Source organism: Ciconia boyciana, chromosome 2 (assembly GCF_034638445.1).
Source record: "Ciconia boyciana chromosome 2, ASM3463844v1, whole genome shotgun sequence".
Lineage (NCBI taxonomy): Eukaryota > Metazoa > Chordata > Aves > Ciconiiformes > Ciconiidae > Ciconia > Ciconia boyciana.
In genome coordinates, this window is record NC_132935.1 from 41037675 (window position 1) to 41320159 (window position 282485).

General features: G+C 40.4%; 2 protein-coding genes and 1 long non-coding RNA gene across 7 annotated transcripts; all 3 read right to left on the reverse strand.

The window, feature by feature from the left end:
* Positions 1-18742: 18742 nt before the first annotated feature.
* On the reverse strand, positions 18743-154437 carry CHD7 (chromodomain helicase DNA binding protein 7). Its single transcript, XM_072852433.1, has 39 exons — positions 154050-154437; positions 151881-151984; positions 110736-112593; positions 79904-80325; positions 71462-71600; positions 67985-68122; positions 66832-66897; positions 61680-61735; positions 60115-60229; positions 58665-58748; positions 57607-57744; positions 57389-57510; positions 56620-56863; positions 48193-48369; positions 46553-46696; positions 44082-44337; positions 39269-39479; positions 38551-38746; positions 38156-38323; positions 37320-37499; positions 36920-37030; positions 36630-36835; positions 35468-35667; positions 34711-34870; positions 31553-31642; positions 30890-30993; positions 29383-29512; positions 29030-29102; positions 28758-28812; positions 27815-28043; positions 27437-27645; positions 26619-27296; positions 26044-26204; positions 24167-24394; positions 23487-23930; positions 22660-22881; positions 22105-22245; positions 21475-21579; positions 18743-20682 (listed from the first exon to the last, which is right to left on the reverse strand). The coding sequence occupies exons 3-39, from the start codon at positions 112416-112418 to the stop codon at positions 19729-19731; spliced, it is 9039 nt and encodes a 3012-aa protein (XP_072708534.1). The 5' UTR covers positions 112419-112593; positions 151881-151984; positions 154050-154437; the 3' UTR covers positions 18743-19728.
* Positions 154438-157445: 3008 nt separating this feature from the next.
* Positions 157446-166861, reverse strand: LOC140647621 (uncharacterized). 5 transcript variants are annotated; one of them, XR_012040874.1, is made up of 6 exons: positions 166220-166861; positions 164868-165026; positions 162530-162628; positions 162329-162408; positions 161836-161997; positions 157446-160472 (listed from the first exon to the last, which is right to left on the reverse strand). It is a non-coding gene; the product is annotated as an uncharacterized lncRNA (long non-coding RNA). The 5 variants fall into 5 exon arrangements; XR_012040873.1 differs by lacking the exon at positions 162530-162628 and having other exon boundaries at positions 162329-162390; XR_012040875.1 differs by lacking the exon at positions 162530-162628.
* Positions 166862-174497: 7636 nt separating this feature from the next.
* On the reverse strand, positions 174498-218051 carry RAB2A (RAB2A, member RAS oncogene family). Its single transcript, XM_072852434.1, has 9 exons — positions 217872-218051; positions 217652-217783; positions 208781-208852; positions 205044-205111; positions 194702-194784; positions 193242-193334; positions 188855-188966; positions 177913-177981; positions 174498-175636 (listed from the first exon to the last, which is right to left on the reverse strand). The coding sequence occupies exons 2-9, from the start codon at positions 217695-217697 to the stop codon at positions 175541-175543; spliced, it is 639 nt and encodes a 212-aa protein (XP_072708535.1). The 5' UTR covers positions 217698-217783; positions 217872-218051; the 3' UTR covers positions 174498-175540.
* Positions 218052-282485: the final 64434 nt, after the last annotated feature.

Here is a 282485-nt window from a genome sequence, read left to right on the forward strand (position 1 = left end):
CTACCCATACGCATTTTAATCTTTCACTGCTCATATTGTCCGTATAGATGCCGTACCAAACTCCTCCCTATCAACTACAGCAGTGAACACCTGTTCTCACATCATTAACTTTATGCGCTTAAATTCTTCACGAATATCACTCCTGGCCTGTAGCACTGCTGCGTGTTGAACCCTGATGGATAATCTATGCAATCTGCAAAATAGCTTCAAGGATGTAATACGGAGGATTCTCCACCCAGATTTACTTGCTGGTTCCCAACTGTCCCATCTGAATTTGTAATATATATGTTTGTCTGTTCGGGAATAGGTTTATTAAGCATCTGGGGTTAAAAAAAGCCCAGTTTATCCATCCGTTATTCTTCCAGCTCAACTGGTGGTAAATCAACAGCCTTAATAAGGTGTTGCATTTTCCAAATGAACAAAAACCACTTCAGGACTCCTGGAGGACAGCACAAGTATCTTTCTACAGCTCCGTACAGCCAGCATCCACTTCATCACCTTCAACCCTTCCAATTTTTTTTTTTTCCACTCGGATGGCAATTTGCACGGGAGCACCTTGATGCGTAGCCTGGTGCTCGCTGTCCCTCACCTGACATATCTGCTTCCCGTCAGCAGCAGTACCGCAGCGGGTCCTGGGGCCAGCCCCCCCGTGCTGAGCCGTCCCCAGGAGGTGCCGCGTGGGCTCTCCCCACGTGACGGGGAGCAGCTGCGCTCCTGCTCTGCCCCCCCTGCTCCCCCCATGTTGCAGCTGCAGCCCATCCTGGCTACAAAGGACGAGGAGCTAACTTTTTGTGGCATATGCTGTTACAGTCGGCTTTGCTGCATCTTTTGTCTGGATTTGTTGTCTTCGAAATAGCTGAAGCCCCTTTGCTTTCTCAGCATTCAGAGCCTGAGCGTTCGGCCAGCCGACGCATTAGTATTTGTCTTCGTAAGCGCTCATGGCTGCTACGATTGCGGTCAAGAGTCGTTAGGCCTGGGACATCACGGCACCCTCTTCCCTTCTCTCACAGCATGGACAAACTGATGCTTCATGCTCAGAGAGCTGCCCTCCGCCAGCTGCCTTACTTGCCTGTGGGGGCATTCCATCCCATCCCATCCCATCCCATCCCATCCCGTCCCATCCTGTCCCGTCCCGTCCCATCCGTCCCATCCCATCCCATCCCATCCCATCCCATCCCATCCCATCCCATCCCCAGGTCATCACCTGGGGCTCACACCTTCGCCTTTGCTGCATTGGGGTCCCTGTTCAACCCTACAGAACCACACGATGGTTAGTGACCTGAGACCCTTCCCTTCCCAGCGTCTCCCTAAGCTTTGCCTTCGCAGTGTCGCAGAGATGCCCAGGTTAGCAACAGCAAACCCTTTTCCTCTCCTTCCCCTGTCTGCCCTGCCCCCTGAAAGGTTTAGGAAGACTTATTCAGAAATTATTTAGGAATGACAGGCACGCCTTCTTCTGACACACAGACACAGCCCGGTGTGCAAGGAGGTTTCCCCATGACATAAAGGTCACCTTTACTAACAGGGGTTATGCTGGCAGCCCTCCGGCGCATTCAGCGGCATTTGTGCTTATGGGTTTGGGCATTTGGGTGTCATGGTACTCGCAAGGTGCCCTGAAAGCAGCGTGCCGCTCAGGCTGGGCACGTGTGCGGTTTTGGAAAGCTTCCACAGCCATAAGACTCACTGTGACTTCTGGTGAGAGTGTCTGAAAATACGATCCAAACCTTTCTATGCTCTCAAGTATTTTTTAGAGTACATGGAAAAATATTCTCCCTTTCTAAACTTATGCAGTATTCAAAAATGCAACTACTGCTTTTCTCAAATCTCTCTCTAAAGCCCAAGTGGTGGGAGGGCTTCTTTACATCCACAGACAAATGTGGCTCATGTGTAGGAAAAGAGAGACTTTACAAAATAACACCAAAACACCTCATGTGGTGTTGTCACATATGAGAATACAAACACAGCTTTGGTGCAAAACTATTTTATGCCAGGGAGTCTGGAAGTAGCTGGTGTAGATGCAGTTAAGTAAGTGCATATTAGGTGAGAAGTCTTATGCTCAGGAGAGCCTTACGGTGCTGCATTACACACGTTAGCAGCTGCAGAAATCATGAATGTGCATTTAAAAACAGGAATTGGAGGAAACGATGTTCTTTTCTTCGGCGTGTGTAGAGAAAATGAAACATTTTTCACGCGAACTTTTCACGCTGCCGCTTTTATTCCGCATACTCTGTGCATGATACCGGTCTTATTAACCTCTGCCTCCTGCACTCACCCATCAAGTACGATAAAATGGCTCCTCTGATGTCCTTGGTCTGCAGGGAGTTTCCAGAAATGGCATCTGTGCTGACATTGAAATAATCTGCAGTCCGAGGCCAGTATGCAAGTTATTGACGAGGCTGCCTGGCAGCAGCAGCCGGCTCTGTGAACTGCTCCATTCTTGTTTACTTAAAATCCTTTTCCTTCCTCTCTTTATTTGAGAAAACAGTATGCCATGCCACGATGCTGTCTAATAGCCGTCCCACACACACACGGGCTGGCCGGGGACCGTGGCCCAATATTCGCAATGGCACGGAGGAGTCGGTGCTCTCCGCTCTGCCGGCAGAAGCTGCGGGCTTTTGCCACCTCTAAAAATCAGGTTTCTGCTCTTGGTCTCCTGGCATCGGTCCCACGGCAGGGTCACAGTGAGAGCATATTATACCCACTGCATGACAGGAGTCAATTCCTACTGACTCCAGGTAGCCGCCACTGCCACCGTTTCAATCAGTGCGCTGGTAATTAAAAATCGGTCAAGGTCCAGCCGCTTCCACCTGATACATTGGGCGAAAGCATCTGGATGAGAGGGACAGAGGGGTCCCGAGGCACAGCCGGCTGCTCGTAGACCCTGCACCACCCGTGCAGGGAGCCAGAGCCCCACGGAGGCTGTGCACAGCTCAGACCTGCTGGAACCTGTCTCTTCCAGCAGCCTGCAGGGCAGGAACGAACCCCAAAAAATGTACGTCGGGGTCCATGCCACAGTGGGACACAGTGCTGAGCGGAGCAGAGCAGGACACAGGCGGGCTATGGGCAGGCAGCAGCAAAAAGTCTTGGGGGTGATTTCAGCTGTCCTTAGGTTGATACAGCCCCTGGGAAGGACAGCTCTATCTTTTAGTAACTCCCTGTACTTTTCAGTACAACAATAAATATGTATTTATACAAAGACATCGGCATGAGGGACCTTTCTCTGATAGCACTTGTAGCCTGCTACAGCTGAGAAATACAGAGTAGTCACATTTAAGCCCCGCAAACATCATTAACAAACCCTAGTACCTGGCCTCTTGACATACCGCTGGCTGCTCCCCAGATACCCCTTAGGGGTGCAAAACCAGGGGTGCAAAAAGGGGTGCAAAACCAGGACAGGGAGCAACTGTTGCCCAGATGTCCTACAGCCACTTCCAGGCTGTCAAAAACCAGGGCTCAGACACAACATACTGAGATAAACCTGGCGCTCCAGCTTTGAGCCTTTGATCTTCAGCCGGTTTGCGAAGAGAGAAAGAAGAAAAAGGTTAATCACGAACAGCTGATGTAGAAGTTGCTGCTCTGATATAAAAATGGCAGATTCCCCTGTAACCACCTCCCTCCCGGAGCAGGAGCCATCACCAGAAAGCAACTGCCTCCCCATTGCAGGAACTGGCTGCATGACAGGTATTTCCAGAGAGAAGAGCAGATTAAAGTAGTTTTCTATCTAACCTGGGCACAGACTCGTTGAGGATGCCAAGGAAGGGGCCACAAAATGAGCTCGCAGGTCTAGCGGGTGTTTCTAATACATGCTACGTGATTTTTCCAGCTAAGCTCCCACAGTTTGAGTTTCTACCCAAAGAGTTACAGCCTGAGAAGTTAAATGGGATGCTGAAAAGTTTATAAATACAGAATATATGCTTGTCATCCCCCCCTGGCTCTCACACCCTTTCCGTGTGGGCACGTATATCTAAATATACACAGCAGCCTGGCCCTCACCTGTTGTTTCCACATTCTGTTGGCTCGGCTCGGCTCAGCCAGCCTGGCCAAACCTGCCCCGCGTGGCACACCAGTGCTGTCTTCTTCAGCTTGAAACCTTTCACCAGCGCAAACTGTTCTCCACACCAGTGCCACGGCCTCTTCTCCATTATATCTTTTGGAAAAAGGGTGGCCATCAGATTCAGTAGCCCCTGCAAGGAAAGTGAGGGTCACCCCCAGCCCCAACATGGCCCCTGGCTGCTGGTACCTGCTGCTCCGCTGACCCCCAAAACCCCAGGCTCGTCACACAGCACTTTTGCTAAGGAGGTTTTGGTACCGCCACCCCGTTCCCAACCAAACTGGCAGACGTTTGAAAGGTGATTATACCTTTACAGTTTCTTGTGAAGAACAGAAAAGGGGGGATAATGGCTGAGATCAGCACCGCAGGAGGAGAAGGGGGACTGTGGGCAGCTCTTGCTGGGTGCCTCTGGCAGCACCAGGGGCGGAGGATGTCGCGGAGAAGGGGCAAAGCTGGGCTCTGCTCAGTCTGGCGCTCACTAAAAATCCTGCTAACGAGGAGAAGAGCTGGACTTTGCACCAGGCTCAGGCCTTTCCCAGCTCCATCTCTGTTTGCCACCGAGATAGGCAGCACAGGGTGAAACAAAGAGGGAGCAAGAGCAGCTGCGGGAAGCTTTTCCAGAGAATAAATATTTCTATTATTTCCCAGCCTGACTGGAAGCATTCATGGGCTGCGAGGAGATGGTTACTCCCTCGACTGCTTTACTTATCTCAGCTGCTCTAGGTGGTGGTTGTAGCAAATGGCACGCTTGCAAGATAACAGAGGCTTTAAAGGGCTGCTGTCTCGCAGAGAAAGGGAGATGCTGACTCAGCTGCTGGAAAAAATCAAGCAAAACATGGAAAAGGCACAAAAGTTTGTTCACAGCCTGAAGAGGAGAAAATAAGGGAGGGATTCTGAGAATAGGAAGACGCTGAATTCAGGGTGCATCCGCTGGCGAGGCGAGGGGGGAGGCCGGGCAGGCCAACAATGGAGCAAAACAAAACAACACAAAGGCAGGAAATGCAGAAGTTCAGGTTCACACAAAAGTTCAGGTTCACACAGCACGGCCGGGGCAGCTGCCCCGCGCACGGCGCAGGTACGGGACCCGTGACATGGCTGCACCCACCCGCGATTTTCGGAGCTCTGCCCCCCCCAAGCTGTTTGGTGGGTGTTTTTTCTTTAAAGAAGCATGTAACACCTTAGTAACGGGGCTGTGGAGCTGAGCTGATGGTGCGAATGGCACAGCATATGAAGTATCTACACAAAGATGGTTTTACAGTACGCAGGAGAAGCGGAGTAGTTTTTTCAAAGCCAAAAATGATTAAAAATCAAAATAGCGGACGTCCCCGTGACTTCTGCTTGCTGAGGATTTGTTAACTCACTAGACAAGTTTTACAGCCCAGCTACTTTAGCTTTGACGAGATAACCAGACCACTGTAAAACGTGAAATCTGTATTACCATGCATCCTCAGTGCTGATATTTCTGTAAGCATTTAGGCAGATAATACTAAGCACCAAAGCAGGAGCATATCAGCAGTTAATTTTCACTCACTACTAATTGTGGGGGTTTTTTTGCTATAATGTTCATAGCAAACCATATTTACAGAGGGCTTTTAATATTCATTAACCAGACGGTCTTCACAGGTTTATTTCCGTTGCAAAAACCAGCATCACTAGATGCTGAGCAAGACGGCGGAGCAATGGCTGCGGGCATAGAGGACAAAACCACATGAAATTTGGCTTGGTTAGCAGGCATATTTAGACTCAAAGATAAAATGGTTCATGTAGATTCAAAACAAAACATAGATGGGAACGGCATTCATCCGCATGACTTGGGGCCGAGTTTTGAACGACTGCCCTCGGTCCTTCACCATGGTGGTGGTGGTTCCCAGGGCCATGGGTTCGTGAAGCCTCTCCGTTCGGCAGAGGGGAAGGGACATCGGACGCCCTCAGCCTGCCAGGAACCACGCTTGCAGAGCGGCATCACCCTTGCTGCCGCGGAGGTGGGGCACAGCTCTCGGAGGCTGAGCGAGGAAGGGCTGGTTTCCGTCACGAGGCTTCTCCCTGTCCTTTTGGAGATGCTGTTCACGGTGTTTTGGGGGTTGCACGCAGCCCACAGCTGAGCCCCCTGCCTGGCTTTGCTCCTGCCAGAACAGCTGAGCTCATCAGCACGTAGAGGAAATGAAACTGCAGCTCCCGGGCTGCTTTGGGTGCAAACCAGGAGACCATAAAGCCATGCAGAAGACACACAGATCCCCATGCGTCTCAGACCCTCGCAGAGAAGCAGAAGGCTGCAACAGTTTTTGATGGGGCAGCGCTGTTTGCCGACGATACCTTGGCAAGAGGGAGGTGCCTTGCTCCTGTTTGGCTTCTGCGCTGCTGCTGGAAGACGGAGGGCAGAGCCTGCGGAGGAGACCCTCTCTCATCGGAGCCAAGCAGCAGCATGCAAACTCTTCTGGGCAGCCAGGGGGTCTTATCTAGTGCCTGTAAATCTCCACCTAAATTTATAGCACCACATAAAAGTTTAAAAAGAAGGAAGAGGCTGCCACTCTGTAAAGAAAGGAAGTGGTGGGGAAAGGAGTAGGAACAGGCTTAATTTGTGCAGTAGCCTGGAAAGAGTCCATAGGGAGTTTAAAAAGCAATTGTATTTTGGATCCTGAAATTAAGCAGTGAGCTGCTCGCTGTTTGGCTGAGGGTGAAGTGGTCAAATGTCACGACACGTGAGGGAAAACAGCCGCTTTCCATCCCCTGTGGGAGCCGCGGAGCGAGGGGTTTACATGGGGAGGGAGGGTTACTGCACCGGAGGAATACAAAAACCAAACCAAACAAAAAAAAAAAAAAAACCAGGACAGGAAAGTATGGACGGAAATTTCAGCAGAAGGCCCAAGACTGCCGCAGCAGCAACAGACAGAGGCTCTAGTGTGGCTGGAGAAAGGAAGAGGATGCACAGGGGTGGGGGGGTGAGGGGGGAGGAGGGCTGGGGATTATAAACCACTGTCAGCTTAATTTCATTTCCCAGGAAAATAAAAAAACTATTTGTAGGCACACGGATGAGAACAAGGAGACGAGATTCAGCCAAGACGGGTTTGTCAAGAACATATTGCATCAAATCAAATTAATTTCCTTGTGTGGTAAAGTAATAGGCTTCGTGGATATATTTGAGGTTAGCAAGACTTTTGACACAGTCTTCCAAACATCCTCCTAAGTAAACTGGGGAAGCATGCTCTAGCTCGAACTCCTGCAACGCAACTGAAAATCAAATTGGAAACTGTACGAAAAGATTTAGCTTATGGTTAAAAGCAGATTCTGCAAGGTCTCCCAGGACCGGATGCAAAGAGTATTTAGTAGGGAACAGAGATCACGCCTTCATGGAGAGTCTTGAAATATTTTGAACTGCACCATTCACACTTAAAAAGGTCTTGATTTGAAATGACAAAGTGGAGAAATGCTCGTACAGTCCAATGAGAAGCAGCACAGAACTACAGTTATGCAGAAATAATGCACGGAGGGACGACCAGCCAGGGGATCACCAAAGGGACCTCTGGGGGAACAGAGGATCTCCAGCTGAGCACGAACCACTGTCGCACCACGACAAAAGAGGGTAGCTGGGTACTGGGAGGTGTGAAGGGGAAGAGCTGAAGCCCCGGGTGAAGCAAGCTGGCCTCATGGACTGTGCCAGCCCAAACAGGGTGGCCAGTGCCAGGACCTGCTTTAAGACTGACCAAAGGGAGCACTCTGGAAGGTCCAACCTGCAGGGAAAGACTGGGCAAACTGTGCGTCAGTCTGAAGACAAAAAGACTGAGGGGGATCACATAACTGATTTCCAATGTAGAAAACGCTGCAGCAAAGGAACAGGGATCCTTTGGTTCTCCATGTTTATGGAGAACGGGAGTAACAGGAATAGGCAAAAACTACGGCAAGAGGAGTAAGCTAAAATGCAAGCGAAGCACAGTATGGTTTGTGGGATATCTGTCTCTCAAGGTCTTTAAGAACAGGTTAAGCAAATATAACCAGAAGACCCTGAAGGGTGATTAGTCCTCTTTTAGGGCAATGAATTTGTTAGCCCCAAAGGCCCCTGCCAGGCCAATGAGAGGCAAATATACATTGACACAGTTGTGAAATAAAATGCTTGAGCGCTAGCCCTTCAGTAATAACTCAGGGTATACAGTCTAATAACTGAATAGGACAATTTAGGTTATTTTGTTTAGGACCTGGATGCCATAAGACCAGAATCCAGAGTCAGGATGAGTTTTACTACTACCTTCAATACAGCCAAGTTTTCACCCTGGGATTCCAGCTCCCTCCACCATCAAGCATGACTCTTAATAATAATGTTTATATCACCCATTTTTATTGCCTATTTCTCCACCACCCAATCAGTCACTCTGTGAAATGCCTAAGACAGCCTGGCCTTTTAAGATCACACACAAACATGTAAGGGCTCCAACAGCTTTTCCCATACCCGTAGGCACCACTGCCTGCACCCAGGTCAACATGTCCTATTATCTTCATGTTTTGCTTTGCTGACATTTATGAATGCCACTGCTCAGTTAAAGAAAATTTTATTGGGCTAAGAAAGCAGGATATGGTGATGTTCATTACTGGTATAACTTCTCCTTTCATTCATCATAGCCATAATTAATTTTCTAGTATGGGTATAGGCTGAGATTTAAAGCCATCCTCATGAAATGAATTAGCCCTTTTCTCATCTTATTTGGAGTTCCCTATTGTGAATATACTCCAAGTGTAATAAAGAGGCAATTTATGAAAACGAAATCTCATCTGTGTCCTATTCCTTGCCCTCTCTCTGGTGATTTTATTATGCCAGGGTGCCTCTTCCCATTTGTTTAGAGGGCAGGCTGCATGCGTTATTATAAGTTCAACAGGTTGTTTAGCATACATCAATGCACAATGGGAAGGGGAGACAGGCCTTGAATGCACGACATCCAACAGTCAAAGCATGCCGGTCTGTGGGTGAGGGATGTTGCTGCACGCAGCATCTCAACACCAAGGAAATCCTTAACTAGGGCTCATGGTGGTCCAAGACTCAAATCGCACTAAGCCACAGATCATTCCGGGGGAAGAAGCTGGACGTAAAAACGTGTGTGCATGAAGCCTGACCTGACCCAGGGCTGATACCCCGGCACCAGAACACCTCCCATCACTCCCAGTCTGGTGGGCAATGCAGCTGAAAATGCAAAGGCGGGATAGGTCAACCATTTTCATCCAAAGAGGATTCTGCTATTGCTGAATCTGCTGAGATTTAAAGCCATTCTTCTGAAATGAATTAGCCCCTTTCCTCATCTTATTTGGAGTTCCCTGTTGTGAACATAATCACAGCAGTGTGTGGAGAAAGCTGCCGACTTCTGGGAATGAGCATTCAGCTTCAAGGGAGCTCAGGAAAGCTGAGCAGAAGAAGCAAAGGATTTTGCAAAGCAATGCAATGCAATGACAGTACTCCGAGGCCCTGCTTGGGGACTCCGGTGTTTGCAAGCAGCTAAAGCTCCCCAGGCCTTAGTAGAAAAGTTTGCACCTTTTGGTTGTGTCAGAAAACTCCAGTGCTGAAAATTTCCCTGTTGAGGTGAAGGCAAAGGTTTTTCCATGTTGCTGGGCTCTAGGCTTGTCACTTTGCAGGCGGTTCCCTAGTTAAACCAAGGGGTAATTATTCAGAAACTTAAAAAAGGCCCATGGCATCAATTGTTGACTCCAAGCCTTTCTCTTTTGTTGTTTAAAGAAGAGACAGAAGAGCAGAAGAGCAGATCCTGGCAATCACACAGTTATAATGGTCTTCTTGCAGGAGGACATGTGCATGTAGCTGGAACCAGGGAGGGAACCACCATGGTGACCAGCAATGCCCCTACCAGCGGCTGGGGCAGCTGCATGGGCAGATGCACCATGATGCCATCTCCACTGCTGCTTCAGGGCTGGTACGCTGATAGACTACAATGGCTTATCTTAATGGGCTGGGCCCCAAAGTACGGCAGCTCACAAAGCACGGAGTGCAACTGCATTTGCCGTTTAAACCATCCTGCTCTCTGTCCTGGGAAAATCTCCATCCACCGTAGCACTGAATTTTTGTTATTAATTGACCACTTGGGCAGTTTGCATGCAGATTTCAGACAAGACGAAGAGGATATTTTGCTGGTTTAATTTCAACTGAGTTGAAAATAACAGTTAGCACTGGTAACTTTTCACAGATTTTATCTTTGGAAAGCAGTTGCATTTGATTTTCCAGAAAGCTGGGATGTAGCTAATTAAAACCACACATATCATCCTAACATCCTATCCTCACTACTGAACTTCTAACCTGACATAAATACATTGCATACTGTAACCTGTTTCTCCTGATTATTAACCTTGAACATGGCAACCTATAAATCATCAGTGAAACAGCTGGTGCTCAGCATTGCCCCAAAGGTGTATGATTACGATCATTTTATATATATCTTGGTATGCAGACATGAAAAATTCATTGAAGAGCTTGGTATTGTAAGACTTATTGTAATGAATTTTCTTAAAAACATAGATCATGCTTAAAATAGGTGTCTGCTCATTATAATGTAGCCATTTATATCTTCCTGAATTACTTGTGCATAGCTTGGCTGATTTCTTAGAGTCAAATGTGATTCCTAAACAAATTCAGAGCGGTCAGTTCGCCTGTACTTCAGGGTGAGATTTTCATTTTTAGCTTTATGCCTTTATTTCTATGGGGGCCAGGACTCAAACTTGCAAAAATATCAAAAGGATTACGGGTTTTTCCCAGCTGGAGATTCCTCTGCAACACTTGGTGTTACATCCATCGCTACTGGGATTTCAGTAGCTGCCGTTAGCATTTTAGCTGCGGGGATGATAGCCGTAGATTCACGTGAGGTTCAGTGCCAGCAAACACAAGAATTGTGCAACTTTAAACCAGTAGTAAAACCAAAGGGAATAAACATACCATAAAACAGGACATAAAACCAGAACTTGAAAATGAGCTTGTAAAACCACTAAATCTGGTGGCCAGGACCTCAAGGAACATGGAGAGCTAGTCCAGAGGGAGTAGGTTACCTGGTGACATTTTGGTCTTCAGGACGGCGTCCTCACCTTTTCCATCCTGCCAACAGCCAAGTACATATATACAGCCTGCACCAGCTAAAAGTGTGCTCCGTGATTTAAAGTTACCCAGCACCAATCTAGTGAGCACCGAGAAGCCTGGGCCACATTTTCCCATCCTACACATATATTGCAGGGAGGCTCTAACTGCTGGTGTCCAAGGTTGAGTGGTTGTTGGCAGGTGAAGGGAATCACGAGGGAAAGGCCCCGCATTTTGCTACTGATTCATACCAGCAATTTATCATCTTGCAGAGGAAACCATTCTTTTCTGGTAGGTTACGAGAGGCTTTTGTCACCTCTGGCTCCCCTCCCTCCTGAGGCTCCTCTGTCAGAAACCCTGCCTAGGCTGGGATGGGGGGAGAGCCTTCTTGTGCCAGCCCCGTCCATGCATTTTCCTCAGGATAACAGAGTCGATGAAGGAAGCTCTTCCTGCCCTCGCTGTTGCCTCCATTAACAAAGCGTACCAATACAAGGAGGACTCCATCAAGGACTCCTTTACTGCATCGGCCGCATACCCCTTCAGTCTTCACCTTGAGCTGGAAGGGCACCACTGCCACCTTGAACCAGGAAAGGAAATCACAGTATTCCCACAGAAATCTCCATGTTCCTCCCACAACTCCTGGTTCTGATTTTCCCCCTGGCAATTTTTGTTTGCTGCAAGCAGCGGACATACAGACATCTGCATGCAACTCTATTGCACATTGGTCATCAGAGAGATCAGTGCAGAATTAATTTGCTTTTGCCTGCTCACAGCATATTCTCCCTTACCTATCAGAAGGAGTGAGGACAAACATAAAAACCAGCTCCACAATTGCTTGCAGATTATTTCTGTAGTGCAAACAGTAAAGGCTCAGCAAGAAAACCTGATACCACTGCACGCAAACATTGCTTGGGTCACCACGGGCATGAGGCCTAAGAAGAGATCTAAAAAGCTACCTCTCCATGAGGAATAAATGAAACACATGACAGAGGAGCGTAATTTGTTCCAATTTAGTCAGGATCCTCTTGGCACGCCAACTTGCAACTACTTTAGGAAGACTTCATTAAACAGTGTGCAAGAAAGCCCACTCATCCTTTAGCTTGTATACAATGAAATCTACTGATGAAAACAGTTTCACATATCCTATTCCAAATTGAGGTTAAAAGCATCCACCTCTGAAATGGTTGTAGTCAAATGTTGCACATATTCAAGTGCCGTTACTGCATAGCGTGATCCCTACTAGCCATCAGCAGAGAAGCTGATCCAAATTCATTAGAGGCAGTTGCATAGAAAGGGTGCCAAGAAGAGCTGACAAACATGAGGTATTTAGCAGCACGTACTGAAAACACGCTGAAAGATCTTTTGGAGCTTGCCTCTCATGGCTTCTAGAAAATTGCTTTTTTCCTTTGGATTAAATATAAATATACAGTAGGTAAGAAACGATGGCAGCTCGTCATGTGGCAAGAGAAACTAATAGGGCAATGAAAAAGCTTGCTCAAGTGAAACACTGAGTGTTTAAAGCCAGCAGATGCCTTTTTCTTTTCCCGAATGCTCCTTTTTAGTGCAGTTGTACAGCGCCAATGACAGAAGGTGCTCCTTGGTAGGAACTGGTACTTGGAAAGCTGAACTTAAGGCCTTTTTAAAAATACCAATTTCTTCTAAAAGACCAGTGGACACTGGAAACATCAGCTAACCACTTCTTGCTATCTGACAGAATGCAGACAGGGCTGAAAAAACCCAGGAATATTATCTTCCCTCTGCCCATCCCCGATGTATCCACAAGCTCCCTTACTGAGGCATCTGTAAATAAAGCCAAGGAAGAAATAGAGGAGGGCTTTTCACTCCTGCATGACCAGGGACAAAGAGAAGCTGTTAGCTTGGAGTATACTAAAGCTTCAGCAATCTACCATCTTAACTTCATATTTGCCCCATCAGCAGAGCAATGTGTACAGCAGAAGCCTTTTGAGGAGAATATGAAGCTGTAATGACGTGAGTCCTGCCACTTAAAACCAGTGTCTGAACATGCAACTTTGGTAACCGTGTTAGTCAGGTGAACCAGCTTCACCATCAGATCCAAGTATGGTCAAAGAAGTATTAAAGAAACATGAATGACAATCAACCCTCCTCCTGAAGAACTCTGTGTACTGATTTACGTTCATATTTTTATTATGTACTACGCAGTCAAAATAGAAAGCGGCCCCAAGGTCGAGTGGTAGCAAGTTGCACGTCAGAAGCAGTCGCTGTAGCCCTGCCCTCAACGTGGGACTCAACGGGACGAGAAGTGAGACCCGAAGCTTGGCATGCAGTTCTACGTAGAAGCAGGAGACAGCTGAGAGAAGCTGACAGATTTGGTATCTCACAGTGGGGTAGCAGGTTCACCATTGTACAGTGGCAGCAATTGATTGAGGGGGCTGTATTACGACAGCCCAAGATGTAATGAAGATTGTCATGTTCAAGGATGAGCTGAAGTCTCTTACCCAAGCAGTCCTAATCAGGGTGGTTTGAGTACTGCATGATTGTTGCTAACATTAGCCTCACAACATCTCTGTGAAGAAGGCAAGTGTCATTCTCCATTCTGGAGACTGGAAACTGCAATTAAAGCAACTGCCTCGGGGAAGCAGACAGAATTAGAAATTGAATCTTGAGTCCTGGTCTGCCGATTCGCCCGCGGGCTCACCCTTCAGACTTGTGAGGAGGCAACTTAAAACAGCCAAAGGGCACCTTTTACCTGCAGCCCGAGAGACACGCTCCCCCTGACTCCAGCCATAGCTCCAGCCTAATCAAACCGGCACAAAAGAGCAAATGCTGCTTGCAAAACAAAGCGCATACCCCAGTGGTCACTAGAGTGCTACAAGCTGGAATCAATGCGATGATTGTGACAGCTGAGAACAAATTCAGCTATGTTTGACAACTTCCAGAAAATATTGGCAGAGGACAGGGAGTCTGCACTGCCCAGCAGCACCTTTGTGAATTGATTAGCCATATAGCAGATGGCAAGCCTGCTGCAGACTGAGACAGCAGAAGATGGCCAGTCTGGTTGAGAAGAACTTGAAGACGACTGGAAAGAAAAAGCATGTCCTTACAGTGACAGTCCAAAATGGTGTTTTGGAAATGTCAGATACATGGCAGATGAGGAGCAGGACTGATTTTTAACATTTTCTTCAACTACTTCAATTACGGGCACCTGTCCAGCTCATAAAGCAAAATTATATAGCTCAGTTTAAACCTTTCACTTTCACCTCTTTCCTTCACAAAAATCCTTGAAGAAAATACGAAAAAACATTTCACCTTTTAAAATATTCTTCTAAGCAGGACTTACAGAAGTCATTCAGGAATCGACCGATACATTTGAGAGAACTTACATGCTTTCTGAAAGCAGGTATGCCTTGAAAGTTTATTTTAGGAAAACATATTCTGGACAAAGAGCAAAGGCTTTGCTTCCCTCCTCCTGCCACATATTTTTGGGAGGGGTTTGGCACATGTTTGGGGAAAATTCATATTTTTAATGATTTTAGGAAATGCCTTAGGCTATTCAGAGTCTGCACAGCTGCTCATCAGTAGCCAGCCATGGCTGAAGGAGCAGAAACTATGGATCGGAGAAATATGCCATCTTTGTCTGGTGCAGAACAATGCCGCTGCAGTGAAATACAATGGCCGTCTCTTATTTTCCACTAGCCCTTAGAAAAAAAAAAGGGGGGGGGGGGGGAGGGAAGGATCATGGAGTTTCCTTGCAGGGCCTCTGAGCAGAGGGAGCGGACATTAGCTCTGCGCTCACAGATATGCAAATCCTTCCCCGGGCCCAACAATAGCAGAAGCCCTGTGGGAGGAGACCGATAGCACAGACCAGGCGGCTGCAGCTCCCAACTCCTACGCCTGCAAAGCCCGCAGCTTCCCAGGACTTCCAGAAACCTGGAAGGTCAAAGCATCGTCCAAGGAGAGCTGCAAAAGCTCTGGTATCAGAGCTGACCGCTCATCGCCCGCAGAGCACACCGTTCCTAGACATTTTAAAGCTTACAGCTTGCCTGCCATTCGGTTTACGGACGCAACTGCCCAAAAGATTGATGAATCCACGGTTCAACGTCTCTATACTGCCCTTTAGGTTAATAAGGCTCACATACAAAAAGTTGGAAGTAAAAGACAAAAGGAGCTTCTGCATTGAGACCCCAATTAACAATACTTGCATCTACATACTCCGAGCGAACTTTCTAAATGGGTTGCTTGGGTTTTTGTTTTTAGAGTAGACTACAATTACCAGGATTTAATGAAGTCTCTGACTTGCAGCTATCACTGATATCTAAATTTTTTAAGCTAATACTGAGGGAGTACAAGCAACAGATTGGAAACTACCAGCACTGAGCTACTGCAACACAAATAGCTCAAACTATTAAGATTTGATGGTTTTACCAGTGCTGACAGCAATCTATAAAAACTGGAAAAACAAAACCATTTAGTGACACAGATTTATCCCCTTTTAGAAAACATGTTCTTGTGCTATAGTTCATGTTACCCTAAATATTTACCATTTTGTATCAAATCTATTACCTAAAGCTGCATGCAGACTGAGCTGGCACATTCACCTTACGTTTGGAAGGAGGTTTCCGATTGCTTCCAAAACTCCCATCAAACTTTGATCACAGCAACTGTCAATCCTTAAAATTTCATTTCCTTCACATATTTTCCTCAGAACAGCTGACTCAAGCTAGTGGTTAGAATGGATGCCTGGAAACATCATCTCTCTACGTAAGAAGCCAACTTCAGGTCTCCCCAGGCATCATTGCTTGAAGCCACAGAGGGGTACAAACAGGTTATTCATACAGCACGTGCAGCAAAACCCGCAGCCAGTGCTCCCTCCCATTGAGCGGAACAGAAAACGTTCATGGGCTGGCACCTTTCAGGCACCCAGGGAAGAGTCTGGAGGCAGCAGGACCTCAGATGCCCCGACATTACCAGATCCCCAGCTCCAACATTAAGGATTCAGAGGTAGCTGAAACCTGCGGTGCAGGGCAAGAGGAGTCCTAAACGTCCCAAGCAGTTTTGTATGCAACATGAAATTCAATGCGAAGCTTAATACTAGAAATACAATCGATTACCTTCCCCACCCCCCAATCTTAAGCCTCCCTCAAATGAAAAAGCGCTGATTTTGCTGCACTAAATGGCAAAGGTCCTCAATCGAAGCAGTGTGTGTTATTCCAATAAGCAGTACACTCTGACATTTGACATTGATATGAAACAAGAGACCGAAGCTGACAGAAGATACTTGGGATTAGTTTAGGGGTTTGTCCGCCACTCCATCAGTGACAGTTTTCAACACTCATACTTGAACCAGTTCTCCTTTACAGTCCAGGTTTGCAAAATAAGTCCATAAGACTTCTTTTGCAAGTTCTTAAAAAGTATGTCTTTAATAGCCCGAGCAGATTTGTTGTTGTTTTGTTGCTTCCCTTGGCAGGAGTGCACAGCACGCACACAGAAGTCTGTGAGCATGCAGACCATTGCTGTACTTCAACACAGATACTGTCTTCTTGAAAGCAACAACAACAACAACAAAGTCACTTGTACTCCTTGATACCCCTATTAACATTTCTGCGACCATTAGGAGGTCCAGCAAAAAATGGTTGGTGGCAAAAGAAGGCTTCTCATCGAGACAGACAAAAAGGGTGCTCCAGATGTGAATCAAGTGCAGAATAGTATCTGATCTAAGCATCTTACTCATGTAAGCTTTTATTCATTTAGACACACTTTAAAACTCCGTAAGAATCTTTGCAATAATTAACATGTAAAAACTCTGTGTCAAATCAAAGAAAAACCTTCATATTTTCATGTAATACATTTCTTGGACATTAGATGGCAATCCCCCCACTTCATTTTTCATACCAGGGGCCCATATCCCTTCCAAAAATCAAATGTCACCTTCTTTTCAACAGGTGAGCGGTCTGTTTGGCCTGTAGGAAGCACGGCTGTTGGAAAGCACATTCAGAGTACGGAGGCTCCCCCATTACCATGGCATTAGTTCTGTTGCAACAGTTCTCCAGTTTCGGTTTTTCTTTGATGAGTAATACTGTTATGGAAGAACGCTTATAATACAGGGTTAAGAGTCACTTATTTGTCCCTTGGACACCCTATGCCTTGACTTGGATGCTTCCGTGCCAAAAACCTATAGGTGGAAATAGGCAGTTACCAGAATTTTCCCCCCATTTCGACAGAGGAAGGGGGCTAGGAGAAGAAAGGGGGTTAGTGTGGCATTTAACAATGTAATTTCTAGTCTTGCCAATTAAAAAGGGCCCTCCCAAGGGATATCATTAGTCTGTGTAAATCTTTGCTGGGAATTATAAAACTGAATTTAAAAAAAAAAAAGAAAGAAAAAAAAAGAAAAAAGGCTATTTGGTACCAGTATGTAGAATACACACAACGGGAAGCACCTACCAACTTTTACAGTGGGATTCTATAGGTAGAAGAAAAAGTAAAGACACAAGGCATTTAAACAATTTAAATAACAGCTCAAACGAATTCAACAGAGTATGTAACACACCTGATCACGTTAATGTACCTTGGTTTTAAGCCTCTCACTTCTACCTGTGATGTTTTAGAAAGAGGCAGGAATAACACACCTCGTCAACCGCTCAGCGATGTACATGGCAGGGGGAATCCTTCCTGACCTTCATTAACTCCGTATGATCTATTTAAGTGGCACTACAAGACATCCTGACATCTATTCATTGCAACAGTGCGTGCCTGTGATTCATTCACATGAAATTCACTTCCTAAGCCTTCATTTCTCATCTACTTTCATCGTTCATGAAATGTTCTTTTCAGGCCAAGTTCACCCCTTTCCATACGTCTTCCTCAGGACTGAATTTTGGCCTTGCAATACTTGTCCATTTGAGCTCTTGTGCAAATTCACAGTGGACATGAGAGCGAGGTTTGCAGCTCTCCAGCATTCCAAAAGCACAGATAATATGAGTCCTAAGATAGGGGTCCACCCACAGCTGGCTACTCAAATAGCTAATTTTTCATGTACTCCACTGAAAATCTAACCTTTTATCCTCACTCTCAAGATGGTTGTGTATGTGTGTGTCAAGGTGACAACACTGTGAAAACAGAAGTTCTCAAATGGCACATTATCTCGAATATCAAAAGGTCACAAAAGGGTACAAATCGGTAGCTCTCCAGAAGAGACACTGGTTTTTATGAAAAGTGGGTCAGTTTTAGTTTCATGTAGGTTGTTTGACACAGTGGTTTCTGGCATCACAAGCTCTGGTCTACAGGATACCACAGAGCCTTTGTATCCCTTGCTGTCACTACAGCATTGTGTTTTTCTACCCATTAACCAAGGATAAATGACCTAGATATTGTGCCTATTAAAGCCTCATTTTTCTTTTGCCCTTTTGTTCTGTAGTGTACCACATTATCACATGCTGAACACATTTTAAAGTATTCTCAGTCTCTCATGCCCCTTTGAAGGAGTAAAGTAGGGTTTTTAGTGTGCATTTCTGTAGAGTTACTTAGAGTGGAAAATATGAAGGTAATTCAAGGTTTCTCTTCCTGCCTAGTCCCTTGAAGACAATCAGTTCAGCATTTACAGCCACTAATCTATAAAGAACATAGCAGAAAAATGCTATAAAAAAGCCACAATGCACCTAGAGAAAGCGAACACCAGTTGTGATGTCCCTAAACACTACATTCTATAATTACATCTCTGCATATCATGGGTCACTTTTATTAAAAGCATCATTACTACAGTTGGCAGCAATTTACATCTTATCTTACATGATAGCAGTTTCCAAAGAAAAAAAATAAAAAGACATCACAACAAAGAAAAACAATACATTTACAAAGTCATGTCTGTAAACTTCAAGGCTAGTTTAGAGTTGAGGTAATGCTGTTTAGCTTTGTGGCTAAAGTAACAAAGTCCTTTAATTTAAAAAAGGTACCTGATTTTTTTCTTTTTGTTTATACCAGTGCATTACAAGATCACGAGACGATTAAACTGTAGCTTTATCCTGTAAGAACCTTCTCCGCGGGTTAATTTCCAAAAGGTACTCTTCACATTCAACAGCTGCCTTATTATTGCTGTGTCTCAAGACAGAGACATTCACACTATCATGAAGATTGTCAGAGAGAGAGTGTGTGTGTGGGTGTGTGCGCGCATGTGAGCGGGTGAACTCCCATACAGTCAAAATGAAGCGCGAGTACGATATGTATGGTAAATTTCATCTTGACCTTCACAGCAAAAAAAAAAAAAATTAAAAAATTAAATATATAACTTCATCCTTCCTTTAAGCAGCACTTCCTTCTATTAGTGCCACTTGATTACAAATTGCTGCTTAATTCATAATACCAATGGTACCAAAAGAAAAAAAAAAGCAGAGCATTATGTCAATTTCCTTAAAAAGACATGATCACCTCTCAAATTTCATCTCTCCTAGGGATAATAAATAATGCACTGCACAATACTTAATGACCAAGATACCTTTTGACACATCTGTATAACATGACTTGAACTTTTTTTTTGCTACACTATGTTACAGAACAGCTTATAAAAACTAAGTATGGACATTAACTGTGAGTGTAAACAGTAGGACTACCACTTGTCAAAAGTTTAAAACACTTTAACTGTAACTGGTACTGGTTATTCATCATTTTCATTGTTTTCTATTTCTTCCCCCCCATCAAGTGAGTCTAATTCTTCACCCTGTGCTATTTCATCTTCTAAAACGGAGGAATCTGCAGTTTTATCAAGGCTCTCCTCTGCATCACTGCCTTCGAGATTTTCTTCATCTTTAAAGGCAGTTCCTTCTGTTTTGTCAGTAGCCTTCTCTTCGTTGGAGCCCACTGCGTTCTGAAGTCCTGCTAGTGCTGGGAAACCGGGCAGAGTCAATCCTCCCAGTCCTGGAGGTAGAAACATAGATGGATAGAAGAGGCCAGGAGCCATGGTAGACAGCAGGAAAGGATTGAAGGCCAGAGGGTTTGTGGGCAATCCAGTGTTGGTGGTGGTGGTAGTGGTGGCAGTGGCGGTAGTCGCCGCAGTAGCAGCACTGACAGATCCATTCGCAGAGTCAGTAGCAGAAACAGTGTCTGTGCTTTTCTCAGAGTCTTTGTTCTCCTCTTCATTCTCATTTTTCTTCTCTTCAGCTTTTGAAGCGCCATCCTCAGTCTCTCCTTGACCGGAAGCAGTAGTGGCATTTCCAGTAGTAGCCGTTATCGGGTTATTCAACAATCCGCTTAGTCCAAACATATTGGGCAAACCTGCCATCCCTGGCAACATCAGAGGCAACATGGCAGCCGGATTTTTAGCATCCCCCCCAGCAGCAGCAGCTGTTGCTAGCCCTGGCGGGAAGCCCATGAGGCCTGCAAGCTGCAGAGACTGCAGGTTCTGTAGGTTCTGGAGGCTTGTGAGGTCCATTCCAGCAAACAAACTGTTCATTAGTAGTGGGTTGATTCCCGAAGTTGATGCTACAGCAGCAGCTGCTGCAGCTGCTTTGGCAATTTCACTTTTTGGCCTTCTTCCTCTTCTGCTTGCTCCTTCCTCCCTCACAACAGGTCCAGTGAGAAGACGGTCAAACATGGACTCTGGAACAAAACCCTGAAAAGGGGATGCGAAAAAACAAGCTTTATTCTCAATTAGCTTTTATAGCTTTCAGCAGTTAACTGATGATGATGGAAGAAACAGAAGGGATTTCAGCATACTCCAGAAGTGGTTTGTTTTTCAAGCCTGGCAAATCGTGACTAGCTAGCTACTAAAGTGAATAGCAGTAGAACATGTAAGAAACTCAAGAAAGCAAAGTCACAGACTTTTTACATTTAAACACAATAGTAAAACAACACATGCTGGAACTCTGTATCTTCATTAAAAAAAACATCCTGATATACTGCAGTTAAAGAGTTTATACCTTTGTACTTCATATTAAACTTCAGTGTAGTCATATTTTATTAAAATGAGTATTTGCAGAATTGTACCCTTTATTTTCAAGCAACTGTTGTAAAATAGAAGGCAGAAAACCTAATCCTTTGATGCTCCCTGTTACCAAGATGATGAATTCTATTTCTGTTATGAATATGACAAATAATTTCTTAATAGTTCCTAATGTATGAATACCTGTGTTTATTAAGGATTGTTTCTTATAAGAATAAAATAATGCAAAACAAATGCTGAAGGCTGCCTTATCGTAGCTGGTTTTTCGAGTGTACTTAAATCCCATTCTGCAGCAGCCTCCTATCACCATCCCCTCTGAGCTGGGTAACTCCCACCCAAGACACTACAATTTCCTCAGCTCAAAACCAGCTATGAGATAAAGACTTAATAATTAATTTACACAGCCTTCAACTTTTCCATGCTATAATCTACAATGAAGCATGGAATGAGAGTGTCACTTACAGACTGTTTAACAATGTCAGTCCAATCTGGAGCAACAGCAAATTCAGGATTTTCTTCCAGCCATCTTGGCAAGTCCTTCATTGGAGGGGCCATAGCTCCACCCATCTAATGCAAAACACAAGGTTAATACTTTAAAAAAAACCAAAAACCAACGAAACAAAAAAAAACCACCCCAAAAAACAACAAAAAAAAACCCCAAACAACTATTTATATGGACGTTTTCTATCTGTGCACTTTCATCTCTGAAGGATGGCAGTACAGAATTTCAGCTCAGACTGTGGAAAACTACCTGGAAACCAGCTAATGATACTAGAATTGAGAAGATCATGTTTTAAAAAAATATAGTAAAATGCTGCAGCTCAGGCAGGGCTAGTAATAAAATTCATATCTGATATAAGGAAAAAACGTGCTACATAGTTTCAAAAAGTAAGAGTGATTTACTCAAGTGATTAATACGAACATATCGGAAGAGCAAAGAAGGAATTAGAGGAACGGGGTAGTATATTCCAGCACGAGTAACTGCTGGTGCCAAATTATTAAACTTTTAAAAAGAAAGCTTGGAGCAGAAAACCTGCTTTCCACATGCAAAGACATTATTAAAGACCTCCACTGAACTAACTTAATTTTTACCTTCTTTCCATTTCGCTTATTTACAACAGGTACCCTTTCTTCTCCTGTCAAGGTGTTTATATCCAGTTTATTAGGGTTTCGACATCTGTGTCGTTTTTGTTTCGGCTTCTGAAATGGGGAAAACAGCACATCTGCACTCTTCTGGAAAGAGGAGAAATGTATTACTTTTTAGTTTTTCATTTTCTTGACAAAAATCACCAATCATGGAACACCTTCTCAAAACAATTTTAAGAAGGAGCCAATTACTTTACCCTCAGATTATCTCAGAAAAATCTTTTTTTTGTCAGATGAAGGAATTCTGCAGAACTTGACACCAACATTGTTTTAACACATTGTTATATACAAATATTAAGAAAGGGAAAAGCAACCCATACACCCCAGTGCCACTTGGGTGTTTAGATACTATATTAAGCGTGGCTAAAGACAAAACCTCTACTGAAAACCAACAGTTACAAAATCCAATGACTACGCCCAATGTGAGGAAATTCATTTTGACGTCTGTAAAACTAACTTCTTTATTAATATAATACAACGCTTTTAGAATCACATACTTACTGGTACATAACTTGGCATATCTACAGTGTAAGTAGGATGCAATTTAAGCCACTCAACTAAATCCTTGTTTTTAGGAGCATCCTCTCCCACTAGCCTGGTCCCATCCTCTAGATTGATTACAGGGATGCGAGTGTCTGGGTCCAGTTGACCAGGAGATGGAATGTTCCTTGCTGGTAGGGCTTCCATGTCTTCTTCAAAAGCTTTGGTCACTTCTGCATCCTCCTGAAAACATTAACATCTGTATTAATTCAAGGGAACAGTTACTTGGGAGAAGTAATTTCAGGGACTGAAGCTAAATGCTCAAGAAAATTTTGCATACACAAGAGTTAATGGGGTTTAAATATTCATACTTTGTAAAGCAATACTGTTACATTAAGGAATTTTGTAAATTTAGCATCCGTGAACATTAAAGAACATACAGCTAAAGACAGAGCAGTTTTCAGGTGTTCCCAGTTAATGGCACCCCCAAGACCTTCCCTTTTCTACACAGTACGGCAGATATACTTAAGCATCAAAATGTATGTTGTTATAAACATGTTTTGTAAAAAAAAAAAAAATATATAGTCTTTTTGTCTTTTTGAAATTACAAGCTACTTAAAACTCAGCCACAATTTGATAGAGTAAAAACTTGATATGAATGATATGAACAATATGAACATCATTTTGTTTGGTTCAAAAAGAAATAACAGCTCTAAACACAAAGAAAAAGCTGGTTGGGTAAAAACTGTACATTACTATTAGGGAGAGTATAACAACGCTTTAAACTGACATTCAGAAAGTACTAGACACAGAAGAACAAATATGAGACAAAAAGGTTGCTGTCTTACTACAGTCAATGATGTCCGTTTGTTGCTCATAAATAACAGATCAAGCCCTTCTACATTTTTCCTCCTTCCTCTCCTCCTCTTCATGGGTGGTTCTCCATCTATTAAAGAGCCATTTAGTAGATGCCTTGTGGGTGTGCGTGAAAGACCTGCTTGCAGCAGCTCCATTTGAGTTTTAAAGGCATCAGACACGGGTGTGGAGACATTAGGCAAGATAAACTTTGAAGTAACAGATGAAAAATTTGAGGTAGAACTTGTTGCCTCTCGTGAGGCCTTTGATAAATCTACAACCTTTTCTTGTCCATTTTCTGAGACCACCTGAGACTCACGTAACTGGGCAACCATTTCCATAAGATTTCTCCTCTTGGCAGCTCTCTCAGCCTCAATTTCAATCTTTCTTCGTCTCCTCCTCCTCTGACGTGGAACCGATAAATTGAGTGCATCTTCCTAATGAAAAATGAGCATTTCCAAACATTAGGAAAGCTCCATTTGCTATGCTGAATTTAAAATAAAAGTCCAAACATACAACTCTGGAAACAAACCCTTCATTTTATTCAAAGAAACACTTTTTTGTTTTTCCTATTTTATTTAAAGAAATGCTATTTTTTGTTTTTTCTATTATGCAAAAGCAGCGCATGCAAGATAAAATGTTTTATGTAAGAAAGAGAAAGATGCAGCCTTGCCTTTGATAACTGAGGAGAAGCAGTGATATCTTCACTGCCACTGATGCTGGCTTGACCAACCATGGAGAGCTCTGCAAAGCTCCTTTTTTGTAGAGGGCTGTCCACAGCTGTTGGAGTATACCCAGGTATGAGCCCCTGGAAATCAAACATCTGGCGCCTATTTACTGGCCACTTCCCTTTCAGCACTGCTTCACAGATGTTGTCTAATCGGTTGATCATTACTCGGTCCTGCATAAAGGAAAAGTACGTAATGAACCTTCAGTGTGAAAGTCGCCTTTTAAACTTAAATGAGTATAATGACACAGTCCAGCTTCCAATGCTTAAGAAATAAATTCAAAACCAACTATTCTTGTAGGTCAGGATAAACTGATTGCCTTACAAGAAACTAATACACAGGAAGTTTTGTAGAATAAAACATTACTAGAATTTAAAAGCTGCATTTATATTGGGGGGAAGGAGGAAGACAGACCAAGTTTTCTGTATGACAATGTACAACTGACATTTATAACAGAAACTCACTATTGTTTTACACTGCAAAACTTCAGTAGTTAGCAAAATCAACAGTTAGGAAGGGAAAATCAAAACATCTGCAATCAGTATCTTAGAGCTGCAGTTCTCAAGATCCAAGAGGCTGGATCTGCAATTCTGTCCTAGGAAGTGGATCCTCATTAGCGTCACTATTAATAAAGTTCAACATTATGAAACGGGCACCAACCTAGGGACATCTAATGAATGTCAATTTTCATTCCACGCCCATTATCACTTCAAATTTCACTGAAGCGTGTACACTAAAAATCTCTAATTATGTTTATTAGTCTACTTATGCTGAACCTGTACAGATGAAGGATTTTGTGTTTCACTTTTACACTAGGACTGGAATAAGATTTTAGTCCATGTTTCCAAAATACATGCTGAAAGCAAAGAATATGAGTATCATTTGTTTTTTTTCCATTTCAGTATTCAAGAATAACCTGCCTCAAGTAGTAGAAACTTCAGAACTATGAGAAATACTGCTGGTTAGGGAATATGAGCATCAGTTAGCTTCCTGAACAGCAAAACAGTGCAAAAGCCACTAGCAAATCTCAGCAGCTGCAACAGACTGCTTGCTTTCCCCAGGAATAAGCCTATTAAGAGCAAGGTCCCCCCGCCCTGCCCCCCCATCCCAAACCAGATGGCCCTGTTACGGTGATTAGTAAGCTTAAGACTATTACTACTTTATTTCTCTCTCTACCCTTACTGCAAAGGAGAGTAGTAAATTATGGATGGATTTATCACAAGGTTATGGTTTCATATTTTTAAAAACATTTTATATTAGATAATTTTCTGCATTGTTACCAAAATAAGATACAGCTTTATCCTATCTAAAACTGCTGCTTATGTTTGCAGGATACCTTAATACAATTACATCTGTCAACATTACATAATGGCTTAGATCATGTAGGTCACCAATACTCTTCTCTACAATCTCCTCACCCCAAAATAAAAAGGTGATCTTACAAGAATCTCTGCACATTAACACTGCACATTGCTCTGCAGATGAAATCCATAATTCAAAATCGTAAGTTTGCTTCCATCACTAGAGGTGCAAGAGGTGTAATTCTGATGACATAGAGTTATGGAGCCTGTGAGAGCTCATGTCTGTCAGTAGTTTGTTGTTTTACTAAATGACACTATTTACAGTAAAGCAATTCCTTTCATTTCCTCTGCTAATTTGTACGAAATTGAAGAATAAAATGCTATTCCACAAATCGTTCAAAGAAAAAAGTCCCTTGCCCACTGGAAGTGCAGAATCATACAAAGCTCACTGTTATTTTGCAAACCCATTTCCCGTATTTTATCTGCACTGAAAGACACACGCCATTGTACCCCTAACCAACCTTAGGCCAGAAAGAGAAGGCAAATGTTCTCTCATGAAGCAGCTGAACCACAGAGGGATCCCCATCTTCCATGTAGAAACCATCGCGTGTTTCATCCCTTGCGGTACTCATAGAGGCATTGCTTTCTTCATCAAAATTCTTACCCTGAGAAACTGCTCCTGCTGAATAACAACCATATCCGGGCATTAACTACAAAAGTTCCCAACCACCCAATGTCAACCCAACTAGATAGGTTAAGACAACCAGGCTTGACGCAACATTTCTAACTCGGGCTTTTGTTCAGTAATTACTACAGCAGAGCCTTAGCCTTCTGCATTTGGCACACAGACCGTGCTTATTGGCTCAGTAAGCTGTCTTGGAAACCATCCCTTGCGAGGGAATACCCTGCTGATGCTGGATGGTTTTTATGAAAGCTTATCTAGCCACCTGATATGCAGAAGGGCAGAGGAACTGCTATGTGTAGCCCATCCCGAGCTCCATAATGGCTCCGTGTGTGCCACTTACCAGCTGGCACAAGTTACAACAGCTGTGGGGCTCATGCTAAGCACATGGAATTGATCTGACCAACGCGTTACCTTCAGGTTGGGAGGATTCTTCTGATTTATCATCATCATCCAGTTTCTCCTCTTCGTCTTCTTCTGAACCTTTCTCAGAAATAGATTTTGGGTCTACGTCTGTACTCATTTCTATGTCTTTCAATTCACATTTAACAGAGCCAGGCTCAGTCTCAGCATCACAGTCCGGTTTAGTGTCCTTATCTGCAATATCTGTCTCCTCTTTGATATCAGACTTTTCTTTGGCTGCTGGATTTTCAGACCCTTCAACTTTAGACTCTGTTTGTTCTGTAGTCTTTTCTTCTTGTACTGGTGTGGATGGGACAATAGGTGGTGTTTGACTGCAGCCAGCACCGAGAGGGTTTACAGAAGAGACAGTATTTGCATTACCTGTCCCTCTGTTTTGAGCAAAGTTTTTGTGAGCCTCAAGAAAAGAGAGTTCAGGATCATTCAGAATGTGATAATCTGTTCTACTGACTCCATGTTTAGCAGCACCAACCAGTAAGTCTTTGTCATGTTTACCACACTCCCACCACTCTGGCAGGTCCAAGCTTGGTTGGCATAATTTTAGCCTCTCCCCTAGCTGCGGGTGATGGAGAACCTGTTCACGGATTTTCCGCAACAGTTCTATGCGATATAAAGTTCTAGAAGCACGCTCTTCTGTGATTGGCTCAATCATAGTGGAAAGATCAGGTGGTTCTGCAATGACAACAATTTGGATTGTTTAACATTGATTAAATGTACACCCATCTCAAAATCATTACACCTGGGCACGAAGCTTCAATAGTCCCACTGTCTCATAACAGTCACGTTGATTCCTGCACTCAGTTAAAACTTACCATCATCCGGTTTGACTGGCATTCGGCACACTCGTCTACACATATTCACAAAGCCATTAAAATACTTTTCCAAGCTTTCGTCGGACTTTTTATCAAGCCTGGCAAATGCTCTGAATTGATTCCAGTCAAATTGATGTTTTACAGGATCAAAAATAATTCCAAAGGTAGACACCACACGATAAAAATCAGCTTCTTCTCTTCTTGTCCATCTAGTCAAGGAAGAAGCAAGAGAAGTGAGGACACTGAATAAACGAGAGTCCAAACATAGTTTGGATGCCCCCAAACCCCCTTTAGCTTATTCTTTCAAAACAGAAGGGCAGTACTGGTGACACACAAGCTCAAATGAGATTTAAAGAAAGATATCACTAAGAAACTCACTTCTGTCGTTTTTCAGTTATTATAGCTTCCCTTTCTGCTTCTAGTGCCCTCACTTCTTCCCGAGGCCGACGTCTCCTGCGGTCAGTCTTCATTAGTGCCTCTTGCCTCATTTGTTGCCTTTTATAGCTGCGCTGATAGGCAGTAATGAGGCGACGCAGACGGGTAGTCAGGGTTGAAGTGTTGGGCCAGTAGAGTTGGCCTAACTCAGCATTGCTTTCACTGTGCTTGTCTAGAGAATAGAGAAGTATTTATGCACTGCAAAACCACCACTAAACATTTCAAAGTTTCTATGGCTAGAACTGAATTCCTGTTTTATCTGATAAGAACATATGCCTATGTATAACAAATTAGAAATAGGATAACTACATTGGTAGGAAATAAAAAAAATAGAATCAAGCCATCCAACTCTAAGAACTCAGAAATGCTTGTGAAGCATTTAGAGATAACCATCAAGCATTATTATTCAATGTTGCGAATGCAAACATATTATGAATACTGTAAGTATTTAAATTAATACAATGCATCTTTAAATGTATTACTAAGAAGATAATTCTGCCTCTGAGGAAACACCTATGCTTACTATTTCCCACTTTATTATTCTCACTTAAACTTGGCAATTTTCCTCCATACTGAGGAAACAATATATCTGTAACTTCCAAGATTATCTCAGCAAAAACATCAACGGCTGCATTATGAAACATCCGGTCTTTATCACCACAATTTCTACTATGCAATTAGAAACCCAGAAAGCCATAATGTGGATTACTCAAAGACAGTAAATAATTGTTTTGAAAGATGTGAAGCATGAAGAGAATTGGCAGTAAAAAGTTTACTGTGGTGTTTTCCCCAAACACAACCTATCCCCTTATGTGGTAATATAAACAGTCCACCTTTCCCTAAATGGTCCATTTTTGCCTTTTTAATTTATTTGCTATAGTCTTACTTGGGTGTATTTCTATGGACTCCTCTTTGTCTTCTGGAGGTGAGTTTGCAAATTCCTTGGGGAGAAGATAGAAATTATTTCAGTTTTCAGTTTTGACCATATGTTATCATTTCAGGAGAAAAATATGTCATCTCTCAAACACAGCAGCAAACAATCTTTGTAAGGTGTGTTTATCTGATAGCTCTCAAACTTAAGAACTGCACATTAAGGTAAACATGGAGAATCAGTTATAATTATATATATTTGTCATTACAGAAAGTTGAAGTTCTTACATCAATTTCATCCTTGAAAGGAGTTCTGGTTGGCTTATATTCTGGATCTTCATCCTCTCTGTCAAATTCACCACTATAAAATATTTAAGAGAAATATTTTCAGGAAATATATTGTTTTTGAGAGGGGGCTGATTTTCTGGACAAAAGTAAAAAAGCTACAAAAGCCATCAGTATGGTGTACCAAGTTACACATTTATATTTCATGCTCAACTGTGTAAACAATTCTATGTACTTTTTACATCATATGATCACTTCAGATCCTCAGGCGAGATGTAAGCAAAATATGACATATGAACTAATGCCAACATATACAATGCTGATAAAGTTTATTAATTTTTTCATGTCCTCCTTACCCATCACCGCCATCTGCTAACATGTCTGTCCCTCTCTGTTCAGCAGCTATGGCCTTCGCATCAGGCATGCCAACCCGTTCCAGAAAGCACAGTGCTGGATCAGCTCTCATAGAATTGTACTTCTCATAACCTGCATGCAGAGCGGGAGACAAATTTTTGTTAAAAGCTATGACCAGCTGTGAATAGAATAGGTTTAGGCAGTAGAAGTATGATTTTCTGGATTCATTTATTTATTTTTAAATAAAACAAAGGAGCTGTCACTGTGCTGGAAACAACCATTTCATTCATGTAATGAAATTTTTCATATTGGTAAATTCCATCAACACAGAAACATTTTCACATCAATAACATTAACAAACAGTAGATACTGAAGAAAGCATTCAATTTAATGTCTTTATAAGGTAACGTAAAAATCTTTCACAAGTGAAAAACTTCTTTAAGTTTCCTATATGACTTTCACAGTGGTTCTCCACATTCAACACTCCCTACTGGAAACATGCAGATGCGAATGGAAACACACACGCACACATGCATTTTCTACAGCTCCAGCCCTGCTGGAACCCTCAATGTAGGCTGCAAAAATGCTGCATACATGGGTTATACGTAAGACCAACGAACCTGTCTTATTAGGTTTAGGATGATGCATGTCAGTAAGATGACACTGTTCCCTCTATGGTTTTCAAACTGCTGTTTGCTTTTTTACTGCCCAAGTTGACTAGATGGAAAATGGCAGATCCCAACAGTGCACTGCAGGAAAATGATTTTTAGACTAGACTTGCCTCAGCTGAGCCCACAAAACAGAGCTGCTGTACATAGGCAGAACAGCACAATTCAATTAGGATTTGTACTACAACACACTGCTCCTAACTGCTGTAGAGCCTCAAGCCAAACTGTAATCATGAAAGGTTTTATAAGCCATCATTCTCCCCTTTAGTCAGGCTGGGCTGCTGAGAATACCTCTGCGACCTCCAGAGAATTGGGATTATAATCAGGAATCGCTCACTGTATATATCATGCCAGCTCTGCATCCCCAGCCTTTCAAAGTTAACAAGGCTGCATCCCACTCAAGGGAGCCGGGAGTTCTCAACACTGACATTTGTGAAATATTGCTTGGAACAAAGCCCAGGAGGCACTTGTACAGATTAATAGCAGAGGTTAAGCCCACCGTCCACTTTGACACTGGTTGGCAGAGTTAGCAAGTGAAGCAGTGCTGAAAGCAAAGTTTATGGAGATCTATCTTACTATTTGGCTATTATTTAAACAAATATGGTTTTGTTTTATTTACAGCCAAGAAAGTAATGTTTTCTTCTCAAATATTCTGCAAACATTTAAAAACAGCATCTGATATTTACAGCTCATATTAGGTTTTTAATGCAGGCAAGAAAAAAAAAAAGGGAGATACAAGCCAACAGTTCTTTGGAACAATACTTGTTAATATTATGACTGAACAGTCCTACACATAGAAAGCTTTACAACTGAGTTTTGTTCAGAGTGAGACATCACTTACCGTGTTTGAATACTCCAATTAAAAGGGATTTATCTGCCTCCTTATCCCACCAGTCTGCAGGAACTTCGGCATGGAATGGCTCAGGTATCCATACATCTACTTCACTGTAAAGACAGCATTATTTACATTCTCAAAGGTATTACTAGGCAAAGATGTTTAAAAAACAAAACAAAACAAAGTGTTTCACACTATTTTGTAAATATGAATGCTGGGGACACACACAAAACCCGACACAGAAATTGAAATACCTGGAAAAATAATTAAGATGGTTAAAAACAAACAACCAACCAACAACAAAAAAACCACCAAAAACCCCCACCCCACAACAAAAAACCCCAACATTAGGCTATTTTGGGAGTGGAATGACAACGGTTATCCACATATGATTCATTTAAGGTCTTAATATATTTTTTTCAATTTTTTACATTGAGATAGAATAATCTTTCAACATTAGCAGAACTGAAAATCCACTTCTGTCATTTCCCACATCATTCCCTCCCCCAAGAAAATTACCCACGGCACTTGATAAAACAATAAGGCTGCTTGAGAACAGACATTTAAGAGATAAAGTATGACAACTTTTAAATGCTGCAGTACTATAGTACGTGTACTTTATAAAAGCCAGCATCATAAAGCAAAAAATAAACGTGCACTTGCACTAACCTTGAGTCAGCACCCTCTAAGATCTTGTCTGCTTGGTCCCCTATAACTTCTTGTCGTAGATAGTAGAGCATGCGGACACGCAGCAGGACCCTGGAGAGGAAGGCAGAGGGGGGAAAAAGTTCTTAACTTCAGGACTGTTTGCCAACAGTGGCTTTTGGCAGCTGCTGCTGTTCATCCATCATCCTGCCAAGGCTGATTAGCCATGCTGTATGGTAGGCTTGAAGCGTGACAGATGGTGGCACATAATCACCTCTGTGTGGTGCTTTCTGCTGGCTTCCAACAGGCCTGCCTGGCAACCGCTTACACTGCACAGAGAGGGACCCAGCTCAGCCCGGCCCCGGCGCATTTCATTTAGTTCTACCTAGTGCAGCTTGTGAAGTTTAGACACGTACTCTACCACTGCCTCTGAAGTATTGAAGCAAGTTTGTAAACAACTGAGCAGATGGCTTTCAGTAACTGTTCTGCTTCATTATCTCATAAAATTTCCTCAGCTGCTGCCTTAATACCATTTTTGGAAGCACATCAGAAGTTGTAGGAATAAACGAGATATAAAATCTGGTTTTACTACCTTACAATAAACCCTCAATATGGAATGTCAGGTTTTTCAGATTATACAACTTTTTGCTTCCGAGAATGGGGGGAAAAAATAATCCCCCATTTCCCTTGGGAGATATTAACTATTTTTACTCTTTATAGTTCAAACTGCTATTTAATTTTACCTGTGCACAACCTAACTGCTACAAGGAAGTGAAAAATCTTCATTGCTCGTGTTTATTTTTTCCCCATCTCTGCAACACTACGGTCATTTTTGGAAGCACTGTCAGGTGTTGTGGTCACACTTGAAGCTGGCAGGAGAGAGAATGGCAGACTCTGGCTTTTCAAGGAGACTAGAAAAGAGGTCATCTCTGTAGAAAAAGTATCTACCTGAAAATAATCCTGCTCTCCTATGTTTACCCAATTCAGGGCACCCCCTGCTGCCTAGTTCATGAAGTAAAATCAGTACCAGCTAAAATGGAGATTACTCACCCTGCCCTCTCACTGTACCCAAATCCATCACGGCAACTGTTGAACTGCTGCTGCTCCTGGAACAGCAAGGGTGACCAGGGAGGCAGTAATCTGATCACCCACTTGCATGAAAAATTTAGACCACCACCGGTTTTAAGAGCTCCTCATTAGAGATCTGATGCAACTGGAGCAATACCCGGTTTTACATGTGTTATTCAAGCAAACCTCGGAAGAGCAAGGATTTGAATGAAGGTCATGTCTACAATTCAAAACATGTCAGACATGCTTCTTTTTGTATGCATGATAACCGGGACCAGTAAGGTGTCCCTGCTCCCTGTGTGGCTATGTAAATAAGCTGTTGAGGGTCTCTATCATCTTAGTATTAAGCAATAACAGCTGTTACATCAAGCCAAAGAAGAGGAGCAGGAAAAAACCCCATCATCAACCAAGAACCAGAGGCTCTTTGCACCTTTCAGGAGTCCTGTGCATTAAAACAGCATACATGTTACACAAGGACAGGACACCAGTTCTTATAAAGCCAATTGCTACTGCTACCTTTTGAAGGAAATGACTCAGGTTATTCATTAGCTTCCACCTCTGTTTGATTTTACCTGGGCTAAACATGTTGCTTCTACAATTCACTTAAGTTCTGCTGGATCTGGGAAGTGAAGGAAAAAGATAGCAACTGAAAACATTCTTGCACATTTATCAGTCTTCCCGATCCTTGCAATTGTTCTACTGTATTATTACAGAAGCAATATTTCAAAAATGAATTTAAGTCTGATCTGCAAACTGATATAACAAGTAATGAGGACATGTTACCTGGGAGATTAAAATAACGTTACAAGACAGAATTTAATTACTTTAAGAGCAAGTGAAATGTAATAACAGATCTGAGTAACAGTTTAGAAAAAAAATCAGAAAGCAGTTTATTTGGATATGCACTTGCTAACGTAATTCTGTAAGTATCTGTTTTCATCAGCTGAGAATTAAGCTTGGTTAGCATCTGGAAACAAGCTAATAAACCCCTTAAATGCCTTTCCTCCTTCACATCACACCCCCTATTGACAGGCCACAGGTACTTTTCAAATCAATAATTTCTTTCCAATAAACAGTATTAGTAAGACACAATATATATATTAAAAACACAAAAGTAATTACGACCTTTCAGTAACACTGCATTACATCTATATGGTGTATATATACAATGAAATTTAAAAACAAAACAAAACGCCCCAAACCCCAAAAGCAAACAACCTCCCCCCACAACCCCAAACCAATATATTTTTGGGACAAGGGTTAGGTTCAGTTTCTTTAATGGAGCACAGGGTAAGCAAACCTGAGATGGAGAACCAGGACATTGTCAAAGGAAGCTGACACAAAAATAACTAAGATATTACAAACAAAAGTTAAAAGAATGTAAGAGAGGCTCTTAAGAGACATTCATGCAACAATAAAACAACGTAACATCCAAATCAAAATACAACGATCTTTATCCCCAAAGGCTTTCAGTTTAGTAACATGTTTAGAATTTCAAAAATCTAATCAGGGCACTGATTCAGGTGAGAGAGCTCAGTGAGAAATTTTATCTCCAACAAAGGAGAAAAGAAGAAATGCTCTGTATAACGTGGACAGCAAGAGAGGAAGGGAGAAAAAGAATGAAGAGACCAGATACACCCACACACAGGTGAACCACTACATGAAACTCTGGAAACCCAGAACTGGGTATTTGAGTTTAACATCTAAGGAACAGAACTTTGAGGACATCAGCCTGCGAGACCCCACAAGAAGGGTAAGAAACAAAACAGCTTTTGTTTAAAGATAGCTAATTGTCAAGAGAAATAGACTTAGTGTAGAGATACAGTCTTTCCTTTATATGGTAAAAAGAATAACCTCATCTGATTCCATTCTTGTTTAGTAAGTAGAAAACAATTTTCTTCGGAACTGTGTTTTAAGTGCTGATCAGTCATAAAGAGCTTACAGAAGTAGCCAGATAGCTGTAAGATGATTATCCCCAAATTAAAAAGTAATAATGGCCTTTACATCCTATTAAATGGCCCTGTGTTCTACTAAAAATATCCAAAAGAAGTTGTGGACTTTTCAAAAGCATGTAGTAAAAAACCCCTCTAAATGAAATATTTATTAATACTTACTTATTACAGTGATGTTTCAGATGTTTCCTATAGCTGTCTTCTTGAAATAATACATCTGGATTACAGGTTGTGAGCCAATCGGCATCTTGCAGCATTGGCTGTGAACTCTGGGCTTTTACTTTCTTGCCTTTCCTCCCTCGGGGCACTGGTGCAGACAGACCTACATAAAACCCCAGTATTTCTTATACAATCTGAATAGAAAAGCTCTCACCCCAAACTGCTTTACAAACATACATTTAAAGCTAAGTATCACTGCTATATTAATTCTTTTGTGGGCAACACAACCACCAAAAACTGAACAGCAACATAATTCAGTCAGAAAATTGCAAATAACAAAATCAACCAAAACTTTCATGCAAATTTAGGTGTGAAGATTTCAAAAATTCAGAGCGCTAGCCAGAAAATGGTGTTATATAAATATTTCTTGTAAAAACTCTCATGAGTCTGAATGGCCATAAGGAAACAAGCTTTCTGATTTATGGCAATTTGAAAGAGATTAATTCCAGCAGTAGGTGCCACTTAAAAATTACACTAGAGTATTTGTTCAAAACTGATTTAAGGGAAAGCGCACTGTGTCCTACAATGTGAGGGAGACTTCCCCTTTAAGTACAGACCAAGTCAAAGCCCACCTTACTCATAAAATCTGACAAGATCCTACAACATGTCAGAATGGCTATAGTTTAAACTAAATACACAGCACGACTGAAGCAATTCTTTCCTATTTACTAGAATCATTATTTGATTGTGGTAGACATACCGGAATGATTAACCAAAGCTCGAGTTTGCCCATCTGCAGTTGGAGTGATCAGATCCCAGATGAAACTTTTGATATTTTCATCCCCTTTGTAATGATTAAGACAATATACCAGGATAGTCCGGCAGATGGTTTCCACATCTTGTTCTGTTAGCTGACGTTTATAGCGCCCATGTGAGAGGATGTCAGTCCACCGACCCCAGCTATAAGAAAAATATGTCCAATACAACAGCCAGGGCACTGGTATTTTAATTTGTGACATTCAATTTAACTCCTGGTACCAAGCAAGTTGGGACCTCCTGTGTTAGCACTAATGCATTTTGCATTTGCAGGTTACGTCAGGGAATCCAACCTCTAGCACCAAAGAGTTAAGAATGTTTATTTTACAGAACAGGCAATAAGTTCACTGCTCGTAAAGCTGCACTTGAACTGCACTCAAAATAATAAAGTACATATGTTTAACTCTAATGGTCCCAGTAAGCTACGAATAGGAAATTCAACCAATTCCTACAATCATGGGATTTGGGGAATCATTCTTATTTTGATCCCCAAATCCATTATTAGCAATTGTTGTATGCAACTTCCTAAAATAAAGACAGTCATTCTGAAGCCCACCATGTTAGCAGTCAAATATAGCTACTTGCTTGCAAAGAGATAAAATTCAAATTGGTAAATCCAATGGGAGAAAACATAAAGTATCAAATAGCTGAATTTAAGCGGTGCCGAAATACCAGAATCTATGTTGAAAACCTCTAGACTGACTGTTGATTTCACAACCACATTGTTCTTTACAAATACACTTTGTTATTCTCCACAACAGTTAGAAAAGAGAGATTAAGCCTCGATAACTCAGGAATTCTTTACACTATGAGAAACTAGAAACAAATATTCCATCATCACAAAACTACTTATCTTACCAGTGAGCTCACAGCCATCTGTGAGACACTCAGATACTTTAAGCGACATAACTCATATATAAGCAACTTATATATATATATAGCAACTTAGAATCTCACTGGCATGTATATAGCGTAATGAGGTAAAGGTTACACAGTAAGAGATTATGTGAACATGTCCAAGAGAAGGATGAGTTATTTACTATATATCATTTCCATATTTTCAGTTCTTTAGCCACAATCAGTGTATTTAATCTTTATATCCTTACCCATAAACCAACAAGTTCTTCTCCACCCTGAAACATTCACTTCTTGCATAACCCTGTGATTTGTCCTGAGGCCTACGGGGCTTTGTGCTAGGCTTTTCTTCAGAATCACTTTCCAGGTCTGAAAACTCCATCAGTTCATCCTCTTTGACTGCACTGTAGAGTCTGGTTTGCTTTCTTACTCTTGGTGTATCAATAACTAAGTTATTCTAAAATGAAAGTGAAAATGTAGAAATTTAGGAGGGGGAAAATCTTCAATTTAATTGTACTAGGAACTATCATAAAGCTCTTACCCTTCCATTTAAAGCATCAATATCCAGCTCAGCTTTCTTTGCCCACTTCTGCCAAAAATTAGGGTCATCCAAAGAAATGTCTGTCCTGTTCCCAGATGCAACAAAACTAGCCTAGTAAATGTGAAAACACATGCATTGGTTTCTTAACTGCATGCTACAAAGAATATCTGTTTTCACTGATACATACAATACTTAGGACTTATAAAGTAGTAGTTTCAAGAAAGAAAAAAAGTAAGCCTGTGAACTATCATGACTGGAAATACAGATATCCCAACATTTGTGAGGCAAATATGTGAGACAAGTACACTGAAAAACTAAATAGACACAGAAGGCAATTTAATATTACTTCCATCTATCCTGGTCACATTTTATTAATTTTCCTCTGAATGTCAATGCACACCTTTGCAAATGTTGAGCCTTTTCCTTCAGATTCAATAGTAATTGTGTGTGTTCGCCTTAAGAGAATCTGATCAATATCCTCTTCACAAAACTTAGACCCTTCATCTTCCTCATCCATCAGAGCACCATATGCCCCCTTTCGAAGAAGATCTTCTATTTCTTTCTTAGAAAGCTGTTGCACCTGTAACATGTAAGAGAGGGTTTGGGGTTTTTTTTGACATCAGCCAATGTGTACATCTGACAGCATAATCAGACTGACTGTCCTCTTATTTAGCATTTTAAGAACTGAAACTCTAAGATAATGTGCTGTCGGTCAATTAAACATTCATGCTTAAAGTCACCTTTAAAAGAAGAATACAAACAACAAAATTCTTACGGTGAAGCTATACGAGTGGTTTAAATGATTTAATAATTCATTGTCATTGAATCCCTTTACTTTAGCTCTGATGACTGCTAAACTCCCCCTGGGAGCAGATTTAACTTACTAACCCGACAAAAAGCTAAAGCAAAAAAAGTCCAAAGCAAAAAGGCTACACCAGAAAAAGCTGACTAGAAGAGCTCCAAAAAGTGCCAGGATCACCATAATGTAAAGGGTGGAATGATGAGAATGGATGAGGATTGAGGGAACATGACTCCACCTGCCCCCTTTTGGCAATAAGTGAGCCATTAGATAGGCTGAGCCAGTTGATATAGCCTTGCCCTTAGTTAACCCTACTTTAAAATACATGCTGTACTCCATCTGAAACCAACCTTCTCCAGCTAAAACACAAACAAGCAAGGAAGTGTCACACATTCATAGCATTTGTTGATCATGCACCTTAATATATTAATTCTCACCCCATTTGTAGCATTTTCTCTTCCGCTCATAGATTGTAGCACAGCCTTATCAAGGCCAAGCTTCAAGCTAGCTTTGTCAAACATTTCCCTTTCATAAGAATTCCTTGTTATCAACCTGTAAATTTTCACTGATTTGCTCTGTCCTATTCTGTGACATCGTGCTTGAGCCTGATGAAACAAAGACAGATACTCAGTTATAGGTGACAAAAGGAAGAAAAAAAATTTAAAATAATCAATACAGAGAACTTCCTTTAAAAGTTATTGCTTTCAATATAAATAATAATCTTTATGCTTTCAAGAGAGGAACAACAGATAATTTCTCTTGTGGGTGAAGAAAATTTCACAGCAAAAAGGCAAATAAAAGTTTTCAATAAAATCATAGCTTGCAATATTACCTGGAGGTCATTTTGGGGGTTCCAGTCTGAATCAAAAATGATGCAGGTATCAGCAGCAGTAAGATTAATGCCCAAACCTCCTGCCCTTGTACACAGCAGGAAAACAAACCTATCAGAATCAGGTCTTGAAAACCTGTCAATAGCTGCCTGACGCAAGTTGCCTCTTACTCGGCCATCAATTCGTTCATATGGGTACCTGAAATAAAGACGCATTACAAGGAGAACTTTAATGCAATGGCATTGTTTCTTTGTAAGAATATGCAATTTTAAAAAAAAAGGGAAAATATGCTACTATAGGGTCAAAAGAACTACAACAAACTGAGTGACTGTTCCTGTATCCAACTTCATCAGTGGAAGACACACTACTTTGTCTCCTGCTTTGCGTCTTTTGGTAAAGAATAGACTTTCACTCCAAGGAATGAAATAAACATTCAGGCTTAAGCTAAAAAAACCTCTAGAGCCACCAAAACATTTAACTGAGCAGTAAACTAAGAAGTTTAAAGCTCTCCATGTGAGGTCATTTTGTATTCACCTGAAAGAAAAATCTTAGTACTTGCAACTTACAGGTATGCTTTTCCCTTTAGTCAGATCACTACAGAAAATACTGTAAAGTGTTTGAATTTCATCCCTTTTCAATATGGATTACTCACAAGTTAAATACTGTGGCCACTGAGGAAAGCACAATTTATTTAGAATTGTATTATATTGTTGCTCTCACCGTCTTTGAATGAGGTAGTCTTCCAGTATGTCCAAGCAGCGCACCATCTGGGAAAAGATAAGCACCCTGTGGCCACCAGCCTTCAGTTTTGGCAGCAGCTTGTCAATCAGTACTAGCTTGCCAGCAGCCTGGATCATTGCCTGGAGCTGAAAATCTGGAGAGTCGGCATTGTGTGTTTCTTTAAACTCTTCCAAAATTTTCTCTTCAGCACCTGCAAAGATTGGACAGCAATACATGAACACTGCAAAGGGTTTTATTAATAAACAATGAGCTCGCCTTCAATACTCTATAGAAACTGCAGGAATGTTTTAAGCATTATGTGAATAAACATTTATAAAAAATATTAAGCTTAAATTTAAAGCAAACATATACACAAATACAGCATAAATAAAAAGTAACTTTGAGCATTCATTCTTTTTTCTCCCCTCTTCTAAACAGGAGTAAACCCTTTCCTAAATAAATTCATACAACTATTTGATGCACACAATTTAATGAAAAATTAAGAAAAAAGATGAAAAAGTAAACGGTATTCCAACTGATCAAATGGATTTTCTGTCCTTTTTATATGCAACATGAAAGAAAAAAAAAAATCTCGTTTCCACAGGAAAACACATGGAATACAAATCACATTTGATGTCTGTGCCTCCAAAACCAAAACCAGGCTTAAACATGCGCGTGACCTGGACCTTTTCCTTCCAGTATTAATTACAGAATCAAAATCCAAACAATGGAAAAACTAATTGGGGGGGGGGGGGCCACGAGTTGTGAAATTATTATTTTACCTTCTATTTAGCTTTCTTTTCTCATTGAATGTGGGTTTTTTTTTTTCAGTTTGATGAAGCTATCCAATGTATATATTCCTTCCAGAACTAGTCAAAAGTTCTTTCTTGCCACTCTGCCTATGAATGATATGCATAGCAGCAAATATTTCCTTGTACTGCTCATTACCTGAAGGCTACAGACCAAGTTCAAGCGCTCTCTTCAACCTCTTCTATGCTTTTATTCCATTTTTTTATGTCACTTCTACAAACAGTGGACTATTCCAAGAATTATCAGATTACTATTCTTGGCTATGTAAAAGGTTAGGAATCTTCCTTCTAAGCTTATTTCACATCCAAATAAACCCTTTTTTTGAGCTTTTTCAGTCCCTCTGTTGGTTATGTTTTTTTTTTTTAAACAAAATGTAGTTTATAAAGCATTTCTGGTTTGTATAATATCCAGCTTCAATACTGCTTTTGAATAACACAAGGAAAGGTAGGAGGGTTGGGGGAGGGGAGAAGACCAGCTTACTGCCAGGCTTCTGCTGAGCATCTCTCTCATATCCCAGTTCTAAGTAGATGCCTGTAAACAAACATGCAAATGCACCCTCCCTGTGTGATCGCTGGTTCAATGCCTACTGTAATGTGGCGTCTTAACTAGATACCACCCTAAGCAGGCCGTCCGACAGCTTCGTATTACTCAATACACTTGTACTACAAGCTTTTACAGAACTTAACGGACTCAAGACGTGACCACACTTGAAGGTAGTTTTATATCCCTGAATTTTCCTTATCTGGATTCCCTACTCCAAGCGGTACTGATCCTAATGGCCTGCAAAAAAAATAAACCCATGTGAAAATAGTACAATCAGACACTCCTTCAAGTTCCCTTCAACCATATCACTTCCCATCTTGTAAAACGGGCAGAATTTTCAGTAGTAAATCTCAGATTCTGTACTGAGCTTAGGCAATTTCAGGATATAGTAGGCTGTCAAGTAGTTCATATACAGTAACTTCAGTGATCTTTCCTGGTTACATCATTTATTTCTTCCTCAACTGTGATATCCAAATTTAAGTTTCACTGCTATGAAGTAAACTAATATGCAAACACAGCATCTGCAAAAGCAAACTGCCTAAGCCAAGCACACCACAACAAACCCACAAACAGGTCTAATGAATGGTGAATTTTCAGCATCAGCATTTGGCCTCAGCAAGACCCACTTCCATAACAGACCATAACCTCCAAAAATCTGCTCTTTCAGTAACGCTAACCTAACTAAACCCTGCAAAAGACCACCCTGCCTTTTTCCTTTCTACTTCAATTGAAATTAAGTGATGTACATTAAGTAGCCTGTTACCCAAAAGTTACTTGATGTAGTACCTGTAGGGCTGTAACACTAGCTCCTATCCTAGCTGATTTTTAGTAGGGGATGAAAGGAAGGTATATGAATGTGTGCTTGGTCCATCAGGGAAACCCCCACCTCCACTCCTAATTAGGAGAGGCTTCCAGGGCTCAAGAGGGCATAAGGAACAGAGTAGGAAACCTTTCCAATGTTCAGCACTGTAGGATGTGTAAGTACAGAGGCACTCCCCACTGCTGGCTCTTGGAGACAGAGAAAGAGGAATGATGTATAAATACTTGAGAATGGTTGCTATGGAGAAAACAAGGAGTCCAACTCGAAGAAAAATGACAGATAATGCTTTGCCCAAGTTGGTTGGAGAATATACAAAATACAGTAACTCCCTCTAGAAGCCTATTCAAAGACAGTCTCAGCAGACCACCATCCTCCCCTCCACAGAACAGATCTACCAATCAAGAAACAAACAAAAAACCTGCTCCACATTCAACCCCTACCATACTAATTCCCTCTATGGCTCTTAACTGAGGATTATCGAGAAGACTTGCTTGCAACTTTTATGCAAAAGAAAACATAGTGTTCTACTTGGATATTCAAATGCACATGCAGTCCTGCTTGCTCACAAAACCTGTAAACTTGGAAGAAAATGAGAAGGATTCAGAAACACCTTTATAAAAGCAGTTGAGTCTTGAGAACTTGCTACTGCAACAAATCATTTATCAGGAGAACACTATGCAACATTATGTACTAGTACTGCAAGAGCTCTTGGTAGAACTACACTAAACTTGTGCCATCACTCTAAGTACAAAGATGCTAATTATTGATCAACAAAATAGAACCTCAGGCTCAGATAACTACAGGATGTAAGAGTATTTTCTGCCCTAGAACTACAAAGGACATATTTGTTTAGTTCCATCTCCACAGTAATAATAGTCAGGATTTATTTATTTTTCTCTCAAATCTGAAGGCTTGACCCACCTGCCATGTTGCTGCATGACACCAAGTAAGTCCAAATGTTCAAAAGCCACAAAAATGTTAAAAAGGCAAAAGCGTTCAAGAGCCAAAGCCATCTCCCTTTACTAGATTAAGATACAGTTGTCAAAAAATATTTGCAATTTTCTATATAGCCACCTAGACTTCAGAAGTCTCTAACAGACACTAAATGTACAAGACCTGTGAGGAAAAAAATCACTGCTGTAGGCAACACTGTAAGCACTACTCATGAACTCTATTTGACAAAACAAAGTAGCAGCAACATATTGAGTTTATTTCTTTTAGCAAACATGAAATAAGGAAAAATAATGGCAAGGTTAAAACTAGCTGAAGACCAAGAAATGTAAAAAGCATCAAGTTCAGAAGCTCATAACCTGAACATCCTAAACTATTTTCTGGTAAACTCATTTATATAATGAGTTAACTTAAAACAAAGAACCAACAAACAAAAAAAACCCTACATCAGAACCACAAAGCTACTTTACTATATGGCTCATCTGAGTTTAGAAACTGAGCAGCCCACCAGCATGGCTGGGTTGAAGTACTTTGGAGTAACCCTATATCATGTCTTTGGAATAATTACTTGTGCATGAAATATAATTAGATGTCATTTCGTGAATCAGTTCAAGCAATTTTTCCCATTTAAACAAAAAATGTCAAGAAAATAACATAAGCACTGCAATATGGAAGTCATACAACAAAAAAACCCTGAAATCACATATGGCTCTTGAACAAAACAGTCTTTCATCATGAAGCTTATAACCAGCTTTAAACCAACCATAGCATAAATCATATACAGTAAGCAAGAGGAGTTGGGAAACAAGAAACTAGTAGAATGCAACCCTGTACGGAGGCTTGTGTTACATCCTCAAAGGGAAGATTTGATTTGACCAATACATACAAGTTTAGCATACTTCAGACAGCTATAGCTAGCTGGTTCATCATATGGTCGGTCACTGGAATAGGGTCCCAAGGGTAAGTGGTCACGGCACCACGACTGTCAGAGTTCAAGGAGCATCTGGATGACGCTCTTAGTAATATGATTTAGTTTTAGGTAGTCCTGCGAGGAGCAGGGAGTTGGACTTGATGATCCTTATGGGTTTCTTCCAACTTGAGACATTCTATGATTCTACTATACTTGCCATAGATAATCCTGATCTAAAACCAAGAGCATCACACTGAAAAATAGTATTTGTCATTAAAGTCTAAGATGACATTCATACAAATCTTTTTCTGACTAGATAAATTAGAAAAATGAACTGACAACACGTGGCCATAAAAGCAGGCCTGATCATAATTTCTTACGCCACAACTTTTATTCAGAAATTTTAAGTTACTCTCTCAATGTTCTATGGCAAGAAAATAAGTAGCAGCTAACTGTAACTCTGAAGAAAAAAATTGCTGTATTTATGCCAGCATCCCACAACTTGCATGATAACTGAAGTCTTGTTTGTCAGAAATAACAAAGGAAAACTTGATAATACCAACACTAACTCTGTCAGGGCTAGGAAGCCTTGAAAAAAAGCAGCACAGATGTCTTCAAAAGCAATGCTCTCCTCGCTAGCAGATATCCATACCTAAGAGAACCTAAAGGGTTATCTCACTTTTCTACTTAAAATAAATGAATAAATAAAAAAGACACATTAGAACAGAATTTCTAACTTAGTGAACTTTTTCGAATGAAGAGAAAAATAGGAGGCCTACCATTAATAAGGTAAGGATGGTTGCAGCATTTTCTTAGTTCCATCATAGTGTTTAAAAGATTAGGTACATTTGCCTGACCTCCACCCTTGGAAAGAAATGTGAAATTCTTTTCAAGAATAGCACGATAGTATTTCTTCTGAATATTTGTCAGCTCAACTTCAATGATGGTTTCCTCTTTGGGGGCCAGGTTCTTTTCTACATCCTCCTTGAGACGTCTCAGCATCATCGGCTTCAAAATAGCTTGGAGTTTTTGCACCTAGGAAATATGCGTTTAATAAACAACTGAATTAAAACTGCAGGGCTTCAAATATTTATTTTTCAATTTCCTTAATTCTAGAATCCTTGTTTCCTACCTCAGATGCCAAGTAGAGAGTATTTGTAAAAAAATATTTCCTCAGTGACCTAGAGACTGAATTCTCCTTGTTAACTCAGTGACATACACACTTCTAAAGTCAATTTTTAGTGTGTAACCCTTCTGTTTAGTGAATGTTACTAAACAGACCTCACTTAGAACTATCCTTCTACACAAGGACAGTACTGCACACCAGTCATGCAGAGCTAACCCTAAGTAAGCACAGCTATATAAGCAAATATGACTTTAAGATCAAGTTTTGCAGTTAACTTCTAACCACTAAACACAGTGTTTAATGCTATTTTTTCCCTTTATATATCTGCTTCTAATTCTTTTCTTATTTCTCTAGTTTTGACATCCACTGAAGTAGAAAACTATTTAGGCCTGGTCTCAAAATGAAAACATTTCGTTTCTGTAAGTTTTTAACACGCTGATAATTTTTAGTGTCTCCAGGTTTTGCAGCATATGCTTTAAGACACATCCTAAATGGGGGAGGGGGGAAGAAATCTCCATTTTCCTCAAAAAAAATTAGCTAAGTTCTGTCAAGTTTTTGTAAAGTCCCTTACAGAAAAAGCTCAAACATATTCCATATAGGAAGAGACTGGCATTTAGGTTGTTTTAGGCTGTCTCTCAAAGTACAAACCACCTCAGTGTTGAAGAGCTGATAATTCACCCTGAAATTGGTCGTCATCTCCTGATGCAGAGCTGCACAGCAGAAACATGAACAAAATACACTTTCTCCTGAATTCACATCATTCCCTTAGTAATAAAGGAACTTCAGGAGAAAAAAGATAAATTAGTATGGAGGGATGAAAAATTAAAAAAATACACGTAAGAGGACGGCAAGGAATGGAGGAGAAAACTCAAGTCATTAACACATAATCCCTCCCATCACTTGAAAGATAAATCAAATTTCAAAACATCTAATGGTGTGTCAGCAGAGAAGGCGCTTCTTCCAAAACTTGCTGGCCCAAGCAATCCAGGCTCCAATTCTGCTCATGGCTGATGGCATTATCTTAGTAATATTTCCATGTATGGCTTCAAAAATTTCCAGTACTGCTCCGCTGACATTTTGAGCTGGCCAGACAAAAGCTATGTTAAGAGTTAGGATATATTAACTCCAGCTCAAACACTATATTAACAGGACTACATGGCTTCTGGATCAGAGCTGGCTCACTTCCAATCAGGTCAGAGTCCATTCTGGCTGGCATGCAACTGCCTGCACAGTCTGTGGAAACATATCCTATGATTCCCTCAGGATGTGCTATGATTTTTCCAGGAGGTAAGGGACTGGGGGGAGAGCTATTATGAAATTTAGGCTATTACCTATGAAAGAGTTGCTCTCAAAGAAAGTTAAATTCAAGTAGTCAAAAGTAGAAATAGCAGAAATTGAACTTTCAGACAAAACGACATGAAGTTACACACAAAAATGCATGCAATAGTGAAGTTAGATTATCACAGGGTGCAAAGGGCCAAATTAAGGTGCCTAAATTAAGATGCCATGCTTCAGTTAACTCTTACTGTTAAGGTGATTTGACTGTTACCTATTGACTTTTTAAAACATTTTCTGTTTGAAATCTGTTTCTGAGTCAGTCAAAAAAATCTCCCTCCATTTGGTTACCTCTTGCTAAACTAGGTTTCAAAGATGTTCCTGTTTGCACAAAAGTCATTGATAAAACTCTCAGATGTTAACTCCACAGAAGTTACAGAGAACAGTCCCCTCACTCTGATACTGATGCTTAAGGAAGAATGTCAACTGACAAGTTAATTCTCTTAGAGTGAACAAGCAATTCTAGAAGTATTTTCATCCAGCAACTATTACAAGACACCGCACCCCCATTTTTAAACACCACATTTTAACAAGGGGAAACTTTCCCTGTTTCTGCATGACCAACGGACAAAGGATTAAACAAGACAGCGATAAGGCAAAATAACTTTTGGTCAAAAGCAAAAAACTTAACAAAATGCAAACAAACAAAAAAACAGGGATAAAACTACTGTGGTCTTCCAAACAGTAAATAGGTATTACCTGTAAAAACAAGCAATGAAGTTCAGATATAATAAAATGGATAAATTCACAATATCTAAATAGAAAAGTAAGTGTGCAGGAGACATTTACCTGTTCTTCAGTTTTCAGATCACCGAATTCTTGCATGAATGTGGTTTCTGATGGGAAGCGACCTGGTTCCAAGAAGTGAAGCAAGCTAAATAGCTCTTCTACAGTATTTTGCAGAGGGGTTCCAGTAAGCAGCACTTTATGTTCCTGAAAGGTTAAGAAATAGTTGCCTAGGAAGCCATCTAAATTCATTTTCAATGGAAAAATACACAAAATTATCTCTTTTTTTTCTATATGTATCTCCCATCTTTGCTTCCTCTCCCCTCCCCCAACTACTTATATATAGCTTTTTTCAAGACATTTCTAACTAGTATTCTGGCCTTCCTTCAGGGATAGCCCAGAAAAATACTTCACTACTTAAGCACCTTCAAAGTCCTCCAGATACAAGAAGAGATTTTACTGACCTACAACGTCCCAGCCCTTTCACAAATACAATGAACTTTAAATGGCAAAATAACAGCTGAACTTATCCCATCACTTCCAGTATAAATCCATCGATTTACCACACTTCCAACAGATCTCAATGCATGAATCTCTTCAGGGCAGGTGTTAAGTTTCTAACATAGGAAACCTGAAACAGAGTCCTACTTTCCTTCTACACACAACAGAGCGTGAGACTGGCAGAGACAAGAGGAAAAGTTGCATATTGCTTTAGAGGAGGAGCCCAGAGACGTTAAGCAACTAGCCCAAGGTTAAACATGAATTTAGTAGTAGAACAAGAACTGAAGTGAGAAGTCCCATATCTCCACCTATAGCCACGCCTATAAGCTCAGCCTTCCTCTAATAGCAACCGTAATGAGGAAAAGAAATTGTATACAGCATTTTTACAAACTTTCATTCATTAAGCCTCAAGACTCCTTCAAGAAAAGTATTGTTTAACAAACAGGGAAAAAGAAACTAAGTGACCTATAGGCCACCAGTGCTTGTGTAAGCTAATCTTTATGCCTCCCTATTCTTATCAGAAGTAAGAGGGCTTGAGTTTCAGGTGTTAACTTAGCATGACTACATTCTTCTCACATTTTTAAAGAATCTTCTGACCAAAAAAAAAATTAATTATTTTGCCTTTTAAATGGTAAATACCTCTATAAACAATCATCTTATTTTTCTCTGTGTGCTTAATACACGTGTTTTGTGCACATAACATAATATATATTTACGTAAGCATCAGAAAGCAACTCACTTTTCCCTTCCTTAGTCAGTCTGAAAGAATATCCTTATGGCCACACAACAAATTAACATTAGAGCTGACATTAATGCAGAGCAGTTTAACTCTCACACCCGTATTTGGCCACCTGACCACATTATACCTTTAAATAAATGTCTATGTGAAGAAGCAACTATGGAGTAAGTCACATGAAAAGAGAGAAAGGAAAGAACAAGTTTATCTTGATTCTCTTAACAGAATCCACATAATTCTAGTCTAAATCAATGAAGAGACTTATGAAACATCAGCACTCCCACATTGAAGGTATGCATATGCTTCCAGGTATTTAAAGACTTTCTCAGCTGCATTCCCTCATTCTTCTTAGCACTTGATGATTTTACTTGAGAAGAAAACCTTTTACTTTACTTTTTGATGAAACCATAAATCAGGAGTAATAAAAATAAAAAAAGATGCAAATGTAAGAGATGTACACACTGACCAGGTCCATCATCTTGAGTCCTTCCAAAAGCTTACAGTTCCTGTTCTTCAGCCTGTGGGCCTCATCGATGACCACGCAACGCCATGGAATGTTACGCAGCTCCGGGCAGTCAGTCAAGATCATTTCAAATGTTGTGATAATGGCATGGAACTTGTAGGACCCCTTTATCACACGACCCTAAAAAGAACAGCAAAAGTTAAAGTAAACTCCCTGGCAGAGAAAGGAAGTACATTCATTTCATCTTCAAAATTCATTCTTTAAAAATACAGAACAGTACAACGGGCAAGATATTTTAAGTAAATGAAGTCATTATTGCTGACTCAATGAGGGAATACAAATGTGTAAGTTTACTACTGGCTTCATGCTAGCTATGTTTTTAATCCTGTAAAAAGGCCCACAGAATCACTGCATATTCATTGCAAAGATGTTATACAAGTATTTCAGTTGTAATTCATTTAGATTATACTAATGCCTTGAAGCATTAATGTACTGCTGTAATATTCAAATAAGGTTTTCAGACTTTGTCAAGAGACTTTTCTTTTTTCTTTTAAATCAAAGGTATGTGACGGTCCTCCCAAACAATCAAAATAAGCCAGAAGTACATTAAAGCTTCATTTTTACAACTACTAGAATATTTTGCTCCCAATAAACAGTAATTTTTTCCTGGTGGACATAGAGTATCCAGAACACATATGCTAGGAAACAATGCTAGTAAACAGCTTTGAAAAGAAGCAAACCTCTGAACTCTTAAATGGAGAATGTATATCTCCGCATATATTTCCTTGATATTTCCATAATGGGATGGCCTACATGGCACCAGGCTTGCTGGCATGAGATGGGATTCAACTTTCTCAAAGGGGGAAGGGGGTCTTTGCTCACGAGCTAGCAGGTCTCACTGACAGAGCTTTAAACTACAGTTGAAGGGGGAGAGGGATAATATGAGGCTTGCCCGTGACAAGCTGTGGGAGGACATGCCACGGTTAGATGGACGGGGTGCTAGCGAGGGCCCTCAGCCTGTTCCTCTGACACGTGCTGGCTACACTGCAGCACACTTGAAGAGATGAGCCAGGGGCTCCTGAGGTAATAGGAGCCAACAGGGAAACATCAGCGAAATACCTCAAAGGAATTAAGGGGTGTTCTTACACCCCTTAGGACAAGGGAGCAGAACAGAGCTGGCAGATCTTTAAGGACGCTTTCCATAGAGCACAAGAACTCTCGATACCCAGGTGTAAGAAATCGGGAAAGGAAGGCAAGACACCAGCACGGATGAGTCAAGACCTGCTGGTCAAACCTAAAGTGCAAGAAGGAAATGCACAAGCAGTGGAAGCAGGGACAGGTATCCTGGGAAGAGTATAGGGATGCTGCCCAGTTGTGCAGGGCAGGAAGGTTGGTCAGGAAGGCCAAGGCACAGCTGGAGCTGAACTTGGCAAGGGATGCAAAGAATAATAATAATAAGGGCTTCTACAGGTATGTCAGCCAGAAAAGGAAGGTCAAAGAAAGCGTACCCCCCAATAAGCAAGACTGGCAAACGGGTAACAACGGACGAGGAAAAGGCTGAGGTACTCAACAACTTCTTTGCCTCAGTCTTCACTAGCAACCTCTCTTCCCATACCTCTCAGGTGGATGGACCGCAAGACAGGGACTGAAGGAGCAAAGTCCCTCCCACTGCAAGAGAAGATCAGGTTTGTGACCACCTGAGGAACCTGAACATACTTAAGTCTATGGGACCTGACGAGATGCATGCCAGAGTCCTGAGGGAATTGGCTGACGTAGTTGCCAAGCCACTCTCCACAATATTTGAAAAGTCACAGCAGTCAGGTGAAGTCCCTGGTGACTGGAAAAAGGGAAACATTGCACCCATTTTTAAAAAGGGTAGAAAGAAGGATCCTGGGAACTACCAACCTATCAGCATCACCTCTGTGCCTGCGAAGATCATGGAACAGATCCTCCTAGAAGCTATACTAAGGCACATGGAGAACAGGGAGGTGATTCAAGACAGCCAGCATGGCTTCACCAAGGGCAAGTCCTGCCTGACCAACCTAAATGGCCTTCTGCAATGGAGTGACTATATCAGTGGACAAGGGAAGAGCTATGGATGTCATCTATCTGGACTTCTGTAAAGCCTTTGACATGGTCCCCCACAACATCCTTCTCTCTAAATTGGAGATATGGATTTGATGGGTGGACTGTTCAGTGGATGAGGAATTGGCTGGATGGTCACATCCAGAGGGTACTGGTCAACGGCTCAATGTCCAGATGGAGATCGGTGACAAGTGGTGTCCCTTGTCTGTATTGGGTCTGTACTGGGACCAGTACTGTTTAGTATCTTCATCAATGACATAGACAGTGGGATCGAGTGCACCTTCAGCAAGTTTGCAGACAACACCAAGCTGAGTGGTGCAGTTGACACACCTGAGGGACAGGATGCCATCCAGAGGGACTTGGACAAGCTGGAGAAGTGGGCCCATGTGAACCTCATGAGGTTCAACAAGGCCATGTGCAGGGTCCTGCACATGGGCCAGGGCAATCCCTGAAATCAATACAGGCTGGGGGATGAAGGGTTTGAGAGTAGCCCTGTGGAAAAAGACTTGGGGATGGGGTGGATGAAAAGCTGGACATGAGCCGGCAATGTGGACTCGCAGCCCAGAAGGCCAACCATATCCTGGGCTGCATCAAAAGAAGCATGGCCAGCAGGTCAAGGGAGGTGATTCTGCCCCTGTACTCTGCGCTGGTGGGACCCCACCTGCAGTACTGCATCCAGGTCTGGAGCCGTCAGCACAGGAAAGGCATGGACCTGTTGGGAGGGGGTCCAGAGGAGGGCCATGAAAATGATCAGAGGGATGGAACACCTCTCCTGTGAGGACAGGCTGAGAGAGCTGGGGTTGTTCAGCCTGGAGAAGAGAAGGCTCCGGGGAGACCTTATTGCAGCCTTTCAGTACTTAAAGGTGGCTTATAAGAAAGATGGGGACAGACTTTTTAGTAGGGCCTGTTGAGATAGGACAAGGGCTAATGGATTTAAACTAAAAGAGGGTAGATTTAGACTAGCTATAAGGAAGAAATTTTTTACAGTGAGGGTGGTGAAACACTGGAACAGGTTGCCCAGAGAGGTGGTAGATGCCCTGTCCCTGGAAACATTCAAGGTCAGGTTGGACGGGGCTCTGAGCAACCTGATCTAGCTGAAGATGTCCCTGCTTATTGCAGGGGGGTTGGACTAGATGACCTTTAAAGGTCCCTTCCAACCCAAACTATTCTATGATTCTATGATTTTTGTAAATTTGTGTTAAGGAAAGTTCAACAGGACGATTTACTTGATTGTCTGGTACCATATTGACTATTTATTTGGTTAGTTGAGGGTCTTATTTCAGGGCTAACACTAAGAATCTGTTTCAAAAAAACCCCTGAATAAACTTTACTCAAGATCATGAAATGAACATCTTTCTGACATTATGCTATATTTCTTCCCCATGTTGTTCAAAGAAAAAAGTAACTTGCTATGTCCAGTGTCACTGGGTCTGCACAGAAACACTGTCTCTCTAGATGGGCCTCACACAAGTTCAAAGCCATTCTACGTTTTCAAAGCAGGACTATGTCATGGGTTGTACACTGAAGACATTTCAAAAGAAACAGGTATTTTACAGTAAGGTGACCATTTCTTCCTTCAAACATATGCAAGTCTGAATCCTTTTATAAGTAACCTGCATATAATCCTCTCCAAACTGTGGGGATCAGAACTGGCTACTGACTCAATAAAATGAATGGAAACCCGATATCCTGAACTCAGCATTAAATCTGCCTATGCACATCAAGAGCATTTGAGAGGAAGTAATGACCTGCTCAACAGTGCTTTCTCGTAGCATAGTCCAGAAACATTTATCTTCTTAGGGAGAAAACGAGTTGTTACCTAACAAACAGCGGATGAAGATAGACTAAATGGGCAACTTCAAAAGCCAGCAAATTGAAATGCTGTAACCTTTTCATAAGCCAGATATAACTGTGAAAACAAGAGAATGCAGTCGAGGAGATTCTTTCCAAGTAGCGGAAAACACTTCCATGAGCAACCTCATGACTGTACAGCAAGCAGTGCTCTTCAAAAATGATCACTACATAAAGCAGCACACCCAGGTGAAGCAAAAATCTTAAGAGGGACCCTTTATAAAGTCAGAGTTGTCTAAATCTCACATTAAAATATGCATAGTGGCCTTCCCACAAGAGCTCCTATTATTTGAAAGACAGTCAAATGCTGTACTGAAGAACACAGGAGTAAATCAAGCAGAAAGTTCTAAGAGCTCTCCAAGAGCTTTAGAAGGTGAACAATGATGTTCTTCAACAGTTTTAGGCCTCCAACACTTGGGGAAGTATGGGGAGAGAATCCTAAGTAATCCTATTAATGTCACATTTGAGAAATTTAAATGTAGAAACTATCAGGAAAGTGACCTATACCATTGTCAAGGGTGAATTCTTAGGCAACTAGGAATCAATTTATCCTCTTTCAGTGTGGCATCCTAATGAGGTTCTCTGATCTTGAACTACAGGAATTTCATATCCATTTACTCAGAGAAATTCTTGCCTATGAGGAAATCAATCTTCCTAATAGGTAGCCATTTCTTGTTCTGTTTGGGAAATTCTGGAAGTTAACTCAAGCAACAGAGGTAGCCACAAGATACAACAATTAGGTATGAATATAAAAGTTGGGTTATGTTTTGGGGTATTACCTCTTAGAAGATACAAACTGAGAAGATCAATTGGATGTGTATGAGAAGTAGGTTTCTAAAAAGATGCACATTCCACCAATGGGAACCGTGAAAGATTATTATGGTCTTTTCCCACCAACCTCAGACTCCACTTTGAGGAACAAGAGAACGGATGCAAGAAATGTGTACGTTAACCAATTATAGTTTTCCAGATGTCTTCTGGCTAAGTCGCAGCCACTTTGTAAAATGCAATTCAACATCACCTTCAGTGAAAGACAGAGTCCCTATTGGTGAAATACTGTCTTAAACTGCTGCACACCAACCATTCTTTGTAGAAATCTGAGGCAATCCTATGCTGATGACATATTCATAGCTCAATAGCTTCTCAGCAAGGAAGAAAACCATGCAGGCAAGAAAATACTCTCTTAAGCCAACACCCACTGAGCCCAAAAGGAATGAACCAGGTAAGCCAGAAAAAGTCCTGAACATCAATAGCATTATTTTGCGTTAAAATCAACCAAGGACAAGGTACTCCATTTCTACATGTGAGCCAGGTAGTTTCTCTTTTTAGTCCTCATTACACTGAGAAGTAAATTTCCCTCACAAACAAGTCAACTCTTTCGCAGGGCTCTGTCATTAATTTTATTTGGCTTATATAGTTTTCCTGATCTTACCACAGAACTCTTCCTCAGAGGTAGAATACTACAGAAAAGCAACTGGTTTATTTGATATTCCAACCAGGGAAGGCCCCCAGAAGGACCTTTCAGTTACATTGCTCAGGAACACCCGAAGAAGCTTCCCTACGTGACCCTCACAAGCAGTAAGGCAGAAAGGGATTTTAGGGGAATGTCTCTGGTAGCATGGTGTCCTTAGTGTTCAAGTCACACCACTGCAGAAATGTATTTTGTTATCGACTACTCTCTAGCTTTTCACAACAACTTGACTCTGGTTACTGGTGTTGACTCTGAAAAATCACACTACTGCTGATGGGGTAGGTGCTTCTTATGCATGCTGTCTCTTATTATTGCCCTTCAAAGCCACTCAGACTTTCTCAATGTTCAATTGTCTTTTTGAGAAACAGCTCAGCTTGAGAGGCCTATTTTCATGTTAAGACCTAAAAAGCCAAAAGACGCCAGTATCTGGGTTGGTGTGTTTGGCAAGGGGACTAGAAATGACACTGCCAAAGCCTGCCCTCTTTCTCTCCCTTCTCATCCCCCATTGTACGCCCACTGATGGTACTTTAGAGGATGCCAGACTGAACACTACACGGGGATTCTTTTTGTCAGAACATGAAGAGATTTTTTTTACCCGTAATTCAGTTTCTACCATGCGTTTCACAGCTGACACAGTCTCACAAAGAATGGAACACAGAAGGTGATTTCATGACACATCTAAGCTAGCTGCCACCAAAAGGATGAGTTCACTCCATTTCTCCTTTATCCCCAACCATGGCAATTGTCTAATTCTCCTGTTAAGCCAGTTCAGGGAGCAAAGCTAGCAGAAAATGATTCATTTTTCTATGCCATGAGTGCTTTGTCATTACTCGCTATGGGGCCAAATCACTGCCATGGTCATTGCAAGAGGCGAGTTAAGAATATGGCAACAGGGGGAACAACACTTTCTGTAGCATCTTGCTTTAGATCCTTTTAGTTGCCTTTAGATGAACAAAATGATATTGCCAAAATAACACTAAGAATCTGCACAGTAAGTGGAATTTTTCTGATGACATTCCTTCAGGTTTCATGCAATGCAACTGCTGCATCCTAAGGGGAAGAACACGCTGAGAACAAGCACCGCTTCAGTAACAAAACCCATGATTTTTAACACAGGAAACACTTCAGTAGAGACAGTATTTGTATAAACCCAAATTTTTAAATTTGATATAAAATATCCCTCTCTGACAAGAAATAATTTTAAAACCAGAAAAAGTACAAATCAATTCCAGTTCATTTGTGTATTATACATGTAGGTAAGAAGCTAAATGTGATTATTATCGTAAGGAATATAAGCCATTAGACCTCAGTGTAGCAACTCTTACTCAAATCAATCTTCTTTAACAACAGTGTATAAGATTTTGATTTGAAAGTTTCTTTGACAAATTGCTGAGAAAATGGTTATTTTCTAGGCCAAACAGATGCAACTTCTAACTACCATAAATTACTGTGTGTTTTTCTACTGTATTTAAGTACGTGATTCTATTTCTGTTTGGCCTAATGGCATGTCAAGTTGTGCCACAGTCATCACCTTCAAAACAGTTTTTACTCAGTTCTTTCCCTGTAGAAGCGTATTTTCTATCTCGCAACCACCCTCATGGCTTTGCTCTAAGGACTCCGGTTTTTAAACACACTTTTTGAGGACAGGAAGTGAGAACCAGGCAGAACTGGACTACCCACCACATTACTGACAAGAAAAGAACGGTGTAACTTTCCTATTCTTTAATAAAGATTTCTTTCCTACTACACTAGCCCTTTTAACCACAGTCTCACAGTATGAACTCATGTTTAACTGCTTGTGTGTCATGACACAAAAGGATCTGCATTTGTCTTACAGCCTTCCCAGAACCGAGATCTCCCTACTGTAAGAATCATCTCCACTCCTTGTCCACAAATAGCCCTATATTTAGCTATTCTGAGTATTGTTAGCTTGGATCCAATTTATTAAGTAATACAGCTTACTCTGTATCCATGAACTGTCTTAATTATTTACCACTCTCCCCATCTGTGTGTCGTTTGAAAACTTCCTCAGTAATGATTTTATGTTTTCTTTCAGGTCATTGATAAAAGTGTTATATAGCTCATGGACACGAACCAATCCCTGAAGAACTACGCTGGAAATGCAAATCATTTCTCATTTACAATTACATCAAGAAATATCAGTTAGCCAGTTTTAAATCCACTTAATGTGTGCCATATTGATTTTATATCATTCTAGTTTATTAATCAAAATATCCGGTGGCATAAAATCAAATGCTTTACAGAAAATCTAAATATATGAATTTACCACTATCACTTCTTTAAGCTCAGCTGGAAATAATACTCCACAATATATCAAATCAGGTTGAACTTCCACTCTTTTTTTCCTCTTAAGTGAGGAGGATTATGTTGTTCTACAATTACATTCAATGTATGCACATTATTTTCCCCCAATCCTGTTTACTTACTCTGGGCAAAGCCATGCATTTAAGTGTAGAGATCTGTTGTTCTTCATAGCTTCAGTTTTCCAAATAATTTTCTGTTTCTACCCCCAAACTTTTCCATACCTACTTTCCTTCTCTCTTAAGAACTACTCAACCTGAGTGCAGTAACACAGATTAAAGATATATCTGATTTATGAAACTTGATAAAGAAGAATCAACAAGTTTAATTTCTAGAAGCTGATCTTTTCCTGGAATGGTAAGCAAAGATTGATTTTTAAGCTTAGTTCCAATTAAAGTAGTTTCTCCATTAAGAATCTTTTCTGCCAGCTCTCCTCAGGAATGCAAAATAATGAAAACCTTGCACAAAACAATGAAACCCTGAACAAGAGTTGCACCATCTCAGTAACTCTTGGTCCCTCTCTATTTCCAGCTGATCTCTTGGTTACTATTAAAAAGCACTCTCCTTATTAATATATATGCCTTCATTATTGGCTAAAACCTACTGTATCAGTACTAAAACCCTAATCAATGCTTAGATTAATAAACAACAGTAAAGCATATACAAAAAAGAGAAAAAGAAAAATAATGAAGAGCTTTTACCTGTGGATCTTTGAAATACATTTCATACAACTGGATGGTCCGCCGGCTTGCTTGACTCCCATGATACACCACCACATTCAACTCTGTCCAGGTGCGGAACTCCCTTTCCCAGTTGGGAATTGTGGACAATGGTGCAATAACCAAGAAAGGACCATGGATTCCTTTCAAATATATCTCATAGAGAAACGTAATGGACTGGATAGTCTTTCCCAACCCCATTTCATCTGCTAAAATGCAGTTTCGTCTGAAAACAATTTAAAAAAAAAAACAAAAACAACAAACCAAACAACAAACAAACAAACAAACAAAAAAACCAGTCTGAATTATTTACTCCTAACTTAAAACACAGAAAATCAATAAGGAGCTAAACTGAATAAAACAGAAATTTCTAGAATGGCAAGTTTGCACTGAAAAGACATTACAATCTTTTTGCATTTTAAATAAACATTACGATTTGTGATGCAATAAGCATGAATATATCCATTTTATGTACCTCTCCAGTTCACATGAGAGAGGATAGGGCAGCAAGGGTGTGCATGAACACATATACATGCAAAAGCGTTTGCCACAAGAATGTGAAATATTCATGTTATGTAACATTATGTTATCCACCCAAAATTAGTTTGTATATGATTCCTGCAGCAAAAAATGAGACGTGTAAATAATTCTAAAACCTCGCTTTAGAAGACTAGTTTAAAAGGTTATTGTTCCAAATAAGCTATAAAATCTTTCCAAAGCAGGATTCAGCAGTAAGCAATATTTTACGTACGTGTTGTACCAATTGAAAAGAAGCCAGTTTACTCCCTCCAACTGGTATTCCCTGAGTTTGTTATTGTTTTTATACTCCCTGGAACTCTCCGATTTCTTCCAGTCATCGGCAGGAGGTCGCTCCTGTTTCGAATACAGCAAATCCCATTAGTGGTTTCTAAAAGACCACATTACTTTACTATTTTCAAATAAAATCCTCTATATGGAGCCAATTCTTACCACACGCTCTATTTCTGGCTCCCTAGACATCAGTTTCTCAAATTCTTCGATCTTAGCTTGGTCGATGTCTTGCTTGAGCTCCCAAGTGCTGTCTTCATAAGGAAGCGAACACCATTTCACGAGATAATGCGTTACAGGCTTTGTTAAGACAAAAATAAGATTACATCACAGTTTAGAAAAAAATGAAAGTGTAACCATTTTTACAGGAGATCTGCAGGCTACATACAATTCAAAAAGCTTTACCAGACCTGAACGTCTCAATCAGCCAAAAGAGCAGGCTGACACCTTGACAACCTAACAAAGTAAGATTATAACGCAGGGAATGTAGGCTTACCACCAAAACAAGCACAACGCTACATTCGAAATCACTAAGGTTAGACTAAAATTTAGAAGTAAAACACTATTCATTTTCCAACTGTTACAATTTCTATACTCTACCACATATTTAAACAGCCAACTGTGTTTTCTTATCAGTGTCATCAGAAACTTCCCAGCAGGCAACCCAAACACCATCACTCATGGATAGAGCAATATGGAAACACTGACACTGTCAGTGAAGCTTTCTATTCTCCCAGGACCAAAAAGGAGTCTCCTGGAAGACAAAGTGATCTTGTTCTGCAGAACAAGTCATTAAAAAGTAAGAAGCAGTGAATTCAGGACCTCTTCTGCAACAGATAGTCTAAACAATGTCTAAACTATTATGACATTTAGCTAAGATTCTTGCAATTTTCATTTAAATTCTGTATTACCTGCATGGACATCGTATTTCTACAGTATTACATACAACCTCAGACCTACATATCAGAAGGTTTTTTTGTTGTTGGGTTTTTTGTTTGTTTTTTTTGTTTTTTAAATATAGGTGACTTCTAAGAAGTTTGGAATTCTCACTTAAAAGCCTTTATTTTAGGGAAACTGCTATATTAGACAATGTTTTCTCAAACATGTTCTTATTTTCTACACACATATACTCTGGTAGCTTCTGAAGCGTTTAATATATTCACATTAAATTCTAAACACAAGGTCTATGTAACTACAGATGCACTAAAAGTTTTGTTTACCTCTCCGTTATCATCTGTGCTACGTGAAAAATCCATGATTCGATCAACTTCCACATAATCTGGATTAAAAAGCTCATCATCAATCTGTTCAAGGAGAGAGGCAAAAATATAAAAGATATCTCTATTAGCCCTTCCTGAGAGGAAAAATGATTATATATCTCACCAGGCAATAATATTTTGGGTCACAGTGACATAGAATTTATATTTGGCAAACTTCAACATGTTAATTGAAATGCTACAATTCAGCAAGATCATTCCCCGTGAGGGAATCAGACTTCTCAGACTTTGTTAACTGGGCCTCTTAATTACTGTGTGAAACCTTTTACTGTGAGAGAATGTTTAAGAATATTTTAAATGAAGTGTGAAATTACAATTCACTAATGAGCAATCGAAAAGGCTTATGGCATGCAATGCATTTAGCATTCTTGAAAACTACAGCTTGCAATAAAGAAATTAGAGCCTTGTACACTAAGTGCCTTTGGATTATTTTAACTACAGGAATTGTCTAACTGCTTTATAAGCAAGATTCAAATATTATTATTTCAAAAAAAAGAGAAAAGACACTGCATGCATACACAGTTTCTCCAAAAAATCATGATTTGTTCTTTCTTATCCCTTCAACAACTTACGGGATTCTCTTGTGTACTAAAGCGTTATGTTTCATTTTATACTTTTAAGATCCCCTCCAATAGAAAAGGCAAACAAAAGGACTAAAGACTATGTACATTTTGATAGCTTTTTCTAAAACAATAACAAATTCCAAGTATTTACAGTAACTTGTGACCCATTTGGAAACAGATTTAAAAAAAAAAATTAAAAAAGAAGCAATTCCAGGCATCTTCACTTAGAACAGATGGAAGTACTCAATTTGCAACAGGTTTTGTTCAGCTTCAACTATACAGTAAAAATAAATATAAATAAATAAATACAGTAGCACATGAACCTACTTTTTTTTTCCTCAAAAGACAGCATTTTACTGAAAGGTAAGCTTTCAGAGACACAAATCAGCAGATCTGGTCTTTTATTGACAGGACCCCTGCCACACTACTGCTTGTGGCTCTAAGTGAAATTAAACTGATGGTAAAAAGCTTAGAATCCCTAGTGAGCAGCAGTCCATAACACAGAAAAATGTGATGCACTTTTCTGGCATAATCGGCTCCTGAGAAAAGAGACCTGGTACTGATTCAGAAAGAGTCATGCTTACACTACAAACAACTAACCACTCACTTTAAGAAAAAAAAAACTATGGTAAAAAGTATACAGTCAGGATAGATTACTTGAGTTCATAAACTTGCAAGACTTGGATCAAGAATGGTCATACTTTATACCAGAATAAATGCTACTGATATATCACACAGGTGTTCAAAATCTTCTGCTTGTATACAAAACAAGAATTCATAAGAATATTCCTTAAATACCTAAAAGAAAGAAACAAACAAACAAATCGTACTTCTGAAAGGAATTTGTTCTGGCCCTGTTTTGCCTTAAACCGCTTAATCTTCTGCTGAATTCTCTTGTCTTTGTCCAGCTCTTCCACAGACGCCCACTGACAATGAAGGTAAGAACTAGAAGATGAAACAGAAAATCTTACTCAAAACTATGCTTCCATTGCACGCTCCCATGTATCCCACTAGTGTAGCTAGATCTTTCCAGCACATTGTAGTGCCACGCTTGGAAAACAGGACACTATCTTCTTCATCATACAGGTTATTAACAAATCATCTTTACTGGAAGTAATTATAGTTACTAATGGAGAAACTTGTCAGTAAATAAAAACAACTCCCACTCAAAATTTAAATACATACCCCATACATTTAGTGTTTGGCACAAAGTTAAGATGATTTTTATTGGGCATACTTAAAACATAATTACTATACAAGACATTTATCATAAGTGTCATTATTTAACATCATATTCTAGCCAAGAGTAGGGGCTTTAGAAGTTAATAAAAATACTCCAACATTTTAAATACTAACATGCTATACACTATTTTTTGTGAGAACAGCATTGTAATTGAAAGTCGCATATGAGTCAATTGAAGTTTTAACACTGATAGGAAGAAAAGAAAAACCTTTGTAAATGCAGTTCCATGGTAATCATTCATCTTTAAGAAAACAGAAAGTAAGGAACAGTATCTCTGCCAAATGGCTAGTCCCACTTTATAAATTTAGCAATCTAACTTTTGACAGACTCATAAGAAGTCTAAGACACAAATAGTTAATACAAAAATTACATGTCAATGTAATAAAACTAAACAAAGCATAATTAAGCTATTAAACATCATGCAATAATCAATATAGTGCAAAAGGTACAAAGGTGGCAGCATATTTAAAGTGAAGTCAACTATCTGCAGTTAGCTGCAAGAAACTCACTTTAAGGAAATTTCTGTCTCTCAGATGGAAAATTTGCTAAAATTAAACAAGATATGCTATTTTTCTGAAAGAAAAATGAGCTTATCCAGCTGTGAAGTATCTTGTTTTAAATACTGATTGCACTGCAGTTTCAGAGCCCAGAAGTGAAACAATATGCTATTCTCACCACTATTACATCCCTCTTACGGAGGGGCAGCTATCTGCTGGAATATTGGAAGCCATCTCATTTGTTATCTTAGACATTTTGTTTAACACAAATCCTGTTTTTGAAACAACGTTAAGGGTTATTTTTGAGTAGTTTGCAGTCACATTACGGTTGCAGTTAGATCTACACAGCTACACAGCACTGGTATGTGCTCATGAATCTGCAAGCGTAATGAGCCTTAGATTAAAGTTTTTAATAGCAGAGCAATTTTACCTATGGATTTCATTTCGGAGAGAACACAAATTAAGATGACACTATCAAACCCAGTACCACCAATGCAAGGTATTTCCCTGTTTATTTGCCACTGTTTTGGATGAAACATGAGAAATGTTTGAAGTTGGATAGTAACAGTTATATCATTTACAAAACCAGCCTTTAAAAACTATTTGGAAGTTACGTGAACTTAAAGATAGTAATCAAACCTATAACTTTACTTACAAGTTTTTGTACTTTACATAGAATTCCTCTACTTCTACCTCCTCTCCATTCTCCATCTATAAGAAAAGAATTGTTGAAATGTGAATTAAACCACTAAACAGCCCAATTTAGTTAATGATTAAAACTAAACGAAATACAGAATATGGTCCCCACATAGAGAGACAAGTGGAGGTGTAGGAAAGCGTTTGTAGGGGCAGGACATGGGTGAGGAGTTTCCTCCAGCAGCTTACCCAAGTACATACTGCACTGCTTACTACAACTTCCAAGACATGAATCATTTGAACTCCTCCCTAACCACATGCAGCTTCATTCACAACCTCACCCCAAATCTGGCTTTCTGCCAAACCCACAGTGTTAAGTAGAAGCCAAGTGTACCATTTTCTCAGGCAGCAGCCAATTAGCAACTGCACTCCTGAATGCCATATGTATTATTTTTGGCTGGCTCATGGCAACTTTACATTGTGGGTTTTGTAATGTTTTAAAAAAGAGTTTTAAAGGGGGTTTATTCCTCCATATAGTTAATAACTCCAAACAAGAAGCCATATAAAACTAAACCTTATACCTCTGCTAGAATTTTAGTGCATCAGTGTTCATGGCTTTAGTTTTACTCAATGGTGCAATTAAATTCACTCAGGCAAGATGTCTCACATACAGAGCAGCCAAATTAAATTAACACCCAAAACCTACATTTAAAGCAAGGTTAAAGTTGTGATATAAACCAGCAAAACCAAGGGCATTCCGTGCTACGGGCTGAGACTACCCTTAACTCATCCCTAGTGCCAAAGTATTGCATAACATATGGCATGTAATACTTTGTTGAATTACTCCTGAACGCAGCCATAGGACAAACTAAGGACAGTGCACCAGGCACACACTTAGAATTCAGTTTACGTCACAACATTAACGGTTTGTGTTTACTAATGAACTTCGGAACAATTTTAAATAGAAGAGGATTTTCTGTTTTACATACTTCATCAGGGACAACAACATCTGTAATAAATATAGTATGTAGTGCTAAACAGACAAAACAATTGACCCCTGTGTAAGTCAACATCCTCCATCTTTTTTTATATATGTATATAAAAGAAATATATATATATATATATATATATATATATATATATATATATATATATATATATATATATATATATATATATATATATGAGAGAGACTACTCTGAAGCTAGAGGATGAATTGCCATCTTCCAAATTCTCTCTGAAAAGAAAAGTTACTGGCTAGATATTACTTCCATAGCAGTGCAATTAAAGAACCACAGCAGCAGTTGCATTAAACTCTCTTGTAGCACAGTAAAGAAAAAGTTAATGCATTCCTAATCCCTGATTTACATAGTATTCCTTCTCTTCCAGACTAGCAAGGAATGTTATCATTTTAGTGTTTGTATCACCCCAGTACTGTCTGCTTGTGTTCCTTTTTTAGAGAGAGGAGCAACACCAGCTTCCACCTAGTTCTCCCTGAAAAAATGGAAGAAGATAAGGTATTCCTAGTGCTACTTCTTGATCTTCTTAAGTCCTCTGTTGAAGATAAACTATCTCCTAACCCTGAACACAGGGAAGAAGCTTCTCTGTCACTTACAAACATACTGTCAAAGGAAGGAATTTGAAGACCATCAAGATTTTTTTTTCTTTAAACAAAAAAATTTAAAAGGGAGTATATCTCAAGAAGGTATTCATATTTATAGGTCAAAACTGTATTAAAAAAAAGTATTGAAAAATGGAGATCTCATTATCTGAATCTATTCACTACCCTGAGGCAAAATCTGTCTTTAAGAAGTCAACCCTAAATTTAAGACATTAACTTTTTTTATTTTCTGAAATGTATTATGGCCAAGTCTCTTTGATTAGTTTTAAATCAGAATCCTTTGAGATACATCAATCGTACAATGACAACATGGTTAAACACCTTTATATAAAGGTTTCATATTAGCCAATTTAACTTCCCCTCAACAGCATTTCAGTCAAGTGTATTTTCTGTCAACTGCCAACTTAATAACAATCATTTACAATGTAAATGTTGATAAATCCTGTAACTCTCATGAGTAAAACGTACTTTTGTATTGACTAATAGGTAATAACTGGTCTATGTTACTACATGTTCTATGAGTGTGCATCAAAGATTCACGTAAATAAAAAGTATTTCGGAAAAAAAATCTTTTTAAAAATCTTACTCTGGCATTCACGCTTATGGCCAAAAAAAAAAAATTTCTAATCAAGCTACAATCACCAGCCCTCAAGAAGGGTTTAACAATAGCTCAGTTTAGGATATATGAGACAGAAGCTTATGCCTTTGACATCACTGTCCAACCCCCACTACACATACATTTACGTTAACCAGGTAAAAAGGTGAGATGGAACATTTATGCAAAATTCTCCCAAAACTGATTACGCAGGCATCCTAAAATAGCGCATGGCAGACTTGGGCAATGCAGGACACTTCAAATTATTATTGCTCAGGTGCGGCCATAATTGACAATCTGATCCACAGTCTCTGCAGATAATTGAAGAAATAAATGATCCCTTCCTTCAAGCAAATACTTAAGAGCACACAGCCTTGCACTGCCATTGCCACAGAAGTGATACAGTAATACCTGCTAACACAAGTTATTTAAGCAAGCCACTCAGGTGTACAGATAAGAGCGAGCTTAAAAACAAAACAAAACCAAAAAAACAGAACACAAAAAACCCCTCAAAAAACCCAAAACAGCCGCAACAAAAAACCCCACAAAACCAAAACCCAACCAGAAATATCAACTGCTAGAAAAATAGTCAACAGAACACATTAATAACAGATGCAAAGCAACACATTAAAAACAATCACCTCAACTGATACACAGCACTAGATAGACAAGCACTGTAAACTAATCAGTTTGTGGAAGAGATGTAAGTATTTGTACACAGTTCAATTAGATCTAATTCTCACCATGTATTCGTAGGCAAAAAGAAATTCAGATGTGTAACATGCAGGTATAATGTTCCACAAACTCCACATCTTTCCATAATATGTGCTATTTGTGCTGAATAGCGTATTTAATTCTAGCCATTCCTTTTCAAAGTTAAGGAACAGAAATTCAAAGGGGACTGAAGCTGGCCAAGAAAATAATTAGAAAAATGAGAAATTTCCACATACAAACTGAAGACATCAGGACCGTGATGGTTTGGAAAGAGAGTGATAGGTGTACTTAATACTTTCTGCAGGAGAGAAGAGTATTCAACAGAATTCAAAATTCCATGTTAAGAACAACAGGAAAAAACATTGTCTTTTATACTTCAAACATGAACTAAAGTAATTTCTACCTTTTATTCTGTACATTTCAAAAATGGTTGCAAGTACAGTGCTGCATCATGGCTGGCAACTCCAAAACTAGACTAAGGCTATTTTTTAGAAAACCAGCATAATTTTATCATAAGAATACTGCTCCAAAAGCATATTATCTAATGTCCTTTACTTGAACGCAACATCTTTGTTACAACCTAATCCACTGAAAGGTTTCCTAGTTGAAGCCTTTTCTCATGTTTATTTTATGCACTGGTCCTGATCACAGCAATTTTACTTTGATTAGTAATCTAACAACCAGGGTTTTGATGACGTTAGTAAGAGTGTAAAAGACCTTTAATAAAAGCACAGTTGGATACTTCAGATGTTAAATATTAACATCCTGAAATCCATTTTTTTTTTATTTTGGAGAGGGCTAGGGAGAAGAGCAGGGAAAGAAGAGACACCCCTCAAACTGCAAATACAATCCATGAAAAACATTAAAGAAAGAGCTCAAAATAGAGCTTGCCTCCAGCAGAGCTTGCAATCAAAGACACGTAGGCAGCAGACCAACCACTTCCCACAAACTGCTGCAAAATACACACTCCCCATGAGTAATCACACCTTTGTTTGCAGGGGAGAGGAAGAAGAGAAGAGTAATTGGTGAAAAACAGCTTCCAATGTAAAGACATTTATGAAAAGGCCACATTCTCCTCTCCTGCCTAGTAGACCATCAGGACAACTAATTACTGAGTTTATATTACATGAAGTTACCTGAAAAATAAGCCTATGGTTTGAAACACAAAATGTAGCTCTGGACTTCAATAAAAGCCCTAGAGGTTTTGCACCGTGAAAGCTGCAGAAACAGGTCAAATTCAATCACAGCCAGTCATGACATTGCATGAATTTAGGTTTACAAAGCTGTTAATGATTTTATGACAGTAGCAATAAAATTAAAAAACAAACACCCCCCCCCCCAACAAAATGCCACAACATGGAAAAAAAAAAAAATAATCCATGAATAAAGGCAACTTTCCCTCCTCCAATCTGAAAATTAACACTTTGAGGAAAAGAATTATTTCTGGTTAACTAAGATCAACATGAGTACCATATCTATATTAGTCAGACAGCTTTCTGCCCAACTGCAGTACAAGTCAGGGAATTAGCTACACAAAAGAGTCCATAAAATATAATAATGCCCTTTTCGGAACAAGTTCTTTTCTACTTCGTACCCAGAGTTTAATAGTTTGGAAGTGCAAAGGCCAATCAAGTTGTCAAGCAGATTAGAAGAATCTGTAAGCAAAATAAGAACCTAACTAGCAAGCAGGGCAGAATTAAAAGAGAACCACACTTAACTAAAGAGTGTGTTTCTTTCACCATCTTAGCATAGTGACAAGGAAGGTATTAATCACCTGTATATGTAATGTACCTGATCGCATGTAAAGTTGTTTTAGCTGCTAAGCACAACCATTATCAAAAGATGCAAAAATTATGGGCAAGAATTTTTCTTTACTAGAAAAGGCAAAAACTTAGGATGCAGGAGAGTTCTCTCACTCCACAAACTCCCATGAAACATCACTCTGAACTGAAAAGCACCATAGATTTCGCCCAGGTATGTAAATTTGCAAAAATCAAAATTCTCATCTGAAGAAATGCAAGAAAAGAGTGGAAGACTAAACAAGTAATCTGTTTTGTGTGCGTTTATCCAAAAGCATGTTAAATACCATCTAAAGACACCTTCAGGGAACCTCCTCTATTCAATAAAACAGTTTTTCAATTTGGAATATCTGAGGTATATTAAGAACTTAATAGAGTCTTCAGCAGAAAAATGCTTAGCCTGTTTAAAAATAAAAGGGGAAGGGGTTTTGTTTTGTTTTACCTTTTTCTTGACTGAACGGCTACTCATGATTTTCTCCACAACAGGACCTTCAGCATCAGCAGATTCCTACATCATAAATACCATAGAAGAGTTATGGGAGTGCATCTTTGTTACTTAAAGACTTCCTTCATTAGAAAAACTTGAAGTAATTTTTTTGCAACAGGAGTTTAATACACAGGAGGACTTCTCCCCCCTAGCATGAGAACTGAGAGGATTCAAACAGATTTAATAGCATAATAAAGGATTGAAGGATACTTGTTTAAACCCATTTTTAAGAGCTAATGCAACTCTAGCTCTCTCGCTAAGGCTGACATGCACAGATACACAGATATAACCACATGCGCAGTTCACCTCTCCTAAAATAACACATGCTTTCAGGACTATAGAGCCTAAATATTAGAAGATGTTCAAAAACTCTAGCTGGCTGTGTAAGTGTCCACACAATTGCTATCACAATTGCCTGTGATTCTCTATCACACTGTTACATTAATTCACTATTACAACTGCAGGCAAACCTACCAAATTCTCCTTCTGATAAGACACAATTAACAATGGAGATCACATACAATATTTCACAGGGCTTAACAAATTGCCAAATGAAATACCAAAGAACACGTATATATTCTCCAATAGGTCATCAGTTAGTTAAGTGAAGTAGTTCTTTGAAAAAGCACTACAAAACAATGAGCTTGTTACAACAGTCATTCCTATATTATTACCCCTCATCTTATTCAAACTATTTTATCCATCATTTACATTGCACAGAGAATAAAGTGTACCCTGCTGGGTACTACAAGGCAGTAATTTCATAAAGGGGTTCTTATGGTGCCTAGCAGCAGGGGACAAGCTTGAGTGGTTTATTAAAGTCACAGAAGCCAGGCCACTGAATTCACAGAAGTAAATTCAAGACTCCTAGCAGTCCAATTTAGGTTTCCTTTCAGGAGAGACCATTAATTTCAAAGAACTGTGTCAAATTGCATATCATCAGCTTGTAAACAAAGTCATGAATTAATATATCCTTTAAGGAGGTAAAAAGCTAATGCCTTCTGGCACACTGTGCCAACCATGGATGAATACCATTCAGGAAAAGGGCCCATATTTGAACTTTGAACGCTGCAGTTACAGCCATCTTTCCAGTCCGTTCATATCTGACCTGTTGCTCTGACTGAGAAGTATTTGAAGGAGAGTCTCTTCCAGCAGCATCAGCATCATCAGCCTCCTCATCTGAAATCTTGAACTCCAGGTCTTCTGTATAACGCTTCCTCTTCACCTGCCTGCTGGAGCGTCGCTTCTAAATAGAAAAGCATTGATATTTTTCATGAGAAGCAAAACTGGTAAGATTGCAGAGTAACTGAGAAAACTTCTTCCTATTTCTCAAATACACTAGTGTGTAGCAAACACTATTATTTTTCAGCACCCTGATAGAAATAGTGGAATAAAGATACTACTATTCTAAACTCCTGCCTGTTAGCTGCTTTTAACTTCTGTTAAAAAACCAACCAAACAAAAAACAAACAAAAAAACCCACTTCATGCTTGTTCTGAGTTGGAAAGCAGTATTTTATTTTTTTTTTTAGCATTACTAAAACCACATTAGAAAATTAAAAAGCATATCTCAGAAAGCAATTAAAATACAAGAAGTTGCACCCCTCAATTCACGTCTACGACAAACTTTGACAGATGGCCAATGCAGGAACCAAACACCACCTTTCCGCAGCATGGCCCATAGCGTTGCTAAGCAGTGACAACACACTTTCTTGCTCTCCCCATCCGCCCAGTTGTACCCAGATGATCTTGTAGGGGAAATACAATGAAATACAATTTCCTCACTCCACTGACCCAGCACTGTTTAGAAAGACATCCTGCAGCACAGCATGGGAAAAGACCCCAAACTAAGAGGAAAATGAAAAACTCGAACCACCCCAAACTGCAAACATGGTTTCTGTGTCCCCACACTCTCATCTCCAGGAGGAGAGAAAGCTTCAGAGAAATTTCAGAAAACAATCTGTAAAATACACAAGCATGCATTTGACAGAATTTGCAACTTGACAATCAGTGCGCCAGACACCATTTTCTGCAACGGTAAAATTCAAATTCCCAGATAGTCTGCATCAGGTATATATTTTGAAAAGCTCAGAGCATATGCTGTTGAAGGAAACCATCAACTGAGCATCAAATAGCTCAAAGCACTGATGTATCTATTAAAAAAAAAAAGTTGAACATCAACTGTTAAAAAAACATCTTTATGAAGTGATATACTACTTATTTTTATATCTTTCTCAGCTTAACACACATCTTCACCGGTACATGCAAATACTTATGTAGCTTGTTTAACAGAGCTATGCACCCGGGTCTCTCAATGTACACAGAGAAAGTCAAATATTTACTTTTAGATAGTTAATCATACTTTTTAAAACACAAATATCTGATGCACTTCACAAAATTAGAAATTCTTTCTTTAACTGAAAATGAAATTTTTGAGCAAAGGTTAAGTTTACATCACCCTTTTAAACAACGGTGATGTGGCTTCTACCTTTAACGTAGTAACTTATGGGGGGGTTCCCACAAAACTTTAACAATATTTTTATACTTGAAAATAGATACCACTTGGCAAATTTGCACCCTCATTTCCATAATCACTGATGGGAAAACATCAATTTTCTTTTGGCTCAATAGGTAAGTCTTACCACTATTTTTGGTGCCAAAAATCTCTTCTTCCATTTCCCCAATAGAAAGGATGCCTAAAACCTTATAGTAATCCTCTATTTGATTTTTATTGACTTGGTTAGCTTCCTGTTTCCTCTAACATCCACATGAGGCTCTGCAGTTGTTATGCTCTGTTGTCAGAAACTGTGCATACATTTACCTGCATCAGATTACCTTCTACTCAACTGATCTACAGGTAGAAAGGTGAGTAATAAGCTTGATAATGGAATATTAAAAAAAGCTGTATGGTAACACATAAAAGTAAGTATTTTTCTTGTCTAAAGATAACAATGCATCACTTTGTCCATTACTACATAATATTGTTCCAGAAGACTCAATATTTAACACAAAGAATGCAACAGTGTTTTAGACAACTGCCTAATATCAACCTCAGCTAGGAAATGCATAACAAGTTTATTAATTCTAGCTGTCCTAGTGTGTGTGGTTGTAACCCTTCCCTAAGTTTACGCAAAGAAGTGTGGGTGCAGCATAACATGCACAGTGCGAGAAACTATTAAGAAAACAAAAGTTACCTGAAGTACTTTATTGCATTTAATTTAAAAGTGATGCAAATACCCTAACACTTGTATTTACAAAAAGAATAAAAATATTTCAAATGTGAAGTTTATCACTCAATTGAGTTTCACAAAGAGAAAGTTTTGTCCCACTAAACTGAAAATAAGCAAAACATGCATATATATGGAACAGTACACAGTATATAATCATCTGCAAATCAACTCAAAAAACCATCAGCTCCAAAAGTTTCTTCTACATCTTTTGTTGGCGCCATTAATCAGGCTGAGAGAGATTTGCGGCACAGGACAGAACTTATTCTTCAAAAATTTATTGTTTGCATGATGTATCTCAACTTAGAAAATTCAGAATAGACGGTTTGCACAAATCAGAAATAACACTCTCTTCTGTTGCTGCTTTTGTTTCTAACTAGAATACACTAGATTGCTCACATTTCATTATACTCTACATCCTTCTGTAAAATAGTAACAGGGAAGGCATAAACCACGTTTGTGTTAGGACACCACTGTCTGTCAATCTCTTCACCAGGCTGCTTTGACCATTCATTCTCAAGTGATCATCAGTCTCGACATCTCTCGTAACTAGAAGCAACACATCCACAACCTGATGTGCAACAAATGCAATGGATTTCAGTAATACTAGCATGACTATTTAGGAGTCTCACACTTTCCCCATCACAATTTGCCTCTACCCCTTCATGAGGGAATTCTTATTTTTAATGCCCACTCTGACCACTGCCAGAAGCAACAAGCCAGGAGCTGACCGCTTCTTCACACAGCTAATGACAGAGCACACAAAAGTTGTCATATATGCTATTTCCATTTCCAGATTTTCTTTACATGAAATAAAGTTTAGAAAGAAAGTGATAGGTGCACAGTGGTCAAGAGAAATTATTGATGTTAACCAATGACTGGCAGTCCTGCAAAAAGGCCCTTCATCCATTAAAGCAGGGTAGTTACAAGTCCCTGACATGTACATTTCTGACATCCTGCTTTGTCATGTCTTATTCTTGATTTCAGAAGGTTTGCAAAGCCAATGCAAGAAGAAACATGAGGCTTATAAGCAAGACCTCATAATGGTACATTAAGTCTACAAAGCAGAAAATTCAGCACCATAATTGCAACAGTGATAGAAGAGAACACGTGAAAACTCAGCAGCACCATACACATATCTGCAGGTAACAAGACCGTAAAGCAAAATTATGACGAGAAATACTTGTTTTAGTAAAATATTCACTACGGTGACTTCCAGTTCTCACCTTCTTAGTATGCCATTCTAAACCACACAGAAAATACCTGAATACCTGTATCACTGTAACAAAGACTGTGAGAACTACCGTTTTACGCATCTAAATTGTCAAAGGCTACATTGAACTTGAAAGACAGCATTACCTGAACCCCTGGGTCATCTTCATCTTCAGGATGAGGTGATGGTGGTGGAGTTTTTTCCAAATCTGAGTTTTCAGAACCTTCCTTTCCCTTGTTAACCTTCTTCTTTGCAGCACTAGTTTCTGAATCTGGTTTCTTGTTACTGAAACAGAGATATTTAAAATCAATATTTATACAAAAATGTAAGCAAAAAGTGCTTAACAAAATAGCTAATCTGTGAGACGTTTATTTTCAGTGACTTCATTATTTTCAACTGCCTTACTTCTTATATAAGTATTCAAACATAACTATAAAATCAATGATGCATGGGCCATTGCTATACACTTCCCATTCCTTAACAACGGACACCTCACTTATTTCCCTCAAGATCTTAGACAGCAGCACTAAATAGGTCTTCAACAAGAAACTAAAAATGAGACTGGAAAGGAAGAGCTGCTCTCTTCAAAACCTGCACTTTCTGAAAGCAGTGTTTGGGCAACCTGACACACGTGAAGAGAAACAGGATTATGCATGCACTTGTCTTTATATTAACTGTGCGGGCCAGGTGAGCAGAACTAGAGGAAGTGTTACCAAAACAAATGACTGAATGAGAAAATTCTTTGGTTTCTTCTACCATCCCTGCTATTTCCAAGCAGAAAAGGCACTTTTGTGGCAGTTCTGAGGGCACCTGTACAGCCTCAACGCATGCAACCGCAGCTTGGGGAGGGGGGGGGGAACCACCCAGCTGGTATCTCAGCATCTGCATGATACTAGAAAGCTATATCCACTGATGGCAGGAGAAAGGTTTTGGGGATTGTTTCTCCCCCTCCTCCCCCATGAAAACGTTTGCCACCTGAGGAGCTGGGACCCCATCTCTCCAACTGCTCTCACAGGCGTGCAAATGGGTGAGGATGCACATATCAAAATCCAGCTTTAAATAACATCGTCACCAAGTCGCGCACAGAGACAATCTTCAGCATTGTGGAGGTGAAATGTTTAAATGGGAACGAAGAAGAATCAATGGCAAATTTTAGTAATTTTAAGCTCATTTAGCCTTTGAGTCTCGTGTGGGTTTTCACTAGTCTTTTTTCCCCTCTGTGGTCAACCTCCCCAGGCCTGTTACTGATTTGACAAGCTGGTTGTGGAAGTTGCCGAGACATTTAAGAGCAGAGCAGAGTTGCGCACTGGTTACCCAGCAGAGTTACCCAACAAACAGTGAGCACAGGTTGCCAAACAGTATGGCAGGCACTTTTATACGGCTTCTGCACCCTCAAAGTTTTAATTTCATACCCGGGATGCTGCCTGGGGTATGTTTTTCCTTTGTAATCGCCAGCCTTGTAATTTCTCTAACAAACATCAGCTTTAAGGTTGTTCATTGTGATCAGCATGCTGGCCCACTGAAGGTGTATTTCGGAGCTGTAATTTAAAACTCCCAAATACGGTTACATGTCACTTGGGGACTGGGACAACTCAGTTGTGGATTATCCTCTTTTGCAGCCTGTGTTTAAACTAATGTCGACTTAAAATAAAATAGACTAGTGAAAAGGCCGGGAGTTTTGGAAATGAATTTGCATCATCGTGAAATTACGGGGCAGGACGCAGCTTTCCTCTCAAAAACCCACCTCAAACTGTGAGAATTTAAAACAAAAAAAGAAAGGGGGGTGGGGGGGTTTTGACACCCTGGAAAGAGCCCGGCCGTAAGCCAAGCCCTTCAGAACGGCGGCGGCGGAGAAGGGGAGCGCGCAGCCCGCCCGCCCGCCCTCCGGCCGGCCTCCCCCGGGCGCGCAGGCCGCGCGCGGGCCGCGGCTCCCCTTCCAGCGTTTGTTTCCGCTCTAGCTGCCACCAATGGCACAAAGCCGCAGCTGAAGCGGGGCCCCTTGCCTTTCATCCGCGCGCCGAGAGCGCTCGCGTCGCCCCGGCAACCCGCGGACCACGTGACCAGCACCTGCTCCGCTGGCTGGCGGCCACCGACTGCAGCCATCTGCTTCCCTCAATCAGCGCCCGGGCGCTCCCGGCACCTGCGCGGCCGCGTCCTGTGCCCCCCCCCCGCTCCCCCCCTCACACCCCCCGCCTTTTATCAAACCACCGCGAAACCGCTTCCAAAAAAAAAAAAAAAAAAAAAAACCAAACCCCACCACCAAACCAAAGTTTACATATTTCTCGAATTTGTCTAAATCAAAGGTAAGCCTGTCAGGGGAGCTGGACGGCCGCCAGGTGAAGCGAGCTGACAGGCTGGCGCTTTTCGCCCCTGACCCCCGTAAATCAGAGCAAGGCACGCAATTAAGTTTAGTAGTCGTTACCGTGCCCCGGGTGCACCGCCGCCTATGAATAACAGGCTTAAAGTCGGGAAGAATAGCGTGGCCTAGGTTTGATAAAATATCAATTTGCTGAAAGGCCGGGAAGCGCTAACGAGGGCCGGCCTGCCCCGGGCGCACCCACCGCCACCGCGCTCCCGGCGAGGCCCAGACAAAGACCCCGCCAGCGACTCCAGCGCTGGCGGCAGGTCCACCCCGACAAAGGTTTCTTTCTCGCCTCTCTCAGACCTTTCCCCGCTCGCAGCGGCAGGGACTCCGAGCTACGAGTATTTCATGACCTATATATACCCCCGAGCCGTGCCTTGGTGTACTGAGTCACTCTCGGTAACGGAGAGGCAGATGAAGCAATTCAGACACAGTTTCACATCTCCCCCCTTGCCAGGCCAGTTAAAAAAAGACACATGAAAGAGCCACCAACTTGGGGAGAACAAAGCCCGTGTGCAGCTCCACCGGGAATTTTAAGTTCTAAATTCAGCAGAAGAATTGCTCTTTTTAAATGCACAGCTACAGTTTCTTTCAAGAAAAGAAAGGAAGGTGAAGAACAAACCACAGAAGAACAGCACCGTTCCCTTGAGTGAGGCGAGGCTTTGCTTCCCAGTGCATCACGCACCCAGGAGGTTCACCTGGCCAGTGGGAGCATCAGCTTCCTTGAACTGTCAGCAACTGTTGTTCCTCTCCCTCTTCCCACAGAGCCACTGTGATTTGATCCTGACAATTAAATGTACCCACTTTTGACTCAGCCTTTCCACTTTCCAGCAGATCATACTCATGCCATTCAGGAATGGTGTTAGCCTGGTCCAGAATTACCTTTCCACATGTAAGTACAGGCAGGTAAAAACCTGTTCTTAGACACTTTGCCATTACCATTAGGTCTATGTGTCAATGCTTAACTCTGGATGCACATCCGATAGTACTTTCCAAATTTGGCAACAAGGAAGGCAAACTGTAATACATGCATTTAGGCAACTATCTCTCATATTTGTTTTTACACATGCATGAATACAAAATTTAGCCAAGTCCCACTAGAGACAAGATAGTGTCCAGTCCCAAAACAAGAACTAGAAATCTGGGAGAAACTGAAGTAGTATTTGCCACACACAAAACACTAAAATATTTTAAAAGCGTCAATTAAAACTAGTCCTTCTATTCAAGTGATACAAACACAGACATGTCAAATTAGATGTCTTACAACCTAGCTGTCCAATACCACTTTCTGTTTTCATCCTCTCATCCCCAAGGACTGCATAGCATACTGACCAAAGGGGATCAGTAAGAGGACAACCTGCAGAAGGTCAGACAAGCGAACAACGTGAAGGAAAACAGGGGCTGAAGAGGAAAACAGTAAGTAGGATAACTGAAAAGAAAGCCTGAATTACAATTTGAGAACAAGTATCCAAACTTTGACAAAGTGCTTTGTGTCAGTTAGTCAAGCAGCCACCTACAGAGCTAGGTCAAACTCCAAGAACTTACCAGGGCCAAACCATCTGACTCAAAAATACTCCAAAAAGCATGGCATGCTTTGCAGGATTAAGAGGGGAGGTAATCAGCCTGTATGTTTATGTTGTGCAACTACTTCATCTGATCTGGGTAACTGACAGATCTGTTTATTAGTGTAATTTATGATGGTTATCAGGATTTGGATGGTGCCTTTTTCTGTAATTTAAACATTTTAAAGAAGTCAAACAGGCTACTGATCCCTATTTTACTGTTTGGGAACACTGTCCTGTGACAAATTAATGATCGGAACCTGGCTTAAAAAAAAAAAAAAGTTACACATCCACTGTGGAGCATCAAAACCATAAAAAAAAAAATACTACCCTCTCAAAATGTTAGAGCTGTCAGACTTTCTGTACTGCCTTACCCAAGGAAAACAATTATCTTTTAAAGCTCCTAGTGTAATCAAAACAGTTTTGTTTTTTTTTTACATCAGTTTTTATATGTCACAGAAGTAGGAAAAACAATAGGACAAGTTTTTTTCCAGCCTGAAAACTCAGCCAAATTACTAAAAGGTACACTTTGGTAATGGCGAAGCCAAAGGTAAGTATCTGGCAGCTGGGCTGGTTCAGAAGGGAGACGAGGACAGGTGTGAAGAGCAACAGCCTCGGTGGACGCGTGCATGGAAATCTCGCACGATTTCCTGTTCTCTCCCACAGGCACCCCCCCTTCCTGCCTTGCTCAGGATGATCCCAGCTTGGGAGTGGAAACTACCACCACTACCTCGGGACCTCTCTTCCTGTCCTCCAGCTCCCCAGGGTACTGCGTCCTGCTGTCCGCACTGCTCCCCCGTGCAGCAGCCTCTTCCCGCTTCCGCGGCCAGGAGCCATCCCCTTTCCGATACAACAAACAGCGAATCTGTGTGCCAAAAAAGCTGTCTCCACCTCCCTCTAAAAGAGGTAATTATGCTCATGCTTAGCACTCCCCTTGCGAGCAGCAACCCACTCGCCCTACCCTGCATCCCAGGCTGCTGCTGTACATGTGGGAAGGACGAAGAAGAGTTTCCCTTGCCACAGGGAGGGGAGGAAGCAGATAAGAGCAGCCCTGCAAAGCACAGCACACTGCTTTGAGGAGATGGGAGGAGGGACGAGCTCCTGCAAAGAGCTGCCATTTGACCCTCACAAATAGTTACTGCTTCTCCCACCATAATCAGTGGCCACTCTCTAGGGTTTCATGGGAAGCAGCGGGAGAGATATCAGCTGTGCTGCAGTGTGATCTTCTCAAACAGGTGGTCCCCATCTCCTCCAGGGACAGGCACAGGAGGAGCAGACATCTGAGCCATGACTTTGCAATTCAGTAGGACTACTTGCCTTTCCCTGTCCATCTACTTTTGGAAAAATCTGCCTACTTTGCATGTGCCTGAAGCTGGCTCCATAACAGTAAGAGCCCACATAATACTCAGCACCCGCACAATTTAATGAAAACTCTTCATTTGTGATCCTAGGTATACCTACATTGTGCTTTCAAACCTGACTAGTTTGGTCCACAATAAATTTGTTGTGCATATGTTTTTTCCCAGCCACCACTGTATTTGTCTTTCTGTACTGGCAGAATTGGGCTAATATCCCTTACAAGGGTAATAGTACAATATTAACGTGTGATCTTTCTTTCAAAATCACCAAGTATGCAGTATAACATACTAGCAGCCTATTTGGGTGTTTTCTTTCTTTTTAAGATGCCATGGGACACACAATTCAAACAAGCATGAAATTAATCAGCTTGTTCCATTCTCCAATCTGACTGATGTCCCACACATGAAGGTGCATTTCAGTGAGGCAGGCTGCTCATTTTGTCACAACTTACACCAAAGATGGAAGAGATGCAAAGGATAAAGTTTCTGTTTTGTTGTTGTTGTTTGTTTAATAAAAGGGTTATACTGTTAGTCAAAATAGGAACTGAAATAACAGGGTTAAATTATGAGCTATAATAAATTATAAAATGGTTAAGATACTTAAATACCAGATTTTTTTATCTGTGTGTATACTCTAATACAGACTGTGTCAAAATTAACTATCAAGCACTTGTTATGCTCTATCCAAAAAATCTGTTGCTCTTCAATAAATACATTTCCTATGTCTGACTTTATCTACCTGAATTTTACATGAGTGCAAAACTCTTCTATTAAAACTGATCAGCTTATTCAGGAATGGAAACCATTAGTTTTGCACAGCATTTAGAAATCTAAAAATCACACTACTCCTTTCAGTGCTTAGAAGCAAAATACTGAGCAATATAAGCAGCAGGAGTAAACACATGCCAGATACTGACTTTATCAAAATATTTTACTTCTACATAATCATCCATAATCTATATTAACTTGCATTAATCTCACTCATCTCAGCTACTGTAATATTTCCTTTCCAGAGTTAGTGCTGCTGAAATACTGTGGTTCAGATGATTAAACGTTTGGACTGTTGATTTATTTAAAAACTTGTTTCAATGATCTGTCACTGGATAGGTTCTCCAGTCTGTGATATTGCCAAAGTAAGCAAATTTCTTTCACCGATTTAAAATTCTTTGGCAGCACAGCATCCCAACACAGCCTCAGAGTTCTTCAAAGAAGTTTGATACTGAAGCTGACAAGACCACAAAATGAGAAGAACTTTGTTTTCAAGAGAGCATTTAGTAACAGAGACACAACCCCATTACGGGAAAAGTAGGACCTTCTCCACACCCCTGAGTAAGCATAAGGAACAGCAAATGCTCTTAATGCTGCTCCAAACACGTTTGTCTCACGGGTAAAACAACAGGGCTTAGTACTTACTAGAATACCGTAAGTCATCTAGCCACCCAGGGACAAGAGTCATTGCATGGGAAAGAAGATAGAGTCTCCTACAAATACAACTAAGAAAGCAGTGATTTGTTCCTTCAAAGGAAACACGACTCCTCTAATCTGCGTGGCACGTCCTAACATTTAGAGAAGACGCGCAAAGAGATATTAGGATTGAGTAGATGGGACAGACCAGCTCTGAGGTCTGATGTCCAGTACAACCATGGGAACTCATACGTGTTTTTGAGGCAGACTCCTTCTAACCATTGCTTATTAAGCAATGCTTCATTGTAGTCAAGATCTTGTAAAACCACACTAATTGAGAAGTCCTGCAGTAAAAGCTTTTTCACTTCTTGGAGGCAAAAATTGCAGGGAGATGCTCAATACCATGCAATATGGCCTGGTCAGCCTTTAAACCTATGAGTATAGGGAAATGGAACAAAAAGGTTGTTTTAGCTGATACAGTATTTTGGTTTCAAAAACACATACTGGGAGATACATAACTTAGGAGTTTGTCTCAGCTGTGAATTGCTATCTATGTATGTAAACCTCATCCTCAGGACAGTCTGGAACACAGCCGAAGTAACTTCTGCAACAGGGACAGGCTGATCAACCGTAATTTACTGAACAGTTAATATAACCTGTTCAGGACAACATTTGATTTTACAAGCCAGTGTTTATGAATTCTTCAGGAAACATCATCTCTGCTAATAGAGAATCTTCTCTTTCTTGCTAAAGGAAGAAGTAGCATCTTATTGTCCATGCCTCATTTAGCGATAGAGCTGTATCAAACCTAACCGATAGTCAGTCTTGTAGAATATATGCAAAGCTGATAATTAACTGCAATTTTTAAACCCTAATACAAATGGATTTTGCAAACTGATTTGGATTAACCAAGTCTGGCTGTGCTTCCATCTGGAAGTTATATTTTATAACGCTAGCCACATCTTGAAAAATAGATTCAGATGTTTGGAACAAATCCAGAACAGTTGTGAGAAATTCTAGGTACAAATGAAAAAAAAATTGGGCTTTAATGTCTTTTTCCTCTCAGTTTTCTTTCAAGTAGGCATTTATAACCACGGTGTTTAGGGAGTCGAGGAGTAAGGAAAGAATCTGTGTTATTATCTATGACGTATTTACTCATGTGTAACGGCAGTTTGTTCTTTCTTATACTACTCTGTAGCATTTTAAGCCTATCCTGATAAAGGGACACAATGCTGAGTGAAAACAGTTAAGAAACAGGGTTGAAGCATCTGGTCTATCCACAAAGATTTTCTGCTAGGAAAACTGTCTTTACATGAAACAGCAAAATGAATATAATCCCTACAGTGAGGACACACCAATATCCATATAAAAATGCCTTTTTAACAACAGAGCTTATAGCCCGTGGGTTGTGTCAGTACAAAGTAGTGTCTGTAAGGGTTGTACAACTTGTAACAACGCTAAATACCTAACTTACTTCTTTATTTAGAGAAAAATGTCATCAAACCTTTTTCCTCTAAGCCTTCATCTCTGGATTTGGTCAAACCTGCATTAACGTTGAAGCAATTTAATTTCTTGATACACAAACCACACATGAGGACAGATAAGCATTAGAAGAGAAAGAATTAGTTTTGAAATCTAACATATCCAGAAATTTTTATGCCTTGAAAATAAAAATTAACCTTCTGCCTTTCCAGCTCGTTTAAAATAACTGTGAAGCCATAAACAGGAAAGCCAAACAAGAGAAATGTGCCCAAGTTCCTCAAAAACATGATGTTGTAGATGGTAGAAGGCAAACGACAAAACAAGATTTCCTCTCCACCCACGCCATTTAGCACAGATGCTCTAGAAATCACACAAACACACTGTTTTTCTCTGATCGCGTATAGAAGTTTCCTGACTTACCTAGCCTTTTTGCTGGTCTTGGGTTTTGGCGTGGTATTTTTTGCTTTCTTTTCCTTTGGCTCTTTAGGGGTCTTAGGGACTTTGGGGGTCTTGGGTTCCTTCTTTTCCTTGGGTTCTTTAGGATCCTTCGGTTCTTTTTTTGCCTTGGGCTTTTTCTTTTTCTTCTTCTCTTCTTGGGAGCAATCCACTGAGTTTCTGCTTAGATTCTGGCTGTCAAGTCCCCCAGGAAAGTCTTCCTTACCAAAACCTTTACTGGGACCTTCTGCAGCAATGTGATTGTTTTTCTTTTTCTTTTTCTTTTGCTGTGGCTGCGGCTCAATTGATGGCAGATAATCATCACTTTTCACTAGCTGGGTATTCGGTCCACTAACCTGAGTCATATCCGGCACTGGTTTCTCTAAAAAGGTTTCCGACGGAGAATGCTGAGAGAGACAAATAGAAATAAAATTGTAGATTTGCAACTTTGATTTCTAAAACTTTGCTCTTTTGGAGCAAGAAGTTACAGAGGGAGAAAATACCAAACAGAAGATTAACGTAGTAGCATATCTGAAACACTGTACGGTAAAACAGTAAAAATCAAAGCTTTCTGCACTTAAAACAGTAGCAAAATGACCAGAAATTCTTCATATAGCAAGGGTAAAATTATTCTAAAGCTGGTATAGAAAGTGTAAGTATACAAAATATTTACAGTCTTCAACATTTAGATGCAAAAGGAAAGCAATTGTTATTTCAGAAATTTCAAAACAGTTGTTAGTAGAACAAGTAACTTGTTACAAATTATTCAGTTGCACTGAAATTTTGTCCTCCAGGAAAAAAATTGTTAAAGTTTGTTTCTAGACATGCAAAGGAAAATAAAGTATATTCACAGGCTGTATTTATAAAAAAAATAAATCAAGGCAATTTACATTGGTTCAGCTCTGACAGGAGGTATTTTGATCAGCACGTGAAGGATTAAGCCACTTTAAAATGTAATATAATGTTACATTTTATGTCAAAGATCCACAGCTCCCTACTTGTAATTGAAACAGATGCGCTCCTGCTACAGACTGGACGGAGAACTACCTTGAAGTGTTTGTAAGCTTGCAAACACATCCTATTTCAAAGTCTGTGTAGTGTATCAGGCTTACACCAGACTTACGAAGTACATGAAAACCTATGTATAATTACACAAACATCAAGTGCCTGGACTAAACATATTGGATGTATTTGCAACTCTTTTCCTCTTAATGGTTCTGTTGTACACAAAGATCCATGAGTCTGCATGAAAAAATGTCTGAGCTCTACCATGACTTTGCAGCATATCAAAGCTCTAACCTGCTTCTCCTCACTGCCGGCCATGGTTATAAATGCAGGACGACAGTGCTTTTCAAAAAGAAAAGTAATAGCATGACACCATACTGATGCCTTTCTTGCAACTGCATATATGGTCAGACCATTTTCTCACCCTCTTTCTCTCTCTGTTTCTCCTCCTTTTCCCTAAAAATTAAGTTGGGATGATTCTAGGTAGAAGAGTTCCCCATTAGCCGTGGTCATGAAGTCTAGCCATTTAAGATTTTTGATCCACTGAACTGGGGAGAAGAAAGGTTTATAGCAAATCAGAACTTTACTTCCAGGAATAGCAGTGCCTGTGTAACTGTCTGTAATGTTATTTGCATTTCCTTTTATCTACTTTTTATTCAAACTGCACTTACTTAGGAGTGGCAAGCATGCAAACGAATGACTACAAACCCAGTCCCTGAGCATAAAGAGAACTGATGGGTGTACACAGACATACACTTTAGCCACCTGGATCTAAAAAAATCAATGCATTGTAAGATTTAGGAAACAAAATTCTTAGCATCATTACATGAGAAAGTGAATGCATGTCTATTTTTCCAAATATATTAATATAGTTTTCTGAATGTAAACAAACTGAATCAGCGCAGTCCTAACTATTTTCAGCATTTCTTCACAGTAGCAAAAAAAATGCTGTGCCCTAAATACACTCACATACTCAGAAGCTACCCAAGCAGCAGAAGGGGCAAGGCTGTCAAGAAGTGAAGACAACTCTTTATTGCTGTTTGGAAGAAGTTTGAACAGTACGAGCTAGACATTACAGTTCTTTATGGAAGGGACACCAGGACAAGAGGGAAGGCCTGAGTGCCGGACTGAAGATCTGCGTCTACTTGGCTTAACCAAGAACTTCCAGGATGACTGCTGCATGTTTCTGTCATCCACCTGCGTATTAAGATACTTTTTAGTGCAACAGGGTCTTAGTTGCAGTGCAAACTCAGCTCTAATGCCAACCTGATGCACCCATTGCATTAGCACCACATCAATCAGCCCCATTTCAAAGCAATCTCATGTTAGGCATCCTGAAGTATGAACCAACACCTCTTCTAGAAATCTGTAGTCACCATAACACTTACATATGGTCATGCTGGAAAGTTCACAAAGACTGGATATCTGTATAGAAAACCCTGATTCCAGGAAGTCAGTGGTGCCAATGAGTTCTGCAGTCCAATTATACATTACATAAAATAGAGATATTTTAAAATCTTCTAATTGGTTTTGAATTTGGTTGACTGAATTGAATGTCTCCTCAGATTTGTTCTGTGACACAGCACAGAACTGTCTTCTCTGTACCTCAGACCATTATGTACTTGTACTAACACTTATTTTTAGGTAGGAAAAGACAGGAATATCACACAGATCATCTGTAAGTACTTCTTATCCATAGGTTTCCAGAGCAGTACTTTTAACCTACATTTTCCCAAGGTAGTAAATATATTTCTGTATTATCTGCCATTTCATATCTCGTGCATCTACGTTTTTCAGAGACCTCAAGTGCAAGTTTCATCAACGTCTTCGCCAAGCTGTCCACCCAATACTCAGTCCTGTTTCTAAATACTGTTTGCTTGCTGTGTCTAACATAAAAGAAATTAAGTTTTTCTTTCTGTTATTTGTAAAATTTGCACTGAGCAAGTACCTTGTGTTTGGCACTACGGTATTTGTTTGCTATATTAAGAGAGGCTTTTACAACTATCTAAAAGCTTATATATATAATGCACAACTTTCTAGAACAAATCAGAATTGGTAGTTTAGTTTATTTTTCTTCCTCTTAAGCATGTGAAACAGCCAAGCCAACAAATATTAAAAAACACCAGGAATTCAGTAATGCCACATAGTTCTATAAAATTTTCAAGGTTGCACCTTCATTAGCTATACAACCGTGTCACTGAAATCAATATGAAGTTTTATACATGCTTGAGTATTCTCATTACCTTTTTAATCTAATTCAAAAAATTAATTCTTGTCTCCTTTCTAAGACTTCTGGGTTGGTTTTTTTTGTTTGTTTGCTTGTTTGTTTCAGAAATCTGAAAAACTTTCAGCACAGTCATAAGCAAATCTGAAGGTAAGGCAGACAGCTTTCCAAGTCTCCACAACAGCAGTGTCAGCCCTTCATGATTTGACATTTGTAATTTTAATGTAAGGTCTGTCCAGAAGGTAAAGTACTGAGAATGGCAGTGATTGTTTCCACAATGTAGTACTCAGTAACTCATTCTGGAAGATGGCATCCTATGAAAATTCAGATTCTTACTACCTCAAAAAGCTTATCCACAAGAGTCATTTTCAGGCTCTAAACCAACTTAGACTATACATTAGACTTAAGCATTATGCATGAAACAAATATAAAAAAAGAAACTTACTGCCTTTTATTTACAGTACCAAGTTATGTGCATTACCAAGCATACAAATTAAAATATTATGGTTTTGTTTCATATCATTCACAATCCCCAAAACATTAAGCTACTAAAAGCCAACTCTGCCCTAATTAGCTTTGGTAGTATTTCCTATTACTTGAAAATACATTACTTTTGCCACATGCCACTCCCTTCGCAATTTGGCACATTTTGTAATTCACTTATACATGATATTTTAAATTGCAGCACTCTTTCAAAGAAATGGGTGTGATTAACTTTATTTTCTAGGAAGTCTGTGCCTACACTTTTGCAATATGCTAAAACGGTTTATCCCTAACTGACAACCCCACATTGCTCCCTAGTGTGAAGCTGTGTAGGAGCAGCACACATCTAGTGAAAAGAGGAGATCAGAAGCAGCTCGAAAGATGTATTTTCTTACCCTAAACCAGTGGTCTGCTCTTTCTTAAGAACAGAGAAAAGCAAGAACAGGCTTTCACTAGTAAATATTAGTTTAAGCCTACCACAGGGAATTATTTCGAATAGTTCTACTTCTTTAAATCTATAAAGGATTAACTCTAGTTACAGGGTCACAATTTCTAATGAAAGAACCCCATTTTCCATTTACAAAATTAAAAAAATATGTATATTACAAGTTTTTACCAAAAGATTGAAAAATTTATCTGCATACTTCAGAAAAATCACTTCTCCTGCTGCTTTTAGTAATAACAAAGCCATAATTTAGTATGTTGGTACAGAATTTAATCTTCCACAGGAAGGAAACCAGTGAAGATTAAACGCAAATAGGTATTAATCCTATTTGATATTGCAGCATAATTTTTTTTTGTATTATTTGAAATAAGGTGAAAAAGGTGCTCAAAAACATTGGTGTGTTTACTAGACCCACATCTCTTTAAATCTTTTAGAGAAAAGCTGTTTTTGTAAACATTTAACAAAGAACAGATGGCCTGTTTTAATCACGCGAAAAAACCTGGAGCTCACATTAATACTCCTACCACCAACTACTGGGGCTAGTCACCTCCCTAACGAGCAGCATGGTACAGTCTTCAGTAATACCATTTAATTTTACAATGCACATTTTCTCATCAATTCCCACTGCTTGACAGTTAATCAATGCTATTAACATGCAATATCACAATGCAGGACACTCCTGAAGATCGCAGCTTATTAGAGCAAAACTGAGATTCTTCAGGAACTCTGAGAAGTTAAAATAATTTGCAGCTCAACAGGTTACCCAGGATGGTAATATGCTTTTGCATTATCAGTAAAAGCCAACAATATCCAAGCAAATAATAAATGAAAACACTATTTGAGAAATTGTTTCTGGAGTGCAAAAATCTCGCTTTTCTGGAATTCAAACTTATTTTTACACTTCCAAACATGTATCACCAAGATTTGACAAATCAAAAATGAAGCTGCCTGCATTTCACAGCTGCTTACACATTTAGAGCTAAGCTCATTCTCCGCAGCCCAAAGCACAGATAAATGTCCCAAACCAGGCCTGTTATGTAAAGTAGCAAGATGGACAGGATGTAGGATTAATCCGGCGAGGGTTAGTGGCAGGGAGGGAAGTTAAGGAGGAGAATCTTTCTGTTGCTTGAACAAGGATTGAAGCACAATCAACTGTACTTAAGCACTGAAAGTAGCTGAGCGTCAGTTCCCTAGCAGAGCAGCAACTTGAGCCAATATTGAGCTTTAAGAAGTATGAAGCAAGAGCAGCGAAGTATGCAACATGACTCAGCTAACTTTGTGAAATTTAAACATCAGTACCAACCAAAAAAAAGCTCCTTTTTACTAGGACTACTTTCATTTCCCTCATGGGTATTTCCAGACTCCTTGGTCTTTTCCTTATTTTGAAAAAGGTCTACTGTAACCACATTTTATTTAAATTTTCTTCAACTTTGGTTTATTAACTAAGTTGTGTAACAGTAGAGCAAGTGCTTAGTCAGTTCCCACTGGTTCCACAACACAAATCTCTCCAATATGATATCTATATAATTGATAATTTCACGTTAGATAAGTCATTACTGAATATTCTCATTTGCAGCAATTGCAGTCCTGTTAAATTATCACCTTCACTTTGGAAAAGTTAAAACAGCAACCTGCGACCAAAGAAAGTTCTTTTAAAAGAGAAGACTGACTACAGCATCGCTTCTGGAAGCAGCTCTACCTAGTGCCACAGAGATCACTCGTTTTGAATTTGTATCCTTCCTGATAGCACAGTCCCCAAGGTGTTAAAAGCCATCACATGTAGAAATTGCTCCACGATTCTTCCTTTCAAAGGTTAATGAAAGGATTCATCATCCCTCTGAATTATTTAGAACACACTATTCATCTTGACTATCCTCCAAACAAATAATTTGGAAAGTTTCCCATCACATCTCTATACATTGCTTTGCCCCTGCAATTCTCAACTTGTCTCATCAACACTTTCAGCATTGGGCCTGTCTTGGTGCTCCCTCGATCTGAAGCACGCTTCAGCTCTTCTAGACCAACATAAATACTTTTCGGACATTGTCAGTCTGCAAAGCTCACATATCAGTAAAAACTCCAGAGTAAACAGGAATCAACACCACCTCCAAAATCGCAACCAAATACCAGTACCTACATTCAACAACAGTACAGCCATACAGTCTTTTTCCTATAGTACCTAAAGTCCAGAAACATCCTCAAGACTATGCTCACACCCAGAATTCTTTCCAAAACCTGTTTTACCAATCAGTTTCTCCTCCTTTATTGTGAATTATGATCTCTTTCCTCTTCTGTGCAACTACTGCCTTGAATTGAAGATGTAGGTGTCTTTTTTTACTTTACTATATGAAAGTACTTAGTATTACCTTAAAATATTTTGGGCAATATGATGCTGTTTAGAAACAACTGGTATTCTCAGTACTTCAGAAACTCCCCTAAAACCACTGTACTTCCAAAGTGCCAACTTGCATTTATAAACCGACAAGTTTTGTCACTGATCTTTTCTGCAATAAAGGGAAAGGCATCACACCAGATGAGAATGAGAGAAGACTATTTTGCAAAGAGACTCCACAGGAATTTTGTAGTTTACTAAATCTCTTGCCATACTTGTACAAAACACAGATGAAAATGTAGGGAAAATGAAAGTTCTATTAATACCTTCTTAGCAAGACATAACTTGACAATCAAAAATCACTCTCCATGAAAAAAGTTCATGTTTTAGTGAAGTGCTGCTACAGTACCATTTTATTTCTTAAGCAAGTCTTCCTGCTCTGTTACTACTAATGGAGATTATTCTTGTAAAACAGGTGCAACTACTAAAAAGTTAAAACTAGGTGATCCAAAGTTTTCAGAAAACCTGTGAATCAGAACAACTTACTTTGATGCCAGCAGCATCCTAACAGTGGAGTGAAAGTGATTAAAACCTTCTTAATGCCCTCAGCCACCACTGCAAAAGTACACTCATTGCTGATGTGGGGGAGCTGAAACTATCACCCAGTTACTGTGTGTGGAAGCATAAAAACATGTTATACAAAATTCAGAGTTCCTTAATTGAGTATCAGCGCAACTACAGTATTAGAATTATTTATTTCCTGGTTACGTACTCTGTGGAGTAAAACAGATTACAAAACATGAATTACACTAATGTGGGCATCCAAAAAGTAAACATCTCGTATTTTGTAGCAATCATATGTAGTAACATTGTTTCATGCTCACAGAAGTGAGAGATATTACTAAACCTATAGAATATCAGCCAGTGCAATGAGCACTGATGGTTTGTTCACAGCTCAAAAGCAACTACCTTACTGCATAAGAGAGCTCTTCTGGTTGCTGACCATTGATCAGAATTGACAACAGTGTTGATCAGACAGTATCAGACAACTGCCGCCCCTGTGATAATGAAGCGTGTATGCTCCAGATTAGCCTTCCATGTAAGAAACTGCAATAACTACCACACTGACTGTATATAACTGCTAATGTAACGGTCCAAAAGACAAACATTTTATTAATACTTTTTTTGCTACAGATTACTTCGTAATATATACTGACTTACACAGCAGTGTAAGATTGCTCCTTATGCAAGCTGGGCAGGTCCTAAATATTACACGCCAGTAGCTAGCACAAGCCTGACTCTCCGCTCTCCATCACCACCATGTAGACTGGTCGAAGACTCACAATTTCAGCAAGTTTTTACTAACTCTAGTTGTAGAGACACATAGAAAGGGTGGGGCAATTAGGTACCAAATTCTGCTGGCAAAAGCCATATTGCTCATATTGACAACCTGTGCTCAACCCCAAGCCTGCCTTCCCTGCACAGACACGGTCGAAGGAAACCTCACTTCTGTGTACGCTTCATTATCAAGCAGTAGACATGCCAGAAACACGCCAATGTGAGTTTTACCACAGAAGTGTTGCAGAGTTTATGCGATGCAGTCTATACCATAGGTGGGAAAATGACAGGCAGACCAGCTAGAGTCCTACTGTAAAATGGCCCATAAACATCTTTTTCCTAACACCTTACTTCTGACAAGTAGGACCTGTATTTAAAAATGTGGATATTTTCCTTGTGAAGTTATGTTTGTGAAGTCACGCCCAAGCACAGTTATCAAGATACCTAGTGTTTACTAGAGAAGAATTCCTTGCATTAGAGAATATCCAGGAGGTTTGCCACCAGTCTTTTCCAACCCCTCTAAAACAAGGTGGTGGCTGCACATCTCCAGGCAAGATCGGGAAGTCACACAGTAAAGTAAGAACATGTCAGGATGAAATGGTTTCCAGAGGATGTAGTACAATACTTCAGCTTCTCCAGGAAAGGGGGAATAGGGGAGGAAACACCTCCACATATTCAACCAAAACAATAATATTGAAACTGCTATTATTAAATACATAAACCTTACTAAAGAGTAACCTAACATTTTAGCGTATATACAGGCTGAGTTGTCGCTTTTGGGCTTCCCTCCACATTCCCCATAGCCCTTCAGCTCCACTGTGAAAGCGAAGCAGTTCCTCCAGAATAGTAAAAGGCGAACATCCTCCCTCTCTTGGGCATGTTTCACAGCCACGCTTTGAAATACAAAGTCCTGAAGGAAGATGGTAAGTGCACTGCCCTGCACATGCAGCCTCCTCCCTCCGCCAGCAGAATTCCCTCCACTCGGTTTCTAAACATCAAATATGTAGAGATCCATCCTCTCTGAAGGGTAACCTGTTCCCACATCACACTGTGTTGCCATCACCACAGGTTATGACGCTCTAGTACCAACTATGATTTCCACCTAACACCCTGTCACCTACTCAGAAAAAGAAAACCCACCAAAACAGTCCTGACTGACTTGGTGTATTAAGTGCCTACTGCCTGCCCATAGTAATTAAAGTGATAAATGTCCCCTAAAATTTTGGTTTTCTGCAGAAGACTTAAAGTCACTCAGGGAACCATTTTAAGAGGAACCATAATTAGCTCCTATCTACTTCTATCAATATGTTTCTCTACCGTTATCAAATCTAAATCACAGTAACACAGAGCAAATGGCATCAGGCTTATGACTAAGAAGAAAAATCAAAGACCAGCATACTTGGTGCAAACGCTGCTTCTTCTGACCGCAGACAACCAAAAAAGTTCTGCCTGTGCTTTCACTGCCGCAAGCAGCAGCAACAGCAAAAGTATTACACACCACCACAGCAAAAGCATTTCTATTCTAGTACTTTTTCCCCCATCCCTTCTAACCCCCAAAAGAGTTAACAGCAAAGCTTATTTAACAGGCTATATATGTAAATATATAAGATGTGAGGTAATAAGACACATATCTCTTATATGTTTACCTAACATACATTTTTATGTTTTTTAATAGTATGTAAGTTGTATGCGTAAATTCAGAAGTGGTACACCTCTTTTTTGATTTGCAAAATCTCTAAAGACTAGCAGGCCAGGAAATTTTTATTGCTTCTGCCTGCTCTGCAGCGCCTAAGGATCAAGTAAATACAAGCTTCAGAAACACCACCTGTTTGATGGACATCCTGTGAGCCCTAGTCCTATTACCCCAGTACAAAATGCTTTACAACTTTAACAATGAATCAAAAGGACCAAACTGCAATAAAGACTGTAAGGAAGTACAACAGGAGCAGAGATGAGCACGGATGAGAGCAGCATGGATATAAGTGTGCCCCAATCTATTTACCTGGCACCACTGCATGCATATGTATTCCCCCCCCCCGCCCCCGTCATGCCTGTGCCAGAAAGTCCTCAAACTCAGCTTTATACAATTCATGTCCACGACTATGTGCCACACTTGTGTCCATGCGCCATCATGTCCTTTCTTATGCACTTGGATATCTTCCAGTCACTCCCTACCAGCCTCAGGAAGCTTTAGAAAGACACTAGTCATAGCCAGTTCTTTTGGCCTTCTCATGGTAAGCCATGCTCTGCTTCGCCATACACTCCTGTCCCGGGCAGTCTCTCGCCCCTCTTTTGAGGGCACTCTAATGCAAGGGTCTGCAATGGGTCTAGCCCACCTCCGGGGAAAGCCAGCTCTCAGGAAGCAGGCTGGGGACCTCAGCTGCCCTCTCTCTCATAGAAATGAATGAGGGCACCAACTGAAGGGCTTTACTTCATACATTCATAAAAATAGAAAATACAGCAACCACCAGCAAAATGGTTTACAATGTATTTTTAGACAATTACAATTTGTTAGCATACAGTGTTTGTTCCAATACATTAGTAAGACTAAGATATGTTCTCTACCACTTTCCTAACCCCTTCCTTATATAACTAGAAAAAACAAAAGCCCAGCATTTCTGTTTTAAAAGGTCCTACCCCATCAGATTATAGACTTGCTAAACATGCATGTTTAAGAAGCCTGCACATATCAAAAATGTATCAATCAACAGTTTAATGACAAACATGTATCAGATTAGGAGGCTGATTAAAAGAGGATGCAGTTCATAGAGAGCCTTTACCAAGAACTTTATCACTTCTCCTATCTGTAAGCCCTCATGAAAAAAGAGCAAGTTTTCCCCAAAGGTATAAATATATATCACATTCTAATAGCTCAAGAAAAGGGCAATGGCCTCAGATGTTTAAGATTTCAACAGATGCGAAAAAGGACTTGAGCCCCTGAGTTTTTACTCCTGTACCTAGAAAGGAGGTCCCACTGAAGTCCCGCGATACTTCCACAATACCATTCATAAGTATTTTTATTAAATCATAAAACATTCTGGAACCTTCCACTGTTTGCAGCAAGATTTTTTCAATTTCACCAGGATACCTTGCAGATAGAGCGTACCAGCATAAGAAAAATGAGCTTAAAGGATTAGAAGAAACACTACCAGCACAGATACTACACTTTGGTTTTGGTTTGGAGTGGCAAACTTTTAGTTCATCAATATTTTATTTGGATGACTTGCAACAGACCACTAGACAAGTAACACAATACTCTCTTTCTTACCTTGCCACCTCCCCCCTCTGCAAGGTGAAGTTGCACTGTATCCACAATCAAAAGATGAAATCTTTTTGATTTGTTACTTGAGCTAGTGCCCTCTTTTTTTTTTTACCTACAACTTGTATTCAGGACTTTCCTGCTACAAATTTTTAAAAACACACAGAATTCTCCAATCCCATGGACTTCTAACACTGTAAAATACATAAGGCACCACCAAAGCAATGCAAGAAGCAATGAAAGTTAAACCTAGTCCAAAACAACTTTTTTATTATTTTTATGACTTTTAATCTTTAAGTTTGCTGACTTGCTCTGATGATGAAGAGGGTCTCATTTCAGAACTTTTCCCAAAAAGCCATAATTGGTAAATGTTGTCCGATATCATAAGATGATATCCACAGTAGCTCAATCATCCTGTCTCTACTGTTTATGTCTACTCCAAATCTCAAAGTGTTTTTACTTGTTGCTGTTTCAATCTCACAGTCCAGGTGAGCATGCTTAGTACTAGGAGATTCACAATTTAAAATGATCTAAAAGTTAACATTTTGTTTTGACGTCCTAAATGCCATTTCCTTAGTTACAAAGAAGTTCTACATCAGAAGAGAAAAAGAAACTCCAAAAGCCCACTACCACTTTTATTTATATTAACTGTCCCTAATAAGTTGGAATGACTTTTCTAACCCATTTTTATCCAATGTTGAACTGTTCTTGTCCAGAAGAAACTCAAACGCTTTCTCCAGACATTGACCAAATGAGTCACCCTGCAAGTGAGGTAGTAAACACGCACTGTTGTCTTGGGAAAAGACTATTTAAAGTTCACTGTAACCCTAAGAAAAACTATTATAAATTATAAACATATTTTTCTAACTGGACGTCTAAATTATTAAGTATTTCAAATACTTGAAAACAAAGAATAAATGTTGTTAGTGTCACTTATGAAGCAAATTCTACTTCCTAGTACTTAACTTTTTACATTAATATCTCTAACATACAGGCTGACTCCTCCCTAATTACCTCCAGAATTACTGCCTCATTCAGCATATAGGATGGATGAGACTCCTAGATTAAATCAGATCTGAATGACTAAGATATTACCCTGAAAAGACAACTCATGTTACCTTGGAACCTTAAGTACAGAAAAGGGAAAGACTGCAGAGAGATGGTCTGTGATGAAAGCAGTGAACGTCACGCAAGATAATTTACTGTCCTTTTGTCCACCAGCCTCAACTCACTGTGATGCGTTTCTATTTTTTTCCAGAAGGTGTTTTTGTGGTTTGGGTTTTTTTGTTTGGGTTCCCCCCCCGCTTTTAAATTACATACTCATTTCTGTCTAACACGGATCTCCAGCAAAGGTGATCTTCTTGAGAAATGCCCAACCATGACTGCAAGACAGTACCTACTTGGATAACTACTGGCTTCAGCATTAGGGCAATACAGCCCAGTATAACACACACTAAGCAGCCCTAAATGCCATGTCTATCACTCTGGCCTCAGGCAACTCCCTGTCCCTCTGTCTTCATATATCTTCAACTCCCTGTCTTCATATGTAAAATGGAGAATACACACTGCAGGAGAGTTTAGAAGATGAATGAATTAATGGTTGTTGAGGTTTTTCTGTGTTATGATTAAAATTACCATTTAAAAAGCTCCTTTAGCTATTAGTTCTTTACCAAGATATGAAGAGAGACAGCATTTGTAGGAAGAGTCAGTCTGTTTCATGAGATTCACTGATATTCAAGATTGGGTTTACTGGATAATGTATAGTAAATAAATTATCAGGCCACACCTCAAATAAAAACAAATTAATTAAACAGCTACTTATATCACAGAAGATCTCCTGCAGGTGGAAGAAAGGGAAAAGAGAAAGCATGGTTGCATACACACATTACATCCTGTTTTGTAGGCACAAGGAACACATAGTAACAGTCCTACTTCGGATCTTTCTTAACTTCCAGCTTTGCAGCTTGCTATCATTCTGTAAACACAATCACTTAAAATATGTGTATTAAATTACATAGTTTAACATTTTCTATAACTTTGTTGTTTCTTGATACTTACTTTCAACAGACACAGTATATACAAACATAACAACCAAAGACGAGTTGCCCACTGTATGTACAAACAAGGCAGACTCTGCAGATGGTAATGAACAACTATAGTTTTCTGGATGTCCTCATCACACCCTTCTTTCAGAGGCATTGATGCTTACAGCAATATAAATACTTATAAGCTCTAAGGTGGCACATATTAAGCATGTGGGGAGACAACAAAAGAAGAGTTAAAAGCTACTTTTTTTTCTTACATACATATATATTTACAAATATATACATATGTATTCAAACATTTAACTTCCACAGTGTTCTTTAAATTTCCTCTACTGATATCTGACCCCTATTCCATGTTCACTTTCCAATATATAAAAAAAACAAAAGAAAACCCCAAAAAAACCCACACAAAACCAACCACAAAAAACCCAAACTAAACCAAAACAAAAAAACCTGCAACAGAAAAAAATAATCAGCTAAATCATGTGGGTTCTTCCCTGGTTACATACTCAAGAATTAAAGTTTTCCATACTGTCATGTAGAAGATACCCAGTTCTCAGGTTAAATAAGTTCTACGAAGATAAAGCATGATGGGAAGGCAGGTTTTTCTTTTCCCTCTCCCATCTCTAAATAGAAAAGGAAAATAACCTGAAAACATAACAACTTGTGAGATGTCTTTCTTACATTTTGGGGGGGTTTTTTGATACTTTTTAAATTATTATTTTTACATTTTGATACATTCCTAAGTAGTTAAGGAAAAGCAGTAATTCTAGAAAAGTCTCTCCGATTAACCAGCCTTTAAACACCCATAGTTGATCAACTCATGGAAATCAGAGGGCAAAAGGTACAATATATCTTCAGCAGTGATGCATTTCACACCAACGATACCTATTTTATGAGAGAAAAACTACTAAAGATTTAATGGTGCCAATTAAAGAAGCTAAGAGTTTGCGTGGGCTCAATAGCTGAGTCATAGACCTTTTGCCTATAATAGGTTCCATTATAGCCCTGAGCTCAAGCTGTGGGAAGAGGATTGCAGATGCGTAAGAGGAATTAGTATTTTTAAATGTTATTGCAAAGGAAGGTGTCCTTTAAGCATTACACAGCTGCGACTAGCAGCAGTAGAGCAGCTTGTGCTTACTCAGAATCCTACTTTTAAATGAGATGCTTGGAAATTTGTGGACATCTCATAACTTCAAAACGCTATCAGAGAAATTAAGCCCATCAGTGTAAAGCACTCGCAAATTTAACAAGCATTTCCTATGCATTTCCAAACTTGAAATACTTCAGTACTTGTAATTTTTGTGTTATGTTATTACCGCTGACTTTTGGTATTCATTTATGTCTACATAAAATAAGGTAAGACTGCGTAGCTGAAGACTAAAGTAGTTTGTAATTAATCATAGGATGTCTATAAACAACTGGTGTGATGTACAATGAGGAAAAGAAAATTAAAATGTTAAAATGCCTCTCAAGATGGCTCCCAGTAAACCTAGGGAAGTATTTGTGCCATATTACAATACTGTACACAATTCTGATCATCCACATCAACAACAGTTAGACCTTAGACACAGGTATGGATTACCTTAAAGGACAAGGCTAAAGGGAATTTAACTTACTTTAGATAAACTGCTATTTATGAAAACATTGGCAGATCCTAATACAGGAAATAAAAATAATTAAGATGGGTAAATTTGGCACAAGCACAAATTTGGTATAAAACCAGTGACTAATAAATTTAGGATAGGAAGTCAGATGCCTGTTCCAACATTTAGAGTGATCTGATTTGGGTCAGGATTTCAAAAAGAGTACTGGGAGCAAAAGCCAAGTGCTCTTTAAATTCAAGTTTGATAAGGTTATGAAAAGTAGTTCATAAGATGGTACATGTGACAGCTGGAGGCTCAACTCCATGGCCCAGGCAATCTTCACAAGTACTTTGCTCCTAATGATTGGTGACAGTAAAAATCAACAGCAAAATCTTGTTTAGATTAAAAAATAAATGTATTTTAACAAATGTAATTTGGAATATGACAAACACGGAACATATTAGTTCAGGAACGAGTTAAATATGCTTAGAACAGCCATTTACATTTAATTTTCTAGGGGAAGGAGATCTCTGTTAAACAGACTAATAGGGCTGGTAAGACAAGCTTCTGGTCACAGAAGTTTTACCTTCAAACCTGAAAAAACAGGTTGGTTACCCAAAAGGCTTTTATAATTAGACTGGCCAATATAGTGAGAATAAAACCCTTCAGTATTACCTCTTCTATAAGCCTTACTTTGCTCACATCCTCAAATCATCACAGCTATAAATGTGACTACTTTTGTATGTATACTATGTTTGTATTTATAACATTTTCCTTTGACTAGAAATGGTCTTCGTTCATACCATGATTGTCATACAAAATGCAATAGTGCTGTTTAAAACAGTAAGAAGTAACCCTTTAACAAAGGTGCAACAGTCCCAGTGTCCTTCTGCTATAGCAATTTTCCCAAAACAATGCAGAAATAATTTTTATTTTTAGGTACTCTAGATGACAGATTTGAGAAAAGTAGAAGTAAGCAATTTATTAAATTTCTGGTCATCAGTTGTTCATTTACACAGTTACAGTATTTAAATATTAGTGATACACTTGTAAGGAGTGGGTTAGTGCAGGAGATGCTGGTATCCAATTGCTGTGCGTGTGTCTTAACTTGCAACAGGAATACTGCAAGTAGAAAGGCTCCCGAGAGAATTTCACTTCTTTCTAATGTTGTGTTGGAAAACTTGTTCTTCCTCAAGAGCTTCCTACACACACCATCCCTAACACAAGAGTTCTGAATCAACGAGGATAAATGAAGGGAGAACAAATTCCTCCCTCAAAAAAAAAGATTTGTTTTCCATAGAAATTACCGCAGAGCTCCCAGACCAGAAGTCCCCAACCTGCTTTGATGGCTCTCCAGACCAGTTAATTAACAATGTAAACCCCTTCTCCTATCCCCAAGCATTGAGGCATTTAGGTGGTTTACAGGAGTGCTTTGTTTTGGGGTAAGTTTGTACAAGTTGGCGTAGAGACACTTAGAAGAGACTGAGAGAAGCAAGAGTTTTTATCTTTTACACATACCAGTAAGTGTATCAGACTTAAGCAGTTAATCACTGAATCATAGAAACATTTAGGTTGGAAAAGACCTTTAAGATCATCGAGTCCAACCGTAAACCTAGCACTGCCAAGCCAACCACTAAACCATGTCCCTAAGCACCACATCTACACATCTTTTCAATACCTCCAGGGATGGGGACTCAACCACTTCCCTGGGAAGCCTCTTCCAATGCTTGATAACCCTTTCAGTGAAGAAATTTTGCCTAATATCCAATCTAAACCTCCCCTGGTGCAACTTGAGGCCATTTCCTCTTGTCCTATCACTTGTTACTTGGGAGAAGAGACCAACCCCCACCTCTCTACAACCTCCTTTCAGGTAGTTGTAGAGAGCGATAAGGTCTCCCCTCAGCCTCCTTTTCTCCAGGCTAAACAAGCCCAGTTCCCTCAGCCGCTCCTCATCAGACTTGTTCTCCAGACCCTTCACCAGCTTCATTGCCCTTCTCTGGACACGCTCCAGCACCTCAATGTCTCTCTGGTAGTGAGGGGCCCAAAACTGAACACAGTATTCGAGGTGCGGCCTCACCAGTGCCGAGTACAGGGCCACGATCACTTCCCTAGTCGTGCTGGCCACACTGTTTCTGATACAAGCCAGGATGCTGTTGGCTTTCTTGGCCACCTGGGCACACTGCTGGCTCATATTCAGCCAGCTATCGACCAACACCCCCAGGTCCTTTTCTGCCGGGCAGCTTTCCAGCCACTCTTCCCCAAGCCTGTAGCGTTGCATGGGGTTGTTGTGACCGAACTGCAGGACCCAGCACTTGGCCTTGTTGAACCTCATACAATTGGCCTCAGCCCATCAATCCAGACTGTCCAGATCCCTCTGCGGAGCCTTCCTGCCCTCAAGCAGATCAACGCTCCCGCACAACTTGGTATTGTCTGCAAACTTACTGAGGGTGCACTCAATCCCCTCGTCCAGATCATTGATAAAGATATTAAACAGAACTGGCCACAATACTGAGCCCCGGGGAACACCACTTGTGACCGGCCGCCAGCTGGAGTAAACTCCATGCACCACAACTCTTTGGGCCCAGCCATCCAGCCTGTTTTTTACCCAAAGAGTGCTGAAAGAGCAAGACAAGAAGATGACAACCTGCAGATCATACTTAAACTACTTGCAGCCCAGGTTTTCTCGTACAATATATATGTTTTCCCCCCACAATGTGTTGCTTTACTTATAAATACAAGCATCTACATCTTCAGCATCTACAACTCACAGAATATGTTCCTGAGTTAAAAGGAAAATATGCTGATCAAGATTTCAGTAATTCTGTGCTTCTGACTTGCAAGAAATAAACTGCTGGCTTTCTAGGACTGAAGGTAGATATTTTCATGTGCACTGCTAATATTCCTTTTATGCATTAGTCCCCACAGTTCTGCACAAGAATTTTTGTTTATCCAATTAGACACAGTAAAAGCTCTTTAAATGCAGAAAGTTACTTTCTGAAGCTGTAGCGGTTATATTTTGGATACACTAAAAGACAAAACAGAACAGAAGACTACACCTAAAGGCTTTTTGCCTTTTTGAGGACAGACAAATGCACTGAAGTAGTCAACCTGCCATCCAAGAAAGCGTGCAGAAGTTGAGGAACAAGCAGTGTTAACTTTTCTACAGGGAGGGCTCCTGGCGCAGGCACCCCTCAGCGCAGCAGGCACGGCGGCAGGAGCCTGCCCAGGGCGGCGGGGGCGGAAGAGGGAGGAGGTTTGTGGCTGCCTGCGTAACCCCAGGCGCGTTACCCGGCTGCACATTTCTACTCTGTGAAATGGAAACAGTGATCGGGTTTGCCTGCCCCACCAGCGTATTCCCACTGACTCAAATTACCTGAAGGTTCTCTGATGGAAGAAGTTAACAGACATGGAGGGCACGTATCAGAGGCTAAAGCCATCTTTTTCTCTAGCTGGCTTACTAATACTAACCTGTCAAACCACTCAGGTAACTGTGGTTTCATGCTGTCACTTTCCACTATGAGATCTGCAGCTCCACAGAAAGGCTGTTATGCCCAGTTCCCTTCAAATCCAAAAGCAAATGTAACATTTTTACTATACATTCTCTTCAGTCTTTCCATGTCCTTTCCAAAAAAGGTGGCACTGTACAATCTGTTACTTCCAGGTGAGGTAAGGATACACTATGCTGATCAGCCAACACAGAACTCACTGTTGGGATTCCCCCCTGAAGAGATCATAGAACGGCTTGGGTCAGAAGGGACCTGTAAAGGTCATCTAGTCCAACCCCCCTGCAATAAGCAGGGACATCTTCAGCTAGATCAGGTTGCTCAGAGCCCTGTCCAACCTGACCTTGAATGTTTCCAGGGACAGGGCATCTACCACCTCTCTGGGCAACCTGTTCCAGTGTTTCACCACCCTCACTGTAAAAAATTTCTTCCTTATAGCTAGTCTAAATCTACCCTCTTTTAGTTTAAATCCATTAGCCCTTGTCCTATCTCAACAGGCCCTACTAAAAAGTCTGTCCCCATCTTTCTTATAAGCCACCTTTAAGTACTGAAAGGCTGCAATAAGGTCTCCCCGGAGCCTTCTCTTCTCCAGGCTGAACAACCCCAGCTCTCTCAGCCTGTCCTCACAGGAGAGGTGTTCCATCCCTCTGATCATTTTCATGGCCCTACTCTGGACCCCCTCCCAACAGGTCCATGCCTTTCCTGTGCTGACGGCTCCAGACCTGGACGCAGTACTCCAGGTGGGGTCCCACCAGCGCAGAGTACAGAGGCAGAATCACCTCCCTCGACCTGCTGGCCATGCTTCTTTTGATGCAGCCCAGGATATGGTTGGCTTCCTGCAAGTCCACATTGCCAGCTCATGTCCAGCTTTTCATCCACCCCATCCCCAAGTCTTTTTCCACAGGGCTACTCTCAAACCCTTCATCCCCCAGCCTGTATTGATTTCAGGGATTGCCCTGGCCCATGTGCAGGACCCTGCACATGGCCTTGTTGAACCTCATGAGGTTCACATGGGCCCACTTCTCCAGCTTGTCCAAGTCCCTCTGGATGACATCCTGTCCCTCAGGTGTGTCAACTGCACCACTCAGCTTGGTGGTGTCTGCAGACTTGCTGAAGGTGCACTTGATCCCACTGTCCATGTCATTGATGAAGATATTAAACAGTACTGGTCCCAATACACTTTGCTGGGACAGGGAGTCCCTACACTTTGCTTTACACTGTCATTTCAGACACCAGCCTGAGCAGATGCCGTCGGAAGTGAGATTTATGTTACAACACAGAACTCTGTTCTGTCAATTTTTTTTCCATTTTTTAATTTTTTCATCTGTAAGCTTCTAGTAGTGGAGATGTAATTCTCATTAAACTAAACTTCCCATACACGTATTGTTGCTTAGCATATAAACCTGCTCTCCTTAATCACCTTTCCCAGGCTACTTAAAAGGGGACTTCAGAGGTATACAGACCACAGGCTGAAACCACCGACTCAAGGAAATCTTAGTGGATACACATGAGATACAAAACCAAAAGAGATCATCAGTAATCAACTCTATTTTTCTCTTGGGGTGGGAAGACAGCAGTTCTCCAAATGGCCTTTCCATTGCAGTATTTTATTAACTTCAGCATGAGAAAGCAGGCTTGAAATCACAGACTTGTTAAAAATCCTTTGATGTTATATATGCTGCCCAAGATCCACTTATGTCAAAGAGCCCAAGATACTTTCTCAAGCTCTAGTTCTTTAGTCACAGCAACAAATGAAAAAAGCCTTTCAATATGTTATCTAATACGTATTTATGACATGTCACAGGTAGGCCTTTCCAGCCCCTCTAGTAATTGAACTAAACTAACAATTAAATCAGAAAGTGTCATTAGAACTGGAGGGAAGGGGCGAAAAAATAAAGAAAAAAAAACCAACCAAAACCTCCACACTTCCTTTTCTGTGGACAAACACCTCATTTAGCAGTAGCAATTGAGACAACTCTTATTATAATGTCTAAATCATACTTTAGTTCTCCAACCAGTTTGATTAACATTGTTCTATGAAACATTAAATACCTTATCTTTAGCACAGATACCTTTAGTATCCTAGCTCCAGACGTTCTTTACACAACCTATAGTAAAATGTAAAAATCCCTATACACAAGTCTTAAATCAGACGTGCCTACAGCAATATCAGGTCTAAATTTTGTTTTATGTTGTAATATTATATTATAACTGGAGAGCTGTGTCTGAAGTGACCTTTTATAACTTACCCCGCATTGCCAGTAACAGTTTCTAAGATACATTTCTAGGTGTTGCTGTACAGCGCAGCAGGGAACTGCAGAACTGCTCTGCCCTCCCCTGCTCGCCCCTGCTGCAGAGCACCTCTCAAGCACACCCGACAGCAACACTGACAATACAAATACAAAACAAATGGTTAACAAGCAACCTATGTCAGATAGCAAAGACTCCCTGAATCCCAGTCGAATGCCTTAGTTACATAATTATCTGGTTTCCAACAAGTTTTCCTGAAATATTTCAAAGGAGGCCAGCAGAGAGAAAGACTTAAGAACTAAGTAGTCTCCCAGTATTGTAGGCATTTATCCCTGTACGTTCACAACTGATGATGCTTGCCGCAGGGTAAACATTTGCAATATCCTATTAGCAAACTGAGTGAGATATGAATAACAACTATAAAGTCCAAAGCTTTAGACTAGTTTTCATGACTATATATTTCATATACAGTTGTACAAGTAAACTGTGAGGTCAACTTTTTATGGTAAGGTGTCACTTTAAATTCAAACATGCTCTGTATATTATAAGCTTCATGCTATATTTAGCAACAATTGGCTGGTACAGAAAGATTTCTTCCAAAAATAAAGCAAAGCACTTCATATCATTCAGCGCTCACATGTAAGGAAAATTACAGTATTATCACAGTTATCAGAGTCTTGCAGGGCCAAAAAAGATAGGAAGTACCAGAATGCAAGTGGATAGAGGGCCATCTGGAGAGAAAGGAGATGTAAAAGGAGAGTGGAAAAAACAGAGTTCATATTGACTACTAAGTATTAGGAAATTTGTTATGAGTCCTCTCTTTTCTTACAGCAACGCTGAATGCAAAAATCTATAGAAGTATTAACTTCTCAGTTACTGTGGTCATTATGTTCTTTTGGTTGCAGGAGTTAGAGACATAATAAAACACAATTTAATTAGCACAATTAAAATTGACTAATGTTTTTCTGATTAAACTGATTAAATTATTCAGTTTGTTTTAAGAAAGAAGTCTATTGTAGGTGGGTATACATTCCTTTCAGGAACTCTTGTATTACATATGAAAATTCCCTCTCTGATTAAAATAACAAGAGTTTATATTTAACGAAATACATAAAAGTGAAAGATGAAACTTAAATAAGTGTTTGGCACTCCCTACAACATGTTATATCAATATAGCAAAGATACCTTTGGTGCCGTATACTGAAGAATAAGTGTTGCACTCTTGAAGACAAATACTTGCAACTTCCCAAAAATACTTGCAACTTCCCACTGGAAGATCAGAGAGAGATGCCACTTGTTTTCTTCCACATCTTGTGTAACTGCACTACTCTCTGATTAACCTCTACAGTTACCAAATTCCTACACAAGAAGTGGGATTTCCTGCTTTGAACTATTAAGACTGGTGGTCACCTCCGTCTTCCTGAGCTGCACCCTTACGCAAGAGCAATACTGGAAGGAGTGACAAGGAGAGCAGGGAGATGGCATGTTTTAGAGTAACAGGTATCTGAGTAAGAATTCGAATCCAGAGTTTTATGAATTTGGGTTTTGTATAAATAACAATCTTTATGCCTATCATCTGTATGTTCCTCTTCATAAACAGGGACAACACTATTACCAACCTTGTCCAGTAACTGAGAAGATGCTAACTAAATAGGTGATATATCAAGGTCAGTAAAATCAGAAAGAACGCTGATTCCAGAGTTCATGAATCAAACCCACACTCAGATCACTAAGCCATCCTATCTCTCAGTTCTGTTTCCTCATGAAGAAGACTAAGAAATTAATCTAAGTTTTATTTCTAACTTTTCATACTTTTAAACGATTCTCTATGTTGAAGAAAAAAAATCTCATTCAGTGCTCAAGGAAAACAATTCATTGACAGATATTGGAGGCATCTTCCCTCATTTCAATGCAGAATGCACCTCTAATGAAATTGTGCCAAGCTCTCTTTGCTAGAGAGGGCATGTTCTTTCATCTCTTCAACAACAAAATAGCTGCAAACACTTCAGTTGGAAGAGGAAAAAAGTGCTTCTCTTCTAAAAAAGAAAACACACCTCTGAAATCAAATCAGTCATTTGTATTTGTGTGAAAAGAGGAACAGAAGGTGAGAGTTAAAAAAAAATTGGGAGAAGTTGGAATGTGACCTGTTTGTCACTAATTCAATAAAACAAGACAAAGCTTTTGACTTCTAATGGAAGTTTTAATTTATCAAAATTTGAGGGAGGACTCAAGGACCAGTTACTGAGAGCAAGTGCTACAGAAACTTGAGCTGTCTAAGGGTATAGGGGACCTGAAAGCTCACTGCCAGAGGAAGAGGCAGTCCCCATCTTCCCTCACCAAGCATTCCCATTCCCACACCATCAGCTTGGGTAATCTTGTGCTCACACACTGAAGAGATGCCGGGAACGTGACCTGGCCAGAAGCGAGCTGGCCAGATAAGCCAGTTCACCAAATGATCAGGTGTGCTGATGCAAGGAAGGAGCTACGGTTCTGTATCCCAGACCTCAGCCACCTTTATTTGCATGGATTTTTTTTTTAAAGCAGATTAGATATTGAGAGTTACTGAGTTCACACAACCATGCTGGGAAGCTGGCAGCGGACTGTCTGCCCACAGCATGGTGACACAAACGTGCACCCTGAAGCAGCGTGCAGAGCAGTAACAGGCACCATTGTGCCAAATGGCTGCCTCTGGCAAGAGCTCAAGAGGCAGGTGACTCAAGCGGCAGGTGACTCAAGCAGCTGGCGCAGGAGAGGTAGGGTGACTCCCTGAACTTCTCTGTCCCCATTTTAAACACAGATGTTGGCCATTTCCTCTCTGATCCTACTGCTCAGCACTGCTCCATCAGCTCAGCTCAGCCTTTCACTGCCCCCTCCCTGATCACCGCTTCCTGCCCACGCTTGCTCCTCTGCTCCCACCAGCTCCTGAGAAGCTGCCTCACCGTCTTTAAACCACACCTGCAAACTTGGGGAATTTTTCAAAAGAAAGATCTGTACAAACAGATGCTTTAATCACCGTGAAAAAGTCAAGGGTGTTAATCTCACTCCTTAGCTACCAAACCTTACAACTCTGTTGACAAAAGAAGGTACCAAATATTTATAGATGACATCTCTAAAGAAAAAAACAACCAATTTGTTCCCCAAATTCAGAACACATTATCACCTGCATTATATATATCTCTCTCTCCATACAATTAAAAGAACATTGATACTTAGAAAGGAAAGCTCTCAAAGAGAATAAAGAAAGGAACAGGAGGGGTACATACATCCATCTGATACATTGTTCAGGTGAGACCATCCCTTTTTAAAAATACCATTCCAGTATTTTAGCTTCATAATTGTTTGGCTATCAGTTCTTTCATTATAACTCAAATCTGAAAATTCAAAATTGAAAAGCACAGGCTCGCTGAACTGAGGGAGAAAACAACCTCTACAGACCAAAGTTAAAAATCGAACTTCAAAGTGATTATGTCCCATCACAGTGGGAACTGAGACATTTACTCTCCCCAGAGGAAAAAAAGAGAGGACACTTACACAAGATTGTGACACTTGCATTCAAGATACAAGCAAAGGCAGATTAGTTTAAAACAAATGGATGCCTTGAATTCCACATGAAAGAGCAGGATGGAAGACCAGGAGGAGGATCCATAATAAAAAGGCAGGAAATTATTACTCTGCCTGCAACTTGTTCCTTATTAAGATTGCCACTGTATTTAAAGAAATTAAAAAAGTACATGTAAAAAAATAATAATAATTAAAAAAAAATCAAGCATTTCTTTTCTCATTTGCCCCAATTTTCCACCCTTGTAAGTTATGTAGGCTGCTGATGATACAGACATGAGGGTTTGTATTAGACTATCAGCTTTCAGTCATGAGAAAAAGCTTCTCTGAAACAACAGATTTAAATTTGTTCAAATAAATATAAAATAGGAGAATGTGTTCAGCCATGGGAAAATAAGACGATTGCCAAATCCCAGTGGAAGCAACCATCAGCAGGAAAGAATACTGTACTGAAGTACCGAACAGCATCATAAATTTAAAAATATTTCCAGTTAGGTGATTCCTCAGCTAATACTAATGATTTCAAGAAAAAGCACATTCAGGTCACCAACATATCACAGAAACTTTCAACATATTCACACTGAAAAACAAGTCTGGTAACTCTTAAGTCTACAATATCAGTATGCTGATGCAGACTTGTGGTTTTATGCTAATGCTGCAAACTGGCTTTACCCAAAACTCCAGAGCAGGTAATTTAATGGCACAAATTATTTTCATCACAGTCAAATCATGGCACCTGAGGAAAGAAGTATTTTTGAAGTTGCTTGTACCTCCTCAACAGTAAAAAAAGACCAAAAAATCCATAGCAAAACCACCTCAAAACTACAAATCTTTGTCCCAGAGGCCTATTCACTGCAAAATCACTGCAACCCCTTATTTACAAAAGTACATACAGACTTCTCAAGTGTGAGGAGGAAATAAACCTTTGCAAATGTTAATATTAACTGTTAGACTGGAATACATCTGAGGAGTTTTAGAACATGGACTTTTGTTGGACAAAGTATTTCATCTTAATTATTATATCCTTTGAGAGACCTGCATGTGAACTAGCTCACGGATGGATCAGGTTATCAGCATAACAGACTATTCTACTCCACAGAGGTGAAACAGCTTCAATACTTTTAACCAAAGGTAGCTTTAACAGTCTACTTGTCTTTTATTTGGAAAATTATAGTTAATTACATTGCTCAAATACAGGAGTTCTTCAGAGCCTCAACAAAATACAGCAGAAGCCTGTAAACTTTTAAGAAAAAATTACTATTATCAGCCTTTACTTTTAGATGAATACTACAGATTTTCTTCTCAGCTTTTCCTTCATCATTCTCCACAACTTCTGATATGGCCTAGGTTTTTTACATATATTCTACATAACTACACACATACATATGCATATTTATATATAGAAATGATATAGAGTTGTAATCAATCAAGGTTCAGTATTAGTGGACTGAAAAGGGAAACTAGAATTTCCAGAGGCAGTCATGAGATTTTGCTGAACATGCAGCACATACGGTACCCCAAAAGACCACCTATCAGTCACATGAAATAGCCTCTGTATCAAAACAAAAAGTATCCAATAATGTTTGTAAGTTTTTAAAAAATTTGTTCTACTTATTGACAGGAATAGTCAAAATGCTAAACACTCAAGGGATCAAAAAGCTAACAGTTCTCTCTGGAGCTGTGGGACACTGCTTATGAATATTAATTTATGGGAAAAATCCTAACCATCTGAAATGATAACATTTCTTACTAAAGTAAAATTATAGGACACACATTGTAAGATAATTGGTTTTGTGACGACAGTAAGGAGGTAAGTAAGAAGTCAGTCTCTTCTTACTACTCTTAGGCAGTAAAACAATTAAATACCCAGGAGAAAGTCAACTTCATTTTAGTGTGCCAGCAGTAACTGACTTAACATGCACTCTCCACTGGGTAGGATATTGCGTCAAACCACTCCAGCTGATAGTAGTTTTCATTAATATCCCTCTCCATTCAGGTATATCCAAGTATAAATTAAACTGAGGCAGCAACACAGGGTTTGAAAATGCAGGAAGGGCCGGTGACAGGGGTGACCCAGCTGGCGACTCAGCAGGACTTTCCCTGCCTCTTCCCCTGCAAGGGAGGGCAGGAAATTTCAAAAGAATGTGTTCATACCAAACACAGCTATGAGTTATGATTTAAAGCAAAGTCACATGCCCACAGATAGTAAGGCCAGCAGAGTAAACCTGGCAGTGAACCGGTGACACACACAAAATGAATTCCCTCTCCACAAGAAGCTGGACACTGCAACCCAGCATCCTTCAACACTGTTGGTGCCCACCATTGAGCTCTACCATTCAGTCAAGCATGGAGGCTATACCATAACCGTTTGTCACTTAAATATTCATATGTTTGACTACAAATAATGTAGATCACATTTGTGGAACATGATTAACGAACAGGACTCAAAACTTCAGCCCACACAGTAGCTGTGGGTAAATAAGAAGTTCTGTATAACAACACACCCAGGATAGCCTATTCTTGCCAGAGAAAACTCCTATACTTGCTCTAACACTAATAAAATTCTCTGAAAATAATGATACGTAAGAGCAACTGCATAGCACTAGACCCCCAGAAGCCTGTCTAACCTGATATCCCCTCTCTGATAAAGTCTGTGGAAGAGTACAAGAACCAGACACACACACAGTACACGCATGCCAATAACAAACTCTCAGCCACTTATTTACCGCACAGATCTGCTGAGCCAAATGTGGTGCCCTCATGTTTACCAAATGATGATGCATTTTTCTGCACAACATCTGAGAGATCAGCATCTTAATGTGCGGTTCTGAGCTCACCGCCTCATAGTTTGCTGAATACCTTAAAAGAATTCAAGGAGACAAAAACAGGTGACAAACAACCCTTGTTTCACATTCAGCTTCTTCATGCACCCATATTACTTACAATTTTAGAGGCTTTCACCATCTCTCTCCTTCCCTTCCCCCCTAAATCACCTCCCTCTGTGCTTTTTCAAGTACTGCTGTATTTTCTGAGGCCTAAGGAAGGGACCAAGAGCTGCACAGCACTTGCCACATCAGCATACCATGCATACATGTAGCAACACGATAACAATCTTTGTTTTGCTCTCTACTACTTCCATTAACAATTCCTACCGTTTTATTTCTTTGGCTGCCACTGCACATTTTCAGATAGCCATCTAACACCAAGACCCTGTTCCTAAGGAGAGGTTTTTGCCTGCCATTTCACTGCCCAGGCACCATAGAATCATTTAGGTTGGAAAAGACCTTTAAGATCATCAAGTCCATGTCCCTAAGCACCACGTCTACAAATCTTTTCAATACCTCCAGGGATGGTGACTCAACCACTTCCCTGGGCAGCCTGTTCCAATGCTTGACAACCCTTTCAGTGAAGAAATTTTTCCTAATTTCCAAACTAAACCTCTCCTGGCCATGCCTGGACTCACACAGCTTATGCACAAGCAATTGACATTCCTATTGTATTTCTAATCGTTTAGTTTCCTTATTGTTAGCCTCTTCACCACGTCCGCACTTGGCACTCAGCTTTGAGTATGTAAACTTTGCCATCTGACTTCTGACTCTTTTCCAGATCATTTATGAGCATGTTGGAGAGCATGAGCTCACAAGCCCAACACAGATGCCTCTACTATGAAAACAAGCAAGCTACTCCTACCCTCTGCTTTGCACCTTGGCCGATTACCCGGCCACAGCAGAACCTGCCTCCCCACCCCACAGCCACCAAGCTCTTCCAAAAGCCTTTGGTGAAGAACATTTGAAAAACCAAGCACGCTGACTGAATGTCCCGATGCTGCGGTGGCTCTTATGAATCTATCAAACTCCATTGAAGCCAGCAACTCACTGCTACCAAGGTCCTAAAAACCATGTCTAGTTTTCAGCTATTAATCTAAACCAGCTGAATTGTCAATCACCAGCTCTTTCTCCCAGCCGAAATAATTTGCAGTTTTGCACACAAAAAAGAAATAACAAGCCCTAGAATCGACACAGTGATTTCTTTCAGGTTAAAAGCAAAAGAACTTCACTTTCCTTCCAACATATCTAAAAACAAAACAGTAATTTGGTTAACCACAAGTATTACAGCCTTCCCATGATAAGGCTAGCTTCAAATCACTGAAAAATAATTACTAAGATGGCTTCTGATGATTTAAAAGTACATAGTGATTCCCATTTCGCTGACTATATTCATTTTGTTGATTAATTTTATACAAATAAAAACAAACCAGTTATTTAAATAACTGTTCTTCAGTGAACAGTTTTTCTGCCAACTGACATGAAGGGAAAACCACGACACAGAAAGGAGAGCTACAAATTCTGTATTCAGTCTTAGGAGCAGGGGTTTTGCACATCTGCATTTTTCCCCAGGGGGTGGGGAGGAGCCGAGTTTTCGCTGGATGAAATAAATATTGTTCAAGTCAAACAGTTTTCAAGGGGGAAATGCTTGCCTGTCAAGAGTTTCATTACAACAGTCAGGTCTCAAACTAATTACTTAATGGGAAGGTATGTTAACAATAACTTTCACCAAATAAAAACTTCACAGAAGTAGGCTGACAGAGAAGTTACTTGTCTAGCTACAACTGTTTGAATTACTGATTTTAATCAAATAACTTGAGTTATCATGTGGTTTTCCTCTAATTATTTGGTTTCAGCACTTACCTTTGTTCAAGCTATTCATCTGCAGTTCAGAACTTTGTAATAGGTTGCATAGCTCATTTAAGGGTTGAACTGCCTGCGTTTTACCTCTTCACTGATTAAAGGGAAATTAATGTCCCAAGAACATTTAACAAGCCTGTCCATTCTACAAGTAAACCTTCTCCTCTCAAACCATCTCTTGCTGCCAAAAACATGTTTACTGGATGAAAACAAGGAATTAATGCTGGTGAAGAACACCACAGCTTTAGGGAACAGTCCATCTTAAGTCTTCCCTTCCCACAACCCCACCATCACCAGTTGTGAAAGATCCCAGTGGCACTGGTTTTTGTTCCTTTACTGTCTTAGAAGTCTTACGTTACCATTTCTACAATTTTATTTCAAGTTTTTTCTGCTAGATGTGTCAGCCCTCAACTTCAGGGTAAAAACCAGATCTTCTACTACTTTTTCTGACCCCCAGTCTTTCTGTACTGATTTCTCCATACTGTCACTACCCCCTTTCCAAATATCTGCTCATTCTCTTTGGGTTTTTTTTGTATAGTCTTGAGTTCTCTCCTTTTTCATCCTGCTTACCCGCACAGTCCGTAACACAAGGCATACTGTCAAGAGCTGCTTTCTCAAGAAAGAACACACAATTCCACGTGCGTGAGAGAACTGTAATTTAGGTTCTCCAAACAAAGCCTGTGTGTGGAGGTGGGGGGAGAGGAAGGGCCAACACAGGTATAAAATTTCACACCAATTTTGAGGGGGGCAAGGGAGAGAAAGACAGTCTGGAAGATATTTTTTGCCCCTTCAAGAGGAGAGCTTCCTCCTCCATCCCAGAAAGAGAGTGTTCCCTTCCCTTTGCCCAGCTTAGTCCCCGATATCCCTCCCAGCGCTCCCCCCTCCTCTCTTCCACAGGGAATGTGGAAGCCTCTCCCAGCTGCTGAGCTGCTCCATCTACCACTCCTTGTCAGCTGCCTCTCTGCAGCGCATACATCTGATTCCCAGACCCACCTCACGCTGTGCGGAGCAGCTAACAGAAGCAGCCGGCAGGCAGCAGCGGAGGGGACTGCTGAGCAGCTGCTTTCCGCACAGGCCTGGGACACTGGCTAGGACAGCTGTTTTTATGATTTATTAAGTTTATTGTGGCATCGTATCATTATGACTGCATTCCAACAATTGTCTCCAAATATTTATGGGCAGAGCTACTTGGCATTAATTACTGCCTGGTTTTAAAAAATATATTAAATTAAACCTCTGATATCTTGACCACCTATTCATTCAGTACCAAAACCTCTTGAATGATGACTCAGAGCCAGAGGCAAGCAATGGCAAACGTGAAGATCCCAGAAGGCACTTTTTCAGCTCAAGCTTAACATACTACCATGTAGTCAAACCTGCTAAGCTACAGAGGATCAAGATGTTTTACTGTTTTTAGCTTTTAATTGAAAAATGACATGGAAGCAATACATTTTCATCAAAACCCGGCAGATCAGAAACTCAGTAAAATAAAACTTCTATTCTATTAGAGATTTCACTTAAGCCTCAGAAAATTTGATTTCAGACTATGATTCACATCTGCGGTCTTCTCCTTCCATAAACTGTTGCCCCATCACTTCTCAGTTGCATTACTTAGTGCTGAAGAAGTTAATCCTGAAAATTTTTTCACATGTAAAAATTTCAGCTTTAACTTGAAACCACAAAACATTCCCTTAAGATTTAAAGAAAACCCATGGTTTGGCCAAAACAAACCCATTATTAACACACACTTCTTTCTCCAAGTTGCAAATACAAAAACTAATAGTTTAAATGACAGTTCTCACACATGCTTTTCATTTTCCCCTCAAAGGACCAAACATGAAAAAAGCAGGTATTCAGCTTGTCCTGTTGCTGTATCATATTTTGGTCTACCCATAATGTTATCCCGTAAAAATTACTGTAAGGACATCAGCAAGCTACCTGAACCTCATTTTACCTTCAGGTTCTGTGCACCAAGAAAGCCACATAAACAGTAACAAACAGGGGAATCAAATAGGAGCAACTACTCTGAAACCATAGATCTTGTGTATCCTGGAACGCATTTACAGTAATTTAAAACATTTTCTACTCGTTGGAAGCAGCTTACCTGAAGGACAGGCACTTTTTGTGGTGTGTTTTGTGGTGACTGGTGAAGCTGTGCCCAAGGCTGATGATGAGGATGCGGGGGTGGTGAAGACTGATGATGTATCCCTGGATGAGGCTGCATGGGAGGACAGGTTGGCATTTGCTGTTGAAAAGACTGCTGTTGATTAGGAAGCTGCTGGCCAGATATTAGTCGCTCTTGTATTGCTTGTGGATCCGCAAGGCCAACACCTGGACAACCATTTGGTCTCATGTGCCCACCCATCTCCCGTGGTGTTGAAGACATACCCATAAACGGACGATTCTGTTGCATGTTTCGGGGGCCCATATTCCTTTGTCCAATTCCCATGGCACCAGGGGGCTGGTGTGACGGCTGAGGATGGGGTATATTTGGATAACTGCCAACTTCCATTGGTATTCCAGCACTACCAGGTCTAACCTGTGGAGGAGGTGTACCTGCTGGATTACTCATTGCTTTCATAGGTGACATGGGAGGTGGAGAGGCATAAGTTCCCTGAGGCTGTGAAGGGTGCATAGTTTGCGTGTTCATTTGGTTAAGTGAGCCACTAGGGTGGATGGGTTGCTGGTGCATTAGTCCTTGACCACTGTTTGATGGAAATCCGACAGCATTTGGGTATCTTGGTACAGATTGATTCATTGGAGTGTTATTTGTAAGGCCTAAATTCTGATTCATCCCTGTATTATTAACTAATCCCTGATTAAGGTTACTGTAAGGATATCGAGAATACTGCCCTGAGTTGTTTATAGTAGGTGAGGGTACCGTCTGGCTCCGAGAACTAAAATTAAGTGTTTGCGGCCTAACAGCACCCTGCTGGGGAGGATTAGGGGAGAATCTGGGACTGTGGGCTACTGATTCTCCATGGAGAGCAGTGGGGGGATGGTGGTGAAATTGCTGGACTGAGTGTCGCAAAGAAGGTGCCATACTGGGATTCTGCTGGGGCACATGAGACAAGTGGCCAGGTCCTGAGGTGGCAATGAAAGGGTTTCCCTGATTGAGGCCTTCTTGGCCTTGAGAAAACTGGTTCATCCTCTGCTGTTGCGGCTGACCGTGCTGCTGCATTGAAAAATCACCACGAGCCATGTAGTTTCCCATCTGCTGCATGTGCTGAGGATGGCCCTGCCCAGGGGGTCCGGAGGGTGCCTGGGGCGGCTGCGTCGGTTGCGGTTGCTGCTGCTGTTGCTGCTGGTATGGTGCTCTGATCTGGTCTGGCACTTGAACTGCCCGTGGTCCCCACATGGAGCCACTGTCTACGAAGGGTTGCCCGTGCCTTTCATTCTGCATGCTGGGATAGACTCCCATCTGACCACCAGCACCACTGCCGTGAGGAACCTGAGGAACTGGAGGGTTGTGATACTGTGAATGAGGAGATGCTATACCATTCCCAGGGGCATTGCTTATCATCCTGTTCGGCTGATCCATCAGGTGCATTTTCTGCTGTTCGTATTGATTATAGTGATCAAAATGGGTCAGCTTGGCTTGATTTTGATTTGCAGGGGGATGATGAAGAGATGACTGTAAAGAGGGAAATCCTTGATCCATGGGCATTTGCTGCCCCATAGGATTTACTGTATTTTCAGGATATCCACATTCTCCAAGACCTTCCAACCCTTCACTGAAAATATTCCCATCTTCTCCAAACAGACTCATCATTCCTGGATCTGCCATCTTTTTTCAGCACACAGCTCCTCGGAGCTACAACTAGAATGCTAGTCTGTGCTTCACCTCGGCGAGGTGTTTTGTCCTCAAAGCCTTTAATCCTCAACTAATCTCCTTCATGTCATTCCATATTTCCTTAATTCTTTTGGACCACGCAGTGTCAGGCAAAGTCTGGTTACTGCTCCTAGAAAAAGCAGGGGAAGGGGGAGAAAGAGAGGAAGATATTGAAATAAATAACATCGGGCAATATAAAGAAAGCACACTTGATTGTTTTTTAGGCAATTGTTTCAGCCCCTGAAATACTTCTTAAAATCTATTTCACTTTATGAAGGATTCATTAGCTTTATCAGAAGCTTTATTATGATAGAGAGTTAGGAAGCAAGCAAAACACTAGCCTTAACCTTAAATTAATCCATTCACTGTACTTCCTAGTGCTCCTTTCTTGGGTGGAACAGAACAAAAGAACACAACATGCAGCAGCAGCAGCTGCCACAGCAGGTAGGCAGATGTATGAATATAGCCAAGCAGCCCATCTGCTGAACTAAAGCCCTGAAAATGCTCTAGTTACCAACAGCATGTCCTTAACCTTATTCCCTTGAGCTGCGTAATCAGATGAGCAAGCAGAAGCACCAAGTCCTATGACAGACTAAAGTTAGTTATACGGACAACAAATTTTTCAAACGCACACAGGTGACCCTCTAAAACATACCAAACGCCAAGACTTAACAGTTAGGAACCCAAAAAAAAAATATTTTTTTTTTTTAAGAAACAATTTATCTTCATTTAATGAAGTTGTAAACTGAAAGACATGACGCTTCTTCCCATTTAAGTATAACTATGTGCTCAGTTTTTGTAAGAAAATTAAATTCAAAAGCTTCATTCTATGATGGGGTAGATATCTCAATCCATATCCTAATTTCTCTCATGATGATAACAGGGAACACTACCATGGGAGTTCATTATTCACCTTCAGGCAACCATGCTACTAACTGCAACTACAGCACTTTAGAAGACCACACTGAAGTTTTGTTCTCTCTAGAATTACAATCTTGAAAACTCATTCAGGAGAATTAGTAATGGCAAAAGAATTTAAATAAAAAAAGCTAACTTAACAAGGTACACACTTGGACTTGGGAAAAAAGAAAAAAGCAACACACGGTAACAGAGCAGGTTCAGAAAAGTTCCCATTTAGGTTTTTCACATGGAAGACTGGCATGTTCTGAAATGTGTCCCCCATCCTCTCCTCACAACAACTTGAAAGATTTTCTTTGCATCTGTTTATTTTGAGCAAAATTAGTCTAATGCTATCTTTCCTTCTTAAGATCAGAATTTCAAATGCTATGACTTATATCTCAAAATAAACTTTAAAATGATAGTCAAGGAAGCCCACGTAGCAAATAAAAACAACTAGTTTTGCATCTCTGTTGTAATTTAGTAGCGACTGTACTTGCAGATACCAACTTGCCCTTAATCAGTGATCAAAGAAAAGAAGGTTTAGAAGTTTGTACTTTCACATCTCGCATTTTGTTGCAGAGGAGGGATGCTTTCCGTCACTTTGGATGCAAAACGCCAGGCCAGACTATTTTAACTGAAGGCAATTTGTCCCAGACAAGTTTTAGGGAGAAAACATCAGCACATTTATTACACTTCTTGTAGCCATTGTCAAGAGGACCTTCTACAGCATGAAGTAGAGGGCAAAAGGAAACGCACAAGCATTTATCACTCCTCTTAAAATAGCATTTGAATGTCACCTTTAAAACCACACTCTTAAATCTCTTTAGTGCTCAGCTGGGATATTAACACTCATATTTTTAAACCACTTGGGGGTAAATTCCTATGAGCCATCTTCATATTGCTAATATCTATTTCTTTTGATTTTGTTTTCTTTATTAAGCAGAATCCATCTGTAATATTTACCACCTCAATCAGTTTATTAAACCACAGCAGAAGGAAGTTCCACACAAGGCGAGAAGCAGCCTCCTTCACCAGAACAAGCTTTGGGTATTAGACTGCTCCAGAGAAGACCACTCTGCCGTGGTGAAGATCCCTCCAATGATTTAAGATTGCTCGAGGACTCCTGACACTGCTACCTCTGCTGATGCACGCTGCCATCAGGAGCTGGCAAAGCTGGACATCAGTGTGTACTGAGAGTTTCCATCTAACGGACAGTCTCTTTGCTTGGAAATGCTAAAAAGCATAGTGCACAGACGCTGTTACCTCTCAACCACTGACATGATCTAGGCAATATCAAACCTGAGCCAAGTAGAGGATCTTGCCCATCAGCTAACCTATTTACAGCCACAGAATTAAACAGGTAAGAATTTTCACTCATTTTATTATATAATATCATGCCTACTAAAAGAACTATTTTTGAAGACAAGTATGCTCTACTCTCCTGAAGCACTAATGAAACTTTGCAATAAAAATAACTGAAATCTACACAGAATTATTCTTTTTGCTGTTACAGACAAGCTAACAGAGCATCTCCAGAAACAAAGTTACAAGCATCAAGCACACATTTGAATCACACTGCTTCCCTTACTGTTCATCAGCTGACAGACTTCCAATAAAATTCAAGTGAGAGTCACCCACCAGTAACAGTCAACATTGGCTAACAGTAGTTAGCACCTGCTACCATACCCAGAAAACCAAGTTAGGAAACGGTAAGGGTGTTGTTTAATAAAACACACTTTAATTCTGCCCAACTGACTCCATCCCAATTTGCAGGTTTGGGCTAGGGACTGTCCCTTACAATGAAGGAGATGTGCTATGGAACCTAGCACTCGCCTGGCTTCCTGAGCACATGCTCTTTAAAAAGAAAAGTAACCTCTAAGTTTATGATGCAGTTTGTATGCAAACAAATCCATCATCTAAATTAAGAACAAAAACACTGTTTGCCACTATTTATGATTTTAGCTCTCCATTTTCATTTGAAGTGTGAATTGATTTCATGTTTGAGCTGTTGATGCTAAAGCTATTAGGTTTGAAACACAGCATGAGAACGCGTTTGAGAAGATGTCTCGAAACTGTAGTTTAAGTTTAGCCTTAAATTTAATGATCACAGCCCTTTACAGTCAGAAGTTGTGCTCTCACAAACCTTATTCTACTTCCCCAAATAAAAGTCACACCTCTGATGTGATATATGGCTAACAGCACATGTTGAATGAAAGACAGTAGCAGCTAAAGCCCGATCAAAATGAATTAACCAACTTTTTGGTAAGAAAACTGTCCATATTGGAATTACCTTCTAAGCTCTCAACTTTCTACGCTAACAGGATAGATGCCTTCTAGATAAGCAAGTCATGAGAGTCACAGCCTTACTGTAACTTGCAATCTTTTCTTTGCTTCTTTCACTACAAGTAACAATTTTTCTGCTTAAATCTCCAAGGGTCATAAAAAAAACAAACAAAAAAATCCCCCACAAACAAACGTAAGACCTGCATCAAGCAGTAATTCTACCTAAGATGAATTCACTAAGCACCACTGTTCACTTCCCCATGAAAGCAGACAACTAACAGCAAGATTGACCATGTTAAGCTCTGTTTAAAGTATTTTTTGGATTAAGTAGTTTAAAAATATATATCTGTGCATCTTCTTCTCTACTATCCCGTAAGTTAAAACCAACAGACATTCACAAAGCAACGACTATTTTCCAGGCCTTAGAAAGGCAGATTGCTGAATAAAAGTGTGAATGTATGAAGAGATAGTGAATTTTTTTTTTTAAATAATCTTAACCAAACTATGCAGATTCTGCTACAAAATTCTATAGCTTTTCTGTTCCTGAACATGAAAGATTGCATATCAACAAGACCGAACTCAAGGAGTCAATATATTTCCTTAAGACTGCCTAGACAACCTACTTCTGTTCAAAGCAATGGTATGATCCCAACTACCAGGACACAGTTAATTGCTTAACAACCCTGTTGTCTCAACAGACAAAGCTTACATTTACTCCAGTCTGCAACATTCCAGTCCTAAACACCTAGACCTCAAATTTAAGTAGTAGTTAACCATTGCTGAACTTAATATTTCAGAGCTACATGGACTCAGTAGCCTTGGGCAGCTTCCCATTTTTATGGGTGGAATAAGACTGGCTGCTGCATACGTATAACCCCATCTAGGGCTGCAAACACTAAAACCTGAACTTTGTTAGTCTTGCTCCCCAAGTAGCAGATCCCAGCACTCAAGATCAGGAAGCAGCAAGAGCAGCACTCAGATGCACGTGCCCTCCACACCACCATCCTCACATTCTGCCGTTCAGAAGAACTTTTTGTAACTCCACAGGTCCTTTGATTCAACTATTGATCCTTCTCTTCAAGAAATTTAGCAGCATTTCTTGATGGCCTTGCAGCAAGTAAACTGAATAAACAGAACGTGATAAGGCAGCTAATACTGACTGCTTCAAGCTTTGAAGTGAGATCTGTCATGCAGAGCAGATATTTTTACAGCTATCAGTTGACATCTCAGACAAAACTCTGAAGTACTTGACAGACACAAACAAAACAGTTACTGGAACTATGCACCTACAACACAATACAATAAGCACTGCAAATACCATGCTATTTTGAAGAACTAGGCTAAAAAGACCTCTCATGCTAAAAACCAACGCCATGCCAAAGGTCATTTTGAGACTTGAGCTTCAAAAGGTAGGATTCAACATTAGGCTACTAAATCTGCATTTAAACATTGCGTATTTAAACTGCTTTTCAAAACCGCTAAGCTCCTGTTGGCTGTTAGGGGTAGTAATTTAAGCATTTGCCACATTGAAGTAGATGACACAGATGACAGCAATTAAAGTCACATTCTTATTTTATGAACAAAGTTGGAGGAAAACATTCACCAAAAACTTCATAAACACACGTAACAACCTGACATCATAGGAAAAGTCATGCCAAGACATTCAAATTGGGGAAGATGGCTGATGAGACTTCTACCTTTCAGGTCATTTACCTACTGAGTAAACAGCACTGCTGATGCCAGGACTCTTATGCAAGTGCCTATCCGTGCCCATGGGAAGCACGCCTAGTCTCCTGCGTGTTTAATGCTTAGTTCTCATTGCTGTCACAGACAACTCTTCATGCATGGTACATTCCTCCTGCATACAGAATAGCCAAAACAGAAGAGCAGATCTGTAAAATGATTGCAACATGATTTCTGACTGTAACTTCCAAAGAAACTTGGTTATCTGAATGCCTAAAGACACTTTTTGTTTTTCTTTATATAGAATGCTTTCCTAGTATACACTTCACACAGTACAGCTGTGTTAAAAATTAAGTCCGTATAGTTCGTATCAGATCAAAGGATGCCAGGAATCTCTCCCCCCCCAACCCCCCCACCCCAGGAAAAGGAGACAGGACTTGCAAGGATGAAAAGAATGACCTCACACACTTCAGGAATATTCTGCCTTCAGTGGGAAGAGGCAGCAAATACGGTATAAGCATTTGTGAAAAGTTTAATGTCACATCTGAGTAGAATTCAGTTAGTTCTTCACAGAAACACATCCTTACAGAAATTTGCAGTAGTAAATTTAAGGCAGTCAATATCTCTTGTTAAACTAAGAATTGGGGGCGTGTGGTATGCATGAAAACCTCACCTGCCTTTCCTCAAAAGTCAGTTTTTGCATATGTGCAGTCAGCTAAATGCCAGGAATGCTATTCACCTTCAACACTGGGCAAGAAATCCATGAAATTGTAAGTTTCCCATACAATATTTAAGTAGAGACCAGATCACATTTTATTTCCTTAACGCATCATGTACTTTGGCAAAGAACAGGCTTTTACAGAGGCAACTGAGGGCACAGCAGCCTTCGAATATTTGGCAGCTTGTTGCTGTCAAGCAGCTGATGTAGGAGTGACCAGCTAGAGTTCAGCCTGTGCCACACATTTGGAAACAATATCCTACGTCATTCAAGTTCACAGGAACTCTGATACGAGACCACAACAGCATCACGTAGGAGTACTCTGATGCAAACCCACCAAGCCTCGTTGTTACATCATACACCCCGCTGCGAGTGACTTCTGCATTCACCGTACCAGTTGGGCTGCAAACTCTTTTCCTAACATGGGGCACTGCTAATTTTAAGTCAGCCCCTATAACGTTAAACAAGAAGCCTCAGCAAGCCTTTTCTTTCCAGTCCAGAAGAAAAAGGGGAAAGTTTACAGCCATTTATTAGAAGTACGTACTTGGAGATTTTTAATGAGGTAACCGGAGCAATTAAGAAAAAAATGTTTTTTACATTTCAGTACATTACAAACACGAGGTGGGAGGAGAGGGGACAAGCCTAAGCCAGAAACACTTCAGTTTTAGTGTTATGTAGCCTGGAATTTTAAGAGGCCTTTTTTGGTCATACGACCACCCTCTCTCCCAACATAAGTTTAAAATACAGATGCGAGGAGGAGGAGGCTCATCTAAAAATAGTCCTAGATAAGTAAGGGAAACAATCGCAGTCACGAAAATATTTCAGGAATACTTTTAAAAATACTTGATAGCGGTGTTACCTTGCGAACGGCTCCATAAAGGGGAACCGCAACACGTTCACTGTAGCCCTACGCGAGGTTCGGACATCACGAGCGCGGCCCGTACAGCCCATGTACCGTTCGGTGCCGGCGGGCCGGGAGCGCTCCGCAGCCGCCGGTGCCGAGGGCGCGCCGGGCGCTCCCGCCGGCCCTCGCCCGGTGCCAGCTGCCGACCTGATCCGCGGCTGTGCGACGGCCCGGCGAACAAAAAGCCGAGGCAGGGCCGGGGGGGAGGTGGTGTCAGGGAGAAGACTTATATTGTTGCCATCAGTCACCGAGAAATCTCCCAGCAATTACATTCTCTTATAAAGCTGACACTAAACCGGCCCGGGGATTCAAGAGGTGGGGCCAGCGGCGACCCGCTGAGGCGCTGAAAAAACACCCCGCGCAACTGATTACTCTTGTTAAGGGCCGTGCTTTTTGTGCACCTACTGCAGTTGTCACTGATTAACCAACTGATCTGGCAATTTCCTACATTCTTTTGCATTTAAAAAGGATCTGAGAGGCCGAGAGTCATCCCCTTTCATATTCCAGGGGGAGTGGGAGGCTGCGCCCCGTCCGGCTGGCTGTGGTGCGGAGGGGCCCCGCTCCAGCAGGCCCCTCTCCCGGCTCGGCCGCCCTCCTCCCCCAGCCCAGGCCTGCCAGGCCCGCAGCTGAAAATAATTTATCTGTTCGCTCCGCCGGGCTCCCGGCATATGCGATTGGGAGGGAAACGTATCCATCATGAATAAACTTGAGCACAAAGACAGGCTGAGTGTCACAGGATACAAAAGGGCAGAGGTCGCCGCAGCGAGCGGGAGGGTTTGCGCAGGGCCAGGCCGGGCGCGCATGGCGGCCGCATGCAACCGCCACACAGCAGCCTCAGGCCGGAGCCTCCCCAGTTTGTCACGTCCCCTGAAGTAAACAAAGCCCCGCACAAAGGTCCCAATCACAAAAAAGCGTCGTGAACACAAAATAATCGGAGGGGTGACGAAGCTGAAAGTAAAACGGAGCCTTTTCTCTTCCTTTTACTGAAAGTAGCTCGCAGTGTTTACACCCAGAAAGCTGGGAATTGTAAAAATTCATGAGGTGGATACTCAAATGTTTCCCAGGGTTTCTGAACATGTGATTTTCACTGAAATGTATTTTTTTAATCACAGGCAGGTTTTAAGACTTAATCGTATCCCAAAAGGCTATTTCCAGCTATAGAATTATGAGCGCTTTAAAGTAGCCAGACCCTATATTTTACTTTACCTGTTATAAGGCCAATACAATCATGTTTCATTCATAGTTTATGAAGTCTGAAAAACCACTTGATGAAATTACAGTCTACCGATACCACACATGGTATATTTGTCCACGCATATTCTATAATCATTTCAATTTATGACTTGTACTTAAGAGTCATTTTCCTGTACATGTGTTCTTCATAAATACTGGTAGATCACAGTCTGCGCTTGTACAGGAACCACATATCCACACTCATTTCTATGAAGATAAATACACCTTATACATCCAAAGTGAAAAGCCAGAGTTTTCACAGAACTAAAGAGAACATATTTCAGGACTGTGGAACAAAATGGTAGTTCTCCGTTACGCTCTTTACATGTGGCAAGATGAACCATCCTACATCTGAACTTAAGCCCTTACTCAACTTCAGTATTGAGAATAATTTTTGCCCAATACACTTAAGCACACTGTCTTGAACCCTTCAGCAAAGAAAAAAAAAATTATATATTACATTGGGAAAGGATTACAAATTACCTTTTTCAGAAAAAGGTAACATCAATGTTTTATAAAGTATTTTAAATTAAATCACACATGGTCTATTGGATTTTACAAATCTTAACTTTCTGTTAGAAAAAAGACCTGTAGTACCAGTCTAATTATGTACATTATCATATGCAATAGACTATTTAAAAGAAGTGTTAAATTATTTCACTAACTGGAAGTCCACCGTAAAGAAAAAGGGTTGGGGAGGGAGGGTGTGGAGAAAGACAGTACACTGCAGGACACAATGGAGTACATGGAGTAAACAGATTTCAGGAACCTTCATTTACTGCCTGGACAGTTAAGTAGGTCCAATAATGTCCCACAGAATATGCGGGACAGCTGAGATACAGGACATATACCAAAAAGAGCTGCCACAACTACTGCTTGGAAGTTCTAAGATAAGTTCTAAGGAAGTCCCAAGGTACAAGATATATGAGTAAACAAACTGCTGCATTCAAGTTCACTTAGACATGGAAAAAGGGTACCTACACAGTATAAGCAATGGTGCCAGAAGTTATAAATTGGAATGGGGACTGTAGATAAGTGCAACCCTCATCACGAATCGTGTGCAGTGTGGCTTTTCTTTCCAGGCAGGACTGAGCTAGAATGCTTTTCCTCTATAAAAGCAGGGGAGATTCAAAGGAAGAGAATCAAATTTTCTCGTGCAAAACTTCAATGGGTCTCCAGTTTCTTCTTCACAAAGAAGAGAACTAACTGGGGTGTTTTTAAGTGTGTTGCTTAATTGATATGCTCTTCTAAAATTACTCCAACGTAGTTATGTTCAAACAAACAAACCAAAAGCGCCTTCTAGGGAAAAATTTGTCATCTGAAGTTTTAGAACTATGCAATCTCACTCCCCTTCTCATCAAGATTTTGAAGAACTTGGAAGCAGTTTGCAAGTCAAAGATAATTACTGACCCAGTACTCAGAGCCATAGTCATTCAAGCTATTGCAAGCAGTAGAAGCAGCTGACATTTCATCTACCACAAAATCTTTTACACCCAACAGGAAAGTTCTTGAGCTACCTTCAATTCTCCACAAGCTTTTCACAGACTGATGATGAACATACAAGAGCAGTGCTGCATTCATGGGTAAGATGTGAAAGGAAGTTTTAACTCATCTGAAAACAAACTTGGAAACTGGTTCCATTTCACGGTAGGTAGCTCCACCTTCTCTCAAAAAGCAGAGAGAATTAATTAAAGCAGAATCTCTTAATTTTATAACAGAAAGCACAGTCTTCACTGTTCCTAATTGATTCCCATTCCATTTAAATTTATCTTTCAAGCTTATCAATCTTGCTGCACCATCTACAGAGGACTAGAGGTTTCCAAGTCCTTTTAAACAAAAAAATGGAAAAAAACCCCCAAACCAAAAAGATACATTCCCACATTGCCCTCCCCTTAACAAAACTAAAAATGTATTTCTACTCACTAGAAACCTTCTGTGAGGTTCAAATTTAATGTAGAGCTTTTTTGTACTTTGGTTTTTGGTTTGTTTGTTTTCTGTTTAAGTAGGGAAAACAAGCAAATTAAGAGACGGGCAGGCTGACTAAAAGATTAGAATACTATTTTACAAGTGTGAGAAATAGGAAGATCTATTTTGATAACTTTGGAAGAGTTTAGATTGCAAACTTTGTTGGACTAGCAATTTCTTTATTTTGTGTTTGTAAATACCTGGAAAAGTGAAAGTCTGACTGATAAAATGGCTCACAAAAAAATTAACGATCAAAAACACATAAGTAGCAAAGATCCCAGAACAACAGAATTCAGGACTCTTAATCAAGCACTATATGAAGACTGCTACCATACAGATTTGCATAACCAGACAAGTTTAGAGCTATTTTACTTAGTGTTCACAGTCTGGTTGTCAGAACAAGACCTACAACAGCTAGTGTATTATCTATGCTACAGGGAATTGCAGAAACACTACTAGGAAAATCTTCATTCTATCAAGGGTCAAAAACCTACTACTCAAAGGTGAAAAAAAGCAGCTAAAAAAGTATTCTTTTGCTTACAAACTATGTAGAGAAAGAAATTAGAACAGGTACGAAGAGCTTCAAAGTTCCAGTGCTAAACAACATTTCCAAATTTATTTTATCTCTACAAAAAACCTCATTCAGAATACAACAGCCGTCAAAACACTAAAAGCATGAACCCCTACACTATGTTTTACTTAAGCAAACAGTAAATGGCATTATTATAGCATCCTTAGTACATCAAGGACTATCCTGATGGCCTGTCTTTCCAAGTTAGCTTGCAAAGACTTACATCACCTGAACCAAATAATACAGTGCACAGCTGAGGAAAAAGCATGGATGAGGCTCTGCTAGAGATCAATTGATTTAGGACTCACAGGAATTAGTGGCAGATGAAATGCTTATGCTGTATAAGCAAATATTATTTGGACCTACAGCTGAGACTCAGGTAACTGTTTAATTAATGATGCTTGCAAAGCAATAAAAACTAGCTCCTTGTTCCTCCAATTAAATATACTATATGAAAGTAATAAGTACTTATAAGTACTTGAAAGGGATGATGAACTGCCTGCTGCCACTGATAAAACCTCCACAATGAGCTTTCCTGACCAACTTTTTACAGCACCTTTTAAGTTACTGTATCTGATGACAAAGCATCATCCAAAAATCTGAAACATGTAAGATCATGATTCTTCCTTTCCTGCCCTTGCTCAGCAGCTGAAATCCATGTACCTCTGTGTTTTCAGACAACAGTGATCCCTGAACTTAGTCTTGAAATAAAAGCAAGAGAGAAGATCACCTCAAAAAAGTACGTTATGTCCTCAACTGAGACTGTAGCTTCAAAGCAAAAGCAAGCAATGAAACATCTCACCTCAGTAAAAGACCGTCATCAGAATCAGGTCCCCTTGGACACTGTATACCAGTGTGCCAAGCTTGGACGAGGAGGAGTTGTTGAGGAAAAAGTTATATTTGACAAACTTCAGTGTCCTATCACTCTAAAATACATGAAGACTTAACTTGATAGACTGATCTTCTACCACCTGGTGTTTATAAAAACTGTTAAGGAGGCTCTTTTGTTAACATTTTCCTCAAACCCAGGTCTCGCTTCTCAGTGTAATGGATGCCAACAGAAGGACCTAACACCAACTGCACCTGTCATGTCTCTAGCACCCAACACATTCTGCACAGCTCTGCAAATTACTCAAAAACCCAAAGAGAAGAACTAAGCAAGAGATACTGGGACCAGCTTAATCAAGAGATGTCTGCAAGGCAGTAGCGATAGCAACAGCTGTCAACCAGATTTGTTGATCGGGATTATCAGGAGTTCCTGCCCGCTTCGGAGCATCCAGGTAAGTCAGCTGCCATCTTCCCTGTCAAAGGCACTCCTCGCTAGTCAGCCATGCCTCTCATGGCAAGCTTGGGTTACAGCACAGGCTGCACTCTCAACTTATTCAAAAGCTGTTGCTACCAAAAACTAGAAGTATTTATTTAAAATTAAGATTTTTTGTGTGTGTCTTTTTTCCTCTGGGGAAGACTGCATCTGTGTTTGATTTGTGGCTTTCTAGGGGCCATAAAGTAACTTTCTAGGGGCAGGCTAAGTGACCGTTTTATTGAACAAATTCTAAGCCTCAGACTTGACAATATTGACAGTCTCTTATCAAAAAAGAGAGTATCTATACTTATCCAAAATCATAAATGGCATCAGACTTATTTTTCTGATTATCGAATACCTGCATTTCTAGGCACCTGCATTTATAGAAGCAGCGGTTAGGTGTTAGTAACACTAAATGCTAAATGGTGTATGTAGTCTAGTAACTCTTCCTGACACCTCCATTTAAAATGGATTTTCTTTAGAAGGGATGGAAGATGCTATGAAACAAGAATTTCTATGTATCTATAATCTTTTTAGTAAATAGTAATTAAAGCATTAGGTAAAAAAACCAAACCAAAATTAAAAAAAAACACCCAAGAAAACCAAACAAAACCACTTCATCAACATCTGTCTGCTTAGAAGGAAAAATTCCCCTATTCTTTAGGGATCTCAAGATTGTAAGCAGCATCACATACAGGAGGGATTATTAAAGTTTTTCACAACATCAAGATGCTCTACTAAGAAACACGCTAAATCACTTTTTCTGTCTACAATAAACATATAATTCAATTTAGTTAATTTAAACCAGGAGAGTCAGCCCCATGCTATCAGCCTGGTCCGCAAACAGCCCTTGTTGACAATCTGGGAATTTTACATTATCGATATGGCCACGACATACTTCTTTACCTGAGAATGAACAGTTAATTTTTCATGTCTCACACCCGTTCCCCATGTCTTCTTCACAACAAGGACAAAACTGAGCTTCCTCTCACACCTTCTAAAGCATTGAGTGAAGTAACAGCATTAAAGCTGGAGCGAATTTACTGGTAAGGTCCAGAGCAGTACTATAAAAGCCGTTTTTTCCAGAGCTGAAGCCAACTAAAACAAGTTTAAAGACAGAGTTTCATTTGAGAAGCAAGGAGGAAGTATACATCAACAAAGCAGTGATGCAAGGAACATCTACAAGATAGAGATCTATGTAGCGCCTCTATTTCAAACCTATGATGGCAGTATAGTCCAATCATTTATACTTTGTTAGAAAAGCAATGTCCATCTGTTATTTCACAAGACATAGCACCTGTTATGATAACTGATACAAATGAAATGGCTACAGAACACAGCCTGAAATATTTTTACAGTTTTGAGAACTAGACTGAAGATTTTCAGTGTTTACCACAAACTTCACATTTCACTGGAGCCAGGAGACTTGTCCAGCCAGTCTCCCCTACTTCTTTTTGACCTAGGCATTTGCAGCTTTGACTGAATTCAAATCCAGGTAACTACTAATTCAGTCATTTAAATTAATTTCCCATTTCTGCTGCACCATACAGTAGCTACTTAATCTGAGAGCCTTGTAGCTAGACAGACTAGCATACCAAATAACCTAACTCCTTAAACCACCCGTAGACACTCACTCCGCTGTTGTTTGTCCCTGAACTTCAGAAATCACAAGCTGGCTTCCCCTTGATCCTGATTTTGTATCTTCCCTAGTAATGCTCCAAGTGCAGAAGACGGGGTGGCGAAGCTTCTTTCCAAAACATTGCAGAGCCCCTTACCTGACATCCCCATACCCATTCTCATTGCTCAGCTAAATGGCTAAACTATTTATAACATGGTAGTTGCTCATGACTGAGCACACAACTGAGATGCTGAGTCACACAACTGTTATCCATCAATAAAAACATTCCTGTTTCACAGAGTCCTCGCCTTCTCGGTCACTGTCTCATTCACTCCATGTTTTTCAAGAAGGCAACACATCTCATGGGCATGGCGCTTGTCTTCTCACTCTCCACAGAACGTGTGGCAGCTGCGCTGACAGTCATGCATTTGCATAGAAAACCATCCAGAAGTCTATTACATCTCTGATAATGCAATACATCTATCCTCCCAAAAGGCAAACAATTGCTCCTATCAGCAACTCTGTAATATTTTATTTCTCCATTATCAATTTCTGCCAACATCAAGCTAATAAATGCATGATCCCCAGTTAGAAATCAGTGGTTAAGTTACATATATCGTATTAGCTGGGATCTGGGGGCAGGGGGGCTAATTTGAGAAATACATAGAAACCTTGCTTTCAGGAGAATGAGCATTAGCACTTTTAATGTGCTCTGGGATTTCAAGTTGAACGTATGAACCACTTAAAAAAAAAATCACTTTACAGTAATTTTCAACTGGTTGCCTAACACCCATCTCCTAAGTGACTATCATCAAAACACAACCATAACACTAGTGATGAATTAATATTAAAACCCTTCAGTGAGATCACAGAAGTCCTCAAAAAACAGCCCAAGTTGTCAGAGCACACTTCTCCCACACGCTGAGTAGCAGTCAGGTTCTGGAAATAAAAGCTTTGTTCAATTACAAAAGTGGGTGCTAGGTACGTTTCTCATTTACACATATAATTTTGAAATCCAAACCAATTTGACAGTGTCTAAACAGATTTTAAAAGCCAAGAATGAATACTTTGAAAAGGAAGAAGACGCAATAGTTAGAAAAAGGGAAGCTACTCACTTACTAGGACAACTTGACTAGCAAGGGACTGCGCTCTCTGACAATTTTATATACTTCAGCAGGGACAACTAATGAAGTTTTGCAGGGCTTCTGCATACTGGCAAGTCAGAAGTGGTTACAATTCTTCATGTATAAAAGGGGTGTGTTGTTGCTCACCTACTTTGCTTTACAGGAGTACTTCTCAGTTGCATGCCTGTAGTGCCACCGTCTCTGCTGCTGTCGGTAACTTACCAGTATCACTCAAGAGAGACCAACAGCCCAGCGATCTATGAAAGGGATAATCTAAGCGACTGCAGGATGGAAGAAGTGCTAAAGACAAGAGCAGCCTAAAATAGCAGTCTGAAGACGGGCAGCAGGCATCTGCCCGCCAAAAGAGAAGACACCTCGAGGGGTAAAGTTCCCTAGCTCCTGGGCCAAGAGAGCAATGGCCACTCCAAGGTTTCTTAACGCCTCCCTTGGCTCCCTGCTACTTCTTACTAGTTGCATATTTTTGTCTTCACAAATAAGGCTTCAGCTCTTTCTCCCACTGCCTGCTGCAAGTTAACATTTAGCATTGCTGTACATTTCTGAGCCCATCACAGACCGAAGCACAGCGCTCCTCCCAGGGTGGGGGGCAGCTGCCATGTGGGATAGGCCTACAACATCATATACACAGCTAAGATGAGTAAACACATTTGCTACAAAGAAATGAAACTGCGCCTAACAAAGTTTTTCAAGATACTAGATGTGCATGTGTTGCATGACAAGTTTGTGTAAGGAAAGGAAAATAAGCATGCAAGCCATTTTCTCCAAAACCACAACCCCCTAATTCCCTGGGTCAGCGCAGTGTCTGGTCCTTCAACATTTTACTCGGCTCAGCAGACGAGGAAACAGTCGCACCAGAAGGCCCTGTAGCAGATGGAAACCAGAGCAGCTGGAGAGCAGGGAAATGTCTGTGCGGGTGTGGGGTGAGGGGGTAGGGTGGGGGCAGAAAGCCCATCCCTGCTCCGGAGCTTTAAAGCTGCGTGCAGCCATCACGCCGTACTGCGAACTCAGCCCACGGATCTGCTGGGGAGAAAGCTGAAGGAAGCGGTACGTGACTGGATGATTTAGTGCTTCCCAGACTTCCCATCAGGAGAGCAACACAGACCTACAAGCAGTGGGTGCGAGCTCCTCAGGGGAGCGGGAGGTAGCAGAAAAGAGCAAGCTGGGCATTTGCCTGCTTCATGAAAAGCACAGCAGATGAAGAACTGCCGGCTTGAGAAAGCCTAGAACTGGAAGGGTGAGGAAGGAGACTAAAACTACACATGCATACTGGAGAAATGAGTAAGGAAACAGTGGATGAATTAAGATCAAAACCAATCAAGGTTTGAGGGATGCTTTTTTCTTTTCCTTCTTTTTTTAAGTAAGAGGTATTACAGAACCGAAGCGGCACGGAAATACTTTTTTAAAAGGGGAAAAAACAAAACATAGTAAATGAGGAAGACTAAAAATTGAATAAAAAAACCCCTGACATATGGTACAATTATTCCACTACAGTTTAGATTCACAGCTTTACAACACCTGTGCAGTTAATAACCATATTAAGTCATACATGATGTCACCAGTATTTCCTTTCTCAACTTAGTTAACTATTAGGGAAATACATCTAGCAGGGGTTTCTACACTTTTGGAAAGACAAGTGACTGTCCATGATTAAGATGCCCATCCTCTGGCACAGTCTGGATGGCAGCCTACCCCTATTTCCCAGATGAGGGAAACGGACCAAGCCCCATGAGGGAAACAGAGCCATTAAGCAGAGATAGTTTTATAAAGGAGAGCAGCCAGGTGGGGTATTTTTCTTGTTTCTTTGTTTCTTTTAATCCTGGTTGGAACTACCTTCTGCAATCCTTTTGGCTCCTCAAGTCAGGAGACAAGAAACTAAACTGATCAACATGTAAGACAGAAGTGGTCATATGAGAGCATCAGATTACGATGTTGTCCCAGATAATGCAAACAAGGTCATTCAATGCTTGTAAAAGGCACACAGAAATACTCCATTTTTTATATATATATATGTGTGTATATATATATACGTATATATACATAAAAACAAACCCTGTTCTTTACCTGGTCTGCCATGTAGAATTAGACTTTGAACGTTGATTTTCAGCATCTGTGAGCAAGTGCAAAATTGACAGGGCAGCAGAAAGTTTTGATGACAATTTTTCCTCCTTAGTTATTCCTGTTTCTAACTACGAACAAGATGCTTTCGTTCTACTGCTTACCCCAAATATCTCAAGAAAATGTTCAGGTGAAGTCTGACACTAGAGGTAGGCTGATCTAACCATTAGTTGCCATCAGAAGATTGTCACCACAGGGGCAGTTGAACAGCAATGACAGCACAAGGGAAGAAGCAAGAGTGGTACAGCTGATTTCAAGCAGCACAACCCATTGGATCAGCTTATTACTATACCATTCATTCAAACTGCCTTCAGGCCCCAGCCAGGTGGTTCAAGAACTTAACCTGAAAAGCACAGCATTAAAACAAGCCAGGCATTTACTGTAGAGGAAGAACATCAGAAAACAGTGCCTGCTGGTATGACTCCCCAAGGGGAAAAAAAGAAAAGAAAAAAAAAAGGAATTCTAATTTGATCAAATACGTGAAAAAATACTTTGCATCTAACTGATTAAACACCCAATCAAATCAATACTGAACACTACACAAAGCATGGAAAATCTTGCAGTTACCACTAGCTACTCCTGCTGGCTGGAAGGGACGATTGCCGACTTGGAGTTATTTCATACCAATGTACAACTCCAGTGAAGGATGTGCAGATATTCTGGGATCTGGCATCAGAATTTCTTTTAGACAAGAAATGTTGTATCTCAGTGTGATTTAAGAAAATAAAGGCCATTTGCAAATACTAAGGATATTTGTCAAGAGAGTCAAAGAACAGGTTTTAGTTAAGACCTTCCAAAAGCAATTAATCCATGGTGCTCAGAGGACTGCCTCCAGCAGTTCAAGCCAAGCACACACACAGTCCCTCAATGAATGGCTGTGATGGATGAACATGCTACTTAAAGGTAGAATATTTCATCTACATCCATTCAACACCTAGGAAGCCTTCTGGACACAGAGAGGTAAAACTTTCTTAGATTTCTCATAACATTTCTCCTGCTCACGTTGTACTTGTCTGCAGTCTTCCCTAAATCCCCATACCAAAAGGCCATTAGCATAAGATTGGGTTTTACATATTTTTTTTTTTAAAAAAGCATATTCACCACAAGAATTTTTAAATATATCCCAGTATTTGAAACACTTTTGTTCCAAGAGCTGACCATTACAGACTATTTTCTAGATATGGCAGGACAAATTCCTTCCTGTCTGAGAGTTTCCATGGCAATAAAAGTCCCCTTTAAACACATTCACGGTGGTTTGGGCAGGCCAAACAGGCAGCCTTTGTACTGAAAAGCTCCCTCTTTGTACTCCTCTGTGCTGATCCTGCACAAACTACCGTAAAAGTGTATTTTAGTAGAGGCAGAGTAAAACTAAGGCTCACATCAGTTTCACACGACAACTGTTTATTCCACAGCACAGATACAATCCTCTGGAAGATTCCCTTCCCAAAGAATTTCAAGTGGTTGGAGAAAGCAAGCTACAGGACAGCCTACAGCACATTTCAAGTGGATCTAACCCGAGCAACTTTGCCACTTACACTATTAAAAAAGATGAACTGAAATGACCATCCTCCTTTTCCCTCCCCCCCCTCCCCACCATGGAGTCGCACTGCTATTTGGAGATGGCGTATTTACACCAGTGCATGCATCTCTAGTTAAATAAGGGTAGTCTTAATTGATACCTCCGTATCAATATGTCGACCTGTCATGGAAAGAGACTGGGAGAACGACCTAATGTGTGGTTCAAATTGCTGTTTGAAGGAATATACACAAACAAAAAATGTTTTTAGGTTGTTCAACAAAGCATCTCCCTTTAAATTTCATATATTCACATTTGTACTCTGACACCTTTGAGTACTAGCACAAATTCTGGCACATTTAGGTCTTGCTACAAGCGGAGCATTTTTGTATTAGGCGTTTACATTTCAGTAAATCTCACAGTATTTCAGATTTAGAAAGGCTTTTTCTTCCTGCTACCACTACAGCAGACCTTCTACAGAAGCTGGACCAACTCTACAGGCAATGGATTCTCTTAAAGAATGAAATCATTAAGCATAAACATGCAACTTTAATTCACTAAGAAAGATTTCAGCCATCCTTTAGATTTTTCTTGTTAGCTTTTGAAAATTTGTATGCAGATTTCATTATAGATAAAAAGTCTCTATTTCCTGATCAAGTTTGTTCACTAGAGTTTTCAAACCCTGTAGCTCCAGACATCTCCATAAGACTCTTATGTGCAGCTCAGTTCCCAGGCCAGTATTTCTTCACTTACAGTAAAATAAGGGAGAGAAAATTTAAGCATCTAACTTGCACAGTGAGCTTTTCCACAGTGCTCCGTTAAAATTTGGGCTTTTTTATTTTTCTTCCCCCCACCTCATCTAGCGGAAATTTCAGCATAGCACAGACTCTCTCATCCAGGCTTTTGAGAAAATGTATGAAAAAAGAAGAAAGAACAACAGGAATAGCTCTGAGAAAACAACATAATGCTTCATATCTCTCATCTCAACAGTTTCAAAACACCCCTCAAACATGCACACCCCTATTCTCAGCTCCCGCCCCCGCCATGTAACTCATTTCCCGTTGGGTGCCCACACTCCTGAGAGGTCCAGTCTTGACTGTGGACTCTCTTCGCTTCCCAAGAATTGAAGCGGTTTGTATGGAAAGCATTATCCAGATGAGTGAAAAAAGTCAGTCTTGTGATCACTTTCACAAGCGTTAAGAATGAAAATACCCGATCTTTGTCAGATCTAATTTAGAGGCATTTAAGTTTCCTTTTTCACCATAGAGGAAACAGCCTTAAAATTACAGCAAGTTTAAAATTGTGGGAGGCAATCCAGTAACGTTTAAGACAAGCAGGTTGAATAAAAAGGAGAGGTTTAAGAAAGGCATGTTATGCAGAACTATTTGGACCCATAAAACCAAGCTATAGCTATGACTTTCTGGAGAAGCTTTTCAGTAGGCAGATTTTAAGAACAGGATCAGAACACATACAGAAAAATCAGAAGACAGCAAAGTATTCATGAAATGCCTCTCAAAATAGCAGGTCCAGTAGCTCACTGGCTACTTGCAACTGAAAAATTACAGTTTTAGCTTAAGCAAAAGCTAACAACATCTATTTTTTTCCAATAGAAAATTTCAACTCGGGAAAAGAAACTGAACAGAATTTGTTTTGGTTGCCAGCAAAACCTGGTCTATCGCTTTCGTTGAAACTAGTCCAATTTAAACAAACATCAATGTAACATCCCACATTTCTCATGCTAGCAAATCTTATTACTTTCCACAAACACATGGTATTGCTCAGTTATTAACAACAACAAAAAATTCTTACACAGTCCTTAAGGATCATTTGTAGTAAATCATCTACTTCAGCAATCTAGCTATGAATCTATCTCCTTAAACAGATGCAACATGTTAGATGATTTTCACTGTAGGTTGTAATATTTCTGAGTATGTTTAAATTGCCCTCAAATTATGCTTTATCAAGCTATCATGCTGATTGTAAGATAACTGAATATAATCAGAAAAGGTAAACTGTAGCCTCTATTTCTTATGCACCCACTTCTTAAAATCAGAGTCATCATACGACAAAGATTTCATTACCACGCTGTTCTGACAGAAACCAATATTAATTATTATTTGAATTAACCTTTGAGCCATAGTTTTCATCAGTACTCAGTAAAGACACGGACAATTTCTAATTACATTCTACTCTCATTATAAGTCACTAGGCTGTAAAGCTGTATCTGACAAGACTGCTATACTTGGCCTTGAAATGCTTTGGACTTCACTATAAATCTTTCAGAAACATCTAAGAACTCACTGAATGCAAGAGCTATCACACAGGATGCTTCTCCAACAATTTCAAAGTGTTTTTAAAGGGATACCAACTGTGATACCACAGAATTGCAATACTATTGCTGAAGGAAAATAAATTATCGGTGGCTTTATCATTCGGCATCATTATATAGATGATATTTTACCTTAAGTTACATACAGTGGATCCACTCAGTCTACCAAGTGCAATTATGCAGTGATCATCAACCTAATCATAATTATACTCAACAAACAGCATAAGAAGAAAATCTATAGACTGCCAAAAATCCCATTCCTAAAGCTTGCAGCAAATATCTACATCATAGGCTACATTTATTACAGATCAGAGAGAGAGATTTTATCTGCTAAAGAGTTGTTAGTTCTCTAGTAGGAAATGTGGATTTTCAGGGTCATAAATGAAGAATAACCTGTAATTAATATACAAAAATTAGTGCAAGAGGACAATTTTTCTTTTGTAATTTTTCTGCTTTACCTCACATAATTGTTTTGCTGCAGTCAGTTAGCTAGACCCAACAAAAAAAGAAATATACACATGGATATAGGGAAAGTGAATGCCATTCTGGAAAACAGGTTTCTACCCTTGACTATGCCAAATCTCTTGAATGAACAAATTAAGCTTCTAAAAGAGTGATTTCTGGCTCTATAACCCGAGCCTCATTTTCGCAGCTTCACAAAGCTCACATCCATGACTAACTCCAAATGTTCAATCTCTGAGCAAAAGACAGTTTTATTTGAAGGAATACCAGAGGCTGGGATCTATCAGGTTTCAAAACCAGAACTTGACTTAGCTGCTGAGTCAAGACATATTTCAAGATAACAGGAACATATTTCAAGGTATCATTTTTAACCCTCCCCTGTTGAAAATACCTGTATCTTAAAACAGAAGCCTCAGTATGAAATCAGTTTAATTCCAGCGAATGACATTTCATGTTATAGAAACGCTGACTTAGACTAAGATGCACAACAGATATGACTTTAGATTTTGTTCATCTCCAAAAAAACCAATGATCTTTCCTTCACAGATAGCTTTTACGGATGCTGTTAATCACACAGAAGATCCAAGTTACTAATTTCACAAAGACTTTAAAGAGAAATTACAAGACATAAGGAAACCCAATACAAAGTTTGGAGTTGTTAACACAGAAAATGCCAGTTGTGGATGTATTTAAACATATTATGGATTCCATCACTTAACGCACAACTTTGTCATCACCTAGGGTAAATGATGGTCCATGACCAGAAGAATAGCTAGATACAATCAGGCTTATCACAAGACAGAATATGGTAACAGAATTCAGGTATCTTGATTTTTGGGAAAGGCTAGAGATGATGGATGGGACTTCAGTCTATAAAAATGCAAAGTGTTTGTAACATTGGTGTCAACAGTGTTACCAATTCTAAATATGCATCCATTTAAACACAGAAGTTGTATTTTTCCTTCCAAGCCAGGTGACTAAGACTGCCGTCTTAAATTGCATCCCCATATTCTGAAACTATCCAGACCCTTCACCTTAAGGCCCCAACTTGCTTGCCCACTCAAAAAGCAAGAATTGGCCATACTGGTTTGGTGGGGGGGGGGGGTTTGTTTGTTTGTTTGTTTGTTTGTTTTTCCCCCTTGCAGTTACATGCTTTTCAGAAGTTACTCCAAATTTCCATCTTCTTTGTATTATAGTAGTATCTGCCTGAATATTCAGATAAGCATCTTCCTTCTATACCTGATACATTAAATGCCTGGATTATTCTTCCACTCCTCCAGCTAAAAACACGTAACTGGTAGTTTGACTATTTGTTTTGTAGACGTAGAAGGGTAAAAGGGGAAGAAGAGAGGAAAGAAAAAGCATCATTCTTAACCATGCAAAAACTGTGCTTAAAGAGAAACAAATAATTTATTTCCTTCCACTTATCCTCATCTATCTCATTAATAAGAAAACGAGGCTGAGTGATGGGCAAATGTACATCAACTCATGCTCCAATCACATATGTCTGTCGGATTCAGATCAATAATCATACGGGGGAAAAGGAGGCATCAGCACCACAGCAGGATAGTCCATCGTTATGAATATTTTTAAGTATTTTCCACATAAAATTTCCAAGAGCTTGCTGTTGTAGTTAACTCAGGATGAGCCCTACCGCCCTGTTAAACTTCAGGGTAGACCAGAAGGAACAAACATGTATCCAAGCCTTTGAAAAGGCAAGGAAAAATGACAACTTACTGTCAAAGACTCAGTTTTGATCTTGTCCTGCAACAAATCCTACGCTGGGACTCTATTCTGCTAATGCATAACCGCTCCATAAATCCTCTAAAACAGGGATGTGGAACCCAAAGCACATTATTTCGTTTCATACCACTCATCAACACATATGCCTTTTTGATTAAAAATAAGATAATACTAACAAGATCATTAAATCATCAACACCAAACTCATCTGAAAGACTTATGAGGCCTGCAGAAAGGCTGTCCTGCCTTTTAGTTTGATACCTTTTGCATATTTCAGACTTAAAACACTGAGCCTCTAACAGAGTTTAAAATAAAGAAATCTAATATACAGTTGTCTCAATTTTCAGCAAGTTGAAGTTACAATTTAATGAGTAATTGTCATTTGTGGTGCAGTACCTAGCTACTTAGAGGTCTTTGTTAAGAATGTACTTGATGGAGCACAGCCTTTTAAAAGCCTGTTGCCAGCCCCAAAAGATATTGCCTTACTGCTGGGAGATGAGGGGAACAAAAGTGATATATGCCCATGACAAGGATCACAGAAACAGGAGCAGATACCTATAATCCATAGCGTGGCTCATGCTACTACATTAAGACCTACTTCCCCCTCCCAATGCCACTTTCAGAATCCCATGTGCGTGGGGGGATGGGGGACAAGGAGGTTAAGGGAGGAAATGACAGCATTACGGCACCTTGTTTTGTTTATCAGCTATTCATAGACCATGACAAAATCTTCTCCAACTGTCTTCATGCCATTTTTTTCATATCAAATTTGCTACTGACACTTTTAAACAAGCATATAAGCAATGTATTCTAATAAATCAGCCTATAAGAGCCCCTATTCCATTTAAACCTGGGCCCTAAATGACTGATAGCTTGTGATCTTCCAATAGCAGAGATACATTGTACTAATGCACAACAACTATGCAGCTTTTAAACAAACAAATTCCAGATTTCCCCTCTATCCTTTGTGAAAGTTACTTAGGAGGAGAAGCTCAAAAAGCATTAGCTCAGGAAGAGATACCAAAAATGGCAAGAGCACCCCTCATTAAACACCACCTAAGGGAATGTACCATCTCACAAAACACTGCTTTTGATTGTGTCTAGGCTGGATTAGTTTCAACCCTTGTTACTTCAAATTTTGCTACCAACCTTTACTTTGCAGACAGAAAACCACCCCTCCACTTTCTTCTAAGTGCTTTGCTAGTATTATTTGAACTAAGAAATGACCTCATCCTAAAATTCCTTTAAGTTCTTTCTTAAACCAAAACCCTATACTTCTATATAGTTTCTTTCCCTGTTACCCTCAACAAACTTACCTGTAAGCACACTGACTGCAATTTAACTTATTTTAAAAAGAAAACAAAACAACTGATGAGCTTATCTTGTACATATGGCATGCTATCTAGAAACTGAAATAGGTTTCATGAGAAAGTTTAAAAATTAACTTGTCAAAGCACAACCGTGACTCCTCAACAACTGGATCAGGCACAAGCCTTTCATGACACCTGCATTCTTGGTAGGAAAAACAAAAGAATTTTGTAAGATCTCTCTTAGAATTCTGTTTATTTCTAAGTGTTACAAACTCATACTTGCCACCTTTCAGAGCATCCATTTTGAAAATACAACTGCTCCTTCTTTATAAAATCAGTTCGCCTACTTTCATGATGATGGGGTCTCAAGTATTTCATGATCTTTATACAGCAAATATTTTTTCCATTATGGAAGCGTAAAACTCCCCAAAATTCAGTTGCTTATGCTGAAATACTGCATGAGTGCATATTACAGACTACTTTGAAAGTCAAAGTAACTTTCAGGATAGCCTCTTCTCCAACAGCAATTATCAAATGAAACACAGAAGTAACAGTCAATGCCTATGACTTCAGATTTACAGATGTACTACTTTCCAAGTACTTCTCAGCTAAACAAAGCAACATAATTCTCAAAAAAACCCAGTACGAAGTGGTTATTATTTGTGCAAATGTTTTTCTAAATATGGTACTCGCATATCTATACATGAAGACATAAATAAACTCTTACTGTTCCACCACTGCTTCAAGCACCAAAGGTTTTTATACAGAGTGGTACTGTAGCATGTCACATACTATGATAAAACAGAGAGACTTCAGTACTAAACAATTAAATAATATACTACAGTACAGTTTTTCACATAGGAAGCCAAGAAAAAGAAAAGTCAAAGTTATGGTTCTCATTATAACTACAGCTTGATTGTAATACTGTTTTATACTGTATATTTGAACAAATGCACCAATTTACAATTGATGGGGAATTATAACTGAAGAACACAGTCACATACTTTGTCTCACTCTTAAATAAATCAGTGGCATTCAAAGTAAATTTCCATGCCACTTGTACAACTCGGTAAGGTGACTGGTTTGCTGGCAAGAAGAAAACAGGCTATAAAAAGCATGTAAACCATATTTATCAAACAACTTCTCCGAAGTTATGGTGAAGCACACAGGGCAACACTGCTGCATTTTAACTAGATTATGGACTATTTCAACATCCAACAAATTACATTACATTCAGATTTCTCCATATCATATTTGACTTGACTATACCATGACTCACGGCTACTGCTAATGAAATCCATTAAATATATTTAAGCTTAGCATTCCTAAAAAAGCAACAGCAACAAAATGCATTATTGGAGTGCTTACTTCCAAAAGAGAAAAATGCAGGAAGCTTGGTAAGAGAAACGAGACAGTCGGACAAAATGTTTGCAGACAACAGACAAAAAAATACTATACTAGAAATGCAGAGCCCCAAGAAAAAAAAATTCATCACAGTTAAACCACAAGCTGGGGAGGTAAGAACATTTTTCACCAAGAGGGGAATAAATCAGAAAAAAAGAACTAGCAAGTAAAATTGCAAACAAAAGGTATGTTCATAAAGGGGCAAAGTAATAAAAGGTCCTTTCACAAAGGCCAGGTACACGAAGCCTGATAGAGAATCCACTGGGCTAACACAGAACCAAGATATGAAAGAAATACTCCAAGAAAGTAAACAAAAATTAAAGGGGTTTGCATCTACTGTCATTGGAGAAACTAAGGGAAGCTTTCATCTTTTTCATCGCATAAAGCCTCAGAGGTAGTTTTGGTGAAACCAAAGCAAACAGTAGCAAGTTACTAAAGCGAGATGGTATTCACCCAAGAGTTCTGAATAAGCAGAAGATATAAGAACATTCATGGGCACATAGCTACATACAGACTACGAAACTGACACTGATGCTTTCCCATAGAAAAGTCCTGTCTTACTAATACACGAGAATTCTTTGAAGCAATTGATGAGTGGTGAAAGTCTGAGCTAACTTGGATGACCAAAACACGTGCCAGCTGCTGAAAAAAGGCCCTCCACCAAGGGTTCCTAAAGAAACTAAGCTACAACAGCAAAAGAGGGAAGGTCTTCAGAAGGGTAAGTAACCGGTTCAGAACAGGAAAAAAAAATGTTAGGAAACATCACCTGACTCTTTTCCAGATCTGTGTTGTTTAGCATGCACATACAAGATCTAGAAACAGGCGATGAGCCTTGAAGTGAGCTTGCTGATAATATTAACAAGTTCGTTTTGCTAAAAATGAAAATCAGCTATGCAGGAAGCAGCAGACCTTCATCATACCCAGTGAAGGTGTAATAAAATGCAGATGAGATTCAGTGTAGGTACATAGAAGGCAATGCACCTGAGAAAATACAATCTGACTGTTTTCCATACATTTTACTGAGCTCTTACCCAATTACCTCATTGTCAAGAAAGAGATTTGGGAGCTAGAATAGACCTAGGAAGACAAGATTTGTCAAAAGAGTAAAGAGAATGCTAAGCGTATTTAAGAAAAAAAGAAAATAACCCAAACAGAGAATTGTACGAGCGATGAGATGCACAAATCTGTGAGGTACCCATATCTTGCTGCAGTGCCAGTGTTTGTTCTGCCCACCTCCACTTCAAGAGTAAAATTACTGAAGGACCAGAGGGCATTTGAATACTCTTCAGAATCTCCAGCCTCACGAAGGGACAACCAGGGAAAGAATAAGAAAGTCCACAAAATCAGGAGCGGCATGGAGCAGGTAAGCAGTGAACCATTGTTCCCTTTTTCTTTTAACAAGGAAACTAGAGAACATCAAACAAAACTAGCAGGTGGTAGGTTCAAAATAAAACAAATAAAAGGAAGCAGTTCTTCATACAATGTGTACTTAGGCTGCAGAACTCATTGCCACAGTCCCAATGGAATCCAAGACTTCACACAGACCAAGAAAAGACTAGATGAATTTATGCAAGAAAAATTCACTAAGTGTTACCTATCACTTTTTCTGAGGTAATTCTGAGCTGCAGAGTTGTGGAGGCTAAGGGGCTTGCTCTGTTTCTGGATAGCCTCCACCAGGGTCACTGTGAAATAGGACTCTGGATGAGACAGACCTCTGGTCTCAACTGGCAGAGCTATTCTCTGGTACTAAAAAAGCAAGATCATATTCGTAACATGGTCTTAATAGCTCTTGACAAATATGCTACTTCGATAATACACAATTTCCAGTACATCATTTCACCTTCCCTTCATGGAGAAACTGTATTTCAGTCCACGTTATCAGTACTTCAAGAATGCAAGTGAGATTACAACGTTTGAGAGGACCACAGCATGAATGAGACAAGGACACCCAAAACAATGAGTATCAGACTCTGCTGAAATGCTACCATTCCTGTGTAAAAGATTACCCTATTCCAACAACAAAAAATTCAGAGAGTTTACAATCTGGTTTTAACCCCTTGAGGGAGTAAAAAAAAATATATATAAATAAGTAAAGGGGGTGGATAAGGGTAGTAACAGAAATGCTGACAATATTAAATACTGCAGCACAAGCAGTACTTCTCTGGATGCTACTCAGTACCTGCAGTGGTTTTTAAGTTTGGTTTGGGAATAACTCAAAACAAGTTGCGTTATACACTGAAATTTTAGGAATACTGAACTTGTATTAAAAACATTTTTTCACGTTTGAAGTATTTAAAATAACACTAAGTGGTGAAAAAATTGAAATATTCATACTTTTTCTGACTTAAACAGCAGTTGTAAGAGATAATATCAGCTCAAAGCACTGGCCTGAAGCTTTACTACTGTTATAAAAAGGTACTTAAAATAACTACAACATATTTAGGTTAAGCACTTAAAGGAATTACCGGAAGACTGAATTCAATCCTCAGCTCCAATCCACAAGTCATTGTGCAACATCTTAGCTGCTGAAAACCAACCCTCTCTATTACCTATGAAGTAGGGACCATGTCCATCTCCTAAATTAGGGGTATGAATTTTTCCCTCGACAAATACAGAAGGCACGCGATTGCTGTTGTAAGCAATGGAAGAACTCCGCCTCTTTGCAGCTTCCAGCCTACTCCTGCTTCCTCCCAAAACCAGAAAGATGCTGCTGCCGCTCTATGCTGAGCGCAGCCCAAGCTTGAAGACAGCAGCATACACCCAGCGTGGAACAGGCCTCCTGCTAAACCTCCGTCAGATGCAAAGCAGCACGAGCCAATGGTTTATTTTCAAGGACTCGTGATGATCAAAGTTTTCACAGGTACAGTAAAACTTACCATAACCCCCAGATCACACCCAACAAATTACATACTCTTGCTTGGAACCACGCAGTTCTTCAAAGAGATTGTTTGGTTGTAGTTTAGTTTAATCAAGTTAAATACTTGACTTGAGATAGAAGAAAAACCTCACAGAAAATGTGAGTCAAAATGACTAATAACAGCGTAGAATAGAAAGTACACTATCTAAACTCTTTCTATTCCTAAACCTATGCTCAACATAAAATAATCACAGACTACTTGGCAGAGCTTATTCAGGAATACGTGTCGGACAAGGGGGAAGCTTATAGTCCCTAAAATCAATACACAAAATATAATTGTTCAGAATTTACTCCTGAGGAAAATATTTAAAGGAAGAAGACATAAATTCTGAAAAATAGCAGGCTATTCAAACACAGACTCTAAACACTTAAAACAGATTGTTTAAAGTGCTAAATATCAGACCAACTCTGCTTTTAAGGATAGTATTTATCTACTTCAGGAGAGCAGTAGCAAGGCAAAATTAGCACTTGGTAAAGAACCAAGATCATCTGATGAGAGCTGCTAGGTAAACAGCAACTATTACAAATCCCAATATGGCAGACCTCAAATACATCATTATGAACCTGGTGTACCCGTTTGGAGCAGCACTCAGGTTCCTGACGTCTGACCATCTGCTCAGGCCACTAGCCTTGAAAAGAAGAAAAAACCATCCAAACACTCGGAGATGCAAGCACTGAACAGGTATTTTGCCTTCTATCACTTCCATGCGTAACTGCGACAAAGAGCATCAAATTCACTCACTGGAAATGAATGTACTTTTTCTTACGGTACAACAGAACTATGTGCTCAAAACTCCTCCTGACCTTCCAGCAAGCCTTGTGCTATTGCACAGCCCAGACATCAGCAACAGTCAGCATCAGCAAGTGGGAAAATACCCCTGGCTGCCCCCCCCCCCCTTTTTTTTTTTTGAGGCAACACTGTTTCAGTTGCTCTTAAGCCCTTCCTGTAGCAATGTCCACCACTCCAGACACCTCCAAATTTAATCCACTGGAATAAGCAGTCTTTAAATTAAGGTGTTATAAGGTCATATAGCAAGCAAGATGGTCGGATTAAAGAGGAAGTGGAGCTAAGTTAAGACTGAGTCACTATTTTAAGTTCTGCGTTCAAGACAACAGCATGATAGCCTTTCAAGTGTAAACCAGTCTTCAAGCAGGACGGCTGAGAACTTTTCTATTAAAAAAAAAAAGTTTTATCCCTTTTTAAAAATCTGAACATGAAATGCAGGACAAAAATTCATCAGACAGACAAGATCTGGTCCCAGAGACAGATGTTTTACAGCTGTGTTTTGGGCTTCCTAAAGCCCATTAGAGCTAGCACATACAATTCCTAATGTAAACAAGCTGCTTTTAGTAACTACAATATTCACTCTGAACACACACAACGCTAGTCAGGGCCACCACTCCTCACTCAGTTTTCACCAAAAGCAGCTTGCAATATCCTTGGTGCCTTGAGATAGAATTTGTAAGTCCCCTCTCCTGCTCCTCCCGCCATCCCCGGTAGCTCCTGAAAGGGAATTTTTTAGATGTAAAACCTGCAGAGAGGAATCTAGATGGTGCACTAGACTGGAGTAACTATGGCAAGTGTTTACCTTCCATTAAGGCACATACAATTGCCCAAACCTTGAGAAAAACAGGAAGGAAAGCATGAGATTCCACTCTTCCACATGCTAAGAAGCCCCTTTCTGTCACACTGCAGGCAGTTTACACAAATAACTTTACAAAATAACCAGGGCTCTTCAGAAAGCAAGCAGTTTGTCATGCTGCGTTCCTGCTACGCTGAAAGAGTCACCTCAAGCTGGCAGGTGGCTTGAGCAGGAGCTGCAGTCAAAATCCCCGATTTTTTGTGAGGTCTTCATTCCTCTGCAGAGCTACGCAGTGTAAACTGCCCATTTCTCTCTCTGGAGAACAGTAAGAGTATAGTGTTACAGGAGTAACTGAGCAGCATGTTATTTTACTTGCAATGTATTTTTTTTCACCAATTTTAAACAAATAAGAGTGTGTTCATTTTGCTATGAGAAAGCCTTAGACTATGACAAGAAGTAACAGTCTTAGCCATCTACTATGACCAGGAGCTCTCATACCATCTCAGACTAACAGGAATAATGTAGATACCTGGGATAAAACTCTGACTAACTGAATCCACTGAATTAAACATTGAATTTGATAAAATTTGAGACACACAAATTGACTCAGAAGGTTGATGAACCTAATGGAGAACTTCAAGCTTGCCAAAAAAAGGAATCACACCCCCTCCCCCCCCCCCCGAGCAATGTACTTTCTTGTGAATAACTTGTTTTAAACATTAATACTTTACACTTGAAATATCAGACCATTTATACATTAGTAAATCTTTAAGGCTTTTGTTCTCCTGCCTCAAGAGGAAAACTGATTTCTGGGCAGTTGATTATTAATTCTAACAAACGGTTTATAGCATGCAATCCATACCATCACTAGAATAAACAAATTTTAATATCAATTTGAACTCAGGCCAGCACATTTTTCTTTGGTGTCCTTTGCTTCACAGATGATTACTCTATTTCCATCTCTCCCATGAAGGTTCCCAGGCAACTGATCCAATCCACTTGCTCACTGCCACCAAAATGAAAAGATGAAAAGGGCTTGCTGCTCTCCAAGCCACCGGCCCCCCTCGTCCTTCGTACCAGCTCTGGTGTTCATCAGATCCTTTTATGAGCCAGTTTGATTCATTACAACAGCAAAATGCTCTCCATTTTACAGAGTTATTTTTCTGCCATTTTAGTGAACTAAAGTGGTTCACAGAAGGACCTGACAAGCACTGCTGCTATAACAAAGTAGCAGAGCCATGCGGTTGAGAGGAAGGGTGCAGGGGGACAAAAGCAGAGAGGAAACTTCTCCTTTCAGAACAATGTCCGGTTAAATTAGCTCACTGCATTTCTCAAACCATACCCTCACTTATAAATTATTAGGTGGACCACAAGACAACATTCAATAGCTTTCAGCTATCTTTGGAGCTACAAAAAATTTATTGTACAAAAAATAGCGTAATATGTATTGTTATACAGATTTCAGTATAATACTCCAGCAGGAAAAAAAAGTTCTTACAAACATAATAGCAAGATAACAATAACTCAATTAGAAGAGGAGGGTAAAGAAAGCTTGGCAGATTTCATCCTAGCTTTTTTTCTTAATAAAAAAGGCCCCGGGAAAGTGACCACCAATCTCAAAAAGCATGATGATGGAGAAAAGCTACAAGTATTTCTCATAAGGAGAAAACAGCAAGAACTTTGCCTTTTCTCCTGAAGCTGTCACCAGTATCCAAGTAAACCTATTAGGGGAAGGCTGATGTGCCTAAGAGAAAGAATCTGGAGGGAGGCAGTCAAGCCAACAAGTTGCAAGGCGTTGTACCACAGGCAAGTGACAATCTGCTCTAGATGCCTAGTGCCTAGGTTTTCTGCCCAGTGATTTCTCTCCATGGATCGATCTGCCTCGTTCTGTGATGGACTGCCTACTGTGGATGTGCCATCTCACTTGAGAAGCAAGAAGTGAACATGTATCAAATATATCATTCCCACAGCCAAACTGAATCGATGACGGCAGCAAACAGGACAGCTCAGCTGCTGGAGTCCTTATCTCACTATTCAAAGTTCATTGCCTACCTGGCGGCACCTCAAAACAGAAACAACTCATTTCAGTATGCACTAAAAAGTGCCCTGCCTGAAAACACCACCCTCATTACACCTTATCAAATTAGACACGGGTTTTTCAGCCTTCCTGACTCTACCAGCTGCCTACCAAAAATCTTAAATGTTGGGCAGCCACAGAGCACACCACAAATCTCTGAGTGCCATAGAGACAGAGCCACAAAGGAAGACAGCAGCAGATCCCAGAAGCCCCACAGGGGGATAAGATCGGGCATGCAGCATGCATCCCAGCTGGCTCGGTAATATCCGCCTCCAAAAGCCCCTACTAGTCCAGTTCCTCCCACAGCAAAAATTCGCATTGCCCAACCATCCCCATACTGCACAGTCCAGTTGTGCTGCTAGTCATGCGACAATCTCAGCAGGGGAATCGCACATGAACTGCTGACAAGCCAAAGGTTGACCATCCTTCATCTAGAGCAGCAGGCAGAAAGGCAGGCATTCTGGTTTCCTTTCTTTTGGGGGAGGGAGCAGGGAAAAGGGACTGGTGGTGGAAGGAGAGAAACAGATCAAGGAGATTAATCTTTTAAATAACTGCAATGAAAGCAATTCCTTCCACCTGCCATCTTGTTTGTAGCGAAGGTTTTCTTTTTTAACCTCCAAAATTAAGTATTCATTGGTTTGGGCAGGGAGGAGCAGGGGTGCGAGACATTAGCTTATTTCTTTGAGAACTAGCCATTCAAGACCTCAGTTACCTTAACCATAGCATTTCTCTAAATCTAACCATGATAAGTGAAAAGCCACACAAAAAACACCCCCCCCCTTCCATTTTTCTTTTTTAGTTTCAGTGCAACATCTAACATGCTCGACTTCTAAGACTACCTACTACAACAATTACCAGACCTAAGTTGGACAGCCTGTTTCTGTTCTAGTGCTGCCTTTAACAAGCTGATTCTTCCAACAGCCATGCCATTTCTACAAAACAACTCTTTCCTTCTGCATGGCTGCCACAAAGTTCAAATCCTGTTTAAAATACAAAAGTATGTTCACTAAGAGTCACTTCTGTGAGTGAAGGCAGCATGGGCTGGGGATTACTGCAGAACTGTAGTAAAGGAGAAATGCAGGTGGAACTGATGCAATTTTTTCGGTAACCTCTGATAAGGTTACAGTGGAATTAAAGCATCGCATAACTGCCTTCGCTTACTTCTGTATGGAAAAAAAAAAAAAACAACCCACAAAATGACAATGTACAATGTTTGCAGAGATCAAGGGAGAAAGACAGGGGACATGAAGCTGAAGCCTTCTTATTCACTTCCCAAGGATGAAAGAATGATGATTAAACTAAGGATGAATAATGCTGCGCCCCATTCACAGAGCCGAGTGAATGCAAAGCACAGCAGACACCTCATAACTGTACTGATAAATAAACTTAATTACTTAGCAGGTCTCTCCCAGACTTACCTCCTGAGGCAGTCCAGAAACCCCTATTTAACTCACTTTCTGAATGATTCCTTCCTAAATCAAGAGAGATATTAAATTGCTCACTATAAACTCTCAGTTTAATTCTTCACGGTTAAAACAACTTGAGGCAAGAATTATACTCTTAGCGAGAGTCCCATCATCAGAGTTTAAGGGAATCTCTGAACTCACATAAGCAATGGCTACAACACAGGGCCTTCGTTTAAGCCATCCTGACATGACCATACCACCCTGTGAAGTCTGCAAGATCGTCCCAGGAACTAGCAACGTAGTCCAAGTACCTCTCAAACCAAGAACCGGAGATGACCGCCTGCTTTTTGCCTTGCAATAAACCACCAAATCCAACAAGCGGCTACTCCAGTCCAACAGCAGTGCAAACCCGAGCAGATCCTCAAAAAGCCGCAGGACTTGCCTAGATATATGCCAGACAGTTGAGACAAAAAAAAATTAAAAAAAAAATAATCGTATTCTTAGATCTTATTTCAAGCTAATAACCACAGTTACGGTTGTTTAGGTATTTCTGATCCCACGTGAACAAACAATGCACATTCAAATATAGAACTAAAAGCAGCAAGTTACCTGGGATGCCAGAATTCTGGACTTCAGATATGCTCTCCTACCCAGGAATAGGCAAGATTTTGAAAACACTGTTATACCCTAAATGACTAATTAAGATGCATCCTTGAAATTTACCAGTCTCTCACCTACATGCAATTTTATCTCAGCCTTATTGGAGCGATTTTTGAACATCTGTTAGCCTCATTGTTACCTTCCTTTCTTTAATCCTCCTTCTATCGAGCTTTAAAAACAAAGTCAGTTGTATCTCCTTTCTGGCTGTCTTCTTTTCAACTTGAATAAATACTAAACTGCTATTCTATACAGTCCAGACTGACATGCACTTTCCTGTAAGACATTTTGCCAAGTAACATTTCAGCTTTGGATTTCAGTCTCAACAACATCGAAGAATCGTCTCTGAAGCAAGGAATATTTTCTTATAATAAGTTATCATCAACTCAGACTTCCCACTTAGTAGCTCACCCAAGCTGTTAGCACTGAAGACTTTAACTGAATTTCTCCGCTCCCCTCACGTAAGGGCTTGTTTCACGTTTCTCCCGCAACAGCACTACCCCGGTGCTTTCTTTGATGAAGGCTTTTTCTCCCTGTTTTGTGCTATCACTGATCTCTAAACTTCTAAAATTCCACCTTTCGGTTCAGTTTTAGTTAGTTTTCCCCTGAATCCTCTCTCAAAGAATGACCGGTATTCCTTCACACCTAGAGACTACCCATTTAACAAATCCTGTTTACCGTGTAAATAAATCCACAGGCTTCCTATTTTAAGATCCAGGACAAAAGTGCCTTTATTAAAGTCTTCCTTGGACTTGCTCCAGGTTCTGATCTGCTTTACCACTGGTCACATAGTTCTTGGCCTCCAAACCTTCCCCACTCCTTTCAAAAACAGCACAATACCCCACAGGAGCCCCTCCCCACACCCCAAATTTCCTCTGTTTGGAAAGGGATATCCCACAACAGCTATCCCCATTTCATGTGAAGCGTGATGGGACCACACTCTCCCCACTCGCAACTACTCCATGCATAGAGCAAGAGAAGCTATTGCAGCTGTATTTCTTAACTACTAAATGATGGGGGACCGTCATGTTCATGACTTCAACACTGGAAATCACAAGAGGCCTTTCCTATTCAAAGGGTCATGAAGAACCTTCAGAAAGTTGCCGGCAGGCTGCAGCACCCAAGCAGCCCCCTGCTCTAGCTCTCCGCCGCCAACCACCCCCTTGCCAGGCAGCACCCAGGGCCTAACCGAGACTTCATCAGGCTTTGGTGCAGGCAGTGAACTCTTCCCACACCAACAAAAGCATCCTCCGTGCTTTGGGAAGAAAGCAGTATTATTAGGAGTTGAAATGCATGTTTATTTTGCAACATATCCTAATTATCTGAGACTGGCAAGAAAAATGCAACTCTGCTAAGCAAACAAAGAGCAATATAAATTGGAAAGAAGATTAAAAACCCCATAGGAAAGAAAGGCACAATCTGAAGAGGAAGAAAAATCTATGGGAAAGCGGGGGGGGGAGGGGGGGCAGGAAGAAAAACAGAAAGAAATAAAACATTTAGATTTCAGAGCAGGACTGGTTTTGCTGCATGAAAGAAATCACACTTTGTACATCCGATGTACACCTCCATAAAACACTTTAAGTGACTCTTACTTTGTAGACAGAAGTCAAAATAAAACTGTGGGGTAGGCCAATTTCTTGCAAGAATCACTAAGAAGAAATTTTAAAGCCAACTACCTGTTGAAGTTCTAGCAGTAAACAGAAAACTCAACTGAATGGCTTAAAAAGTGGCTCAAGGACATTAAAATTAAAGTGCTTCCAAAACTATTCAGCACTGGATTCTCCACACACCGGCTACTCCCAGGCAGGTAAGTTGTTGCGCTGCTCGTTATGATTACCAGCCCATATTTAAATGAAGGCTGAACAGAATAACCTCTAGGATCAGGACCATATATGTGAAATTTAATTTTCCTCTCAGAACCATTAGGAAGAAGGCAGACATTTTGGCTGCAATGACTTTTTCCACACAATTGATTCTCGAAGTTATTTATTCCCCACCATTCCCCTCAAGGCCCTCTCGTCACAGCAATTGTCTATGTCAGAGGAAGGTTGGATGCAGCTCCCATGAAAGCCAAGCAAAACCACACCCAAAATAGCTATATAGGTCACTACAAAGCAAAGCGAGCCCTACACCATGCCAGCAAGGGCTTCTGGTTAGTTCCTATATGCCAATAAGCTTTCAAAGTCATGTGTTAACGATGCTCTAATAATACAGTAGCTTATTTGATAATTAGCACTCTTTTACTGAATTTCAACTTTTAAATGAAAGTGGTTAAATTAAGTAGTATCTTTTTTTCTTTTTTTAAAGGAGAATGCATTTAGCATAACTGCAGCAAAACAATCAGGATGTTTTAGAAACCGCTACTGAGTGGCATTCATGAAATGAGAGAACCCAACAGCACGAAGATCCTTGGTTTTGACTTGGGCTTCTTCTAGGTGCATGTTTACATCTTTGAAAAGTCACAATGTTGGAAGCTAAGAGCTAATCAGCTTTTGTATACTTAAGAATATCCTTAAGAGCTTTGTTGTCATATTCAGGCGCTTGGAATGTGTCCTTTAGGTCACAGCCTCCTTTTTATTTTTTGTATCATGCCTTCCAACCTCATTTTCCAAGTAAGAATTTTAGTGTGCAACTATGATGTGGTATTTCCACGACCGCTGATCTCGGGTAAGATACGAACCACTAAAAGTTACAGTTAGATTCTGCAGGCAGAAAGAAATCAAGAGGGAAACTCTTCCATCAGGTTTCAGTATCTTGTCAGAATCCTAATAAAAACAGGGGATGTTTCTGCATATTGTACCTCACTCCTTCCTCTGAAAGAGTTCCAAAAATAAATTATACTTGGAGCTTCCCTTTGCCTTTTTATCGCTGCCAAAATATAGACAACATTTGAGACTTTCTTCCATAAAAATCCAGTGGTTTGTATTCGTGCAAACAAGCTATTCACAGAAATATAAATGACGAGAAGCAATGAAGTTAATGTCTGTCTTAATGATGAAGCTAAATAGATGCAGTAAATTAATACAATAACTTTTCCGTTGGAAAAGTGAAATCTAGAGCCTCACCTACACAAAAGACTCATTTGTAAAAAAGACAGTTTAATTATTTACTAAAATTTGCAGTTTTCTCATGTACACGGGAACATAAAAATAACATAAAAGTATCACCCGTATTACTTATGGGCATCAGTTAACCAGCTCATAAATCTGAGCAGTTAGTGATCTGTTCATAGCAGACAAATACAAAAGGGTTTGGGAGTGAGGATTTAAGGGAACTGGAGGAAGGGGGGTGTTCAGACACACACGACTTGTCACACAGTTGCCTGTATCCTTGCTAGCCCCACAAATTTATTTGAGTAACGCTCGATTCACGAGAGTAAATACCGACCAGCAGACTCTAAAAGCTTTCCCTCTGCAAATTAATATAAAAATAAGGTGAATGGGAAATAAGGGATAGAGTTAAGGCACAGGATTTAAGGCAACGCACGTGTTTATTTCCACCCTCTTCCTTTCTGTTTACTTTTTTCCTCCTCCGCCCACCTTAACAACCCTTATGTATCAGGCCATACACTAAAAACAAAACAAAAACCCCAAGAGCCAGCTGCTATAGGACGCCATGGATATGGCAAACCACAGAGTCTCACTTCAAGATTTCAGCAGCCCTCTGAAAACCTGCAAAGTTCCTATTACTCAGGCCTTCCACCTTTACAGAAAATCACGTCTGGGTTGGTTTTGTTTGTTTGTTGAGGAGGTTTTAAAGTGGTGTTGTATTCTTACGCTGCAGGTTCTCCTCCAGCGAAGGCCCTAGGCCACGTCCTGCCCGCGCAGCCGCGTCTGCAGCAGGGCGCGGGGCACAGACCTGGCGCGCAGCCTCCCTCCGCGCCCGGGCAGGACGGGCCCGCCGACACCGAGAGGCCACCCGCACCAAGCCTGGACCGAGCAGCACATCACCTTCTTCGGCACACTTTTTTCCAGCTTCGCTATCGGCTTGTTTCACCTTTACTTGCGAGTGACTCGTTTTAAGTCTTCTAAAGCCTTAATGTTATTTGAGCGTTAACAGGAAATACTGTGGACGTTCATCGAAAGCTTTTCAGTGCGAAACAGCAAATAACTCGCGTGAAAAAAGCTACGCTCTGGTTAAGTGACCCCTCTACATGGACTGGGAAGTCTTTACAGTGCTCCTTTGACCTAACTCTTCAGGTTTCCGCATTAACCAAATTCAAAAGAAAATGGCTACAACTCAAATCTCCCACCACGGCACACAGTTTTGCTTGAAACAGAGAGTATTCCGCTATACCTCATCTTGACTGATACTTTCACAACACTACATCCTTAGAAACTGTCATTTTCCTAAAAGGACTGTGTGATCTTTACCTATGATCAAAACTTTCCTTAATTACTGGAGAGGCAATAAAATCGTTTTGGGTTTCGAATCTGAGCAAGTTTTTTTCCACTGTTTAAATAACCTAACCAGGATTTACAAGTAATAACAGAAATATCATTACATTGTTAAATATTTAGCAAGATATTTGGTCAAATACCATTATCCAGTTAGTATCAGTGAATCACTAATTCAGTTAAACTTGCAGTCACAAGCATTTAATACTCTTCTAAGAGCGTGTTCTACAGCTTTCATAATAATCTTTATATATTTCTTATTAAAAAAAAGCTCAAAAGAGACTGAAAATAAGCAGTTTAGGTTAACAGAAAAGCAGGACAGGGGACGTGTGCATCTGTGGCATTTTCCAATGCTAGGGTAGGGGAAATTGTGTTTTCTAAAACTGTTTCAAACTTCAAATCATGTCTCACACAAAAAATAGTTACTTTTTCCAAGCAGTTGTGGTTTTATCCTAGAGGAAAACAACACGCTATCAAAAGGATCTCTGCGAAACCCTGAGCACATTTGCAACACCAAACAAGAGGAAACAAGCAGCGGTCCCGCTTTTAGTAGCTGGAGATAGGAAAATGTAAAGAATGTTATTGTTCTAATCACCTGTTACAAACCTCAGAAACAAATGGTTAATTTTCCCCCGGACTGCATTTTATTTTAAAAGGCATTGCTAGAATTTTTCCGCTGCTGTTAAAAAGGCAGACCTCTCGGAAGAAGCCCTCTCTAACTATCTCCTCACCGTTAAGTTTGTCAGCAACCCTGCCATCTAGAATGTGTTTTATGCAGAGTAACTGATTTTTTATTTTTTCTTTTTTTTTAAATGAAAAGAAAAAAAAAACACAAAAACATGTTGGAAACTTTCAGGACAGAAACTAGAGAGCTTTGAAGTTCCTCTCTTAGCAGCGCCTAGCAAAGGAAAGGAGAGTTCTGCAAACGTGCCCCAAGCATCCAGCTACATTTAGCTTTCAGCCTTTTTATTATCATTGTCAATGAATGGGCCCCAGTCAAATTAAAGCTGCCATTTTAGGTTAAAGACTAGAGAGCCTCTGTTGTGCAACAGCGAGACAAAAACACTCCAAGCGACAGATGCAGCACTCTCATTGGAAAATGATGGATTTCAACTTTTATAAAAAAAAATAATAATAATTACCGATCATGCTTTTTAATATGAATTATATATTGATACTCACACATTACCGCAAACTAACGGGATTTATAATTGGGATAAATCAGCTACCCATGCTGCTAAGGTCATAGTCATTAAGATTTTTTTGCCGTCGTTAGAATGGATGATCTGTGAGGAAACGAACAGAAACATTTTTTGTTCAACTTGCTTGTTTGTACCTCCGCTAGTCCCATATACCATGAGAAAAAAAAGAAGGGAAAAGAAAAAAAAAAAACACAAAACAAAACAAAAAGAGGCAAACACATTCTCCCGAAAGCCGTCTTCCAGGATAAACACAGCTCTCAATCTGCTCTGATGAAAGTAAAACCGAGACACACATCGACACAGAAACAAACTTATCGCATCGAGGTTATTCCGATATTCCCCGAGCCAAAGCCCCCCGACAGACCAAGCGGCTGGGAAAAGAAAAAGCTTCTCGCGAAGGAAAAAATCGCCCGTGCCGGTAGTTGGAAGGCACGCTCCGTCCCTTCCCCAACGAAAACAAAGGCAGAAAGTGGGTAAGTGCGGGAGAGTTGCGCGGCGCGGCGAGCGGCCCCCGGCGATGGGCAGGGAACTCCCGGGCATCGCCACTTTCCTTTTGTCCATTGTCTGTTTAAAAAACAACTACTTTAAACCCGGGCGTGAGCGGGGCGTAGGAGCGAGCCCAGGAAACCGGCTCCATTTCCAGCCCGTGCCCCTCCGCCGCCCCCTTCCCGGGCGCCCTGACCCCCCCCGACACCCACCCGCGAAGGCCGGTCCGGCGGCGCGGGGCCCGCCCGCAGGGGCTCCCCCGGCGTGGGAGCGCGTCCCCCGATGTACCGCCACCGGGATAAACGAATGCAATGTAATGATGGCTGCTCGTTGCCTGCAGCGCCTTCTCCCTGAGACTCACTAACAACCCTGCCCCCCTCCCCCCGCCACCGCACACGCACACACACACACGCGCGCACACGCACACGCGCTGCCCGCTCCCCGCACGCAGCGCCCGCCGCCGGCCCGGCCCGGCTCCGCTCCGCTCCCCCCGCCCCGCGGACCGCGCCGCGGCCGCCCCCGCCCGCCCCGCGCCCTGACCGCTTGGCCTCAAACCACCTTTTTCCGCTCACCCTCAAAATGGCCCGGAACGGGGCGGGGGGGGGCAGCGCCCCGACCCCATGTGCGCGGCGGCGGGGCCGCCCACCCGCCCGCCCCGGCCCGCGGCCGGCCCCGCGCCGGCGGAGCGAGGTGCCCGGCGGGGTGAGCCCCTATTATGCGGCGCCCGCCGGCACCGCTCCGGCCGGCTTAGGTAGCGTCCTCCCTTCCCGTCCCTTCCCTCCCTCCCCCGCTCCCCTTTCTTCTCCGGCCGCCGGAGAGCGCCGGCCGCCCCCTGCCCCCTCCCGGTGCCGCCGCCGCCGCCGGGGCAGGACGATCCCCCCGCCGCGCGCACCGGCGGCCGGAGCGGCACCTCGTGCTCCCGCCTCCCTCCTCCGCCTCCCTCCCCGCCCGCCTTCCTGCCGCCCGCCGCCACCCACCGCCCGGCCTCCGCTGGGGGTGCCCCCGGCCGCGGCCCGGCCCCGGCCCCGCCGACCCATGTGCCGGGAGCGCGGCGGCGGCGGCGGGCGGGGCGGTGCCGGGCCGGGCCGTGCCGTGCGCGGCGGGGAAGCGCCCTCACTTTGTTAGCGCTTGTTGTGCCGCCGCGGCCGCCGGGAGCCGTCAGCGTGGTCAGCGGGGGAAGCGCTCCCGCGGCCATCCCGGCCGGCGCTGGGCCCCGCCGCCCCCGCCCGCCGCCACCGCCGCCGCGCAGTTTCGCTCAACTTTTCCCGGATTTTTAGTCACCCTCCAAACTTGCGGAGAGGAGCGGGGGGGCGGGGAGGGGAAGAGGGGAAGGGGAAGGGGCGCCGCCGCTCCGGCTCCCCGCTGCCCTCCCCTCCCCCGAGGCGAGGCGGCCGGCCGGCCGCAGCACAACAAAAAGCCATTTACACCCGGGGAAGTGCCCCGCTGAGACACCCCCCCCCGCCCCGCCTCGCCCGCAGCCGCGGCGGGGCGCAGCATCCCCCACCCCCCCCGGGCCGCCGCCGGCAGCGAGCACCTCCGCGCCGCTCCGCTCCGCGCCGCTCCGCCGGGGACGGAGACCTGCCGCGGGTCCCCGGCTCCATGGCCGGCGCCCGCCCGTCCGCCCGCCCTCCCTCCGCGCTCAGCGAGGTGCGGGGTCACTCACCGGGCCGGTGCGTGGCCGTCGGGGTCCGTCGGGGACCGGTGTCCCCCGCTCGCTCCCTCGCTGCCCTCCGCCGAAGGGCCGGGGAGGAGGAGGGGACACGCTCCGGAGTTGGTGCCGCCGGCCGGGGGGGCGAGGCGGGGTGCGGGTCCGCACGCACACACACACACACACACACACGCACGGAGTTGCTCGCTCGCACCGGGGCTGGGCTAAGAAGGGAGGAGGGGGATCCCTGACCGGGGCGGGCGGGCGAAGGAGGGGTGGAAGGGAGGGGAGGGAGAGGAAGGGTCAGCGCGGGTCTCGGGTAGTTTCGGGGTCTCCGCCGGGTCCCGGCTCCGCTTCGCTCCTTTGTGTAATTTCACTCGATTCAAGTTTAATCCGATAGTTCCCGAGCGAGCGAGCGAGCGCGCCCGCCGGAGCCGAGCCGAGCGCGACACCAGCCAGCCAGGCGGCTGCCGCCCCCTGCGCCCGCCCGCCCCCGCCTCCCTCCGCCGCCACAAGGCGCGCCCCCGACACCGCCCCCTCCCCGGGGGCGAGCGCCGCCGCGCGCCCCGCCCCGCCGCGACGTCACTGCCCCGCCCGGCATAATTTATGCAACGAGGAGCGAGGGGGGAAAAAAAAGGGAAAAAAGAGGAAAAAACCAGCAGCGGGCGGGGGAGGGGCGGGGGTCACTAACCTCCCCGCCGCCCGGCCCGCCAGCGCCCCGCCGGGGCTCCCGCCGCCGCCGCCGCCGCCGGGCGAGGAAGCGCTGCCGCGGGGCGGGGGACGAGGCGCGGGGCACGGCGGGGCACGGCGTCTTCCGTGCGCCTCCCCCGCCGCTCCGCCCCGTCTGCCGGTGACCGGGGCGGGGGGGGCAGCCCCGCACCGCGGGGTCAGCGCCGGGCCCGGCCGCCGCGGCGCGGCGCGTCGCGTCCCGTCCCGGGGAACTCCCGGCGCAGCCCGGGGGGGATGAGGGGTGTCACTGTGTCACTGCCGCGCTTCAAACTTCCCAAGCGCGGCGGCGAAGCGAAACCGAGAGCCGCCCCGGGAGGCTGCCCGGCCCCCCGCGGCCTGCCCCGGCCCCGGCCCCCGGCCCCTGCCCCCGGCCGGGCAGCGGGCGCCGCGCCCCCGCCCGCCGCTCTCCTCCCTGCCCCCGGGGCGAGGCGGGGCGGGGGCAGGATCGCTCGAGTCCGCGATTTCGGGTGGACTTTGTCCCGAGCGGGTCGGGATCTCAAAGGGAAGCGGCCATTAAGCGCTGCCCGCCCGCGGCCAGCGCCCCGTCCCGCCGGGGCCGCTCTCCCCCCGCCGCGCCGGGGCCGGGGCCGGGGCCGGGACGGCTGCCGAGCCCTGCTGTTGTCGTGTTTGTAAGCTGTACATTCAAATGCGTGATACAAACCGAAACAAACTCATTCCGTAAGTAAATTAGACAAATCCCACCAAAAAGTGATTACCAGTAGCACACTTAACGGTCTTCCCTGCATTGCTCTGGAAACTAAATAAGCGTCTTAGAAGTATAAAGAGATTAAAATGTAAACCTGGTGTAAAGACGCTCCGCATTACAGAAATTTTCAGCGACTCATTTGACGAGATAACTTTTTACCGTCGTTGTTTGGAGCAGGTTGGAGAAGGAGAAACAAAGTCATGTGCTGCTGAGCAGGGGCACCCTCCCTCTCCCGCCACTCCTCTTCGGGGGCTGTTGGCTGCACCGACCCTCGTAGCACTTCTACGGGAAAGAGAGAAGGCGTCTTCACGGGACCTCACACAGCTTTTCCTCTACGCTCTCGTAACACACAGTTAGTAAGCCTGGAGCTGGACCCAGGCAACGTGGATGTCAAAAGCTCCTCTCGCTTCTTGGGTCCTTGGCTCCGTCGATCCAAGCGTCCGCGTCGGTGCTGTGGCCGTGAGGGCCGCTACAGCCACACAAATATTTCAGGGTTCTCCGGAGGAAGCCTGAAACTGCTCCACGTCATGTCGGTCACATCTGGCCTACTCAATCTCTCTTGGGTTTAGGGGGAAAGCACCTTTTTGGGAGAAGGGACAGTTTGCGGATGGAGAGGCGTCTCCACCTCCCATGCAGCCGGGCCCACGCAGTCACACAGAGAGGGGCCGGCAGCCGGGGAGGTGACACTGTCCCATGCTTCCCACTGAAAAATGTGTTGAAAAGCTGATAGCACGTGGTGGTGCGGTATAATATGTTCCCTGTTCTTCACTGTGGTCTTCCATAAAGTTAAAAATAGCAAGTGGAAATAGTGTTTAAAAAAAAAACTTTGAAGCACCTCATTCCCCGAGTATACCTTCACCAAATTTGCCCGGTTTACAATCGTTCTATTTTTGACATGCATTTCTCTACTCTGTGAAAAAAAAACCAAAAACCAACAACTACACAGAGGTATCCTCCCAAGTTACTAAATGTAATCAGTTTCAGTTTTCTCTTGCAGTATGTTGACAGATCAGAGACAGCCTAGAAACACCCGCAAGCCTGTTTTTCCGCATGTATCATTTAACTGCGCCCCTAATCTGGCAGCCAAGCACCCTGGTGTAGCATAAACTCGCCTGGAACTCCCCTTGCTTTCAAAGATTTAAGTTCTCCAAGATTTAGGGGCAGAAGAAACTCATTCTGAGACCCACTGCCAGCAGCCTCACTGCTCCCCCTAGAAACTTGTTTCAGTTTCTTGTCGAGCAGAAATCAGATTGCAAAGCTTCCGAGCATGAAAAGCATTTAAAGAATATCATGGTGACAGCGTAAGGCCATCAAAGAAATGCAGCATTTCTTTAAAAAAGAAGTATATTAGCATGGCACCAGCAATGAGGAGGGACCTGTGTAGGTACCTCGTTAACTGTTTGTTCCAAGGCAAAAAAAAGCCCCAGTCTCTGGTGCATGCCTCTTGCTGAAGGCACAGAATCAGCTCCCCAGGTCCCATAAATCATCCTCAGGCTGTGGCCTATGAAATCAGCTGGCTAACTACTCCGGTAATAAAAACGTGAAGGGAGTCTCCCAACGTTTTCCAACATTAGAAGAAACAGAATCCGCAAATGGCACTTTCACAGAACGGGGAGAATTACGGCCGCTCTCCAACTCCTCGGCATCAACAGGAAAAGGAGAGTAAGGAAAAGTGCTGCAGGGGTTTCCCCACTCCGAGGTGGGACACTGTCCTGGTGTGGCATGCGTTCACACATACGCATACGCGACGGTAGCACCAAACATGGATGAAATACATCGCTACGTAGCTGCTACGGAGGAAGAAGTTTTGAAACCTTAACTCGTGCTTCAGCTAGTCCCCAAGGAGAAAGTTGTAACTCCCCAAGTTATCATTGAGCACTTTGCAGCTCCGTAGGAGAATGAGGAAACGGCAACATGGCAGCCTTCATGATTAACCTTATTGGTAACAGTTTATTAAAATATCCAAGAGATGACAGGGATGAAAATTCACTTGTAGCCACCTAACCCTTTGTATGCTGTCGGGACGAAGTAATCCATCTGATGCAGGCAGCCATTTGGCTCACAGATTAGAAAGAATTTGCATCAATGGCTGAGCATTTCAACAGCAGTTGCAGAGCAAGGGTATGTGTACCAAGAAAACCCAAATGAATCGCTACACTTTACCTAGCTAGGTAAACTTTCAAGGTGGGGATAGTTTGTACAAACCTGAGCAAGTCACTGTGTACGACAGGCGTAATTACGCAGAGATAAGTTAATGTACTCCATAAGAAGTACAGCACAGGGATTACTGAGTGGCATTTACATCTGTTTTAAAACATCAGTATTACAAAATGCAAATTATTTAGTATCACATGAAAATACAAAGGAAAGTTATTTATTCAGTAGGCTTTGAAGCAGCAGCATCAGTTTTAAAAGGCAGGTATAGCGAAGTGTGATCTTAAGGTCTAGACGCTGTCACTTCCAAAGGCGGCAGATGACATCTCATGATGCCAAGTCCCCACACAAGCCGTGCACAGGCAGGCCTTCGGGCCACAAGGCCCCAGCAGCCTGTGCCTCATTTCTGACAACCCAGTCCAGGTATTTGGCTTGTCTGAGAGGAGCTGCTGATGCTGAGGACTGTGCACAGTGAGCCCAGAGCAACCCACCCCGCTTGAGAAAAGCTCTGTGAAGTACATCTGCTTCCTCACCTGCTCAGCACTGCAATGGTCCAAACCGTGCATCAGTTCCGACAGAAAGTACTTGTGCTTGTGCCATACCCTCCAGCTGGCTTCTCCCAAAAGGCTTTTTTGCATTGATGAAGGAGCTTGCAGCTTCAAGAAAATTCTGTACAGATGTACCCAAACCTCAACAACTTCTCATCTCACGGCCTTTCTTTTACTTCTGTTTGTGCAAGGAGGGACATGAAACTGCACCAGGAGCCCAAGCTTGTGCTTGGAGTAGCCGCCCTTCAGGCACTTCAGGCTTGGTATTTGGGATGCCAGTCCATGGCCTCAAACAAGCTAAGGCATCGTGTTTTGTCCCAGGACTGGTGGGAAGTGGCTCCGAAATCGCACGACCCCAACACACGTTCACGTTTTATTCATCTCTGAATGTCGTTTCAGCCAAATGAAGCGAAAAAGACAAATGGTTTCTTTTTCTTTCAAAAGTGAAAGTTTTACTCAAAGTTTCTCAAAAATTAGGCAGCAATGGAAGCACACCAGACTGAGGGGGTAAAGTGGCCAAAAGGGTGCAGACGATAACCATGTGCCACATGCTAAAAGAAAACAATATTCCTTTTTTAGAAGAAATTGTTCAGCAACGTACACCACGCTGAAATACTGAGCCTCTTGAAATACTGAAATACTGAATACTGAAATACTGAAATCCACACTGAAATACTGAGCACGTGGATTTTGGTTAGTACCAGGAAGCAGTAGACTCGTATCAGCAAGAACAACCTTAACGATTTCAGCTGAAAAGCTAAAAGAGTTAGAAATACAAGTGCTACAAGGAGCCACCCTGTGGCACCAGCAAGCTAAGGGAACAGAGGGCAAGCCAGGGTAGACAGTTGTGTGGGTTGATTTTTTTTTTCCTGAAACTCAAGCCAGCCGGAGTGACAAAAGCTGGAACTGGCCCAAACAGCCACTTCTGTGGCAGGGAATTCCTTAACTGAGGAACTGAACCGGAAAAGCAGAGGGGCAGCAAGCTCCGGCAGCTCGTGTCCACATGCCACTCACCTGCCAGGCCTTATAGGGGCAAAGCTCTCTGAGGGATGTCAGCGTTCCCCGCTGCCTCACCCTCAGGAATCCAACAACAAGAAGAATTAATACTACTCCCAAAATTCATTCTTTTCTGTGGAAGTTTTCTGATACGGTACTCTCTCAGAACAAGGATAACAACATATAGCTCTTCTCAAGGCCAACTTCAGGATGTAACCAAAGACCTTAAGGGGGGAATAAGTGGAAATGCCATCTGAGACAGCACACTGTGACTCATCACTGTGGGTTGCATGGGTACACACATAGCTGTGGGCAGCTGCCCCGAACCTGCCTGCACTCTCCCCCTCAAGTCCCTCAGAAACGCTGCCTGGGTACTGCCACTTACCCATGACAATCTGGACAGCTGGAAGGCAGCACCCACTGGAGTGCCAGCGGCACAGAGGTGATAAACAACTCACTCTCCTTCCCAAATAGACTCGCCGCTTAGTGTACTGAAGTAAGAGGCAGGATCGCTTAGCTTTCCATCTAAATTCTGATTTAACAGGCCAGCGCCCACCTGCTCACCTCAGCCCCCCAGTTCCCATTACTACCGGAGACAAGACACTCGGTTAGACAGGCCACCTCTTTAATCGGGAACCGTAGTGAGCTCTTACAAAAGTGGAGCAACACCGGGGAACTGACCTACTCCGCAACATCCCTGCTCGTGAGGACGTTTGCTCTTGGACCGTGACATGAACTGACAGTTTCACGGTCGGTTTTGTTTTCACCGTGCAGAAGCAGCATTAAGGACTCCCATTTCCATCTTTGACGGCTCAGTAGAACATGCCTCTTCTTATATGGAGAGACACAGCTATCACAGTGCTGACTATTTCTGACCTTTGTCCTTAATAAATGGAAGGCATCATATCTAAGAACGAAGTCACACACCCGATGAAACTATCAGCTGACATAAAAATACGGCAACTCATCTGCTTAGCAACACAAGCTGCCACCAACATCACTTCCTTCTTACATACAAAGTTCAGTTCTCGGGCTCCACCCTGACTCAGAGCCGCCTGTAAAATTGGATCTGACTCGCTGAGAGGTCACGTCTCCTCACCATGAGCAGGACTTTCCACAGCAGCTATATTTCACTGGAACTTCCCAACGCACAGCCCGGGGGAGGCAGGGAGGGAAGGAAACGCCGCTGCAGTCACAGAGTTCACCTGCCGAGGAGGCGAGGCGCTGACTTTCACGTTTCCATTCAGCTTTCCTTCAAGACAGATTTTTCAGAGCAGGTACTGAATAACTTGTTCCTTCTGTGGACTGGGGAGCAAGAGTGATCTGTCACGATTATTTCCTGGGTTTGCACATGCAAGGAGCACCCAGGTGAGACATTCTCGGGTACGGTCAGATATTCCTACGCATGTGGTCGTTACTTGTTTTAAAATGGGAGGCAATTTAAAACCCACGGCCAAACATTTATAATATCCTTGAAAAATACTTATAAACTTGTTTTTGCTATTTACGTTCACTGAGAAAAAGATGCATTTAAAATTGTTTCTTTAAACTGTTACACTACAAATGCGGTAAGGAACACCTTAAATGTGTTAAGTTTTATGACTTTTCCATGTATTTTTTGGTAAATGCTTCATAAAATTGCAAGTCAGCAACAATTAAAAAAACCCCACATTTATTTATATCATTAAGTTAGATGTGGTTTCTCTCCGATTCTTTTTCTGTTCTGGAAGAGGATCAACTAATAGGATGATACCGTTTTCTCATTAAACTGAGGTCCACTCCCCTCCCTGCTTGGTAAACTTCTAGGAAGAGGACTGAGAGGGATCTGAAGAGACCATCTGGTCCCCCCTGGCTGCACAAAGACGGGATAAAGAAGCCCCAGACAATCCCCAACAGATGTTTGTCTAACCTGTTCTTAGAAACCCTCCGTGAAGCAGATACCCGAACTTCCTAAGTAGCTTGTTCTGGTATTTCACTGTAACGATTTAAAAGTTGCTGTTGCATCTCCCCCTGCTCTCCTAATATCCAATTTAAATCATCCTCCCACCCTCCTAATATCCAGGCCGAGACATCTTCCCTCTGTACAGATCTGATTTATCTCATCTTTCCCCCAGCATTCAAAAACAGTTGATCAAACCTCTTCTAACCTTTTACACACTGTAAAATTTATCCAATTCCCTCTGAAAATTATTTTTCAGGCTCAACATCCTCCCTTCCTTCACCATTTCCTTTTATATTCTACATCTCTTATTTTTTCTTGTCCTGTCCTGTACTTTATTTTTCAGCACAGAACGTGAAACTGAAGGCAATACTGCAGTCAGGGCCTTACCGGCACTTAGAGGAGTCATCTTTACATCTTTGTCTATGACTTACATATGCCACCTATTGATAAATCCTAAGAGAGCATTGCATTTTGCAAAAGCATTGCATTGTCCATTGTTGTTTTGTTAGTGATTCTCTGCAAACCCCCTATAACCATCTACCTTGATTTCTGCAAGAAACTGATGATTGTTTTAATTGAATTTAACTTTTGCATTTATTAAGTTCATTTTGATTTCTGAGCTGATCACCCATAGTGGTCACCATCCTCCCAGCTTGGTGTAACTGAGACATTTCATAAACGTGCTCTATATTACATCAATCTATATTATTCCTTGTGTTTTCTTACATTGCATTTACCACAGTAGTATCTTGGTGCCTTATAGCAGAGTAATTGGTGAGGTCTCTTCTGCCTCTCTCCCTCTCTGTCTTGTCCTTCCTCTCTCCAGAAGGGCGATCATGGAAAATTTAGTTTCAGAAGGATATAGGGACATACATAAAACCACTGTACCTGTATATAGAGGAGAAAAAGTAAAATAAATTGTTCCTTTCACTATTTCAGACCCACCCCTGAGAAAATGGTCTCATATCTAGTTAAGTTTAAAGCTTATCACAGTTCTGCTGTGACAGAGTAGCGAAGCTGTCAGCTGTGGTCTTCATTTCATTGGCACAAAACACTTGAAGGGCTAAAACTGAATATGAATCAATACTCTACGGAAACAGCATAATATGGAGGTAATGGATAATGCACTCACACTGTAGCCTGCATTAATTATTGTGGGCACTGGGACGTTCAAAAAGTGCGAGATTCCTTACATGTTTGCTGAATGTCTTAAACTTACTTGTACAATCTTCCCAGTTTCTCACAATCCAGCCGAACGCGTATCCCTTGAGCAGCACTTCACTGCAAGAAAAAAACCAACTACCTGGCTAAGTAGAGTTTGATCATCGAAGTATTTAAAACAACACACTGTTAACTGAACCTTACAAATATCAAATATAAGCTGAATTTAACAAAATGTACTCTAATAATACCAACTTACAGATAAAGGAACACCTCACTTCATCCATACATTTCCTAGGAGAAATGCTAGATCTGATTCCACAAGATGCTGTGTACTTGTCATTTGTGCTGACATGATCTGAAAGGAGAGGTGTTCAATACCACTGAATGCCAATCATGAAGACATAAATCTAGAGCCACAGGTCAGTGCTAAAAGCACCACCACCAGCAGCAGACACCTCATTTTGTATCCCTCCATTCTGCATCTTTTCTGTTTCCGTCTTGCGTAAATACCTAAAATTTGCCTTATCCTGAAAGAGGAACGCCTCAGCTCTGCAGCGCTGAGGGAACTCCCCTGGAAACCTGCCAGGAACTCACCTTTCCTATGCACAAGTTTGTTTTATACTTTGGTTATTACAAGCACCTTACACAATCATTCTATTTACTTGTACATTCTTGGCAGATGAACAGAACTTGCTTATTTCAGTTAAGGCAGAAAGACCTCATGTCTTCATCCTGTGGTGGCCGAGGAGGGAGGGGATGTGCACTGCACCTGTAATGCCACACTATCACTGCACTGAATGGTACAACTTTTAAGCAATGGACCAATTGTTTTCTCTCTTAAAAAATGCAAGCCACAACATGCTGGTTTTCTCGCACCGAGAGCACAGATTATACCACTGCTTCTAAAATGCCAGGATTTTACTTGAAGCTCTTCTACACCTTAACAGAAAAGAAGTAGTAAAACAGTTGCTAGAAGATAAAGACAACAGATACAGTAGCACTAATATTTATTGTTTCATCTTTGGTGTAGTAGGTTACCAACATGACTTTTGGGTCAGAACACTGCGCATGCTGTCAGGTTTTTGTATTTAATAAATAATCTACCACACACCATTTCCACCTTGCATTCTGTAGGGAAATAAGAAACAGCCCAAACAAGATGGCAGCCTTATTCATGCCAACTTCTTAGAAACCAAGTTTAATGACATATACAAACTGCTTGTTTTCTTTAGAGATAGGCTTAATTTTTAAAGTTACATTTGCTGTTGTATGAGCACTGTAAGTTGATGGGCTACATTATATACAAGGAAACCCCCCCAAATATTTACACGTCAATGAATCAACATAAACAAAGGTAGATATCCTAGTATCTTGGTCAAGTGACCACAACTCTGTTACATTTGTAGCTTAGTCTGAAAGGCAGGCAGTTCTCAGGGCCTGGATGAAAGGGAACTGCAGCAAGACAGAGGGAGGAGCAGGAAAAGGCCCACTTCCACCTGGACTTGCTTTTTATAAGCCTCCTTGCTACCAAACAGGCAATCCCAGTGCTTACAAGGATCGCCCTATGGGAGCCTTGCTGACAAAGGCACGAATACATAGTTTATTCTTGATCCTGAAGAAAACAAAAGGAGAGCCTTCAGAGAAATAATGAGAGGCATCACATGTTCAGTTCAACACGCTGGAAAGACGTTTTTTCTGTCACAACTCTTCATAGAAATTTAAGACTAGCAAGCTGCAGATTCCCAAATACAGGGGCAGCAGCAGTTATTGCAATAAAAGGATCAGTGTACCTGGGCCTTGGATTTTTGTCAAGCAGAAAATATAATTATACTCAGAAGTTCTCCAGTGCCAAAGACAGCAGCACCTCTAACACTTTATGCTGTTCTAGGTCTTTTTTACATATTTATGCAAAGGCACAATGGTGTCATAAGGGTTATCATCAAAGCCACTAAGTCCTTAAATTTTCCTACCAATCCCTAGAAACAATCTTCTGAAAAACAAAGATACCCCCCACACATACACAAAAGTACTGAAAAAATTACAGCTGATACATATTTTAAAACCCTCACTGTTCTTTCCCCTAGTCTAAATGCCATAAAATCCCAGTAGCTTAAACTACTGTAAGAATTTAAAACCTACCCATTCACCTCAAATCAAAAGTTTTACTACACATTTTCTACCTCCTTTAAAAATGAAAACCCAGATTCAGCTTTTAGCAGAAGTGAGACTATTGCTTCACCATGATTAGATATAAGCAAAGGAAAACAAACAAACGAACTTGGGGCCTAATGTTGTTGACATTTGTTCCATACACAGTGCTTTACTTGGTACTCCTCAGCACTAGAACACATGGAAGTTTTTGCAAGATCATGGCCTTGTTTTAGCATAACACAATCAAGATAATTTTTACAAGGTCAGAAAGTTGGAATAAGAGGAAACAAAATCCAGGCCAGTTGTGTCTGGAATCAATTAGGCTTATGTACTTTTCAGATGCTGCTTGTCTTTCTATTAAATAGTATTTCAATGTATATATACTATTAGTGTGTACTTAAAAGTATGCATTGCGTACAATACGTTTCTCCATTTAAACCCACCTAAACTAGGGACATCAGAGGTCAAAAAAAGATGAAGAGGTGTTCATCTGTGAGCGTTGAAACGGTTTCACTTTGAGTTTACAGTTTAGTTATCTGCCTCCTCAATGACAAACTGCTCAGAAGGGCCAAATGTCCAGGCGTGCCTGTGGTGCACTCTACCTGTCGAAAAGCAAATTAAAACAGGAGTTGTCCAGGCAAACACCAACTATGCCCACCGTCAACTTTTAAGCACATCCCTGGGTTTTGAGATTTAGAGCAATGAGAAAAGGCTGTTTTATCTTTGTAAGATGAAACTTTACTGCCTAAGCATCATATTTAGTATGGAATCATCCACAGAAGACTTTAATTAATGAAAAGTTGACTTCATGGTGAATTTCCATTTTCTCTGGCAAATTGTTTTTTTCTCTAAATGAGGCCAGTTTAGTTTATATTAAAATTAAAGCCAGTATCAGTAGAGAAGGCATGTACAGGGCTATACAATCCATCTAGATTCTTGCTGCATTCACAAGTAAAATAGGTGACAGTAAGAATGTTTACTTGTTGCTAATGTTGTGAAAAAAATTACCGATATAAAAGTTCAATTGTCTAACCACTTAAAGATCAAAATATTTACCTTCAGTGCTTTTCTCGCCTTCCTTTTGCCAAGTACAAAAATAAAATGAAAGAAAGTGTTTTTCCTCCACTGCAGTAACTTCTTATGTTAAAAAGCTGAAATTATTTTGGAGATAGCATTATAAATAATAAAATGCAGTGAAAGAAGTGAAAACCTTAAATTTCCTATTATTTTTCTAAGCGGAATAGCTCTATGGTGTCTTCACTGTAAATAACCAGTCACAGAGCTGGCTAGGTACCACAGCATACAGGTCAGCGATGCTTCAGCTGGAGCTGGCTCAGAGGAGGGACTCTGCGACGGGCTCCAGGCAGATTCTGCAGGGGCTGGGGGAAGGGGGGGCAACAGGCTGGGCTGCCCTTGCAGTGACCACAAGAAACCCAGCCCCAGGTTGCAGGGAATAATTTTACTGCTGAAGCCACCCCTCGCACAGCCCTCCCACATCTCTTGCGGTCACACAATAGTGCGGCTCCGTGCTCACATAGCAAGGGGAGAATGCTCACCGCCAGTGAGGCTGTGTGCAAAAAGCTTTTGTTGAACAGGCAAATACAGCATTAAGGAAAGTTCCTCGGATGGTCTGAAGAAGTGGCCTGGCTTAAATATGCCAACAGCTGCCATGGTTATTGTAATGCCAGGGAATCGGGTCCCATATACGAAGCGCTGACCTGACTTTGTGCCCCTTCCTCTCAATTTGGGGAGGAAGGAGTCCTTGCCAGCGCTCCTGCTCGAGAGGAAACCTCACCTTTTCAAGTGCAACCTCCTTTGCTGGACCGGGCTTTGGGCGCGCTCCTTCGCAGCGCCCTTCCACAGCGAAGCACCAGCAACGCATCACCTCCCGTGGGCTCGCTTTACAAGGCCTGAACCGTCGGGCCGGTTTCCTCAGGCTACCGTTACGTATCAGCACAGAAACTCCCCCGGGAATCCCAGCCAAGTTTGGCTGAGCACTGCACACACACGCCGAGGGAGCGGCTCCCGAGGATTTTGGCCGAGATGGGGAAAGGGGCCCGAAGCGCTCGGCTCCCCTCGGCCTCCCCCACAGCCGAGGGCCACGGCCAACCAACCGCCTCGGCTCACCCCCTCACGACGCCGCGGCCCGGCCCGCCGGACCCCCAGCGGCCCGCGCTGCTCGGAGAGGCCCCTCGGGGCCGCGGCCGCGGGGCGAACAGGCCGCGGGGAAGAGCGAGCAGCCGGTGACAGGCGCCTCCCAGGCCGGCGGTGCCGGGGGATGGCGGGCCGGACCCCGCCCGCGCCGCCGCCCGCTACCTGCGCCCCTCCCCCCGCGGGACGGAGGTTGCCGTGGCGACGGCCGCGCTCAGGCGGCGGGCCGGGCCCCCGGGCCAACCCCCCGCAGGGCTGCGAGGGAGCCACCGGCACGGCGCGGCACGGCGCGGCACGGCGCGGCACGGCGCGGCACGGCGCGGCACGGCGTGGCACGGCGCGGCCCTCCCCCACTGCCTCCCCGCCGAGCGCCCCCGCCCCCCAGGGGGAACCCCCCCCCCGCCCCCCCCCCTCCCCTCCCGCGGCGACAGGCGCGCCCGCGGCCGCCCCTCCCCCCCCCCAACGGCCCGCTCCGCCCGACGTCACCGCGGCCGGGCTTTCCTTCCCCTGACGGCGACTGCCCGGCCGCGCTGATTGGGCGCGGCCGCCGGCCAATGGAATGCGCCGCCCCTTCACTCACCCCCTGCCCCCCGCCCCCCCCCACGTGCCGCAGCACAGCGGGATCGGCCCGGCCCCGGCCCGGCCCCTCCGGTCCGTGCGGGAAGAGCGCCCCGGCCCGACTGCTCGGCCCGAGTGCTCCGGCCCCACTGCCGGCCGGCGGGAGCGGCCCCGGCCTGCGCACCGCGTGGCGTGGGGGCGGTGCTGCCCGGCCGGGAGGGCCTCGGGGGCCCTGCGCGGAAACCCGGCGGGGCGCCCCGTCAGGGCCGGGCTCCGTCGGGCCTGCCGTGTGCGGGGCCCGCCGCCGCTCCGGCTTCCCCGCGCAGGCAAAGCTGCACCCGTTTAACTTAAGTCCCCTGTAGTCGTATTTATTTCGGTTTAATAGGTGTTTATGGTATGTTAGTCCGGACCTGTTCCTAATCAATCCGAGCTAAATCAAAATAACGCAGATTTATATCGGCCCCAGAGCGGCCACGCAGGCCTCGGTGCCAACCGAGCAGGTTTTTACCTCACACCTGTGCATCAGCCGGCGGTGGCTTGGGGGCGGACAGGCCCTGGTGCCCCGGGCAGGCCCGAGCGGGGCGGCTGGTCAGGCCGCTTCGCAGGCGGAAGGACGATGGCCCTGCCCGGGCTGCGGTGTTTCCCCCTCCCACCCGCCCGTCCTCCTTCTCTCCCAGACGGACCGCTGGCACGATGGCAAGAGCAAAAGCGTGTGAGGGGCAACGGCCTTCCCTGGCAGGACGCAGAAAGAGGAAGTTACGGCACATGGATATCGGGGTAGGCTTTTTTCATCTTCTGTCCTGGCTTATGGTAGTTGGGAGCACATGGTTGTCGTAACAAGCCACAGCGCTGCGAGGAAGAATTACCTCATGGAATTGCAAGCACCTTCCAAGCAAAGGTGGAGTCTGGAGCAAACAGCAGATCCAGCTGATAGTGGTTGATAAGCCTGGGGAGTATCGCATTGCTGCTTTGCATACCTCAAAGAGAGGCCTCAGTCCTTGTGGAGCAGGAAGAGGAGACAGCTCTCACAGACTGGCTCCCAGCACCCAGATAACGAGACGCCTCCTCCTTCCTGCAGCAAGCAAGCTTATTCCTTGGCTCACGAAGCAATAGTTTCAGTAGCAGCTTTTCCTCTACTGCAACCCTGAATGGATTGCCCTTTGCATTTGGTGAGCAACAACAACTTTAGAACTTCAGAGTTCATCTGACATTGAAGGAAAACTGCTTTTCACCTTGAATTAAACCAGAAAGCCAGTAGGACAGAATGAAGTTATGTATACCTTCAAAATAAAGCCCAAAACAAACAAAAAATACTCCACCACTCAGATGGTGCTTGGCCAAAAAAAAATTGCTAATAGGCAACTGCATTTTTCTTCCATGTTTGTACTGAAGCCTTCTACTGCTAGTGGATGACCTAGGGAGAGAGGATTTAGTGGCTTCCATGCAGGCCTCTCAGTAAGGCAAACCTTCAGCCTTGCAAACCACCTAGTGCTCCGTGCCCAGGGTTCATACCACCAGCTATGGTTACGTACTGTTATCGGCCTTTTGCAGCATGTCTACGCTAGGCACAGCTCCCTCAGCTTCCTTGCGTGTCCTAGACTTCTCCTGGCTCCTCAACAGAGTTAAATAGGTGGGTCTATGACCAACTATGTATGTTAAGTTTATATAGTGGCACTGTTACAAGCAAACATCACTTCATCCGAAGTAGGCAAACTAAAGTTTTTTTACCAGTGAGTTAATAAAGGTCTTCCAAAAGAACAGGGAACTGTAAATATGCTGCTCCTTTTCTTGAATCATTCCCCCTAACGAGACACACACCCCCAAACTCCAACTAGGAAAGGAAAAGGTGTGAGAAGTAACAAAAAGGAAGAGAAGATGTGAAGAAACATACAAGAAACAAGACATGGAGCTTTGGAAATTGGAAATAAGAGAGACTCAGACCTGGATAGGAATCCAGAGAAAATGCCAAAGGATTCATTTATGATGCACAGTGGTCAGTCCTGCCAATGCTGTGACGTAATTGTATAAGCTAGATTTTCTCCAGTGGTAATGATGCCCTTTTCTCTGAAGTTACGTGGCTTTACAGAAGGACATCTCAGACAGGATTACAATATTGCACATATTTTACTTCACAAACTTCATTTCTGCTTCATAGCAACAGCTATGGGAGACACTGCAAGATTCTAGTTTCTGCGCAGGAATGTTTTACTTGTGAGATCAGAGTTGAACAACATGAGGCAAGGAGAATCAGCACAGCCTGTCTGCTGCATTTTTGTACACCACTGGTGGCTGACAGACCTTCGTCGGTGACCAGTTAGTTTAGGTCCATCAGTCACGCTTTGCTTAGAAGTGGCTGGATTGACTCTCAAGGACACCAGAAACAGATTCTTTTTTGTTCTGATACTCTCCATCTTGAGTACTTTTGACATGAACCTAACCAGCAAGTCATGAGTAAGGTCCAGTCATCCTCACAAATTAAAATGTGATAGGAAAAAAAGGAAAAAAAAATCTGCTTCCAACTACATTTGTATACAACAATCCCAAACAGGTGTTGTATGTGGGTTCAGGTATTTTTTGAGCCTGCATTTGACAAGTTAATTTGCCCCATACCCCCTGGTGCTGTTCCCATCTCTCCTTAAACCACACGTACATGTCTTCAAATTCTGGAAGCTGCCTCAGCTCCGCTCTTAGCGTTGCCAGTGTGCACCTGGCAAGAGGGTGTCCAAATGTGAAAGTTCCTTCACCACAGCCAGCCCAGTGCTAGGTTCTGGAGCAGCAACACCTTCTCAGACGTAGGTGGCAGTGTTCAGCTGCTGGGTAGCGCTACACTGGCAGCCTCTCCCCGCATCTCCTTGGGAGACAGCAAGCAACCCCATGGGTTTTTGTCTTCCTGAGCACTCCTGTTATTTAACTAAGTCACATTATTTCAAACATTTCCTGCATCTGAAAATGTTTTCCCAAGCCATAATCAGAGAACGTTCTGTTTACTTGACTGTTTTAACTTGGACAACGTTATATTGACAATTGTTGGAATTGTACCTTGGTCTCTTTTGAGCTGTCCAGGGATTTTCTTGCCTCCCAGTATTTTATGTCTAAGTCTAGGAAAAGTAAACAATCAGTTTCCAGTTAGTCTGATATGTGGTACTGGGCTTCGCTTAAGTAAGAAAGGCTAATGAGATCCTGTTATAATTTACACCAAATGTACCATAGTCCCAACCATCAACAAGGTTCTGCCCAATATAAACATTTATATCTCTGACTCTTTAAAGAAGGAATTTTAAAAACCGTAACTATGCTGTGGGGGGAAAAACACAGAACATGTTGATGCATTGATTCATCTACATTCATGCTGCCATGGACAATTTTACAAGAACTGTAATTCGGGACAGGAATTCGAATGGATGTACAGACATTGTAGTAGACTGGATTCTAAATAAACTTTCGAGCAGATTTTCCCTACACCTTATTTCACCTCTATGTCATACAGAGCCATGAGATGTAGCAGTTAAATCTCCTCTCTGAGTATCAGATACATGTTCCAGTTTATTGGTCAAAACAAGTTTTCGGAAATAATCATCACCACAACGGGGAGATTTGCAGTATCAAAGGTTGCAACCAAACACAATTTCTTTAAATTTATTTTTAAGTGAACAGTATACCTGATAGTATAGAATAGTGATTTCTTCCATCAGTGCTCCTGTGGCAACAGTGTACTTTTTTAGACTGGGTAAAACTGACCGCGGAGCACGCTGGTTTTGCCTTCTCCAGCTTGGGCTGCCCGCAGTGAGACTGCTACAATCTCTTTCCTCAAGCCAATCCTAAGGCAGGAACACTTTTTTCCCCCCTCCTCCTCCTCCAGCTGCTAAGCAAAGAATAAACTTTTAGCTTGGCCCCTCCTTTATTGGAAGGGGAATAGGGTAATATGCTGTAATTGGTTTTCCATGTTTGCCAAGAGTCTGTTTCCTCTTATCATCCACAATATTTAACATAAGTCTTGTAATAGTTCCAAAAATAATAAAATCTGTCCCAAGAATAAAAATGATAGAGCCACAACATGCTGCTTTTTTGTCATGGTCTTGGTTTCGTAACATTCTGTTAGTAGTTTTTATTGCCTAATGTTGTGGTTTCTTTCATACACAGCAGACCCAGTAAAGACATTTCATCAGCTACTTACACAGCAGCAGCCTGGATTATTTACAAATGGAGATTTCAGTACCATATTAAAATAAATCACCACTGCATACTGTTGAAGTTACATTGCAGTAGTATGGCAGAAGAAAACCCAGAGATTCTAAGGGGAGGGACATTAAGTATATACAAATCCTAAGTATGATATCAGCAAACAAATTTATTAAGATATCCCAATAAAACCTGTTAGTCTTCCCCCTTCTCCCCTATCTCCTCCCATGCAATAGTGGAAGAGGAATAGGCAAATTATATCCCCACACACAAGCAAAACAGTAAATGTAGTATGTGTAACAAGTAACAGAACCCATGCAATGCTTCCCTCAGGATTTTATATCATGTAGCAAAATAGTAAGTATATCCCTCTCTCCCTCTGCCCCACCCTTCCATCCCCAAAGCAAATGCCCCGTATTGGGCAAATTCCCTGAAGTGTAGGTGTAATGGATGTGGAGCCATAAAGATGGAGAGCAGCACTTTGCTCACTGGATTCAGTTTGAATGAAAGAATACCAGAACAGACAAGACAAAAAGGAGATAATACACAAGAGAAACTTGACTGGGGGGGGGGGGGGGGAACCCCAAACAAACAAAAAAAAAACCCTAAGAAGAAAGCTGTAGGCCAATCAGTAGCGTCAAAAGAATAGTCCATCAAGAGGAATCACCGTCTCAGGCTTCAGCATTTACAAAAGCAATAAGCCACTGGTAACAACTTTGAGAAAAATGCAGGCACAGTCGGGTGCCCTCATTTAGAATGATTACTTTAAAAAAAAATCCTTTAATGCCAAAAATTGTCTTAGGATATTTCTAAGGTTTTTTAATACACATTTTTTCGCTCTGATTGAGTTTAACTGTAACTTGGAGCCTGATAAGAAGTTTTCTTTTCTTCCCAAGAACAGATTTAGAGCCCCAACAGTCACAAGTAAACTCTTAAGGCAGAAGTAACTTTCCCAACTTAAATGTATGCCATTTAGCCTAAAACTAAACTGTGCCCTTCTAACCCCACCAATATATAAGTATTGCAGTTGAAGGCTCTTCAACTAGTCAGCAACACAGTGAACTAAGTGTCACGAGTGTAACAGCAGAGAGAAGATGTCTCTGGAGCAGGGAACGGAGTGCTCACCACCTGCTAGGGGCTTCAGACAGCCTCTCGTTGTTTCAGCTTATCAGCAAGGGTTTTGTCAGTCATTTACCTTAAGTCACTGCTGAGTCTGATCTTGCACAAACATAAATCAGAATGATTGAAGTCAACAGAAACACACAGGTATAAGATTGAGGGGGAGTGTTAATCTTTCTTAAATGAATGCCAAAATTCCTGGAGCTTCTCACTTTAAGTAGAAAGAAGAGACAAGTCTTAAAATCATGCTTAGAGGATTTGTCACTCCGAATTTACTCTTTTGTAAGTTAACTATGATTTTTACCACATGCTAAACTGGGAGTACAGGGAAACTGCACCATGGTATGATTTTTCAGTATTGATAGTAGTCTTACATTACATATAACAGCTGTACAAGTTGCTGGGGAATAATGAAATGTTTTAATTCTTTGGTTACAAAAATGCAACCAATAAAAGCAACTGGAATTCAACATGAAAGCTAGGCAAGTTATCAGTCACTCATGTAAAAGTGAAGCCTGTGAAAGAATAACCTTGTTAAAGCACATGCTCTAGAAGTAAGCCCTGCTGCTAGTTTGTGCTATATAATTTTCAAATTCTAATAGGATAAAATAGGATCAGGGGCTTCTCAAAAAACCACGAAATACACAGATTTCTAACTGGCAACAAAAGAATTATGTATGCAGAAAGCTTGTGATAAGAAGCCAGGCAGAATGCAAGGAAACTTCAGTTTTGCTGTAGCTCCTCTTTGAAAGTACCAGATTTTTATAAAATGCACAGTGCAAGACTGGCATGTAAGCCACGACTAACCAGCAGGATCAAAAATCAATATGCACACGTGACTATAGTAAGTCACAGCACATTCCTCCTACCCTTCAACCCCCAAAAAGTGCTGGTGGCTCTTTGCTATAATAGCCCTAGATTCCTGGTCAACTCTATACATCTTCCATGCTTTCAGAAAATGAGTGGCTGTCAGAAGCTTTAGCCTTGTAAATCATTACCACTTAAAACAGCATGCATTTTTGCTCTTCTCAGGATAGCGTACAAATTCTCCTCCTCTGCTCCCTTAAGAGGGGCAATTTTTATGGCTAAGAGAAATTTGCTCTCATTTGTAAGGTAGCTGAAGCTGCTATAGAAGAGTATGCTTTTCTCCCATCTTGTCTCACCCAATTGAGTTCTGCAATGTTGCCAGTTAAAAAAAAATAAGTCTTCAAGCAGTTAATTCAAGCAAGTATTCCTGTTCATTCATTCCTTCTTGTGAGCATCTACTTACTACAAGCCAGTTTTCCCTCAGCATCAATGCAGTTCAGTCCTATGGTTTCACTGTCATGCAACACAGTTTTCAAACATCAACTGGAACAATAAGTGTTTTTGTTTTATAAACACATTATGTAATAAACATGTAACAGTTGAAACTATGTAAATGGAGTACCCTCTTACAAATGTAAATAGCTGAAAACAATTATATTACATTGCTTATAATGCTCCTGAATGTGTAAGAAAGATTTGAAGTCAGCAACTAACATAAATCCTTATCAGTTGTCCGTTCCCCCAGATACAAACAAAAGGTTCCACAAATTTTTTAAACTTTATTTAATCTCAGAACCACTGCTATGTTACACCTGTCAGGCTGAAGTTTATTCACTTCTGATGTTAAAGTTCTGACAATAAGAATGGATGACATGAGGATCCATGTCCCCCCCGTGTTGTGTTGCAGTCATTGATCCAGTAAGATGAAATTTTTGCAGTTATCGCCCCCCCCCCCCTTTTTTTTTTTAGATACATGAAGCATGGCCTAGCATTAGTATCACCCTTTTATCTGCAATTTATATAAATAGGACGAGGTGGAAACTCAGTTGTTTCCTCATTTGTAGGAAAAGTGACATGAATATTCTGTACTTTAAGAAATAAACACTTAAACACAGGATTTTGTTTTGCATTGTTGCAACCCTTTCATTTGAGGCAAAACATCCCCCCCAACCACCACCATAATAAGTACCGAAGCATTTCTAGTTTTGCTTTTCATCAAGATTTCCAAACTGGCAGATTTTATTTTCACACCCTCTTCACAATAGACAAGATGCTTACCATATATTTAGGATTACAAGTTGTCACTAAAAGAAAACTTTACACAACCACTGTACATTTAGGTTGAAAAACTGTCCTTGCATGAAAAATATACCTAGAAATCAAGTGGTAAACAAGAAAAAAAAAACATTAAGAAAAGATCAACGTTTTTATAGTGTGCCATTTTAAATTTATCAACTCCTCCTCTACTTTTCATTCATACTCTGTTTTTACCTATAGTATTCGTTAAGGCAAACAGCTAATCCATTTCTGAAGAGGTGCTGTGGAAATTGTGGACAAACAGCAAACATTTGGCATTAAAATAGATAGCACGTATGTAGCCTCTAGTAATATACATTAAGCATTTCTCTTGGACTTCAGGATAATGACAGGGGAGGATGAACATGCTAACAATGTCAAAAAGGCTTAAAATTTAGCGTCCAAGCAATTCCTATTAATGCTTCTGTAGTTTTCAAGCTCTAAGTAGTATAGAATTTATGCAAATGCATTAAAGAATTCTAGCTTGGCAAGTACACCCAAGCAGGTTATTAAACTATATATACAGAAAGTGATAAATACAGAATTAAAAGAGTCCTTCCGCTTCTCTTTATAGCCTTGAAAATTGACAAAAAACTTGAGGACAGCTCTACAATATTAAACATTAGGTAACCTCAGGAGCTGGGAAACCTAACTACACAAACTGATTAAAATACTCAGATGACTTTGTAGTGTTTAATACAATTCAGTTTGTAGTCAAGGGCACAAGACAACATTTAACAAAAATAATCACATCAATTGACCTAGAAATCAAATGTAAATAGATATGAATACAATCTCCAAAATCTGTCTTTAAGTGAACATTAACCATTTATTCAAAGTTATACAAGAATTTGAAGGATAAAGTCTTCTTCTGCAACAGGAAACCAACTTACAAGTTTCAGGTCTCAGTTGAATTGAAGTGGAGGCGAGCGGGGCGGAGGGGGAGGGAAGGGTGAACAAACAAGTTAGTAGGCCCCATCCAGGCAGCTAGAAAGTAAAAACAGGCTCAACAGCAGCCTCCTCCAGCTTGTTGTCCTCCCTGATTGCCTGCAAGTGTTGCATTAGTAGCAGCATGTTGAGGGCCAATTTTGATGCCATTTGCCTGAAATAAAGTTTAATACACAGTGTAACTATTTTAGAACACTAATATACTTGAAAAGCTTTTTTTTTTCCTGAAGATCATCCCGCAAGTTCTCTTAATGTATGCAATAAATATAGCAAAGTTTATTTTTTTTTAGCAACATGTCCTTGGTGATTAAATATAATTTAAAGGAAGATGCTTTCCTTTTCATTTAAATTTTATCTTTATGTTAAACTCTGTACCTTAAATTCCTAACACAAAAATACAGAGCAAGAATTGTATTTGAATACTACTTGGCATAAGGCTTTAAAAATACATAGCATTTGCTAGGAACATATAACCTCTCCCCTCTCACCAAAATCTCCATTAGTTTAATAGTTTAGTATAAAACTTTTCCTCTCTAGACAGCATTTCTTTCTGTGTTGAATCAGCTGTAGAGGCTAAGGGCATACGAGTGTTCTGTGTCATCAATAATTTCTATGATCCCGAAAGACATGGCTACTTGCCAAGAACCCACACACAGTGTAGCTCTTTCATTCATCAAAATCACACTTCTATCTTAACCCTCACTCCCTCAAGTGGATTTTACCTAAAAATACAGCACTTTTCTCAAAGTAATACAGTAGCTTCAGAAATTAAGCTCTTAAGGAAACTTTGCGTCACAGTAAATCTCAGATTTATAGTGCTTGGCAGTTGTTCTGCAACAGTAGTAGCCTTGGGGTTTCTGGCACTAGCTCAGTATTGACAGCAGCTGATGTGGTTTCTTTTCGCTCTTTGACTCCTCTTTAATAAAAAGCATGCCCTATGGCTCATTGGTTTTGCCCCCTCTGGGCTGATAGCAACTTCTTGAGGAATCAAGGAGCCAGGCTTGGCGTAAAGCCAAATAAATAGCACGGACTGTTGGCTCTTGACAGCATATTGCAATCAAAGCTCCATAAGGCACAGTAAAGCAGTCAGCTACTATATGAAACTCGACAGATACAATGAGCATGCTTTTTCAGACACTCTGATTACTGTCCCATTTATATTGCTCTGAGTGCATTTTCTTTAGGAAAAATGTTATCGAAAATTAAGTTTTTCATCACTAAACTGAATTTAAAAAGTGTTTCACCAAAACACCATATATATATACATACACACACACTTTCCAGTCCAAATTAGTGCCTTTGAAGGATTACTATTCAAGTCTTACTTAGCGACAAGTTTCCTAATGCAAATACTTTGCATACTACTGAAGTTTCTCATTATTGCCTCTCTGAAGTCATAAGAGCAATATTTTTTAATAGTCTAAATTTGCTCATGTTGAAATATATTAATCAAAGAGGTGAAGCTATTTAACTGAGTCCTGCCAATTCCCGCACTACTCTTTGAACAATTCTGCAAGGACTATCATGCTTAAGAGAAGCATCAGACTGACAGTCCCAGACAGAGAATGCACCTCTTCACAGAAGAGATACAGAACGGAGAGCGGTGGTGCAGATTTTCACATGTGGTTTCACTAAGCACCTCAGCAACAATATTTAGGGACATGCAGGATAAAAAAAGCCTTGGGCATCAGAAAGGACTGACCAGTTCTCATTGTCAAATTTAAACTTTGTGGTGTGACTTTTTATGTGAATGTTAACAGAGAGCCTACACTATCCTAACATGTCTATTTACTACCACTGAATTTGAATCCGCCTTTTCTACAGCCATGAACCTCTCTCCTAACTGCTCAAGATTTTCAATACCATAATCATTTCAAAATTCAAGAGAGACATTATAGGTCTTTCTAGGCTCTTGCATTACAAAAGTGTTCCCTTCTCCACCTCCCCACCCCCACCCCAAACAAGCAAAGAGACAGGCCCCAATAATCTGTAATTTCAGTAATGTGCATAGGCAAAATGACTAATCTTTTATTCCCTACAGAATCCAGGCACCTAAACCAGGAACATTTCAAAAGTCTTTTATGTAACTCTCAAAGCAATCCCTCCCCTACACTGGACAGCTCATGGAGTGCATCTGGCATATCAACATGGTCCCCAATTTACATAGTGGAAAATTATCTTTGAAAACAGATGACACCATATGGAGAAGTGGATGAAAGTGGATTTTCTTCTCTTCTGGGGATTTATATTATTTTGTGATGCTTCATGGATGGATAGGGTCACTTATTTTAATCCATTTTTAACACAATGGCAGACAATTCTATATCCAAATGGAACAGATAAATATTTTACTGTCCAGCCATCTAGGGAAGGTGAATTTTGTACATTTTAAAAAAACAAACAAAAAGTGTTCAGAATACTAAAAGTTACCTCATTGTTAATGTCAAAAACGCCTTCCTGGATTTTCTCATAGATCTCCTTTGCAGTGTTAATAAATGCCTAAAATAGAGGGAAAAAACCACAAACACAATGAATGCGACATCCTTTAGTGTAAGATGCACTAACTGGAATCCAATCTCATGTGCAGTTGTTTCAGCGAGACTTTTCTTCCTGACCTCAGCAGGAACAGGTATGACAACAGCATCCTATAACCTACCCTGAAGTAGCAATGGATCACGCACTGTTTACAAAAACAGTGGCATTTTCATAACATCTGTATTCTACAATCTGTTGTCCAGTAATTACAGGGAAAAAGTGGGTTTTAAGATATATAAATTACTTTTAAATTATTTATTTCTGACCCTTATGGATAGATTGTGTGGCAGATGGTTTCCCCTACCCTTAATATCTTTGTAATAGGCCACTCTAGATTAGAGTGCTTAGCAACATAAAACCACAGGGTACTTACAATGATGATGTAAGGATGCTGTCTGCTGGATGAAACCTTATGCTGTCATTTAATATTCACCTAATTTTAAGAATGTATTTTCTTTAATTAATCTTGCACATGATAGGCAATAGACATCTTAATAGTAGAAAGGAAAGGCTCCAGGTTTTATTATGATTTCTGAAAGTCTATTGTTTTAATTCAGAGAAAAGATACTGACATTCAGGTCTGAAAAAGTGAATTATATAAATGTTTTTGGTTAAAGTTTACAATCAATGGTTACAATCATTCTTCATCTCTCATTTAACTTTATAGGTCAAGTAATGCCTAAAATAATGTATAATTTAAGAGGTGATTACCAGCAGCTAATAATTACAATCAATATCAAACATACAGTTCTTTTTGTTTTAAAGTACCAGCACCATGCAATCATACAAGATATGCTATCTTCTGCACAAGCCTGTTACAGCAAATACAGATCTAATTCAAATATAAAAAAGTAAACAGGGTTCATGGAGAGGAACAAATCATACCTTTCCTCATTTCTACACTGGAAGCATTTGACTGCTGAACTTGCCACCAGAGCTTTGTTTCCTAATTAACAGGACTGATATGTTTTCACCTTTAAAGGCCTTACAGCTCCCCAGAGTAATCAATCTACTGCAGCTCAATTACTGCACCAAGCGCACACCACAGCCAGTGAAGGAGACTTGAACGACTGCAGCAGGAGCGGAAAGATATGAATATGCATAAACTCTAAGTGGGTGATCGAATCATCACAGAGGGTCATGAGAATTTGCAGCAAAATAATGAGAAGAATTAATCATTGCAGATTCACAAGGCACTTAGGAAGTGAGTTCGTTTTTCAAACACGCATTAGAGTTGAGGAGAAAAATTGGCTTTCAGCCAACTACGAATTGATTCAAATTCCTTGGAAATTGAAGTTTTCAATGTAAGAAAAAAACCCTCAAACTTATCTTTGTTTCGGATAACACACTAATTATTCTAATGGCCTCATACATGGGCCTACTGAAAGGTATGAATCAAAAACTTTGGAAATTCACACAGCTGGAATCTGTGAGGATACTTGCTTGCTTGTATTTCAGTGGGACATTAAACAGAACTTGAAGTCTTAAAAATGTGTTATGATAGCTTCATGTAAACAAGCACTTAACAATTGGCACTTCTAACAATTCTAGAAGATGTTGGCTAAGTACACCTAGGTTCTTAGAATTAATTTCACAAGAATTATATTAGATCTATAAAAATTACTTTAGACCAACAAAACTAGAATTTTAACAGACTACAAACTCCGAACTAACACAACTGAGTATAAAACATATCTTCTGGATGCTACACTCAAGAACAGATCACTGCAGGAACGCATCTATCCTCACAAAAAAAAAAAAGAGTACAATGCACTGGAAAACATAGTGTGATTTAACAACACTCAACTCCCACCCCCCCTACATAGTTATTACATGTATTGTACAAAGCAAAAAAGCATACTGACTTCAGTACAGTCTATTTTAATATTAAACATACAGCCTAAGAAACCGTTCACCTGAGAAATACAAGTATTCCATTCATCTCAGTTGTCTTAAAAAGACATAATCTGACTGCCACATTCCCATCAGTGATTCTGGTGCACCACATATTAGTAGTAAAACAGCACGTACTGTTATTCTGCATAGCAAAATGCCAGGCTGCACTGGGTCACATATAAATAATTCCTATTTGAAAACAATGGTTTGACAAGAATATAGCACATAATAAATCTACCTCATGTTTTCTTCAGTTGGTATGGATTCTGAAAAATTACTACTAATCAGCCATGAAAAGAGACTTGCATCCCTCGAGACTTCCATTTGTTTCTTGCATCCATGTATTTTAAGTTAGCCTATGCTTCAAAGTGTAAGCAGACTCAAAATAACCACCTGAGAACTTTACTGAAAACAGCAGTCTACTTGCTTTAAGAATATCATATCAGATTTTGGCATGCCATCCTAGTGCCCCAATTAGCAAGGACAAGAAGGTGAACTTGGTATAATTGACGACTTCTAAAAATCTCTTTTAATACTGCATGTTCTAACTCTTATCTGGAACATGCAGTATACTATAAACTCAATTATTTATGGGCAGTTTATCCTATTTGCAGATTAACTGAGCCATGGATGCAGAAAGACAGAGAGGTTTCCCCTCAAATCCTGTTTGGATTTATTAGACCACGTGCAGGGGACTGCAAGAACACAGCTGTAGCACTTCACACGCCAACTTGGATCCAGGTGCAGTTTAGCCACTTCCACACAACACAAGACCTCGACCAGTAAGCCCACATGGACTCAGCTGGCTGCCTCCCAAGCCTACTGTGGTTGCACTGTACATTCTTGTAATGCTGCTGTTACTAAAACACTATACAAAGGTACTTGAGCACTTCCACCCCAAATCAGCTCAGGTCCAGGTTTATTTTCACCACCCCAGGAGACACAGTACCAGATTCAATCTGGACTTATACTCAGTCACCCGAAAGATGGCAAGGCCCTAGTACACAGTACCTCCATTACTCATAAAAGGAAGAGAGCGCCTTTTGCAAAAACAGTATGTTGGACTTAAAAATACAAAAATTCTAGACTACATTTCAGGAAAGTTAAAGAAAACAATGCAACTTCAGGAAAATGTCTACATTTAATGTTTAACTCCTGGTTTTAATACTTCTAAATCACAAATTACTGATGTTTTTATGCATGAGACTACTGAATGTATCTGTACCACAGCATTAAAAAAAAAAGTTGTATACAAGTTATATTAAAACAAATCACTGAATAACATGTTTTTCAATTGTGTTCACATTATAACTAGGTTCTCAAATAATAGTAATACCCTGCCAAGGAAAATTACATTACTGTACAAGTGGTAAAGTGAGTCTTGTAAGATGCAATCTGCCTGTTGTGTCACACCTGCACCTACTGCAAAACTAACAAAGGAGGTTTTTGAGTCCCAGTATACCAGTATAATATCACTTCAGATGATTTGTGTAAGGAGTTTCCTAGATCATATTGCTGCATGGGAATCAAGAAGTCAAGTCTCTCAGTGCTCACCTCAAAAAACCCCAAACAACAAACAAACCCCGAAAAACCCCAAACAACCCAAACCACAAAAACACAACTACCAAACAGTACAGATGCCGCATACAAGATAAATTAATCCTAAAAACACTGAACATAGAGTTAAATCAACTTTGGCATCCATTTTATCACACAAACTAAACAAGTAATATAGGTTTACCACCCTTGAGACAAAAACAGGAAGAACAAATTCTGTAACTGGTAAAAACAATGCAGGAAAGGAATAAGTTCCTGATACCTCTGTCTTATGGAAGTTGGATGCAGGAGTAATAATAAGCTAAGGGCACCAGAATGCAAGTTATAGAACAGCTATGTTTAGTTTTCACTCGGCAGATGTCAGTAGCATCACTTCTCTTTCTCAGAAAGCTAATGCCATGCCGAGTGTTTGAAGACTTAGCTACAAGCTGAACATAACAGGAAAAACTTGTAAATGAATCACTGACGCTTTTCAAAACTCAGATTTTACAAGTTCATCTTTGCTTAAAGTCAGAATAGAGCAGGTTCTGCGCTGCCAGCGTATGTAACATGCTGCCCTCTGGTGGCAATATTAAAGCTAAATTTAGTCCTTTGAAATACAAATTGGTGGTCATTATTTCCGAATGCTTTCTTACAATTAAACGAGGAATGCTTAAAGGTTAAATATCTCACAAATTCTAAAGCATGACCCTCACCCTCTGTGGTCAGCCCAACACCTAGAATTTCCTCCTCCTTCCCAATTTTCTGTCTTGTCTTTAAGCAGTAAGATACAATATAGTTAGATTACTCTAGTATTAAATAATCAATTTGGAAACAGTAACAACATGGACCACAAACGGATTTACCCCTAGAGCATTCACCACCCCAGTGTGTAAGTGGTGCTGGATGGCCACTGAGAAGAGTGAGAGCCCAAAGCTCTGAGTAGCTGTTTCATGCACAGTAAGACAATACTTTTGACAACTAAATGATCCTTCAGAAAGAAGCCTAGGACACCAAAGGAGCTACAGAACAGTTAATTATCAAGCAGTGGGAAGGTGCTATATGATGAAACTATACCCCAAAAAGCACCCCAACACATTTGTAGCCTTATTTGTGTAGTAAAGTTGCACAGGCACAAAAGAGAACTTGACAGTGATTTGTTGCTAGGTACCCACTGAAGTGCAATCTTTCAGACAAACTTATTGGGAAGATGCACATTACTAGAGCTCAAAGTGTCTCGAGAAGTCCTGCAGCTGCTGTTGGAACAGTTACAAAGGACAGAGCACCTAAGGAAAAAAAAAGATAAAAAAACCCCAGAACTAAGGCTCCATCCCTCCAGCAGAATCCACAGCTCAGGCTGGCAGCCATATACTTCTCACACTCTTCTATAAAACCCGAAACCCTTGATTAACTGAGACTTTTTATTCTGATTATACCTCGGGATGCCCAGAAGCCCCAAGAACCGTGGCAGAGCCAGTGTTCCTTACTGTGCAGTTGGGGCACAGTCCAAGGGTTTGCTACAAGGAGGTTAAAGCTGTGAATCTTCCCTGCAGCCAGGCATCCTGCCCCTTCTCTCTCCCCCAGCTGAACTGACATAAGCTTCACCTCTCTTACTTTCTCATGGGAGAAACTGGCTAAAGTGCCAGCTTCACACAGCTGAAAAGTCACAGAACTTTGATTTCAAGGAACTTGAAGGAATACTGGTTTTTGATACAAGTTAAGATAAACCTAACTGTTGGGGTTTTTTTAAAGACTCTCATGAACAAGAAATCCTGCTACTTTGCAAGTTCTAGTCAGAATACATCTTGTGTGTCGCTTTACCTTACTATGAAAGCTATTAACATCCTAGGATTTTCAAGTTTTATTAACTAAATCCTTGCTAACTGTATTACCAGGTCAAACAACTGTTTGTTTACCAGCAATTAGTTGTGCTTAGGAAGGGTGTGCAGGGGAAATAAAACACACTTCTAAAAATCAGTTCAAATTTGGAAGCTGCTAAGAATCTCACCTTTCCATGAGATTTTCATTTTTACCCTTCAGAATATTACAAAGGCCATCTTCCTTCCCTTATCTGTGACCAAGCAGTACCGCTGTTGAAGCTACACGGGTTTTGAATATTCATTATCCATTTAAGCAAAAGTATGAAAGAAGCTGCCTGAACAGAAAATTAAGTTACAGCTGAAACAAAACCATTGAACAACCATCCAGCTACATGTAGCAGAAGTGCTCCATTGCTCAGTCCAAACCATTAGTCTATTCAGATTTAATCCTAAACAATGAATCCATTATTGCATTCTATTTATGTGCAGACAACTTGGAATAACAAATACAATACTCTTAAGATGAAAGCTTGGCATAGGGCTATATAATCCCTTCCATATGGGAAACAACGTACTAAAACCAACTCCCACACCAGGAGTCAGTGATACATTAGTACAACTCAAGTGAGATCAGCTCCTGAACAGTGATGGTGTCTAGTACTGGTTTGACCAGCATCCAGAAAACTTTCACTTAAGGTTGATGACATTAATCATATTTAAAAGTAGCAGTCTGGAGTGCAAGAAGAATGCACAAAGTTATTCCAGCTTCCCAAATACAGCTAGGTATCTTTACCTCTTGAGAATCAGTGCATGTAAATGGATTCAAACAAATGATACTCCAGGGGTACAAAGATAAGTATTGTGTGCTGTAGGAGGCTGCATGAGGTCACCCTGAGTTCGTGCAGATGATTCTATTCTGCCTCTACAAGTGTTAGACACTGCCCAAGCAGAAACCACTCAGCAACCTGCAAACTGCACATTTCGGGTAAAACTACAATTAACAGTCACACACTGTTGTTGAACTACCAATGAAAAAACAAATGTCATAAAATTGTTCATGTCTCTTGCAAATGAGAGAAAAAAAAATCCTAAGTATTATGTGTAGTGTTACTGCAAGGTAGGAAAATAACTGATGTTATGATTATAACAAGTGCAAACATGCTTGAGGTTTGGACGTCAGACTTAAGCGCAAACAAGTGAAAAGCCTAAACAAGCAAGCAGCCTAAGCTTCCCAAGGTAACAGGACAGACTTGATAGCATACAAGGCAATGCTCCTACCAAAGTAGCTGTTCAGAATGTGTGGAATGTGGTTAGATAACCCACTAACTGTGTGGGACTAAGAACAATACAGTAACCTGTATAGCTAACAGTGTCTCAAGAATAATTAAAATGGGCAAAAAGCACTCTATAGAGAGTTTCTTTACACCTGTAGGACACAAGCTGTACAGTGGTGAGACTTAGTCAACCAAAAGATATATAAGAAATAATCCATCTTCTGTAAACTAAAGAGACTTGAAAATGCAGTGTGAGCAGTTCAGAAAACAAAAGACTGCTATAACCTTGCTTTTTTACAAAGCAGAGTCATTTAATTCAGAAAACTTCTGAAATTTTTATTTTTTCCATGAAGAATTACCTTGGAAGGTTTTTAGAACTGCCCGAGAAGTTTCCTTTACTACTTCAGAAATTGCTGATAGAAGCAGCCATGCTAAAGAACTAAAGATGAATTTAACCCATTTTGTACTCTAAAAACCATGTATTAAAGCATTTTTGTTAAAATAAATAAATAAAATTCTGGCGACTAGTATTTCAAGCAACCATGTATGTTTATAATGAGATAGACTGCTTCCACATACTGAGGTAGGCTACAGAAGACTACAGGATTCAAGTGATTTGAGGAAGGGCTTCCGTGAACAATACAAGATGATTATTTCTAAACCCTTAACAGTCTTGATTCTTTTGCCATGAGGACTTTTGCCTCAGATTCAGAAAGCAAAGTTTGAGAACCAGCTGTGTGACGAGAAAAAAAAACATTTAATCCACAAAACAAGTTTGGCCAGGAAAAATGGATATTCTTCCTAACTCTGCTTTGGACAGATACATAAAAGTTGGATCTAACTATTTATCTTAAATGGGTGGAAGAATAGTTTAAGCCCTATTACTGTATCTTCTTTGTTGTCAAGTTTCCTGGCACTCACACTTATGTTACTTCCTTCAATACCCAGAAATACACTTCCATTACTACTTTGTTTTGTATAGCAACCACTAAGCAATGCAACACAGACACAAATGCAGTAGGCCAAAGCTTTATTAGTTAACTACATGATCTCTGTATGGTAAAACCTCTCTTTTGGGAAAGGACAGAGAAAAAAAGACACCAGTTGTTATCTGGGAGTGTTCCAGCCTGTTGTATCTATGCATTTCCATATGTATACATCCATGTGCCTTACAGTAAAGTGTCTTTCCCCAAAGCACCCTTGTTGAGGAATATTTCCTATTGATGGGTAAGAAGCACAGAAGGCTGATAACTGAATCAAAAATAAATCTTAAAAATTAGTTTTATCATTCTGTAAGACTTTGTTAAGCACAGAGTTGAGAAAAGAACAGAGGCCTAACAGGTGCAAATAATTCTTAATTATTTCTGAAGCTGTATTAATGTAAACTTTTGTTTGCACAAGTATTTACTAGTTACCATGTTACCTAGTTAGAGTCTACATCTATCATTTTGCTCTGGAGCTACATCCTTATCTCAAGTAAAGCCATCTGCTCTTTCAACACTGCTGATGCTGTACCTTATATAGACATGTTTGACTTTAAAGATCTCTACAGGTATCCTGGCACTGTAATGGTTAACTACATAACCCATGCATGATACACTGTAGTCAGCAGTGATTTATCAGCATGGATTAAAAATGCTGCTGAGTAATTAAGGAGATATTCCTTCCCCCCAAAATCCCATAGCTTTTTCCCCCCTGCATCCCCCAATAACCTCCATACAATTAGAGAGAGCCCCTTTGACCGCAGTAGTTCTATCTAAAAATTCTGATACTTTTGGAAGAGATGAGCATTCTGAGACTCAAATTAAATGTGTAAAAAGTATTTTGACAATTCATCTGAAACCTAAGGAAAGAGAAGAAAGCGTCTGCTTCAACACTTAATACAAATGCATTTGAAAACATCTGATATAATAATCCAGATGGAAATTCAGGGACTTGCAATCTCCAGCTTTTTAGACCCAGTCTATTTCTATCAATGCAAAAATTCAACAGTATAAATACATACTCTTTCTAGTAAAATAGCTTTACTTTCTTAGTCCTTAATCTCCTAAGGAAGCTAGTAAAAATGTTCTCCATTGCCACCACATAAGATAACATAAATAGACAAAGAGCCACAGATTTCTTCTGCCTAAAATTTCACCTAATTTTAGCTGAATTACCTCAAATGTTGTTCTTCCTGTTTAGTTTCTACATCCTCAGGCACTCACAAAACTATGATTTTTTTCCAGTCCTGAAGTCAAGTACTGAAGGCTTGCTAGATTTGCTTCCATTTTTGCATACTTGATCTTTCCTCAAATGTTGCCTATTCCACACAATTTCCTCATTCCCTTCTATTTTTTTTTTTTATACTGAACAGTCCCGATTCAGCATTAAAATGAAAATTGTCTCTTCTTTTATCCACAAAGTGATATCTTTCACCTACCGTGCCTACTATTTCTCCTCGCTTATTTTTACTGGCTCAAAGACTAAGATTTTGCTCCTTCAGCTGTAACTATTCTAGATCATGCCACCTCTTTTAGTGTTGACGAGAATACCATTTAAGGAATGCATTTGATTGTCACTAAAAAGGATTATACCCTAAAGCTTTTCCATCAGAATTAGAAAGTTAGTACGTGCAAGCAACCACTCACTTGTATCATCAGAAGGAGAGGATTCTATTTGAACTTTTTTGACAAAGAATTTCAGGCTCATTTTCCTCCTGATAATCAGAGATGCATTAGGTACTGGACAACTCATTCACTAGCATGTATTTTTTGACATGGAGAGAGGTGCTAATGTTGGAATCAGGTAGTAACAAACCAGAATGAAGTTGGTGAAAGCTGTCTGTTACCCTTACTACAACTTTTCAAAAAACACCAAATATTTCAAAACTAGAAGGCTTTACCACTAAAAGAATACCTCATTGGTTGTCCACCATTTTGCATTTAGAACAGTTTTGGAAAAGAGTAAGGGCAGATTACGTACCATGAGAAGCTGAACTATGTCATGCCATTGTAAAAAAAAAAAAGGTTAGTAAGTGGCGATGTATGAACTGACTGTGGGCCTGAAAGATATGTGAAGCAACCTTTCAGCTTTATATAGCAGTAACATCTCAGCTGGAGCTCTCTGTACACCACTGAACTGTGTCTGGCTAAGATGGAGTTAGTTTTCTTTACAGCAGCCTGTATGGTGCTGTGTTTTGGATTTGTCACTAAAACAGTGTTGATAATACACCAGTGTTTTAGCTACTGGTGAGCAGTGCTTACACAGTGTCAAGGTTCTCTGTTTCTTACTCTGCCCCCCACAGTGATTAGGCTTTGGGTATGCAAAATCGGGCAGGGACATACAGCCAGGACAGCTGACCAGAAGTGGCCTAAGGAATATTTCATATTATATGACATCATGCTCAACAACAAAAAACAAAGGGTAGTCTTTCCAAAGTAGCTGTTGCTCAGAGACTGGCTGGGACTCCATCAGTTTGTGGGAAGTTGTGAGTGACTGCTTTTACATCACTCTTCTCCCCTACCTCTTTATTAACTCTTTATCTCAGCCCCTGAGTTTTTCTCGCTTTGGCTCTTCTGGTTCTTTTCCCCATCCTGCTGGATAGGGGGAGCGAACAACTGGATGGGCCCTTAGTTGCTGGCTGAGGTCAGCCCAGCACAAGAAAGGGATGCAGTAAATCAAGGTGAGATATGTAAGAACTCACATATGTCCAGAAATATGAGCTATAGGCAAAACTTCAAAAGCCTTAAGTTCTTTAAAGTAGCAAAGACTGAAAAACTTATTCAAATACATAGCAGACTACAGCAACCAAGATAATGACCTCTTCAGCAGGTCTGTAGAGGGCAGAAAAAGAAATTGAGTGTGTGAATTGCAGCAAAGAAGATTCCTGCTAGGTAGTGGAGGGGAAAGATGACAACAATACAAATAACAAAGCATTGCAATAGATTGCTCTGAAGAGCTTGTGAAGTATTAGAGGTCTTTAAAACAAGTTAGATTGACATCTCCTAAGGATACCAATAGCTTGGCTTGCTTTGGACTAGCAAATCTATTCTAGTCTTACTTTTTAGATTTCAGGACAGACAAAAGTACCCATTTCTCTGATCAAATATTTTAAAAAAGAACAAGTATATTAATTACTAGAGTTTCAACAATATAATTATTGCCATGCAATTAGATAAAACGTAGACACTGTCTTTCTCATAATATAAATTAAAGAGTAGTTAATTCAAGTTAAGGAATCCAAAACCTAGAGGAATAGTATCTGTACAAATAACAAAGTGCAATTCAAAACAACTGTTTTACTAAAATACCAGTGTTAAACAAAGTTACCTCCTCTACATTAGAAGCAGTTTTGGCAGATGTCTCCATAAAGATAAGTCCATGCTCTCGTGCAAATGCTTCGCCTTCCTCTTTTTTGACTTCTCGTCTAGATTCTAAATCACTAAGATGGAAAAAAATAAGTTAGTTGCATGGTCTAACCTGTACATGTAAACACTATTCTTCAGAAACATGCTTATAAGCCAAAAGCCCTCATTAGAGCTTACGTACATATGAATATCTACTCAAGCCCTTACATAAAGTACAATTACTGTAAGTTTTGCACTTATAGTATATGGAGTAGCCACAGACATCACACTTACTTGAGCTACCAATCCTAGCTGACATAGATCTTACCAAAGACTTCATGAACTGGCTTTCAACAAGATGTGTGTATACTTATCTAGCTATTCCTTGAATACTAAACTTTAGACATTGCCATTTTAGGTAAATACCACTCTTTTCTAGTCTAATGTTATCTACCAATCCACACTGTAAAGCTGAACTGATAAGGAAGTTTCATATAAGACTTCTTAATGATATTAAAAATAATTTTAAGGATAGAGTTGATTTTTTTCTATTCAGTACCAAAACTTCACACAGTCAATTGCTGTTCTGATAAAAAGACTTAAAAGCAAAAATAAGTTATTTTGAACTACATTAGCTGTTCTCTCCCAACAAGCTAGCATTTAGGTCTAAAACTCCAGGCCTGGCCCTCTAACAGCAGAAGAACTTGAAGTGACTGTTACACAATCTCTTGCTTCCTGCTTTCCAAGAAGTTTAGATGGAAGTTAAATATTACACAAAAGAACAAGGGAAAAAAACCCTCTTTGAATGGACAACTAAAGACAAATCCACTTCTGTAAGTGATATAGGCACATAAGTATTTCACTCTTACTTTTTAAAGCTTCTTTAGGAACAAGGAGTACAGAGTTTCTGTCCTTCTTTGTAAGTATATTACATCTTGAGCAATAACAATGCTATATTTATACATAAATAATAAATATAACATATAGATTTAAATAAAGTTTGATTTAAGTTGTGCATGTAAAAATATCCTCTCAGACACACATTTTTAAACTAAACAGCATGCAAATACAGAATTTTAATTTGCAGCCAGAATACCAGTAAAAAGTATCATACTGGGCTTCAGTGCTGCCATCCTTGTAATTACACACATGTTAACAATAAACAATACTCACTGTGGCATCTATTTTGCAGCAAAGCAGGTTTTTTGTTATTTTTACAACTACATGCTAGCTCAGATGAGTTATAGAATCAAGACAATTCAGCACATCATTTAAAAATGGAGTATTTGAAGATAAGGATACAAGAAATGTCTTCTCAAAACATTGTTAAAGTTGATGTTCATTATATGTAAGCATTCCCAGTATCTCAGCCTCAGGCTTACCATATCTTAACAAGGTGTTCATTCTCATGTCCCTGAAGTAGCTATCTGACATCGTACTTTTGAACTTGAGCAATGTCTTTATCTGCTACTACCATGCTACCCTCAAAAATATCTTATTTAAAACCTTGATTCACTATGGTGTTATCTCCATGATAGAACAGAAATAAACAACTCTCTTGACTTGAAATACTGCAGCTGCATCAAAAACTGCAGTGATAACCCGGTCAAAACTCACTACGGATATCTAAACATATTCTTAAAGAGCTTTAACTACTTCTACTAACCACAGTTGTCTTCCTCTCTCCATTCCAATAATTCGAGGCATTTGGTCTTACTAGATCAATATAGCTATGTTTTGTTCTGGAAAGAAGATTAAGTACAGTATTTGTCATGTTTTAAGACTAGTATTTGTAATGTTTTCAAAAAACAGCTATTATATTTCAGATTAAATTCTCAACACTCTTCAAATCCAGCAATAAGTCAGTACTACAAACGTATACCAAGTGCACTTTTGGGACTCATAAGAACAAAATTTATTCCTTCAAAAATATTATGCTAGTATTCACGTTCTTCCTTCCATCCATGCCTTACTATAAGAACTTCTGTAACACACTTTCAGGATAATGCAATAATTGAAGGAGTTTCTTTCCCATCCTCCTCTTTGAGGCTTGAAAATAATCCCCTTTAAAAAGCTTCTTAAGGAACTTTCACCTCATGTAGCACCTTAATCTGTAGCTTAAAATATATAATTTAAGTATATTTATTGTTTGAATAAAACTCAGTTCTAACTGGGAATTACTGAGCTAGCTGCAAGTAGCATATTATAACATACAATCATGTGGTACAGTCTGCATCAGCAGAATGCAAGACAAAAATGTAGTTTAACAGCTCAGAACACTCAGGAATAGTTACAGATGGTCAACTAAGTATGCAAACTTATGTAGTACTTGAATCTCAAGTAAACAGTACACTTTACTGTTTCTCTCAGTGCCATATTTTTACTCACATAAGCATAAGAACAGCTGGTCAGGGACATCACTGGCTTACCAAAGCTTCATTTAATAAAAGAGATTACATTTTTATATTAATTTGTGAAGACTATGCTTATCACATTCCTCAATTAAGAATGTCGTTAGTAATTTTCCAGATTATGTATAAAAATGTGGACAAGCTTCACAATTACTTAATGCTTAACATGTTTTTCAGGGGGAGGTAGAGGATGGGGGGCAGAGGAAGTAAAATAGAAGGGGGAAGAAGAAGAATGAAATAAGAGGTGAACAGGCCAGATCAGAAAACCAGACTCTCTTTACCACAAGGCTGTTTCTCAGTAGTATCTAAGAAATTATCTGTCTGTTCATTAAATTCTAAGGGACAAGTACACACCCCATTATTTCAACTGGCATCTTTACCTTCAAGAATTGCTGAGGCATGAAGACAAGTTAAGGTCAATTAGGTAAAGGCCCATAACTAATGGGTTAATAAATTCTGAGATGATGCTTTTGATATTTGGAAAAACCCTACACCCAGTGAAAAGATCTAGATGTGATACTACAGTGCACTGGATAAAGAACTAGAAAAGTTACAGATAAACTTAATGTATTCACTGGTGTGTTTTAATAAAGACCTTCAATACAGATCAAAGTCTCAGCATCAATAGGGAACCATTTTAGAACTTTGGACAGTCTAGCTGATGAGAAGACCACATAAATAATCGTTTACAAACTGGGTAACACATTTTGTGCTGGTTTTGGCTGGGGTAGAGTTAATTTTCTTCACAGTAGCTAGTATGGGGCTATGTTTTGGATTTGTGCTGGAAACAGCGTTGATAACACAGGGATGTTTTCATTATTGCTGAGCAGTGCTCACACAGAGTCAAGGCCTTTTCTGCTCCTCACCCCACCCCACCAGCGAGTAGGCTGGGGGTGCACAAGAAGTTGGGAGGGGGCACAGCCAAGACAGCTGACCCCAACTGACCAAAGGGATATTCCACACCATATGACATCATGCTCAGCATACAAAGCTGGGGGAAGAAGGAAGGGGGGGACATTCGGAGTGATGGCGTTTGTCTTCCCAAGTAACCGTTACACATGATGGAGCCTGCTTTCCTGGAGATGGCTGAACACCTGCCTGCCCATGGGAAGCAGTGAATGAATTCCTTGTTTTGCTTTGCTTGCGTGCGTGGCTTTTGCTTTACCTATTAAACTGTCTTTATCTCAACCCATGAGTTTTCTCACAGTTACTCTTCCAATTCTACCCCTATCCCACCAGGGGGGAGTGAGTGAGCGGCTGTGTGGTGCTTAGCTGCCAGCTGGGGTTAAACCACGACACACTTCCAAAACTTCTAGTTGTATTTTCATCACCCAGTGTTTAAGAGCAGCCTGAATTCACCAGGAAATGGGTCAAAAAGCATTCTCTGCCCCCAACCCCAGGTAAAATGCATAGAATATGAAACAGGCTTAGAATTCAGAAACGTCTCATATAATCATTGAGGTGTGCACTTTTTACATTTGAGAAAAGTTTCTGAAGTGAATCCTGTATATGGGCTTTTTTTTTTTAAGTGACATTTTCTCTGCTGTGATTCTTACCCAAAAACTAAAGCACTTTAGAACACCTAAAATTAGGAGTAATATTCTCTTTATAAGGGAGATATCTAGGTGCTTCTAAATGGTGATTCCAGATGTAAAAAAACATAATGAGAAAAATAATTCATATAATCCATGATTTCATGCATTCAGTCAATCCTTTAAAAATAAAATTAATTCTAAAAAAAAGGCACTCAGAACATAAGGTAGTTGATCCACATGTGCTGCACATTGTATTAGTCTAATTAGAAAAGGAAAGGTTTTAGATTCACCACAGAACTATGTCCAGTGACTGAAAGTAATTTAAAGTTAACATACTGCCTACAAATAAGGAAACACAAAAGCTGAAATCTAGATAAGTGATAAGTCTTTACCACTTACAAAATCACAACTGGTTATATTTTACCTTTTATTTCCAATAAGCATTATAACCATGTTGGAATTGGAATGCTGACGAGCATCTTCTAACCAAGTTGTCAAGTGGTTGAAAGTATCCCTCCTAAGTATGGAAGAGAATGAAAATTAAAAGCAGCATTTCAAGAAATCTCTTTCCCTTCTGTTAGTCAGCTTCTCAACTTGAGTAACGAACTCATTTATTAGTACACATGCTCCAGGGATAAAAGCTAGTAATCCCTTTGTGAGCGGGAGAGTAGGCAAACAAATTTAGTAAACAAGGAGCATTAATGAACTCTGCCTAAAAAGTAATTGAAAACATGTTTGCTACAGAGTAAAGAGGATTCTTATCGCTGTAAGAATCTGTAATTTTATACACATATAAAAACTGCTGAATGGAATTGTAAAAGTCCCTAACAGCCTCAACCAATTCAAACAACAGTAAAAATAATCACACACTCATACAGTAATATTTGTTATACTGAAGGCAGAAAACAGTTGACAATTTTCTGTGAGTTTATAAACTGAATAATGAATTTAGCAGCAAAGACTTTTAAAATAAGTTACACAAATATGGCACGTTACAGATTTTACAGAATGTGTACACTAAATATTAAATCACATGCTTGTAAAGTGTGTTTAAGATTTCACAAGAGTAAAAACCATCTATTTATGAATCAAAGATTCATTTGCTGGAAATCCAATGGAAAGAATACATTGCTTCCCGATACTTAAAAATAAATGCAGAACAACAGGAAAAACATCTAGGAAATATCTAGTAAAAGTTGTTGCTTAATTTAGCAACAAGACCCAAGATCCACAAAGGAAGCCACAGACCCTAATAGGATTTTGGAGACCAAACATTTTCATAAACCAGCCACAGTACCCACAATTTTGCAGCTAAGTTGTATAGACTCTTTATTCAATACAGCAGGAAAACCTTAGAACAGCTGCTACAAAAATCACACTAAGACCTGTATTTTCCCAACCTCATAAACACAGCAATGGTAGGAGTTTTCTGGTATGTTTATGCAACCAAACTTTGATGTTTTAGTATTTCAGTCCTTTGTAGAATGGCATTTCAGTAAAAAATCTGCTGTAATTACAGAAAAGTTACAACTCATGGTAATAAAAACACTAGAAAGGAATTAATGTAGTATTTTAAAGTCTTTCTCAATAAAGGTAATCCAGAGGTTCACGGTCAAATAGTTTATAAAAACATTTTGTTTCATTCTTCCTGAGACTTTATCTATACTTTTTCTCAACCACTATACAGGGAAAATTGGAAGTATAAAGGTTACATAGGCTATATCTTGATTTTGAGTGCTTAAGGAAAGTTGGCAAAACATTAGACTACAAATATCTACACAAAAAGCCAAAGTAAATTAGACATTTTAACACTGAAATATAGCATAGCACAATTCTACCAAGACATATAATTTTAATCCAGTTATACCTCCTCGGTATTCTCACCTTGTAATGTCATACACTAGTAAAGCCCCTGCTGCCCCTCTGTAGTATGACCTTGTAATGGAACGGAAGGACTCCTGTCCTGCCTGTAGAAGACAAAGCTTCATTATTTCATATCTCAAATTTATTTTTTGGTGCTGAAAACCACAAACTTAGAATGACAGAATTCTACTTTTGAGAGGACGGAGACAAGAAGGAGTAAGGAAGGGAAATCAGAGAGGGGACAAGTGGGGACAAAGTCTCTAACATTAGCAAGAGAAGGCACATAAGGAGAAGACACCAACTACAGCACAGTGCTGTTTAAAAAAAAAAATCGGAACAAGACCTCTAAACCTTTTTTGGCAATCCCTGACAACCCAATTTACTGAATTGCTTCACAATACATGAATCATTATTAGAGCACAGAATGGACTCCTAGCAACTAAGCTCTGAAGACAAATTTGAAAGGAAGCAAATAACCCAGAGCTTCACATTTGAATTCAATAACCCGCTCCCTGGGGCAGCTGTTGACACTAGAATAAATAAAGCCCATTGTAAATAAATGATGAATGACATCTTTACGCCCACCATCTGCTGGTGTAAAGGTTGTTGGAAGGCCAAGGATGCAGATTTTATCCGTTATATCATAAACTGCAGCCAGCTTTCAACAGTCTTCAGATGGAATTCTTTCAGTAATCATTTTATTATGAAAAACCAGAAAATGGTTCTGAATTCAATTTTACATAATTCTGCTCCACAGTTAATCAATTTTCTCTGTACTTGATAAATAATGCTTGTCAAACAGTTAGAGGATGCAAGAGTCATCTTCATATGCACTGGTGAAAAACTTCAGAGATCCTACATAAATTATATAGTTCTCACAAAAGTATTCTGTAAAAATCTCAGCACTTAAAAGAACATACTCAAAGAACACAGTCCTGAAAAATACATATTCATAGTTGCAAACCTTAAGCTCCCTGTGCTCGTGTTTTTCAGAAGTGCTATCTAGTACCTGACAGCTGTTAGAATAAACATTTACTTCTAATATTTAGTAATAACAGACGCTTTAGCATAATTCAAAAGATAACACAGAACACAATGAAGAAATACTAATATTAATGCTGAAGAAACCCTATATGCAGTAAGATAGTTATATGCAGAACTATAGGAAACTACTCTGATTTAAAACCATGAAAAGCAAGAATGAAATATTTATCAAATACAAGCTACCCTCCAGCCCTACCTACAAAATCAGCGTACAGAGAACTTTCTCTTCTCACAGTTACTGTATTTTCTTAATATAAGGTCTTCTTGAATTCAAGGAGAACTTCATCTATATTCTGTCATTGAACAAGAACAGTGGCACAACAAGTTTCAACATGTTCAGTCTTCAGAAAGCGTCCTTATCTTCCAGAATAATCAGCTACTTCAGTTTAAGAACACACTTTATCTTAGCCATTCCAGTGGAAAAAGTTACAAAAGATAGACAATATATTTAATAGTTTCAACATGATTAGAATACACTAGCATATGCATTTGGCCAAGAGTCCAAGTGCATCTTTATGTAAACTAAGGTTACAGAATACAACCCATCTGCTAGAATGCACCAAGGAAGAGTAAAAAACCCAAGTTTTTAGCACAATACTTGGTTCTCTATCCAGAAGCTTCACTAAGCTCTACAACTTTTTCTTGGTGTGGTGACTAGCTCAAGTACATGGTAGATGTGTAAAACATTTTCCTCCTAACTAGACTACAGACAAGTTGTTACCAGAGTATTCCATTTACTGCCTAAAATCATACATGAAGTGGACTTAGCCTACCACATTAAGATTGCCTGTTTCACCTTCACAAATTCCACTTTGACACATGAAATTGTTTGTCTCCGAGTAAATTAATCATGGTCAACCAAGATTGTCAGAGGTTCTAGCTGATCTTACAGGAATGTAAGAAGTCAGAGTTCTTACAAGAATCACTTAAAGTTAGGTATCTAAATCCTGACAATACTGTAACATTTTTAATTGTATCTCACTTGCCCATGATGAAATTTAAATATCATTGCTTCCTGAAGGAAAGACTGGGGAAAGGGTAGAAAATGTTACCCCTTCTTCACCAAAGAAGATACAATCTTCCATATAGCAATAATGAATTTGTGCTTATATATACCAATAGACAACACAAACTGAACTCCCTTTCATTCTAAACAAAGAAAACTGAGTTTCTGTAAAGAAACTCCATGATACTTATGTTTATATATTTTTATATTATATATAAAATAATAAGAAACACCTTATATATATAATTTACTATTTTAACAGTATAATTCTGAATGAGAGCTCTAGAAGGTCAATATAGCAGTGTTAGGCATGTAGAACATAATCCACAGAGGGTTTTTTTAGTATCATTATTACTTTAAGCATTTTTCACCTGACAATTTGCTCTCTGCCCCACTCCCACTCCCCCCCCCCCCCCAAGGAGGACAAGCTATTTCAAAGAAGAAAAAAAAAAAGTGTAGGCTATTAGCTAAACCTGACTTTTTTTAAAAAATACAAGTATGTTATAATTGTACTTTATTGGTCTTGCAAAGTAGGACCAACCCAAATTTAGCTACTTGCTACAAGGAGCAACAGATAGAAGTAGCAGTATGGAAGCTCAGTATAAATTAAAAACAGCTTTGATACAAGAGAAAAGTCCTTTATCTTAAGTGGAATTAACATTGTTCTTACCATCCCTTCCATGCTCCCCAAAATCTAGCACTTTTTTTTTTCTCTTCCATATTAAAAAGCTTTTTTCATAGAATCACAGAATGGTTGAGGTGGGAAGGGACCTCTGGAGGTCACCTGTTCAACCCCCCCGGCTCAAGGAGGGCCACTCAGAGTAGGTTACCCTGGTCCATGTCTGGACAGCTTTTGAAGATCTCCAGGGATGGAGACTCCACAGCCCCTCTGGGCAACCTGGGCCAGCACGGCAGGGAACAGTAGTGGCAGTAGCCACTAAATGAATGTTAAACAGGGTATTTCCCAAGGCCATATTACATCTAGTACAGGCAACACAAGCCTTTGCTCTGAGGCAACCCCTGGTTATACCCACTTTCAGAGTTACACTGCTGTGGAAGTGGGAAGATGGAAGATCTTTTTGGTAACAAGATAGACCATGAGAGCTATTTCACATGTAGAAACTCTAGGTCAGACAAGGTTGCCTACAGGAATCAATAAATGTATACTGAACAGGCCTGAACATGCATCCTCTCTCTTCAGAGAAAAAGGTGCTAGCTCTGATGCGAGCAGTTCACTAATCATGAAAAAATGTGGGCCTCTGATAAACAAGTGATGTTTTAAGTGCTAAGTAACACTCTTTTTGGGTGTTTTCTGGACTATAAGCTTTTACGGTTCATATCATATCAGTTAAAAACAACCTTTCTGATATGAGAGACTTACATAATCATAGTTCTAGGAGTTACAAGTCTTCAAAATAGTACAAAAATTTTCATCTCTGCTTCAACTGTAGAACTGCACGGACATATATCCCATGTGCTTCTCTTAATATACCTCAGTATAGAGACCAAAAAGCAATTTCAAAATAATGACGTAAGTAGAACATGAAGCATTATCAATCACCTCAGGTCACTAAGATACACGGAGATTTAGGGCCTGCACTAAAGTTTTCAGGAACATTTAAGCTATGTAACTGTGTTACTATTGACACAGTATCTGTGGCACATTTGAGAAAAGACACCCAAGTGTTACTATTCCTATAGGAAATCTCAGTGTCATTTCCAAGTGGGTGGTGTAGTTGGGTAGCTGTCAGTTGCAAAATGTGCGGGCAAGCCTTTGCTATCAAAAGAGTTCCTTGCAAGTTCCTTAACTGCATATTTTTGAATCTATAAACTAAGAAAAAAAAAATAAAAAGAAGAGCCATGAGACAGTACAAGAAAGTAGTTATATAATGAAATAGAATCTACAACAGCACATCTCCCTAGAAAACAGTTCATTAATTGTACTGAATTCTCTGTTCTCAATGCTGAAGAATTTGGAAAGTTTATTCAAGGACCAAGTTATTCACGTATATCCCAGTAGGCCTTCAACATTCAAGCTGACCAATAGTTTTTATTGGGAGGAAACTTTACAGTATACATCTACATGAAAAATGAGAAACAATGCACCATAGCTAGTAGCTCTAGACCCCTTCACTTTTAGAAGGGGCATACATGTGTCGTATGTTCAAACCCGGTGACAGAACACCTCATTCACATTGGGAATTATTACTCATTTAAACTAGTTTACACTTTCGTAAGCTGTATAGAAAACTAAAAAGACATCTAAGAAACAACCAACTCACATAAGTGTCACACTACCTATGACAACTGCCAGTTGGGAACTACTCCACAAAGTTGATCCCTGGAACAAAATGTTCCAGAAAGAGAGGAGCAAAATACCCTTGAATACAGTTTTGAAAGTTCATAGAATGCTTTGGATTGGAAGGGACCTTTACAGGTCATCTAGTCCAACCCCCCTGCAAGAGCAGGGACATCTTCAACTAGATCAGGTTGCTCAGAGCCCCATCCAACCTGACCATGAATGTTTCCAGGGAAGGGGCCTCCACTACCTCTCTGGGCAACCTGTTCCAGTGCCTCACCACCCTCACTGTAAAAAATTTATTTCTTAAATCCAGTCTAAATCTGCCCTCCCTTAGTTTAAAACCATTGTTCCTTGTCCTGTCACAATAGGCCTTGCTAAAAAGTTTGTCCCCGTCTTTCCTATAGGCCCCCTTTAAGTACTGGAAGGCCTCCCCCCAGCCTTCTCTTCTCCAGGCTGAACAACCCCAACTCTCTCAGCTGTTATAAATAAAAAAAGTTATAAATAAGTTAACAGCCTTTTAGTCACATGGCAACTTGTTTATACAAATGCATTAATCTTTCTTGCAATAGTGTCTCTACTCCAGAATAAAAATAATTTTACGGTGATTTACTAGCACGTAGTACAAAGAATAGGCACAAAAGTAGTATAAAAATAAAAAAAAACCCCGCTGCTCTCCAGCAAAGACGTTCCTGAGCAAGAACCGAACTAAAGACGCTTATGAAGAAGAATCCTTAACAATTTAAGAATGTCAAAATTTATGTGGAGGATTCAGCCAAGTTACATGTTGCTTCAGAATAACCCTTTCAGGATCCTAATAAGAACTGAATTGTCAAGAGGACTAAAGATCCCCAAGGGTGAAACTGTACATATGTCTAAATACAGATCATTTGTACATATGCCTTTTCTTCTGATGTTGTTGCATGCATGCCATTTAGACATCCAAAGCAATTCCCAACACATCAGAGAAACAGAAAGCTTTAGCACTCCATTATTAGAAGTACTCTTGTGATTTATTTCCGGTTATAAATATATTTGAAACCTTTAGGTTTTAAGTAGCTACCCTCACTAAAATGGCAGTTCCACTATGGACAAAAGGAAGTGATTTGGCCTCCTTCCATCTAAGCCCTTATCCTAAGCAAGAGCTTGCTCTATTATTGTAGAAAGCCACAGATAAACTGACAAGAAATCTATAACCAGTCAGAAAATAAAATACCAATAATACAGTATTTCAATAACCAAATACCTTTAAGCACATGACAGACAAGGGTTTGCGAACACTAAGCTAGAAGGTGTATCTAGTTACCTTAGCTTCTTAATGTGCCATCATGGATGTGAACAATAGCTTAGCTACTGACACTGAAGTTCAGATGATGGTCCTATTACCCAAACTGCAATAGGAATAACTATTAAATGGACAAATCCGACCCCCTGATCCATGCACCCAGAAATAAGTTAATGCTCCTACCTAGCAGCAAACACAGTCTGTGAACTCATTATCAAACTAGTTTCAGGAACCAAGACAGATCCTCTGCAAGTTCTTGACATTACTTCACAGCAGTAAAACAGAGGGCCATGACCACTGAATCACCGTAACTTGAGTTGTAAGATGTACCCACATTCTTGCAGGTACAACAGTTAAAGAGTCAAATTAGTAAAAATTCAGTAGAAGAATTCACCAACTGCCCATGAAATATGCTCTGATTACCAAAGCAAGTAGAAAAATATCATGAAGTAGACAGTAAAGAACTCTCAGGGGCGAGCACTACATCTTAGCAATTGTCAATATCACTAAGACGAAATGAATATTCATTTAATGAATTAAGGGAACTTTATTGGATTCTACTAGATCCAAATAGTTTACAAATACATGAAAAATAACTGAATTTCCAAGAAGGATTAGTATATTCAGAAAATCTGTAAATGGACAGACAAGTCACACCGTGGTTTTAGGGAAAAGAGACATGCCTTCAACAATTATGCCTTCTGTCTTGCATAAATGTGCTCTTTTGTGCAAGCTCTCAATGACTAGAAAACACTGTCAATTTAATTAGAAAGCTCACTTGTATGGAAACCAAGAAATTACTTGCAATTAGTTAATAAAAAAAGATAAGATGATTTCAGATATTTAGTGTTAGTCTGAGCAAGACTAGTCTTAGTCTAACACCTTAGTCTTGCTTATAGAAACATAATAATGAATAAAAATAAACATTTGTCATCACGGATTCCCATGAAATGAAGCAGAAAGTTATTAAAAAATTATTGTATTTAAATACACAGGAAAAATTCTCATTCATATCAATTTAGTTTAGAGAACATTAGTAGTATTACTTAGTATCATCACTGATCTCTCCCCCTGCAGTGTCTGAGGGAACTTAAATTCCCCTCTTTCAACTACTGTTTATTTTTGCTCATCAACAATGACTTGTTAGTAACAGTCAATACAATACAGAACATCCCCCTCAACAACAAAATGAAGGCTACTGACTCAGCCTGGTAACAAGCCCACTATCTCTCGACAACAATGAAGTTGTTCTGAGGAGAAGCAATTTCAGTATTTCCTGGTGTTACACTGCCACAAGACAAACCACCTCATCTACACAGCTTGTTTAAACTCACAAAGCTTAATAGCTCCCACAACGGTCATTTTGATCCTTACCAGCTTCTGTTGACCACTTCTAGTTTCCTAAAAGTTACTTTTGTAACTGATACTAGCTCAAATACCACACTTCCACAAAAGGGTAGCTTAACTTCTCATAGTAGGCAATTACCAACTAACCAGTTTTGACAAAAATATTTCTCAGTCTATTCAACTATTGAAAACCATTACTAAGATTAAAGACACAGGAAAGGAAATAATCTTGAGACTAAAGATAGACAAGACAAGTGAACAATTTGGTCCAATACCTGCACTCCCCTTGACTGACCTAAATGCATCAGAAAGGAAAAGTGAAACCCAAGGACTGACAGACCTAAAAACCCGGGCATGCCACAGCAAACATAGCAGCAAACTTGCTGAGCCCAGCAGTGAGCAGATCAGGAGCAGCCTGCAGCTGGGAGAGAACAACTGCACACACTATTTGCGGGTGTAGACATACCATCAGCAGTAGAGCCAAGACTGCAACACCTAACACTAGGTATGCAAGGGCCACAATGAATACCTTTCATGGAATGTGGGCTTTTGTTGTTATTTTGGGGGGTTTTTTGGTTCTGTTTTTTGTTTGGGTTTTTTTTGGTGTGTGTTCTTTTTTTTGTTTTTGCATCAAACTAGTTTTACTAGACTACCAGCTCACAGAACCAAATGCTGGACTACAATTTCTAATGAGTACCCGTGCATTCCTTGAGGATATCTTCCAGTTCGGCCTCCTCTGAAAGGAATTCAGTTTGCGTACTCCTGCATGAAAACGAGACTTCAAGTAAGCAGAGCTAATTTCTGTAACACACTCCTGATCCAAACTAAGATGCTAATGAAAAATTGAAATATTCTTGAGTTATGATACAAGAGCAGCACACAAATGGATCTCACAGACATGCAACAGTGTTAGCTTCAGCTGCCCCTGTAAGTTATGACACACTCCTACAGTGAGGTATGCTGCAGGTTCCATATATTCCCATTATTAAGATATACCTTTCCTTGGAGCTGCAGTGATCTGCTGAAGACAACACTAACTGAGCACCATTGCATAGAAATACCTGGCCAGAAATATCTGAATTAAAGAGTTTGATTCTCTTAAGAAAGCAAGTCCTTATTCATTGTTAACCAGTCAAAACAAATTTTATCCAGTTCTCCACTTATGTCTCTGTTCAAGATGCTTCCTGTTCAGTGATGGATTAAAAGCAGGTATGTAAGGCTAGCACTAAATCAGAGAAGTGCTGGTGCTGTGACACAGTAAGCACCAACTGAAAACATAAATGCTTCACATGCTTTCTTAACCATAGGTGTAAAACAAACTTTCTCTTATCAAATGGAAATTGTTACAGCTTAATAAATATGGAGATAGCACCAGGAACAGCTAGCAGTTTTTGCTAACAGAAAAAGAAATTCAGGAAATGCTCACCCAGATACACAATACAGACATGGTAACCTTGGTCATTATGGACATCTTTGTGTACTTTAACACTCATAAAGTAAAACATCTCTTGACAATTACCTCATCATATTTCTTATCTTGCTATTCCTTCAACACCTTTGCACCCAAGATCAGAACTGAGACAGTGGAATTTAGATATGCTTACAAGCCAAGACTGGATTAGAATAGAAATATCCTGTGTTTTAAGAATCAGACTGTACACAGTTAAAATTTTAACTATGGCCAATATGCTAAGTCATTCATTGCTTACAACTTATAAATTATTAACTACAATGCAAGCATACAATCTACTCAGTGTACGAATGCTTTTAATGAATATTTTTAATTTACATATGATACAGTTAAGAAACTAGCCAGATAAAATCCCTGCCCAAAACCAGCTTGTAAGTTATAATCAAAAGCAATTCTGTTAAAATTTTGATTATGGGACACTTTGCAAGCATTCAAGAAACCAAACATTGCAAAGAGCTACTGAGTCGAGGCATTAAGAAAAACAGAATCTACTCAAAAATCATTGAAGTTCACTTGTACCCAAGGAGCAGATAATAGCACATTAACAAAATCAGTCTGAAAGCCAATGAAAGACAGTGGCTGCATTGGTAGTAAAACTAGTAATTTTGTCTACAGAAAATCTGTCCCAATTTTAGGAAACAAGGACTAATGTAGATACATTCTCATGTAGTCACACTACATATAAAAAGTCTGCTTCTGAAGCTACTGTTTATGCAGAGATTTGCTTGCCTATTGAACTCAAAAATGATCAGCCACCTTGGTAGTCAGCAAACCACAGTTATAATAGTAAAAATGCTCAGGGCAGAAAAAGCCTAAAGTAAGCACAATCTGACCATATTCTTCTATACCTTTTCATGGCAAACTTCCAAGGAGGCACAAGTGTTAGATGCCATTTCAAGTGATGAACTTGTAAAATAAGTAAGGTACTTTAGATCTTACCTACAAAGTTAGCTAAAATATTGCACTTATTTACATTTCTTGTTACATTACACATGCATGTATGTAGGCACGCATATACAAATATATCTCCCTTCATTGATTTGCTATACCAAAAAGAACACATACATGATGCTACAGCTCCGGTATCTGTCAGTTTCTAAAGGTATCCTAAAATGCTTTTCGAAAAGAAAACAGACAGCCCTGCCTTAGGGAACAGTTAAGCACATTTGAAAGACACAGCTATCAGTATAAGCATCTTAAAGCTGCTGCATCACAACAAGTGTAGACATTGAAGCTGACTGCTCTATGGTAAAGTGACTGACAAGAAGAAAACAGCTGCCTTTGCTAATGCATGTTCTTAACCTGAACCCCCTCAAAAGTCAAAGTCTGTTTTTTTCTAGGCTTTCCAAAACTTTAAGCTTTTACCAGTCCCTTCTTGATTGTTTGAAGTATTTACTATCTTCACGATTATAGTGAACTTGAGTTCTTAAGTCTTCTTCTATGAAAACAGTGAGCCATATCTTTTCTTCTACGCTGGAAATGCAAACATTTCCTCTAGAGAATTCTTGATTAAAGCTAGTAGACATCAAAATTTCTCAACAGGATGTTTTATTAACCAGACCTTGCATGAATGCACAGAGAAAGAGTATTTAGATAAATGTAAGTTCTTAATAATACAGAAAACTTACACAACAAAGTGAGGCAGCACTAATTCTAGTCTTACAAATCCGACAAAGTGTTACTTGAGGAAGTGAAGTTACAGTGCAAACAGTAGAAATTTGCACTGGTTTAAGAATACATCACACCAAAAAAGGAAATTTTAGCAAGTTTTTAATCTTCATAGAAACCAAAGGAAGCTGCAGGACAAAGTACATAGTCTCCCATGGGTGCTGATGACAGAGAGCTTAACCAGAACAAAGGGAAAGCTAGCGGAGCCATATCTTTAAATAATTTCTATGATTTATTACTTACCGTATCCCATATCTGAAGCTTTATCTGTTTTCCATCAATAGTTATCATTCGAGCCCCAAATTCTACACCTGAATAGATTTTACAAAATATTACATTATTAGCATATATCAGAAAGAAGAATGTCAAGTACTATGAAAGCAAGAATGTAAATAAGTTAATTCAACATTGTATTTGTAGGAAATAATATTTCACAATCTGCTTTTAGTTAATTTTCTAGCTGCTTGAAAGAGCTGGAAAGTTTTCCAGAAGAAGAAAACTGTTACTTTCCAAGTGCTTTAAAAACACGTTAATTAGAGCAAGTGTCAAGGAGGTATTTCCTACAAAGTTTTCTAAACGATTTAGTAGCTCTAGATCAAAGGGAGGAAAACATGTCCATTTGAATGCAAGCAGGAAATTGAAGTCACAGTTATTTTAACACTCTACCAGTGACAGATTGCTGAAGCCAGTTTAGAAGAAATTAAACCTACAATTCTTTTTCAATAAAATATTCTATTAAGTGAGCATAAAAATGTGACCTTCAACAAGATACATTTTATTACTGTATTAATTAAAACTCATCTGCCTTTATGAAAAAAGTACTTCCAAAATTCTAGCTAGTTAAAGATCAAATTTAATAACTGAGGGAAAAAAATTAATGTGTTTCAAATAAACAAAAGGAATTTATTTAGTGGAAAAATTCAGCCTTTTGTACCATATTCTAAAGCAATTTTAAGATCATTAACAGTAAATTAAACATAAATTGAGGCTATTAGTACAGTAGTTAAAATCTGACAAATGCCTAGAGATAGTGGACATATTTAAAGGCTATCAAGTTTCCATTAATCTATGCTTCATATATCCATTATTTCAGAAAAAAAAGAGCTGGTAGCTTAAGTTTTGTCTAAAATTGGTCACTGTCTCGATTTGGACTGAAGTCTTCCAATTAAGCAGCCCTGATCTGACGTATTCCAAACATCTCTTTCAAAAGCTTGTTTAGAATATTTGAGGGAGGCAGCATGGCTTTCTGCAGAATGACTTTTGGGGAAGGGGACAGGAAGGAACCACTCTCCCCCACACAGGATACTGGAGCCAAATAAAAGCCATGGGCCAATGAACACTGTGCTCTCTTTAGCATCCAAATAACTTGCAGTAACTGTATGCAAACAAGTTGAAAGAATGGAGGGGGAGCAGCAGAAAGGAGGAAGCAGATGAATGACAATGCTCTCCGAAGCTGATTGCAAAGCCAGGGGAAGGTCCTTGGACTACTACAAGTGTCAACACTGCAAGTATCACTTAATCTCAAAATGCAGATATAGAGCTTCTAAATAAAATCCAGCAATCACCCTAAATGTTTAGTTTCTACACACAACTCCATAGAAAAATTAAAAGAATATTTATCCTGTTCCATCAAAATATCTGCTGAGAGAAAATTCTGAATTTGAAACAACACATGCACTTTGATGGTAAGTTTGTTCTCTTAAAGAAGGCATAGAAGCTGTTCAGGTGTAAACAAAGTAAGGGTATGTCCTAAGGACAATGGGCAAACCAAACAGAATGTTTACAGGGGTAAAGTATCTACCTACAAATATTGTGAGGTTTTTTTCAGTTGGGTTTTTGTGTGTGTTTTTTTGTTGTTGTTGGGTTTGGTTTTTTGGGGTTTGTTTTGGTTTTTTTTTTTCCCCAACTGCATAAATGCAGATTCTCCATCCCTCCTTAATTTCTTTTAATAACAGATACTTCACTTCCCAAACGAAAAATAAATTGACATCGTTGTTGCATTATAAGCTCTTTTAGAGTACATTACTACAGTTATGCACAATTCTGAATGTAGCTCAAAGACAGAAAAACACCTGCTTCTATGTATTCCATCTATCTCCCCCCCCCGTCTTTTTTTCATTAGAGGTAAAGTTTCTCTCTGAATTTCCTAAATCTTAGAGATAACATTTTAGGCTAGCTATACTAAAATTTGGGGTTGAATTTTGCACAACTCTAGATGAAATATCTTTTTTCCACATATTCAATTTCAGTTTCCCTTCTCCTCTTGAGTTGCTCACAGCAGGAATAGAATCTGCACTCCCACAGGCTAAAATCATTGTATTATATTGAAAAAAGTTAGGCTATGTAACATAAGCCTTTTCAATCTACAGATTCTCAGGAGTTTTAACATCATCAGTTGGAAGTGCATTGGGTAACGTCAACCCATCCCATCTTGCCCTGCATGGGCATTCCTATGACTTTGAACCCATGTTCTTTATTTATCTCTGTAATTCTAAATCTGTTGGCCAGGAGAATGCTTCTCCCAAGTATGCAAAAACACACACACATGCCCTATCAGTTAAGTGAAAGGAGGCTGCTTCCAGCCTATGCTGCTTCTTCCCCTTTCCAAGCAGCGTCCCCTGCTCCATTCCTACGTCCCTCGTTATATTGCTATCTAAGCTCACCTTCTCATCCCACTAGCTTCAGTTTCTGCTCCCAGATTTCAGCTAGCTATATGCCAGGCAAAGAACTGGCACTACAACTACCCTGCTGAGGCAAAGCTCGTTCCCACAGCCTATCAGTTTGCTGATGTGACAGGGCTGCCAAAGGCCTAAGTGATATATAAGGTGTCATATATTTGGCAGGCCTAAAGAAGAAAAGGTGACAATAACTCATGCCTCCCTAAAGAACTCAGGCTCTTTATTCAGCCAGCCTATCTGCTGCCAAGAAATATTTGAAAACTGATATTAGCCTAAGAATTTGAATTATATTAGACAGCCACACACAAGGTGTGGGAGGACTGTCAAGAGAGAAAGGGAAGCCATAACCAAACCACCTGATACATTCTGTGACATGAATAATATTTGTTTATATTTCAAGCATCTATTTCAGCACTCCCAAACACAAGAAGCCTACCTATTCCAGGACACAAACTAAAAATAGAGACTAGGGATACATTTTGTTCAAGGCTCATCATGATTAGAGCTTATAGGTTCCTTGAAATAACATCAAGAAGTTGTTCAAAGATTCTGCAATCTTATCAGAGGCTGGCATGTGTTATGCTTAACATTGAAACTGATGTGAAGACTAGGCTTGCCTACAGAAGAATTTATTCCTACACTATTCCTCATATTTTATGTGGAAAGATAAAGAAAAGTTTGTATCATTTACTGTGGTTAGATCAGAGGCAATGCATTCTGTCAACATGTATTAATTTCTCATAGTATCAATATCAAATCATATCTAACACAAATGATCCACATCCAGTTGAGGAGTCAGGAAGAAAAACCCCTATCCCTTCCAAACAGTGAATATCTTCACACTTCAATCCTTCTCTATCCAGAAGTTAGTCTTCCCAAACAGTAAATTTGTTTACTCATCTTTAAGATTAACTTTGCTTTAGTTTGTCTGTAACTTGTCTTCAAGGTTCTGTGGCTATGCTAATATTCTGTTCCCTAGTGAAAAATCTGCCATTTGCACCACCATCAATGCATTTCAAGCTTGGCCAATTCTGCTTCCATGCCCAGTTTTTAGCTTTTCTGAAGACACAGTTGAGATACTAAAACTATGAATTTTTTAATTGTTTCAGATTGTACCTTCCCAATAAGAAAAAAGGCCCCCACTTGGCTTTATTAGCTAAGAAATATTAATCAGCTAAAGATTCACTGCTACCTTAATACAGCACAAATCCTACATTATTGCAGCACAACAAACTCATAAATGAATGCTGAGGCACCCTAGCTGCTTAACCATTAGCATTGTGGGGGACAAAAGACACTTACCAATAGTGAGATCGTGGACTGGCTGAAACCTCTTGTCTGTAAACTGTAACAATAAACATGATTTCCCAACACCTAAAAAAGAAAGTTTTAAGCAAATTAAAAAGATCTGTTAAGAACCAATAGAAATTAATTTAAGTGAATGGTATATATTGTTTAAAATTCATTACTAGAACTTGAGATACTAGATTTCACGTACTTTGAAGTGTATGCAACTTTTTCATAACATAACAGCTTTTAAAGTTCCAGAAACATTGAAGTCAAAGCCGTTATTTTCAAAAAGGGAACAAAAATTAACTTTTGCAAAAAGTAGTTCTGCCTTTAAAATTAAGCAGAAAAAAGTTTCCTAACAAACCTTCAAAGTATCATTTCACATCCTCTCTCCACAGTAACTGCAGGTCTTGCTGCTCCTCACAACCCTATGTCTGCCTCCCCTTCAGTACTTTCAGCTTTCTTCCAACGCTAACTAGATCCTCAATAGCACCTAACTCCCACCCATTTCCTAATTTATCAGCTGAGGTAGCAACGGTACATATATGGCTGCTTACAACCACCATGTGTTACTGCCCACTGGTTCTCAGTAGGCCAAAAAATAGTCCAAGCAGAATTGGCAACGGCTGAGTTCACATTACAGACAGAGACAACACAAACATTGTCCCCCTCAGATATCCTGATTTCAGACCCAAATGGGTTAACTACTTCACATTACGTGGACACTAGTCAGCAAAAGGGCAATTTCTTCTGTTTGTGAAAGCACAGAAAAGCAAAAGTTAACACAGTCAATAGGAGTACTCAAACTGCCTAGGTTTGCAAATATAATACTTTTTACGGTTAATTTTTCCTTGTTCCCTTGGAGAGGTCATTCTTCCCATTCTGCTCAGTCAAATTTCATATTTTCAGCCTTTTAAAACTTGACAGTCATACAAGTTAAACTCTGAACTGTATCACATAACATACAATATTGTAGCATCCAAGTTCCTGCTGTACTTTGCTTTATCTGTCCAGCAAGATAAGGCTATTTTAGCCACATACTAGAGGTCAGCAACAGCTGATCAGGAGTGACATATCTGATAATAAAAGACAGCAAACAAAGGGATAAGGAAAAGAACCATACTGCAATACACAAGATACACATACCAGAGGTTTGCATATAGTGACATTGATCTTTCTACTACTAAATTCAGCATTCTCAAAGCTTTTTAGTATGGTTTCATGAGGAAACAAAGCCTATACAATCATAATCACTGCCCACCTGTCATTTTGGTCTTAAAATCTAAGTGGCCAATTTCAATCACTTCTAATAGAAATAGGAGACTTGCATTTAATTTTGTCACAAAACGAGCTGTGACAAATTGAGGACACTCTGAGATTAATATCCCAAGTGATGCAGCAATTCCAGCAGCCTAAGCCAGTTGTTGGTGCTGCTATCCCTACTCTCTTCCCGAACAGCATGTTCATGCCCCTTTCTCCATAATGGTTCAGAACTTATCCAAGCCATTTCAGTTGTCCACGGGGTTAGCACGCTAACCTGACAAGAAGAGTGACAAAGCAAACAGAAATTACTTCATGCAAGGTCAGACAAGGATAAGAGTTAGTTCAAATGAGGGAAGAGAAGTGCAGCAGCCAGCAGATCAACAGCTTAGAGTGGCACGGAACTACAGCCCAAGGCAAAGTTTGCAGCATCAGCCTTAACAGATTTCTTTTCTGTAGCTCCCTGGCTTATGATAGCAAGCTGTCAGAACACAAGCCGCCTGGAAGCAGGTATAGATTTTGTTCAACAAAATTAGCGGACATGAGAGAAATGGATGAGGAATGGGTGAGAGCGCTGGAGATAAGAAAGAAATAGGGAGAAGGACCAGCACAATATTGGAGCTGTAGGGACAGAGAACACAAATCTCTAAGGAACCTTAAAATATTAAAAATTCTTCTACTCACAGAACACTGTTTACATATACAGATAACTTTTATACCACCAATGAAATAGTTGCCCCATCGCAGAACATAATCACTATCCCACTTACAAAAAACAACCTATAAATCACACCAGAAATAGAATGTAGAAAATAGCTTTTGCCATTAACCTTACAAAGTGATTTCAGTGTCATTTGATAAACCAGAACCTCAAACCCATCCAATATTCCTGCACAAATCTTACAAGCATTAGAAAAATATTTCAAAATCTAATCAACAAAGTAACATTTGATTATGTGTCCCAGCACTAGTTCTCAAGTGGGAATCTGATATTTCTTCTTCTTGTAACACTGGTGACCAGTTATTGGTTCAAGAGAACATATAAACACTAGTGTCAGCACAGCGAAGATGACAGACAAGCACAGCCCCTTTGATTCAAGCCCTGTCTCAAACTGGCACAAGATGACTGCACCTCTAGTTACTTCTATGTAACAGGCCTTTTAGGAGCAGACTGCAGACTGGTGGGTTCACACACAGAAACTGATGTAGTAACTAGCTTCTGTTTAGTGCCATTCCTGCTACTTCAGAACATTGAGCAAAACACATCTGGAAGTCCCTAAGCTTTGTACTGTTGTTGACTGAAAAAGGTTCAAAAAGTTGCAAATGAAGCTGTAGTGCCTGTCAGGTTTAGGTTATAATCCATTTTAGATAGTACTTATAAAAAATTTATTGCCTACATTTAATAGTAGTATTTTGTTTTAATTTTATAGTTTTAAGACATTGCAGGTTTGTAACAGGAAAGTTCTTACGAGAATAGCTTGTCGCCCATTCACTTCCAGAGCCTGACCAGACTGTGCCATGGTAGACACAGCCAGGAACCTGTATCAGGAACAGGAGGTCCTGAGCATTTTACCACCTTGTGACATAAACAGATGCTGCAAAGATCAATTAACAGTTGCATGGCAGCGAATTCCATGGCACACAAATGGTTTAAAGTAACTAACTACACTGGTCAAGAGCAAAGTGGCTGTTTACCAGGTATCTCATTCACTTAGCACTGTAAATCTTATACTTGAAATGAGGCAGACACTCTGGGAAAAGTAGTGAGCATGTCTTATGATAGTCAATTGTAGAACATGAAAGGGACAAATTCAGTTATTTACTAACTCATTCTCCATTTTACTGCCACAATTACTTTAATATAGCTTCAGATAAACCACCCCCAGAGAAAAAAATCTTAGTATCTTAAGAAATGAGCAGAGCTTGGATACAGTTCATCAACAAACACAGTAAACAAAAGCTCTTGCTTGGGAACAAATTAAAACAATGGATTATGTGCTCAGAGGGGAGCAGCATGCTTCTTTGCAAGTGCCTGCTCTAGGATCCCTTCATCACTTCTTAGCACCCACACAGTGATGGGAAGTGGAACTTGTGCTACAGTAGTGTTACCCTCCGGCTCTGAATTCCAATCTATCAGCCTGAGTTGGTTCTCCAAATTCCTCTGCCTCCCTTAATAGCTTCTTCTTTATCTGGGTGCTGCTCTGCAGTCTGTTTCCCTAGGCAAAGCGTTGCCAGAGCTTTGCTATCATCCACCTTGGCCCAGCCACACTCCAACATCTCCCTTCCTTGTATCAGCACCAGTGTTCATTTCACTGCTTGGCAAGCCAGAACAGCTAAGCAGTAAAGCTAACCTCTCCCTTCTCACTCATAAGGTTATGCAAGAAACGAATCCAGCATAAAACAACAGTCACCCAAAACGCTAGTATGTGCATGAGACTAGGGCTACAAAATATATAGCAAAGGGAAGGATTGTTCTTTTCAGTAGCAGGCTGCACTCATGGCAATTAAAAAAGCAGCTCTGGTACCATAGCACAGGTGATGATACAGCTGAGCCAGTTAAATGGCTTTTGCTAAGAAAGCTGACTTGCATCCTTCTCCCATTTCAACTCCTATGACTCCCTGCAAATAGGGCAAGGGAAGTTCAGTTGTGAGCTGCAAAGTCAGAGGTGCACTACTGTCAACATGAGGAAAACTTCCAGGCTTTTCTTACTACTAGATGAAACTCATCAGTGCTCCTTCTACTGATGTTTGAGTGTCTTAGAAAGCTGACCTCACTCAAAACTAAAAATGCCTCAAAAAAAAAAAGGGGGCGGGGGGGGCAGCTAAGATAATTTCCTTACTTGTTCACATAAGCACCACGATAGCCCAAGAAAGGTGACAGAGGAAAAGAACTGCAGTAGTAGTCATCCCAACCTGGGTATCAAAACTGAATCCTGAACACAAATCTCTAATCTGCTACTTGCCTCTGATGGGTAGACTCACTCCTTCCCACACAGTTCCACCTCCTTACTCAAAATGGCTCGTACACTTTTCTGACCATACCTGCTATTTGTTTGGTTTTGTTTTTTAAATCATTTTTGTGAGCTGAACTGGCTCTCTGAAAGATCAGACAATCAGACAAGCACTGATGCTGACAGCCAAGAAGCAGAATTTCATAGCTGAGACAAGGAGTGGTAACCAGGTCCACTCATTTTGGCAGCAGATAAACATTGGCTTAACTCAGCTATTTCACAGAACTGTATTTTTCTTGTTGTTGCTTCACAAGACAGGGTGGTCAATCAGCTCACCACCCACAGAGATGAAGACCTACTCCCCCTTTGATATCTTGCTCTCACTGATACTCCTAGGTCCAGTTTCCTCCCTTGAAAGTACTCCAGACCTTGGTAAGCACTTCCCCAGGCCAACTCAGCTGATTCAGTCACCAAGGTTGTGGAGGGGTGTTAATCAAAGGTTAGAATTAGTACACGGGTGCACAGTAACAGTCTCATGAAACCATTTGTATGGGCATCTACTTACAGTTTGTTATTTATAGTTAACTTCTAAGAGGCTAAGAAGATGTACTTATACAACACCTAATATCCACTCTTTTAGGGATCAAAGTATCATCAAAAGGGTCTCAAAGCAAGACATAAGTAGTACAGATCAGTACTCTGGTTTTCAGTATGAACAAGTTCTCAAACTATCATGGAGTGTTAACACCAGCTCTAGTGAGATGAAAATCTATTTAGTTAAGTAGTATTGTTACATACTTGTAGAAAGTAAAGGCAAGAGGCTCTGGTCATGCACATTGCTAGCTAATAACAGCTGCTGTTGCAGAACAAAGTGCACTGACGCTAGAAACATTTCACAAGGAGGCCTGAAAAATAAAGCCAATTAAATTGCTTAATTTCAACATTTTATAATCTCCCAGACAAGTGAAATGGTTGACTAGACAGCCTACTTTACTCTAGAGAGTAAGGAGAATTAGATCACCAAGCAATTATATTTTCTTTGATCATCTTCCCCTAATAAGAATAACTTTGAGATATTGTTGGTTTATAACCAGCAACTATTTGCAGAAATTGAAAGGCAAGTGAAAGTTCATTATGCAAGAAGCTCTGAGGGTTGCTGAACTAACACATTCAAGAAAAGTGGAAGAGACCTGCTCATAGAAGATGCAGCAACACTGATCATTAAGAGACATTTAGATGGGATACAACTAACAAGTTATGTTGGTGGCAAGAAATCTGACCATTGCAAAACTGGTATTTCAGGCATACTAAAGTTCAGTAGCATTCTCTGGTGGAATCTAGTAAACATACTCTAATATAAGAAAATCCCTTTTAACACATATTAAATATTCTGGGGGGGGGGGGGGGAACAACAACATCCAGCTGTAGTCTTCACAGAAATCTCATATATCATTCCTAGTTTATTCTCATGTGGTACAGTGCTGGTAACGAGAACATTTAAGCAGATATGAAGATTTCACAGTCATACAGAAAAACTTCCAAGTAAAAAAATTACAGACTTTCAGTCACCAACTGCAAAAACAGGCAATACTTGTGTGCTAAGAGTGTCTGCCCTGGCTCAGATCAAAGTCCATCTCAACTGGTGGCCAAAAACAGATGTGTAGGGAAGAGTGGATGAACACATCAACTCCTACCAGCAATCAAAATGAAACAGACACTATCAAGCACCAAGGCAAAGGTCTCAGAGCCCTAAGCAGAATGCACCACCTATGCTTCTAAATGCATGTGCAAACTCCTATAATGTTTTGGAAATAACCAGATCAAAAGATTTTTCCTGGTTAACTCTCAGAGCAGTCAGTATTCCATAATACCTGTATTTTGCTCTTAAACTTACCAACTCCATGAAATTCCACAGCTGCTGTCCCACTGATACAATGTAAAAACCATGCAGATTTATGACAATGTTGTTTGAGTACCTGAAACAGAGCCATCCCATTTCAGGTCTCTCCCACAACAGAAAAGTAACTAGATCTTAAAACAGTTCTGACTACATAAAAAAAATGTATGTGTTTCTACATATATAAAATGTAACAACCATAATAGAATCAATCCCACATTCATAAAGCTACTATGCAGTACCAGCAAAAGAAAAAGTCGCTGGATGTCAACGACCAAGGAAACAAGCAATGCAAAGGGAAAAGAGCTGCTGAGTAAAAAGCAGTCTTGCACAGTCAGTTCCTGTGGCTGTCATTTTAAGAGACTGAGATCATACTGAATTCCTGTGTTTAAGCAGATGAAAGTATGTGGAATCACAATTCAGAGAAGACACATGCAGGTGTCTTGTATAACTGCAGGGGTTTTTTGTTGGTTTGTTTATGGCTCGCATAACCCACTTTGTTTTGTAGTGCTGAAAAGGAAGAGGAGCTAAACGTTAACATCTGTCTTCAGCTGATGCTGTCTTACTTTTCTCCCACAGTTTGTTTACAACTAATTGCTGAGTCACCAGGCAGCTGATCCATTTCCAAAGACTCTAAATCAAGTCCCATAAATAAATTTCTTGATCATGAAAATTACATGGCCTGCAAGGCCACTGGCATATCTTCACTGGTTGGCATGCTGTGGCAGACCAGCACCGGAACTGAAGAGGACAGTCCTGATCCATTCTTAATTTCCATCTGCAGAGCTGTGAGTTCAACTGCCTTCATCTGAGGAACAGTAGTAACACCTAAACCATCACAGTCATCTTGGCAACAAACAGCTGTGCACAATATAAATTGTCTCTTCAGTACTAGCTATATTAGAATACTTAAAAGGCTCATAGGACATCTAAATAAAAGCAAAACCAACTTAGCACTATCGGCATATTTAATTCACTTCAAGAATGATCGTTGCAGTAGTTTTCATTAGCTTCCTGTAGCAACTCGGAATTAAAGCCACAGGAACTAAAAAAAAAAACAAAACCAAACCAAACTTGTGAACTGTTTTCCTCTCTATCTCACTCTTCCCTTATTTGCCTCTTAAGCAGCTGAAACAACTTCAGAAGTGACACACATCCATTCTGTGTTTCACATTTCAAGCAAATAAATGCAAAAGTGCAGCACAGACCATTATACTGAGGATATGTCATTGTAAAAATTTAATCAGCATACGATCAATGTACCAAACCAATTGTTTGCTGCCGTCTCTACCACTTTAATGATTATAGTTTTTAGAGATGCACCAGAATTGGTCACCTGTTCTGAAGTACTATCATTCTGAATTCTGCACTACCATTTTGCATCACCATCACCCTGGGCAGACAAACCTCTTCTTACCTCCCCTGAATCTGCTCAGGTAATCTCCTGTCCTCAGGTTTAATGAACTGTCACTCACCTAAATACTCAAGAAAAATCAGAATTTTCACTTATCATCTACAGCCTAATGCTTCTAATGCAGTCATTACAGCTGTGATATATTTCTTAAGATTCATTTGTACTACAGCTGCTACTGCAGTAGTCTAAAAAAGCTTCCAGAGTTTAAATGTAGGTTTAAAAAAAGATAAAATCACATAGTAGTTGCATCCAGTGTATTTAACAACCTCACGTGTAATGCAACTGTAGTGTATAATTATACTCTAGCAAGAGATAATTTGGTTCATAGGTATGAAGTACAATTATGCAGGTATCCTTAGAATAGCATGTAAAATGACAGGTCTATCATCAAACTTATTAAAGAAGGCATTTATTCAGGTATGAGGAAAACAAGAAGAACGATGCACAATACACAGGTGCAATAGTTAACTATGTTAGTTACCTTGTTCTGACAACAGTTTGATGAAAGTATGCTACTTATATCCAGACTATGCTGAGGAAACATAGAATATATTGGCAAAGGAGCTTCAAACATCAAATCATATCACCATATGGTTATGCCTGCAGCATTCATAAGCGATATTATTTGTTATAGAGCAGCCAATGACAAACAGAATGGAGCAAGTTTTTAAAACGTGGCAAGCAAATGGGTGAGGAAGGGAAGAGGCCACAGAAGCAACTTGAAGCATCTGGGAAAGCAGTAGTCAAAACAAAACAAAAAAATAATAGTCCCTGTAAATTAGCAGGGAAGAGCCAGGGCTTTTAATTTTCCTTTGACAGCATGTCTCGACACTTTAACAGTTTGCTACAGCACCTCCAGCCGCGGCTGGAAAGGGCATCCTTGTGGCCTGAGCTGAAGGTACCTCACAGCAGTAGTCTCGGCCTCACCGCAAAACTGCGGGGTGGCATGTAGCACCTCTCAGGCCTCATTGCCGTGGGGATGCAAATAAGGGGCACTACCCAGGTACAAGTTTTGCAGTGACAGCGCCTTCTTCCTCCCCCCTCCCCCGCTCAGATGCCGCAGCCAGGGGCGTGACACAGCCCGACCTGCCCCGCGGCCTGTCAGCCAGGCCCGGAGGCGGCTGTCAGGCGTCCAGGCCTGGTGCGGGGCCCAAGGCCGCCGGCCGCGGAGCTGCCGAGAGGCAGGCCGAGGCCCCGGGCGGGGCCCAGCGCAGAGGCGGGGGGAGCCGCCTCTTCGCGCAGAGCCACCACGTCGACGACGCCAGCACTGCGGAAATGGGAGCGGGCAGCCGGGCCGCGCTCGCCTCTCCGCCCGCCCCCCGCTCCCGGGGCGGCCTCGCCTCCCCGCCCCCGCCGCTTACCTGTGTCCCCGATGATGATATACTTGAAGAGATACGCGTAGGCCATGGCCGCCCGGTCCCCGGCGCTCCGGCTCTCGCTCACTCCTTCGTGACGCGCGCGCTCTCCCCCCGCCCCCGCTGTCAGGGCTCGCGCTGCGGAGAGGTGGAAACGGTTAACGGCCACCGGGCGGCGGCCCGCTCCCGCCGGGCGCCTCCGCGGGCACCGCTCGCTCGCTCCTACCTCCGCCCCTGCGCCGGCGGGCTCGCTCGGTCGCTGCTACCCTCCCGCCGCTCCCCAAGGCGCCGGGGAAGGCAGACGCGGCGGCGGGAAGAGCGGGCGGCGAGAACAATAACAGGCGCCGAGCGGCCCCGGACCCCTCCGGCAACGTCACGCAGCCACCTCCTCGTTCCGCCCCGCCCCCGACCCGGAAGTGCTGAGGTAGCCGCTGGCCCGGCGCGCGCGGCCACCTCCCGCCTCCCGCCGGCGTGGGGGCGGGGTCCGCCGCCCGCCCCGCCCCGTCGCCCGTTGGGTCTGAGGGAAGGCGGTGGCTGGGAGCCGTTGGGGGCTTCGCCGGGGGGTTGCTGGGGATGATCCCGCTCTCTCGCCCGCTCTAACGGGTGCCGGGGTCTGGGGCCGCTCTTTTCCCTTCGCCTTGGTGGGAGGAATAAGTGAGAGGGTGCTCCGACCCGGGAGGCCGGCGTCTCGTCAGAGGGCTGTCGTGGCGGCGGGTGCCGTGGCGTCTCCCCCGCGGTGACCCCCGAGCGGCTCCGCGGGGGGAGAAAGTTGCCTTGCGGGGAGAGGCTGGGAAGAGGAGAATGGCGGCAGCCGGGCTTTGTTAGGCGCTGCTGAGCTCCTGGTTTGCACCAGGGTCAGGGGTGCTGAAGTACGAGGATGGGTGAAGGTTTGTGGACAAAACCCAGCGCTGCCGTTTGAAGCATTTATGGTGTTTCTGGCTGAGAGGATCCAGGGAAAAAAGCTTGATCTAAGGCTGCGAAGCCAGCTCTGAGCTAGAGAAGCCTTTAAGCGTGAACACTAGCAAGCCATTCTGTACAAGTTTATTTTATCATCAAACTTGAGTTCTGGCATGAAAAGGGGTTTTTTTCCTTTCTGTTTCTGTCTTTCCTAATCAAACTGGAAGCAACGAGCCAGGAAGGCAGCCTAAGTTCACAGCTGCTGTTTAGGACTTTCTACTTAGGGTTCACACGGGACTGGTGAATTGGAAGAAACGTCAAGGTCTTCCTTAGCCTATGAAGTGTCCCATGTGGCCAGACCTTTGGGTCTGGAGCAGTCAAAGGTAGCTTAGCTCAGGGGTCAGTTCTACACCAAGGCTGCGTCAGATGCCTGGTAATGGTAATGCGGTAGGACTCTCCAGTCAGGTGCTAAGGCTGATGATGCTTTGGGGTGCCCTTCAGCTCAGCTGTTTGTTGACTGTGAATTGGTGGAACTGTTGAAGAGCCATTGGCATTTTCTTCATATGAACTCACAGGTTCACCTTTCTGGCTGTACCAGTCTGGTAGCTTTTAACTTTATAAAGATTTTCATTTGTGGTGCGTCAGGTCAACAACTTGGACAACATTGACTTACACCGCTTTTAACAGGTGTGCGTCTAACTTACTCATAAAAATCTTCAGTAAAGCTGATTGTGCCAAATCCTGTTTCCATATTTCAAGACCTGAAACCCAAGATTAAGCTTATTTTTTATATTGTCCTCTTCCCTGTGGACATGCAAAAAAAAAGATTACTATAAAGAGAAAGGAGCTCCTTCATATATTATAGACATTATATCTACCTTTTACACATGAAAAATTCACATTTTCCATGTTCCCTTGTCAGTCATTTTTATCTTTTATTTTTTTTCTTCTCCATACTTCTCCCAGTTTCTCAACATTATTTGTAAAGTGTAGAGTCCAAAATAGCAGTTCTCATGTGTCTGTAACACCAGCCTCGTCACCTCAAAACAAAGTCAAATGAGTATCTCCAAACCTGCTCCTCTCTGAATGTGATTTTTTCTTTTTTTTTCCCAACAGCATCTGAATTTTATTTTTCATCTTAGATCTTTATTCTAGATGGTTACTACCCAAATGTATCTATATGTTTGGTATCTCCTTATTAAGCAGCGTTTTTCCCTTGGCTAAATTTCAGCAATTTTGATCAGGGCCACTCAGTTTGTCAAACGTATTTTATTTTTTTCTTTTTATTTCATCTCAGCCATTTTGTTACCCACGTTGTTCATGAAAATACTGAATAGCTCTTGCCTAGACAGAACAGAGCATTGGAAAGTGGCATGTGAAATTTTCTCCTAGTTTAAAAACGCTTCGCACAGGGAAGAAAGCCACTTCTCCATTATTTTATGTCCCAGAAGTGAAGTTTCGATATAAATTTTTGTTAATTAACAATTCCTATCCTATCCTAGAATGAGCTTTCACAGAAAACCATGTTTTTGCCTTGTTTCTTATGAAAGTTGGGCTTCCGCTTTCACATAGCTGCGTGTGTAGGAGTCTGCTTCTATGTTCCCTGTCCCAGTAATGATCATGAAAACTGGCATCTGGATGGAGTGGAGTACGTTGGGTGAAGGAAGAGCTGCAGTTGAGGTCAGCTGTTAAACCCAATCCAGAATTCACACTAAAACAAGTCTTCCTAAGTGCTCCCTCTGCAGGTAAGACCTTCAGCTGGTGTTCATGCTGTTCACATGTGTTTGTGTGACCTCAACCACGGGGAACAAAGCTGCAGGAAACCAGGCCATAAGCAGATAAGATTTCATCCAGTACAAGTGAAGGTTGCTGCTGATAGAGATGGGGCAGCTCTGCCCCCACTAACCTGCTCTTGGACCCTCCCTTGTTCAGGCACTATCAGAGTCGTCTGCTGAATCGGGAAACTGGAGTGGCTAAGCTTTAATTTTTCCGTATTAGCGTTCAGGCAAATCCATTCTTGTCCCATGGCCACACAAACTATGCTTTTGTGTGCTTTGAAATGCTTTTGTATGCTTTTTGCCAGCTTTGCCAGATGGATCCCACCTCTGCCCAGCAGTCCTCACTTCTCAAAGAGGGTCCCATGGTTGTGAAGGCTAAAGCCCTTTCTTTTACACCAGTCATGCAGACAGGTATTGACTCAGTCTCCTCTCCTACAGGACCCTCTCCCTTGGCTGCATTGGGAAATATGAAGGAGAACTGTGTGGGCTTCTGTGTCCTTCACCTTCTCCTCCAGAGCCCTGCAGTCACTCATGACGTGCTCCAAGTCTTCGTTGGTACTATCAGGGATTCCTACATGGTTGAGCCAGAAAGGGTATTACTCTGACGGCTGGTCAAGCCTTGTCAATCTCTCCTTAACATCCCAGGGTTTTAAGTTTCAAGTGTATTTGATGGGGACAGACTTTTTAATAGGGCCTGTAGCGATAGCACAAGGGCTAATGGTTTTAAACTAAAAGAAGGTAGATTCAGACTAGATATAAGGAAGAAATTTTTTACGATGAGGGTGGTGAAACACTGGAACATGTTGCCCAGAGAGGTGGTAGATGCCCTGTCCCTGGAAATATTCAAGGTCAGGTTGGACGGGGCTCTGAGCAACCTGATCTACTTGAAGATGTCCCTGCTTATTGCAGGGGGGTTGGACTAGATGACCTGTAAAGGTCCCTTCCAATCCAAAGCATTCTGTGATTCTATGATTCTATGATTCTCTTTACCTCACCGATGGGATTTGGTCTCTTAGTTTCCAGTTTATGTGATCTTCTAGACTTCAGTTTTGACACAAGCAAAATTGGCCTGATGTGATTGAATTAAATCTGATCAGAAAAGGGAATTTCCATTTTGTAAAAGTGCAGATTGCTGATGGGGAGAAAATACAGACACTGCAGAATTTCCAGTGAAATGGGTGGGTGTCTTTAACACTGTTGCTTAGCCATCTAACAGCCTGCTGATGTGACTGACAGTTCAGAGAGAAGGCAGCCCTACCTGTTTCTGCTCTGGCAGCCTGGTAAGACACAGAGGTAACCAACTTGCAGGCGACCCACACGGCAGGGCTATGCCCTGCTGACTGGCTCAGTGACTGCTTGGCTTGGGTCAGCAGCTGCACAGTGAAGAGATAGCCAGAATTCTTCTGGTTTGCCAGGCAGCTGGCAGGGCTTGAGAAGTTTTGCATGTGCACAACTGTGGAGTATTTCAGTTGCTTGTGATGCTGCTGTTGGGATATTTATGGAGTCAGTGTTTGGTAGAGGCTTGCAAGGATAACATGCAATAATTTGTTGCTTATGCTATCCCATGGTAAATACAAGCTAATTTGCTGCTGGATAAGAGATCATATGCCTGAGTTACTGAATGTTATCAGCCATTCTGCAAATCTTAGATGCCTCCAACTAGAGATTAATGAAAAATTGATTTTCCTCCAAGTTATGTTTAACATACATTTGTTTAAATGCTATTAAGAGGCTTGTAAGTAAATAGGTATTGCATTTTAAAAAAATTTTTACTTCTCACCTGTCTAAATTTCTGTTTTCCAGAAAAATGAATATCTTCTTTTGTTAAGCATTAATACTTTCATAGAAGGCTACCATGGACTCAGTCTCACTTATTGAAAAAATTATTAGCCAGGAGATATAAAAGAAGCAGTGGTTATTCAATATTGAATCATAATGCTTGCAGAGGGTTGCTTTGCTTTTGTGTTTTTGTTAATGTTCTCTTGAATAATGCATGTTATCTGTTAGTGATTTTATATAACATGCTCTTTAGAAATATGATGAAATATTTCATTAAGATGACAGTATCGGGATTATATTCTGGCAAATTTGATACACTTGAGAAAACTAGTGTTTGCTCTTTTTTTCTGTGGCACTCAGTTTTCCCCTAAATTTCTGTCATCTACCAGTGTGCAGACTCACTTTGGGTTTATAGCAAAACCTTAGGGTTTGCAGGATCCTTACCACTAATAGTACTATTTAGGAAAGAGCCATGGAGGCATCCAAAGCTCTAGATACTCTGCAGAGCAAAGCATTAGGCAGGAATTTTTAATGAAACTAAACCACAAAAGCAGAACCCCAGCACAACATGTGAATACCACCACACTTTAATTATAATTTGCACTGTATTGTCATTTAACTGTTAGAAGTCAATCTCTACCCACTCTTCAGTTTAGCTTACAATTTGTAAATCATTCCTTTGTGCTGTTAAATTATTTACACAGATGCTGAATAGGAAATGTTATTTTCTAGTGTCTGGCATTTAATCTGTCTGTATGTACTTTTTCTGAACATTAATTATATGCTACAATTTATCTTATTTGTGAATTTTATTTAATAATTTTTAGATTGGATTTGTATTTTATGTAAGCAACAAGGCAATATATAGCATATTTTAATTATTATAAACGTTGAGAATGGGACCCCACCTCATGTGGAAATATGCAGAGCAGATCCTGCAGGAAGACAGTCAAATGTATATAAATCTCAGTGAAGGTCTGCCTTTGGAAAGAGAATTTCTAGGTACCTGTTAAGCATAAAAAGTGAACAGCCCCTTGTCAGCCATCCTAGTTTTTCCTTTATTTATAGAAGATCTAGGATATTTTGAGGTCTTATAAAGTCCATCATAGAATCCCTTTTAGATATTAAGATTAGGGACTATAGGGACAATCCGGCCTATTGATAAATCCCCTGAAATTATCATAAAATGATCATTATATTAATGGCATAGAGAAAGATTTGTCAACTGATCAGTGTAGTACCTCCTCCTTCCAATCTAGGATTTTAAGAGTCTAGTACTTTGGCTTTAGGTTCATAACACTTTTACTTGTCCCAAACTTGTAAACTGAAGTAATGGTAGAAGCCCATGTAATGTCTTTGATGTGCAGCATCAAGCAGTGGTATTTACTGACTTTTCATGTTGTCTGTGGTAAAATTATGGATATTTCACTTTCATAGTGGATTATCACAACCACCACCCATACTGGATTTTTAATTTTTTTTTTTTTAATTTGTCTTTAATGAGAGTTAGATGGCACAGTTTTTGGTTTTTTTTTCATTTTTTAGCATTCTCTTGCAAAACTGGCACATCTTTTGTTAGATCTGTTAATGCAATCATCTTGTATGCTCAGGTATGTCCTTGAGATGTGGGAACAGTTCTCACTTGCAGCCAGAGAGCTGTTGAAATTGCTTGTTGCATTTTTTTGTCCTTAACATTGAAATTTGTTGGTGCAACCTTTCTGAAAGAAATTCTGAAATTCCCTTTTGGTTTCTGACCCGCTCATTGCTGACTGGGTCTTATATGAAGTGCTCCAACCTACACCCTGGACTTTATAGCTGAATCCAGTGATGAAATTCCATTTTTCCCTCCAGTTACAGGGCTTGGGATACTTGATTTTGGCAGTGCAAGGTTCTCGTTTATTGTTTGTGTTCAGTTTCATTTTGTGACAAGGGCTTTTGGAAGCATCAGGAAGTGCTCAGATGCATTTGGTCTCTTTATCTCTTGTGGATAGGAATCTGTGTTCCCCTCTGCAGGTCAATCTGACAGATTGTTGTCTATCTTGAATGGGTGATTTAATGCAGATTTCTTGTTTGCACAGAAAGAATGAAGCAAATTAGTCTTTTATTCCCAGTCCTCCATCTCTTAGGCTTCATAATAGGATTCTCACTTGTGGAGCTGGAATACAGACTTATCTTACACTGCTTTTTTAATTTTTGCCTTCAAGAAAGTGAGTATAGCTTAACATTTGAATGACGTAAACCTTTAAACTCTGACTGGTTTACTAGGTATGTAATTCATGACATAGCAGTCATATTAGAATCTCTATTTTTTTTTACGCCATTTAGGCCCAGAGTGTGGGAAGCAGCAGAGGCTGTGTACGCAGAGAACAACAGGATGAGGAGGGGCAGAGCAGCAGGTATCTGCTGGACTCTGGGACGGGTGGTGTGGAGCAAAGAAATGAAAATGCTTAGACGTTCCCACTCAGGTATGAGGAGAGTGAGTGCAGGGAATAGAAGGAGTAGGCATCTCTTGGCTGGGAGAAGTTGGGGATTGGAATGAGAGGATTTAGGGCAATAGGAGAAGAAATACCTCCAGTGAAAAGTTGGATAAGAGGACTGGAAAACCAGGGGGTTTAGGGGCAAAGAGATGAGAAATTAAAAATTTGGAGTGGAGAAGCAGGAAGCTGGAGACTGGGCTTCTGAGCAGAGTACCTAGAAATACATGCCTATGAGGGACAGGTGACTTGGGCTCTGAGGGTCCTAGTCCGGGCAGCTGTGGCTAGGATTTCAGCTAACAGCTGGAATGCATGTGCAGGGGCTGTTTTCCCACAATTTCTGTAGCCTCTGTTTTGCTTTCAGAAATACATCAATTTTACTAAAGGCCAATTAATATATTTTCAACAGACCTAAGCGAAGTTTCATTGTTCCTTTTGATCTGGTGAAAAAAGTTTGGAAATTGGTTTCTTTTTCATCACAACCTATGTGTAGAATAGTGTAGTATTTAACTAACGGCCTTAGTTAAATGCTATTAGCTGAACACTAAAAATAAAAGTAACGCATTCTGAAAGACACCGTGTTTCTCCAATCACTATAGTTATCTAATGTTTTATTGTAGATCAACTACATTGACAAATAATTTTTGGGGAATGAAAAAATCAGTTTAATACCATCTTTTGTTTTCAAAATACAATTGAGACTACATTTTCAAGCCAGTGCAACAAAAAGTAAAAGTATAGTTCTTCAGTTTCCCAGCTGTACTCATATTTTAGGTTTTTGCACCCGTGGAAATATTTACATGACCTCTGCTTTATCCCTGTTTATTTACTAATGGCCTTTGCCACTGTTATCATTGCACCCTGTTTTTCCTTGCAAATAACCTTGTTTTTCACTGGCCTGATATAAAAATAAACAGTTTGATAAAACAGCACATGATAAATTTTAATACATTTTTCCCATAAAAATCGGGAAAACAAAAGGATCCTTGAAATAACCTTGAAATAGCTAACAAACCAACTGAAAAGATATGTTGATTTTTTTTTTTTTTAATTCTGAGAAGCATTAGAAAATGTGTGCTCGTGTCACAAGAATCACAAGAGCATGGAATATTAGTGTTACACGGACAATGTCAGAGATCAGTACAGAAGTCAAACTGGCATCAAGGCAAATTTTCAATATTTTTTTTTTTACCTTAGAGGCAGAATTTTTCTTAATTTTCTTTAGATCTCAAAAATTGTTTTGACAATGTTTTAATAAAGAAAAAGTGGAAGGTAAATAAAGAGTTAATGCACAGGCTCACAGGAAGTGAAAATCATGAAAACTTCCTGTTTACTCATAGCAAGAAGTGAGACAACTTTAAGGGGATTGGTTTGCTTAAAAGACAATAGGAGTAGGCAAGCCTGGTCACATTTTTTTCAAATTGAAAATGTTTTGGTCTGAAAGGGTTAAAAAGAAGCGCTCTCTCTCTCTCTCTCTTTTTTTTTTTTTTCCTTTTATCTTCCAATAGTAATTATTTTTTTTCTTTTTCAGACACCTCCATTGATTTCTTTTGGTGGCTGTAGAAAGCAAGGAACTGTCTAAGATTCTGGAAGTCAGCAGAGTTGTTAAAGGATTTGAGTTGAAAAAATCTTAGGGTCAGCATCACAGAAATGATCTTTTTCCACCAAGATATTATATCTTGGTGATTTTAGCATATCACCAAGATATTAGCATATCTTGGTGAGTAGGAAGGAATATAGGAAGGAAGGAATAGGGTAGGAAGTTATATAACCTACCCTACATTTTTGTCTGAAAGGTATAATAGCAATGTCTGGTAATTCTAACTAAAACGTTTGTAGCTAAACCATAGCTAAAGTGATGTAAAAAGGATTTAAGTTCCTATTGAAATTATTTAAATGTTAACAAACCAAAATAGCATGAAACTAGAGGTTTATTTATCTTTTAAGTACTTGTTCGTTGTGCATTCCACTGAATAGGCTTCATCTTAATAATTTTAAATTAGAAGGTGTTTTACTTTAACAAATACTTATGTAGGCTTCTTCTATATTCAGCCATTGTTGATGTAGAAGGCAGCACGTGCTTCTGGATGTATTTTCCTTCATTTGATTTAGTCTGTTTCAGAACTCCAGCCTTTTTAAGGTTATTTCAGCACAGTTTCCCTCACTTGTCTTCAGGCTGTGAAGGTCACACCAAAGCTGTTATTGCCCACGTGAGCTGTGCCATTGTAGCCTTACATTGTAAGCTAGGCAGTCTTTAATTCCACAGATCAGAAGGTGGGCAAGTGTTAATTTTTTTCTCTTCATTAAGGTTCCTATATAATTATCTGTCGGCCATTCATACACTGGCTGAGAAAGGTAAACAGTACATCCTAGAAAGGCAAAAAACCCAAGAGAATGAATTGTAATGGGGCAACACCCCGCCACCCCATCAACTTGCATTCATTTCAGATGGAAAATTATTAGGTGTTCAATTTCTACATGTTTATTGAGAATATCTTGTTGCTCTGATCATGAGATGTCAAGTATTACAAAATTTTGGATGTCAAGGATTCTGTCTTATGTTTCATGGCAATAACTGTAGGAGGAAAGTAATTCTCCTGGCTCCAAGGTCCAGTTTATTTTTCATCAGATTTCTCTTTGATGGAGAGTCTCTTCTTTTATAGTTCTATAGTTTACTTCTATACCACTTAAAAAAGGGATTTTTCAATTCTTTATTTCTAGTCCACAAATAGAAAGAAGGGTTGTATTGCATCTTGACTTAAGGAAGCTCTTGTCTGCTAAGACTTAAATTCAGATGATATCACTAGTCATGGTAATCCCATCCTTTCTAACAGTGAAGCTTGCTTAGTTGTCACAACCTTCATGTCATCATAATTGCTTAGCATAGAAAATGCTTGCAGTTTATGGCAGTGCCAGGCCCTCATCACCATAAGGCTTGCCCTGTGGTATGCTGACAGTCCTCTTCTCCAAGGCCTATTCCTATTCAGCAATTTTTTCCTGCTATGTTTCTCAATCCTATTTGTATTTTCTTCAGAATGACCTTGATTTATTTTATGTGGTCAAAAAATAAATGAAAATTGACAAAATGGCCTTCTAGGAAACAATTTCAGGCATGGTATTTTTTTCCCATGTTTTCAAAAGGTTAGATGACCAGTCTCTTTGTAGAACTCCTTGGTGCTGTAAGAAAAAAATACACAGTATATAGTACTCCCTAGTATGAGCACAGAGTGGTCCACAAACTATGAAAAGTAATTTAGTGTTTCAGAAATAAAAACCAAACTTGCTCCTTTTAGGAAATCGTCAGCCGTATAACAACTGGCCAAGGCCATATAACAACAGAGTCAGCATGCTAACTTACGCCCTGTAAGAACTGGGAGCCTGCTCCTAGTACTCCTTCTAGTTGTTTTCTTTGACAGAGGCAACGGAGGAGCATACAGGGAAGAGCCTGAATTATTTTTTCCGTGAGCAACCAGGAATGTGGAAATTTTCCATAGTTCTTTTTGCCATGCACATGAACCTAGCCACATGATGGGGAAAAGCAGAGCTGTCCTTGACAAAAAGAGTGACCAGGAGCATAGTAGATAAGTTCTTTTTGCATTAGCAGTCAGGCCATAGTCACCCTCTCATCCTCTCCATTGGGCATACTCTGTGAAGGTATGCAATAAAGTTCTGCCATGTATTGGGAATGCAACTTGTCTTGGCACAGAAAGAAGTGAAACAGCCAACCTTCCCAGAAAGGTATGGCAGTACTAATCTAATTCACGTGAGTTAGACTAAGTAGAGATCAAAATATTTGTATCCTGATGACTCAAAGCAAGGTATTAAAACAGTTCCCTCCAGTGAATGCAATGAAAATGTATAGTTCCTCTAGTATAATGCCAGTTGAAGCAAAGAGAAAACAGAGAGAAAAGCTTATGACAATTACAATATTTATGTCCAATGAAAACAGAGGAAATAATGCAATATCCAGTTTAAGTAGTACAATGTCATGTATAAAATAAAAACAACTGTTTTGGAAAAAATATGTTGATTACAGTAGACATTGAAAGGAAGAAGAGAAAGAAAAGGAAGAGGTAAGTACAGATCAATTATACAAATCGACTCGTTTCCAAATCAAAGGGGCCATACAGAGATTCATAGGCTTGTTAATATTTCCCAGTAAATTCATCCCTAATTTGTCTGGATTAAGCCTGCTTCTCTTTCTACTTTTACTGGAAAGAAAAATTGTAATTGGGACTTTTTGGGCCATGAACTAGATGGCTTTGCTGAACATTCCATGCACCCTGTGGCTCATTCTTTCAGGTTTCATAAGTTGAATTTTCTGCCAGTAATTTGCATTTAAATTATGAAAAAAATGCTGAAGATTTCATTGTACTTTCTTACATGAAAATTTTGCTGTAATGACAACAGGCATATTTATTTTGTTTTACATAAGTCAATATGGAACATGGAATTGTCCCATTGTTTGGAATAGTGCAGTAGCTCAGCTTTACAAATGCTAAGTTACAAGTGTCTCTTAAAACATGCAAACATTTAATCCTGCACCTCAGATAAAGATCAAATAGGCTTAAATACCATACTTGCAGTAAGCAGATGTTTGACCTTATGTTCTGAGGTGAGTAAATTCCATGCATTTTTGTATATATAAGTTGGGCTCTGCCTTTTCCGCCAAAGAGAATTACAGAGGTCTAACTGGTGCTTAGTAGTGCATGTGATCTAGCTGAGTTTTAGAGAAAAGTAGACTGGAACTGAGAAACCAACCAGTAAGAAGTAGTACTTTGCTGAGCCTTCTTTTAAAGTAATTACCTTGATGAGAATTGAAGTTCTGTTAATCCTGACTATTGAATGGGAAAAAATGAAATTACAAATTTAATTCTCATGAGTGCAGTTCTATGAGGGGAAAATACATTACCTATTATATGTTTATTTATAACAAATTAATATGATTAGTATCATATTTGATAAACAGAAACTATATAAGTCCAAAGAAAGCTGTGACACAGTGTATATGCTGGTTTATATTTAGGGTAAATGTGAAGCAAAATGAGGTACTAGAGAGGATTCAAAGCACTTTTGACTAAGTACTGCCACAGACTGGAAGACATAGAAGATGTGTCTCTGTGGCATTAAAACACTTTGGAAATGTACGTGTTGTGTATCGGGAATAGATGGGAATCATAACATTATTTCAGAAGTTTAGTATCTTTAAAATTGACACAAAGAGAGATATACTTATTGTTCCCCAACCCTACTTCAAATTATATGCATGAAGCACTAGATGTTATTGTTAAAACAGCAGCCATGCTTTCCAGGAAATAAATACAGCTGTCTGCAGTAAAGGATCCCTGACATAGTTTTGTCATGTGTATTATCTTCTTTATTTATGAAAAAATCTTTTCTTCTGTCAGAAAAAATATATATTCCTTATCCTGCTATTTTGAAAATACCCAGTTAACTGTATTTGATACTTCTCTGTGTCCTGTCTCTGATTTTCAATACTATTTAAGAACAAGCATTTTCAGTATTACACTAATACTTCTTACAAAGTGTTGCCTCTTCATGGAGCAAATAGTAGGTGATGCAATAAAGATAAACTTATGATAACATCATGGAGCACACACTGCAGAAAACAAGAAGCACATTGTGAATGAAAAACCTCAAAAAAGTAACCAAGGAGCATCAGCCCGAGGACTTCAGATTTCACTTACAACTGATGAACTTGGCTCAGAGTGTATTTAGCATTTCTTGAACTTAGACTACTAAGAATCTGAATCTATTAAAGTAAATCAGGTAAGCCCCTGACAAATTTCCCCAGATACTGAAACAAGACCAGATTTTAGACTTGAGTTGAACAGTTTAAATTCTTTGTCAAACAATAATGGTCTTTGCATCTGACAATGACTACGGAACCATTGCTGAAAGGAAGGCAGTACAAGTGCAAACATAATTCCTCATCAAAAAAGGCTACCTTGTGGAAGCATTGGAGAGAAGGTGAAATGAGCACTCCAGAGCCCTCTTCCAGTGGTGGAACAAGGTCAGCAAGTGTTTGTCAGTCCTTTTTCCTCAAGACAGAGTTGTGGAAGGGCAATGGAAGTTTGGTACAGTATCTTTGTTATGGTTGAAAAGTGCAGAATAAGAAAGGAAGGAAACCTTAAGAACCATTTAAGTTAATAAGAAATTGCAAACCTAAGAAGAAGCCTTTTTCTAGAGAGTTGCTAGTAACCACAGGAAAGAGGAGCTACTGGAATCAGAGTGTGATGGTCCATTCTTCCTCTAAGTAGCAGGCTTTGCCAAGATTTGAAGTATGGAAAAGATGCTTCACTGAATAATTTAGCTCCTTTAACTGCATGGATTGCAGTGGCATGCAAACATTTCCTAGAGCTGCAGTTCTCCAGGAAGGTTAAGAAAAGCCTGTGGAGTAGTTTACATGATAGCAGCCTCCATTGAGAAACAAAGGAAAGAAACCACTTAAAATTTTCTAATAGCTTCTTTTTTAACTGGACTGAATGTACCCTCAAAACCTCACAGATCCCGAAGGTTTAAACGTCGTCTGTAATCTAATGACAGAACCCTAGATTCTAAATGTTGGAACAGTCAACCGTTCAGAGCAGCGTAACACCTCCCCGAAGATGCATTTTGGCTCATGGACTTTTCCTGGCATGTTAAGTGATACTGGATCTTTAAAAGAAGAATTATTGAGCATTTAAATAGCAAGAAACCTATCTGTAAACATCAAAGGAAAAAAACCCCAGCCTTGGCTTTGCATGTACTAAACAGTGATGTCTGTCTGACCATTAACAGCCTGTTCTAGGTATTGTTTTTTCAATTTGCAATGTCTTCTATTTTCAGTTAAATAATTTAAAAAATGGTGTGTATAGAAGCACACATATACTCTCACAGTTATACTGCCAGGAATTTGAATTAAAAGAGATGAGAAATAGTTTGGATTTATATAACTAACTCAGGGCTAAGCAGTGCAACTCCAACTCTCTTGAGGAAGCCTAAATGTTTGAGATAATTGTAGGTATGAATAATAGCTACCTAAAATCTTTCCAGGCTTTGCTTCTGTAAATAGGAGCTATTGTAACTCCTGTAGTTTAGTCTTCAGTGGAACTTATTCGTGCTTTACTGTAATTATTTTATTACCAATGAAAGTGATCTGAATAACATGATTGACTTTTAAAATCTAAATGCACTGGAGTTGTTTCCTACAGGCTACCACTCAGTCTTTGGACACTCTTACTAACTGCAGAAAGAAATTCTGAGATAACCGTTAAAAACCTCCACAACACTACTACAGTTAAATAACTATGGTGATTTGATGCTTTAGAACATAGAGCTTCTTTCCCCAAACCATGATTTACAGTTAACCATTGTATTCAACATTGTCAAAACCTCAGACATTGAATCTTAAAACTGAAACTATTGACATTTCATTTAATACAATATTGGCTTTTCATTGTTTCCATGGGCCAACACTGACTGCTGACCACTGATTTTAAGGGGCCATATGTTTGTGTCCTCCTCCCCAAATCCACGGAAATTATCAAGGTTACCTTGGTGCAGTTCCCTCAATAAATACAAAGATTGATATGCATTTCAGAACAACGGCATTTAATCTTCGGTTTGGGTTAATTTAATTTAGTCATACATGTTGACAGTTATTCTGAAGTACACTGTTTTGACATTGCATTTCTTCTAGGTATTTGGAGAGTTTGCTTTGACTCATTTGGAAGAAACCTTGAGGAAGGTCAGCAGTCATGGCTGAAACATCACTTTCTTGAGTGACTGTCAAAATAAACAATTTAGGCTAGCATAGGTTATTGAAGTCAGTGTTTCTTTTGCAATATCCTATGTTAATTGAGAGGCCTACATTACAAAATTTACTTTTATTATACACAAAGAAGTTTCAAGGTCACTTTTAACACCCCCTCAGTCACATCTTCCTGGTTAAATAATGTATAAACAGCAAAGAAGCTTATTACTGCCAGCTTCTCTTGCTGCAAAACTTCACTTAAAAGTGGAAGTAGGATATTTTTAGGATGGAGAGTTTAAATTTACTTAGACCATATCATGGAAAGTTGGCTTAAGAACTGGGACACCAGCTAGTGACTTGAATTTACTGCTCTACCATAGAGGTGCTGTTGTCTTGGTAAAAATTCTGGTTAGCGCTTTCTTGCATTACACAAGTATTACTAGGATCAAGAAAGCTTGAAGAGCTCAGATATCACAGTAATGGGGGCAATGCAAGCATATTAGATATGTAGTCAACTGAAACTGGATAACTCAGTAGGAAGTGTGTACTTCCGTAACCAATTGTGTTCACAGAAGGATAAAGCCGTCATCATCTACTGTGATTCCTTAGCCGGAGTGACCAAGTCTCTGTTTATATTTGGGCCACATTTGCGATGATGTTTTGACCGTGGTTAGATTACTCAAAATAATTTAAATCTTCAGTAAGACATCTTCATGTGCTGTTGTAGAATATTATCCCAGAGACAGATGGATGTTATGTTGCTTATGTTGTTTATATAAACATCCTCAGAGTTTGGGATTGTCTATATAAATATTCTCTATATATGGGATACAGCTATATTAGCAACTCTTTTCTGAATTTACTATGAAATGTAACCAGAAATTTTGTAACAGAACTGAATTCAGTCTTTCACTTAGAACAGTGACTAAGCTTATCCTCTCTAAAATTTTATCACTTTTGTAATAAGTAATGAATTCCTAACAACTTAGAAGTAATTACTAAATATTTTGAGTTATTAAATGTATTTTCACCAAGAAATTTAGTGCACTGTGCCAGCCTTTTATCTAGAAAAAACACCTGTGCAAGGTAATCCTTGAGCTGGCCAATTGCAGAGGGTAATTTTAAAAGCAATTTTGATAGTATATATCCTTTCCCTCCCTTCCTTTTGTGTTTTTGTACATATTGGTACTTGAAAAAATTTCAAATGTACTTGTGAAAGCAGATGAGGAAGTTTAACAACTTGCATCAATACTATGCCAATGAACCTTAAATCCCTTACAGGAGGATGAATTTCAGCCCATTTTAATCAAGCAAAGAGGTTTCTTTGAAGGCTCACCAACGTCCAGATATATTTGGTGTTCTTATGGTAACTGCAACCTTTTTCTTACACTCACCATGTAGTCTTCAGTAGTGATATGACAACAGTAAGGCTATTCCACATTTGGAATACATATCTCACCTTGAAGTTATGCATGATATTTTTATCCACTGTTACAAGCTTCATGTATATTTGCTCAACCAAATAGGATTTTTGTGCCTACAGGAGACTATGCTTTGTTCAACTATTAACCCTTAATGGTAGGCTTTTTCTTGCTCTAAGAGTGAGTAGCGAGATTTACCTGCTGAAAGGCCTGGACTTGAGAGATCTGTTGTATACCAGAAAGTTTTTCTCCAGTTTCTCAGGGCCTGAGTTTGGTATACTTTATCATTCTTTTTTGTTTTCCTTGATCATTTGGTATACTAGGTAGTACATCTTCTCTACGAGTTACTGGTTATATTTCGTAATAAATACATGCAGACTAGGGATCCAGTCTAAACATTCAAAGATGTTTTGAATACTCTTCTTTGAGTATTTTGTAAGCTATTTTCCTGTACATCTCCAATAAGTGGCTTACTGCAGATTCAAAGCAGATATTCTCTGTGTTGGCTAATCCAAGACACAAATTCTTTTTTTTTTCCAGATAGATTCCACCTATACATGCTGAGTGTCCCCTGCAATTTCATATCTGTAAACTTATCAACAGTCTTGTCTTTTTAGAATAACATCAATATAATTCTTTAAAATACTTAGGTTAGTATGTTTTATTTTCTCTTCTTGAGTCACTGAGCAGTAGCATTCCTCCAAAATACTGCTGTTAAATTTTCAATAATCAGGTCCATGAGTCTGACATGCCACATTAGGGACTTTCTCTGCGTAGACAATGAATTCTCTTTCCTTTTCAATCTGCCTAACTTATAGGAATGTAATGATGTCCACAAGTGCCAACCTGATGAAGAACATATTCCACACTCTTAGTGAGGTCAATTTTGATACCACACTAGTGAACTGCAGCCATATTACTTATTATACTGTACTGCACTATGTTTATAATTTCAGGAATATTGTAGCTATTGATGAAGTGCCCAGTCCAGTCGGGAACAATTAATAACTAACTCAGTAGCCCTTGTACTTAAGTAAAATAAGATTTCCCTCTATACTTTCTAATATATTTATGTCTACTGACAGTCAGGCACACTGTTTCCTTACTCTCCAGACTTTCTAGGGCATATCCATAGAAAATCATCTGCCCATGGGCTCCAATGTCCCACAAAACCTCATCTTTTACTCTTCTCTTTCCAATTAAATCAGTAATTCTAATTTATTCACAGTATTTTAGGTGCCAGTGTTTCCTGCTTTGTGTCTGTTCTCTTGTTATTCTTCTACATGGCATTTTGGATGATACTACTCTGTAATCCTGTATCTCGGCCACCGGTCCCAAAAACTACCTTTTGCAGAACTAACACTCCCTTTTTTCAATTATCCAGAATATCCTGGTCAAATCCCACTTTCATTATCATAAACCAAACCACTTAAAGCTGACTTATCTGTCCATTTACAGGGAGCTATGATTTTAAACTGTTTTATTTTAATTGTTCTGGTTTTGTTTGCTGATGGTTAACAGATTTTCCACTGGCACATAGTTTCCTTTATGCGTTCTTGGAACAGTATGTCAATTTGAGTTTTTCATTATAGTGTTTCTGAATTCTCCCTTCTTTTTTTCCCTTGTTGAAGTTCATTTCCATTTTGCTAGCTCTTCTTCTGTAAGTAATTTAATATGTGATTGTGAGAATGGGTTTTTGCTGTAATTCTATGCCATTTCCCACCAAATAATACTCAAAGACTTCTCTTAAATATTCTTTCTTTAGCTGATGTAAGAGTCCTCCTATCCCAATGCAAAAATCTTTTGACTATTCATTAGATTATACTTGTGAGTAGCTAAATCTTCCACAGTAACTTCTAGAGCAATCTGCATCAGGTAAATGAGACTCTTAACAGTTCAGCTTCTCCTGCCAGGCCAGTGAAATGTTACAAGAGGCAATTTTAAAACTAGAGATCTAGTAACTTGAGGCATGTAAAAACCCTCATACCATAGCTTGTGTGGGTACCTGTCTTGCCTGTCAATTTTCCGAAAAACAAACAAAACATGACTGCTACAGTCCTGTGATTACTCCCTTTTACCTTTTTCTTTGAGTTCCAATCCTGAAAGAAATAGAACATTTATAAGTATGATTTTGCTTCCCCTTAGAAGTCCTGTGGCTATCCCACTAACCGCTTAAAACATAGAACTTCTAAAATATAATTGAATATCGGTCTTTCAAAAACCCTTGTTCTGCACCAGTCAGCACTTCACACTGAGCCCACTGGCTTAGAAACATGTTCCAAAGCCAGAGATCTAGAGGGACTTAACCCCAAAGGGCCAAATTAAGGACCAATAGCTTGCTGAAACTGTAGTTCAGACATTGAAAATATAAATTAATTAGAAATTGCTCTCCAAATGGCATCCTCCTTTTCCTGCTTGCTATAATTCCATGTACTATAAAGGCCACGTTTAAAAGGGAAGGACTGAATCAGGCTTTGTGCTAGTTTCTGGAAAGATACCCAAGATTGCCTGAGTTATGTGGGACAAAGTGACAGCAACAGTGACATCTGCAGAGCTAGTACTGTCACTATCAGCAGCACAAATGTGTTCTTGCATCTTTTATGAGTTTAATTCAGCAGAGGATAGAATGGATCTTTTGACAAATTCTGTGCTACAATTACAAGTCTGTTGCTCAAAGAAAAGACTGTTTCTCAACTGAGAAATCAGAGACTTTGGTCATCTGTAGGCTGAACTGCGACAGTAATTCAACACAGAAGCAAGGAACATATAATCCAATTATGGGGAGTAATATCTAAATCACTCCTGTTCCTTTTTTAATGGTTTGCTTTGGAATCCATTAGGACAAAAGGATCTTTATGTATGTAAAATATTAATAAAGTGAAAAATTGAAGTGATCATACTTAGTTGTAAGTGAACAAAGTGCATTCATTTATGTTCCCTGTAAGTCCTGTCATTCTTGTCCAGAATATGTTGTCATGGCATCCAATATGGCCATCTCAAAAAAGTAGTAATAACAAATGATGGGGGTTAGGGATATGTAGCAGATTACTTTTCCAGTTTGGTACTTAATGTGGGGTTGAATAGGCAAAGACAAGGGTCTGTTTCAGATGCAGAGGTAACAATATTCTGAGGCTAAACTCTGGAAAAGTGGGACCTAATGATGCTGAAAATACATGAAGTAGAATAAATGTTAGAGGGGATTTGGAGGTTTGGGGTTTTTTTTGAGAAATGAATAGGCCTTAAGTTATTATTTAAAAAAGCTTGTATCTCAGCTCCTATAAACTAGGTTAACATCTTCGAATTAATAACAGTTATGTAGCCAGATTATACAAGTCAAGATTTTGAGCCCTTCTCAATTAAGAAGGCCTTCAGATAAGACCTTGGTTATGTTTGAGGTTGAAAAAAACCTTTGCAGCCCGTGGCCAGAAAGAGGCTGCTGTCCGAGGTTTGCCAATGTGTAAGAGCATACTGATTTAATTTCAAATGTTACATTAAATTGGGTTCGCTAAGACTGTGATAAAGGAAATGTTTATCAGAGTCTCCCAGTTTTTTCCTGGCCTGAGACTCAAGACCAAATATTCTGGCCAATATTAAGGGTGTAGAATTACTTTCATATGAATGACATGAATGGAGAGATTAGTTGTCTTGAAAGAATTATTTTTCTGTCCCAGACCTTTAGAAATGTTTTCTAGGGTGCTGGGAAATCAGTGGCTAGTCCAAAAGCAAGACAAAGGAGCAGTTATAAATATCCCTCTCCTTCCAAATCCTGCAGAAAAGATGGCAAGATTAACATGTATGTGGCTGCATAATTTTTTTCTGCTGTCAGTCACCCTTAATCTCTTCCTATCTTAGGGAGGCAGGAAAACATAAGGATTTGAAGGGCCAATTCAAAGGGCAGGATGGCAATCCATTTTGCTTAACTGTAAGACTGCAACTGTGAATGGAAAGAACATTCAAAAAATCTGCATATCACAATCTTAATGTCATGACAACAGCAACCACCCCCTTGCCCAACTAAGCCTTCCATTGCTGTTTTCATAAGAAAGATGATCTCAGCCTTGCAAATAGAAATGTTTAGCTGTCATTGCCCCAATAACAAACTCAGAGCTTAACATAGTTACTTCCTTGAGGCTATCCTAATTTACATCAAAATCTTCCCCAAAACATCTAACTTTTTTCCTGTCTAGGTTTAGCCATCAGCCCTTCTAAGTTCCCTCTCTAGTCAATGGAGAAAGACAGACGTCTTCAGAAAGCAATTCAGAGAGCTCCTTCAGGTAATACTTGGACCTGTCTTGCTCCATGAACTATATACAGAGCCACGATTTTTACTTTGGACAGTATGAAATCAACCTATTTGTGTTCTGGGCTTTATTTTAGCAGGTAACATGCAAGCGATGAATCTGTGGTACTATCCAATAAAAGCTGAAAGTTTCAATTTTCTAAAACTTCTCTGGTAAATCTTCAGTTAGGGATTGTGGTACAGATGAGAGGAAAAAACCAAGTCATATACGCATAAATAGACTACGTCTCCCACGATATCCACAATCATAACTCTGAATATAATCCTTGCCAACAAACAATGTCCGTCTGTGAAGGGCATTTAGAATTTCTGAAGTACTCAGTAAATGGTCAATTCATAAAAGAACAATGTGACAGATTTTGTCCACGTACCCTAGATAAAAAAGGAACAACAGCTACTTAAAATGTTTTGCATTTATCATCTTTAGGGAAAAAAAGGAATTTGGAATCACTGTCCAATCCCAAGGGATACTTATTCTGTGTCCAGTATGACCCTAATTATAATGATAATATAATGAAGAAATGTTCCCTCTCTTCCTGTAGCTGCACAGTGGCAATCTGCAGAAAATTGCCTTCAGCTGTAGATATATGAATATATGTTTTCTAACAGCGAGCTGTGTTCTTGTAATAGCACACAGTTTTTTAAGGGATCCTTTCATGAACTGTGATTAAGAAAGACGAATCTGCCTGGCTATTAACAAAGTACCAAGTAACCCAAAGTCAAAACCAGATGCCAGCTTAATTTCATGTAAATGAAAAAAAAGCCAAACCCAAAAGGACACCAGGATTGATACTAGTGTGAATTATAGATAGTTGTGACCTTATTCCAAAGTAAAATGCATAGCAAGCTTGCATACCCCGGTGCATTAATTGCAAGTTTGACCAACAATGTTAGTCAATATTTCCATGTGTTCATCACTTCTAGAAAGTTTCATTTGCCTCAGTTACATTATCTGATTCATAGGGGGGGTTTTGCACAAATTCACAGAAGAATTCAGCCTTTTTTTTGATCATGACAAGTAAAAAGTATTTCTTCCCACAATAATTATTTTAAGATTTGTTACAATCCTAGCACCGAAACATTAGGTGGTAAGCAAGATGAAATTTGGCAGGGAGGAGCTCTGAATTGTGCTCTCAAACTTCATTTTGATTCCTTCAGTTTGCATTGCTGGTGTACTGAAAACGTCATGCAATTCCATGAGGGAATTTAAAAAAACCCCAGAGCTATGCACTTGCACTAGTTCTTACTCTTGAAGCAGTGCCTTGTAGCTACCTCCTTATAAATTACTAGCTTCTCAGTATCAAGAGATTTCTTGGCAACCCTTGCATGAACACATATAAAAATCAAGGCATACTCCTCGATTAAAGGGTATTTTTTCAAATGTCTGAGGATATCTTTTTCTCCTTCTGGGTATTTGAATTTTAGCAAGGAACCTAAGATCGGTTTTCATTCAGATAACAAACTAATTTCAGTCAGACTACAAAAATTTAGGACTTAATTTAATATATACGTATAGCACGTGAACTCCCTCCTTTGTGGAGAGCAGGATGGAAGAATATTGCAGAGGTTTTCTAGCTCATTACCAGAAACCTTGTTGTTGCCATCTCAGTGGAAGGAACCTGGCAAGCAAGGAACATCATTACCCAGTCTATCTTTCTGCCCCTGAAGGACAGTAATATTTATTGATCCTCAGGAAGAAATAAAGGGAACTTATAAGCAGGAGTAGCAGATGAAATCAGTAGACTACTGACACTGAAGAAGAAAAACTGAAAAGCAGTATGTTGGCAAAAGGCCAGCGTAGCTATAACTAAAGAGCAGAAGACAAGTTTCCAGGCAGAAGAGTGAAGAAGGGTCATGAATTTTGCCCTCCTGCTTCAACCAGATTGCTTATATGGTTTGACTTAGTTACTAAGTCTGATCTTTCCTTCTCATTGTGCTTGGGGTATTTGCACCCTAGTATTTGGCAGCCCTTGTTAAGCAATATTCTTTGATTTCAACCATGCAAATGACTACTGGAAGATGCCAAGGGCCAGAAGGAGGCTTAGGGCACACACTGGCTAATTCAGCATGCAGTCACGCAGCCCCAGCTCCCTGAGCAGCCCTCTGCGATAAGAGGAGTCACAAAATTTACCCCATGTGCACTGAAAACAAAGTGAAATGTTTACAGTGAAAGTTGCTGACGAGGTGAGGACCTTTCTTAGCACAGTGATTTGGGGCCTGTTAGCTCCATCCCTAACCTTTGCTATATACTTGTATTCCTTGCAGGCTCCAGTTGGGGAGGTGATGGTGGTAGGTTCTGCAATTTAGCCCTTTTGTTTCCGCTTAAGGGCTGCTGGACTTTTAAAGCCTGTGCTCTGATCTCCAGAAATGAGAAAGAGGGATTTGCTCTTGGTAATGTATCATGAACTAGAGTCACAGTAAAAAATGTACTGGAGTTCTGGAGTTGCTTCTCGGTGGCCAAAATTTGGTGGGAGCTCAGGGAGATGAGTAACTTAAAAAAAAAACAAACCAAAAATGCTGCACAACTCCACAAGCGACATAGCTCCATATTTTAGTTTTTGTTTAGGAAAGAGTAAATACAACAAAATTCATATGCTAAGGTTTGTGCCACAACTGAAACTCAAGCACTGTAAAAGACAGTATTACATGTGTATGTCCCACGATCACAAGGAAACTCTCCTGTCTTTTCTTGCCTTGTGGCATACCCTGCAGGATACTGTGTTTATGTTGCCTAATCTAGCATTAAGAAAGCTTTTGTGCTGGATTAAGTACTATCTTCCTGCTTGGAAGGATAGATGCACTGTTTTTGAAGGCTTTGCATTATTAGCATACAGGAAAAGATTTCAGTTAAGTCTCTTTCTTCCACTGCTGCTTGTTTGCGATCTGTTGAGATAAGTCTTAGCCTCCTGCTGTCTCAATTTCCCCCTCTGTGCAGCAGGGACATCTGCCTGCTGCTGCTGTGCAAGCAGCGTGGTGTGCATGTGAGATGGTGTGCTGGCTGAGAGCTAGGTTACCCAAGTAAGTCTACCTGCATCTGCAAGACTTGGTGCCATAGCAGAGTCAGCCCATACAGTAAGAAAGATTAAAAAGGAACTTCATCAGCTCAAAGGAATATGATCTCCAATACTGGCAAATTGAGTTCTGGTAAGTGCACTGAACGAGTCAAGGCACCTTTCTGATGCTCATGTTATCTGAGATCAAGTTTATAATGTTGAGCTGTATCAAGTCAGGACGTGTGACCTCTTTTGTCTGATGTGGGCTCGCTACTATAATCTATACCTTCATTAGCTCAAGTGCAGGATAACTGTAACCCACTCTTGCTGTCAAGTCATAACTAAAAACTGCTGTGAACCGAAGGTGACTTGAAATGCAGCCATGCAATTATTAAGTAATGTGTCATGCAAGGAGCACAGTGCATTACACCAATTGCTTTGGGAGTGCACTCGTTGCTAGCAAGAACAGAGGTGAAATTCATATCCTCTGTTTTGACCTTTGTCTCCCTAAGTGGCTCAGGACCAACCGACCTGAAGGGACATTTATTTCTCTGTGCTGTGTGCTACACTTGTGATTACAGGTACTGGAGCTGGGAGCCAGCTTAAGTTTTCATAAGTCTGAGATGTGAACTGCGTATTTTGTATGAGCAATTCTTACCTTTTTATTTTTTTCTGAGAGGCAGTTCTTCATAAGCACAGGGAGGAATATTATAATGATTCATACGTTTAAGCAGGGTGGATGATTATGTTCATCTGGTTTGACTTGCTACCTGGCAATGCTCCTTCTGCTTTCCCCTGGGAGTCCCGCATGATGTATGTACATACATACGTACGTGGTCAGACCAGAATATATATTTTACAGTCCCACCCAGCCTCACAGTAAGAACTTCAAGTGATTTGGAATTTACTGTGTCTCATGATAAGTTGTTCAAATTGCTCCTTTTTACTCTGGCACCTGGAGGGGTTTGTTTTGTCGCTGCTATATGAGCAGGTATGTTGCCTGCTCTAAAATTTTCTTTAAAATATGACTGTTGTTAGTATTTGTGAGGCATATAGGATTTTCTAAAAATAGAAGTTTGCTCAACTACCAAAACCTAGATGAAGGAAACATCTGAGGTTGGTTTAGTCAAATAGTTTTGTGGATACAGTTTGATTGTTGTGACTGGGTTTTCTTTTTAGTTCTCTTGGCCTTTATGTTTTCCGAAGCTATTATAAATATTTTAGTCACTTTGTGAAATGAATTTTGATTTTGGAAAAACTTATTGTATAGCTTAGATATTTATAAAATATTATGTAAGGAAACTATTGCTATTATCCTTTAAATGAATCAGAAATAAAAATTATGACATGCAAGGAATTGTGAGCCTTTGGAGCATTAAAAATTACTCCACTAGGTGGAGAACTTGCATCAAGTATGCAACTAAAAATGTTAGCACTAACTGAAACCATAGCTGCTGCTGCGAAAATTAAACTCCTAATAACTGAATAGTTTTTGTATCATACTTTCCTTTTATCATTTCTGGTGAAGAGCACTTTTAAATTTGTAGCACAGAAATTCTGTGAGGTTGTAGAGCACTAAATTAATTTATGTTTAAAAATTAATAAAAGGATTAACATACATTTCTTGATATATTAGCTGAAGAAGTTGATTTCAGTAGTTATCAACTTTACTGTGAAATGTATTAATTTAAAACATCTTTCTTTACCATCCAGCTCATTCTAATGAGGTGCTGACAATGCAGACTGTCTAGCGGAAGAAACAGCGAAAAATCTTTGCCAAAAAGAGATACTTATTTTTAAAAAATCGTATTTAACTGGATCCCAATTAATCATAAACTAAGGAAATGTCATATTTTATTGTTTTCCCTGGTTCTGTCAACATGGCCAATATTAAGTTATCAAGTTCCTCAGAACTAAGAAGAGGGGAAATACTGACAAAAGGGAATGTTTTAATGTGTCTTATTATGTTGGATAACCATTAAGTAGGTTCAGGACTGGGGTTAACTTTGGAGTTTCTGCAGATTCAGGAGCCACGTGCATTGCAGTATTCTGTAGGTCCCATATAGGTGGGAGGAGAATAAAGACTAATGGGGCCAGTTTTTCTTAAAAAAGCCCAGCTTTTCTGCTGGGACAAATCTGCCAGGAATTTGCAATCTGCACATTTGTCTGCTGGAAATAATTAAAAAGGGGTATATGGTTTGTGTAAGAGTCAGAGTGTAAAGCTTCTAGGACCCACATGTCCAGAAGGAGACAATTCAGAAAGCTTGTTTGGGTGTGCTAGCTAACATTAAGGTCCAAGGTACATTTTGAGTTGGGGTTTGGGAGTATAAGAGAGAATTGGAGTTGTTTGGCTTTCTCATAGGAGTGAAGAATCAGGAAGACAGCAGAAAGGGGTAAATGCTCTATGTCCTTCTTGACTATTTACAGATGTTTAATTAATGCAAGTGTTAGAGCTGGGGTTTGGGAATTCAAGACTTCAAGATATTTGTTCATGTCTTTATTCTGGTCAGACAGAGTCAGGAAGAGGGCAGGTGATGACAGGGTAGATGGCTGGATGTACTCTTTTATTATGCTCTTAACCCTGTGAATAATTAAGGTCAGATATAGGGTTTGGAACTGGATTTTCAAGACTCCAGTTTATAATCTATTCTCTGTGGCTTGCAGAGTTCAGAAGACAAGGTAATAGGTGCTGGTAAATGCAAATGCTGTGTATTTTGTTGTTTGGATGCTTACCAGGTTATAACTAAGATTAGGGCTAGTGGTAGGCTATGTGTTAGGTTACAGCTCTAACTTTCTTTAAATTTAGGACTGTGGTTAGGTTTCAGGTTAAGAAGCATTCTCTCCTATTGACACATTCCTTCCTAAGGGCCCAGATCATTGCTGCATCTTATTACTAAAGAGTTGGAAGCGGGCAGGTTTTGGAAAAGATCAACGCTCTCTGTTGTCTTGTAGAAGCTCGATTTATACAGCTGTACTGACTAGGGTTAGTGTTAGGAATCGGGAATCTAAAGTTTAGTGTTCCCAGTTTATGGGTGGATTCTCCAGGGACTAGGGAAATACAAAGATGATGTGTTTCTCTATGGGAATGTGCTTTTCTTTTGCTTTCATTGCTGTGCTCACTACTGGTGTTGATGTTAATATTAGGATTGGAGCTAGGGTTAAAGTTTTGGGCTTAATGCTTAAAGGAACCTCTTTAATTTTTGCATTCTAGAGGGTCTAGATAACTACAAATAGAGAAAACAGTTGCATCGCCCAATGCTTTATGTTCTTATTTACTTCTGGGCTTCCTTTAATTCATTCATATAATTAAATTTTGCATTGGGATTTGCACTTTGTATGATTTACAAAGACATAAAGAATTAATACTTATTAATATTTATTTATAGTAATAATTACTATAAAATAATAGCTTTCAAAAATTATTAAATAATATAGGGGAGAACACTAGAAGGGACTCCTGCTAATAATTAAGTTTAGGTTCAGGGTTGGAAGTAAATTCAGAGGTTATAAATCTAAAGCTTCAAAACTACAGTATATCCTCCTCTTATGTAAGGTCTACCCATGTGTGGAAAGGGCAATTTCTTAAAGATATTACTGGAATTAGAGGCCATATCTAATTAAACATAATTAAGATTGAATTTACGAGTTATCATTTGGGAAACCAGTATTTGAAGAGTCGAGTTTGTTATGGTATTTTGTAGGGCCCTCCGGGGTAGAAAGGGGAATTGATCATTAGGGGGCAACGCATTATTTTCTTTTCACTGATGAAAGGGAACCCCTGCCAGGAATTAAAGTCAGAGTCAGGGTGAGGGTTTGATAGCCTTAAGACCCCAGTTTATTGCTGGTCTTTATGTTGCCCAGAGCATTAGAAGAAGTGTTGAAGCTCTGTTTCTGTTATTGTAAGTGGCAGTCTCATTGGTATAATTATGATTAGGGGTAGGGGTATGGCTAGGGTTAGGTTCTGGGAATTGAAATCCTCCAGAGCTCAAGTTATGGCTGATTTTCTCTAATTCTTTAGATTTAGGAAGGGCATCAGTGTCAGCAGTGGCTGATTGTGTTTTTAATTTCCTGAATTTGTCAGCTGCCCAACGTTAAAGGCAGGACTTGGTTTCAGGCTGGGGTGTGCGCATCAAAGCTTGCCAGTCTCTGGTGATTGCTGAGGGCTGCAGGGCTGCCCTGTTGTCAAAGAGGTGCTGGTGAATACATTTGTCTTTATTCATAGTGCTTGTGTTCACTTTTACAGTAAGAATTTATTCCCTGGCTACAGCCGAAGGTAGGGTTGAGGTTGAAGTAAGGGTTATATGAAGCTAAAGCTTAGATTTAGAGTCTCCTTTCTGTCCCTGCCTGAAGGCACTGCCAGCCCTGCCTGTCCCTGCCCACCCTGCCCATGGCGCAGGACCCCGTGTCAGCCCCCTGGGGCCATCAGCCCCTGCCCCAGCGATGCCGCAGCAGGGCCGGTGTCCAGCTCCCCACAGCCCTGCCCTGCCCAGCCATGGGCCCACCCAAGCTGGGCCTGGACTCAGCCTGTCCCCAGGGAGTTTCCCAATGCCCGGGGCTGGGGCTGCCCCGCGGCCCCCTGGCTGCTCCTGGATGGGGTGAGGTGGGATGGGACAGTCTGCCAGGCCCTGCCCCGCCGCCCTGGGGGTGCCCGGGGTTTTGACATCCTGTGGCAGTGCTGCAAGGGCTGATGTGAGATGGAAGACGTGTGACAGCGGTAGTTAAGACTTAGGTTTTCTTGCAGTGTGTGAATTTGCCTTGTGGGCACGATGAAGGCCTGCATTAGTGTTGGGGAATGTGAAGGTATTCTCACACTGTCTGTTTTGCTCGTTCCTTGTTTCCATTTCTGGGCCTCATTTTCCTTGATGAGCCATCATGCCCACCTCCCTTTGGAAGATGGCAATTATTTCACCCAAACGTAAATCCAGGCCCAGTTGATAATTTGCTTTAGGGTAACTCCCAGACAGTTTGGCAGAGGGCTGCACTGAATCTGACTTCGTCTGCCAGGGCACGTATCCAACACCCACTTGTGTCCCAAAATCCCATCGTATTGCTCTCTAGGACACGCTGCATAGCATTAGTATTACACTGGTGGCCAGTGAGTACACTCTGAACTGAAAAAAAAGCCAAATACAGGAATTATGTTCATGGGTTGAGTGACAGCACATTTGGTCCAAAGGAGATGCAGGCCAAACAGTGCTAAAGGGTAATGAACATAAGGAAAGGTGGACAAGAAGTCCGTCTGCTCTGATTGTGCTGGTGCTCAAAGCTCTCCCGCTGGTGGATCCACAGCGGTGGTGCAGACACAGCAAAGGCTGCTGACCAAATGCTTCGCTGTTGTTACAAGAAACCATCAAAACTGTAAATCAACAGGACTGGTGCAAGCATAGACCTTAATGCTGTACAATGTTATGACAGCCTTTTCTTCACTCGATCTGCAATGCTCACAGCATAAAAGATACTGCAAAAATTGTGGAGGGCAGACATCTCAGTCCTTTGGCAGATAAATGAATGGGTATCTCCGGCCATTTAATACATGCTTTAGCTTGTAACAACCTTTCGTGATTTGTCGTATTTCCAGTAATTCTTTTCTCTCTTTTTCTTGTACAAGTTGGAAAATATTGAGACAGCGCAATGGACCATTATGGACAGAATCTGACTTTTTTTTTTGTTCTCAGCTTGTGCATTGGGAAAAAGGTAAAAGGGTGACCGAGTCAGAGAGACTTCCTGAAGAAGGAGGAAGATGGTTCTTTCCCATGGGAACATCTGGGCACAGTTGGAGAGCAAAGGTTCCAGTGACTGGAGCTAGTGGAAGAAGAGCAGAGATAGTGATTTGTGGCATGAGCTGGGAGCTGCTGCTCAGGCCAAGAGAGTTCCAAGAGGGACAGGGAGCATCCGTAGGTAAGAAAAGAGAAATTTCCTGGGATCCACAGGAGACTGTGCAGTTTTCTTTGGTCCAGAAGGCCACTGAGCTGGCTGCCACAGAGCCTGGACACAAGAAGGCCCCTCTGCAAGGTATGGAAGGCAAATGGAGAGTTGTTTGTAAACTTTTTAAAATTTCTATTTTGCCTGGTTGAACCACTTTGAGTTTCCCGGGTATAAAAAGCAAAGGATTCAGTTTGCTAAGGAAAACTGACTTCTTTGAATTTAAAAGTCTTTTTGGTCTTTTTTGGGGGGGTTCATCACTACAGGATAAAGATCTAGTTCAACCCATCCCAAGATCTGGTAAAGGCAGATTGCTGCTCAGAAACCTAGATCACAGCAACTCTTCTGACTTCTGCATTGTACCAGTTTTGCACCTTCTGGTTTGGCAATAATGAAATAACAGTCTTTCAGCTTTTCCTTTTTGCTTTCTGAGAAAACATATCCTGTTTGTTTTCATAAGTGCTTAGAAGTGCTCAGAAGTGTTTAAATGAGGCACATGGCGGTGTACCAAATTAACATGGTAGGCATAAGGAGTGCTATTATATTTATATCTTACAAATCACTTCCACCTCATTATCTGCTTTTTGAAGGAATAATCTATCTAGAGTTATCATTTAATAAAACAGTAGCTAACAACTGCTTTTTTTTTTTGATGGTACAGCTTGAAAAGGATTAATTGATCAGGAAAACAAAAATTCCTCTAATTTCAACATGGGTAGGGAGGGTTTATTAATGTCTTTGCTATGTTGAGATTTGTTTGGTCCATTTTCTAGCACTATGTTCCATGTGTAAGAGTATTCTTGACTATTCTTCACTGTAAGTTTTGCTCTGCCAGCTCTTGTAACCATTGTAACAGCCTGTGTGTGCCAGTACAGGTAATGCTACAGGGGGTTGACATACTCTCAAATATTATGTGATGGACAGAGAACAGAAAAGAATTTCTCAGTTGCGCTTCAAAGCAGTGGAAGTGAGAGCCAGACTGAGAAAAAACCTCCTGTTTTCAGATCTCTGTATGGAAACAATCCAGATAGCTGGATAGTCTGAGTAATTGTTTTCCATTTAATTAAGGTAGAAAAAAGAGATCAAGAGCCAAGATGTCCACAGTCAGAGATAAAATCGTGGGACACAACGTTCAGGTGTAATGACAGAGATTTTTGTTTTAAAGTGTGACATTTGTAGAACGAGTGAAAACTCACAAGGAGGAAGGTTGTGAACTCCTTCCTCTTGCCACAAAGCAGCTGTGTAAAAGTGACCCTAGCAATACCAATGCACAACACAATGAAACGTATAAGAAAAAATCACTCTCTGCTGGAAAGTGAAAGCCTTATTTTGTGTTCAGAAGACAGCAAATGCAAGCATCTTTTACTTTAGCCTGTCAGTTCAAACATGTTTTCAAGCTGACATTTTTTGCTTATTATGCAACTGGTTAAGAGAGTCTGCATGACTTATTCTGTGTAAGGGAAATATTGATTTTCAGTCCAAAAGTACTTCATCAACTCCACGTTTTCATGAATACAAGAACATTTATGCAAGTCCCAGAAGTATTACTTCCCCAGGAAAATATTTTAACAGTCCAGTTTTGCACTGGCATTATTATATCCCATTTGATCAGTAAGATTAGTAATTTACAGCTAAAGAGTGGCAGGAAGAAGTTCTGTTTTCTTTTATTCTCTATGCCGGTATCCTCTGTCAGTTAAAGAATTTTCAGGGGTCATCTTTTCAATGTGGAGAAATCAACAGTTAAACAATCATAGTACATGTATGGAGAGTTAGGTATGCAAGGGTGGGGTCTATGGGAGCCACTTGTTGGCATGCAATAATAACAAGAAATCCCAAGTGAGCATAAGCCTCACTCCATAACAAGCTAAGGCTCTCCATCTTCAGTAACTGTCTCCTGAAGTTAGCTGTCCTTTCTCAGAAATCCCTAAAGCAAGTGAGAGGCAGATCCATGCAATTTACTCAGTGTCGTGAAACACTCACTGCTGTGAAACACTCACTGCCATATTCAGACTTGTTCTTTCATCTTTGGATGTGGCAGTGAGGGGAGAGTTGAGTGTGGGTTTTATAGTTTCTTCTGATGAAACTTTTGTGTACTGTATGAAGTAGTTGAATGGACTTAGACTGTTCAGATCTCTCCAGTCTTTCAACTCCTCTCAAATTGCTATGTGCAAAGTGGAGACAGTTTAAGAGGACTAATTGAGATAATTTTTGAGAAATGGCAATAATATACTCCCCTGGGAAGTGGGCGATGTAGTTCAAGTCATCCTCTAAATTTCTAATAAATGATGAGAACATTAAAAGGTGAGGACAAAAGATACACTATTTTTTCTTAATTTTGTAGAAGAAACAGCTTTTTTTTGTCTAAGAACATGAGTTGCATATGGCTTCACAAGGCAGAAAGGCAATGGCACTTCTATAATTTGGAAATTCCCTTTGAGGACATAAGCAATTCTGGGTGTGTCCCAGGCATTTTATTGGCAAAATTTATGTATCTGGAAACTCTAGGCCTTTCTCGAGCAAGGAGCTGCTGAGTGAGGGCTTCAGGTAGGTGAGTTTTAGATTCAGTGTGTAAATCCTTGACCCTAATCTTTTTATGAATCTAGCTTTATATTCCCTTCCTTGCACTTGTGCTTCTGATTGCTAAATGAGAAAAGCCCTAAAGAGTGAGAACACTCCCTTTCTAAAAGTGCAAAGTGAAATAATGCACAAATGGCAAGGCACCCATTGACTTCAGTCATGCCAGGAATTCACATGTGGTTAAAAGATAACTAGTTTTGTTTTTATTGTACGTCTTTCCCCTTTGTTCATGAGCATTGCCAGTGAACCTAACATAATGAGACTTACAGAGCTTCCCTGGACAATATTATTAAAAAAAGAAAAAGGAAGCTGTCTAATGTATCTAATAATAACTGAATGATAGCAAACTGTTCACATGGTTGTCTTTGACAGCAGGGAATGTATTTAGTGACTGAAGGGGGGGGCTTCCAATCTTATATTCCTATGAAATATGCAAAGCACTGAGCAATGAAGGATGGCAGAAAATACACATATCCATGTCAAACAATGTAAGTAACCTTTCATTAGGAAAATTCTGAGATAGTTAACTACAATTCCAAGATAATACTTGATAAGCAATTAATGAGTTAGCATACAGACTTCTTTTCCAGCTATTAACAATCAGTCTGTATTTCTACACCAATAGCATTTTATGACAAAAAACATAAATCAGATGTTTTTATGACCTAAGAATATTGTGTTTAACCCAGCTCAGTCTAAACATTTTTCCATCCTTTTATCTGCAAAAAGACTTGTGTTGCTCAATCAGAAAAAAATGTTTATGCCTATATTCACGTTTTTTCTCATTCCCTGAAATATTTCAAAATTAAGTGTTGTGACGACTATGACTAATACTTTGTGTTTTCTATTTGTTCTTTTTCAGACTATACTGCCAGGATTTGTTGTTCTTACTTGTCATTATGTCTTTTACATTACCTCCTTGTTTTGTTACTAATTAAAATGTAATTGTTATGACCAAATTGTTCCTGCCAGTTAGAACACAGCAAAAAATTCTAGCACCTACATGTCTTATGGGATATTTTAAACTATCGTTTTTCTTCAAATTAACTGATTATAAATTCACTCAATATAGTTATTAGTTTTGTCAAATTGTTCTACATATGGCCTGCATGTTTGTTTGGCTACAGGCACTTCTCTGCTATTAAACCCAAATTGGTTGTTGTTTTGAGCAAATGTTTGTGCAATGTCCAAAGTGTTCTTCACAACAGTGTTAACAAGTAAGTAATTGATTTACAAATTACCCTAAAATCTGTCTACTTTGGATAGTTCTCTGAGTTTATATTGCAGAATAGCACAAATGTGGTCCTTTATTAGAGAATGCCTTGGCTATTGGGCTGGACTCTGTTGTATTCTTTTTCTCCTCCTTCCTTATTCCCTCATTTAGAAATATACTTTACAGGTGATACATATGAAGAAGGCATTTTGAGTCTGTGCCATCACAATGATCAAGATTTTGATGCTGAATTTGGTTACATGCATGGTTTATTCCAATTCCATCCTTATGAAAAAGCTATACTTGCTTAGAAAATTTCATTTAAAATATTTTTGCTCATTTTTTTTTCAGTGAACACAGCATCTGCTTACATCTTCAACAACACTAATAAATATCTTTCTGCTTGCATCCCTCCACTGTTTTTAGCTGAATGTTCAGCCAGCTCTAGTTTTGCTGTGTAATACTTCCTTATCATTGAATCACACTTACTTGCATACTACTTAAATATAACATTTCCTTTTTCGCTGTAATTTCATATGTTTTACTTGGATGTGTTAAAATCCCCATCCATTGCAAAGCACTCCATTTTATCTACATGCCAGTATCTCTTGCAGGCACTACTTTTGGGATCCCATGCAGTGTCCTTCACCAATGTCATTTCTCTCCCTTCAGCAATGAGCAGGGCTTTCCTGAAGTCAGGAGAGGAAAAGGGTGTGCCTTTAAAGACCCTTTCTGCCTTCCTGCGAAGGTCACCTCCTGTAAGGTGATAAGAGCTTCTGGCTATTGCTATTGTTATACTGCTCTGATTCCGAGCAGAAAAGTGTCTAGGCAAGATATAGGATGCAATGGCCTTTGTGCTGTTTCCCCCCCTAGACACTGTGCGCCGAAGTCTGTTCTCAGCACAGACTGGAATCTTTTGCACGGTTCCAATTATATGTAAATGTGTGGGACTCAGTTTCATAAATGGGATTCCAAACTGCTGCTAAAATCTCGCATGCTGAAATGTTAATATTTCATAATTAAGAATATTGCACAGAAATTATGTTGTTATGTTATGTGTAATTTTTCCCATTCATCAAACTTTAAATTTTATTTTGCATTATTGTTTGGACGTGTTTAAGCATTTTTCATCCAACTTTGTTGAATAATTACTTATCTGTCATCTGTTAACGTCTGCTTGATAGCTAAACAGCCAAGTCCTGGCATCATAGCTAGGGATATTTGCTAGTTTACTGCTGTTGCTTTCATATTCATTGTTTGTTCTGTAATGGCCCTTAAACATTTCCCATGCATATTTGGGCTAGAATGATTCTTTACATAATGCCTTAGAGGAAAACAAGGTTCTTCTAATAGCAATTAAAATTAGCAATGATATTAGGCTAAGAATTTAAAATCACATCTCACTCCTGTGCAAATTCCCTTTTATCATTTTAAAAAAATCAATTTTCAACAATGTTGTATACCTCATGCATAATACACAGCTTCAGTGATTTACTTCTTGTTTTGGCACAGGCACAGTTGAATGATATAAGAGCTAATTTTGTTTTTCTGCTTTAATAGCTTGTATTGTCTGCATAATGAACCCTGTCTGAGCTTCATCAGGAGCGTTACGCTGTTCATACACTTTTGTTAGTAGAAAATTTCCTGTTTGTTCTCTGAGAAGTTTATCTTATCTGCAGCCTGAAAGAAGACAGTCATTCATACAAGTATCAGGAAGAGACAAATCCATAGAGTTGGGTTTTCTTGTTAAGGTGGTTGTTACCAAGTGGATGCAGGAAATAGAAGTGTGGAACAAAGTTGTGGGATCGCTAATGGTATTGAAAGAAGTTCCCAGCCATGCTACACATTTTGATAAATGACACTGTGATGTTTCCATTGGATCAGATGAGGAATGAAGCTGTACTTGGAGAGATGCTCAAAGAAGAAAAGGCTTTTTGTAGCCAGGATTAGAATAATTATTTTTTTGTAGAGAAGAATGGCAAAGAAATAACAGTGAGGACTGCCAGATAGATCAAGAATTTGAGATATCTGGACTTTTGGGATGTTTGACGATTTGGAAATATTCCAGAAACTGAGCTCCTTTCAATTTCCTCTATAAAGAAACAGTTCAAAGAAACAGTTCAAATTAAGAACTGAAAGGGGAGGCTGGGAGAAGTGTGTGGAACCTCCACTCTCAATGTTCATCATAAGGTAAATAAGGCAAATGAGGGTAAAGCAAGAGGTATGAATATAGCTAAAGGACCAAAGATCCTCGAAGAAAGAATGAAGGCAGTTAAGACTAGGTTACAGCTGAAGGGCAATAGAGCCACTGGAAGGCAGCAGAGGTAGGGAAAAGATCCTGTCAAGGAAGAGGCACTAGGCAGTGAGGAATGATGGAAGTGCTCGTATATTAATGCAGGCCAACATATATTGCTGATTTATTTTTATGTTTCTGAGAGGGAGGCTAGTGTGTTTTTGTTTGCCAGTTGTCTTAAGCTATGTAAGATTTATCATAAATGTTTATGATAAATCATTATATGTTGGATGGATGAAATTAGCTTAAAAATAAATATATTTTACATAGAAAGTCTTTGTAAGATTAGTAAGTGGATGAAGGTGTAAGAAAATTATTTTCGTAGTAATAAAAAATGTATAAGTGCATGCCTTTGTCTGCCTGGATTCAAACTGAGTGTTTAGATCCTAAATTTAGTGAAACATAGTCACAGAAAATAAACAAAGTCAACGTTGAGCACACATACTTTGCTTCATTCATTTGTGTTTTCATAAAACACAGAGGTTTGTCAGCTGGGTTATGTAGGTAGAAAAACAAGTTAAAACTCTCAGTGTAGTCATTTCACTCTTATAGATGGGATTCCTAGAAGCTAAATTGCAGTGAATACCAGCTGGAAATCAGAGGATGAAAGAAGAGAAAGTGCTCTCTGGGGACTCATGTATGACACAGACACTCAAATAGGACTTGCAAAAGCTGAAGGCCATCTTTAGTGCTGAGGTAAAGCTAAGCTTCCACCCTTTTTGAAGAACATCGAGAGAATTGATATACATTAAGTGATGCCATACGGTGTTTAGACATTTTCTGTAAATCCCTAACAACTGTATCTAACTAAGCAGATTCCAGCTACGAGATTTGGGAAAACAAAACAACGTAAAGAGAAAGGAAAATTGGATGATATTCTTGTTGTCCATGCCCTTCTCATTAGGGTAATTCATGTGTCTCCATCCCAAACACTCTGTGAGAGTAAACACCGATCTGATGCACTTTGGAGAATTTTTGTAGGCACTGAGAGCGATGATTCTGCTTTCTGCAGAGACATCTTGATGAGGCCTCTGTCAGAGAGTAGGTGAAATACACTGGGGCTAAGTTCCAGCATGACAAATACAATACTCTAAGCTTGCATCCTTTTTACTATCAGTAGGTAGTTTTTTCAGTTTATAATAGCACTGTTTGTCATATAGGTTCTGAGGGTATATAGCAAAGATGGAACAATTCAAGTTAAGAAGCGAAAGACTTGTTCCTTTACTTTTATTCAAGCAAAACCTGGATGAGCCAGAGGGATTTTGCTTGCGTGGATACTATCTGAAAAGTACTTTTTGCATTAAGCTGAAGTTATAAGAACAACGAACAGCAATAGGGTACAAATAAATAATGCAAGTAAGTAATATTAAGGCTATAATATCTCTTCCTTTACAGTTTGCGTATTTCTTAGCCTGGTGAGGAATAGAAGTATCAGAGAACTCCAATTATTCAGATGACCTGGACAATCTAAACAAACTACTAAAGAAACATTTGGCCTCAAGAAATAAGTGGTTTTTGCTTACTCAGCACTCACAGCACTGTACCTCAGTGCCCGTCTGTGGAAGAATTGAAATTGCAGCTATACCTATCCAAATTCTGGGACTGGAGGAACATGGTTTTTCATGTGCCCTCTTCAACTTTAGAAATTGCTCCTGACCTTAATCCTGGATTATTTTCTCCCTCAGGGCATGCTGGAAAGCCTCTCTTCTCCTTTACTCCTTTTCAGGAGTTGAAGGAAGGACTGGAAAGCAGATATGAATTATGGGTTGGTATTGTGTGACGATTACTGGGCATGGGATGAAGGGAATGTTAAGGAATATGTTGCTTTGGATATCTCAAGTGATAGACTGCGTTCATATTAATTTCTATAAATAAGAACAAAAGATATACACTGAAATAAATATTTGAAAGGAAATGACACTACTTTGAGGATATTTCCTTCACTAATGTTTCAGTGAAGTTATGGCCAATGCTACTGCCTCACCCTGAATTGCAGCGCAGAAATGTTTTCAATGTTGAAACTCACAGAAGAATGTCTTTCCTCAGATCTTTCCAACGTTGCACAGAAACCACACACTTTTCTCTGCTTTAGAGCTTGTTTGTCATATTGCAATAGAGCTTGTTCATCGTATTGTGTGAACCTTTGATATACATTAGCTAGAGAAAGTACAGCAACTAAAACATGAGTGTGGTAATAAAGTCATGTTATCTCTGGGTGATGTGGAAGAGAAGTGGTGCAATCAGCACTCAGGGGCTTCATTTTACTATTTACTATGACTTAGTTGGCATGCAAAGGCGGTAGGTCATAAAGCAAGTTGCCACTCTTTGATAGAAAGAGAATTAAGTTTTGATCTTATAAATAGAGTTACTTGTCTGTCCAGGCTTGCAAAAAACAAGCATTCTGTAGTATTTGCTGAATATATATGTTGTATATGCTCTATTCCTCTTCATAACAGCATCACTGTCATGCCTCTTGGTATGACTTAAGAAATAAGTGTGCTCGTGATGTACAGTTCCCCAGTATGATGGTTTAATAAACAGTCTCAGAAAACATTCCTGTAAATATTCCTGTTCATTTAGTGGCGACATAAATGAACCATATAAACAGCCAAGAAAAAAGTCAAGTATTGTATTAGAGAGTATATATACTTTTGAAAGTTCAATGTAAGGAATTGCAATAAATCTAGGACCACCTTCAGACAGCTTAGCCTCCAGTTAAATTTTTGAGCAGCAGTGCTCTCTATTGACAAGGTGTCTCTGAAGGCCTAGGGTTGGCCAACAGGAGACAACAGGCCCAGGGATTTAGGTAAAATTTAGGTCAAATGAATATATCTATAAAGCACATTTCAGAGAATGTTCTAAAAAGTAAATCCAATTGTAGTGCAAGCTACAGCTCAGCAGGTTACACACCCTGTGCTTCACTATGAGAAAGTCATCTGAAGCGCAAACATTTTTGTTCAGAGAAGAAACTAAACAAATGGGAAAAATATATATATTCTGAGGCTTTTGGGAAGCCCATTTTGGAGCCTTCCAAAGTTGGGGTTTTTTTGTAAATCAAAATGCTCTTTTAAGATTTTGGGCTAAGACTTTTTGATTAACCTATTAAAATAAAAAAATGTAATTAAAAGTGGTGGTTAAAAACATGATGTCAAATGTTTTGTTTAAAAGCTATCATAACAAAATATTCAATGCTTTCAAAATAAGGAATTTAATTAAAAAGGAAGACGTGAAACTAAAATATTGTGACCTTTTTATTCTCCCTAGTGAGTCCTTGTTTCTGGCTGAATTTATTAGCTGATTTTATCCAAAGTTCCCTAGTTCCAGTCCCCCCAGAGTTCATTTACTTTACACAAAAGCTTATTTGCCCAGCTCTGATGCCAGCCTTAAATCTCACCTCTTCTATAACTACTCCTTGGAAACAGACCAAATTTCTAAAGCTTGCAAGATTCAGAGAAGGTAGTTTAGTAAACGACTGTATTCTCAAGACCTGTATTTTTTGTTTTTTTCAGAGAAAAAATGTTAATGCTGTGATGCCTAGTCAGTGGTGTACAGATGGTGACAGTTGGTGGGTACAGTTGTAATAACGTAATATTTCATATCTTGACCTTTCAAAATTGATGTCATATATATCCTGCACATAGTAAATGTAACTGTTTCACAAAGGTTGGAGGAGTTCCTGAAACATTTTGTTCAGTATCAATGTGTGTTTTGCACCAGAAAAATGAAGAGAGAGATTTTATGGAAAAGGATGAGGTTTTCCAGAGAGAATAATTATTTTTTGGCTTTGGTAGTCAAGATATAACTCATGAAAGGGGCCTACTTTTTTTTTGGTTTTTTCCATTTCAGAAGTGAGAAGCATGTCTCTTCAAAGTGTTTTCAACTTGAGACTCAAAAAAACCAATCCAGATTTTACAACAAGATTTTACAGACCATAATAACCTAGATGTATTTTTCCTACATTGTTACAAAATTTGGGTTTGATTGAATTGAATGCACAACATTTGTAATTATTATACCGATCATCCCTTTACTTGTATGGCATCAAGCATGCATATTGTGCTTTGCATATGCAACAAGGACACTGCCTGTTACGTATAACCTGGTCTGGAGCAGTTTGGAATAGAAAGCAGATTCTGCTCCCATGTTAGGGAGGGAAGTCTTGGCTCAGTTTCCCTGCACATACATACCTGGACATTTCCATGCAGCTGATAGACGCAAATGAAAGCAGGTGATCTTACTGCCATTCTTCTTTCATCAGGATTCCCGAAAACAGGAGGCAAAAACAAAACAGTGCTACAGAAATAAGTGTTCACAGATATGTTCAATCAGTGCATCCCTAAGATGCCTTTGAGTTCCCCCCTCCTCTCTGCTTTCAACCAATGTACGTGGATTACACAAGCTATTGTGGCTGTATGTGCAGAACTACAGAAGGTATTACATTTGATTATTAAAAAAAAGTCTTCTAGCATCTTTTCCAGACTGATACAAATAATATTTGATTCTAAACTAACTGAAAGTGAGTTAGTGGCAGAGGTACTACAGTGAAATGTCACTGCAGCAATCTTCACAGAAGAGAAGTAGTAATTAAATGCCTTTCAAACACTAGGACACAAATCCCGGAGCTACATCATTTAGAAGCTGTACCTCCTGAAGCCCGCTATGAAGTACTTATAACATAGAGACTGAATGGTAGTTGGACTAAGCACTGACAGTCTAAAGTAAATGAGAATAATTGAAGCAAGCAGTATAGTGTACAATACAATTTATAGAAAGTCAGGATGAAAAAAGGTGAGGATTCAACATATACACTAAATTATATACATTGGTGACTATTTAAAATCTTGTGTCTGTCATGTATTTATTTACTGTGAAAGCTGGAAAGGAAAATGATCATAAAATATTTAAGAGTCAGTGTAAATGGAAAAAATGTTTTCCCAAGATAATGGACTCCTCCAGCTATTAGGCAATGAAGCAAAGTAGAAGCATTTATTTTCCAGGCAGAAGGCATTGCTTCCGAGATAAATTTCTATAACGAACATAAAGCAGGCAGGCAATATAATTAATCCAAAGGTATCTGCTTTTGTACAGTGAGCATTGAGTGAGCGGTGACGGTCGTTCCTTGTGGCCTGATTCTCCACAGCCTGCCTGTCGTGCTCAGGCCGTTTCTCATGCAGGGCCTGCCGGGGCTCGGTGTGCTCCACAGAGGCAGCCATCTCCGGCAGCAGATTGACTCCCGGAGAGCGATGCTGGCTGCAAACGTACATTTCCTTTCTAACAGAAGCGATGTTTGTTGCGTGGGGAGGAGGGGGCAGGCTTTGACAGACTGCTTTGTACTGCGCAAATGTCCTTTATTTGTTTCCTGTGAATGAAAGCCTTTGCAATGGAAGAAACTTCTAACCCTCTTTTCCAATGATTTTTATAGGTGACATTGCTTTTCCCCACAGTTACTTTTTATGCAACAGCTGCCCACCTGCCCGTTTGCTTCAGAACGATGCTTCCCCCAAACCTTCCAAACACAACCACAGGCAGGATTTTAAATCCCCTCCTCGTGCACCTCTTGTGCTTTGCTCTGGGCACAATTAGCACTTTGTTTTCCTGATGACTTCTCACAGCTTGCGTCTCAACATCTTGTAGTCTCGGTTTTAATGTATTTCTGATGGTGCAGACCACTTGATAATCTCCCTGACTTCCCTACCTTTCTCAGTGCTTCCTCTTTCTTTAGTATTTGTTCAACATTTTTAATGTTCCTTTTACAAATAATCACATTTAAATGTCATCTCTGGATAGTTACTTTTTTAAACCTCTGAACATGTACTTCTTTATCAGAAATTTCAGAAATATTTACTTTTGCCTTGGTAGCAATTCCCTTCCATTCTTTCAGGAAAACAGCCACTAACCTAAAAACATAACTTCGTAAATGCATTTTTAATTACTGTATAAAACACTTCATTAGGATATTATCACTAGAAAATATTTGGAGTCAAATAAATAAGTAAATACAACCTGGTGATACTTGTAGAAATATGCAGGATTAACTTCAGGAACTCAGAATTAAATAAAAGTCTCTGTCACCCCGGGCACTAGCTCCTTTGCTCAGGCAGATCAGGCTGAACTTGTCACAACTTCCCCTTACGATGTGGAGTACATGTACTTGATGCTTGGACTGTTTGATCTTAAAATGTCACCGAGGCTATTTGTGCCGGGTCATATCACTTCAAACAAAGTGTTTTAAACTCTTCTCCCTCCTTTCTTCTTATCTGATAGGTGGATAGCTCTGCTATTGCTTACTGTAAACCAGCAAACACCACTTTTATCTTAAATCACTGGTTTCCTAAATTGTTACTATTGTCTACTCTGAAAAATGGATATTCTGGATATGTATATAATAATAGTAGTAATAAATACTGCTAGACTGCCCAAAAGTGCCTTTAATACTTAACATTTTCATTACCATTGCTCTGTCTTATGGCCACAGTTAGTAAATACAGAAATAGCTGGGGAGTCTCACTACACCTCTGTTCCATATTTCATAGCTATCATTCAAGTTATGTTAAAACATTTCATGACAAAAATAGGACTCTGGCATTAGCTTACACAACATTAGAAGGAGTCAATCTTTCAGTATTTTGTGCCCAGATTTGTTTATCTATCTGATTCATTCTTATTGGCAATGTGAAGATTCATATGGCAGATGCAGGTACCCAGCCTACTTGCCCTAGGGCCGGAGCTGGAGGTACTGGGTAGCAATGCTGTAGAAAGAACTGGGGTAGCTGCATGCAAGCCAGGTCAAGATTTAAAGAAGTGTATGGTAATTCTAGCGCGGCTGGTCTATACCGTTTACAGGCCCTGGATGAGAGATCTATACAACACAGCTATTCAGAGCATGGGTTTACCACCCTAGGTCTCAGTGAAGTTGGGGAGACAGTGCTGTTAGGTGACTTGCATTTGGCACAGGCACTGAAACATTCAGGGGCATAAAACCAAGACAAAAATGTCCCCATCAAGCTGAAGGCTATAAAAATAGTTTGGGAGAAGACAAACATTCTGGGAAACTACTGGAGTCTGACATAAGGCATGTTGCAATGGTAAAGTGCATGCTATGCTTTCCTTAAAAATCAGGTATTTATATGCGATTGTCCAATTTGGACTTTTTATTTAAATTTGAACCTGTGTTTTGAGTACTTTCCTCTCCCATCATGTAAGACTCATCCCTTTTAAACACAGTAATGTGTCTCAGCCCTAGGTGAAACCAACTTTCTCAAGTTTGGCTGAAAATCAGAAGTGTAAGAAAACAAATATTTGGTTAGATTATGATTACTATCTGTACAACTGAGAACTCAGTGAATCGAAGATCATTACATAAGCAAGGGGAAAGAAAAGGTCTCCATATGCATTTTATCTTCATTTAAGAAAAGGAAATCTAAACTACACTTAAGGCCACTGTTGGAAATCTGAATTGATTTAAAGGAAGCTCAGGAAAACAAATGTGGACTGTTGTAGTCACCCTTACCTATTGTTTCAAATTTTCCACCCATTTAGATAGATAGAAAAAAAAGGAAAAGTTCACATCAATTCAGCTCTTGCAGACATATTATTTTAATGGCACTCACTGACTATATTTCAAAAGCTGTGCGGGCTGGTAATATCTACACAAGGGAGAACAAAAGTTTAAAACAGTCATTATAGTGCCAGGTTAGAACTTCCTTTCCTGAGGGGCACATAGGATGGCCAGCAAAGGTCCCCCCAGATAACTGAAGAATACTGCTCTGCAGTTCCTTGTGATTACATGTCTTTTGTTTTGTATTACTGTGGTTATGATTATTATTTCCATGGTGCCCAGGAGGCCTAAGCAAGGATGAAAATCCTATTCTGTACCTCCAAACAGATATTTGGAAAGACAACTCCAGTTCCAGAGAACTTGTTGAAAAGAGATTGTGTCTGAAAGATGAGCAAGGTTGTTTTCAATACTGGTGGGTGAGCGTACTCAAATATGCCCTTACAAATACACTATTATGCAACTCAAACAGGTGTTTTCCAGGCCAATAAAGAAACATGTATATTCACATCAATATAGGGAGCCATGGTCTATCTCCTGCTTCTGAAAACTTGGCTCTATGTACATGGAAGTGGAAAACAACAGCTGTGAAGGAGGGAATTTGGAGCACAAATGAACACCAGACCCAGCTGCAGATTTGCATTCTTTGACATCTGGTGCTGAGTAGACACTGGGGAATTCTGTGACAACATGAGATTTTATGCATCTGTCAGCTAAATCTAGCATTTCTCTTTGGGACATTTGCGTGGATGAGGTTGATCTCAGAGAGCTTTTTTAATCCGGAACAAAATAAAGGAAGAGGATTGTATCTGATTTGGACTCTCAGTTTGTATGCAGAGCTGGCAGGTTGCATGGAGCTTGCCTTGAACTGGGATCGCACATCTGTTCTGCCAGAATTTGCACGATAGCTTCCACAAAACACCAACATGTTGGATTTCAGAAGTGCTGTGGCTTGGGGCTCCACTAAAGCCTTTCGGTGCATAATGAAAAAGGTTAAGAGTGTATGTGCGTGTGTGTGTGTGTGTGTATGGGGAATTAAACTAAAGGAGAGAGACCAATACAGTTCAAAGAAGGGATTTTCAACACTTCTCTGAAGATTATTGGAATATCACAATAAACCCAGATACTCAAGGAAAAGAAGGGTTGTGACCATATGACACAGTCCCTTGAACTAAAGTAATTCTGCCTTTACCTTTGTAATTTTACCTCATTCCAGTACAGCTGATTTTTTTTGAGATGAGAAAAAGTCTTATGCCTTATGTCAAGCCAGTTTATACTACCATGGTTTACATGCAAACAAAGGAACAAGAGTTTGAGCACTAAGACTTTACACATCATTATACATTGTAAATCCTCATATGCTCTCTTTAGGATTATCACTATATATTGTTGGACACTACACATTGTAAAACATCATCACAAAATGAAATCAGATCACTAATTCATGGGATTTTATTTTAATCTGTACTGCACAGTAACAATGTCATTCTTAAGAAGGCAGCTACTTAATTTGGTTTTAACTGGATTCTTCTTTATATGCCACCAGGATAAACGCAGACTTCACACAAAAGCATTTAGCCTCTCTTCCCCATAACCCTGGATAATCAAGAGGGAGTGTAGACTGAAGCTGGATAGAGATGCTCTGAAGTCTGTGGCTGTGACCTTTCCACCTCAGACATCTGAGAGCACACATTGTGCAGCAGACAGTGCTAACAAAGACTGCCCTTTCCTGATTTACTCATGCTTCACAGTCCCTGCTACGGTATATTGCATAATCTGGGATGATGTAAAAATGATTGGCAGTGCAGAAGATGAAATAAGCCTTCCTCCTTCCTTCCTCATCTTCCTTTCAGATAGGCTGCTTGAATTGCTTTTGTTTTGGGATGACCCTTGTTCCAAGTGATTCCTGCACCAAAAGGAATGCAAAGAGCTTTTTACAGCTGCTGGTCATAGACCACGTATGTGGACTCCTCAGATATCCATCAACAGGACCATTTTTATGGTGTTGCCTAGTCCCCATTATCTGCACACACTGATCAAGTTTGAGCCATTTTCAGATGCAGTGATTTAACAAGGTCTTGTGTTAGAATTTTTTTTTAAATGAAAAGTGCTATCATGCCTTTGCCATGTATATGTGAAGAAATATGCTGAACTGCTTTAGCTGCCAGTTGTCTATTTGCAAAGTAACCTTTGTGCTACACATGTGGTGGCAAATGTTTCTGTAATACAGCCCCTGACTCCTTTAATTACAGCTTATTACCCCATGAAGGAAAAAAAGCGACTAAAGCTCTTAAATATACCCTATTAATGACAGCTATAAATGTATATATTACTTTAGCAGTGCAGTAATGGAGTCTGGTATGCTGAATAAAGGTCCACAATTTTCTAAAAACATAGTCCTGTAACTTTGAAAGAGACACAGGTGGAAGTTTACCAGGAGAAAATAGGCTTGGTTGACAACTTGTGGCTGACAAATGGTAAAACCCAATTTCTGAGACATTCTCTGTTGGTTATAAATCAGGCATGAGAGAAACCTTACTCCCTTGAGATGATTGCCAAGTTTTTTCCCTGGATATAAATGCAGCTTCTTAAAGACAGAATGTATGTACAGCCTATAAGATACTTGCTATTTTCAATAATGCCTCTCAACAAGCAAATAATAGAAATTTTTGTTTATATTAGAAAGTGTTGGTATATTTGTGTGTTGTGTGTGTGTGTCCATGCACGTGAATGTAGCCCTTGCACAACCTGTGCGTGTGGCCATGATAGGTGGTATTCTAGTCGTGTAATTAAGTCCAGGCTCACCCTAACACGCAAGCCCCAGGGTGTGCACCTATCAACCTTTCTAAAGCTGGAGCACTAGATTACAACACTGACATGCCTAAGCAAGGGACTGACAGTCACCTCGTGCTAGATTTAAATCATTCCAGGCAGTCTGTTTTGAATTTCCAAATGTGCCGTACTGTTCTAATGACTTAATTCATTTGGTATCCATTTCCTCCTGTCAGCTACTTTTGGGAAATAAATCGTGCATTGTTATCTTAGCCTTGTCCATCCTATTAATGGTTTAGGAAATGCAGCTGAAGATTATCTGGAATTTTCTATGGCAGAGGTTGACCTGCGGCAATGGGACAACGATCAATCACATCTTGACGGAGTCACAAACTGCAAAATGCTTATTCATTTTATCTTCTGTCTGCAGCACAGTATTTAAAAAATGTTTTCCACCATTCATGCAGAGGGGTAATAACAAAAGTGTAATCTCAAGAATTTTATAAAAAAAGTCAGTTTCAGTGCATAAATGCCATCCACTCAACAAAGGTGGATATACCAATATACTACAAATTCCACATTTACCAGCAGCACACTGGAAGTCTTCTCTATTCCCTTCTTGTTTGGTTGTAGTGATTATATTGACGGTGCCATGACAATTTGCATGTGCTTTCATAGTGCTGACGTTAGGCTAGGTGTGGAGTGGGGATGGATGTAGTGCTTCCACCCCACAGCGTCTGCCAGCTCTGGACTCACAAAAGAGCATTGCCCAGAAGGAGCCTTGGGTTACCCTGAACACTGCTCTTGCTCGGCTCCACGGCGCAGCCTTTGCCTGCCATTTGTCAAGACCTGTCCCCTGCTTCCCAATATGATGTTAAAGATGGCAGTACCTGTATCCTCTAATTCACTCCGGTGAGAGGCACTACTGTCAATCGCTCCTGCCTGAGTTTAGAAGACAAAGCTAGCTGGGGTGCCTCTGATTCCTGTTTAAGAGCTGAAAAAAACCCTACGAGAGACAGCTCCTGTCGATTAATCTATTCATTGGCAGCAGTAGCCTTCCCTGCTCTTTCCAATCCCTCCACCACTTCCAGAAACTCCCATTTTTGCTTTGCACATCTTCCTCAGTTTCCTAGCAAGCATTTCAAACTTGCTATCCTATGATTATTCCAGCAAGTGATTTTTAGAAATGCCTAGACATCTTTGATCCCTGGTGTTCTGGCTGTGTTGCCTGTGTCAGCTTTTTGCACTGCGCTGTGTGCTAACCCCACTGTGGCACACAGGATAGCATTACTCGTGCCCATACTCTCCCTTCTCTCCAACCACAATTAGATCATCTCAAAATATCTGTACTGCTCAGAGGCTCTAGATCTGACGTGAGGGTTCATAGATTAATTTAGCACAACTAGTTTACCTTGGGATTTAAACAAGCTACTAATTTAACAGCCCTGAATCTTTCTGTCTGTCCCTGTGCTGAAGTCCTATGCTTCCCATAGGATCTGCGGGAATAAAGAGTATATAAAAAGAAAAAGAAGCATGAAATTCTTAGCCTTTCAGCCCTTCGTTTCCCTGTGACTTTCAGACAGTTCTAACTTGCATGCTGGAGAGACTCAGAGGTATTTTTTTTATGAGAAACAGATTGAACGTGCAGGTTTTCATTGATCTCAGTGCAAGTGAAGTCACCTCTCTGAAGAAATCCCTGAAGAGTCTAACGCATGGTGCCTGGCACAGTCAGGACCTTGTACTCGAGTCTGTTCTCTCCTGCGCTTCCATTCTCTTCAGCAGGTGGTGGAAAGACCTCTTTATTTTCCCTTATTATGTTTTTAAGGGTTGCAAATGATTTTGACCATTCTAGCCCTACTTTAACTGAAGCCCCTGAAGTGGAGCCCTGAGATGCCCTTTAATCCTGAACTGAGAGCTGAGTGGGAGCAGAAGCTGCTTACATGATAGTGAGGAAATCTGTTCGCCGAGAAGGAATTCTCTACAGCCGTACATGGCATGGCCTGAACACAATCCTCACCAGTGCTGCAGTAATGCACAAACCTGAGCTGGGCCGAACAGCTTGCACCCTGCGCGCATCTGAATTTCCATTTTCCCAGAGTGCTTCACAGTGTGTGTAAAAAACCCCTCCCTCAGAGGTGCCGGTGACTCTTGGAAGGCCCCACGTGCCTTGGGTGGGCTGCATGTGCCTGGCTTTTTGCCGGTGTTTGTGAGCAGCTTCTATTTTCCTTGGTGTTGAAGAGCTGCAGCTGCACATCTGCAAGATACTCCAGGGAGAAATTGACCACAGTTTGATTTTTGTAAATAGCCTCTCAAATCCAAGATTTGTGAAAGAAAATGCTGTCAATGCTTTTACTTAAAATCTATCCTTATTTTTATAACTTAGTTCAATTGTAACAACAACAACAACAACAACAAAGTCCTGTGTGCTCTGTAACATGAATTAGTGCAGTCCCACTGAAGTCTGTGGAACTGCATCACATATTCCGGCAGAGAATTTGTCTCATGAAGGGAAAAGAAGCCTCAATAATACTATGCTCTCAACATGAACATTCATTTTCCTTATTGCCTGTACCAAGAGATCATTTTCTCTAGTCAGAACTCCAACTGCAATTTTTACTATCAAGAATATTGCTTTTAAATAGAAAAATAAAAAGTAAACTATGATAATTTTCAATAACTATACTACTATAGCCTTAATTTTCAAGGAAAAACATTACCAAACTCAATTTCAGATAATGTTCTATTATGTGCAAACCACTGTTGATATAATAACTTCTATTTTAGGTTGCTAGTAAAGAGAAGAACAATGTGACCCATTTAAAAACTGGCTCACAGAAAAATATTAGCAAGCCATTTATCATTTCTATTCAATTTTGTTGATAAGAACCATTTGATAGAAACATTTCTTTGTTACAAAACTAACAGCAGCATAGTATTTGACCATAACACATGCACTTTGCAGTGGTACTGAGAGATGGACTTTCTGTTTGTTGCCAATTGTTTGGAAAAGAAATAAAAAAGGGAAAACACTCACCTTTGAATTCTTCAGTAGATGGAGCCTACATTTTTAGAAATCTCTGACTAATGGGCAAATCCCACTCACACAATTGGAGTGCTGCAATGGCTGGATACAGGCTCTTTGGGAAGGACAGGACGGGATGGTGAGGAGGGACAGTTGCCCTGTATTTGAGAGAGAAGCAGGGATGCGTGGAGCTCTGCCATGAGCCACCTGAGAGCTTATCGGTCTGGGCTGGCCAGCAGACCAACGTGGATGACATTGGTGTGAGTGTCTGCTACAGACTGCCTGATCAGGTAGAATAAGCGGATCTGGCCTCCTTCAGACAACTGGAAGAAATTTCACTTTCACTGGCCCAGGTCCTCACACGAGCCTTTAACAACCCTTATACCTTTTGGAGGGGCAACACAGTAGGGCAAAAGCAATCCAGGAGGTTTCTGGAGTGCACTGATGACAATTTCCTGACACAGGTGGTTGAGGAGATGAAGAGAGGAAACGCTCTGCAGGACCTGATTTTTACAAACAAAGAAGAACTGGATGGAAATGTGAGGGTCAGGGGCAGCCCTGGCCACCTTGACCATGGGATGGTGGAGCTCAGGATCCTGAGAGAAGGCAAATAGCAGGTTAACAACACTGGATATCAGGAAAGCAAACATTCACCTGTTCAGGGACCCGCTTGGAAGAATCCCGTGCGAGACCATCTTGAAGAAGAGAGGAGGAGACCAGGAGAGCTGGCTGATTTTCAAGGATCACCTCCTCCAGACTCAAGAGTGGTCCATCCCCACATGCTGGAAGTCAAGCAAAGGTGGCAGGAGGCCTGCATGGATGAACAAGAAACTCTTGACAAACTCAAAAACAGAAAAAGAAACACTCAAGAGGTGGAAGTAGGGTTAGGTGATATAGGAGAAATATAGAGACACTGCCCAAGGATGCAGGGGTCCAGTTAGGAAAGTCAGAGCCTGCCTGGAGTTGAATCTGGTGAGGGATGTGAAGGGCAACAAGAGAGGTTTCTATGGGTACATCAGCAGCAAAAGGGAGACTAGGGAAAATGTGTGCCCACTGCTGAATGAGTCAGGGGACCTGGTGACACAGAACACAGAAAAGGCCAATGTATGCAATGCCCTTTTCTCATTGGTTTTTACTGGTAAGACTGAACTTCAGGAATCCCAGGCCCCCGAGACCCACAGGAACATCTGGAACAAGGAAGAATTACCATTGTTGGAGGAGGACCAGGTTAGGGAACACTTAAACAGCTTGGACATACACAAGTCCATGGGACCTGATGGGATGCAACCACAAGTGCTGAGGGAGCTGGCTGATGTCACTGCAAGGCCACTCTCGATAATCTTTGAAAGGTCATGGCAATCGGGGAAGTTTCCTGAGGACTGGAAGAAAGCAAATGCTGCTCCTTTCTTCAAGAAGGGACTACAGGCTGGTCAGTCTCACCTCAGTCCTTGATGAGATGGAGCAAGTAATCCTGGATGCCATTTGCAAACACATGAAGTACAAGAGGTGATTAGGAGTAGTCAGCATGGGCTAGGAAGGGAAAATCATTCTTGACCAACCTTGTAGCCTTCTATGACAAAATGTCTAGCCTGGTGCATGAGGGGAGGGCAGTGGATGTTGTTTATCTTGAGTTTAGCAAGGTTTTTGACACCGTCTGCCATAACATATTCACTGGCAAACTGACAAAGTAGACTAGGTAAGAGGACAGTGAGCTGGACTGAAAATTGGCTGAACTGCTGGGCTGAAAGGATTGTGATCAGCCACAAAAAGTCCATCTGGAGGCCAATCACCAGAGGTGTACAGTGGGGGTTGATACTGGGGCCAACACTGTTTAACATCTTCATAAGTTACCTAGAGTGCACCCTCAGTAGGTTTGCAGATGATACAAAACTGGGAGGAGTGGCTGCTTCACCAGATGTTTGTGCTGCCATCCAGAGGGACCTCGACAGGCTGGAGAAATGGGCTGACAGGAACCTCATGAAGTTCAACAAAGGGAAATGCCAAGTCCTGCCCCTGGAGAAGAACAACCCCAGGTACCAGGTGGTGGGGTCAACCAGCTGGAGAGCATCTTTAACAAAAATGACCTGGGGGTCCTGGTGGACACCAGGTTGAACATGAGCCAGAAATGCACCCGTGCGATGAAGAAGGCCAACAGCCTTCTGGCCTGCATTAGGAGGAGCGTTGCCAGCAGGCTGAGGGAGATGATCCTGTCCCTCTACTCAGCACTAGTGAGGCCACACCTGGAGTACTGTGTCCAGTTCTGGGCTTGCCAGTACAGGAGAGACATGGGCATACTGGAGAGAGTCCAGCATAGGGACATGAAGATAATTAAGAGACCAGAGCACCCCTCCTATGAGGAAAAGCTGAGAGCTGGGACTGTTCAGTCAGAAGAGCAGGCTCAGGAGTGTCTCATCAATGTGAATAAATACCAGATGGAGGCAAGTAGAGAGGATGGAGCCAGGCTCTTTTCAGTGGTGCCCTGTGACAGGACAAGAAGCAATAGCGCAATTGAACTACAGGAAATTCCACTTAAACATTAGAAAAAAGCCTTTTTTACTCTGGAGGTGGTTAAATACTGGCACTGGTTGCCCAGAGAGGTGGTGGACTCTCCATGCTTGGAGATACTCAAAACCCAATGGGACATGGGCTTGAGCAATCTTGAGCAAGGTCAGCTAAAGACCCTGCTTTGAGCAGGGTGTTTGGACTAGATAATCTCTAGAGGTGCTTTCCAACCTCAGCCATTCTGTGAAATCATTGCTTATATAATTTTAAAAGTTATATAATTAAAAGCTTCCTTCTCTGTAGGAAGCCCCATGTTATAGGCATGGATACAATCATGCTTTGCTGCTGTTAATAAGTTCTATTAGAAAGAATTCCCATATAAACCTGTGGGATGTAGGTGCACGCAGGATCCTGACGTCCAAACAAAGAGACAGCAGTGGCCTTTTGGCACCTGATTCTGGGGAAGATGGTGGATGCTTTGCTGCTCCTTCACCAGATGCAGTCCTTAGGGGCTGGGCTGTCCCATCCCCAGGTGAGGAGCACAGTGAGCATCATGACCTTGGTCCATCCAGTATGCTGGAGAGGAGGAGCGAGCTGCTGGTGGGGGACAGCTGGCTGTGTTGGCACTGCGGCAGCTGGGGAGCCCTTCTCTCAAGGAGAACCTGCGGCTGATTTTTCCAGCCTACTTTCTAGACCTTTTGTGCTGATCCCACAAAGCACAAAGGGAATAGAGCAGGGCTGGGAATATGTGTGAAAAAATATCTCCCCCAGCCTTTTAGGTACTGAACAGAAGGAATATGTAACAGCATGACTTTTGCACCAATTCCACAGAGATAAAACCGCTTCTGAAAGCAGTTTTTGGTTGTTCAGGAAAACTAATTTTCTTCCCAGGTTTGAATTAGACAAGGTAATTTTATTTTTTTTCAGCTTCCTATTATTGTTATGATTATTATCATCAATTAATTATTTTGAACATCAAGCATATGGAGCAAATTATACTTTTTTTTTTATATCTTCCTTTTAATAGTAAGTTTTGGCCTGCATTTTTAATAAATGAGGAACCACCACTTACTCTGTTTAGGATTAATGCATTCATGAGTCTTATTTTCAGTGGCTATGAGGGAAAGACAACATTCTAAAGCAAATCGAGGTAGCTGATATCTTCCCTAATGCATTTTTAATGTATGATACATGCTAAAGACCAGAAAAGCATTCTGTACTCTGCAATACAATTTGACAACAACAACAAAAAAACCCCAAAGAAAGATAAAAACAAGCTAACAGAACATATGGAAGAGGGAAAGATTCAGCCATGCTATTAGTCTCCAGTTAGATAATTTTATTGGGATTTCCAGCATACGATGAATGAACATGATAACTGGTGGGGGGATGAGGATGTGATATTAATAAGAATGTAATTCCATATGAAACTGTCCTGTGATTTATAGCTAATAATATTACTAAAGCGAGGATAATGAAGGCAATCAATCCTATATAATATTTTTTGGTAAATCTGATTCTCAAAGCATTTCTGATGATAGAAAAAGGACAGATTTGTCTTCTCCTCCCAGCAATCCCTGCTGACATGAGAAGTCCCACTGAAATCAATTGACAAGCAGCCTGGGGAGTAAATAAAACTCTGTGGATGCACTTCTGTTCTGCCTTGCTTCTGTAGTTCCTCTCTCATGACAATGTCCTTAGAGCCACATTTTCTTTGAGTAAGAAAACTGCTACAGTGCATCTGGAGCACAGTTATAGATCTTACTGGTGTACTAATAAACTCTAGCTGCTATGAAAGCTACCTTTGGTCTTGCTGACTTGGGTACTGATCACAAAGGCTTTTCTGTGCTATACCAGTCCTCCCAGACCTTCGGGTATCTATGCAATTAGTTGGTCTGCACTGCACTCCACACTGCTTGGTTTCACTGGTATTAGTGCTGGAGTAAACTAAAGTAAGGCAAGCTTCATTGCGTTTACCCATGCCGTGGGAACACCGCAGACTGCAGTGTATCTCCACTTCTTACTGTCATCTTTTCCTACTCCAGCCTGCCTTCATCTAAGTAACCAAAATCCATCTTCAGGGAGATTTGGCAGATCCCTGAAAACTTACAGAGATGGGTGCTTTTCCTCCTCTTTGTTCTCCTTGCCTGTGTCCAGTATAGTTTCATTTCCCATTTTCCTGGGAAGGGAGAATGTGATTTAGAATATGTATCTTTATAGCATTTGGAAGAATACCTATTTCTTCAGAGAAATGTCATGGGATATATTTAAGAACATAAACATTTAAGAAATATGGGAAATACTTTTACTTCACTTCGCTTCAAGTACAGAACTCATAGTTCTCCTTACGAGGGAATGTCTACAATGAAATTATTAATCCTATGAATAATTTTGTGGATACTAGTGTGTGACCACCATTTGTGGCAGAATGTGAAGAGAAGCTCCCCCGCATATTTATCTCCTCAAGGCCAACACCTTCCTCTCTAGGATTCTGGAAATGGTCAGTCTAGCAGAGGTTGCTGTCTCCATTACCATGCTTATTTAAGTCAATGGCAATAACCTTTTTGATGTCAGTGAGGCAGGATAAGATCTTGTGCAAACAGCCAGTGCTCACATCTTTCCTCATCTCAAGAACCTTGCTGATATCTGATTTAACACCTTATATGTCCACCTCACCCAAATACATGAGTAGGCACAGATATGTGACAGCAAGGAGGTACGATGGTGAAGAAAAAGATGTGAATATAAAGTTGGATTAAAGGTATGGTGTTATGGACAAGATCATACCACCTATTTTTCTGTGCAAGGCTTTTTTCTGGATCTCAGTTCCAAGCAGCTGCTGAGGCCAGTGGCATGAAGCACAGGAGATTATTGGCAAAAATGTATTTGAAATACCAGATGCTCGGAATAGCTGGAGTCTCATCTGAGCTTGGTAAGAACAGTCTGAGATATGACATGGACTGGAGAAACACCAGCAACACAGCAAGCAAGGGAATGGCTACTGGTTCCAAAAGAAAAATAGTTGATTATGTTTTGTCAGAAAACAGAAGATTTTAGTTAGAGTCCTGACTGGTTATTTGTGTTTGAGGTTACCTATGAAAACCGTTTACCACAGAGCAGATTAGATCCTAGCACTGTTGTGCTGTCATCACTGTAAATTCATTAATGCTTCACTGAACTGTTCTAATGCCATTAGACTGCCCCGTGTCACATGTGTTGTGTCTATGAATGCCCTCTTTGTCTCCCTGCTTAGCATGGAAGGTGAAAGCCACTGGAATTGAACTGATTTTTCAAGCCAAGAATCTTTGCAATCATAAATAAAATAAGTCCCTTCAGCTTAACATTCATTGCCTCCTTTCTCATGTAGAAACAGATGTCAGCACAAGGAGAAAGCAGGTGCAGAGTGCCTCTTTCAGCTGCTTTTGAAGGAAAACAGGAAATGAATAAGTCTCAGGGAGATGTGTTGTACGTATCTTTAGAAAGGCACTTACAACTCCTAGATACATTTCTGCTAATGAGGGTGTGAGATGCCAGCTCTTTGGAAGTTACAGCGTGCACTGTTGCACTCTCATCGACCCTGACAGATGAGGTTTGTATGGGAATATAATTTAAACATGAGGATATAAGGAATGATTTATTAAATTACCAGAGAAAGTACTTATGAAAAAAGGCCTAATACTAGAAAAAATGTATGCTTTAATTGAATGCTATTAAAGCCACAAAATTTCTTATAAGCTGGAATCCCCTAAATGGATACTCTCCATACATTGCAGCGGTGTCCGAATCTGCATATAAATATCCTGAAGTAGTAGTTCTAAAATATTATCATTCATGAGAAACAGTTTCTTAACTCCTGAACCTAATGAAGGCCACAATCTTATTGTTGCCAATCATATTATTGCTGTTAAAGTGAACAGCAGTGTAATCTGAGAGTATGTTATGTTTGGGTGTGCGGTGAGAATTTGAATACTGCCATTTTCCCCCTAGGCAATCCAACTCTCACACAAAACATTGTCATTTTTCAATGAGGGCAAGATCAGACCCAATATGATCCATAGTCTCTACAAGATACCAGACCGAGGTGAGTAAAAAGGAATAAACAGTGCCCTAGCCTCTCTTCTCTCTCCTTCCACATCTATCAAGCAGAGTTGGTTTGATGTGGGTGGAAATACGCTATTCTTTGTAAAGAGCTGGCACAATTTGCCCTCATTAGCAGAGCATGCCCACTTTTATTTTCCACTCTTGCAGTACCTCATTTTAAACACCATGCCACAGGGATTTTGTAGTCTCTGGGATTTTAACTATAAAAGGAGAATTTTTTCTTGTAAACTTCTGCAAGTTCCTGGGCTTGATGCACTGCATTCCCTGGCATGGATTTCACTTTCCCTGTGACACTGAAAAAGCACTAGCCCTCCTGTCACAGAACAACTTGCTTCAATGCCCTACACTAGCAAAGAAGCTCTGTGATAAACAAGCTTTTAATTTTGTATTTCCACACTTTTAGTTCGTAATTTGCAACTTGACAAAGCTGTGTGTCAATGACTGTGCCAAAAGCTCAGTGCCGAACAGAGACACTAAAAGAAGCGTGAGAGTAGGGGAGAAAGTGCTCCCGGGAAGCTCACAGGAGAATCGTACTTTTAGAAGCTTTGTAGATGTTTTGATTCAGTGCCATCAGTCTTATTGCTACAGGCCTTCTACTTATTGCTAATGCAGACAGCCCAGGAAAAGTCCCAAGAAACTATAAATGATGCCTTTCAACCTGAAAAGTATCTTCTGCCTCCCTGAATTCCATGGAGGGATCTACCAAAGACAAAAACACAAGGGGACTCATGAGGAGCCTGCCCTTTCATATAATAAGGTCTCTCTGGAACGAACTGTTGTTTAATCAAAGTATATAGGTAGCCAAATCTCATGGAGTGTCAGATTTTCAGCAAAAAGCCCTGCTAGCTCCTTCAGTATGACGCCAGCCCAAGTATGTCAGGTAGAACTGCTGGAGATGGGCCATCTTCTGCGTGAAGGGAATACCCGATACTCGAATGTATGTTAACATACCCAAGACAGAGCTTTTCAGTGCCAAAATGAGATTTTAAGTGCTAAGCAGGAATAATAATAATAATAATAATAATAATAATAATAGAATTTGGGAGATTTTCAGTTCGCTATGAGAAATACTGACACACAGCTGGGAGCCAAAAATAAGCTATTTCAGATAAAGTGCTTACACACAGTTGAGCAGTTTGGGAAGCAGCACAGGAACATAAATAATAGAGGACCTTTTCTGCTTACCTGACCGTCGTCTTGTTCCCTGAAACCTTCACAATAATCCTTAAGTACCGCACTGTCTCCTGGTGCTCTTCCTCTGCCTCTTTTCCAGATGAAGAGAGGCTGACCTTATCTGCTTTGCTGATGCAGATACAACAAAGCACACTATGCTACGAACTAACTCCCTTCCTGTGGAACAAACATTAGGAAGCAGCTGAAGAGATATTTAAGACTCCTGTGTTTCAGTGTAAACCAGAAAATGCCTGTTTTCAGATTCTTAAACAGGAGGGTGGAGACTGTGAAATACAAAATCTTACAGGAAAAAATAAAAAAGGCTTATATCAAACTCTTCCAGTGAAGAAGTCTTCTCTGATGCCTTTTTTCCCCCCTTTTTCATATAAAACTGTTGTAGACAGATGCATTGCAGGACATCGATAAAATATTAGAGCCACTGGATAACTTACTGCATGGAAATCTGGGGTGTTTTGGGCAAAGATTTCATATTCAATGTGTGAAAGGGTTTGTATTTTTGATGGCAGCTGTTTGAAGTTGTTTGGTGGCTTGGAAAGTTAGCAGTCCCTTTGCACTTCTGAATATGAACATTTCTGTGTCTGTGTAAGATCTCAGTTTTTTGAGGTTGGGGATACAAAGATAAATCCCTTTAGCGATTCTTTTTACAAGAATCTAATCTAAGGCAGGTATTACTACATTATTTTTGATGAAATTATCACCCTGGAAGAATACTAATTCAAGAAATCAGTGTTCAGTGTTCCTACCCCAAACATTTAAATTAGAACAAAATCAGTTGCTTCTTCCTAGTTATGTACATTGAGACATGATTAATGAACGGTAAAATCTAAATCTGAATGGAAACGTCTCCTGTTCCTAGGTTCCAGTTGAACCGTTTTGAATTGCAAAACTGAGGATGTGAGCTAAGAGTCTTTCTAGCAGGATTACAGTCTATCTCACACTGTCCTCTATCATTTACTGCCTGGTCTCCCTTTAAATACTTGTTCGTTCATAATTATTATCTGCAGTTGACCACTGGACTTTGAAACTGCAAACTGCTCTCCATATCTTTTGTTTCCTGCTGTATATACTTTGAAATCATATTGTTTGTTTTCTATCGCTAAGATTACAAGTGACATGACTTGAGAGGAAAAAGGTAGAAAAAATTGAATGAAAATAGGGAGCCCTTTAATTGCTATAAAATGTGACAAAGTGTCACAATGCTGCAACTGAAAAAAAAAGAGCAGCTGTACTTAGAATCTGGTGCTGATTCAGTGGTGAATAGAAAAAATAATTAGAAATAAAAACTGTAATAAGAAGAAAAAGGAGTAAACAAATATTGATATGAAGTAGAAATTGGGGACTATAAAAATATTGATGAACACTTCAGGTAGAAATCCATAACTAGGTTTCACACAAATAAGTAACACTTTTCTAACTACATTAGTAAGAAAAGAAACCCAAAGTCAATTACTGGCTGAGACTGTGCATTTGTTAATGACCATAAAGAAATAAAATATTCATAAATATTTTGGGGGTTCCATGTTTGGAGAGGAGTCTGATCTGCTTACCTCCTGTATGGGTAAAGAATTTTGCAGTTTATTAACAGGTAAGTGGTATTATACAGTATCATAAAACTTAGAATTTTAAAATCTGATTTAAATCTATGTCCTCACACCCTAGAGTTCTACAAGATCTGGCTGAACAGATCTTCAGTCTTTTCTGTAAATTTTTAACAAACCCAGGAAAATAGTGCAAGACTTAAAGAATTTTAACATTATGTAAATATTAAAGAAAAAAGAGAGAAATGAGATAATCTAGGTAATTACTGTCTGGTTAGCCTGACAACAGTTCTAGGAAAAATACAAAAAACATTGATATGGGATTACAGTCATAAAAGCTTGATGGAGAGGAATATAATTAATGCTAGTGACAATAGTTTTGCTGAAAGTATGTCCTGTCAAACAAACATATATAATGAGATTACAGATTTTTATGAGGCATCTGATTTACAAGTGTACAAGATTCTGATTAAAAATGAATACTAGGACTCATTCAAATGAATGGCATTTTAGGTCAACTAAATGTAAAATAATAATGTAGGCTGTATCCACATTCTGTAGACTGGCTCCTGGATACCCTGACTGAGAAAGCTTGTACTAAACAGCAGCAGAACAAGAGCTCCAATGTCTGATTCAACAGCAAAAAAAAAAAGACTAATGTGAATCGTCGATGTGCAGATAGAAAAGAAATTAATGAGAACACAGAGGTGAAAACAAGAGCTACACAAGAGAATTCTGGTGTCTGTATTTTTAATGTGGAAAATGGGAAAATGTGCAGAAAAAAAGCTAAAAACAAGATGTCCTGATCTTAACCCTCTAGTAAGTGTTAATGAGCTCCTCTTGTTTAGACCACACAGAGGTGATCAGACTAAAGTGGGTGAGTACATTAGAGAGAAAACACAAAGCAATAAGGCTCTTCCGTCAAGACAAACAAGCATAATGTGAACCAGTGGCTGGAAGTTAAAGCCAGATAAATTCAAATTAGAATTGGGTACCCATTAGTCAACACTGAGGGGGATCAACCACTGGAACAAACTGTCAAAGTAAGGAATTCTTCATTTCTTGATGTCTTCAGGTCATGCATTTCTGGAAAATGTGCTGTGGCAAAACACAAGTTATTATTTATTGATAGCCAAATAATTAACTTAATACATGAGTAACCGCGTGAAATGTAATAGCTTGTGATATAGGAAGCCAGATCACACTCTGAATGTATGATTTCATAGCTTTACCAGAATGGAGCACATGAACACTTTGTCGTCTATGGATATTTACACATTGATAAGCAAAACTTAGTAGAATGAATGAAGAACTGACTCTCCTTTCGCCATCATTTTACAGATTCAAATATGTTGTTATTCCCTTGCCACTTGATCCTGATCAGTGCTTCCCCTTTCTCACGAGCTTCCCAGATGAAAAGCCAACACCTGTAAGCCAACATCTGCTTGTGCTCTTCTAGTGAAAAACTGCTCAGGCTCATTATTTAGCTTATTCTCTCCTTTTATTTTAAACAGTAGATGATACTATGTCTTTCCCTGATTCAGTGCTTCTTTTTTAAACATTTAATTTGCAAGTAGCAGATTTAATGTCTATCAGTTCCGCTGACAAAGAGCCACTTCATTTCAATAGGTATTAGATGAAACTCATAATCCTTTAGGAATCTCAACTAGTGTTAAAGATCTAAAATTATTACAGTTAGGTAAATAAATATTTATCATCTCCTTATCGCAGATTTTTCCTCTGAGCTTCCCATCTTCCTCCTTGAATTTGGGTCTGGGTGTATCTTTAGTTCTGCTTCCTTCCTACAGAAATAAAGAACTATTTACATAGGAGTTTTGCCATGTCAGGGCCCTTGATTATAATTTGCATTCTGTGTTTCAGAGACATCCTATTTCATCCTTTATCTCTCTTTTCCTTTTAGCCTACTAGGGCAAAAATATCTCACTTCCCTTCTACTCTTCTATTGTCTGCAGGATTTCACTTTACTTTTGTACTTATTTTACTTCATCAGCAATTCCTGTTGTCTTCGACACTTTTTATCATTCTTTACAGATTTTTTCCAGGGCTAGACCATGTTAGGGAAAAGAAAAGCTCCAGGAGACTACACTAGATTATTCTCTAATTTTTTTAGTGTTCCCTTAATTACACTGTATTTTTTATTATTTCTTCACTTCCCTTTTGACTGTGGTATTTTTAGTCCTTAGAAATGGCTTCCTATTCCTTGGGTTTTCTTTAAAGGACTTGAAACTATCCTGTCGTAGTTTTAGTGTGCTCTAGCTGTATGTATGAATTCTCATGGGCAGCCATAATAGTCCTGTTTTACACATTTGACCACTGGGAGAATACATGCCAATTATGCCCATCAGTTTAGAAATATTAGCCTGTTCCCTTTTCCCCTTCATCTCTTGCGCACTCTTATAGATGCAATTTTGCACGTAAGAGTTTTATACCTGTACTGTAGAAAAACTTGTGTACGCACTTTCAGATCATGCATCGATCTTTTAATTCCCCCCCAAATCATGTATATTGTAAAGTCAAATGTGCGAAGTGTGCGCAGGACCAGCCTGCTATCCTATTAGCTGGCAAAGCCAAGAAGCACAAATTTAGACTTACAGACCATAAAACACAAAAGGCCACTGAAACCACCCTTTGGTGTGGATGTAAGGGGAGATTGGGATCCAGCTGACATATTTTGCAATGTTTGCAGGACAGCATTCGCCAGTGTAAACCTGACTTGCAAACATACGGCGTCTTTCACTGTAAATGGTTTCTTTTTGCTATAAATGGTCCCTTTATTGAAAATGGTCTCTCTTTACCTTTTCATCCTGGACTATTTATACTACCTGACCTTCCTTTTCCTTTTTGTAACACATTACTTCAGCTGCAGAAAAAAATGATAGGCAAATAATATTATTCCAGGAATACTGGAATATTATTCCTTGTAATGAACTAGTTCCTTTTAAAATATGCGGAGATATTCTCAGTTTTGTTGTATATAAGCTTGCGCTTTAATGGTCAAAGGCAGAAACTTTCTGCTTACACTTCTAAATTTGGAAAAGAATCAAACTTATTTGAGAGAGTAACCTGGCAAGAAATAAAGATAGAAACGAGACCACGTGAGAGATGATTACTGGCCAACCTCATAGTCCAACACAGGAAGCAAAATAGGAAGCCCTGTTCACTGAAAAAGCTAGATGCTCCTGATCCCTTCAGTTGCCTGTGTTGCTGTATGGACATTGCCTTTTCTTTCAGGACACCTTGGCAAGAACTGAGATCTGGCTTACAGAAGCATAAATGGACTCTAAATTTCCCCAAATGGAATACTCTAATATCCCACAGAACATTTCTCTCCTTATCATGATATTAAGCCCTGCGTGCCCTCAACTACTCTATGCTGGCAGCAAGGTAATGAAGAAAAAAGTGAATAATAAAGGAAATATGATCATCTCACAGTCTGAATTTCTCATCCCTCGAATCAGAGAAATAACTGTCAGCTCTGTGGCCTGCAAAGAATCCTGCAGGTAGGAATGTATAGTTTAAAATAACTTGTATGTAATTCTGCTTTTCTCTTTCCTACAGATTTCTTAGTAACCTGTACAGTTCTCCTCACTGGACTCTCCCTTTCAGAGTGGTGAAAGCAATAAGTGCAGTTGTTGAAATGTAACCTCTTAAAAAAAGGTTGCTAGTCATTAATGACAATTTATGCATCCAAATTTCAAAGTGTTTGGATGCAGAATTTTAGTTCAGGCCTGGTTTTCCCAGTGTATACATTTTAAGGCGTTTAGGGAAGGTATATTGTCTTTTGAAAAAAATCAGTAACTGTATAACAAATAATAATAAGTATATCTAGATATAGGAAATACAAGAACAGTTGTTTGCAATCTCACCAGGATTAAGTATTATACCAAACATGTTTCAAAATGTCATTTCTCATTTGACAAAAGGGAATGTCAGAGACTCCGCTGCTTCTGAACTACTGTCCTCTGAGTTCAAAGAGGAACTGTTAAGCCCTGGATCTGTGCCTGAGATTTTTTTCCTGGTATCATCAAAGGGTGTGATCATTAATTCCAGTTAAACAAGAAGTCAGCATGTTCCACAGAATCAAAAGCTGAAGTGGGATTCAGGAGAGAGGTGCCCTGCTCCTGCTTCTGCTGGTGAGGTGCCATGTCACTTATGAAGGTCACGTTGGCTGGGCTTCTACTTTTCACCCATCAATTTGGTACTAGCTTGAGGGCCATAACTATGTCTCCCTACAGATTTTTCAGTATGCTGAGCCAATGTAGCAAACACCACAAGCAATGCATTGTTACAGAATAAAGAGTGTATTTATGTGTATTATATTGAACATCTTTTCATAGTAAAGTCAACTATTGGGAGCTTCTATGCAAACTTAAACTTTAGATGTCTAGTAATAATAAAGTTTCTGAAGATTGATATAAGGTCAGTTTAAGAGAGAGATGGAACACAGATGGCTGGCATAAACCATGTGATCCCCACAAAGAGCACACTTAATTAAAGAGGAAAGAACTGTAAAGTGGAAGCGGATGCCTTGGAAAAACTGTATCAGGTAACATAACGCTACAACAGTGAGTGTTTCTAGATGATTGCACAGTAGATCAATGTGTGGCAAAGGGCAGTGCATAGGGCACGGTCAGTATACTATACACAGGAACAAAAATGGACTGACAGAGCACAACACTTTGAAGAGTGCCTACATGATTAAAGGAGACCAAATCCCACTGATCTTGAACAAGGCTTAGATCACGCCGCTGTCTCCATCTGATTGTCTCAATCCTTTTACTTGAATCTGGGTCCATAACTTAGTGAGTTGGTTTGTGCAGAGATCGGTCAGGTCAATATCCCCATTTGTGGTTGGAGTTAAATGTGAGGGCTCTGTCCCATGCTCCATTTCATTGTGGAGACATACCCTTGAACTCCTTTGTTACTTACATACTTCACCATTAAAGAAGTCATAGGAATCTTCAGTGGAATCTAATCTGCTAATTAGATCATGCTATGCCTGACAGATATTATGGAAGAAATAGGATATTTTCACAGAAAACAACTCAGCAGACATATGGGAATAAAGAAATGCCAACTATTCACTAAGGCTTACCTGCTATGCCTAATTTTGCAGAGAGATATGGAAAGAAAGGAAAGGTTAAAAAGAAGGGCAACAAGTATAAGTAGCTTAGTTCTTAAGGTCAGTTATGAATGGAAGCCATGAAAACTACAGAAAGCCATGAAAAGTATTTATTGCAAAACAGGAACTCGCAGGTTTGATAATGTTGCCCCTCATAAGTGTGAAATTCTAGAACAGACGTCCCACAGGAAAGCTACTGCAGGAAAGGACTTAATAGAGGGCATGAATGAAGTGCTGTGCTTCACGGAGCAAGGGAATGAACCCAGCCTCCTAGGACTGTTTTTTTCAACATGCTGTTTTCCTCTGTTTGAAGAGGAAAACGAATTTCCAGTCAGATGGACCAGAATCAGTGATGATTTAGGGGAATGTTTGTTTTTTCCCCATGTGGTTGAGCAATGATTCAAAGGAACTGACATTAACAGAAACAACTAGTGTGTGTTTAAGAAGTGATTAGGGGATAAAACTTAACAACCAATAAAGCCAGTTTGGTGTGCGAGACGGATATGCATATGCGACATGATATTTCATGTGACTAAAACTCATGTTGAAAAATCCAATTTTTCTGTTTGTACTGATGTCAGGTGCTCACTATATGAGGAAAAGTGTCTGTTTGTTTTTTGCCTCAATAAGCTGCACCACGGTTATAGTTTGTTTGGGTAGTATATATTCCTTTCAACCATCAATAGTGAAGATAGTAACTAATGATCCTGCAGAAGGAAACTTGTGTTTCTGTTCTGATCTTGAAAAAACCCCAACCCAGTACATTCTACTTCTTTTGTCCTATTTTCTTTTCACCTTGCACGCAGCTCATGAACCAGTACTCTCTTGTTTCATTAATGAAATTCCAGCTCAGTCCTTCTTCCATCTCACTTTCACACTGATGATAATTTCTGCTCCCATGTCAGCCCTGCACAGGAATCAGAGGTACTGCTGCTGGGTTGGGGAACACTGAAGCACAATGAGGTCCACACCTAGGTCAAACCTTGTGGATCAACAGCACAGGATCAGGATGTTATCCTCTTGGGATACCAGAATGCAGGGAGGTCTGGTCACTGTCTTTAAATGGCCAAGGACGGTAAGCAAAGGCCACTTCCACTTACCATTATAGCAAGTCTATTTGACTGCCTCTGTTACCTTTCCTAGTTGCTGTCAGGGATTGCAGACTGTCAGTGCTGGGTTCCCATTTCCCTTGCTGTCACTGATGCAAGTGTTTGGGCCACTGCCTAGGGGAGACCTCTGTTACAGAGGTCCCTTCTGTCCTTTTTCCCCTTGACAGAATGAATGTTCTCTAGGTCCATACATGGCTGTTGGCAAAGGAGAAGGAAGAGTCCTTTCATATCCTTGAATTGAGGCATCCTCGTATTGGGGAGAGACTTTCCTCAAACCCTACATGCTGTATGTTCTGCAGGAGGAGTTGAAGCCACACTCCTGGATGTGGCCTAAATGAAGGGATCACTGTAAAGAGTATGGAGGCCTCAACCCTCCTTCAGAACAGAAGGGACAGAGCTGGCCTCCCTTGCTTATTCAGTGGCTTCCTTATCCTCACTGAGGGCCTCCATCCTTCCATAGGAGGGACGCAGTGCTGTGGGGTGAGGAGGAACCACGGAATC

What these genes read in the sequence shown, in the direction of transcription:
- RAB2A (XM_072852434.1), bottom strand. Translation starts at nt 217,697, where the DNA reads ATGGCCTACGCGTATCTCTTCAAGTATATCATCATCGGGGACACAG. An exon ending in CTAGTGTATGACATTACAAG is followed by an intron (nt 193,335 to 194,701) that starts GTGAGAATACCG and finishes TTCCATACTTAG; the next exon opens with GAGGGATACTTTCAACCACT. An exon ending in ATGCTTATTGGAAATAAAAG is followed by an intron (nt 188,967 to 193,241) that starts GTAAAATATAAC and finishes TTTCCATCTTAG; the next exon opens with TGATTTAGAATCTAGACGAG.
- CHD7 (XM_072852433.1), bottom strand. Translation starts at nt 112,418, where the DNA reads ATGGCAGATCCAGGAATGATGAGTCTGTTTGGAGAAGATGGGAATATT. An exon ending in AGCCAGAAATAGAGCGTGTG is followed by an intron (nt 57,511 to 57,606) that starts GTAAGAATTGGC and finishes TATTCGAAACAG; the next exon opens with GAGCGACCTCCTGCCGATGA. An exon ending in AAGGCTCAACATTTGCAAAG is followed by an intron (nt 37,031 to 37,319) that starts GTGTGCATTGAC and finishes CACATTTACTAG; the next exon opens with GCTAGTTTTGTTGCATCTGG.